Genomic DNA, 285,027 nt, shown 5'->3' with positions numbered 1-285,027 from the left:
TTTTTTGTCAGAGATAAAACAAAGGTAAATTTTTAATCATAGATAGGTAAAATATTTGATCAGGAAAAAGGAATAAGTTGATAATAGATTAGGGATAAAGGAATAAGTAAATAATATATCATGGATAGAGGAATAAGTAAAGAATTAATCAGAGATAGAGAGAAAGGTAAAGAATTAATCAAAGATAGAGGGATATGTAAATTATTGATCAGGGATAAGAAAATAAGTAAATTAATAATCAAGGATAGAGGAATAGGTAAATTATTAATCAGTTATAAAGGAAGAGGTAAATTATTAATCAAGGATAGAGAAATAGAAAAAAATAAATCAGATATAGGAGATATGGAAATTATTAATCAGGGATAGGGGAATAGGTAAATCATTTATCAGGGGTAAAGGAATAGGTAAAGCATAAATCAGGGATAAAGTAATAGGTAAATCATTTATCAGGGGCAAAGGAATAGGTATAGCATAGATCAGGGAAATTATTAATCAGGGATAGGGGAATAGGTAAATCATTTATCAGGGGTAAAGGAATAGGTAAAGCATAAATCAGGGATAAAGTAATAGGTAAATCATTTATCAGGGATAAAGGAATAGGTAAAGCATAAATCAGGGATAGAGGGATAGGTAAAATATTTGATCAGGAATAAAAGAATAAGTAAAGCATAAATCAGGGATAGAGTAATAGGTAAATCATTTTTCAGAGGTAAAGGAATAGGTAAAGCATAAATCAGGGATATAGGGATAGGTTAAATATTTGATCAGGAATAAAGGAAAAAGTATATATTTGATCAAGATTAAAAGAAAGAGGGATATGTATATCATTAATCAAAGATAAAGGAATAGTTAAAATCAAGGATAGAGGAATAGGTAAATTATTCATCAGGGATAAAGGAATATGTAAAACATTAATCATAGATAAAGGAATAGGTAAATTATTAATCAGGGATAAAGGTATAGGTAAAGCATAAATCAGGGATAGAGGGATAGGTAAAATATTTGATCAGAAATAAAGGAATAAGTAAATTATTAATCAGGGATAAAGTAATAGGTAAAAAATAGGTTAAAAAATTAATCAGGGATAAAGGAATAGGTAAATTATTAATCAGGGATTCAAGAATAGGTAAATTATTGATCAAGGATAAAGGAATAGGTAAAGCATTAATAAAGGATAGAGGAATAGTTAAAGAATTATTCAGAGACAGAGAGATAACGCTATAGGTAAATCATTTATCAGGGGTTAGGGAATAGGTAAAGCATAAATCAGGTACCACACATTAATCATGGAGAAGGAAATAGATTTAAAATTTAATTAGGGGTAAAGGAATAGGTAAATATTTGATCAGGAATAAAGAAATAAGTAAAGGTAAATAATCAATCATGGATAAAGGAATAGGTAAAGCATTAATCAGAGATAGAGGAATAGGTAAATTATTGATCAAGGATAAAGGAATAGGTAAAGCATTAATAAAGGATAGAGGAATAGTTAAAGAATTATTCAGAGACAGAGAGATAACGCTATAGGTAAATCATTTATCAGGGGTTAAGGAATAGGTAAAGCATAAATCAGGTACCACACATTAATCATGGAGAAGGAAATAGATTTAAAATTTAATTAGGGGTAAAGGAATAGGTAAATATTTGATCAGGAATAAAGAAATAAGTATTTATTTGATCAGGGATACAGGAATAGGTAAAGTATAAATCAGGGATAGAGGGATAGATAAATATTATATCAGGAATAAAAGAATAAGTAAATGAAAGGTACTAATCAGGGATGTAATAGGTAAAGCATTAATCAGGGATAGAAGAATAGGTAAATTATTAATCAGTGATTAAAGAATAGGTAAATATTTGCTCAGGAATAAAGCATTAATTATTGATAGAGGAATTGGTAAATATTTGATCAAAGGGAAATAGGTATAGATTTATTCAGGGATAGAGGAATAGGTAAATAATCAATCAGGGATAAAGGATAAGGTGTAAATAATTACTAGGAATAGGTAAAACCAAGGATAGAATAACACATAAATTATTAATCAGGGATAAAGGAATAGGTAAACCATAAATCATGGATAAAGGAATAGGTAAAGCAATAATCAGGGATAAAGGAATAGGTAAAGTGATAATCAGGGATAAAGGAATAGGTAAAGCGATAATCAGGGATAAAGGAATAGGTAAATAATTGATCAAGGATAAAGGAATATGTAAAGTATTAATCAGAGATAGAGGTATAAGTATAGAATATATAGTGTAAATGGTGATAATAAGGCAATGTCTACTCTAGCCATGTACATTATAAAACCATGACTATAGAGACTCTACCTTATATATAGTTATATAGAATATATAGTGTAGATGGTGATAATAAGGCAATGTCTACTCTAGTCATGTACATTATAAAACCATGACTATAGAGACTCTACCTTATATATAGTTATATAGAATATATAGTGTAGATGGTGATAATAAGGCAATGTCTACTCTAGCCATGTACATTATAAAACCATGACTATAGAGACTCTACCTTATATATAGTTATATAGAATATATAGTGTAGATGGTGATAATAAGGCAATGTCTACTCTAGTAATGTACATTATAAAACCATGACTATAGAGACTCTACCTTATATATAGTTATAGAATATATAGTGTAGATGGTTGATAATGAGGCAATGTCTACTCAGTCATGTATAATACATGAATAAAAGAACAAAATAATAATAATTAAACCTAAATATTTAAAAAGTCAGCAATTAACGTATTACAAAGAACATTAACCAGTGATTAAATACGTAGAAATCACCAAATAAAGTTCTCTGTAATAAGATAATAATAAGAAATTATATTCTTAGATTAAAATTAGTAACATTAATATACCAATATTCATTTACCAGAGGGGATGTTTTTCATTCAAACTCTAGAAACTGATCGTTTGAAATTTAAAGAAATACATGATTTTATATTGCGCTCATAGTACTAAAGCGAGGTTAGCGCGCAAGCATTACGCGGTCAATTTTAAGTTGGGCGGTTAAATTGAAGCAAATGGCGCCAAAAGGCAGTCAAATTACACAGCCCGCAAAATGAGCCATGTTAAACCAAATGGTACTGCGTTCAAATTCTACTTGTTTGCAGGGATTGTCCAACAGGCGATAAAATGATATAGATCTCTAATGATTATAAACCAATTCCTGAGCCAACAAATAAGATAACGTGGCTTTAAAAAATTGTGGACTAATGTTATTTACACTTTATTGTCCCTCCCTTCTATTTTCGGCTGCTTTTAAAAATAGACAGCTGAAATTTTCAGTGGAGATTCCTATGACATATGCGTATCTAGTCTATACATTGTTTTGTCGGTCTGTCTTTCAGTCATGCTTCGAAGACATAATTTTTTAAAAAAGGTTTGTTGATTTGTCCGTATGTCTATTTAATAATTATTTGTGCTTAGCTACTTATGAATATTATCACCCTTCTTTTAATCGATATTAGTTTTAAATTATAATTTTGTTCAAATAGTTTTATGGTCAAAATTTTAATTATATATACGCTACGCTTTGTATATTGTGCGTTTCTATAGCAGGAATAACCATCCCAAGTTTTAAATCTATAGGACAATTCTAACATGCCTAAATTAACGTTAAGAGCTATATACTAAGGACGGTCCGAGCCTAATTATAGAAAAGCTTCGCTACTGAAAAAAATAAGAACAGAATAAAAATCGGATCATATGAAGGAAATGAAGTCATTCCTAAAAAGGACAGAAATCCCCTTCCTTGGGTATAGGAAGGCTATTTCCTTTCCTTTTTCTTACAAATTCTCAGTAAGGAAGGTGATTTCTGTCCACTATCTTACAAATTATCACTAAAGGAAGGTGACCTCTGTCCACCATCTTACAAATTCTTCCTAGTTCTTAGAAATTCTTCCTTTTCCTCACTATTACAACCATGTTTAATTAATCTACCTTATTTCACCAAATTCTTCCTTATTCTCAGAAATTCTACCTTAATTACACAAATTCTCCCTTATTCTCAGATAACTTACCTTATTCTAAGAAATTCTTCCTTATTTCAAGAAAATCTACCTTATTCCCCCAAATTCTTCCTTATTCTAAGAAAATCTACCTTATTCCCTCAAATTCTTCCTTGTTATAAGAAATTCTACCTTATTCTAAGAAAATCTACCTTATTCTAAGAAATTCTTCCTTATTCTAAGAAAATCTACCTTATTCTTCCAAATTCTTCCTTATTCTATGAAATTCTTCCTTGTTCTAAGAAAATCTACCTTATTCTAAGAAATTCTTCCTTATTCTAAGAAAATCAACCTTATTCTCCCTAATTATTTCTTATTCCCCCAAATTCTACCTTATTCTAAGAAATTCTTACTTGTTCTAAGAAAATCTACCTTATTCTAAGAAATTCTTCCTTATTCTAAGAAGATCTACCTAATTCTCCCAAATTCTTCCTTATTCTAAGAAAATCTACCTTATTCTAAGAAATTCTACCTTATTCTAAGAAATTCTTCCTTATCCTAAGAAAATCTACCTTATTCTAAGAAATTCTTCCTTGTTCTAAGAAAATCTACCTTATTCTAAGAAATTCTACCTGATTTTAAGAAAATCTACCATATTCTCCCTAATTCTTTCTTATTCCCCCAAATTCTACCTTATTCTAAGAAAATCTTACTTGTTCTAAGAAAATCTACCTTATTCTGAGAAATTCTTCCTTATTCTAAGAAAATCTACCTAATTCTACCAAATTCTTCCTTATTCTAAGAAAATCTACCTCATTCTAAGAAATTCTTCCTTATTCTAAGAAAATCTACCTTTTTCTAAGAAATTCTTCCTTATTCTAAGAAATTCTACCTTATTTTAGAAAATCTACCTTATTCTTCCAAATCCTTCCTTATTCTAAGAAAATCTGCTATATTCCCCCAAAGTCTTCCTTATTTAGAAATTCTTCCTTATTCTAAGAAATTCTTCCTTATTCTAAGAAATTCTTCCTTATTCTAAGAAATTCTTCCTTATTCTAAGAAATTCTTCCTTATTCTAAGAAATTCTACCTTATTCTAAGAAAATCTACCTTATTCTAAGAAATTCTTCCTTATTCTAAGAAAATCTACCTTATTCTAAGAAATTCTTCCTTATTCTAAGAAAATCTAACTAATTCTTCCAAATTCTTGCAATATATAGGGGTCTTAAACTCAAAAATGAATTTTCAGCGCAATCCGACCACCCGTTCTCAAGATACGGTGACCTGGTGTCCTTGGTACCAATGGTAAGATTTGGGAAATGGTTCGAATCCTTGGTAAATTTGGACAAAAAGTATTTTGACACTTTTCAATTTTTGATCAAAATTATTTGTCCACCTGGGTATTTTTTCTTCAAAATTTTGACTAAGTGCCAAAATATTTTTGGCCTTTACTACCAAATTTATTAAAGATTCGAACCATTTCCCAAATCTTAACATCGGTACCAAGGACACCAGGTCACCGTATCTTGAGAACGGGTGGTCGAATCGCGCTGAAAATTTGTTTTTGAGTTTGGAGCCCCTATATATTGCAAGGATTTGCTATGTTTTGCAAGAATTTCTTAGAATAAGGTAGAATTTCTTAGAATAAGGAAGAATTTGTTACAATAAGGTAAATTTTCTTAGAATAAGGAAGAATTTCTTAGAATAAGGTAGATTTTCTTAGAATAAGAAGAATTTGTTAGAATAAGGTAGATTTTCTTAGAATAAGGAAGAATTTGGGAGAATTAGGTAGATTTTCTTGGAATAAGGAAGAATTTGTTAGAATAAGGTAGATTTTCTTAGAATAAGGAAGAATTTGGGAGAATTAGGAAGATTTTCTTAGAATAAGGAAGAATTTCTTGGAATAACGTAGAATTTCCAAGAATAAGGAAGAATTTGGGGGAATAAGGTAGATTTTCTTAGAATAAGGAAGAATTTCTTAGAATAAGGTAGAATTTCCTAGAATAAGGAAGAATTTGGGGAACTAAGGAAGAATTAGGAAGATTTTCTTAGAATAAGGAAGAATTTCTTAGAATAACATAGAATTTCCAAGAATAAGGAAGAATTTGGGGGAATAAGGTAGATTTTCTTAGAATAAGGAAGAATTTCTTAGAATAAGGTAGAATTTCTTAGAATAAGGAAGAATTTGTTACAATAAGGTAGATTTTCTTAGAATAAGGAAGAATTTCTTAGAATAAGGTAGATTTTCTTAGAATAAGAAGAATTTGTTAGAATAAGGTAGATTTTCTTAGAATAAGGAAGAATTTGGGAGAATTAGGTAGATTTTCTTAGAATAAGGAAGAATTTCTTAGAATAAGGTAGATTTTCTTAGAATAAGGAAGAATTTCTTAGAATAAGGTAGATTTTTTTAGAATAAGGAAGAATTTCTTAGAATAAGGTAGATTTTCTTAGAGTAAGGAAGAATTTGGGAGAATTAGGAAGATTTTCTTAGAATAACGTAGAATTTCCAAGAATAAGGAAGAATTTGGGGGAATAAGGTAGATTTTCTTAGAATAAGGAAGAACTTTTTAGAATAAGGTAGAATTTCCTAGAATAAGGAAGAATTTGGGGGACTAAGGAAGAATTTGGGGGAGTCAGGTAGATTTTCTTAGATTTAGGAAGAATTTCTTAGAATAAGGTAGAATTTCCAAGAATAAGGAAGAATTTGGGGGAATAAGGTAGATTTTCTTAGAATAAGGAAGAATTTGGGAGAATTAGGAAGATTTTCTTAGAATAAGGAAGAATTTCTTGGAATAACGTAGAATTTCCAAGAATAAGGAAGAATTTGGGGGAATAAGGTAGATTTTCTTAGAATAAGGAAGAATTTCTTAGAATAAGGTAGAATTTCCTAGAATAAGGAAGAATTTGGGGAACTAAGGAAGAATTAGGAAGATTTTCTTAGAATAAGGAAGAATTTCTTAGAATAACATAGAATTTCCAAGAATAAGGAAGAATTTGGGGGAATAAGGTAGATTTTCTTAGAATAAGGAAGAATTTCTTAGAATAAGGTAGAATTTCTTAGAATAAGGAAGAATTTGTTACAATAAGGTAGATTTTCTTAGAATAAGGAAGAATTTCTTAGAATAAGGTAGATTTTCTTAGAATAAGAAGAATTTGTTAGAATAAGGTAGATTTTCTTAGAATAAGGAAGAATTTGGGAGAATTAGGTAGATTTTCTTAGAATAAGGAAGAATTTCTTAGAATAAGGTAGATTTTCTTAGAATAAGGAAGAATTTCTTAGAATAAGGTAGATTTTTTTAGAATAAGGAAGAATTTCTTAGAATAAGGTAGATTTTCTTAGAGTAAGGAAGAATTTGGGAGAATTAGGAAGATTTTCTTAGAATAACGTAGAATTTCCAAGAATAAGGAAGAATTTGGGGGAATAAGGTAGATTTTCTTAGAATAAGGAAGAACTTTTTAGAATAAGGTAGAATTTCCTAGAATAAGGAAGAATTTGGGGGACTAAGGAAGAATTTGGGGGAGTCAGGTAGATTTTCTTAGATTTAGGAAGAATTTCTTAGAATAAGGTAGGTTATCTGAGAATAAGTGAGAATGTGTAAGGAAAAGGTAGACATTGTTATGAAAAGGTAGAATTTGGAGGAACTAGGTTAATTTTCTTAGGATTAGGAAGATTAAGTGAGATTTAGGGAGGTGATTTTTATTCTCTTTTTCAGATATGTGAGAAAAAGGAGAGTGATTTTTGTCCATATTTCACTTATCTGAGAAAAAGGAAGATGATTTTGGTCCTTTTTGGAATGAAATTTCTGTCCTTTTAAGGAATGACTTCATTTCCTTCATATGATCCTAAAAATCTACGAACTTAATGTAAAAAATCTATTAACATGGGTAAAATTAAATACTTAGTTTATTTAAATTACCTAAAAGTATCTTATTAAATTACTGCATAACACTAAGTATGCTTTAAAAATTGCAAATACGCCGGAAAAAATGTAAAAAAAAGTCAATAATAAAGTCTCGAAACTAAGTGATGGCAAAAAGCCAAAAACTGTTTGAATGTTTACTTTGTATTTTACACTTTGAAAATACTAGGCCCAAGATCAGGTCTACACTTGACATACATTTACAAGCTTAACTTTAATTTGTGAAAATATATCAAAAAATAATGCATAATATTAAATCATAGTGAACAGGGAGGGATATGGCTCCTGAAGTTTTGTTGAATTTATCTTTGTTAAATATTTAAAACATATTGGTAGATAATGTAATAAATTGTCGTCAATAAAGAATTTTTTTGATTTTTAACAGCATAATGTTTTCTACAGATATCTTCACCTACCCATTTTCTTTATGTTAAAACTTTAAATTTTAATTAAAAAATTACATTTAAAATAATTGAAAATGGAAGTTGATGAAAATTTGATGGATATTTGTGAAAATAATGTGAATTTTGATGTAGTTCAAGAGGAGAAGGTGTCAGATATCGTCAGGTTTCAAAATTCATTCTTTAAACAAGGATGACAACATCCATAAAGCAAAGTTCTGAAACGGTAAGACAAACGACTGTTAATAATTGTAAAGTGTCAGAATTTAATAATGTGAATATTAATGTATAAGTCTGAACAAAAATGTAAGCAAATTTGTAGCAAAACTTAAAATTACATGATATTGTTACACGACAAACAAATTTTAGGACTTGATTAAAGAGATGCTTCGCTTATAACATTGTACTTTTGTCCTAGAAATAAGTTATAGCAATCGATAGGATAATTTTAACATGTCGTAATAAACAAAAAGAGCTATACGTTAAGGACGTACGGACCCAGCCTAATTATAGAACAGCTTCGCTTTTAAAAAGAAACTATTTGAATAGTTTACTTCTGTTACTCTAGATAACACTTTGAATTAAAATGTTTAGAGTTCATGATTAGTTAGCGTCTTCTTGGTAATGCTTTAGTTTAGTTTCTACTTGATTCCACGCGACAAAGCCCAAAATACATTCCCCACGCCGTCTTCCTATGACGTCATAAAATGAGGTAGATGAGAGGAGAAGTGGTAAAGAAAATCCCTAAAAAAGAGATGGAGAATATGACGTCACAGGAAGACGACGTGGTGCAAAAGTTATGTATTCTGGGCTTCATCATTCTACGCAACTTCTCTCTGCGACTTTCTCTCTTTATGTTCCAAGCAATAACTTACCAACCTAGGTAATCAATAGATAAAACTTTTTTAAGGGATCGGCATAATATATTTTTTTTCTAAAATATCAATAGCAAGGCATCTCTTTAATCATATCCTAAAGATGAAATTATGTTCTTTTACCGTGAAATATGAAATATATGACAATAAGCAAAAGCTAGGAAAATTATATCCAAAAAAGTACAGCTATAAAAATAAATCAAAGATGGAAGAACCGAAAACCAAAAAAAGAAATATTGCTATAATTCTAGATTAGCTTTAAAAGGATATAAAATAGAATGTTACATTCTAATATTATGCCTATGTGTGTGTGTATTATGAATTTGTGTACCAGTTATTTTTTCCTGTATTTGTGTTTTAGGCTATGAATTAAACGGATCCTAACTCAAGAGTTGGTACGCTACTCAATACAAATAATAATGTCTGATTATATAGAGTTGCTACGCTACTCGATAAATCAATATTGTCTGATTATATAGAGATGGTACGCTACTCAATACAAACAATATTGTCTGATTGTATAGAGTTGGTACGCTACTCAATACAAATAATAATGTCTGATTATATAGAGTTGGTACGCTACTCAATACAAATAATAATGTCTGATTATATAGAGTTGGTACGCTACTCAATACAAATAATGTTGTCTGATTGTATAGAGTTGGTACGCTACTCAATACAAACAATAATGTCTGATTATATAGAGTTGGTACGCTACTCAATACAAACAATATTGTCTGATTATATAGAGTTGGTACGCTACTCAATATAAAAAATATTGTCTGATTGTATAGAGTTGGTACGCTACTCAATACAAATAATGTTGTCTGATTATATAGAGTTGGTACGCTACTCAATACAAATAATAATGTCTGATTATATAGAGTTGGTACGCTACTCAATATAAAAAAATATTGTCTGATTGTATAGAGGTGGTACGCTACTCAATATAAAAAATATTGTCTGATTGTATAGAGTTGGTACGCTACCCAATACAAACAATATTGTCTGATTATGCTAAAATAAACAAATATAGATATATTTAACACTTGTGTCTTTCTTATCAAAACAATAATTTTTACTCATATTCACTATTCAGCGCATTTTTTCATATATACAGCATTTGTATTAAATTTGTTTAGTTTTGTTATGAAAGTTATCAATTTGTTTTTTCTGTATTTATATGTAATACTAGTTTTAGGATTTCTGACTGTCTGCCGTGCCCATCTGCTAAAATAACTTTAACTTTTCATGAGAGTTTTGTTTTGGTCGAGTGCATGTTATAGGAATTTTTCACACCCAAGAACCATTTACTTAGTTATCATCAATTTATTTCTGTAAATAGTAAATGTGTTTTTAAAAGGAAAAAATGTATTTTTTCGAAGCAAAATAAGTTTCCTGTATTCATCCTAAACCAATTAATTACCGTTTAATTATATCTGGTTCTGAGCCGTTCTGTATAAAAATTTCAACAAAAATGTGATAAAAGTTAAATTTGTTGAATGTTAGTCAATGTAGCAGCTTATAGTGCCTATAAAAAATGAGGTCATACAATACAAATGACCAATGATAGGCCAGTATATATTGATCAAAAGTAAAATGTATATTATTACCTACAATTGGCCATTTGTATTGTATGGCGTCATTTTTTATAAATATTATAAGCAACACGTACTAACAGTCAAATACTGCGGTATATTGTAAGATTAAAACTATAATTTTGAAATACTTAGAGAAATACGAGAAAGAGAGATACTTCACTGGAACTATAGAGGATTAAATAGATTACCTCAAGAACTTATCAAGTACGGGTCACACATACAAGAACTTTATCTCAAGGTGATTTTCGATTTAACAACCTATATCAAATTTTGATGTTACTCATCATCTCAATGTTTTTTGTTTGTTTGTCTAGCCCCTTAGATAAATTTTTTTCTAATTGAAGCATAAAAAATTGATTTGTGTCCGAGCGGTTCATCTACAGCGGTTTACTTTTTTCATAAACTTAGGCATGTTAGAATCAATTACAACCTTGCTTATGATTCCTGTAACAAATAGGCACAATTTCATTTGCTTATGATCTATTTGATAGTGTCGTAAAACATTCTGGATTTAAAGCAATATTACAAATTTAAAACATATTAACATCATTTTGTGACTTTATATATGACAAGATTCTAAGGGCACTTAGAAAGAGAAAGAAAAAAATATTTTTTTTGGAAGGGTCATTTTTTTGTTGGGATGGAGGAGATACCCTCCCCCCAAACAGTTGAAAACCTGCCCTGGACATGAACACAGTAAAAGTGTCGGACTGATTATGACGTAACAAAAAAAATTAGCCAATGAGAGGCCATTATTGACCAATGGTAAAACTTATAGTGGCCTCTCATTGGCTAATTTTTTTTGTTACGTCATAATCTGTCCGACACTTTTACTGTGTTCCCTGGACATATATAAATCTACACTGTAAAACATAACCATACAGGTTCAGCGGTTTGTGAGATCCTTTGCTACAGACAAAAAAGCTTACTGTATAAGCTTACTGTAAAAGCTTACTGTAATGGGATAATTTGTTCATTTGGTCTATTGTTGCTTTTATGGTTATTGTTATTCTTGTGTTAGGAGAACCAAATGGAAGAGTTGCCAGAGAAATTACACAAAGACCTTCCTTTCCTCACAAACTTATATCTCACAAGGTTTTTAACCATAGAAAATAAATGTAATTATTTAATCAATATAGACAAAAAAGACAGTTATATCCAAAGCATTATATTATATCTGTCATAAATCTGCACAAAAATCTTATGTTTATTGATAATATGAAACGACGCAAAAACTTACCTTTTAGTTAATGGTTTTGTAAAGGATTTTTTGTAACGATTTTTTTGCCTTTTACGCAAGATATAAGATTTATCTACATTATATAATATTCCTATAAAAGATTTTTTGGTTAAATCTTTAAAAAACTGTAGAAACTGTCTGACAAGTGTACCTGGTGACCTCCAGAGGCTGACCTGCCTCACAGTTCTTGATCTTAGCAGGCATAAACAACTCATCAAAATTTAAATAAAACAAAATTTAAAACCAATATTTTTTGGTCATATTAAGGGCATTAAAATATGATAACTTAAAAAGCGCAAAAAAAAACGCTTTTTAAAATTTAGCCTAAAATCTCAATTAACATGCAACCTAATTAATAATTCTATTGTAGCAATGCTTCTAAATATTTTAATGAAAAATGGATCATTATGGGTTGAACATTTGTTAAAATTTAATAGTCAATTTTTCATAACGTGTAAAATATGATAACTTAAAAAGCGAAAAAAAACGCATATTGAATTATATTAGGAATAATAAATATCAAACTTAGCAATCTGAAAAAGCCAAATCATTCTGATTTTTATTATATATAGTTGTTCTATATAGGAACAAGTTGACTGAGTTTCCATCATGTCTTGTTCATCTTCCAAATCTTCAGGTTTTTAAATTGAACACAGTAATAGTGTCGGACTGATTATGACGTAACAAAAAAAATTAGTCAATGAGAGGCCACTATAAATTTTACCATTGGTCAATAACGGCCTCTCATTTGCTAATTTTTTTTGTTACATTCATAATCAGTCAGACACTATTACTGTGTTCTTTTAAATTTCTTGTTATCGAATTTTTTAAATCATTTGTTTTATGATAAAAAAAACTGTTTATATGTAAGCAACATCCATATTACTATGTGAAATTCACGAAACCTCAGCAAGATATCTATCTGATATTTCGTGTAGACTGATAATATTCATTGAAGAGGTTTAGGATGATAGGTGCTATAAATAACCCCGCCCCCCCCCCCTTCATATTGTTATTACAATATCAAATTTAGCCCTTGGAGCAACAAAATTATTCAATTTAAAATTAAGAAAAATTAGGTAATACACTGGAATGGCTTTTCTGTAGACTAATCGGGTAAGGAGGGAGTAAATTAAAGAAGTGGATTAAAAATCTCCCTCTTGTTTCTTTTTAAACAATGAAAATAAAATTGGTATGGAGTTTTTTGTTTAATTGTTTATTACTGTATGTCAGGTCAGGTTAGGTTATATTAAATACTGGGTATCTCAACAGAGTTAGGACACATAACGTTAAGGCCACAGGTGTTAGGCAAAGGAATTAAACTCCTCCTTCCCCTTATATTTCAAAAAATCAAGAGATTATCGGTGCTCTACAAGTAAAATATTTAGTTTTATTATCATATTTTCAGACCCTGGATTTGAGTAACAATATGATCAAGCATCTCCCACACAATATTGGAAACCTAAATAATTTAGGCATATAGTTTACTATTCTCCATTAATTATTTAATTTAGCATTTAGAGCAAAATCATTTAAAATCTCATAATCATTGTCTTCTCCCTTCCCCGAAATATCTTTTTATAATCTCGTGGTTTATCAAATTTGTAAAATAAATGGTAAACATTATATGATTCAGAATATTTTGTGTGTATATCAAACCTGTTGGAAGGGTTGCCTGGTGATATTTCCCGTTGCCAGAATCTTATTGGTTTATACCTGAGTAGAAATAGAATTAAATCAGTGCCGGAACAACTTATAAAATGCAAGGTAATTAATTATTCTTAGACACGACCGCAGAGTGATTTTATAGCTTAGCTTTACTCGCTCTAGCTGTGTGTGTAGTATTATTAAATCATAGTTTGAAATTATCTAAAAATTATATTCTAATTTTTCTTCATGATATTATTTAAATGATGATTTCATAGAAGCTTTACTTTGGCCCTGGGCTGGTTTTTGGCTATTCTTTATCTAAATTCAAGCTTTGGGATTGTTTTTGGCTATTTTACTGCACCCTTCCTTCTGAAGATTTTTCAACTAATCTAAACCAATGTCATCAATCTTAAAGCTAGTTTATTCTAATTTGTTTATTTATGATGTTAGGAGTTGCGAGAGCTATACCTGGATTATAATGAACTTGTGACAATACCTGAATCTTTTGTAAGATTCTGCAAGCTCAATATTATTTCTTTATCAGGTTATTACGAATCATTTTTAATAAAGCTTTTCCAATTTAGGAGTGTCTATGCATAATTAGACTTTAGAAAATATTTGGTAGTTGGCAAAAAATAGACAATCGTATTGAAACCTTACCAAAAGATTCTATAGAGATAAAGCATTTTTAAGATGTAAATCCGTTACCCAAGAAAATTACATTTGCTTGTTTTAATTTTGACAAATAACTTTTACATATTTTGTTTAATTCTCATACTATTTATTAGATTCTTGCAGATTTGCTTATCTGTTTTCGCCATCTTGCTTAGGCATAAAATAAATAGATTTTTCTATGAATTTATCATATGTCATGTAATTAATTAATTATAATTTGTATCCGTAGGAAATAAACTGTTATATCTTCCTCACATTCCTTTCATTTCTTGTCCCAGGTACTGGATTTTTGCATAATTATCATCACATATAAAAAAATTTTATTTTGCTTCCAAACCGATTAACATCCACTGAATTATAACTGATTCTGAGCCATACTGAAAAATCATGTATCGCATTCTATTATAGAAAATATTCCACAAAAAAATAAAATAAATGTCATAAAATTAATAACACTTATATTTAAAACTACATTTAATTAATCCTATAATTTTTATTTTACTACCCGTGGAAAGATGTCTATAATACGATACATTAAATAACTATTATTGTATTTCACTATATTACAGTTTGCCTTAAAGTGCATAACTTCAGATAATCGAATATGAAAATTGAAAATATAATAAATTTGTTTTTATACTTGATCTAAGCTGTCTAGTTGTAAAACTATTTAAGGCATATTTATCATTATTCGTTAAAAAAACCAGCTTTAATTTATCTATAACATTCTCAGAATTTAACTGGCAATAAATTTGCGACCGAATAACCTTTATACGGTTATTTTTTTTTGTATTTATGGATAAATTTAATTTTAGAATGTTGATTGAAAATAATGACTACCTCACTTATATTCCATATTCTGTGGGCTGTCAACAATCAGTTCTAACATATTCAAACCAGGTAGAGAATAATTAAAACCTCACATATATTCCATATTCTGGGGGCTGTCAACAATCTGTTCTAACATATTCAAACCAGGTAGAGAATAATTAATACCTCACATATATTCCATATTCTGGGGGCTGTCAACAATCTGTTCTAACATATTCAAACCAGGTAGAGAATAATTAATACCTGACATATATTCCATATTCTGTGGGCTGTTAACAATCTGTTCTAACATATTCAAACCAGGTAGAGAATAATTAATACCTGACATATATTCCATATTCTGTGGGCTGTTAACAATCTGTTCTAACATATTCAAACCAGGTAGAGAATAATTAATTCCTGACATATATTCCATATTCTGTGGGCTGTCAACAATCAGTTCTAACATATTCAAACCAGGTAGAGAATAATTAATACCTGACATATATTCCATATTCTGTGGGTTGTCAACAATCTGTTCTAACATATTCAAACCAGGATACCTGGAATATATTCCATATTCTGTGGGCTGTCAACAATCTGTTCTTACTTATTCAAACCAGGATACCTGGCATATATTCCATATTCTGTGGGCTGTCAACAATCTGTTCTAACTTATTCAAACCAGGTAGAGAATAATTAATACCTCACATATATTCCATATTCTGTGGGCTGTCAACAATCTGTTCTAACTTATTCAAACCAGGTAGAGAATAATTAATACCTCACATATATTCCATATTCTGTGGGCTGTCAACAATCTGTTCTAACATATTCAAACCAGGTAGAGAATAATTAATACCTCACATATATTCCCTATTCTGTGGGCTGTCAACAATCTGTTCTAACATATTCAAACCAGGTAGAGAATAATTAATACCTCACATATATTCCATATTCTGTGGGCTGTCAACAATCTGTTCTAACTTATTCAAACCAGGTAGAGAATAATTAATACCTCACATATATTCCATATTCTGTGGGCTGTCAACAATCTGTTCTAACATATTCAAACCAGGTAGAGAATAATTAATACCTCACATATATTCCATATTCTGTGGGCTGTCAACAATCTGTTCTAACTTATTCAAACCAGGTAGAGAATAATTAATACCTCACATATATTCCATATTCTGTGGGCTGTCAACAATCTGTTCTAACATATTCAAACCAGGTAGAGAATAATTATTACCTGACATATATTCCATATTCTGTGGGCTGTCAACAATCTGTTCTAACTTATTCAAACCAGGTAGAGAATAATTATTACCTGACATATATTCCATATTCTGTGGGCTGTCAACAATCTGTTCTAACATATTCAAACCAGGTAGAGAACAATTAATACCTCACATATATTCCATATTCTGTGGGCTGTCAACAATCTGTTCTAACTTATTCAAACCAGGTAGAGAATAATTAATACCTGACATATATTCCATATTCTGTGGGCTGTCAACAATCTGTTCTAACTTATTCAAACCAGGTAGAGAACAATTAATACCTCACATATATTCCATATTCTGTGGGCTGTCAACAATCTGTTCTAACATATTCAAACCAGGTAGAGAATAATTAATACCTGACATATATTCCATATTCTGTGGGCTGTCAACAATCTGTTCTAACTTATTCAAACCAGGTAGAGAATAATTAATACCTGACTTATATTCTATATTCTGTGGGCTGTCAACAATCTGTTCTATTATATTCAAACCAGGTAGAGAATAATTAATACCTGACATATATTCCATATTCTGTGGGTTGTCAACAATCTGTTCTAACTTATTCAAACCAGGTAGAAAATAATTAATACCTGACATATATTCCATATTCTGTGGGCTGTCAACAATCTGTTCTAACATATTCAAACCAGGTAGAGAATAATTAATACCTCACATATATTCCATATTCTGTGGGCTGTCAACAATCTGTTCTAACATATTCAAACCAGGTAGAGAATAATTAATACCTCACATATATTCCATATTCTGTGGGCTGTCAACAATCTGTTCTAACTTATTCAAACCAGGTAGAGAATAATTAATACCTCACATATATTCCATATTCTGTGGGTTGTCAACAATCTGTTCTAACTTATTCAAACCAGGTAGAGAACAATTAATACCTCACATATATTCCATATTCTGTGGGCTGTCAACAATCTGTTCTAACATATTCAAACCAGGTAGAGAATAATTAATACCTCACATATATTCCATATTCTGTGGGTTGTCAACAATCTGTTCTAACTTATTCAAACCAGGTAGAAAATAATTAATACCTGACATATATTCCATATTCTGTGGGCTGTCAACAATCTGTTCTAACATATTCAAACCAGGTAGAGAACAATTAATACCTCACATATATTCCATATTCTATGGGCTGTCAACAATCTGTTCTAACATATTCAAACCAGGTAGAGAATAATTAATACCTCACATATATTCCATATTCTGTGGGTTGTCAACAATCTGTTCTAACTTATTCAAACCAGGTAGAAAATAATTAATACCTGACATATATTCCATATTCTGTGGGCTGTCAACAATCTGTTCTAACATATTCAAACCAGGTAGAGAATAATTAATACCTGACATATATTCCATATTCTGTGGGTTGTCAACAATCTGTTCTAACTTATTCAACCCAGGTAGAGAATAATTAATACCTGACATATATTCCACATCCCTGTCCTGGATAAAATAATTAATACCTAACAATCTGTTCTAACTTATTCAAACCAGTTAGAGAATAATTAATACCTGACATATATTCCATATTCTGTGGGTTGTCAACAATCTGTTCTAACATATTCAAACCAGGTAGAGAAGAAAACAGTAAAAGTGTCTGACTATGACGTCAGAAAAAATTAACAACTAACCAATAAGAGGCCGCTATATATTTTACCATTGTGAATACTGGCTTCTCATTGGTTAATTGTTAATTTTTACTGACGTCATAGTCAGACACTTTTACTGTTTTCGGTAGAGAATAATTAATACCTGGCATATATTCCATATTCTGTGGGCTGTCAACAATCTGTTCTAACATATTCAAACCAGGTAGAGAATAATTAATATCTGACATATATTCCATATTCTGTGGGCTGTCAACAATCTGTTCTAATATATTCAAACCAGGTAGAGAATAATTAATACCTGACATATATTCCACACCCCTGTCCTGGATAAAATAATTAATACCTCACATATTTTCCATATTCTGTGGGCTGTCAACAATCTGTTCTAACATATTCAAACCAGGTAGAGAATAATTAATACCATTAATACCATTAATGTCATGTTTAGGAATTCGTTAAAAGAAATTTTCTCTAGCAATAAAGAGCATCCTTCCCCTTCGCCCCCCTCTTTTGAAATCCTGCTTTAAAATGAATTTGTCGTTGAAATAGGAATATTTTAACACCATTTTGTGTATATTGTGATATTTTTGGGCACCCTGTACCATTTTATTTACTTTGTATTTGTTTTTGTTGCAGGCATCCTGGTGTGCCATGTCTCAACCAGTTGTGGAAAATACTCTTAATGGAATTTGGTCATTAAGGTAGAGTAATTTTTATTCAGAGATACCGAGGTATAGGTCAATAATATTACAATTTGAACTTTGATTTATAACTGCATATTATACTAATAAACATTGGGGTCATGTGAAGGAAACAATGTTGCGGGTTTCGTCGTATTTTCACAGTAGCGTTTGAAAAGTAATTTTTTAGTAGGTAAGGTGATTGTCCCGCAGGGTTAAAGCCCCCCGCAGGGGCTAGAAATAGGAGAAAAGCTACTGTGAAAAAATGACGAAACCCGCAACTTCGTTTTATTCACAAGACCCAAACTTTGAATTGGGGTTATTTACAAACTTTAGACAGCTTTGCAGGAAAAAAGCATCACAAAATCGGGTAATATCAGAACCTGATAGAAAATACAGATAATGTGCCTGAACACAATTTTAAACAACTGGTAATTTGCCTATTTTCTTTATAGAGTACAAGAATGTGGTAATGAAAGTCTGTCGGAGCTGCCTTCTAATTGTATCTCAATTAGACTATCTTTGTCAGGTTATACTTTTAGAAAAGGTTAAGGCAATATAAAAGAATATTCACCTCATTATTGTTTTAAAGTACCAATATGCTTGTGGAGGTAGATAATTCTTTCCAAATTATATGATACTAGCGGCTTCGCCCCTACACCTAGGGGCTTTGCCCCATGAGGTAGTTTAAAAAAATAAAAAATATAAAAAGTTTTGGTCCCCCCCCCCCTAATTTTTTTTTGAGGGGGGAAGGATTTCATTTTTTTTTTTTGGGGGGGGGGGTTGTCTCACCCCCCAAGAAAATAGCTTAAAACCACCACAGAACCAACAGGTATATACCCTGAAGAGTAGAATCCGATCAGTTCAGTGGTTACCGAGATCTTAAGCTTCAGACGGACGGACGGACAGACGGACAGACATCAAGCTACTTTGTATTATAGATACCAACCCAAGAATACACTGGCATTAACACTTTGTAGAAAAAGAAAAGAATATTTAATAAGTATTTCTATAAGTATTTTATTCTGTCAGTAATGATATTGTTTTAGGTTTTTTTTATAACATAATGCACCCTTGACATACAAATGATTGTAAAAATTACGCAGGATGCACCCTAACTTATGTTTGGACCTTAAATCAACTTTTTCTTATTTCTCTTTATTTTTTCATTCTCTTTTCCCGTTTCCCGTTTCTTCTTTTTGCATTCTCAATGGTTGAATATTTTGCTTATAATTTTAAACAGCTTCGCTACTACTGGACCTAATCGTCTTCGGTTCATGTTAACAAGGCAAATTAGGATTATGGCAAAGCAGAAACAACGATGCAAAAGTTTTTTTTTTTAATTTAAAGTAATAATCATGAAAGTTTTCAGCATAAAATAGTATTATACTTCATTTTATAAAGAAATAATCATTCTATATCAAAGTACTTTTTACAAAAGGATTTCTAATGTATCTTTGTTTAGGTAAAGTGTTGGTTATGCCTCGGCAATTGAAGCGTGTTTATCAAAATAATAACTTTGCCATTCCTTCTCTATTTGAACTCAGGAAATTTAACTATTAGTAGCAAAAATTTTATATTCAAAATATTCAGGAGTATGCACTGTATGTGTTTAAGAATTGTCGTTATTTATTACGTTTCAAATTGAAAAACAAGGATGGCAATGTCCATAAAAGAGAAGATAAAAAAATCAGAAAACAAGATAAATAAACTTATGTATCTAATAATGAAGTATAAAATTATATCGAATATTCAACAATTGCGTTAACGGCTAGTCTTTACAGATTGCATTATGGAGTAAAATTTAAGAACGTATACTAAATGTAGAAAAGCTTTGCTCTTTTTACAAGGGCGCGCCAAGAACAAACAATAAACTAAGAACAAACCAGGGTTTTGCAGCCGCGCGTTAAGCCGCGTGTAAGCCTCACTGAAATCATAATTTTATAACTTTTAAATTCAGCTGGATGTCTAAACCTGTTCCCAGAGAGTCAACCCATCTTTTGGAATTTGTTTTTCATGCACAGAAGCGGGTTTAAATTTGAGGTTTATGCGCGGCTGAGGCGCTGCTGCCGAGCCCTGAACAAAATGGTTATATCGGTGTTCAGCTTGAGAAATGTTTACACAAGAGTGTGGAAGGAAAAAATGGAATTGTCTCTAAAAACTCCAAGTAACATTCAAACTCATTTTAGGTTAGTAAATTTGAGGTGTTAATCAGGGAGGGAGGGACATTGGACTGTTTATTACACTAGTCCCCAAAGTTTTATAGCATCGTTTTCTTATTCGTTGGCTAGACAACTTTGGGGACTTTTGAACGGTTGATTCAATAATTAAAGTGTCCAAACGTTTTAACCAAAAATTGTAATCTACAGAAGGGCTAATTTTATGTTTCATCATTAGGGATGTAAATCAATTTATCGGTCATTGTCTTATCACTTTAGATCCCTGGTTGTTATTCTCGATTGTTTTATGTAGTTTAATTTCTTGACTTCATACTGTTGGCATTTTATGGATTTCTCGGGCATTCGGACGCTTTTTAAAAACAAATAAATATTGTGCTTATATGGGGAATCTTTGGAATTCGCAGAATATTCAATCCATAAAAGAAAATATCTTATTTATATTTCAACAAAATAAAGATAGAGATAACAAACCCTTAAATGGAATGAAGCTTCTAATGGTTTTAATATAGTTAACTTACCTGTTATTTTTCAGCCAGTTGATGTGTCCCATTGAGAACAATGACACAAGACTAAACCAAGAAGAACTAGAACAGTTATTACCCAAGGAGGTGTTGGTATTGTTATCCCGAGGACCAGTGGCCTATTGCAGCAATCCAGCATGTTCTTCTCCAATATTTCATGATGCTGCAGTGGAAATTATACCTAAGGTATGGTTTTAGGAGGGTAAGCTATTCAACAAGTCAATTGGAACAGAAATACAGCTTGAGCTTTTTTGTCAATATGTATAAAACTCCGCCAAAATTGCAGTCATACTAATAGTATCTTCCAAAAAAAATGTCCAATGAAAAAGACACATCCAATATTGTCATAAATACATCCTGTGCACTAATATTAATTCTGTCTATAGGATAGAACAATATAGACAAACAGATGGACAGACAAAGTGAGTTTTGTAGTAGATGTTTATCAAAAGAAATTTCAGAATCCTATATTATGTGGCAACTGAAAACTTCTTATTTATAAAAGTTGTTGTGTTGACTAAATTAATAAGCTGAAGGGTAGATTCGCTATTACAAGTTTTTAATTTTACTTTGTAATGCTATTTTTGTTTTAATAGGACATAAAAGATGATCTTTGAATTTTATATTTATCTAGGATGTGCAGCGTAGAAGCTGGGATGAGGATGAACCAGAATTGTACAAAGTTTACGCTTCAAGATTTTACTGCTCTGCATATTGTAGACAAACTTATTTCAATAACACATCCCTTCAGTGGGAAAGACAACTCCTAAATTCAGCTTTAAATTTTCATATTTTGAATGTTTCATAAGGCCAACATATTCTTGAAATAAGGAAGATTACGCCCAATAGTAGCGACGCAGTTAAAAAACATTGACTATATTGGCCTGTTTAACATACATTCACCGAGTTGCTGGTCCTCTGAGCTTGTTCTCGTTAGAGTATCCAGCATAATTTGTTTTACAACCATGTGTATGTTGAAGGTTTGGAATTAGAAATCGAATAACCCTTTCATTACCGAGAGACAGACAGTAGTTTGATTTTTAGTATAGCTACTCTACAATTTTTTTCATTATTCTGTAAGCTAGTTGGTTATCATATGTGACATTGTATTTGTATTAGAAGCTTCCCAAAATATGTCCATATTTAACTTAATTTAAAACAATAAATATTATATTTCTCTGTGATAGACTAAAAAGACCTCTATATAATTTTAAGTATTTTTTTGTAAATGAATGAATGAACTGTAAATTTCTATTAATGAATAAATACATCTTTAATTTTTTTCTTCATATTTGAATCATAAGTAAAAAAACTCGTTATTACTGATTTCGTAAGTGATTTGTTTATTAGTTTCCTGGGGTAGGTGCTAAGCTGCTTTGTTAGAATCACAGAAAATTTTTTTTTTAAATTTCCCAGAAGCTAGAGGAGCAGCGACAAGTTTCTTTCTATCGATTCGCATTTAACACGAATTACTTTATTCATATTCTAATGATTTAAATTAGGAATTCCACAAAATAGCTATAAACCTTCCCAGGATCTATGAAAAGCTTAATTGTAAAGAAGAACCTAATTTGTTAAGCGGTACAGACAGGCACACAAAGACATCCTCTTTCTTTTTATAACACTAAGAACACGTACAATAATTATTTGTGATGCTTAATGAGGTTTAGCGAAACCCTGCAGGATTAATACTTTGCAGGGCTAGGGATTATCTTAGTTCTTTAAATAAGAATTGATGAGGGGCTGTATACATTGATTACTGTCAAAATAAAGGTTTCTTCTGTTGTTAATTGTAAGAATGAAAGAAAAGATGTGTTAAAGAGGTTTATAAACGCAAGAATGAACATGTATCGTCGTCTACAAGAAATAGTTCACATTCAGGGATTCAGGGGGATAAAACATGAGAGATACCATTACAGGGGATCTAACAATTTAATTTTTTGTTTGGAGTTAAATTTTTTTTTATCCACAAAATATAGGTGCTTTAAAATTGATAATTTGAACTAAATGTGTGTTTTATTTTTGTGTGTGTTAGGGTGTGTGTTTATAAAACAACTCTTGGTTTAAACACTCATCTCATCTCAAAAGTGTGGGAGCAACTCTGCAAAATAGTTTAGCTACTTGTTGCATTCACCATATTACTCGTTTATATTCTGCTGAATCTGTTCTAAATAGAAATACAAAAATGTTCTCTTCAAAATATAAACTCTTCAAATATGAGTTATTGTATTAAATGAAGCTATTGGATTCAAAACCCTCTAGAGCTATTTCACCAAAATTTTAATTAGATCTAATTTTATTAATAAGTAGTAAATAATTTTGCTTTAACTGACGTTAATTATCCTATTATCAATAATACAAAGTAGTACAATGTCTGTCTGTCTGTCTGTCCGTCCGTCCGTCCGTCTGTCTGAAGCTTAAGATCTCGGTAACCACTGAACCGATCGGATTCTACTCTTGAGGGTATATACCTATTGGTCCTGTGGTGGTTTTAAGCTATTTTCTTGGGGGGTGGGACACCCCCAACCCCTCAAAAACAAAAAAAATCCCCCCCTTATTATATTTTTTTACTTTTTTTTTTATTTTTTTTTACTTTTTTTTTGTTATTATTTTTTTACTTTTTTTTTCTTTAATTTTTTTAAAAAAATTTTTAAAAAAATTTTTCTTTTACTTTTTATTATTTTTTTTATTTATTTTTTTTTTAAATTTTCTTTTTTTTAAATTTTTTTTTGTAAAAGATTTCCTTGGTCCTTTTATGAATTTTGCTTTAATTTTTATTTTGATCACCTCTTGGGGCAAAGCCCCTAGAGGCTAGGGGCGAAGCGGCTAGTATTATATAAAGTAGTAAAGTTTTGTTTCCCTGCCAGTAAAGATCTCGCTAACAACTGCTTCGCCTAGCTTCTGGTATGGTTTTAAACTATTTTTAACATTATCTCCTTAAAATTCAGAGCACCTTTATGATAAGGGGTGCAGAAACTAGTCAGAATCAGGGATAAGGGATAGGAAACCTGGCCATAAATTAGGTCTCGGCCTGGTTTTGAAAGGGATCATGCAACTTTTACCATTTGCCTAATTTAATGACCTTACTGGCGGACGGCTCATATTGGCTACCGCTCTAAACCAATAGTGTTCTGTGATCCGCCAATTGGTGATTGGTTGATACAAAACAAGCCCAAATCACAGATGGCGGAAATTTTAGAAGCAGACAATTATAGAAAAAATAATGATTTCGTCTGCTACGAAAAAATAAATATAAATGGTGTTAGATCACATTAGTTTAATTATTAAATCTGCTTAGAGTTAAACATTAAAAAAGGGCCACATAGAAAAAACAAAAATAACGGGATTATTTTTTTGGAAAGAAGGTAGCTACAAATTTTCATTTGGTAGTTTATAAATTAGATGTTGTATTTTGAATTTTAAAAATTTAGTACGGAAATGATACAACACCTTCACCCTAATTTTTGTACAATACAACACAGTACAGATATATCATTACATTATATCCAGTATAGTATCCAAAGAACTTAATAGAATGTTACCCAAGTGCATATTTATTTATTTATTTTGAATTTTAATTAGCAATGAAATTTTCAAATAAAATTTTTACTCATTAATAAAAATGCAAATAATACAAACTAAAATCTGTCTGAGGGAAACCCAACGATAGCTTTCTGACAGTTCAAATTACCAAAGTAAAAGACAAAAAATTTTGGGAGAGAAAAAACTTCATTTTAACAAAAGCCATTAATATATAGGTTTATAAAAAGTTATGTTTTTTACTTTAAACTAGCTACCTGAATTTGATTCTATACTTTATCTACACACACACACACAGCTTTTTCATTAGCATTTTATACGAACCACTGCGCTATCCCAAAACTGGTTTATTAGGCTAGAAATAGGCCTAGGCTTGAAATAGGCCTGAAATAATATTTTCCTACGTTTCCCATCCCTTATCCCTGGTCAGAATCAGTATGATAATACCTTAGCTCACAAACAATAGTAAACTTATTGCCATTATGATTTACTGACAAGCCTATAATGTAATGTCCCTACATGACCTAAAGTCAAAAATATACATAAAAAGTGAAAAGAACATATTATCTATCAATATAGCATATCCGTTCTGTTTATAATTAAAGCTTTTGTATTCTTTAAAATTTCAATATGATTATTTGTAAACAACCCTTTTAAAATTATTTTTCGGGTAATTTTGCTACGCCCAACCCAGCCCCGATCTAGGCCGGAAGTTTTACAATAGAAGTGGAAACAAAAGTGGAAACAGCTCCCTCCCAAAATTAGATTAGATCAATGTAGTACTACGGTAAACTCCTTGCCAGAGCTATTTAAATATATTCTATACATGTATTACATTGATATAGGTTAATAGTTGAATAATATGGTAATTATGTGACACACAAACAGACATATGTACATTGTACATACTAAATTAGTGATATCATAGTTTTAAAGTGAAATTAATAAAAATCTAATCGAATATTAATGTGATAACTCTGAAACAAATGAAAAAGGTTAATATTTTCTAGAAGCAGCGTAGCTACTCTACCACTCTTGTTTGAGAACTGTCGGTCTGAAAGTAATTAAAGAATAGTAATAGTGAAAGAAGAGGTTTTTCTATTCTTGAAACATGGTCCTTATTCTAGAAATTCTAAAAGCACTTCTTTTAGAAATCGAATTATTTTCATTTAGGGTTCATTAGTCCTTCCGTACCTGATAGTTTTTATGTGCACTTTTAGGTATGTCAGAATCGTCCAATCGTTTTAAAACTTTGTATATCTTACAGTTTTTTGCGCTATTTAGTTGTCCAATTAACATTACATGTGAAATGATGATTCCTAGAACGAATAGGCTTAGTGTAATAAAGAGCAAAACATCTCATTCTCTATGTTTGAGGACATTTTCACATTATGATTTTAAAATTTCGAGATAATATTTTATTCATTTCAATATAACTCTCTCGATACTTTATTGATACTCTCTCGATCAGTCCGTCCTTTCTTTTCTAATTTGGATGTTGTATATCTTATTTTTACTAAAATTATTTTAAACAATTTGTTTCAATATTTCAAAACGTCCAAAAAACGTATCGTTCATATAATTAGGAGCTATTTTAATAATTAGACTATTTAAGCTTAAGACCAAAAACAATATTAAATAGTTTTAATATTCAAGTTTTGATAATGTTTGTTCTTGTTATGCAATACATTTGAAGTTTTGCGCCTAAAATATCCACTTAAAATATTATTACATACCATTCTTTGCAAATCTAGATACCTCAAGAAAATCTATTTGCGCCGACTTTTTAATGGCTGTATGAATTTTGCCGATTAAAAACAATTAAATTAAACATCAAATATTAAATTGGCAAAAGTACAACCAATTACTGTCAAAAAAACAGTAACTTTATTTTTGCTCTGTTTAAAACTGGCAGCAATCATCTTTAACATTTTAATTTTTTTTATTTGATTTGGTGCAACAGTTTAGTACTTTCTGACTAGTCAAAATGCACGAAGAATTTATTTTTCTACAATTGCCATATCCTATGTCCTTAAAAAAATTAATGAACAAAAACAACACAAAATTTAGAAACACTTGTATTTTGTAAAATTTTGTAATTTATAAACTTTAACAAACACAATTGAAAACAGAAATCTTAGTTATTAATAATATTGTATGGATATGATATTTCAGAAAGTGCAATCGGCTGCGCCCTTAGTCTCTATGGACTTTTCACCCATAAGATGGGGTTATTATCCTCAATTTCTTTCATTTTTTATGGGGTGTGGGGCATTTATTTGAATGTACTATCTTCTATCAATTGAGCAGAAATTGTAATACCGATGAAGCACAAATTAATCGGTAGAGTTGTTACCATGATGTTAAGGGGAAATGTACGAACAGACAAACAAACATTGTTCAACTTTGCATCCAAGTCAGTGGGGGTAGTAAAATAGCCTAAAACCATACCAATATTAAATTTAAGTAAAACAGCCGGATACCTTCCTTAGACCCATAAAACAATGGATTCAATATTACTTGGATCTTACACCAGATTATCATGTACTCGAATGAAGTGAAGCTTATTGCTGGCTAAAATAACAAGCACCCCCCCCCCCCACCCATCACTTCCATGTTAGCAACCTACATTAACGACAATTTTTCCCCTCTCCTATTATCTACGTTTATTATATATCCCTTATTTTAACATGTTGAAAAATCCTAAATTACCAGCGTTGACTTGACCCCTATCAAGATATTACGAGTATCTTTGTCTAATCTTATAATGGATTTACTTCGTAGATATCTTGATAATACTATCAAACATCCTTATCAAATCTGTGTGCTGTTATCATATCAATATATATAAGTATGTTGACAAAATGTGACGAAGCCCAAAATACATAACTTTTGCACCTCGTCGTCTTCCCATGACGTCATAAAATGAGGGAGATGAGAGGAGAAGTGGGAAAGAAAATCCCTAAAAAAGAGATGGAGAATATGACGTAACAGGAAGACGACTTGGACTTTGTCACAAAATGTCATTAAAAAAACGAAAAAAAATTCATAAACATCGTGACGATAAATTTTGTGACATGATCACTTTTATTCAGTAGACATAAACTAAAACAATTGTAAGAGCTTCTATGTCTTACAGCAGGGAAGAAGGGGATAGTTGACTGTTTATTACACTAGTCCCCAAAATTTTATAATTACGTTTTCTTATTCATTGGCTTAACAACTTTGGCTTTTTATTATATTTTGATTGGATTGTTTATAAAGTGTCAAACGTATCAACCACTAAATTTAATCTACATAAGGTTTAATTTTGTGTATCATCATTGGTGATATATATAATTTTTCGGCTATTGTCTTAACCCTATAGATCCCTGGTTTGACAGGGCTAAATTTCCCCCCACCCTCCTTTTTGGATCAGTAATATTTGACATAATATCATTTGACATAAATTCATTTCACATAAAACATTTGACATAAAGTATCATTTGACATAAACTCATTTCACATAAAGGTACATTTGACATAAAAACGTTTCACATAAACTCATTTGGCATAAAGGTACATTTGACATAAAAACGTTTCACATAAACTCATTTGGCATAAAGGTACATTTGGCATAAAGATACATTTCATATAAAGGTATACTTGACATAAAGGTACATTTGACATAAAGGTACATTTCACATAAAGGTACACTTGACATAAAGGTACATTTCACATAAAGGTACCCCGAGCATGGCAACCGGTGAACAGAATCTCAGTTCTGCACCACAAGCCTCGCACGACTGAAGTTCCCATGTCTATACAGTCATATTTATATAAAAATATTTTTAGAAGATTTTTGAATTTTTTTTGAAGATTTTCTTTTAATAATAAATAAAAATTTCTAAAATCTTTTTAAAAAAATGGAAAATCTTCAAAAAAAAATTTAAAAATCTTCTAAAAATATTTTCATATAAATATGACTGTATAGACATGGGAACTTCAGTCGTGCGAGGCTTGTGGTGCAGAACTGAGATTCTGTTCACCGGTTGCCATGCTCGGGGAAAAAAATGACAACCTCGGGTAGACTTTGAAATGTATCTTTATGTGAAACGTTTTATGCCAAGTGTACCTTTATGTCAAATGTACCTTTATGCCAAGTGTACCTTTATGTCAAACGTACCTTTATGTCAAATGTACCTTTATATCATATGTACCTTTATGTCAAATGTACCTTTATGTGAAACGTTTTTATGTGAATTGTACCTTTATGGCAAATGTACCTTTATGGCAAATGTTTTTATGTCAAATGTACCTTTATGTGAAGTGATTTTATGTCAAATGTTTTATGTGAAATGAATTTATGTTAAATGATATTATGTCAAATATTACTGATCCCTCCTTTTTAATTCGTTCTATGCGCCTTTTAAATCGTATTTTCAATTTGATCAGGGGTGCAGGAAACATGATGGAAGATGAAATAGATCACCCCCTCTTAAATCTTAAATCTTATTACTTGACCTATATAAATTAAAAATCTCAAGCTTTTTTGTTTGGTTTTAACTGATGGTATGAAATGATTTTCAACAATTTTCACATACCCATATCCCTGCATAATCATATTTACTCTCTTTTTTCCTTCCTCTCTGTCATACAAATTTAGTAGCGAAATTGTTCTCAAATTGTAACGTGCTACGGTCTATTTATACAGGGATCTAAAAGAATAAGACAATGGCCGAAAAATTGATGTACATCCACAATGATGATACACAAAATTACCCCTTCAGTAGATTAGAATTAGTGGTTTAAACGTTTGAAAACTAAAGTTAATGATCCAACAAATCAAAATTCAAAAGTCCCCAAAGTTGTTAAGCCAACGAATAAGAAAACGTTATTATAAAACTTTGGGGACTAGTGTATTAAACAGCCCACTTCCCCCCTCTCTCTCTGTCATTTATAGGTAATACGCTCAGCTTACTCTCCCTAAATAGTGTAATATAGTGTAAATAAGTTTACAGTTGAACAGACAAAGTTAAATAATAAGTCGAAATTTCAGCCATCTACACTTAATAGCAGCTGAAAAACATGTATCCTAAAGAATATACGTTCCAATCATATCATGGAGATACCTATAGACCAAGTGAATTAAAGTAATTGCTCGTTTGTCATTTGATAACAGAAAGGGGAAAAATGTAGAAATTTTATATCCACAAAGCATCACTAACAGACGGCCGAACAAGGTGAGTTATAGAATGGATACTCATTGCCTTACAAAATCTTCACATGAAAATTTAACCGTCTATCTCTAATAGACGACGAGATAGTTCATATGTTCATGACGAACGGGAAGACAGACCGACACAAAGCAGTTACAGAAATAGCGAAATCTTCACAACAAAAAATCAGCGTTCTATCTCAAATAGCCGACGAGATAGTTCTGAACGGACGGTAAAAAGTGCATGCAAAGTGATTTTTACTGCTTCGCTGCTAAAAAGTGAATAATGATTTATATTTAGGTTTCTATCCTTTTCATATACCATCGCTACTGTTGACGTAACTGTACTTGTTTCTATTCTAAGTATATCTTATTTTTCCTTCTCTCTCTCTCTCTCTCTCTCTCTCTCTCTCTCTCTCTCTCTCTCTCTCTCTCTCTCTCTTTCTTTCTCTCTGTCTTTTTTTCTCTCTCTCTCCTCTCTCTCTCTCTCCTCTCTCTCTCTCTCTCTCTCTCTCTCTCTCTCTCTCTCTCTCTCTCTCTCTCTCTCTCTCTCTCTGTCTCTCTCACTCTTTCTCTAAAGCCCTATTATCTCAAGTTTACCTAATACTTATGCAGTTATTTATAACAAACGTACAGGATACGAATGGTTTTATTATTTACATTACTATTGAAAAGCTGTAATTTTTGCATAAGGAAAAAACATAGTATCTAAATAAACACCAATTTACCTACAGGTGCGTTCTAAATGGAACCTAAGTATTATTAAAATTAGGGTCGGTCCGTCCGTCCGTCCGTCACAGAGAGGTAGCTCTTTTCGTTAATTTATGCATGTTAGAATTGTCCTATCGATTTCAAACTTTGCGTGGTGATTCTTGTAGTAGTTAGGTACGATTTAGAAAGCGTAGCAACTCTATAAGCATTACCAGAATGTTCGTACGTCCATTTTAAACATGTTGATTTTTTTTACTTTTTTAACAACAAATTTTTATGTGATCTAATCATCCGATTGATTTTTGGTATATTGATTCCTGGGACAACAAAGTATAATATTATAAGCGAAGCAATTCAATAATCAAGTCCTAAAAATGTAAGTATGTCCATAAACATTATCCTGAATCAAGCAGTTTTTCAACAAATTTATTTACAATTTTGCTTCGATTCTTATATATTTATATTCTGATTATTCAGTTCTTACACAAGTGTTAATGTCCGTTTGTCCTACCGTTTCAGTGCTTCGCTTTTATGGATGTTGTCATCCTTGTTTAAGAGTAAAGATACTAAAACATTATTTTGCGCTCTTAAAATCCAAGTTTTTCTTTTAGCCCTTTGACGATTTACTTTTCTTATCTGATCTTTTATATTATTGCCATTGCTGCTATACTTTTGAATAAAATTTGTTCACCTATTCGCTTCGCTTATATTGGAAAAAATCATTCTTTTCATTACCTAAACCTTTTAAGTATCTCATTGATTGTGAAATCCTATGTTAAATTTAATTCGTATGCCATAAATGCATATTTTCAAAGGTAAAGCTGCTTCTCTATAATTACAAATATCCGTCAGTATTGGGGTGAAGTGAGATTATTACTGATATATTTTTATGTCAATTTACACAATTAATGGGCATTACTTATTTTGCCCGTTTCGTTTATTTAGCAGTTATGGATAGATGGATTTTAAGAAGAAAACATCACTTTCTTGGCTGCTATTTAGGATAGTTACCTGAATTTCTTAACCCGCAACCGTGGCTCGTTGTCGGGAAGGTGATAGGTTCGAATCTCGGACCAACACCACAGTTGGGACTTCTCGGACAAAGGTCGTGCAATCAAAGGGTTGGTTGTATGATGGGCAAATGAACGCTTTACACCGCAAGCATAGGGCTTAGGGCTGTCACCCCTATTCTATATCCATAAAAAGCCACATTGTTACAGAAACACTGACAAATTATCAGCAGCCTATGCTTCCCCTGTGGAGTGAAAAGGGCTTGTTACTGTTTTTTTCTTACTTAAATTTCTTATATAGATTAAAATGATCTATTAATTTCTAATATTTGGGTATAATTGGTTCATATTAATAAGCATTGCTACTATTGGATGTTCTCATTATAGTTATTTTCAAATATTTAAATTGTGTTAACAATTGCAACAAAAAAGCGAATATTTATGTTTAGCTGAACCGGAAGATGACAAGAGTGTAGCAAGTTCTAGACCGGATGTAATAAGTGAAGTAGGAAGGAATGAAGGGGAGAGTAGTTCCTAGATAGCCCACTTCCAGTTGCATATGTTTTCATCATTTAGGAAAATTATGGAAATTTTTTTAAAAAGTACCATCTTGATCACTGACATTCCGTATTTTGAAAAAAACAATTTAAAAGGGGGGGGGGGGGTGGAATTTTCGTTCATTTATTTATTACTTAAAATCATATTAGGTTAGGTTATATTTATGTATGGACCTATGTGAAGGTTCTCTTAAATAGAGAACCCAATCGGTTCATTGGTTAGTGATATCTAAAGTTTCAGACAAAAAACCTTAATACTTTATATAATAGTAAGTATACAGTCCCTCTTTATAAAAAATTCCCATTTGAATTTGTAGAAATATGAATAAGAATATGTTATTGTTCATTTGTTTTCATCTAGCAAATCCTAAACAATACTTTAAACAACAACCCAAGGAAATCTTTGTTTAATTACATCAACATTCTTTTAATCAATAAGATAGCAATGACGTCCAAGATTTTTTTTTTTTTTGGGGGGGGGGGACAATAAATCTGGAAAGAGGTGGGTAATTAAATTTTTTGTTGGGGAGGTGTATAGACACATATTATAGGAACGTAATGCAAAAAAGGTTTTAAAAAATTATGAGAAGGTAAAATTACCCCCAAATTAGTTGTTTGCTTTTTTAGGTGAGGGGGGGAGGGTGGTTGTTGTACACCCCTTTACTCCCAACCTTAGACGTACTTGGGTTAAAGTGTATTTTTATGACAAGGAATTATAGCTGTAAGTTCAATATTAGCAGTTTATCGCCAATTTGATATCTATATGGTGAAGTTATCAGGTTTAAACCAATTTTTAAAAATAACAGAGGTGAATTCTTAAAAAAACTTTTGCCCCACTAAAAATTTAGTGAGTCAAAATGATCCCCTCTAAATTTTTAGTTTGCCTCACTGATTTTAGTGGGGCAAAAGTTTTTTAAGAATTCACCTCAGATAAGAATATTATAAAGAAACAAATTTGAAACAACACAGTACACGGAGGTGAACCCTGGAGGCTCAGTAATTATGGATTGTCTTGTTCTAGATAAGAATCCTAATTCCGAGTGTATTTGGCAGAGAAATAATTATCCTATTTTAATACAGGTTTATATTTTATAAAAAGTTTTTAATTGTCTTTTATTATATAATAAATAAGGATGACAATATCAATTAATAGCGAAACACATAAATGGTAAATGACATTTATTTAAAGAAACCTTTAAGTTTAAAAGTATATATTACTTTTGTAGTATGACTTAGTGTGTCGCGACAGACCAACGGACCATAAAAATCATATACATACTTTATGCTTAGAGAATCTTTTGAAAATTTACGTTTCCCCCATACTGTTTCTAACGAACGGATATTCGAAGTATGGTGTAGCATCTCAACTTCCAAATCCTTTTATTAATCCTAGAGGGTTCCAAATTTGTACATATTTATAGAATTTGGAAGCTTATTCTATTTAAGAACCCGCCTCTGTTCGTAAAATATTAGTATTTGTTTTTTTTCCGAAACCAAAATCTACCCCCACCCCAATAAAAAAATCTTGAACTTCCTTGAATTATACCCAGAGGACTAACTTGTAAAAATGTATATAGGAGGGCAAGTATGAATGGTCTGGCGTGAAGTCCCAGGGAGACTGTTCTCTTCGTGTCCTCAGGGCTAATATTTTGTATGATGATGGAGATTGGACTTGTCAGGTAAAACATTTTTTGGATCATGGAAACAAAAATAAGTAGCGGGTTTCGTCGTATTTTCACAGCAGGTCTTGGTAGGTTATTTTAGGTTAGGTTAAATTCGGTAAATGTAAATGATTGCCCCGCAGGGTTAGAGCCTTAGCAAGGTCTAGAAAAATGAGAAAAGCAACTGTGAAATTACAACCAAACCCGCTACTTCGTTTTTCCGTGATCCCATTTTCTTTCTTGTTCATTTCTCTATCTCTTTTCCCATTATTCAATTTTGAACGGAACATGAAACAGGTTAAAAAACACCTAACTATTAACTTGTTATTAAATAACGTCTGTTTATGGGGCAAGGCATTATTCCCAGTTTTTACTATGATTAACACGCGTCTGACATCGCAGCTGTAGACAAATTATTACCCTTTTCTATGACGTGGTTTTGACCAAGACTTGAACCCATCTCCATCCTGACATCTAGCGACCGCGTTTACATTTCTAGCTATTCAGGGTTTTTGGTTCTTGAAGCTACTCTACAAATCAAATTAATTTTTATCTTTCTTCTCTTTCTTTAAGGATACACTTCTCATTCCTTTTCTAAATATCTCTCTTTTCTATTTTCTCTATAATTATATCTTATAGGTAACAAGATCGTCATACGAAGTGATGGACAGCCTTTCCAGCCAGGTAGGTCAGCTGGTTGTCCGCCAGCCACCCAGCAAACCTCAAATATACAAGTCTGATGAATCGGCTGCTTCAGGAAAAGTGGATTGCAATTTTATATAAGTTTTATACCTATAGTTGCTTACCAAGGAAAAATTATTAAATCAAGAAATGCCTTTAATAAAATTGAAACCGGCTGAAAACGAATACTTAAGACTATATATATTACTAGCAGCTATGCCCCTAACATCAATTGGCAGAGAAGGGCTGGAAAATAGCTCAAAACAATCCTAAGACTTAAATGATAATAAGATCACCATCACAGTACCTCTGCGAAGCTCACCTATGATATATAGATCACAAAAAAGCCTAACTACTTCATGTAATTGGATAATATGGTTTTAAAATTCTTTATATATATATATATAAATTTCCTTATTGCAACTCATCTCTTGATAGGAAGTATCTCAGTGCGCGCAGACCAGCCACAAAACTTGTTCTGTGAAACACGTGGTGGCAACCCAGCCCCTCGTGTTGTCTGGTACATGGACAACACAGAACTCCCCTCAGAGCAGGTGAATGAGACGGAGGCCGGGGACACGAAACACTGGAGGGTGGTGAGTACGCTGGCCTATGTGTTCCGCAAAGAAATGAATGGAGTGGAGCTGAAGTGTAGTGTGGTACATGAAGCGCTAACTAGAAAAATGCGCGAAGAAATTGTAAAGCTGGATGTTCAGTATCCACCAACTGTACAACTCATAAGGTAATGATTTAAGTAAACATTAAACGCTTTTAAGTAGAAAAGCGTAATTTGTTAACAGACGAAAAATATCCCCAACAGGGGGATCCAGGTAGTTGTCAGGTTTTACATTTAAATTATTGATTTATTGCTATGATGATACTTTGCGGGTCATCTCAAAAATTGCATATCTCAGGAAACGCTTATCTTAAAAAATACCTACTGCATTTTTTATTATAAAGTCTTCCTTGTATCTAGCATTCAATAAAATAATAAAAATATATGTATATTGATATCTTGATCTTGATATATTAACCCTTAACGGTCGGGGGGAGGGGGGCGTTAAACGCCCCCCCCCCCCCCTCCGGTTTTTTCTATCTCATTTTCTGTGTGAAAGATAAAGAGCCCAAACTGCATGAATTTTTAAGTATGGGTATGACACATAACTGAGAGTTGAAATTTTTTGGATATCTCCATCCTGGCGGGCACAGGATGCCAGCAAACCTGGCCGGGTCATCCAGGTAAAGAGCAAAAATATTTTTTTTTTGACTTTAGCAAAGCATTTTATCTTATAAAAATACTAAAATATCCTGTAGTTGTACGTCCTCATAATAAATACAGGTGTTCAAGTCAATTTCAGGTTCCAGGTATGATCCTGCAGGTTCTGATCCTCCAGGTCTCCAGAAATCTTTAAAAGGCTACTGTGGCCGCAATTTTTGACTTAGAGACTTCAAATTTTAAACTTAAGCTTTTCTTACATAAAGATAAACATTTTCTGCAAAAAAACTTTCATCTAGCTTCAAAAATAAGAAAATTACAGCCATTTGAAATTTTTAAGGAAAAAAGGACCTAAAAACCAAAGTTGTTAAATAAAAGGGTGAAGGAAGCGAAAATTGACGTTGACTTACTTGAGTTCGCAAGGGGCCCGACTGTTAAAGGTTAATATGAATATGTCACAATTTTATTAAATTTGTATAAAGACATGTCATTTATCATCTCTACTTTGCTACTTTAATTTTTGCTCATTATTTGAATATGAATTTAAAAATGTTGCTATTATTGAAATGTCTAGGATGCCCAACAACGAGGAGGTAGAGAGTGGTGTTGATACAGTTGTGCTGCAGTGCAAAGCAGATGCAAATCCTCCACCTGATATTGTCTGGCGGAAACTTGGGACTAACTCAATATTCAGAATCGAAGAATACCTCAGGTGTATATTTTGGAAGCTTTTTATTGTGACTATAAAAATGACGTCATACTGGCCTACCATTGCATTGGTCAATTAAAATGTAAACTGGCATACCGTTGGTAAGTTAGTTTGTTTATTGACCTATCATGAGTTGTATTGTATTAAGTCATTTTATTTATAAGTACTATAAAGAAAGAGCCTCAATGTTATGAACCAAAAAATGAAAACTTTGCATCAGAAGGTTATTAAAAATAAAAAAAAACTTAAATGCTTATTAACCACTCACATTGATTTTCTTAGATTGTATGGATGTTATTGTTTTTTAAAAAGTTTTGTTAGCTTTCTTTGAGTTTAATCAGGCAATAACCCTTTTTAACACTTTATAGTCGCTACCAGCCTCCACTTAATAAGCTCATTTCTTTGGATTATAGAGAAATTATGCAACTTGTATTGCCTTTTTTTGTGCTAATGTTATGCATTAACATTTAAAATTACAAAATAGAAGACACGCCCTTGAAAACATAATTTTTGTAAATAGAAAGCATATGAAACTAGTTTAGATACTCATCTATAACGATTTACTTTTTTGTTCTGAAATTATATTTAAATTATTGCTAAAATATTTCGATTTGTGTTAGTTTTATTTTGGTTATACTTTCCTTTTTTGAAATTAACCATTGTTGAAATTCCAGGTTCGAGCCCGTGCATGAGACAGACAGTGGGTCCTATATTTGTCTGGCCAGAAACTCCTTTGGAGCCAGTGACGAGATAACCGCCAGCATACAAGTTCAATATGAGCCCAGAGATGTCGCAACTATACCTAATAATTTTATTGATCTAGAAGTTGGGGACAAACAAGTAAGAATGGATTTATTATTCATCTTACTCAAGATTATCATGTAAAAAATGTAGCTGGCTAAAATAACGATCCTCCCCATCCACAATCCTTGCCCCATCCACTCCCTTCCTCCGACTGGATAAAAGAACTGACCAATAAATATTATCCATGTTAGCAACCGAAATTGAGGACAATTATTTCCTTGTCATTATATCCACGTATATTCTAAATCCATTAAAGAAAGGTTATTTTACACTTAATTATTATTTACTTTGAGCATTGTATTTTTTGGTAACTTGCAAGAGAAAGTAAAATTGTTGCTTGTTGACCTCTCCCACATCAAAATAGTTCAAACTATCATTTCAGACGTCATATATTTTATTCATAGGCATTATAAAGAGCTTCTATTTATAGTTAATACACATAAAAAGAAATAACGACCTTTCCAAATTGAAATTTTATAATGACGCAAATGAGAATATAAGTAGACACAAACCAATAAACATTTTGTGTCAACAGAATGTTAAACGTATTAACTTAATTAACAACAGACATATAAACTTATCCTGATGCTTTTTTATAAACTAGCGGCTTCGCCCCTAGCCTCTATCTAGGGGCTTTGCAATTTAGTATCAATCTCAAAATTTTCGGGGAAAAAAATTGCAGCTGCCCCATTATCAATTTCAAAATTTTCAGGGAAAAAAAATTTAATCTGCCCCAGTATCAAATTCAAAATTTAAAAAAAAATGGAAATAGCTTAAAACCACCAAAGGACCAATAGGTATATACCCTGAAGAGTAAAATCCGATCGGTTCAGCGGTTACCGAGATCTTAAGTGACAGACGAACGGATGGACAGACAGAGAGACAGACGGACGGACGGATAGACATCATGCTACTTTGAATTATAGATAATAATATTTTTGTTATTCTTAAGGTATTAAAATGCATTGCTAATGGAAGACCTGAGGTTGAATTTGATTGGATACATTCACCATTGGATGATATGAATATAGAAGATAATACGAATACTGTCTTCAGAGCAGATAAGGTCAACATTATCATATCATTATACTAGTTGCTTCGCCCCTAGAGGCCTCTAGGAGCACTTGACAAGGGGGGAGTTTAATTCTAAAACCTATTTTAAATTTTTTTTTTTTTTTTGGAGGGGGGTTAAGGGGGGGGCTTTATATCTGAAAAATTTATATACCTTTCAAACTTGTTTTTCTAAAGAAGTTTATTTTTGATATATAGATCAATAAATTGCAACATATAACTTTAAAAGCAGCTAGCTGCCAAACGGCTGGCCGCACGGTCTATGTCCGCACATGATACAACCGGTATTAAAAAGCCATAAACCATATTATCAAGGTCAATAGTTCAATGTTTTAGAATGGAGAACTAGTGTTGGAGAATGTAACCTACAGCCATGAAGGACTCTGGAGGTGTTCAGCTTCTAATTTAATCAAGGTAATCAAGTAATATAGTGTAAACATGCTGCAAAGTACAATGTTATAAACGAAGCATCTCTATAATAAAGTAAAAAAAATAAGTATATGCTTCCTGTATTTAAGCAGTTTTGCAACAAAATATATAAAATTTAGTTTAGACTAATATATTTATATTTTGCTTATTAAGTTCTGACACTACAATTTTTAATGATCGTTTGTCTTCCCGTTTCAAAGCTCCCTTTTTAATGATGTTGTCATTTTTGCCTTATTGAATAAAATTATATCTAACAGGGTGAGAAACGTAAGGTGCATAGTGAGCTGCTAAGGGTGCAGGTGACTGGACGTCCTATGCCCGCCACATCACCAAAGGAAAAATCTGCAAAGTCACTGCATCACGCTACATCAACAGAAAATGCCGAGTTGTCCATGACCTTCTGTGCCGACCCGCCGCCACGAGCGGTCAGATGGGAGTGGGGAAGCATGGTGCTGATAGAAGGGGAGGTGCATGGTAGGATAGCCTCTATGCCACTGGAAAGTGTTGGGCAGGTAAAAACTAACACAACTCAAATTACAAAACGACTTTCCAAAGCCCAATTGAAAAATGATATATAAATGGCATAAAAACTCTCCAAGATTATAAAATCTTTTATCACATTTAATGTGAGAATGTTGCTATTATCATATTCAAAATAAATGCTGTAATAAGCTTTAAAATATTTAAACACTAGTCTCTTATTGGACACAAAATGACGTCCAATAAGAAAAAGGAATAAAAATATTGGAAAGAAAATTATTTTATTTCAAAATTAATTCTTGGCATTTTGGAATAAAAAATATAGGGGAAAGAAAATTATTTTATCTCAAAATTAATTCTTGGCATTTTGGAATAAAAAATATAGGGGAAAGAAAATTATTTATTTCAAATTTATTTCTGGTCTTGAAATAATATTCTTTATTTTATTTTAATTCGAGTGTCAACCAATAAGAAATAGGCATGCTGTTTTAAAAGTTTGGAATAAAAATTATTATTTTTTGTCAATTCCTTTTTTCAGAGTATAAAATGAGAATAAATTTTCCAACATCATTATTAATTTAACATTTCATACAGTGGGTAATATTTATTTCAACATTTTTTGTCATTCAAAATCAAGTGTCACAAAAATAATAATATTTAACATAAAAAAGAAATTTTTAAAATAATTTTGTTTTCTTTATTTGTTGAAGATTTAAGCCCAAGCTTTTTCTGAGGGGGGAGACCCCCCTCAACCCCCCCTCTCCTGAGGGGGGAAACCCCCCTCGACCCCCCCCCCCCCTGACGCTCTCTTCTTTAAATCTTTCATTATTTTTGTAATTTATTCTAACTATCTTATAAATTTTAAAACATGAGATAAAAAGGAAATAATTTGCTGTACATTATTAAAAAATTTAAAAATTGTAAAAAAAATTCCAACATGATTTTTAATTTTAAATACAAGAATATTTTTTCCTATATGATATGTTAAATTTAAATACAGGAATAATTTTGTACTGTGGAATTGAAGAAATAAATGCTGTACATTAGAGTGGCTTGATTTTCAATGATTTTCTAATTTTAAATGTGCTACATACACTTTTTGTCTGAACATCATATAAGAGACCAAAAAATGAAAAGAAAATATTTTGAATAATGGGGAGGCTCGCTGATGCATGTAAACTTTTAGAAAGACACTTGTGGGGAGAATTTTTTTTTTTTGGGGGGGGGGCAATTATTTTCTTTTCAAAGTATAGCTTTATGCACCTTCCCAATTTTGTCTTGAAGAGTAGAATAAGAATAAAAAATCTGTTTTAAAACTATTGATCCTAGCAAGAAAAATCCATAAATAAATTTAAAAACCAAGAGATTTTACATTTAATTTAAGATTTTTCATGCTTGGATGAATATTTTTTAAAACCAATTTGATATTCTTATATTAATCAACAAGACAAATTCAAAAAGATGCATAAAGCAATACTTTGAAAGAAAAAAAGTTGCACTTCCAGAATAAACTTCTAAAATTTTTAATGCATGGAAACACCTTCCCCCCATTTCCCCTCAAGGACAAAATCAATTTTTTATATTTAGGTTTCTTATATGACGTTTAAACTGTAGATGTTGATTACGAATTCAATGTACAAAATTGAACCACTCTACTGTACATTGTTATAATTTAATATTTGATGTGGGTATAAACATTAGACATAGATGGTCAATCTGACCCCATTTTTTTCTTAAAAAGAAACCTTTGTTCACTTTTTGTTGTATATGAAATACAGCCCTATAGGCAACATTATTTGCAACTAAATTTTGCAATGATATAATTTTTTGAAAGATAACTTTATTATAAGAAATTAAATTATTTATAACTAACTTATTATATGTTGTGTCATACGCTTCACATTTTATGATGGAAGAAATATTTTCTTTAAATATTTCACCCAAGGAAAGCTTTAACCTAAGGTATTCAACAATTTATAGCTGATACATAATGTAAACAAAATTTCCTTGTGCTGTCTCTAGGTTATCTCTATTGTATAAATGAACGTACAAAAGAGGAGGAGAGAGAGAAGGAAAAATAGACAGAAAAGTGAGGGAGGGGGGAGGGGGAAGAAATATAGAGAAAAATAGACAGAGATATTTATTGTTCACCCTTAGATGATGTAAATTTTTTGATAGAATTTTTTGAATTTAAGAAAAAGATAGAGAATGAGACAAAACCAAGTATCATATTTTATTAATATTGCTTATACAAGAAAGGTCATACAAAATTATTTCACCAATATTAAGGTCAAGTGACAAAAATTTAAATTTCCACCTACTTCGCCCCCAGAGGGGGCAATAGTAGAAGGAAAATTCAAATTTTGATCACATGACCAAAATTGTTGAAATAATTTTAATATCCTTTCTAGCATTCACAATATTACGAAAATATGATAAATAACTATTATCACATTTAATGTGAGAATGTTGCTATTATCATATTCAAAATAAATGCTGTAATAAGCTTTAAAATATTTAAACACTAGTCTCTTATTGGACACAAAATGACGTCCAATAAGAAAAAGGAATAAAAATATTGGAAAGAAAATTATTTTATTTCAAAATTAATTCTTGGCATTTTGGAATAAAAAATATAGGGGAAAGAAAATTATTTTATCTCAAAATTAATTCTTGGCATTTTGGAATAAAAAATATAGGGGAAAGAAAATTATTTATTTCAAATTTATTTCTGGTCTTGAAATAATATTCTTTATTTTATTTTAATTCGAGTGTCAACCAATAAGAAATAGGCATGCTGTTTTAAAAGTTTGGAATAAAAATTATTATTTTTTGTCAATTCCTTTTTTCAGAGTATAAAATGAGAATAAATTTTCCAACATCATTATTAATTTAACATTTCATACAGTGGGTAATATTTATTTCAACATTTTTTGTCATTCAAAATCAAGTGTCACAAAAATAATAATATTTAACATAAAAAAGAAATTTTTAAAATAATTTTGTTTTCTTTATTTGTTGAAGATTTAAGCCCAAGCTTTTTCTGAGGGGGGAGACCCCCCTCAACCCCCCCTCTCCTGAGGGGGGAAACCCCCCTCGACCCCCCCCCCCCTGACGCTCTCTTCTTTAAATCTTTCATTATTTTTGTAATTTATTCTAACTATCTTATAAATTTTAAAACATGAGATAAAAAGGAAATAATTTGCTGTACATTATTAAAAAATTTAAAAATTGTAAAAAAAATTCCAACATGATTTTTAATTTTAAATACAAGAATATTTTTTCCTATATGATATGTTAAATTTAAATACAGGAATAATTTTGTACTGTGGAATTGAAGAAATAAATGCTGTACATTAGAGTGGCTTGATTTTCAATGATTTTCTAATTTTAAATGTGCTACATACACTTTTTGTCTGAACATCATATAAGAGACCAAAAAATGAAAAGAAAATATTTTGAATAATGGGGAGGCTCGCTGATGCATGTAAACTTTTAGAAAGACACTTGTGGGGAGAATTTTTTTTTTTTGGGGGGGGGGCAATTATTTTCTTTTCAAAGTATAGCTTTATGCACCTTCCCAATTTTGTCTTGAAGAGTAGAATAAGAATAAAAAATCTGTTTTAAAACTATTGATCCTAGCAAGAAAAATCCATAAATAAATTTAAAAACCAAGAGATTTTACATTTAATTTAAGATTTTTCATGCTTGGATGAATATTTTTTAAAACCAATTTGATATTCTTATATTAATCAACAAGACAAATTCAAAAAGATGCATAAAGCAATACTTTGAAAGAAAAAAAGTTGCACTTCCAGAATAAACTTCTAAAATTTTTAATGCATGGAAACACCTTCCCCCCATTTCCCCTCAAGGACAAAATCAATTTTTTATATTTAGGTTTCTTATATGACGTTTAAACTGTAGATGTTGATTACGAATTCAATGTACAAAATTGAACCACTCTACTGTACATTGTTATAATTTAATATTTGATGTGGGTATAAACATTAGACATAGATGGTCAATCTGACCCCATTTTTTTCTTAAAAAGAAACCTTTGTTCACTTTTTGTTGTATATGAAATACAGCCCTATAGGCAACATTATTTGCAACTAAATTTTGCAATGATATAATTTTTTGAAAGATAACTTTATTATAAGAAATTAAATTATTTATAACTAACTTATTATATGTTGTGTCATACGCTTCACATTTTATGATGGAAGAAATATTTTCTTTAAATATTTCACCCAAGGAAAGCTTTAACCTAAGGTATTCAACAATTTATAGCTGATACATAATGTAAACAAAATTTCCTTGTGCTGTCTCTAGGTTATCTCTATTGTATAAATGAACGTACAAAAGAGGAGGAGAGAGAGAAGGAAAAATAGACAGAAAAGTGAGGGAGGGGGGAGGGGGAAGAAATATAGAGAAAAATAGACAGAGATATTTATTGTTCACCCTTAGATGATGTAAATTTTTTGATAGAATTTTTTGAATTTAAGAAAAAGATAGAGAATGAGACAAAACCAAGTATCATATTTTATTAATATTGCTTATACAAGAAAGGTCATACAAAATTATTTCACCAATATTAAGGTCAAGTGACAAAAATTTAAATTTCCACCTACTTCGCCCCCAGAGGGGGCAATAGTAGAAGGAAAATTCAAATTTTGATCACATGACCAAAATTGTTGAAATAATTTTAATATCCTTTCTAGCATTCACAATATTACGAAAATATGATAAATAACTATTATAAATAACATCGCGTTTGTACTATTACATTCTGAAAAAAAACCTTCTGTTTTCTTTCTTTTCCGCCCATTCCCCTTCTTCTACTATTTGGTAATTCTCCCCCCCCCCCTCCCGTTTGCTCCATGTAATGATACTAATGCCTAGGATTGTTACATAAGTAAGCTGAGGTTCTTTCCTGTGACTGAAGAAGATGACCGAATTTACTACCTGGTTGCTGAAAATGACCGCGGTCAAATGAGAGAATCATTGCGGCTGGAGGTCACAGATCCCATTTCTATGGAAACTGTTATAGGTAAATATATCATTAATATCGTTATAAAATATCGTACTATCTTATATGAACATGAATCCAATGTGATCTCGTAAACGAACGTTCCATCGTTTCTTGGAAGCTTGATATTGATCTGGAGCAGGTTATAGGCTGTTTGACAGGATGTGAGGGTATATATAACTCAACCTAATTGGCTAGCATAAGAAAAAATACACCCATCTATTTTTTTTTCACAAAAAAAAACAAAATCCATGTTTTAAAAATAATAATCAGGAAGATATCTACTTTTCATTTGTAGTGTGCTACAAAGTAAAACATGTCTTTTAACAATTGCGAATATTTAGGTTTGGCCATAAGCTGTTTGCTTCTACTTACCTTTACTTTTGTGTGTCTGGTTTGTTCTTACAAGCGACAAACTTGTTGTTTTAAGGTAAAAAAGTGTTTTTTTTAACAAATTTCATTTTAGAAGTCTTTATAGATAGGATTAGTATTTCAAACGAAATGTTGAAATTTAAGACAGCTTTGTTTTAATCCTTCTAAAGTTCAAATTGACTAACAAAAAAGTCGCATAATGTATAAATATAAGTTTTCTCGTTGTAAAAATTATTTTCTAAATTTTTTTTTTCTAAACCTATTACAGTGCTATTGTTAGTCTTGATTATTCTTACTTTACCCTGGATAATTTTAGGGTAGATCTGAGGACTTCCACGAAAACGTCATCCGCATAGAGCGAAGAAAAACTAGTGATGACCAAGTAGATTCAGATATTATTAATGAAGCTACCAGCAGTGGCAGTGAGACAAGTCCTGGTCAATCCCAACATAATCAGGACACCCTTCCATCAAATATTGGTTTAGGTACTGGATAGGTAATCATGATAACATACAGGGACAATTTTAACTCAGCAATTACCGGTGCTTTCACAAAAAGTACCTTGTTGAGCATTGATAACCCTCCCCTTTTAAAAAATATATTGAATATAAGGGGATGTTAAGTATTTTTTTTATTATATTATATCAAGTTAGGTTAGGCTATAGTAGATACTGGGTAGCTCTGCAAGGTTACGGCACCTTAGGTAAAGAACCTGCCGAGTTGAGTTAGGCATAGGGGAAAAACAAAACACCCTCTCATTTTCAGTTTGTTTGAAAAATAAGTGATCAAAAGGCACTTCATGTGAAAGCTCTCAAATACCTACCTATGATAAGTACAAGATTCTTGTTCTAGTCTTCTAAAGATTCTTAACACCTAAAAAGACAATTAACCTTTGTTGCACAACCTTTGTCTGGAAGTTCTGACCGTTCAATACAATCAGTCGGCCTGTTTAATGGCAAAGGTATTCTCCCTTATATTTCTAATAATCTGTAGTGACAGATATTGCAGCAAACAGTCTTTTAACGTCTCTTGTTTGACGCTGTAAATTTCGGTCAGTTGCATAAAAAACCACCATTTACAACATTATGGCTATTTTACATAAAAATCTGAAAGACAATTAATGTTGTCAAAATAATGATAATCTATGACGGCAAAAATATATTCAGGTAAAGAATTGACGTACAAGGGTCACGCTGGTCTGGGCAGACCTGTGCCAGCACCTTACTGTTCTCATCACAGGCTAGACACTCCTACATATCTGTTCTCAACCCCAACTGATCGAGAGATAGGCAACAACAATGCCGCCAGACCTATTCCAAATAACAGGAACATCATTAATTTTAATTAAGTTGAGTTTAATAAGTAGGACTATCTAACTTACGAGATAGTTATACCTAGTTGGTAGATTGAATGGCCTAAAGAGTAATTACATAATAAATGAATAGATACGGTTTGTATGGTTTTATGTATCATAGATTACAATTAGTTTATATTTGTTTCATTGACTTTTTCTTGTTTCTTTTGCAATCCTACACTTTCAAAATACAGTATTCCAATCTGACGACAGAAGAATCCATTTTTAACTTATATCATACTAGCGGCTTCGCCCCTAGCCTCTAGGGGCTTTGCCCCAAGAGGTTTGATCAAACCAATTTTTCGTATTTTAGATTTAAAATAAAAAAGAAAAAAAAAATTTTTTTTGGGGGGGGGATTTTTTTAGGGGGGGGGGGGTATTCGACCCCACTATTTTAATTTTAGTTTTAAAAAGAAAAATTTATTTTGGGGGGGAGGGGTATTTTTCATTTTGGGGGGGGGGGGTTAGGGGTGTCCCACTCCCCAAGAAAAATAGTTATAAACCTTCCCGGGAACTATGAGAAGCTACCCTGTAAAGGAGAACCCGATCGGTTCAGCGGTTAGCGAGATCCTTCGCTACAAACAAACAGAAAAACACACAAACAAACAGACAGACATCGTTCTACTTTGTATTATAGATTATTTACAACTTTGATGTATGCTTTCCAAATACAATATAGGATATACAAATTGGTGGCTTTAAAATTCTCTATTTTCAGAAACGTTCTTTTATTACTTATTAAGTGATTTAGTATTGTGAGTTTGTTAAATTTTAAAATTAATATTCAGATAGAATATTTATGATGAATTGTGTAGATCAAGGCCACGCCCAGAACCTCCAGTACGAACAAAGAAAAGCAGAGAACACTCAAGTGACTCAAACAGACTTTATTTACCCCACCGGCAGCCGCAGCTACCCAGCCACTCCAGAAAACTTGGCCCTAGGGACCAAAATAACTTTGTGATAAAACCTGGAGAGAGGGATACTAATCTGGGCGGCGGAAATTTGATCCAGCCCAAAAAAGTTGTGGGTACGCCAACAATGTATGCTCATCTACATTTCCCCTCCAGCTCCAACTACGGGTCAATGAAACGACGGCGGAGTAGGGAGAGGGAAACGGATTATGTTAGAATTAAATTTAACCCCGACAGGGCGGAAATAGCTGAGTTATAGCATAAAGTCATTATCCAATAATAAATTAACAAACAAGGATAATTTGTCCATATATAGCGCAAAAGTATCACAAGTTAACAATATTATAGATATAAAAATAGTAAGTGAAAGAAAGATAAAGAGAAAAATGAGATACTAAGTAAAATTTAATTATATAGCATTGAAAGTTGATTTTATGCTAAATTTTACATTAGCCATTACGATTAATAAAGTCGCATCTGCATTATATTTTGTCATTTAAGGAAGGCCAAATTGACGGTAATCATAGAGTAGCTGCGATACTAATAATTCTTCCTCAATTATTTTATATCTACATGTCGTTGTAAAATAATGAAATGTTAATGTATAGAAAAACTGATCACAACACTGCCATGTTAAGAAATAGTAGTTAGTCTTAAAAATTTATTTATACATATATTAATTGCCATGTTAAAGTAATAATTACATTTTTTTCTCTCTCTCTCCAAATGACCCAGTATCGAGCAATTATAGGAAGGGTAGTAGCGTTTTTAAGACCCCACCCACCTCCAATATTTTAAGAGATAAGACTTTTTATTTTCATTATCCAATATACATAGCTTTTTCATAATATTCCTTTTAACTATTTTTAACAATAAAGTCTAAAATTCATTCAAGTCTAAGAATAAAAAAATTAATTATGATGTTTATAGTACTATTTTTATTTTATTCTGTTTTCTAATGTCCCAAGCATTTTAAGATTTTGATTTTGAAAGGTTTAGTGATTTTTTACTCAAACTTATATATTTCTCTGTAGACAATATTAATAAATGTGAGATTCGAGGCTTTGATCAGCTGACACTGTTCGTTCTTGGTTTCATCTAAACATGAGACAGTTTGTGATTAGTAGCCTGTTGTGCCCATACACTTTATACCAGTACCTACACACTATATTATTTCAAATAGATAGTATTACCAATTCAGTATTTGTCAACTTTGTATTTATTTAAAAAATATTTTTATATTTATTTATGTAAAATAGTTAAGAGAATAAACTAAAATTGTATATAAATAAGTTAGTTTGCTATAAGATTTTGTAAAAAATAATAACTTTCAATATGTGTTAGATTATTGAACAATGTTTTAAATAAAAGAATGTTAATTCCTATTATCTTATTTTGCAGACCTAACTTGAAATTCTAGACAAAAAAACTGATAATCATCACGAATCAATAAATGTTTAATAATTTATGTATCTATCACGTTGCAGAAGTCAAAGAAACTATATTGGATCTTTACGTCACTACATCATCAAAAACAGTCAGTTGCATTTTTAGGCATGAAAGAAATGTGATTGTCTTAAAACTTTATTATTCGATTATACCAGTAGAAAAAAAAAATCTGTACTGTCGTTTTTTGCAAATGTGATTCATTGATAATTAAAATTTTATTGATTTTTTTTAAATTGATGGTTATACTTTTTAAATCTCTTTTATGACACATACAAAATCATACATATTTACATAATATGAAATAATTACAAGGAAACAATAATAGTTATTTCTCGTATCGTATTATAAACGGTTTTCCGCGGATATAGAATGTACAATTATAAGATTAAAACTAGTTTTTTTAGCCCCGTTGTGCCGAAGGCACCGGCTAAAAAACTAGTTTTAATCTTATGATTGTACATTTCTATATTCGTAGAAAACTGGATATAATACGATGCTAGACATAGTTTTTTTAAATCCTTATACTAAAGTAACAGTATGTCTATGTGTTTGTGTGTCTGTACCGAAGGATCTCGCTAACCGCTGAACCGATCGGGTTCTCCTTAACAGGGTAGCTTTTCATAGGTCCCGGGAAGGTTTATAACTATTTTCTTGGGGGGTGTGGGACACCCCAAACCCCCCAAAAAATTAAAATCCCCCTCCCGAAAAAAAAAATTATTTGATTTTTTAAAACTAAAATTAAAAATGAGGGGGGGGGGGTGGAACTTCCCCTTAAAAAAAAAAAAATTTCGCCCCCCCAAATTTTTTTTACTTTTTCTTTAAAATCTAAAATAAGAAATTGGGTTATTAAATTCGACTCTCTCCTCCTCAAGTGCCCCTAGAGGCCTCTAGGGGCGTAGCCGCTAGTAAATAATAAAGTACATGATATAGCTAGATAAGCTTTAAGATAGGTAGTTCTCAGGAATCTAAAAGGATAAGACAGTGGCGAATAAAATGAACATTCTAATGATTATAAACAAAATTATTTCTACCATAGATTACAATTATTGGTTGAAACGTTTGGACACCCAACTTCATGAACCGATCAGTAAAAGTACAATAAATACCCCAAAAGTTGTCGAGCCAACGAATAAGAGAACGTTATTATAAAAACTTTGGGTACTAGTGTAATAAACAGCCCAATGTCCACTCCCTCCCTGGCTAGTTCTACATGGAAGTATAAGCTTTTATTAGTGGGGGGGGGGGGGTATATGAGGCTCTATGGTATTACCCTCGTTAGAGTAAAAATGTAAAAGAAAAGTATTTATTCTAATAAGTTAAATACAAGTATTATTCATAAAAAGTTTGATTTTCTAAGTTGATTGACCTGCCATAATCAGCTGACTAAATTCCTGAATGTTGCAGTATGGGGTGTTACGTGGATTTCTATTTGGTAAAGCGGCTACAAAGATATTTCTTTTAGATCTAATCTTTAACCTTTGAAAGATTATGCAAAATCAAACATTGTAATTCAGTTTCTAAACTTGTCTGAAAATAAATATTAGATTTTTTAAAATTGATTCTTTTAACGGTTATGATAGAAGAACTAGGAATTTCTCATTTCCATAAAAGTTTTCTTTTTTAATTAAGTCCTTACTTGTAAAAATCACATAATAACACTCGGTGATAAAACCGAGCTGGGTCTAAAACAACTAATGAGTCTTTTTACTTCATCTGTAAACTGATATTGGGCAGGAATAATGAGGCACAGAAAATTATTAGTCGCTTAAGTAAATTATACTCCACTCAAACGCCTCACTATGTATGCTCTGCCCCAATGATAAAGTTTTTTCTTTCTTTTGCTCTCACTAATTTGGATAAATACTTTTACATAAAGACAAACTTCTTTGTAAACATAAAATCAAAGCTTTTCTACATCAAAGTGTGTTTGTGTTGCATAAGTATTTATTTAAAGGTTTACTTATTTAAAAGTGGTCATAATAAATATATTTTTTATCGGGTAGGGTAACTTTTTTATATGATTCCTATGTTGATATGGATAATTTCCTGACACCAAGAAAATATTCCAATTATGATCAATTTTAAAAGCCAGCAATAAAATGAATCAGGCTTTTTATTTCATCTCCTAAATGTAAGGCAAATTCTTTACAAATTGCGCTTTAAGTAACAAGCATATATATGTAATATTACAACTTACTAATATATCGTATCAGATGTAAAGGAACTCAATTTTGTTAATGAAAAATATCTTAAGATGTATGAAGGGTAGGTTCTTCGATGCCATACATAATTTTTCAGAATGGCTAAGAACCAGTTTTAATCCAACGGAAGTGAATCAGAATCGGAGCCATACTAAAAATATTATTTTTGTACCAGCTACATTAGCGACTCTTGTATGGAAGCATTATATTCTAGGGTTTTTCATTTTTAAACACAGGATGTTTGTCTGTGAGTTTGTATGTTTCTACCAAAGAATCTCCGCTAACCGCTAATCTCCTTAACAGGGTAGCTTCTCATAGGTCCTGGGAAGGTTTATAACTATTTTTGGGAGGGTACCACCACCCTCCCAAGATAAATCACAAAAAATCTGACTTGAACGCAACATAGAAAATAATTACATATTTGAAATAAAAAAAACACTTAAAGAGGCACTGGAGGCCTCTAGGGGCGTAACCGCTAGTACAACATACAGCAATAATAGATATTTCTGAATATTATCATTTATTGATTATTCAAAAATATATATAACTTATTGGTATAAGTATAATATACATAAAAAAGGGCTAAAAATAAGTGTAACAAAATTCTAAAATTATTTAGAATATGTCTAGTCTAATTTTCTATCTAAAAATATTTTTTTACATCAAGAACAATCATGTTCAATTTCTCGCAGTAAAACTAATCCTCGCAGCTGCAACTCAACATAGTCCCTCTCAAAACTCGCAGCATTTTATCAATTTGGAAGATTAATTGTTTGTGTCGATTATATAGCTTTTAATAAATGTGGCCATGGCTGACATAATATCTACAGACTATTAAAAAAAAATTTTTTTTGACAGGGGCTTCGACCCAAGACCGCACGAAAGCGTATTTTTTTGCTTTGTTTTCCAAATGCTATTTAGCGGCTTACCTGTGTAAAAAATTCCGCCACATAGCTGTCGGCCTCTGGTTTGAACTATGAAAATAACTAATACAATCGAGCCTTAATTTGATACATACATCCAATCTTTCCGTATTTCTAGAGTGGCTGCGTTGATAATACAAATATATTTCTTTGAAGTCTGGCCATAAATATGTTATGTAAGACTTTTAGAAACAGCCCATGCGAAAAGAGCAGAGATTTAAAGAAACAAGGACGCACTCGTGCAAAATAAAGGAAATTAAGCATATTTTAATACGCTAACACACTTTCAGTTAAATTTTACGGAATCCCAATCTTATTTGTTAAAGCACTAAACGATTTCCCTTAAAGTGCCTAGTCGAAAACAACCCCCCCCCCTCACTAAACCTAGTAAAATGGCAAAATGTAGTATGGGAAAAATAGTAATAAAACGAACTTGTAAAATTATTTAAAGGTTGGTTAAGAACCGTATTTGGGATATTTACTAACAAGCAAAATGCATAAATGATTGCAGAGAAAACACATTTAATGACTGATAAAGTAAATGAAAGAGCAGCGACTGCCTTAACAAAATTATTCATAAAGAAATGCAGTAGCCTAGCGATCATCTGACATTAAATTTTTATATTTGTGTTCAAATTTTTGTAGAAATTACAATTTTTCCAATTTAATAAAAAACTAAATTTGAGATGCATTTCATAGTTAAATTTAATTTCAATAACAAAAATGACTACGTCCAATATCATGGAATCTATTTCATACATTTTCTATGTCTCGACAGCCCAGAATTAAATGTATACCTGTCTGCTTCCTATTGTAGAAAGAGGTTACCTTTTGCCTGGGATAAATGATACTGGATAGAAACAGGTTTGGCTGGAGCTGCGAATTGTTGACTTTTTGGAGTCTGCTGTAACTTAATAGCGGCCATTTAATTTTTGGTTGCAGTCAGCAGATTTTGACTAAGGCTTTGTGACTAAAATTATGAGCATATTCACTAAAAATGCCTAGTCCAGCAAATAAACATAAATTTTTCAATAAATTTTGTATTTTTAATTTTAGTCATGTTAGGCATAGGAAAAAAACTAAACCTTCCTCTTTATTTTCAATGTTTTTCAAAATATAGGGAGGGGGGTGGATGGTTTTAGAGTTCAATATAGGCCCTTTGAGGGAAAGCACCATTTTTCAAATTAATCGACTAAGATCGTAATTTCATATTCTGAAAAGTTGTTTATGACATATGACTTTAGGTATTCATATTACCAAAGTAAATATGCAATAAACAAAGTTTATAATCCAAAATCTTTGTAACCTTACTTTTAATCCTTCTTGTATATTGTTTCAAATAATGAAATTAATATTTTAAATGTAAAATGTATCTATATATGTACATCATTGGGTTGTATAATAGGTGAGCTTAATTTGAATTCTTTTAAAGATATCTTATTTGTTTTTCTCATGTTTAAGAAGATACGTGTTTTTTTTCACAAAAAAAGCTGAATTACAGCTTTGGTACAAATTTAGCTTATTATTTGCTTGACTACATTTAGTCTTAAAGACAATTTGTGAATTGTCTTAGCTTTTAGAAAAAGTATTACTAAGGCTTATAGAGTAAATATTTATTATTACAATAGGCAAAACTGTAGTTACCCACCCACCCCCCCCCCCCCCCCTGCACCGAACGTCCCACATGTATAGAGTTTCCTTTACACCTGTGCTGTACTTACAAACATACAAATATTCCCTCCAAACTAAATTCAATAGTACATTTTACATAATGCACATATTGATGCTGCGCCTCAAGACTTCCAGGTACACTTTCACAAAGCTGTAATTTAAATTTTATAATCAAACTAAGGCAAAATGTTATTTAAGGCCATAGCTCTTGGTAGTCCCAAAAAAGTTTAGAAATTGTGTGTAAAAATATTTTTTTGGTTCTTATGTTATCGACGTTTTAAAGATCTTAATTTGCACATAATACCAAATAAGATTCAACATAAAAACGAAGCCTTAAGTGGTATAACCTTATCTGTATATTAAGGATGGGAATGGAGATAAATTTTAGAATAAAATCATTGATTGAAAAGATTTAATATTAACCCGGAAAACTTTTTATTATTTGCAAAGTTATTTTTCTCCCCCCTCCCTGATATTTCAAACATTATATGCATATAAGAATACAAAAATAATTAAGAGTATCTCTTAAGTACAAAGCTTTTACAATTTGTGAAAATATTCCACTTTATACTTGTAGTATAGACCTTGTTACTAAACATTTTTCCAAAGGTATTTGCAATTTATACAAAACAAAAAGAAACGGTCAATGACATTAACGTTTAATTTAATAGAACCTTGACAATTGTTATATATCATCGTGTTGTTTTGTTAATTGTTATTATTTTGTATATTTTTTATTCTTGGTTAAAATACCTTACAATGTTAGTAAATTAGTAACTGTACTATATAATACAACATAAACATGCAGCTACTTAATGTTAATATAATACACCTTTAAAATATAATGACAGCTGTTAAATATTTACATTTTATTTCTAATATTGATACTACACTTTTGAAATTTTTAAAGATTTATTTTAGTTAAATGCCATTGGAATTCTGTGCTTGTAGATTCCAATAGAAGTGATTAATATATACTGAAAATGTGTCAACACCCTTTATGGTGAAGTTAAGGGGGTGGCATTCCCCTCACACCTTCAAAAACTTTATGCAATAACCCTAATACTTTAAAACACCCCTGAAAGTTGGGTGTCAAATTAGAAAGACAAACCACTTTTACAAAAACCTTTACACGCCACTGAAATTAATCATGATCATTATTGACCTTGTTTTTATTTCAAGCATTTTTTTTACAATTAAATCAGATAAAGACAATTTTATGTAAGCAAGATATCTTGCATAAAGACAATTTGTTGTTTTAGAGTATAAATAGACTACTCTAATTTTAAATTATATAATAGACTATTTTAAATTTAAAATAATTTGTTAAATTATTACCTATTACCCAAGGATATGAGGTTAAGTAATACCCGACAGACAGCCAATCCTTTGATTGCACGACCTTTCTCTGTAAGTCTTAAATGTGTAAGATATGTAGTAAATGTTAAAGTGCCACAAATTAATATTACATGTCTTCATATGTTATTTAAAAATCGATATTTCTAAATTTAGAATTTAATACATAAATATTAATGTACATGGTGTTTTTTCCTCTATTTTATGATTTTGTCTATATCTATTTATAATTAGTCTAATATACGTGCCTACTTGGTCTAATAGAAGTGCATAATAATCGTTGTATCTGATTTTTCCTTCACAAGCTTAAATAAACGCAAAAGAAAGTTTTGACATACCTGAGCGTTTACTGAGAATTGTGTTAGTATGTGATGGCAGGCCGAACAGTTGGGCTTACCTAAGCAAAGCATCACACAGCGGCACATGTGCTTGTACTCTTTTGGGCGCGGTACACACACCCACACACACACTCTGTCTCTGCCCCCATTCATGTTAATAGTATGAGGGATATAAAGTAAAAAATCAAGTGATGGGCCGAGTAATTTACCAGTCTCCCAGCAAGGGCTTATTTACAACATTCAAAAGTATTTGCTCTGTAGTAAGGTGACCAGAAAAGTTTATACATTTTAAGTTTGATTCTTATTTGCTTATTCATCTGGTTTTTTAGTTAATTAATTCATAATGCTTGTTATACCAAAATGTTTTTTTATTGTCATTTGATACACCTCAATACTAATTTAAAGTGATGAAAAGTTATTTTAAAAGTCTTTTAGAAAAAAAACGGTGTTAATGTTTTGCTATTTTTAAAAATTTATATTATTTAGTAAGTCTTCAAAGATTTTAACTTTTTAAGTCAAAAAAAGCTTTAATGAAAATACTGAATTTGTTTTGTTATTTTTTTGCTATGAACGCCAGGGGCGATGTAAACAATTATATTTGACAAAAGTTATTTATTTTTTTTGCATTGATTAGATATAAAATGCGAGGCAAGGGAAGATTGAAACAGCTGGTTGGTAGCAGATCCTCTGACTGGCTGATTTCTGGCAGGACAGCTCTGGCTACAACCCAGGCCAGGATCAATACTTCTGCCCAGGACAAAGCAGCTTCAGGTTAATACACTTTACATTTTTTTTATAAAGAAATTAAAAGTTTTTAGATTAATCTTTTTGGTGTTTTTAGTATTCTATAATATTAGTTTTCTTCTGTCGGTAACTATGAAACTTATAGCTTTCCTTGTAAATATTATTACTATTGGATTATTGGATATTTGAAATTGATTTATTTATTTCATCCCCCTGTTCATTTTTACTTACTTTTGTTTGACCCCTAAAAAAATATTTTTACTTATTATGTACTCTTAAGTTATGATAAAAAAAATTAATTACTCCTTATGTAGATTAAAATTAAAGTTTTTACAATATTACTATGTTATTAAAACCCAACCAAGATTCAATAAATCCCGTTGTTAAGAAAAATAATTCATATATTGGTTTGTTATTTACAAATTTATTATTATATGACAAAAGAGTTAGCTACTCTATACTAATTTATAAGATTCCGTATATTAAAATCTGTAATAGAAGGAAAAATAACCTTAAACAATAACTTAAAATCATAGAGTTACTATACTAAAACTTTGCATTAAAAAGCTGTACAAAGATCATGCGACGAACAGTAAAGAAAAATCTAACGCAATTGTATAGAAAAGTACGCTTAAAGGTGCAAATACTGAATAAAAAACCTAAGCAAAACAAATAAAAAGGTACAGAAAATTACAAAACTGAATGTTGCAACATCTATAATACAAAGTAGAACGATGTTTGTTTGTCTGTCTGTCTGTGTGTTTGTTTGTAGCGAAGGATCTCGCTAACCACTAAACCGATCGGGTTCTCCTTACAGGGTAGCTTCTCATAGGTCCCGGGAAGGTTTATAACTATTTTCTTGGGGGGTGGGATACCCCTAACCCCCCCCCCCCAAAAAAAAATGAGAAAAAAAAAATTTAAATCTAAAACACGAAAAATTAGTTTGATAAAACCTCTTGGGGCAAAGCCCCTAGAGTCTAGAGGCGAAGCCGCTAGTCTATAAACAAAGTAGAATAATGTCTGTCTGTTTGTTTGTTTGTAGCGAAGGATCTCGCTAACCGCTAACCGATCGGGTTCTCCTTTACAGGAAAGCTTCTCATATGCCCCTAGAGGCTAGGGGCGAAGCCGCTAGTATATTATATTATAGCCACAAGCGTACCTACTAGTTAAGAACCAAAATGAAAAACAAGCCACCACAATATTCATTTACAATCAAGTAACTGCTATCCAGATTGATGGAATTTGACAGTCAAGATCGGCTGAGAAAATATGTCAGGGAGAGAAGGGACATAAAATAAATAAAATTGATCTTGTACCCAAAGTTAAAAAATCGCTCTAATTTTTTTAATTAAAGACTTTGATATTTTTATTCTGAAATCTTGTTTGGTGGGAACAAACAATCAGTTCCCAATCATTTTCACAAATAATTTTAATCTACAAAAGGGTAATTTTGTTTATCTTTGTAATTGGGAGTGTAACTTGAGTACTGAGAACCCCCCTCCCTTATCTTTGAAAAAAATTAAATATAAGCGGAAAGGGATAGTTTTTCATTACTTTAGGTTAGGTTAGGTTATAATGGATACTGGGCAGACCAGTAGCGTCAGGGGACTGCAGGTATAGGACCCGCAAGGTTAGGGGCCCTCTCAGGAGTTAGGTAAAGGGGGAAAAATGAGAAAAAATACTCTAAATATTCATTGTACAATGGTCTATTTGTTAGATACTTTTGCGGTTATAGCCATGTAACAACATTACTGCAAACTATAAATTTAAATCTAATTAATTTTCTTGTATTCATTCGAATCCGGTTCTCATCCATACGAAAAAACTATGTCTATCATCGTATTATATCCAGCTTTCTACGAATATAAAAATGTACAATCATAATTGTACGTTCTATATCCGCGGAAAGCCGTTTATGATACGATGAAAGAAATAACTATTATTTTATTTAATTTTAGCAAGTGTTGGGGTAGAGGATGCAGCTGACAAGATTTCTTTCAATGATCCAAAGTAGGTCTTTGAAAAGGAGTGAATCTACTCTTTATGCCATACTTGTCGTTCGGTCATAATTTACTTTTAAACCCTCCATTAAGATTTTTGTTTATGCTCATGCGTAATGCAAACAAAATTTTAAGATATTTAGACTAAGAAATACACAGCCTAATTTGACCCAATTTAATGTAAAAATGTGTAGAATATCTATCTAAAAAACAAGGATGACAACATCCATAAGTAGCGAAGCATAAAAAAGAGTTATAAACTGGTTATAAAGCAGATGTTCAGTCAGTTGTCATAACAAAGAAAAGAAAGAGAGGGAATATGCAAAAACTAAAAGAAGATCACGAAAAAAAATGTCTTTTGAAAAATAACCAACAGACAAGCGGATAAAACAAAGTATAGACTAGATGCGCATATGTCATAGGAATCTTCACTAAAAATGTTAGCTTCAATAGCAGCTGAGAAAATCATATTTTCCCCATAGAGTTACGGACTAAGGATAGACAAAGTGATTTATAGAGTAGCTAAAATCCTAAATATAACAACAATTTTTTAAAAGCGAATCACATAATTGATGGACTGAAATGTTACCAATGATATATCAGTTCCAATTAAAGCTTTAATCCCGATTTGTTCCCCAAAAGATGACAAATTATTAAAATTAGATCTATCAATACAAAAATTGATTTTGAAAGACACAATATTGCAACAAACCTATTAATTTACTTGATTTGATTGTAGAGAGGCGTACATCAGCAAGAAGACGAGTGAAATTTTCCGCGCCTACTTTGTCCTCACCCTCTGCGGAATCAGACCTTTGGTGGAAAACAATGATAAGGTACTTTCCAGTATGGCTTTGAAACCGATTGATATCCGCTGGATTAGAAACGGTTTGGAGCCATGCTAAAAAATCGTATTATAGACATTTTTGTACAAATAATAAAATCAAACTATCAAAATAATACCAGTTTTGTTGGCCCTGGTCTTTGGCCCTTCGAGGTCAACAAAACTGGAATTTTTGAACCTAAAAATCCTACAATTTATGAAAACGCTAAGATAGATTAATTTTCATTTTACATTGACCTGGGGAAAAAAACCTCCTTTTTAATTTACAATTGACTATTAATGAATTTCTTTTTAGTTGATGAAACTTGGTCAGAAAATTCTTGGCAAAGCACTTTTCGGACAACTTATGAAACAGGAATTGTTCAGTCTTTAATCAAAGGAATTGTTGAAATATTTGGTGTTGACGCAAGACTACTAATATTTGATTTTTTTTGCTACAGTCTTAAAATGCACAGTGTGTTCTATAAATTAATTGGAATCATCTAAACAATGTGTAAATATGACAGCTTCCTTCATATTGCATTTGGACAAAAACGAACCCTTTAAAGAAATATGTTTTTGATGCTTATTTTAGGGGTTCTGGGTACTTTTCCCCGAATCGATTCCCCATAATCGAATTCCCTTTTTTATATTCCTAAACTTCATTTTGCCTATGTGACGGATTCCCTTTAAAAATGATACCCCTGAAGTATGATATCCATAATGCGCTAATTCTAATTACACTTTGCCGACAGATCATATATCCTATAGTCCACATTTCCAAGTGCCCTTGATCTCCATTCCTAAGTACCCTTCTAATTATAATTGCTCTTAAAAAGGGGGTAAAGCAATAAAATCAAAGACCCCATATCCTGTACTTAAATCAGCGTGCAATAAGGGGTTGTAAAAAATGATTGGGTTTAAAATATTGCCACGGTCGTAGCGGTCATGCGTGTTGCGTCATATTGGAAGGGTGACGCAAATTTCAGATCTCGTTTTTTCGCTGATTTTACTTCATAAGATAAAAGCGATGCTTGCAAGATAATTTTTATTCAAATCGCGAAATCTGGGATCTGAAATTTGCGTCACCCTTCTAAACTGAAAGTGGGGAAGAGAATAAGGGAGGGGGTAGAACCGGTTATAATAATGTTTTGTTTTCTTGACTTTAGATTAAACTTCACCGTAAAAAAATAGATGAAAGAAGGGGAAGTATACAAAATGATTGAAAAGGATAAACGTAGACACTCCCAATCTTCCCCCTCCCCATATTTGTATTAATAAAACTTAAATCAAATTCAAATATTTATTGGAACAAAACAACATATAAAGGGTGTGCAAAAAAATGCGGAACTTTTGAAATTGCGCGGCTTGTGTTAATAGTAGAAAAATGTTACGCATACCGTTAGAACCGCTAGGAATTCTATTTTTTGGAAATTTAAAAACAATTCCTGTGCTACGCTAGTTTAGGAGCTACATGTTAAAATGTCCCAACTGACTTAAAACTTGACTTGCGAGTAAATTTTGGGACATATTACGATCTGGCTCCTTGATTATTTGTAGAACAGGTCAGGTACCGTTCTTGTATTTCCAAAAAATACAGGTCATAGCGGTTCTAACGGTATGCGTAACATTCTTCTACTATTAACACAAGCCGCGCAATTTGAAATTTAAAAATGTAGGCATCTCTTTTTGCAAAATATCTTCTCTAATTTTTAGTTATATTTTAAAATTTACTCGCAAGTCAAGTTTTGCCTCAGTTGGGACATTTTAACACGTAGCTCCGTAACTATAAGTAGTAGAGGAATCGTTCTTACATTTCCAAAAAATAGACTTCTTAGCGGTTCTAACGGTATGCGTAACATTTTTCTACTATTAATACAAGCCGCGCAATTTCAATTTGAAAAAGGTCCGCATTTTTTTTGCACACCCTTTACATTTAAAATCAACATTTATAAATGATAATTACATTGCATTAAAAATTTATTAATAAACTATTTGTTAACAATGAATACTATAGATTTATTTTAAAGTTAGTATGTTTTTCAACCTATATGTTTAACACATTATATTACAAGTATCCAATGACTGAAAAACGCCGGGGGACGGTGTTGAAAAAAAATGTTTTTATATAATTTATTTCAAGTTAAATATGAAACAAACTATGAATTTATATATTTTTAAAACTTATTCTAAATAATGAAAAAAAAATCACGCCCTTTATAATTCAAGCATCGATTGCATATATTTCTTTATCACTCTGTTTATTTGCAATGCTTTGGAGGGGATGAAAAGTCTTGACAAAAATGTATTGTCCTTCCCTTTATTCTATTATATAAAGTAAAAAAAAAATTTCTTCTGAAGGTTAAGATTTCAATAACTACTGAACTGAATGAGTTCTCCCTTTTAAGGAAGTTCCACATAGGTCCCGATATGCTTTTTAGTTATCATATGTTTAGATTTATGGTTTTTTTACCCTTATTAAGACAAAAGGATCATGTTACTTGTCGATGCAGCGCTGCACTTACAAGTAACATGTTTAACTTTGCTGCACTTACAAGTAACATGTTAAAGGGAGATAAAAAAAAAGGAGATAGACAGACAATGTTAGTTATATTTTTATCGAAAATAAGCTTTTTAGTCATTTCTAAAGAACTTCAAAACCCCAAACAACTTTCTCATCTTGAACCAAATTATACAAGGAAAACTCCTCCCACTCTTTTTCTCCTGAGAAATTTCCACCAATTTCTAAATTAAACCTTTGATTTAAAAAATCTCCACCCTCTAAAAAACATAACTCAGGGCAATTTCATGTACAACCCCCTCCGGCTCCCTCCCTTCTATTCCAACAAAATTAAACCAGAAAAACTCGTCCCACTTTTTTATTAGTAAGTATCTCTATAGGGAATGGAGGGGGGATATTGCTGCATCTACAAGTAACATGTATGAGTTTGCTGCATCTACAAGTAACATGTGATAAGCGCTGCATCGACAAGTAACATGATCCAGAAAAAATCCCTAGATGCTAGGGGCGCAACCATTTGGATGAGATAAATCGCTAAATCTCCTGCGGAGATTTTGCCATGTACAAAATTATTGAACAAAAGAAACTTTGTAATCGACACAAAATATACCTTTTCAATAACTATTCCATATGCATTAGTACACTATCTTATATTTTTATTACGGTTTTTTTGAAAATATTTATTATTGCAATAATGTGCGCAAGTGAAGGCACACTAATATTTTTATTGTAATATCAATGAATTCTGTCTTTCCTCACCAGAAATAAAGGGAATATATTTCTTTATTTGTCATTTTTAACAAATGGTTAGTAGTTATTTAGTTTAAATTGGCTGAAATTACAATTTCGTAAGCAATCTACTTCTTTGTTGGCTCGGATCTTCAGGGAAATAAAAGTGTAAAAAATTTTAATTTCCGTATCCGTAATGAACAATACGAAAGGATTTTTTGATATTTCATTGTATTTGTAACAATTACGAATTTCTAGGAGCGAAGTAGGTAATAACCAAAAGCTATTTTATAAACTATTATTAATATTATATTTTAAAATCTTAAATGTAAATTTAAATAGAAAATCACTTTACTCTTTTCTATTCTTTTAAGTGTTGTCCTTTCCCGGCCCTTAATAGGAACTTACAACTTTCAAATTTTACGACTTATAATATTATTAGATTATAACTAGAATGAAATAAAAAAGTTTTCACATTTAAACCTTCCTTATGTTCTTGTTTTGATATATATCCAAGATCTTACTATTTTTGTTCATACTGGCAATTTTTTTCTTTTATTTTGTTGCGTTTTAGTACCTTAAAACCGACTTAATTATTTTTTAAAAAACTTAAATTACTTCAAAAACTAAGAGGTCTACAAAAAAACCGATTGCATATCTGAATTCTATCGAAAATTTTACATCTACTACGTACTAAAAGCACCGGCTAGCTATTCTAAATAAAAAGCAAAAAAGTTAAGACACCTTCTTTATGAAAATATAGCTTTAATGTGAAAAATTGTGAATTTTCTAAAAAGTTTTGTAATGTAAGAGTGTCCCTGCATTGTCATATGGGATAAATTAAATCTCCCGCCATTTAAATATAATACATTGTAATTAGAGTATTTAACAATCCTATGTCAAAACTTTTGCCGATAAAATAATATTGTTTCTATGGATATCAGATACTGGGCTAACTGTTAAGAGGAAATACGATCTCATGGATGTAAGACATTTAGGTAGGATAAGTACATTGGGGAAAAGTGTCGGAAAGAATAACAATGGATACAATAAATTATGGTAATCTAGTTTGTGGAAATCTATTTGTGGGAATTTAAACAGTGCAGTGGAAATCGAATTAGGGAAATGTGTAGGATACCCATTTTAGGATAGGTTAGGAGCGGTTAGAAGAAATTAGCTTGGATAGTAATCCGTAGGGATAAGGCAGGGAATAAAATTAATTTTTTAAGAATAAGGTGTGGGGGTTTTATTTGCCAAGAAATAGGTTCGAGTAAAAGCAAGATATGTATACCTATCTATAGTACAAAGTAGTAGGATGACTAGGTAATGACTATCTTCACATCATCCTGTGTTGATTTAAAGCTATCAATTTTGGGGGTAGGATACATCACTTCCATAAAATAACTCTCTACCCTTTTTAGATTTTTTTTCAATATTGAAAAGAGGAATTTTCCATCATTATTATTAAATTCAAACACATAAAATATATTTTTAAAATTTGAGAATGAATACCGAACACAAACAAATTTAGAGCATTTTCTTTTTTTTTATCAAGAAAAATGTACAATTGACACATAGAGTCTTACCACATTGTAGTTAGAATATTTTCCTTCAAGCTTTCTACCGAATATTTTCAATTTGATTTAGAAAAATGTCATTGTCTGAAAACAAACTAAAAGTTGTTTCATTTTTGCACAATTTTTAAAAAACATTTCATATTAAACCTTGTTTTGCAATTGTGTTGATCATGACACAGTAAAATCGGGTACAACAGTCTAGAGCAGCAGTGACTTTTTGGATCGTGGAAAGAAAACGAAGTAACGGGTTTCGTAGTATTTTCACAGTAGCTTTTGATAGGTTATATTAGGATAGGTTAAGTAAATGATAATAAATGCCCCGCAGTGGCTTAAAATAGGATAATTCTACTGTGAAAATACACTAAATTTCTTTCCACGATCCTACTACTTTTCTGACAAAACTCTAAGGGTATTAAGTAAAGTGACGCCCAACAGAAAACCAACTATTTAATTTTTATTTCTGAGAAATTCCTTGGCTGTGCACTGTAAGGACTTGCTAAAATATTATATTTACTCACTAGCATTATTCTAAACGCTGGCATCAATAGGAAGGAGCTAATGTCAGGTTTGGCCCTAGAGTCGTACCTATCACCTCTTCTTCAAAAAACTGGTTTTTATAATATTATTTTTAATGTCTTGTGAATGTGCTTGAGATAATTGGCCAGTATACAAAAAAAGGAAAAATACTGAAGAATAAAATGAACAGACTTTTTATGGCCACTTTGTTGCCGGGGAGGACAAGGAGAAGATCAAGCCCATCATCTCGAGGATGCAGTCCTTTGGTGTCAAGTCCATCCTTGACTACAGCGTAGAGGAGGACATGGCAGACACCAAGGAGAAGGAGAAGGGTGTGGAAGCAAGGAAAACGGTGATTATATTTGGGTTAATTGTTCGGACTGCAATCGACGGGACGTAAATGTATTTCGCCCGCAAGAATAACAACTAATCCAATCGTTTTATAGTTCACTGTTATACTCTAACTTCTCTTTATTTTGGATTTGGATTTGGCTTCCTTACAGTAAATAAATAAACTTTGAAATGAGCCTATATTTATATGTTTCTGGGTTTTAGTTGTATTGAATTTATTACAGTGAAATATTTGAAATTATTTAAAACGGTCAACCACTAACAGTTCAATGTGCCTCAATTGTATTTATTACAGTGATATATTTAAAACGGTCAACCACTAACAGTTCAATGTAAACCATGTTAGGGCAATAACCGTTGGTCGAAATAAACGCGCCAATTTAAAAATATACCTGAAAATTTACATCAATCAATATCAATCAATCAGTTAATTGTTATATATATGTAGGTCCCTGAGGCACAATCAACAGCGCATAAACAGTTGGCCCAGTACACAGCCATTGATGAGTCTGAGCACAAGGAGGTGGACAGGAAGCACAAGCTTAACTCTGCCAGAGTTTACTTCTACCAGGTAAACAGGATACAAGAATAGGTCAATATGGACGAGTCTGACCAGAAGGAGGTGAACAGGAAGCACAAGCTCAACTCTGCCAGAGTTTACTTCTACCAGGTAAACAGGATACAAGGATAGGTCAACATTGATGAGTCTGAGCACAAGGAGGTGGACAGGAAGCACAAGCTCAACTCTACCAGGTAAACAGGATACAAGGATAGGTCAACATTGATGAGTCTGAGCACAAGGAGGTGGACAGGAAGCACAAGCTCAACTCTACCAGGTAAACAGGATACAAGGATAGGTCAACATTGATGAGTCTGAGCACAAGGAATTGGACAGGAAGCATAAGCTCAACTCTGCCAGAGTTTACTTCTACCAGGTATACAGGATACAAGGATAGGTCAACATTGATGAGTCTGACCACAAGGAGGTGGACAGGAAGCACAAGCTCAACTCTGCCAGAGTTTACTTCTACTAGGTATACAGGATACAGGGATAGGTCAACATTGATGAGTCTGAGCACAGGGAGGTGGACAGGAATCATAAGATCAACTCTACCAGGTATACCAGATACAAGGAAAGGTAAATATTGATGAGTCTGAGCACAAGGAATTGGACAGGAAGCATAAGCTCAACTCTGCCAGAGTTTACTTCTACCAGGTAAACAGGATACAAGGATAGGTCAACATTGATGAGTCTGAGCACAAGGAGGTGGACAGGAAGCACAAGCTCAACTCTACCAGGTAAACAGGATACAAGGATAGGTCAACATTGATGAGTCTGAGCACAATGAATTGGACAGGAAGCATAAGCTCAACTCTGCCAGAGTTTACTTCTACCAGGTATACAGGATACAAGGATAGGTCAACATTGATGAGTCTGACCACAAGGAGGTGGACAGGAAGCACAAGCTCAACTCTGCCAGAGTTTACTTCTACTAGGTATACAGGATACAGGGATAGGTCAACATTGATGAGTCTGAGCACAGGGAGGTGGACAGGAATCATAAGATCAACTCTACCAGGTATACCAGATACAAGGAAAGGTAAAAATTGATGAGGTTGAGCACAATGAATTGGACAGGAAGCATAAGCTCAACTCTGCCAGAGTTTACTTCTACCAGGTAAACAGGATACAAGGATAGGTCAACATTGATGAGTCTGAGCACAAGGAGGTGGACAGGAAGCACAAGCTCAACTCTACCAGTTAAACAGGATACAAGGATAGGTCAACATTGATGAGTCTGAGCACAAGGAATTGGACAGGAAGCATAAGCTCAACTCTGCCAGAGTTTACTTCTACCAGGTAAACAGGATACAAGGATAGGTCAACATTAATAAGTCTGAGCACAAGAAGGTGGACAGGAAGCACAAGCTCAACTCTGCCAGAGTTTACTTCTACCAGGTATACAGGATAAAGGGTAGGTAAACATTGATGAGTCTGAGCACAAGGAGGTGGACAGGAAGCATAAGCTTAACTCTGCCAGAGTTTACTTCTACCAGGTATACAGGATACAAGGATAGGTCAATATTGATGAGTCTGAGCACAAGGAGGTGGAAAGGAAGCATAAGCTCAACTCTGCCAGGTATACAGAATAAAGGGATAGGTCAACATTAATGAGTCTGAGTACAAGGAGGTGGACAGGAAGCATAAGCTCAACTCTGCCAGGTGTACAGGATAAAGGGATAGGTCAACATTGATGAGTCTGAGCACAAGGAGGTGAACAGGAAGCTCAAGCTCAACTCTGCCAGAGTTTACTTCTACCAGGTAAACAGGATACATGGATAGGTCAACAGTTATATTACCCAGTTATAATTATAACCATACGATATTCTTTAAAAGATCCTTCTCGTAAATAGCAAAAATAAACAAAGTTTCATAAATCTTTCAGGTTAAACAAGTATTTTACCTGACCTAACTGTCCTAAGTCCGTGCTCTACTGCTATTGTGACGTAGTTACGTATTTACCATATTTATATAATAGCGTAACTTTTAGAAATGATTATGTAATAATTTTTTTCGAAACCGATTAATATCCCGTGGATAAGAACCGGTTCTCAGCCACACTGAAAAATCATGAATTTTATCGTTTTATATCCTTCGACATCTCGAGGCCAACAAAACTAGATTTAATCTTATAATTGTACATTTTTTATATTCGCGGAAAGCTGTTTATAAAAAGATGCGATATATAACTATTATTGAATCCAGGGTGAAGCAAACTGTGATAGGAACATGCAAACCTTTCTGGACTGTATCGACGCCGTCAAGGGGTCCACCGGAGGCACGGGATTCTCCGCTATTAAACTGACGGCTCTGGGTAGACCAGAAATCCTGGTAGGTTTTTTTTCATTTAAAGTGTTCTACTTACACAAATAAAATCTTAGAATTTAGGAAAAAATCGGAATTTAAAAGAATTAGTGCAGTTTTTTATGAATAGCTATATGCTACTTTGTAAGAATTCGCCTCTATAAATCATTTTACTATATGTATGCAAATTAATTATGTCAAGCCTACATAAAATCCAATTTTTAAAACTTTAAACTAAACTTTATACTGAACTTTAAACATTTTTGTCCTGTCCTTTGAAGAAACTTTTATTCATATGTTTAAATTCAATAGGTAAAACTTTTGAAAAAAAGGTTATATTCTAATTTGTAGTCTCAGAAATTGTCAATCAAATGCTTTGTTTATATCAAGAAAATTAATAATTTATAAAATTATTCTAATTTGCATTATAAGAAACAATTTTTAAGTACAAATTTTTAGGAAAGTGTTATGAAAGAAAGTTATTTTATAAGCCTTAAACTATTTTTGTGAGAAAAAAAAACTAAAACTTTTTTCAGATTCGGCTTTCAGATTGTATTGAGAAGACAAGGAGATATTATACACAGGTCAGTAACATCTATACAACAAGAATATCCTATTATAAATTAGAAAGTATTTTGTCTGAAACTAGAGATCTCTGAAATTGATAGTCCGAAAATGTTATACTTTTCCGGTAAGCTTTATTAATAATTTACGATGGTTTAAAGCTATTTTCCTGACACCCCCCGCCCTCCACAAGAGGCTAACTAGTTTATAAGATTGTTTTTGTCTCTTAGATTTTTAAAAGAAAATTATCAGTAAAAGACGATATTTAAACATGTCAAATTCTATAAATAGTTTGCTCTTTATTTAACTGTTAATTGTTGGATTTATATTTGTTTATGTGATTATTAACTTTCTAGCAAGAGCTGCAGCCGCATAACTTGTTTATTAAAAAAAAGCCGTTTCCTTTTTTATAATAAGCAGCTGCCAATAAAAAATCTGTTACAAGAGTAGATGAAACTTTTTGGTCAATTATAACAGCTCTAGAAGTTAATGTGCATCTTAATAACCAAACAGAATGCTCGCTATCTTCAATTTGATGACAGGCAAAAGTCTCAAATCAATTTTGTACGAGAAAATTTTCTGTACTGACTTTTCGACATTTACAAAAATTTGTAGAAGGATACATTTCTTTACTAAAATATACTAAACTAAAATATGTTTTAAACCAAATTAAATTCAACTTTTATAATCAGTTTTAGTGATTATTTGCCTTTGTACTTTTAACACAAGTACATTTTTGGATATTTGATTTCTGTCACAGTACATTTATATACAATAGTAACAGTTTGTAGTACTTTGAATAATTTTGATATTACATGTTTTTAAAAATTCCCTCTAACCCACGAAAAGGCAGGTTTTATTCCGGTGGAATACTGACTGATAAATTTATTATAGGTTACTGGTAAGAAGGGTATGGTGATCAAGGGTAACGTGAACAGAGACAGCTTTCAAGATATTTTCAAGGAAAAGAAGATTCAGACAGCAGATGTGGACAAGTTCCTGGAGAATATGGTGGGGGATAAAGAAGGGTAATCTTTTATTATTATTTATGGCATCGTATTTTAGACAGCTTTTCGTAAATATTCAAATGAAAATTGGAAAATTAAAACTGGTTTTGTTAGAGAGGTGCATTAAGTTTATGATTTTTATTTCTAAATTCGTGGAAAATTTTTGTAATTCGATGCCAAACATGCTGAGAAGCAGTCCTAATCCACAGGATATTAATCGGTTTCGAAGCCATTCTAGAAAGTGTATTCTTTAGATATTATCTTTCCTCGCTAAGTAAAAAGATGTATTTATGGATGGTTGCAGAGAAAATGCAGGATCTCGCGGTCATACACAAATACAACATGACAGGGTTGATGCAAGATTTAGATTCCAATTTTCGCGTTTTATGATAATTGTCCAACCCCCATATAGAATACAGGATAGGGTCCTACACCCTCCCATAAAATTAAGTCCCCCCCCCCTTATAAAATTGCATCACTAATCTTGTATTGCATATAATCACGAGGTCCAGCATTTTCTCTGCAACCATCGTATGCATGTACATATATATGACGTTACAGAATTAATTTGACTTTATTATAGAACTAACATAAAAGAATATCTCTAAATACAACCAAATCCAAAAATACTCAATTTTCTCACAAATTTCTATATAATTGTTTAATAGTTATTTCTCGCATCGTATTATAAACGGCTTTCCGCGGATATAGAAAGTACAAATATGAGATTAAAACTAGTTTTTTTTAGCCCCGTGGTGCCGAAGGCACCGGCTAAAAAAACTGGTTTTAATCTTATGATTGTACATTTTTATATTCGTAGAAAGCTGGATATAATACGATGCTAGACATAGTTTTTTCGTATGGATGAGAACCGGTTCCTATCCACCGGATTCGAATGAATACGAGAAAATCTATTATTAAATATTTTCTTTATTGTTTCATTTTTTCATATTTTAGTATAATCCACTTATTTGACTGGTCGAGCCTCATTGATCATGGTAAACAATTGGGAGATGTTTTCCAGGTTATTTTTATTTTTTTTACCTACTATTTTTATATAAATTTTATATTTAATTAACTTTTTTGTTTCATAGATATTAATAAGAACTATATCCATGGGTGGCAATGGCATGTGATTTTTTCTTGCAAATTAAGAATTAACCATATTGGATTGAGATTTTTTTATGGATTTTTTTTATATTTGGGTTTGGTATTTTCACTTTGAAATATGTAGTATAAACGAAGTAGCTTATAGTGCCTAATAAAATATGACATCATATAAATGTACAATGAATGTACAGTTTATATCAGTTTAGATCAATAACAATATGTACTGGCCTATCATTGGTCATTTGTATTGTATGACGTCATTTTTTATTGGGCACTATAAGCTGCTTCAGTATAAACACGTAGAAAATCGATCATTTTCTGATTATAAAATTGTAGGAGGATTTTTTTTATGTCTGTATCTAATTTCTAAATTGAAGAAGACTTTTTGATTCTGATGAAATCAAAGTTGACCTTGTTAGCAAAGGTTGTATAATTCAGGTGCCCAACCTAGAGACTGGTAAAATGGAACCTCTAATTACTGGAGATGATAATGGAGCTCTCACTAAAGATGAAGAAATTCAATTCAGAAACATGGTCAACAGATTGCATAAAATCTTTACGGTAAGTCTTTTTTAATTTTGTTCCAATGCACGCCAAGCTACAATTGAATCAAGACAAAAGTAAGTGCCGAGCTCTGGGACCTATGTATGGTGAAATTAGACATATAACCATGATGATTCCAGGTAAAACCAAAATATTTCAGCGGGATCTTTTTGAGAAAATTAGATTAAAAAATTTCAAGTTCAATTTTCACCCCCTAGGAGTTGCCGCATAATCATGACAAGAAAAGCAAAGATTATTTATTTAAAATTTTGAACAACTTTGCTTTTATAAAATTTTTCATAAAACCACTCCTGAAGGGAGTTCATTCATTGCCATTTTTATCAGTTGCTTTGCTAAGGTCACGAAAATTCATCCTTAAATAAATCATATATAGAGAGGTTTTATGAAAGACTTAATAAAAGCAAAGTTGTTCAAAATTTCAAATTTATAATCTTTGCTTTTCTTGTCATGATTATGCGGCAACTCCTAGGGGGTGAAAATTGAATTTGAAATTTTCAAATCTAATTTTCTCAAAAAGATCCCGCTGAAATATTTTGGTTTTACCTGGAATCATCATGGTTTTATGTCTAATTTCACCATACATAGGTCATAGAGCTCGGCACTTACTTTTGTCTTGATTCAATTGTAGCCTGGTGTGAATGATTTGTTTGAAAGGTTCATGGTGCTTTATAACTAGCTTTGTCGATCAAATTCTTGATCAATTTATCAAATAAAATATCATGATAGAAATCAATAGGATAAAATGTACTTTTGCTTTCACTTTTCGGTCAGTGAAAAAAAATAACCATTTTTATCAAAGTTTTTATGCCAACGAATGCAAGAATGTGTTTATAAAGTTTAGGTACCAATATAATTTATCAGTTCAATCTCGCTCTCTGATTCGACCCACACCTAAGAATGGATATAGAATACGTGGATATATTGACAGGGGGAAATTTTTACGTCTATTTAGTTAGCTAATATGGACCTCATTTATTTATCAGTTCGTTCATCCAGCAGGATGGGAGTATCATTATTTTGAACTTCTGAAAGTATCACTTTATTAGAGAACATAAAAATCTGGTGCAACATCCGAGTAATTATATATAGATTACCCAAAGAGCGTGCCATTGATTTGATTGTTTTTTAGTATGCACGTGAACAGAATGTGAGAGTTATGATTGACGCAGAACAATCTTACTTCCAACCAGCTATTCATAGGTATTATTTTAATCAAGGCTGCTCGGTTAGTACGCAACATAAAACGTAAAAATTTAGGACTTCCTTACACTGTAAAAGTAGTTATCTTGAAGAAGCTTATAGTGGCTAATAATAATGAGTAATGACGTCATGCAATACAAATGACCAATGATTGTCCAGTATACATTGTAATTGATCAATGGGAAATGTATACTTGCCATGGTTTTTTTTGGACTTGCATTAAGGCTTAAATCTACTGGTTGGTTGTCTGTAGGCTGTTATTCTAGGCTAAGTCCACAAACCATGGATAAATATGTCATCTAAAAAATGCATTTTGCATCCTACTTTTCCACAATGAATTATAACATCATTTTTTGTCTTCATGGCATTAAAAAATCTAAATGTAAATGTTATCAATAAAGATAATAATCAATGTTAAAATGTCAAAAGTGGAGGCAAAGTAGTTTTTTCTAGAGGTTCCATATTTATTTCTATTATAATGGCCCGGTCAAGACTGGCATAATCATAGCTTAGTTCAAGTCATAGCCAAAGATTTTAAAATTGCACCTAATTTTACTATTAGTGTAGCGTTATATTTAAAGTGGGAATGTATCGGCCCCAAAAAGACAAATGCACATTTAGGACATAATGGAAAGGGTGACTTATAAAAGGTTTTGTTGCCTATGGGTCTTTGGCTGACATAATCTTAAATTTTGTTCATAAATTTTGGTTTCAGAAAAAGAAAAAAAAGTTGTGGCGAATCCGTTCTGAAATAGTTATTTGTCGCATCGTATTATAAACAGCTTTCCGCAGATATAAAAATATAAGATTAAAAAAGTTTTGTAAGCCTCGAGATACCGATGGCACATTTTTATATTCGTAGAAAACTGGATATGATACGATACGATACATGATTTTCCAGTATGGCTTAGAACTGGTTCTAATCCAGCGGATATTAATCAGTTTCAAAGCCATACTGGAAAGGTTATTATTGGTTTTTCTAAAAATAGGAAGTTAATTTTTGTTTAGGTTAGCCATTGAAATGATGAGATCTTATAACACAGACAGAGCAATTGTGTTTAATACTTACCAATGTTATCTCAAGAAAGCTCACAAAACAATTGTTCTTGATCTTGAACAGGTTAGTATTATATGCAATTACAAGCGGATGAGCTCCTAGCATTTAGGAGATTGTGTTTTTAGGAGTAATGAAAATAGGAAAATAGCCTAAACCAAACTTAGATATAAAAATTAAATATAGCCTCAAACCATCCTTGAACCTATAAGAAACTTTCACATAAAATGTTGAACTGAATCGGTTCAGTATTTATTGAAATCCTAAAAAAACCTTAAAGGACAATTATGTCCAAAGATAGCGCAGTAATAACAAGCTATCGATATTTTTTTAAGCAAAGCGGATAAACATTAGAAACACCCTACTACTCTATTTTATTGAAATTATTAGTTTATTAATTTTCATTTAGAAGAAAAAGTATTTTTTAGAACGGATTAAGCAGATAGACGTCTTGTTACTGTGATAACCTAGCACTTTGTATCAAAGAGAATCCAATAAAAAAAATTTGGAGCTAAACTTGTTTGTGGAGCTTCCATGGAGCAAGACAGACAGACAGACAAAGAGACATTCTATTGCTATCTTGATTAATAAATATGAATAATAACAATTTAGGCAAAGAGGCAAAACTTTTATTTTGGAGCTAAACTTGTTCGTGGAGCCTATATGGAGCAAGAGAGGGCAAGAGCAGCTCTGCTCGGATATAAAGATCCAATTAATCCAAATTACGAGGTAAGTTGTCATTTAATAATCTTTTGGTCATATTTTAAAGGTTCAAAAATAAGACTAAAATATTTCCTTTTTTCAAAGATGAAGATTTGACTATATTCTTTTTTTAATGGAAAGCGTTTTTAAAGTTAAATTTTTTCCGTCAGTACGTCCTTCCGTGACAGATAGCTCTGAGCTTTTCAGAAAGGGGAGTTCCTTAAATTCAGTCTTTTCAATTTAGATATAAAAGATTTTTAGACTTTTGACTTTAGTGATTTTAAAAATGTAGACGTTTTTATGTTTAATAAGTCGCATATCAGCAAATGCATATATATTTAGGCTACAAGTGAGATGTACCATAAAGTATTAGACGAATGTTTAACTAGGTAAGATTAACAATTATCCTTATATAAAATTAACATGGTTTTCGAGTGTCTATCTATCTGTTTGTCTGTTGTAAATGATCGCTATGATCGATATGGTTCACCTTTACAGTGAAGATTTTTTGAAAGGTTTCCTTTAAATCACCACTAGAAAAATTAACAGCCCCCACCCCAAAAATAGCTATTACTTTTTTCTCTTTAAAATTAAACTTGAAAGTGAAGAATCTCACTACCCCCCACCCCTCCTCATAGGAGCCTCTAGTTGCACCTTAAATTACAATGACATTAAATTATGTGGAAAATAAATGACACCTGAAAAATATTTTATTTATAGATGATAAACATTTGTTCGATATCTATATCTTAAACTAGATAAAACTTTAATAAAAAGCTTATTTATTTAGAATCCATGAATTGAAGACCTCTGGAGCAGATCCGCAGCGGGTTGGAATCATGGTTGCCAGCCACAATGCTGATACTGTCAAATTTGGAGTTAGAAGGTAGTAATTTTATCACGGTCTAGTCTCTTGCAATGCATAAATTGCCTATGAATAATTTTCAGTAACTCTATGCAGTAATTGAATCTATATGCCAAGGATGAATGTGTGTCTGTCCAAATAAAAAGGTTATCTCGTTTTTTGCTTCAGATTTTCAATTATTAGATTGTAAGTTTCAGAAAATTATTTCTAAACGTTTATGGGGTGTGTATGTCTGTCCACAAAAGAACAGTTATCTTTATTTTATTTCCGAAAGGCATCAGCTTTTAGGAAAACTAATCTTGTTTGATTTTTAGGATGGCTGAGCTTGGTTTGGATCCACAAGAACGAGTTCTGTGCTTTGCCCAGCTTCTCGGAATGTGTGATCAAATCACTTTCCCTCTTGGTAATTCAAATTAAGATAAATTAGTCTACATCCCATTCTTCCCCCCCAATTTAGTTAAAGGCAATATTTGATACATATAGATTAAGGTTAAAATTAATTTATTGTCGATTGTCTCCATTTTTTAACCATTAACTTTAGTTCGGTGGAAATTGGTATAAAAATTAAATATATAAGTAAATATCAAGTATCAAAAAAATTTACTCTCAATCAATATGTCGATAGAATGTCAGTTGTAGATTTTATTGTTAGATGTCTTACAGTAAAAACCTTTAAAAAAATATAATGTCAACAATACCTCCAGGTTAAACATAAAAAAATATATTGCATTTAACAGTATTATATTTAAGCAAAACCCTTTTTTTTAAAAGCAGATTAACCTAAGTGATACATTTACAAATGTAAAGTGAATTACTTAAAACAAATGTAAAATTAAGGTTTTAAAGTTAGAGTTAGTTGTATTCGTGTGCTTAATAGATGCCCCTGATAAAAATAAGACAACCACCTCCTCCAAACCCTACAGAAATCAAGTTTATTGAATAATTTTATTACCCTGTTTTTGTCTGTAGCAAATGATCTCGTTTTTCCAAGCACAATTAAAACTTCTCCAAAAGAGATTTTGCAATCAAACGGTTGTGAAGTTGCTCAATGAAAAAGGCAATCTTCACAAAAAAATCAGCCGTCTATCTTACATAGGCGCCAAGAAAATTACGTTTCTCCAAGATGTCTGATACAGACGGACAGAAGTACACTTTGATTTGTAGTGTAGCTTTACTGTTAGTAAGAAAAAAAACAAAGTTTTAATATTTTATTTCTCTGGGAGGACTAATGTTTATTTGACTGTGGAAGACTTAATGAGGTCTAATGTATTTGTTATGTAGGATTCTTGACAACTAACAAAAATACATTTGTTTTAATTTACCTTTCTCATCCAACATTCCAGTAGTATTTTCTTTAATTTTTTCTTAATATTTTACTTTTTTTAAAAAGCTTTTCTATAATTTGGTTTAGTCCAACTGTCCAGGACAGTAAGCTCTTTTCGTTAATTTAAACAGGTTAGATTTGTCCTATAGATTTTAAACTTTGCATGAGAATTCCTATAAGAATTAATGTTCGTTGGACCTACAGCTGACAAACCCCACACTGTCCAGTTTTGAGCAATACGATTCCTGTGACGTCATATAAAAAGGGAAGGGATAAAGAAAATCTCTTTCCTTTTCTCCCATCTCTTTTGAAGAAATTTTCTTCCCCCCTTCCCTTTTTCTTTCCCGAAACGTATATGACGTAACTGGAATCGTCTTGCTCAAAACTGGACAATTTGGGGTTTGTCCTACGGCTTAAGAGCTTCACTTTTATGGATATTGTCATCCTTGTTTTAGTTCTACACAGTATATCTGTCTGTAAGTTAGAAATTACAAACAGATAAAAAACTAAGATTAACGCCTAAAATGAAGCATTCTCAGATTAAGATACAGAACATAAATTTAATGCTTCTCTTTTTGTTCATCTGTAAGATATTTAGTCTACTCAAGGGACAGTAAGAAGTTTTTGGTAAAAATTACGCTAAAGATAAAGGAATATAAGATAAGTAGTTGACAAAATAGTCTTCAGTAAATAAAATCCAAAGTGACCCTTCTCAGAAAAAATTATATTTTAAAATTTTCTATTTCTACATTAAACCTTGTGGTAAGTTAAAAGCTTGAACAAACGCTTTGTAAAGGTCTAAAATCACCTGAATTTTTTTGGTTTCCCAACTATCAGTGAGTAATAATGAATAAGTTATTAAGTAACATACCATTTTAAAACGTAGTAATCCTATTTAAATTTTAGGTCAGGCAGGTTACAGTGTGTATAAATATGTTCCTTATGGTCCAGTTAATGAAGTTCTTCCATATTTATCTAGAAGGTAAGTTAACACACAACTGCGGGAGGCCATACTTACCTAATATGATCAACCATACCTAACCTAACTTAACCGATCTAATGATAATTTTGTGAAATAAGATCCTGGGTGCAATTTCTAAAGTAGATAGAGAATATTAATATAAATTCATCTAGTATTAGAATAAAGTATATCTAATAAACGACTGAACTGTTGATCCTATTTAATTTTCTGGGAAGTATATATTGGTCCAGGGAAAGCTTTAGAATTTTAAACAGGGGGTTATTGGCAGATATGGCCACAATGAATAAATACACCACTATAGAATTTATTTTTATTAACAAATAACGCATGGAATCATCCCCAATAAAATTTTTTTAATAACAAAAAATTAATTAAAATAGTTTTTAATTAGCCAAAAGCTTGTTCAGGACTAATAAAATGCTTAACTAAGAGAGTTACACTGGAGCCGTTTAAAGGATCTTAAGTAACACACAGAATCAGACTGACTCATAGAGACAAGTCCAATTGATTAGAAATTTTCAATTTTATTTCATGATTGATTTTTCAGGGCAAATGAGAATGGTTCTATGCTTGCTAAAGTAGCCGTCGAGAAAAATCTTTTGGGGTAAGTCACATTTTATTTTCATTAATAAACTGCTTAAAAGATTTATGCAAATTCGTTTGACTATTTTAGAAAAATAACACAATTTTAACAATAGTTCTGTCAGTATAATTAATAAGAAAATAGAGATAAGTACGTAATTTAGGCTAGATCATAAATAAGGAAAATAAGGGGAATTGTAAAGTAAAAAAGAGAGGGGAAAAGGAAGAGAGATCACACTAACAGAGATGGGTTTTTAATAAATGCCGCGTTTTTTCGACAATTTTATAGACATTGATTGATTGAACGAAGACGATGGGAGAGTATACAACTTAAGAATTCAAAATTTTGAAATTATTATTTTAGCCATTTGTATAATGTCTAATACAACTTAAATCCATTTTCGCTGCATATTTATTAATGCATCTTTTTAGATCTGTATTAGACATTATACAAATGGCCAAAATAATAATTTTAAAATTTTGAATCCTTAAGTTGTATACTCTATTTTAAACCTTATTTCATCTTGAAGATCAATGCCCCGTACGATTTTAACAGAGTATACAAATTAAGAAATCAAAATTTTAAAGTTATCATTTTAGCCATTTGTATAATATCTAATACAGCTCTAAAAAGATGCATTAATAAATATGCAGCGAAAATGGATTTAAGTTGTATTAGACATTATCCAAATGGCTAAAATAATAATCTTAAAATTTTGAATTCTTAAGTTGTATACTCTCCCATCGTCTTCGTTCAATCAATCAATGTCTACAAAATTGTCGAAAAAACGCGGCATTTATTAAAAACCCATCTCAGACATGATTACTTATTGAATAGCTTTGCTTCTAAACACATTTTCATCTTATCATATTAATTTTAGAAAAGAGTTGTTAAGAAGAATATTAACCCTTCAATGGTTTTACAAACCCAAGGGCAGTTTTGTTCCTGTCGGTTTCAAGTAAAGAAAAACATTATATTATAAAAGTGTTAATATATAGGTAAATATACTTTTTTAAATAAAAAAAATCTTAATCTGAAGTGTATAATAGGCAATCAAAGAAAGAAAGTTGAACTCTCCATTAAAAAGCTCATTTTAAAAAATTTTCATTACAAAGATTCCTTGCATGCAATATTTTGTCTTATCGCCCTAGGGATCACTGTTAATTATGATCGAAGGATATATATTCCATGTAAAAATTAGATGTAAGCTATTTCTTTAAGTCTACTTAGAAATCTACATTTTACCTCATTGTTACAAGAATCAACATGCAAAGTTTGAAATTGATAGGACAATTTTCAAATTACAGATCAAGGAACTGTTACAAGAACATAATGCAAAGTCTTAATTCGATAGGATGATTCTAACTTGTCCAGATTTCTGATGACAGCTGTTAGATAACTTTTTATTATGTTTCAGACTGTTTGAATGTACCATTCTATACTGGAGTTGAGATTTTATATATAAGTATGTTGCATAAAATTTCATTATTCTTTTAGTAAAATTTAGCTAAATATATTTATTAGTCATATCTGATATGTTTTTTTTCTCTCGTTTTATTACTTACATTTGTATTAATATATCCATCATAAAAGTACCAGGATGTCTGTCTGTATGTGTGTTTGTTTCTCTGTATGTCCGTGTTCACCGATGGATCTTGCTATCCGCCCAACCGATACGGTTCTCCCTTACAATGTAGCTTCTTTAAAGTTTAAAGATTTCTAGTTATAATTTTTATCAAAGTTATCATGCATTTATCTAATAACAAGGATGACAACATCCATAAAAGCGAAGCACTAAAACGGTAGGACAAACGGACATTAACATTTGTATATTGTCAGAACTGATTAATCAGAATATAAATGTATAAAAGTCGAAACAAAATTACAAGTAAATTTGTTGAAAAACTGCTGGATACAGGATAATGTTTATGGACTTACATTTTTAGAACTTGATTATAGAGTTGCTTCGCTTATAACATTATACTTTGTTGTCCCCGTAATTAATATACCAAAAATCAGATCAATCGAATGATTAGATCACATGAAAATTTGTTGTTAAAAAAGTAAAAAAATCGACATGTTTAAAATGGACGTACGGACATATTGGTAATGATTATAGGGTTGCTACGCTTTCTAAATCGTACCTAACTACTAAAGGAATCACCATGCAAAGTTTGAAATCGATAGGACATTTCTAACATGCCTAAATTAACGAAAAAAGCAATCCGTTACGGACGGACGGACGGACCGACCCTAATTATAGAAAAGGTTTGCTTTTAAAAACAAACGGAAATTAAAAAATCCTAAATTGAGAGCTTATTATCATGCAGTTGCGACATACAAACAAGGAATGATTGAGAGGTAGAAATGCTTACAGATCAATAAACAATCTCGTCAAATCTTGTAGAGTTACTTTGCTATTAATAAATTTTGGCATGATACGTTAGGGGAGTCGAGAATAAACTGTTTATGTTATGAACATTATTTATGTGATCTCAAACTAAAAAGACTTGTGAAAAAACGTTTAAAATACACAAACTGTAGAATTGTAAATTTTCTGACAAAATTTAAAAATCTGGATCAAAATATTATATTTTAATCAAAATTTAAATAAAAATTATATAATGTCTTTCGAGCACGATCCCACATTCTTTTAAAAACTAATTGGAAATTAAGGGGGTAGTTTTTTCTTATGCCTAACCCCTGCGGGGGTCCTTTTCTTTTGGAGTGTCATAGACTTATTTGTCCGAATTATATCGAAAATTTCACATACTGACTATTTAAATTCTATTAGAATTTTGTTGTCAATAGAAAAAATCTGCAGGGGCGTCCAAGCTTTTTTTTTTGGGTGGGGGGGGTAAAATTTTGTTAAGGGGGGGGGGTAATTCGTTTTTTTTTGGGGGGGGGGTAATCGCCCCATTACCCCCCCCCCCTCTTGGACGTCTAAAAAAAAGTCTTGTTTTGAAGTTTTAAATTGTACTTTAATTTTATAATTTTTCTCACCTTGAATAATTTTATCTCTTGTGATAAAATTAAGAACTTGGGATTAATCTTATCTGCTTATTTATGATGTATAAAGGAAACTCTATCCATGATTAAACAATCATTTTTACAGCCAAGCTTATATTATAGTAATGGTTCGTGCGCCAGTCCCCAACTACAGGTCTTAAAATGATTATTATCCACTCTTTATTGACTTTCGATAATTTTTAAGGTTATTTTTTTTGCATAATCTGTATGTTTAGCAAAGCAACTAAATAATTTACCCTAATGGGTCCATTAGTCAATTTTAAGACTTGGATTATTTGTTCTAATGAAAAGCATCTTGAAGGGTTTTAAGTAATTAAACTTAAGGTCAAGAAAATCGGATCCTGGCTTTATTTTGATTGTCAATCCCGTAAAGTTATCAAGGTTGTAATATTTTTTTCAAATAATTTCATTAATGATGTTTTCTTGATATGAAAATAAAAGTATGTAAAATTGTATCAAAATAATTTGATTGTTATCATTTAATCACGAAACCTGGGATATGCAGCTATAGTCGTAGCCGCATTTAGCCATGCCGTCACCAGCTCCCTCAGCCGCAGCTTTTCTCAGTCAAAAAATAACTAATTATAATGATGACAGGTCCAGCACATATCAATTTAATTTTTAATTGGTTTGAAAAAAAAATTATTGTAGGGGGGTAAAATGAGGGGTTTTAAAGTTTGATGGGGTAAACACAAACACCCCTTTACCACCCCCTAACCCCCTTGGAGTCTATGGTAGGGGTCACTTTTTTTGTGGACGGGTCCTCAGAGGCTAAGGGCGATGCTACCAAATATAAAACAATAAGTTTAAAAAATGAAATCAAAATTGAAAATTTCTTTTTTTTATAAAGAATCTGTGCTGCAAACAAAATAGGGGGAGACTTGACCTATATAAACTATTTATAAATATACAATATATATTTCTTAAAGAAATAAAGTTCTGCTGCACTGTCAGCCGCGATACATGTAGGCAACGTCCCAAAGCACCCATACATAATGTACAAATATATGTAGTTGTAATAGAAGTGACATGATAAACTTTTATCATCCTTATGTTTTTAAAATTGTAATTGCAAAGAAGAAAAATTTAAATAGTTTAAACAACAAGCAACCATGGCATGAAGAGTAGTTTCGCTTCTAAACAAAATTTAAAGAGTTACTAACAATAATAATTGAAAAAATATAAAAATTGCAGCATTCTCTAGTCTAAAATACCAAGCAACAAAAATTGCTTGGCGTTTATGCTACGTCAAAACCGACAACATAAATTCTGCGGCTAGCTATATCTATTTTTTACTGAGGGGTGGAAGTTTTGGAAACAATAACGAAATAATAAATCATATTGACCTGGAAACAGTGAGCTTGATTTTAAGCATCATTTTTTTGGGGAGGGGGGAGGCGGTTAAATATTAGAATAGTTATTTCTCGCATCGTATTATAAACGGCTTTCCGCGGATATAAAATGTACATTTTTATATTCGTAGAAAGCTGGATATAATACGATGCTAGACATAGTTTTTTCGTATAGATGAGAACCGGTTCCTATTCGCCGGATTCGAATAAATACGAGAAAAAATATTATAATAAAAAAAATTTTACTACAAGAATAGTTATTAAGAGTTTATTTTAATTTTTTGAAATTAAAAACATTTTATTCGATATGATAAACCTATATAAACTTACCATTACCAAATTAAATAATCATTAATTATATCATAAAAAGCTTAGTAATTTCAAAAAGTTCCTTGTCAGGAAAGAACAGTTTGTCTCTTTTTCTTGTCATTATAGAAGGTAATTCTATGTCAATTTTAGATTTATACATTTGTTTGAAATGAAAAGAAAAGAGTTTCTTGTTCTTTACCAAAATGAACTAAGTGGGTTCAGGAACAGCTTGGATTTTTGCAGGCTGAAACTAGTAGCAGAGAAGCAGGGCTTGAACGCATCAACCACTTTTTGTAACTTGTTAATTAGAATTAGATCATGAATTGATTCATGTATCCAATTCTAAATTTATAAAAGCTTAGTTTTAAGAAGTAGATACACTGTACAAAAGGTACGCATACGTTCATCAATAATTAATATATTTAATTATCAATCATTTCATTGGGGGTCAGTGTTTGTGTATTAGCAGTGAATATTAATTTTCTATGTACATATGTATGTTAGAATGTGTGTGGGTGTATGTGTGTGTGTGTGTGTGTGTGTGTGTGTGTATGTGTGTGTAAGTATTCCCATTTCGGAATTAGGTCAATGCCAGAGTCGGAGACTTTGCTCCCTTTCCCTCCCCTAGATTCTCTAATTTGTATGTCTCCCCTCCCTCCCATAATAACAATAATAATATAGTGTAAAAGGAATTTATCCATTTCTTACTTTTTTGGCAGAGGTACGGGTGGGAGGGATTTGTTAATGGCAGGGAAATAAAGTTTGTTTCTATTAGGTATGATGCCTTTGCGACAGAACGGAAATTGCCTATAATAGTTATGCATCTACTCTACAATATTCTTCCAATATCCATCTGACTTTCTATTATGCTAAGTTTCAGATTCATATTCTGTTGGAGAAATACGTTATTTTTTTAGTTGTTATAGATCTTTAAACCTTCGTATAAGAATTTCCATGAACAATGATCAATGGTCATCTACTTTCAAACTCAATTTTTTTCTTCAGTCTGCTTAGCTGTGCATCTTTTATATTTAAAAGCTTCGCTACTTATGGATGTTGTCATCATTCTTTTTTCATCAAAATTTGTATTAGAAATATTTTGAACAATAAGGATGCATATAAAAACATTTTTATGTCCCTAGTACATTAAAACAAATAGCAATTAACTGGGAGCAGATTAATTTAAATTTCCACTTACTAACGAATGGAACGGACAGACAGACAAAGTAGGCAGGGATTCAAAAAGGATAATTCAATGGCCGACTAATAGATGTACATCCCAAATGTTAATACAAAAATTACCCATTAAACATAAACATAAAACATAAACATATTTATTTGGGCATAAAAATTAAACATAGTCATAAAATCAAAAAAAAATATAAAAACACAATTCATATTACTATAACAATAAACAACCTAAATCCTAATCTGTAGATTACATTTAGTGATTGAAATGTATAGACACTCAAGTCCCTAAAGTTGTAAGAATAACGAATAAGAAAACATTATTGCAAAACTTTGAGGACTTGTGTAATAAACAGCCAAGTATCCCCCTCTTTCTCTGCAAAGTAAATTTTAGATTAGCTATGCTACAAAAAAAAGTTATTTGGTAATTGTAAATGTAACTGTGGTAATAACTATTTGGTTTTGTGGTAAACTTTGTTTAATAAAACAATAATTATGTAATAATAATTACAAACATTATATAGTGATCAATTAAACTATAAATGCATAAACTTTTAAAAGGTTAAATATTCGTAAATTCATCCTGCACCTATATTCGCAAGGCTTTTATAAAGACTAAAATTCAAAAACCAAAATAATCTGTAATTTGAATTGTGGTTTGTAAAAAGTTCAAGAATTTTAATATTAATAGCCAATGGCTTTTTTCGGGCCTAAAAGTAGTGTCATTTTTAAAATCTAGATTTTTTATTGTACAATCTAACATAAAGTATTAATTTATAAATTTAATTAGTCACCAATTAAAAGTAATTGTTTAAAAAATAAAAATTTAAAGGAAAGTTTTCGAACACATAACCTAATATAATGGCACTCTGGATACGGAGTCATTCAGTGGTTCAGGGAGGAAGCCCTAGCTCTATCATAAACACTAGTGGGTTCGCTCCTAGAAACCTCTAGGGGCACTAAAGGTGGAAGGTTTAAAGTAGACCCATCCCCATTTTCATTTTGAGTTTTAGAAAGAAAAAGTAAATATATTTTTTTTTGTGGAGGTGTGTAATTTTTTATTGGGAGGGTTGGGATTCCCCTCCTCCAAAATAGTTAAAAACCTTTTCTAGACATATAAGAAGCTTTATTGTAAAAGAGAACCATTTAAGTTCAGTGGTTAGCGAGATCCTTCGAGCTACAGACAGAAAAGCTCTACTTTATATAATAGGATGAAATTAAGTATTTTTCCAACTCAAGTTTGCAATTTGAATTTAATCAGGCACGTTGTGAATTAACATAATATAATTGTATTTTTCCACGGATGAAGTGCAGTTTTTAATAAGATAATAATTATTGCAAGGCACATATTATTATTTTGTTGCGTAGCAATAAACAAGGTTGCATTTAGTCTAAGCCTGGAAACATAAAAAGCAAAAACAAACAGCTATCCATATTTTTCAAAGCAGCCTACTGTCATGTCCGTTTCTTACCTTATTTACAGCCGAAAATATTGCTTAGGTATAGCTGCAGAAGTTGTTTAAGGCATTTTTTACGCCTTGCCCTTCTATGACTCTTTATTACAGCGATGTGCATCTATTGATGTAAATAAAGCCCTTTCGCAACAAAAACCATAAATAACTTAAGATTTTCTCCAGGCAGGAAATAGACAATGAGACTAATAAACCTAAATCAGCAGCAGCCGCTGCCGTGCGGCTAAGACAAAACTGAAGTAGCAGTCGCAAGAACAAAAGTTTCGTATTCGAGAAAGCTGGGCGGCTTGGAGGAAGATTCAGCCACTCTTAGGCTCATGTATCAGCCATTCTCAGCCGCAGCCTTTTCACCTCAACCATCTCAGCTGCCGTCAGCCCGGCCTAGTCACTCTTAGCCGAAGCCGCTTTCAGTCGCAAACTGCATTCAGCTTCTCATACTGCAGAACCTTGAAAATTTTAATAGGATAAAATTATCTCTTGTCGACCTATACTTATTAACCAGTCTCTACATCCTTAAACTCTTCAGAAGCTTAGCAAAAAAAAAGAATTAAGGAACCTAAACATTATAGATTTTGCGTTGCAAATAGAAAATACATAATTATGATAATTATGAAAGATACGCGCGTGACAGAAATGTTATTGTTCAATTTTATGTTCTTACATCACAAATGCGTATTTGCAATTTTGTGTACGTATCTACTAGCGAAAAAATGTTTTATTTGACAATAAGCTTTTAAGCATAATTACTATTTAGTGTAGTAAACGCATTTCAATTGCGACAAGGCCAAAGAAATATGTGCCTCGTAATTTTGTTTTATTTACTTATCAAATGAACCGATTTCGACACCGGACAAATAGCAGACCAATGAAAGATCATTATGAATTTTATTGTAATAATTCTATATGTATTTTTGCCCACTGAGACTTGTTATTTTTTAATGTATAATATACAGTTGAGTGTGTAAGTTGGCAAATGAAAGAGAGGGAGCTATGTTGCCAGAGGAAATTATGTTAAGACACGAAAAATATTTATACTTTCAGCTTTTACACTTTTTCTTCCTATAAAAAAATAGTCTTTCTTCTTCTCTATATTATGATTGAAAGTTTTGAGTTAAATGTTTATGAAATTCAAATAAATTATATGTTATATTTTTTGTTGTTGTAAGCCAAATTAATCACCACTGCTAATATAATAGGAGTAATACTTTAAAGATGTTCAATATGCTCCAAATTATTTATATTTTAAGTATTAACTGATGTTGTGAATAATGAATATATCTCACTCATCTTTGATCCCACTGCAAATATTCAAGCATTTGCTTGCAGGTTTTTTCCAGAGGGGTGCGCTAAGTGCACCTGAAAATTTTGACACTCCAATATAACAAAAATCAAAGGGTTGTAGGGAGGTGAATTTCAGACACCAAGAGGGTTGTATTTTAAATGTTAGAGGGGTGGATATATCTCCCTTGGTGTTTACTCACTCAAAAGTCCCAAACACAAATTTTTTAACACCCCCCTTGAATTTAAGGGGTGCATGGCTTTTTCCCCTAACACCCCCTTGCTGTAATAGAGAGATGTATCACCTTAATCATGCCAGGAGTGGGAAGCATAGAATTTTCAAAAATAATTTAAATATTTATGATAGCTTTATTTTATGTCCTAATTCATAAATATACATATTCAGTGGTGTGCAAAGTACTTGCCATTGGTATGCGTAAAGCGCACCATAATAAATTTGATACCCTTCTTTAAATATTGAGGGGTAGTGTGGGGGATGCAGTGTATTATGGACAAAAGTTTGAACCTTAGGGTGTTTTGATGGAAATTTCATATCTCATATCCTATATATAAAGTAGTAACCTTTTTTGTCTGTAGCAAAGGATCTTGCTAACCGCTGAACCAATATTATTCTTCTTTACAGTTTTGAACTAGTTTTGGGGAGGGTATTTTCACCTGCCCAATAAAAGATAATCCTCCCCCTCAATTTTTTTATAACTTTTTAAAAAGATTTAAATTAAAAAAGGAAGGTGAGTTGACTTCCACCACTTCCACCCAGAGTCCCCCTAGAGGCTTCAAGGGGCTTAGGCACTTGTACTTTCCTACAGTGATTTATTCAGACAGAAAAACTTGAAAAATGTCAAAACTTGTTGAAATATATTGGTAAATTAGTGCGCACAGTGACTTTTTTACTTTACACTCTCCTTGCCTGTATTATGGGGTGTATCAGGGGGGTGTATGGGGGTGCTCCGGTCTATTTAACTTTGCCAAGGGAATGGATATAACCCCCTACCTCCCCTACCCCCTACAGCACATTTCTGAACAAATCTATCTACATTTTGAATTTTCAGCAGAATGTAATTTTTGATAAAAAAAAGAAAAAATAGTATTTTATTCATGTTGAAATATTGGAACCTCTTTACAAAGAAAATTTTATAGTATAATGGGATAAAAAAAAGCAACAAAGTTTACTTGATTTTATAATAGGCTAAAAAGAGCATCAAAATTTATAAAAATTATGTTCCTTATGTTTATTTAATGGCGAATAATTTTTTGATGGCCCAAATCTAAAGTTAAGTGTGGCACCACTGTCAGAGGCAGTAATCTCTACTATCTACTAGACTAGTGAACAGAGTCTAGGAAGGCGATTCCGAAACAGTTTTTCGACACTACTTTTTGTTTGAAAATTAAATGCCTGGAAAATTTTGTATTGTTAAACTAATATTCTCAACAAATTGTCCCTTAAGAGATTTTAACTAAAAAAGGGTGTTTTACACACGTTTATATGTGTTTTACATTGGAGGATTAAAGCAACATCCAATACCCCCTCTTGGTTTGAAAACTTTCTTAAAACAGGTTAATTGTAAAGATTATTAGTATTACTTCTATTTTTCCTTATATTTTGTTATATGTTAAACTTCAGACCCAACTACTTTAAATTCCCGTTCCTTTTTCTCTCTATCCCCTTCCCATACTTCTAGAAATGTGCAGACGGCAAAAGTAGTGTCAGCGATTCTCCTAGGTTTGGCATCCCTAGTCTAGAGACACTTAGTCCTGTTAGTATTTACAATTTTATCAAACTATTATTACCACTTAGTTATACCATCATTAATAGTTACAAATAATAATGTAAAAGTGATGTTGTTAAAGTTAAATAAAACTAGAACGTTACGGTAAGATTTGTTTGGAATTTATTATGTGAAAGTACACTTGAAAAAAGGATAGAATCTTATCTAAATTAGCCTATTTGTAAATGGCATTGATAGACTCAGTGATGCCTTCTTTTTTTGTGTTTTTGTGTGTTCTATCTAGGCCTAAGTAAGTATGCAAGCAAATTTTAGGATTTTACACAAAATAAAAATTTACCCTCAAGGCGAATATATGAAAAACTTGATCTTTATTTAATTTTATATTCTTACACGAAGTAAAACAAAAGATAATAAAACAAAGTTAAAGTGTACAAAATCTAGTTTTTTTTTTATATCTTATGTAATTTTCTACTATACATACATCAAAGCAAATTGTTTTGATTATCTTTCTCATCTCCATTTTAATTTAATAATCTTAAAACCATAAACAAAATATTACTCCTTTCATTGAAAAAATATTTGATAATTAAAAAAAGAATTTTTTAAAAATTTTTCCAATAAAATCTTTTATGATAAAAAGATTAAAATAATAATGGAAAGAAATTGTGTTTAAATGAAATTGTGTGAGCCAATATCTTAATTTTTTAGTTATGTTTTTTTCGTTCGCTACTTCTGATTTTTAAAATCTTAGAACTTAAAATAAACCTTTAATTATTCTACTTTATTAGCAATTAATTTACATGAATTCAACTTTGAGACATATATTATTGCCGAGGACTCCTTGTGAGAAAACATGATGTGTTATTTATATAGCAAAAACTTCCTTTCACTTTATTGTTTTCGACAGATTTTTTTCGTTGAGTCATTGCATAAAGAACCAACAAGGTCTTTTAAGTACAATTCACTAACTGCGCTACTTGAATTAAGTCGGTATATTTTTTTCTCCATTTTGTAGATTTTTTTTATATATAAATTGATAATTTAATTTCAATACTTTTTCTTATGATTTTTTTATCTCTAGGGTACACAATTTCCTTTACACGATTCCTGTAATTATGAGACATTTCAATTTTTGTTCGATTTAGGGAAAATAGACCTACCGAGGATTACTAATGCAAAATTTCAGATCTAAATTCGTATTCTAAGTCTCATTTACACATTGATTACGAGATGGTTGCATTACCCCCCCCCCCCCCCCCCCCCCGTATAAAGTGTTTCAATTCTATAATCATTACCAGAAAGTTCGTATGTCACTTTTAGATGTGCTGAATTTCTAAATAAAATAAAATTAGATTGTGTATCCTATGACCCTCATTTTTTAATAATAATTCCTCTGAAGATTAGACACTATTTGATAAGCGAGGCATCTGTATAATCAAATATAAGTATTTAGATACGCCGATATTATAAATCCTGTTTTCATTTTTTTTTATATATTAACAATTACACACATTTTTTGTTCTGATTTTGAAATATAATTTCTATATTAAGAAAAAGGCCTAGGCCTTTTATTTTAGCCAATAATATAAATGTACTATATCAACTTTTTCCCTCCTTAACAATATCGTAAAATTTACATTTTTAAAGACAACGTTTGTTATTAGTTATTTTCTGTTAAATTGTCATTAAACCTTCAGGCTTTGCTGTACTTAAGATATTAATATTATTCATTCTATTCTATATTCGTTATTCATGAAACTAGAATCAAATCCTTTGAAGACCAAAGTTTCAAATGTTAAATTACAATATTCCTTTTCACATAAACGGGAGCAATTACTCCTCTTCCTGTGTGTAGAATGAATTATTGGAAATTGAATTTGTGTCTAAATTGAAATGCCTCTTCTAATTGGAAGATTGAATTTACATTTTTAGAAGAATAAAAAATATTTTTGTTTGTTGGTAATTTTTTATTAGAGATTTTTAAGAGTATAACAGCTTTTAACTAAAATTGAGCAAAATAACCAAACTCATCTTCTATTATTTTATTCGAACATTAGCTAGCAAGCAATGTAGAATCATAGAGCTTATGATAGACAATTTTTCCTTTTTGTATTTTATGACAATTTTAATTGTTTGTACCAAAAAATGCGTAGCACTCTTATTAAAATATTTAACTTCATCTTAACCTTATAATGCTATATCATCAATCATCATAATACCTTAATCAATCAAAAAATGTTATAAAAAAACTAATAAAAACTCGTGTATCTTTTAAACAATAAAATGATGGGCTAGTAAAAATATTTTGATTATACATGGTGTGTGCCATGCGGCTTTGCACACCCACGCAATTTTGGCCACAAAAAAAGATTGGGGATTAGTCATAATTTGTAGCCTGGGTCAAAATACATTCGAGAATTAAAAATATCGTTAAGCTTATTTGATTCTTTTAAATCCTTAAATTAAGATCTTCTATAACTAGGATTTGTAATCCAGATATTTCAACTAATTAACTAGGGGATGGTTACATCAAATTGATTTAGATAAAATTTAGTATTTCATACAGGAAAGTTCAATTGGACTAATTATGAGTGTATTAGGTAATCTTGAGAGTCAAAATACCTTTATATTTTGGAATTATTATTGTTTTCTTTATTTTTCCTATTGTGTCTAAAAATTACACAAATACAAAGGGGGGAGGCGGATGTGCCACTTTTTGAAACCAAAATTAAAAGTCAACAAAGGAACTCCACTAAAAAAAGAGTTACAGGTCTGAGATTTTGCATGGCAGTTACTTTATAGGGGTACAATATGGAACTGTGAAGAAACGGCGGCGCAATCGCCGAAAACCGCCGTTTCCAGCCGAATTTTTTTTTGCAATTTCTCGGCGGTTTTCGGCGGTTGCGCCGCCGTTTCTTCACTGTTCCATATTGTAACCCTATAAAGCAACTTCCATGCAAAATCTTAGACCTGTAACTCTTTTCATAGTTGAGTTCCTTTGACTTTTAGTTTTGGTTTCAAAAAGTGGCACATCCGCCTCCCCCCTTTTGAATTAAAAAATAAATAAAGTTTTCAGTTTCATGTTTTTGATATCATTGTTAAGATATTATCTTATGATGCAGGGGGATTTTCATCGGATAAAAATTACTGAATAATATAACCCACTTACATTTAACATAATTTAATTATAAATATCTTAATTTCTTGCTAGACATGGAGAGTTTATTCCAAACTCAGATATTTTACAATAAAAAGCCTTTATGGTCTTATAACATGGAACAGAGTAATTTTTCAATATAATAATTTTGATTCAGCTAGCAGAACAAAATCTGTCTACGCTTCTAAAGAAACAGAATAATAAAAATATGAAACAGTCGAGTATTTAAAAAATTAAAAGTATTTTACAGCATACAAAAACATTGCTCACGTTTTCAAGTATTGCGCGATAGTTCTTTATTTTTAGTACTTGACTATTACAAATTTTCTTTAGGCCAACTTATTCAACTTTATTGATGTACAGACAGAGACTGTTCTGCCAGCAGTTTGTCAAAACAATGATTAGTTATTTGGTTTTAATTCACTAATGATTCAAAGATATGATATCAAATTAGTGTATTTTTCTGATTTAAAAAAGCATATCATCAAGATATTAAGTATTAATTTGAGTAAAATTGTTAGTTGGTTTAATTAAGTAATACTTTTACCTAATTAAGAAACATGGTAAACAAGTAAATATTTTCTATTGCGATGCGAAATCTTTATTGTGAGTTTAGCCAATATCTACGGATGTTTTCCTTCTATTTTTTTGCTAAATAACGGACTTACCAACATAATTGTAGAGTATTCACTTCTAATATTCTGTACCTAATAAATTGTGTATGTGAAATGGTTGTAAGTAAGCCACAATATTTTGGCAGAGTTTGGGATCAATTCATTTCTATTGTAGAAATACATTAATGCTCTTTTGTAGCATGCTCTTTGCATAGGTTAGCAAAGAAATATATGTACATGCGGGGATTCGCGGATTTTTACATGTTAGATTGTGGAAACCAAACCATATTTCATGAAAGATGGGAATGAAACAACAACCTTCCCATAATTACTATGCCTATCTTGAAGCAAGTATGATCCATTAAGAAAAAAGATACTTTAGGGAGGCATTATTTGTAAGCTTTGTTTTGACTTAAAACTAGTTGAATTCATAAGACATTTCATTAAATGACTTTAAAAATAATCTCATTTTAATGACCTGAAATCTTGTCTCATGCCCAAAGATAATCTATAAAATTTACGTTACTTTTTATCGGACAAAATGGATGAAAAAAGTTGCTGTTCATTTTGACTACAAATTACTAATATCTTTTTATAGTCTTATTCATATTAAGTGTCATGGTTTCCAAACTCAGAATGGCAAAATCCGTGGACCATCTTCTATTGATATACTGATATATCACATAGCATTACAGTCGTACACATTTCATTATAATGGTTATCATGGATAAAATATAAAAGCAAATATGTTATTTACTAAGTATATTTGCGATTACTTTTATTTAATGAAATCTTCCAATTTTTAACATGTACAAAACGGCCTGCTTAATTGCTTCAAGATCCATGTCAGATCTATATAGGAAATAAATGTCTATAAACGAGCTCAAGTTTTCCAAGGAATATATGATTAAAACTCATAGTGCTCCAATAATCCATAATAAACTCTCATTGCCCAGAACGATAAGACCCATTATTTTACTTTATTAAAAATAAATTCATTTTTTTCATTTCATGTTGCTATTTACCTTATATTGATGTATTTAATTTCTAATCATAAAAAAGAAAATTTAAATTTATAATATGATAAATTTAAGAAAACTCTGTTTTAAAAGAATTCGATTGTGGCGACATTTTGTGTGTTCAAATATTAAACTAAAATTGTAATCATCATCATTAACCCTTTGGTGATGGTAATGTAAAGAAAAAAATATAATTTAAAAAAATCTTTTAAAAATCATTTAAATTATTAAATATTTACTTTCTTTTAGATAGTAATGCCGGGTGAGGAAAATAGATTTATTGAGAAATAGATATGCATATAGAAAACTAGCCAATAGGGAGATAATTATATCGAGCCAACTCTAGTAATCTGATATAAGACACTTCATCAAATGCAATTACAATTACAGTCACTTAAATCTAGAAAATGAGGAAAGTTATACCTATGTTTTGATTTTTGAAAAACAAATTTGGTTATTGTTGTAAGAACAGGGAGAGGCATAACTTAACTATTGCATAAATTAAGGTAGGACTGACCCTTAAAAACATCACAGAAAACTGAAACTATATACATGTATTGCTTCCTAAGAGTAAGAATAGATTTTACGATTTACATTTGAATTAGATATCAACAACTCATAACTAAAAAAAGTTATTCTACCTTTTAATCAAGTTTAGCAAATATGTATAATGTGTACAAATATTTTGCACAAAATAAATATGTGTGTGTGTGTGTGTGTGTATTCAGACGGTCACTCTGCGTATCCTTCACTCTTCACTTCATTCTCATCATAAGAGAGATAATCTAGAGACATATTGTTCAATTCGGCCAATAGGAGAATAGAGACGGTACATCCCAGACCTGTCATTGGTTCAAACATTTTACAGATTTTGGGTACATAAGAGCATATTTTTTTTCATTTGGTACGCATTATGAGTCAGCTATAAATTGCTGCTTTTCTTAGGATTAAGCATTTCATTAGTAAATTAGATACCATGTAAAATTTCTTGCCTTGTGTAATGTGAAGCACATGACATACCACATAATAAGTGAGTTATGTATAGTTGAATTTCTTAGGATAAAGTTAACTTTCTTAAAATTATATAGTCAAAAAAAATCATCGTGCTATTTCATGAATAGATCTCGTATATAACAAAAAATAAACGATGGTTTATGTCTGCAAAATATCCCTTTTTAAGATTGACGCAAAATGGGGTGAGATGGCTTATCTAGATATAATACATCTATTCTCATCATAAAAAGGGGGAAACTATGGAAAGACATTGCTATGTTGTAAAAACAGTTAAGGAGAAAGCAGAAAAAATTCAAAATATTTCATAAAGTTTTATGTAGTTTCTAGGCTAAAAGGAGAGTTTGCTATATATTTCTAAATTGTTTTCAGTGGCACATTTATTGTAGTTGGTTGTTAGCTCATATTATTTTTTTTGTACCTATTAAATTTTTTTTATCAAACTTTACTAGATGACAAATTATTTCTAATAGATAACATCATATACATATTAAAATAACTTAAAATCGTATATAAGGCCGAGGAATTCAATTTCGTTGATCTAAAACTCTTTTTTTTTTAAGTATTACTATTTTATTACTATTTTAGGCTTATGAACTTTTCTTTTTATACACGTTTTAATCATCCTTTTATCAACAAAAAATATCAATTTAATATTTAAGTATTATATTTTCTCATCAAAAATGTTGGAAGCTGGTTATTGTTGTACTGCTTCGGACAAAATTGTCCTAGTTTACTGGGGAAAAATGATGCAAACGTTGATTTAATTACATAAACATATTCTAAAGTTTAACTAAAGCTTATGTTGATCAAAAGTTCTCAATTAATTTTATTGCGTAAAGTTAAAATTCCTTTCTGATATCGCAATCTTAACCTTTATCTGAGCCTAGAATGGCGTAAATAAAATTCTTGAGTTGCTAACAAACATAATTTTTATATTTTCTATTGTATTTTTGAGATTCTATTTTAGGTTTATTTCTGTAACATCTATTTTAGGTTACATAAGTTTTCAAATTTGTAGCTCACGTTTGAATTGTATTAATCAAATTTAACACAGAATTGTATAGATGGGTTAGATCTATGAATGGTATTTCTTAGGTCACTTTAAATTTGTTTTCTTTGCTATTTTAAAAGTTAAACTTAAAGAAGAATAGAAATACATAGAAATATATGAGAACAAATAGATGAAAATTTGAATCTAAAATATAGAAATATGATTGTTTAATTTTATAAATCAGTTATTTATTCTAGATCATACGGAAGTAGTTGGTTATTTGTTTGGGAGTCAAATAAGAACTTTAAAACAACAATATACTATTTTTAAAAGGTTCAACAAACAATAGCCACCTTTAGAGTAAATAGGAAATCCCCTAGAAGCAAGAGGCGTAGCTAAATAAAGGGATTGTGAAATATTTGCATTGCAACAATATTCACGCAATGATGCACGTTACTGTGAAAGGGAGGATTTTCTACAACGCGAGTCGGTCAGTATATCCGTAACGGTTAGCTCTTATCGTTAATTTGGGCATGTTAGAATTGAAGTATCGACTTCAAACTTTGCATATTGATTCCTATAATAGTTAGTTGCAGTTTAGAAAGTGCATCAAATCTATGATATGTTACAAAACATCTTTATGTCCATTTTAAACATGTAATTTTTGACATTGATTTTTTTTATGCAGTGCAGTTTTTTTTATCTTTGTTAATTTTCGTTTTTCCTTCTGATTTATTAAGCTTCGCTTTTATGGATGTTGTCGTATTTTTTGTTACTACTTATTTTCTTAATCAAGTTTTAAACAGTACAGAACGTACATGATTGATAAAAATATTTAATTTAAAACAAGGGTAGATTATTTGTTACTCCCCTCATTTTAGAATCTTATACATATATTCTTTATTACAAGGACATGATTTCGAGGACGAGAGGGAAAGTTAAAATATTTCAAACATCTGTGTATTTACAAAAATTGTTCTTTACAGAGTGGTTATTCTATTTTATTACATCCCCCCAAAAAATCTCGAGTTAAACTTCAATATCATGAAGGTTGAGAAAATGAAGGACACAGTATTGCTTCGAATGCAATATGTTAGATTGTTCATTTGGTAGGTCTTTAATATTGTGGGAAATAAAGGGTTCTTAATTTTCCATTGCCCCCTCCCCACTTTAGTCATTTTGCGTTTTGTAATTGTTCTGAAATTTAAACATAACATTAATTAGAAATAAAATATTTTAACATTTTATGTTGTAATAATACCGTTACATTCATTTAAAAAAATGAAGGACAAAGCCTAAACAAGTGTTCTTAAATATTTTACCGTACTACAGCTATTATCTTTCATTTTTATGGACATAAGCTCCTTAGTCTTAACTCAGGGATATTGGGAAAGGTTAATTGAATAAAGATTGTTATTTCACATATTTAAATAAAGTTTTTTTTTAAGGTAAGGTATTTTATAAATGTTCAGCAGAAAAAAATTTAATTGAAGGTTTTGAAGTCAATTATCAAATCTTTTGTTATCTTTTTTTTATATTAAAGTTTATAAGCGTGGAGAAGGAGGGTTTCAACCCCACCCCCCCTCCCTCCCTTAGAAGGTCTGCCTTCCCCTTTTTCACCACCTAAAAATTACACACCCATGGCAAAACCCCGAGCACGCCATTGTTCGAGCTGTATCTGCATAACAACTAGACACCATTTTACTTTTAGAAACTATACTTACTAGTCCTACGATATATTTAAGCTTTATACATGAAGGCTGAAATTTTTCCCTTACTGATAAAAGATGTGTTGGTGTATATTGCAAGTGGAGAGAGTTACGAATTCTTAAAACCCCTTTATGGTTTAGCTCTTGGAGACTAGTAGCTGTGGCACTAGAAATGAAAATACGCAAATAATATGAATGGCTAGGATAGCAAGGTTATATCTTCTGACTTGTGTTCCTTTGTCAGCAGAAATGTCATTAGTGTATTTACTTTAAATCTATTCCTTGATTGGTATTAGGAGAGAAAAGGTTTGCTTCAGATAAAGGCCCCAATGGTCACTTTTATTTTATTTACTTCATTTCTTTTTTGAGTGAAGAAGCTATTCTTCATCTTACAATGTTTTATTTTTAAAAAAAATTATTCATACTTGCTTATATCTACTTTTTAAAAAAGATTAGAGGAAGAGTTAAAGATTTTGGAAGAAAGAGTACCACGTTAAAGGAATATTATTCTTATACACAAAAATTTTCAATATTACCTTTATTTTGCATCATTACAATTAAGTAGTACTTTTATTGTTTTATTCTTTTTTATTTAAGGGTGTGTTTACTAAAATTAAATGAATCTAATAATTATAAATAAAACTCTAGTATGTGCTTGTCCTTGTTAAAAAAATGGACAGTTTTACTAGGATGTGGTGGACTGTTGATTACAATACCCACTTACATTGGTCAATTTCATTTTAGTTTTATTTTGACCTAGCTGATATTAACAGTGAATACGAAGAAAACGGCCAAAGCATACAAAACTATTTTTTTTAAACTAAGGGGACTAATCGCCATTAGGTGGTTTTGTTTTTAGAGTGAAATCAGCTTCTATATAAAGTTTAGTTTATATTAGAAATTTTAAAACTGTGAATGAATGCTTAATATCTTTGTAATTTTTTTTATTTGCCATTTGAAAATTACTATCCAATCCTGAAGACTTAAGCTCAAAAACCATTTAGGTCATTTTCTTCAGCTTAAAATCTTTGTTTATATCATAGAATCATCTTTTAAAGTAATTTGAACTTTGACGTCCATGTTAATGATGATATGAATTAGGAATTTGTACTCACTTTTTCTCGTATATTTTGTACATAAAATCAGAAATATTTCACACAGATTATCAAAAAATTTCTAACATTTTTCCTGTTTTCTTGTATATTACTTAATGGATTTATTATTACACCAGATGGACTCTTATAAAGTAAAGCTTGTAGCAGACTAAAATAACGGTGCCCCCCCTTCCTACTGGATAAACGAACAGACCAATAAATTAAAAGGGGGAATAACAACTTAAATTGACAATTTTCCCCCTGTCATAATATCCACCTATATTCTAATCCATTTTATTACCAACCCGTCCTAAACAGGAGAGGAATGTACTGTTAGACAGGGAGTAAGGGAGGGGACTATGGATCGAATATTCAATTTTTAGGAGTCTCAGACTTTGGGTACTGGCTTAAAGGGAATGTGCAAGAATTTAGCAATTTCTGACTGAGTTAGGGTACTAGGGCATGAAATGCCGCTACTCTCTGTGTTAGTTTTGAATATAGCAGACAGAAGAATTTGTCATGATATGGCTGGTTTAAAAAAAAAATTTCTCCATAAGTATATTTTCATAGTTAAGAACTTTATTGTGATGTTTGTGTAATAAACAATCAAAGAACCCTAATCTAACAACCTAAATTTAATTCTTGTGTATAGTGGCATTTAAAATATAAGATTTTGGGTTTAACGAGTTCAAGAGAGATTTTTCTTGTAATTAATTACAGAATGGTTACGTCAGTCTGATATACTTGTAATCTAATTTTTAAATGATTGCTTTTTTCTTAGAACTTTTTTCTTATTTTATAATTTTCTAATTTTGATTAACACACCCTTTACAATTTCCTCCAAATTTTCTGGATTAATTTGGATTTCATGGCCTTTCTTTGAAAACTCTTAAATTGAATTAATTGCCCATTTTCCCCTTTCTTGCTTCCTGACTGCTAGATAGTATAACGATTAATCTTATCCGCGAAAATATAGCAGGGCTGCTCATCTTCTGTTGTAAGTCTGTCAAAGGTTACAAATTGATTTGTGGCTCCATTTGAATTTGCTGGTGACCGCTGCTGCTATGCAACTATGTAATTATTATTTAGTTCGGCAAATATTACAGTTGATACTGTACTTATCCGCAAAAAAATACCAAAGTGATTATAGAGTGTTTAATGCTGCTTAGAGAATAAGATTTTGATACCTTTTTTATTTGTTTTGCTCCTTTTGTTACCCTATGTTTTTCTGTCGATTTCATAAAAAACCTTTTTGTTGCACTTTAATCTCCTGTCTTCCTCAGGGATATGGAGATAGGTCAATGTGAACAAATTAATTTTTTATGGTATTTTTATTACTTTTATTTAAGAACAAGCGGCCAGGGAGTAAGGGAGGGGACAATGGATCGAATATTCAAATTTTAGGAAATTCTGCTACTCGTTGTGTTAGGTTTGAATATAGCAGACAGAAAGTGGTTTAAATATAAAAGTTAAGAATACACGACCCCCCTCCCATACTATTCCATTCCCTCTCCCCCACCTCTATTTTTTAAAGTAGACGATAGGGAAAGGGAGGTGGGGACAAGGGAAATGATATGGAAAAAAATAATAGGATAACTAGGTATAAATTGGGTGGTAATCTCTAAAGGCACATCAGCTTCGGTAATACTCCTTTATATACTATTCGAAAATAGTTTATAGTGATTGTTATTGTGTCAGTCACATTGAACTCATCAAAGCATTTGTTATTTTGTATTAGTTTTTATTAATAATTTTAAAGAATTTTAGAAATAAAGTGAGTTTTTCTTCAAAAGTTCTAACGAATTTTTAATTGCTTAAATCTTTAAGTGATATTGAAAAACATATTTTTAATTTCTAAATATTGTAAATACATTTTGTACATTTTCTAACTTCCTTTCAAGGACAACTGTCAATATTAACAGATTCGCGATTTTCCTAATATTTTATGCTATGTACTGAGATGAAGGTTGTTTGTTTGTCAGTGAGTTAATTGATTTAAAATGGATGAAATTTTAGTTCTTTTTGTGCAGGTTTAAATCTATTTTCACCAGCAAATATTTGCTCTTTTTATTTTGATCAAATATATAAAAGTTGTTCCGCTAGTACTTTTAAAATTGTTAAAACCTAGGAAAGGCTGGATTCCAGCAACATTTTGTTCGCCAATATTTTAACAACAAAATATTTTGATATTAATACAATTAAGGATGATAAAATCCATAAGTAGCTAAGCTCAATTAAATATTAAAGTAAGGCCAGCAAAGCAATAACAGCTGGTATTGAAGTGAGTTAATGAGTAGATGCTCATTGCTCATGAGAAGGTTCACTAAAGATTCGGGCGTTTTATTATCATAGCAGCTGAGTTTAAAAAACTTCTCTTACATAATTCAAATGACCGTCAGAGCCAAAAGGACAGACTGTTGGACCAAGTAAATTATATATTGAGTGCTCATTTGTAAAGGGAATCTTCACCCAAAACAATGGCCACAAATTTAATAGCAGCCGAGAAAATCACGTTTAGTGCTAAACGTAGCTGACAGAATGTGGATATTTCGAATTATAAAGTAGCTTTGCTACTAAAAAGAAAGAGCAGAAAAATATACTTTGTATTTGTATTCTATAGTATCTGCGAATACAAATCCAAGCAAATTATGCATAGTCCAAAGTTTCAAAAAAATGAGAAGGATTTAAAATTAAAACATTACAATTTATATTTTGAAGAAAAAGATGATTTGTTTATAGTATAAATGTGTATCTACGTCAATTTGTATTGATTACGTTATACTTTTTTCATCAGATCTCCGGGCAAAATATACTATGTACGAATACACACACTACAAGGATGACAACATATATGGCGAGCGTAGCTCGTTATCCCCAGGAATTTAGTGAAAATAAAACTATTTTAGAGGTCGCTTTAAGAATAGCTTTAATTCTTAATTGACTAAGAATCTAAGGAAATTAAATATGAAATTGTTGGCAATTCGCTTAATTCACAGGTAGACGGAAAGGTTCATTTATATAGTTTCTTTGCTAACAGGTGATAAACACACACACACACCGAAACGCCCATATACCTGTATAAATACAACACATTCAAACACTAAATTATGTTTGTATGAAATTTTCTTGAATATTAAGCAGTTATTTTTAAAATAAGAATATTTTTTAGTGTGGCACTTATAACCTCCCAATTCTAATTAACTAAGTATCCAACCCATTACTTATCCATTATGTAAACAAAAAGAAAGGTGAATTAATTAGTAAAATCATCTCAAGTCTTAAATATAAATAATGAAATAGCTTAACACAATCCCAGGACCTATTTTAAGCTTCCCTTAAATGGAGAGCTTAATCAGTTCAGTAGTTGTTGAAATCTTAAGCTTCAGACAAATAACCTTTCTACTTTATATAATAGGATACATAAGTTTTCTGCAATTTTTTTTTATCAAGCCTGTTGTTTTTAGATTTTGGAGAAGTAACCACCGAAGATAATAATAAAATGGTGAATTTGGTGACTGCGTAGTCTAGGGTGCTAGACAGACACATCCCCTGGCTCCTGAGCACTGGGTGGCACTCTCTGTGCTGCTTCTTCCTGCCGACCAAACATGGAAATGGCCTACAGTGATGGCGAGGGCGGCGGGAGTGCGGATGGGGACGGTAAAATTGCTGCAATATGTGGGGGCCGAAATGGAGGTCGGCACAGCGAGGTTATTGCCTGTCTACGCCTTCTGGAGGAGGATAGACTTCTGTCAAATCTGCTAGATGAGGGGAAAAATTCAGGTAAATAATAAAATAGGTTGATGGAGCCTAAAACACAAAAGGAACTCGACCAAAAATAATTTGGAATTTGATAAGGCAGTTGCGTTGATTAGGTACATTTAAATTTTGAGGGACTGTAAAGAAACTGCGGCGGTTTCACTATGTTAAAACATGTTAAAAATATGGAGGAAAAATAACTTTTGTTCGGATCTAAAGTTGCATTCCTGCTCATGGAGCTGAATTTAGCTTTGAAAAATTAAATTTGAACCTTCTTCGACATTCATAGGACAATTTTCTTTAAAAAATTTTATGTTAATTAGCCCCAGATGTTAATATTGCTAAAATTTATGTTACAGTTGATAAAAAGACTGCATTTTACTGAAAAAATAATTTCAGGCCAATCGAGGTATGACATAACCGGGACGCAAAGCCGGACCACCAACACAGGCAGCCGAAAGCAGAGCCGAGCTCACCGCCAGCTCTACACCCGCCTATTGAACCTTTACCCGGGACTCTTGGACGATATGTGTCCAGACCTGGCTCTGAGCATCCTCGACAAGGTGGACCAATGGCAGTTCAACGCTTTTCTCTTGGACAGGTTGACAGGAGGTCACTGTCTTCCTTCCATTTGTTTGCATATTCTTTATAAAACAGGCAAGTTCATTTTTTTGTATCAGAATTATTTTTATCGTGTCTTTGTTAAATTGCTTTCGCAGTTATGATAATTTTATTTTAAGTTAAGGAAAAAAGTTTTTTTGTTACCTTGAAAAAATATATTTTCTAATATTTGGTTATTCAAATTATAACCAACTTCCATTTTAATTTCACACACATAATGTAGAGAGAACTAGAACATCCAACTTTTTATATCGGCGATTAAAACACTTCCAAAGTCATTTTAGGCAATAATATATACCGAATTAACATCGTTCTGTAGATAATATTCTAAGACAAACCCTAATTAATAAGAAAATGTTTAACATCTGTAAATAAAACGCATTAATTAAGAAATATTTTTATTTATATACATATATAATGTTGGTAAATGTAAACATCGATATTGTAAATATTTTGTTATTGACATGTTGGCATTTCATTATATATATGATTATTGTTTGTATATGAATGTGCTCAGAATAAGAATTTACTTATCAGATTTTCCTCTTACTCCATCAATCAAAACTTTAGATATTGTTTTATATTATTTCTAAATAGTGGTTACGTCTCTAGCTTCCAGGGGCTCTGTTAGCGGTATATTATCGAACAAACAAAAAATCTTACAACTTTATATTATAGGATAGCGAGAATCTTAAGGCTTGGGGTCAACCCATCGCCCCCCTCAAAACTAACCCTCCCTTCTAAATATTCTTAAATGTTGGATTTTCTGTCGGTAACGCGATTGAGAAAGCGGTCATTATATTCTCGTGTAATACTTTTTAATGCTTTCACACAAACAGCCTGTTAAGTACTGATAACCCCCTTATCTTCAATTTATTTTTAAAATAATAAGTGTCGGGCGGGAGGGTTTCAAAATCATACACAAACAGTTTACATACAATAACTATATATGTAAATCTTTAAATTAAAATTTCAAAAAATTTTTTTTCACATGACTTAAGTTTATAAGTATTAGAACAAAAATAAAAAGGTGTTTTAATACATGAATAATTTTTTACATCATTACTAAATCTAGGTATAATACAAAGTTGAATGATGTCGGTCCGTCCGTTGTCCCTTAAGATCTTGGTAACCACTGAATCAATTGGATTCTACTCTTCAGGGAATATACCTACTGGTCCTGTGGTGGTTTTAGGCTATTTTCTTGGTGGGTGGGACACCCACAACCCCTCAAAAAACAAAAAAATACCCCCTATTTTTTTGTTTATTGGGAAGTTAGTTCCTATTAAACTACTGGCAGCACCAGTAGTACTTAATTTTATATATATTTTTTTTAATTACCTCTTGGGGCAAAGCCCCTAGGGCCGCGAAGCCGTTAGTATCTTTTAAAAGAGCTTGAAGGCTCAAATTAGTCACATATTTAATTCGTTTGTTTATTTGACTTAAATAAAACATTTAATTTAATATCATGCCCAAATTCTTCATGCCTTTAATCATGATTTTACAACTAAATTATCTTGAAACTGCTAAAAACATAAATATATTTTTAACGCAGGTACACATAAATAATTAACCTTATAAATCTTATTTTAAAATATAAAGTTTATTTATAAGAGCAAATAAAACGTACACCCGCATAATATTTTGAATACTTTTGTATAACAGTAATCTGAGATGTGAATGTCTTGTTACAATAATAAATACGTCACACAGATATTATTACTGATTCACCACTACGCCAAAATACCAATATAATTGCGTAGCAAACAAGAACAGACAAGGACGATTTTGTCAATAAATAGTGCAGCAATAACAAGCAAAGATCTGCAAAATCATTTATTCATTTCAGGGAACTTACTTTTTATTAAAAAGATTAATGAGTCTTATAACATTTTAAATTCTAATTTCAAAACATTTAATAAACAAGCAATACATTGTTCATTTAAATAGCATACTTTGATAATGAAACATATTAACAAAATCTTGTTCCAGAGTAGCTGCGCTAAAATAGTACAAAACCTCATCCTTTTTCTATCATTTTATTATAACTTTAAATATATATTTTATGTTAAGATGTTAGGGGCATAGCTAGTAAAAGAATGTTGGTCTATTTGCTAATGCTCACGAACTGTTTGACCTGCAGCTGCGATATTTGCAGATATGTTAATAATATTCAAAAAGAAGCTTATTTTGTTTTACAGGTTGCTCTCTAACTCTTCAAACAATTTTTTTAAAAATTTTTACCTGTCCAGAAACGACCTTCCAGCCTGCAGCACCTGAATCTGGAGACCTATCCAAAAAATGATTAAATATCCGTGAACTACTACCCAAAAGTAAACTTTTATCTTAAATAACCTATAATCTCAAATCAATACCTAGCCCACACAACACTGATTACGCGAAAGTGGCAAAAGTTCCCCCCCCCCCTTATTAATAATATGACTTAATGAACCTAAATAAAAGAGACATGGCACTTAAATAAAAATTTGATTCTCTCGAGTTTTTGACGGTCTAAATGCTCATTTCTTAGGAGAATTAGCTTTTGTCTCTTTATAGTATACAATTTAATTTTTTTTTAAAGTAAATCAAAAGGAACTATTAATCAGACAGGCAGAACAGTTGAGGGGAAAAGTTTTCAACAGTTTAATTACCTTATCCCCATACCTGACAGAACAAGTTACATTTGTTTTCCCACATTTTTACAATTTTAGTATTATACTATTGACATATGTTTTATAGCTTGGTATTAGTACGTGTGTAATGTTTATTAATTGTAAATATTTATGGGTCTTCATAACTATAATCTATGAATATACAATATTCCAAGGTTTTACAGTTAAGTAACTCAATAGAAACCGTCTACAAATTATCAATTAAAATATGAAATTAGATTTGGTTTTAAGGTTAAAAATGTTGCTCTTCAATTGACCACCTGTACAAAAAGTATGTGAGTTTTGTAGAACATTCAAATTCCTTAAAGATTTTAAATAATATTTTTATGGTTTCTTTTACATATTTTTTTTTTCTTCACAAGCTTCTTATCTTTATATCTCGATACAATTTTTTAGATTGTTAATATGTATAAAAAAAACATCTAATTATGACCTTCAAATAAGAAGTTTTGTTAAATATTCTATTGTCATTAAGCAAGGACGTTCAAGAGGTGTATTTGGGAAGTAGTAAGGGTGAAGTACAACCCCCCCCCCCCCGGCCCCCATCCCCAAAGCAAAGTTTTAGGTGGTTGTTACCCTTAAGTAGATAGTCCTTAATTCTAACAAATGAGGTTAATTTTAAAGTTATCTTACACAAAATGTCAGTTTTTAGTTACCCTCTAGCCCCTATTTAAACAAAAAATATAAAAGGTAAATATTTATGGGGAAATAATACCTACCTCAAAAAAATATCAATTGGTGCAAATTTTTTTGGATTAAAATTCGCACTAGAAAATCTGGATAATAATGTGCATAATTTTCATTTTTATTTTACCTTTGTATGTTGTGGCCTTATATGAACTTGTTTATTTTTAATTTCTATTATATTGTTAAAGATTATCTTCATTGTTTAATAGAACAATGAAGCTTTCTATTGAAAGATATTTTTTATTATTTTCCACTAAATAAATTTCTGAAGGGATAGGTTACCATAAAAGAATATTACACTTCCAAATTTTCAAAATTTTTATTAAGAAATAAGTGTCAGAATCAAAGTTGAATGCCTTTTAAAATACTAATGACTAAAATATGTTTTAAACATATATAATTTAAGGTAAAATAAAAAGGGTTTTATCACTTTTATCGCTCTTTTTTTTTTGTTAAATTGTTTTTCTGAAATATTTTTTATTTATTTTAGGACTGATGAGTTACTTTAAGATGGACCCAACTGATGTTCTAAGCTTCTTTCGACTTTTGGAACGAGGCTACCACTCAGGCAATCCCTACCACAACGCACTCCACGCCAGCGACGTGACACAGGCTATGTACGTGTTCTGTCAGCAGGCTCGTATCTTACCCTACCTGTCTCCTCTTGAATTATTAGCAGCGCTGGTCGCTGCTGTTTCACATGATCTCGACCATCCAGGTAATTTCTTATTCCAGAACTTTATTAGTTTTGTGTAGCTTATATACGCTATTAGGGTAGATAGCTGATTAAGGTGGAGGTAGGTTGTGCTAAAATTCCGTAAAGATGTGAGTTTTAAGGCTTATAAACAGTAAAAGAACGATAAAATTTATGTTAACTTTAAATTAAAAATTTTGTCCATAGATCTTTTCAAAAAGGAATACACATATTTAGTGAATATTATCGTTCTACTACTGTTTTTAAGCCTTAAAACTCACACCTTCACGGAATTTTAGCACAACCTACCTCTCCCTTCATAAAGAATAAGATTCTTTCATCCAATAGCCTTATTTTGCTAAGAAAACAATTCAACCATTACTAGCTATTATTACTTACGAAATGTAGTATTTTTCTATAGCCAAAGAGCTTCCTGCAAATAGCATTTTTGTTTGTCCGTTCGTCGGTTTTGCTATAATAACATTTCATTTGTATTGAGGACATATAATGATACAAATCTGAAATCGTGTGTGTAGATTTTATTTATTATGTGATAAATGGAATTTGATTTATATTTCTTTACTAAAACATTTTATCTTGTATTTTTCTCTAGAAACAAGAAGACATTTGAAATTCTTTTATTTTCAGGTGTGAACGAAAAATTTCTAGTGTCGACAGGCAGCCATCTTGCTCTGCTGTACGACAATGTATCTGTACTTGAAAACCATCACTGGCGCTCAGCAATCTCTTGCTTTGTTGACGCTGGCATGACCAAATACCTCTCTGCAGAGGGCCAGTTCCTTGAGTTCACTGAGCTGGTCCGCTCCCTCGTCCTTGCCACAGACATTTCCCGCCAACAAGAGTTCCTAACACAGCTGCGCTTCTTTCTGGACAACAACCAGCTTAACTTATCCTTTCAACACCATCGGCATTTTATACTCCAGATAGCTATTAAATGTGCGGACATATCGAATCCGTGCCGAGACTGGGCCGTGTCCAAGTTGTGGTCGCTTCGGGCCTGCGAGGAATTTTTCCGCCAGGGTGATGTAGAGCGCGAGCTTGGTTTTGAACTCACTCCTATATGTGATAGATTTAATGTGACTGTTGCAAAAGTTCAAGTTGGATTTTATTCTTTTGTTGTTGAACCACTGTTCATAGAGTGGCATAGATTTTTAGCCAATGATTTTTCTGAGGAGATGCTCCGGTGTTTCCGACAAAATCAGACAAAGTGGGAGGAGGAGGTGATGCAAGAAGAACTTCCCTCGTCAACTGCTAGTGACTCTGCAAGTAAACCAATTGCACAAATGGATGCAAACGTTCTGTCGGCTGACGGCTGTGCACGTTTAGAACCAGGAAAAAATATGTCTATGTCTGTGGCTTCCAGTTTGGCGCCATCCTCGGCCGCTGATCTTCATCCCAAATTGGGACGACGCATGTCACTGCCATGCAATGACCCCTTACTTCGTGTTTTTGATCAGATGACTCAGCCTGACGCTGATTTCACGACAAAAGCTGTCAACCTGCGTCGAAACTTTTCCTTGACTGACCGCCGAAGGTCCTCGTTATTGCGCGGTCTTTTTAATCGCAGCTCGCTAAAGCCAGGCCGCGGTAAAATATGTAGGCCAACGTCTGTCAGCATTTCTACTGGAAGTGGCGGAGATGTGCCAACAACTGGAAATGATGCTGGATCGGGAACGAAGAGGAGTCAAAGGTCGGCGCTACAATCTCGCGAAACCCGCTTCCGTAGCCCGGTCTCCGTTCAATTTAGCGAGGATGTGCTATCAGAGAATACAACACCTATCTATCCACCAACATTTGAGGACGAGGACGAATGCGTGATTAAAATGGATCAAAAAGAGAACACAGTAAACAGCAGCGTGTTGCTTACTCCCTGCCAACAACTGAGCCTTGACGAACGGTTGACCCGTCGACGTGGATCAGCACCATGCAACCTTATCCTAGCAGAGACCAAGATATCTACAGCACTTCTGCGTCACGAACAGAATTGTTTGAACGCAACTGTTCGACGCGGCTCATTGCCATCAGAGCTCATAAAAGAAAGTCTTCCGAAACAATTACGTAACCGAGTATTAAACCAAAATGCAGTTGCTAGCGCTGCTGCCGCCAATAATAACAAAGCCAAGGCCGGTCTGTTGCTCCGCAGGCGCTCAATGGGCGCAGAACTGTTAAATCTCCACCAACATCAGCTTCACCATCAGCAGCCACACTACATTCACCATCACCAAGGACAGGGAGCTGTTGGACCTCCAAGGGACAGACAAAAATACAAAAACCGTCCTATCTAAACAAAAACAGCAAAAATAAATTTAATGAGAAATATGTTAAATAATATGATATATATTCTATGTATTATACATAAATTTAAGTATTAGGTATACAGTGTTTAGCTACTATGAATTGGAATTAGAAATTTTCATATATTTACACACTTATATATATGCATGTACGTTCTTTACCTTAGAACGTCGTGCCGTTTATTCTTAGTGGATGCAAAATGTAAAAAATTGAAAACATGAAATTTTATGTCCACATGGACTAGCTTGGATATTATGCAAATAGTAAAAATGTTTTTTTTTGTGGGAGAATTACAATTTCTATTCCATAATTATGATTACTGGATAGGAAACTATAATTTTGGTATAACGATTATTAATTTAGAGCACATCATAGTTACCAATTAAAATTGAACCTTTTCTAATAAATACAATTTTTGGGTCGGTCTAATACTACGTTGGGTACCTAACTTTAAAAATTTGAAAATTTAAGAGCTTCATATTAATGTATGGGTAGTAATAATCAAGCAAATTTAGTATTATTATGAATAATAGCTATAAAAGATTTGTAAGCATAATTTATAAGGTCAGATCGTTGTTTCCAATATTTCCTAGTTAAAGGTTTCCTAATTCAAAAGTATTAGGAAAAGTCTAAGTTAATTTTCTTGTTTTCTATACATTCCTTATTTATCATTATTAAAGTGAAACTAAAAACTAAAAATGCAATATTTACATTTATTATTTTTTAAAAAAATTTTGTGTCCTACTTAATGTTAATTTTTTTAGCCTTTTGTTAACTACAGAGTCTGTAAAGGTTTGGGACACTCTAATCAATTTTTTTTTATAGTTAGTGCATTATATACATAATTGATTTTATTTACCACTTTCTAATTTTTGACCTTCAAAGTTCTCTATAAATTAGTCATATTTTCTTAAAAATTCATAAAAAATTATTATCAATAATCAATATTAGATTATAAAACTGAAAATAAAAAACTGGCAAGCTTTTGTAATTTAGAATTAGGTCTTTTTATGCATACTGAAATAATTTAATTTGGTTTCATGAAGAAAAAGATTTTTGTACATGTTTTACTTTGTGCCAAATTGATACCAAATATTTCACATTTTTAAAGGTGTTTTAGAATAAATATAGTTGTTTTTTAACAAACTTTTTAAAAAAATATAAAATGAGGTTACATAGGTCAGCCATTTTAACATTTTGAATTGAAACTTTGTAACTAATTGACTTAATGAATACAAATGGATATTAGATAAAATTGTAGTTGAGATATATTATTGTTCTAAAAAGAGATTTTGTGATTCAATTATCTTCTCATGCAGAAATATTAACTTTTTATTGGTAGTATAATTATTGAAATTTGTTTCATTCTATTTTTTATCATTAGTTTGAAAGTTTTAAGGATAATCAAATAATGTATAGGTAGGTATCTAATAAACCAGCATCTTTGTCACTAAAAAGTGCAACCTATCAAATTGGTTCTAGTTTTGAAAATCAAGTTCAATCAGGAAAATTATGCCGTTTTCTTAAAGTACGATTTTAAAGATGCCATAAACCTTTAAACTGTTAAGGGAATTAAAACTAGCGTTATACAATCAAAAAATCTTAAATTATAAGGCTATAACTTATTAATTCTGCATGCGAGATAATACAATTACACTTGAAATTGTTTTAAAAAAAGATTAAATTGTTTTATGTGATGATTAAATGATTATATATATATATTATATTTATGTATTTGGTGATATCATTTAAGTTTTGGTAGTATTTAGAAGATGTGAACATGCCCTACTGCTGAATTTTCTTATTGTTGCATTTTATACTAGTCTCATTCTAATATTATTTCATGTTTTAACCATATTCGTATTATTTATAAATAATGTTGACGGAGAATTTTAATGTTTGTTTTGGCATACATGTACAGATTAAGTTTAATAGGAAGATAACGATTGTTATTAAAGTCTTAAGATCAAAACTCCTCTAAATTTTAAAATCTAATAAGAAAAACAAATATAAAACAAAAATAAGATAGTTCATTTGATATTTTTGACACTTGTAATCTTGATTTTAAACCCCCCAAGAAAATCCACTCAATTCTGTTTATTGTCGAGCACTAGTAGTCAAATTTTTACCTAGGCAAATTTTAGCAACCTCTAAACATTATAAATTTTCACCAATGGCATTTTTGTCAGTCGCCATTTCTTATTGAGGCTTTCAAAATGGACTTAAGTATTTTAAAGTTTAACATTAAAAAATCATTAAGATGAGAGTATTAACTATGCCAAAAATTGCATTTCCTCAAATTAAGGAATATTTGATTATAGATATATAAATACTATCATTTAATTTTAGCTCTTTAACTGTATAAGATATTTAATATATAGATTGACTAATTGTAAATAATGTGATTTTATTTATATAAAACTTGTTCTAGAATGAGGGAAAACTTAGCAGTGAAGTGTGTCAGTTTCTATCTGTTTTGTAATGTGTTTGTATAAGAATCGTAATAAATTAATAATTGTCCATGAAATTGTGAAAAGCGAAGCTATTCTATAATAAAATTACTGTACGTCAGTCCATACGGCCGCAATAGTTATCCTGGCCTTTTTGTATATCCTAAAAAAAAAATATCCTTTCGTTTACAGACAATCATACCTAACTAAATTGAAAAACCTTCGAAAAATGGCCAAGATAAGCAAAATAAGATAAATATTTTTCGTGGCCTATGGTCTACCATGAGACAAATGGCGATGATTATATTAATTATGCCTTATTAAATGTTTAAAGGCCTGATTCTCCATCAAGATTGATCAAGTCACTTTTTTTTATTAGTTTTAAATTTAATATTTACATTTCTAAGAGTAAATATTTTGAAAAGTGCGCAAAATATTTGGTGCGAATTATGCCGCGTAGCAAATGTAAAATCTAATATCCAAAAAAAATCTTTTATATAGGGACCAAACAAGAAAATATATAATAAAAGAGACGCCCAATATTAAAAATATCTTTTAATGTTGATAGCCATTACAAAAATACAAAAATGATTCTCGTATCATTAATATTCGTTTTTGTATTTTTTATTGATAGACGACGACAATCAAGCCAAGGAGCCTCTTTTTTAACGATGAGTAATTTTTTAAACATTATTTATAAAAAACTAAATTGTTAAAAATAATGTACAATTCCTAGATATCATCATATTTTATGAAAACCAAAAATCTCAACATGAGAAAATATAAAATTAATTTGTCTAAAATAATTTTCTCAACCATGGATCTTCAGGTCGTGATTTCAGGGCTGTCAACGATAAGATATTAATTCCCTTTTATATTTAATTTTAGAAATTATCTACTTTTATATCAATAATATCATGTTTAATTGTTTAGGTTAAAGTTAGGAGAATTGAAAATAAATTTAGACTTCCTAAAATCTTATGTATAATTATTTGCCTTCTGTATAACATATACAGGGTGCGCCACATAAATCCGGACTTTTTTCAAACGGCCATAGCACCAAAACTACTTGACCAATCATGACGTTTGACCACACTATAAAAAGCTTGGGTAATTACCTTTTTGCCCATAAAAATTTTTAGACGATGGAGGACGTGTTCTCCGAGCTGGCAGCGCTTATGTTCAACATGGCAGAATCGAAACGCGCAGATAGCTTACACTGGATTCTTGACTAGGGCCCACTAAATGTGACCTCAGCCCATCTGTAGGTGAGGTAGAGTTATGCAACTTGCTGGGGATACTGTTAGATACACAAGTAAGACACTAGAAAAGACTAGAGCTCTCTATCTGAAATGGCTTGGCCGTAGTACTCCATCAAAGTGAAACGTGGCAGATTTTGAGATGTCAAAAACGTCAAAAATCGTGAAAATTCGTGAAAATTTCTCGGTTCTCGACTACACGGGCCCATTTGTAACCTTAAAACTCGTTTTAGACTATGTGTTGCGATGACAACCCTAGCTTAATTTTCATGCCATTTCCAAAAAAGTATTGAACGTTGTTCTAGCTTAATTGTGGCCCAAATGAGAGCCGCCGTGTCGAAGAGTAGCTTGAAAGATGGGTGAATTTGGATCCTGCAGTTACTCACGTCCCTAAGGAGATATGGCCTCCCAGCAGCCCCGATCTTCATCCAATTGACTTTTGGGCCTGGAGCGCCATTAAAGCATGAACCAATAGACGCGCCCATACCACAAAGACCTCCCTCATTGCCACTATGAAGGAGAACTTCGCCAGCTTGGACAGGGACATGGTGACCAGGGTCTGGGGGCGGTTCAGGGGGCGGGTAGAGGTGGTGATTGAGGCTGGCGGCGATTTTATTGCTTAATCTAATAGTCATATAGCTAGTTTGCTTCCCAGTTTTTAAAATTCAATAAAATCTTTAAAATTGACGATTTTATGCTCATTTTTTTAAAAATAAGAAAAAGTCCGGATTTATGTGGCGCACCCTGTAAATACTTTGACTCTTTTAAATATCATAGTTCAAAATTAATCAAATCTACCTATATAGCACAAAAATATTGAATTTATTATCTTTATTTTTCATTAAAATAATTAAAGTATTAATCGTTATTATGAAGCTCATTGTGCATTGTGCAAGACATTTTTTCAAATGGGGAAAAATGTGTTTCACAAAGTTGGTTACCCTGAATCTCTCGTAGACCGCACCGATAGAAAATTAAAAATGGCTAATTTTTCACTTTTTATGCGGTGTCGTGCGTTTGCAGCTTTCATAAAAGTTATTTTTATGTGAAATACATCGATTTTTTTTATGTTTTTTTAAAAGTCGTAAAGGATTAATTGGATAAATTAGTTTTGACTTTTTCTATATTGACATAGAACTTGATATTTCCTTGTTAAACCTATATATTAAACGTGCAAATTTTGATTATGTTAACCAAATTTTATGTACAATAAATTAAGCAATTTTATATTATGATATAATTAAGTCTAAATCAGCGGAAAGGTTTATTTAATTTTTATCTGCTAATTCATTACCCTTACGTTTGTTTAATTATCTGTGTTTATTGGTTCGTTATTCTTCCCTAAAGCTTAACGTTTATTTTTTTCACTTATAAGCAAGACATTACACTTTATTTGCTCTTTATTTACTGAAAATGACTAAAAGAGGTTATTAATACTGTTTATACGATAAGTTTTAAATTAAATTCCTAAAAAACTAAAAGATTTGACACGTACTGTGTAAAACGAATGTTTTTTGTTGCTTATATACTCGCTTCCATTTACTTATATATTTAATTAAATTGATTTTTATCATATTACAAGGAAATACATAATGTTCCAAAAAAGCAGAATACTATATGTTTATTTTATATTGGTACTTTTAGCATTAAAAAATTCATATAGTTAACATGTGTACCTTTTTACGTTTTATTATAGTCATTTTTTAAGACTAATGAACAATTGTTTCAGATTGTAACTGTAAATCAGGACCCAGCCTCAAGATAGAGGGGCAGGCCTGGTCAATGGTTGGTGGAGGGAGTGGGGGGAGCGGCGGAGGAGTGGGGGAACCAAACCTGCTCTCTCTCAATGCTCAAGATCATGGTGGTTTCAATCACCAGCAGAGAGCACTCAATGAGCACCATGGACAATGGGGAGTTGACCAGGGAATGCATCATCAGCTGCAACAACAACTGCAGCAGCAACAGCAACAGCTGCAACATCAACAACTTAACATGATGCTTGGACAGCAAAGTCTTGCTCCTTTGGTTGGCCAACAAATATCTCAACTGTCCGCAAATATGCTGCCAGTTGGGTCACAACATCAATCACCTCCAACTCTTAACATGATGTTGAGCGGGGGTGCTAACATTGCTGCTATGTTCCAAAATCCTAATGGGATGCCTGCAGGTCAAGTGCAATCTCCGCCTTCTTCTCAAGGTGGTGGCCAATCATATTTGTTGCTTGGTACTGCACAACCTCCCACACAAAGGCACGGAGACCAACAAGGACTACCGGCTGCTATTTCTCCAAATTCAACTCCTGGAATCCAGATGCCAGCTCCACCGGCTACCCCGCCCATGATGGGTATGGAAGTACAGGACCGAAGATTTATTAATAGAATGATTCAGCCAGGTCTTGAAAAATTCGGTATGGAAGGTGGACTTGAAGAACAACAAGCTTATGCTTGGAAAAATATTCAGGGTGGAATTTTGGCTGAAATGTTTCCAAACGTTGACCGTCATCCACATTTTGCTGACCCCAGAATTCCTAACGGTCCAGGACAAGGTATGAACCCAGCAGCTATGGCTCAGTATCAAGCTCAGGAAAATTTAGTGAGAATGCAACAGTTGCAGCAAAAGCAGCAACACATGCAGCTTCAGGGACACCCTCAAATGTTCCAGGACATGCGCAGCTTCCCTCACCTGATGCCAGCACAATCTCCCCCAGCTACCAATATTTCCCAATATCACCCACAACAGACTCATCATCAGCAGATGGCCCAACTAGGTCACGGAGGTCCTCCTGGTCCAAGACCACGACCAGTTGGAGGAGATGATTCCTCACCAGGATTTACTCCAGAGGTTCCTGCTCCAGTTGATAACGACAGTAAACCCAAGGACGATTTGATCATAGGAAGCTGGAATGAGGAAGTGGATAAAGAAAGTGCTGCATCCGCGGTTCCGCAACCACCTCCTGGTCCACCACCCATACTTCACAATTTGAGTCAACCTCCTCCTTCTCAACCAGGAAGAGCAACTAACTTTGAAGTTTTTGGAGGCAACTTCCACAATCCTTCAAAAAATAACTGGAATCAACCTAATGAGGAGGATAGTTACAGGGAAGATAATAGTTTTAGAGGTCGCCCAGGAAATTTCCAACGCGGCCGAGGACGTGGCAGAGAAATGGGCAGACAAATGGATGACAGTGAACTTCGGGGAGGATATAGAGGTAGGGGAGCTCCTAGAGGTTTAAGAGGCAATATAAGAGGTGGAAGAGTTGTTGACCAGGAGAAGGATGCTGGAAAGAATGCCGCAATTGAAGAAACTAAAGCTCTGATGCTGAAGATGAGACTTGAGGATAAGGAATTGATAGAGAAACACAAAAAAGAAAGAGGAATTGTTGATGATGCTAAAGATGAAGTAAAGGAACATGTTGAAGCACAGCCTGGTGCTTACAAACCCAAAGAAAGGCGAGGCCGTGGTAGTGATGATCGACGAGATCCTGGAGGCAGAGGTTCCCGCGGTGGCCGTGTTATTGGTCGAGGCGTAGGAAGAGGTATGAATCAAAATATGAACAACTGCCCTCCTCCATTGTTTGGAATGACACACGGAGCTCCTTCAGATTTCAGAACTCCTCCTTTCCCAGGATTAGAAGGATTTTTGCCTCCTCAGGGCTTGGCCCACTTCCCGCCAGGTTTCCCCCCTCATCTTGGTCCAGGTTTTCCTCCAGGAATGTTTCCTGGTGGCTTAAGAGGTCGAGGTTTTCCAAGAGGGCGTGGATTTCCAGCTGGGTTTCCTCCAAGAGGTTTCCCACCTGCAATTGTGAATAGAGGAGTAAGGCCAAGAGGTGTCTTCTATGGAAGAGGAAAAGAAAGGGGAAGAAGTGGAGGAGGGGGTAATTCAGATCCCCCAGATGAACATAATACGGATGCTGAGAATGAAACCGAGGATGAAAATCCTCTGCTGAATGCGATAAGTAAAACTGGAAAGGATTCTGATTCAGCTGCAAACGAGTCTAACGATACCCAGTCAAAAAACTTGTTTAGCGAGCAGGTAATTTTAACATATAATCGACAAAAATAAAGGTGGGATCAAGAGGCTTCTTATTTGTTATTTTATATTAGATAAGTAAACTTTGAATAAAGTATTAGAATGCTGAATTAGTGAATAGTCATGATGGTATTTGCTTTGTAAATGTATCGTATGAAATTCTTAAACGGCGGTGGAAATTATATTTCTTCTTTTTTTCGTCATAGTACATAGACAAGATTGATTCAATTGAGACGATCTTATTTCTTTCAATAAAATAATCCCTTACATTTTAACTTTTAAATGTTTCATATTTTACAGGGAATGAACCTGGGCCAGCTGGCCCTGCTCGCTGAGACCGACCTTCGTGGTCGGTTGACTGATCAGCTGGTCCGCGGGTGTGCCGAGTGTATGGTCTGTCTCGAAAGAGTCCGACAACACCAGGCCACCTGGGACTGTCACAATTGTTACCAGGTTAACATTTTTTTATATACTTATATGGGATATGTATTTCAAGGGAATATTCTAAATGTATTTGTTATATTTTACCAGTATTATTATTAATTCACAAAAAGTCTTTAAATCCTAGGTACTTTTTGACATATTCGTCAGGTTATCAATACACTTTCGATAAATAGAATGTCCACACAGCTTAATGCAATTTTGTTTTTTTTGGCATTTCCAAGTTTAATTAAAGTTTATTTTACTGTTAATTTTATGATCTGTAAACAAACTGTCTACCACCGAATTGACCTAATTGTTTTTTTTTCTTCAGATATTTCATCTGTCATGCATCAAGAAATGGGCTAAAACAGCTCGTACCGAAACAGGTGGTTGGCGCTGTCCTGGCTGCCAAAACGTCCTGCCGAAAATTCCATTTCAATACAGATGCTTTTGTCGGAAGTTGGTTGACCCTGAGTGGCGACGGAACGAGGGTCTTGTGCCCCACTCCTGCGGTGAGGTGTGCGGAAGGAGTCGGGGAGAGCCGTGTGTGCACAAATGTGTTGATATTTGTCACGCAGGGCCATGTCCTACCTGCACTGCTACTGTTCTGGTTTCTTGTCAATGTGGAAGAGAAACTCAAAGATTAAAGTATGATTATTTAACTCTCTATTTTTATTATATCCTTGTATTTGTTCGTACCGTCCAAACTTAAAAAAATATTTTAGTTTGATTATTTTTATTCTAATAACGCATCTTATTGGATATATTTACCAATGTATGAGAACTGTATTTGCAATCTAAAAGAAACGACAGAAATTCATGCATGGTATTGCAGGGGTGTATATTCTGCACAAGATTTATTTTTTTCCCCCTGCTACAAAATTTTTTATTTTTCTTCCCCCCCTAGTTTTTTCTCATCAAGTAGGGGGAAAATGGAAAAATATTTAAAGAACTCCATATTTTATTTATTTTATCCCTCCTACTACACATTTTTTAAAGTTTTTTTTTCACCAAGGAGGGGGGGAAATAGAAAAAATGTTTTCAGTTTTCTTAATTTTTACATTTTTTTTCCCTCCAACAACTTATTTTTTATTTCCCCCCCCCCCTGAGCAGGGGATCCCATGTAGAATATACACCCCTGTGGTATTGATTCTTATTGGAATCAATAAATAGAAATGATACGATAAAAAGAAGGTAGGTAATAGCGTTCCAGTTGAATTACATACACCTCCACACGGATTGCTCTCATTCCCCTATCCCTAGCATTATGCTTAAACCATATGGTAGTTTAGTGTTTTAAATTTAATTATGTTTTTTTTGTTTAGGTGTGGCGAAGAATTTTTATGCGACAACATTTGTGGCCACAAACTTAACTGTGGTGTTCATGACTGTGAGAGCTCGTGTCACGAAGGAGATTGTTATTATTGCGAGAAGCAGGTGGATCAATCCTGCTTCTGTGGCAAATGCGAGCGGCAAGTTCTTTGCACGGAGGAGACGGCCAGGGTTCAATACTTCTCCTGTGAACAATCCTGCGACAAACTACAGGATTGCGGCTTACATAAGTGTAAAGAGGAATGTCATCCTGGAGATTGCGCTAAATGTAATTTAACCATTCAGGTTGTTAAAACATGTCCTTGTGGACAGACGGAATTAGAAAAGCTTTATGAAAATGATGATGTCAAGCCAAGAAAAAGTTGTGTGGATCCTATACCAACTTGTGGGAAAATTTGCAATGCAATTTTGCATTGTGGACCTCCAGGCAATCCGCACAAATGTGAAGCTAAATGCCACACAGGACCATGTCCAACGTGTCCTGAAACCACCATCTTAAAATGTAGATGTGGACACATGGATAAAGAGCTTCCCTGTAGTAAGGTGACTGGAAGGCAGGATGATGTGCGCTGCGAGAAGAGATGTCAAAAGAAAAAATGCGGAAGACACAAGTGTGGACAGTTGTGTTGTATAGAGATAGATCATATCTGTACTCAGATTTGTGGAAAGATGTTATCTTGTGGACTTCATAGGCAAGTATTAAGACATATTTAATGGTTAGAAATATGCTTGTTCTTTTGGTGACCATTTCATATAAAAAGCTTTATTTAATTGTATTACTCTGACTTTGATTAACCTTATTAAAGACATAATGGGAAATCCAGAATTAATCTAAATCAGAATAACTTATGTTTGATCAAAACCGGTTCCGAAACTACGAAAAAGAAAATATAAATCTAAGAATTCGTGGCTTGTTTGTTTGTCTTTTCCTTTGACATCTCTGAATATAATAAAAAACTAAAATCAATCCTATAATATATCCTTTTTCTCTTAAAGCTTTCTGTAATATGATGCGAAAATTATATACAACATTTAAAGTATTACTGTTGGTAGAATTAAATCGTTTACACCTTGAACTAAGCAATTCTTGTAACTACTCGACTCACTCTTGACATAACACCATGTCGAAATATTTTAGATATTAATAGTACTATATTTTGTTATCCTAATCTTTTATATTTAGATGTGAGGACTTGTGTCACTCCGGGAACTGCAAGTCTTGCCCCCGCGTCGGATTCGATGAACTGACATGCACATGCGGCAGCAGCATTCTGTATCCGCCAATTCAATGTGGCACCAGACCACCAGAGTGCCAAGAGTTGTGTACACGAATGCATGACTGTGCACATCCTGTCACACATAATTGTCACAGCGAGGAGGAATGTCCACCCTGTACACATCTCGTTACCAAGAAGGTAAATTAGAAACCATAAACTGATGATTTTAGATATTATTATAACCTCGAATAATTTTGCTAAGATTTAACATTTAATCTAGGTACCTTTAAATGGGTTATTAATTTTATGTTAGCTTTAAATTAAGAAAAATGACGAATGCAGAAAGTTGTTAATAAGAGAATATTCCTACTCAAAAAAATCAGGGATCTAAAGGGATAAGACAATAGCCTATTATTTGATGTACATCCCTAATGATGATACACAAAATTACCCCATCTATAGATTACAATTAGTGGTATAAACGTTTGTAGATTCCACTTGATTAACCAACAAATCAAAAAAGTCCCCAAAGTCAACGTATAAGAAAATGTTATTTTAAAACTTTGGTGACTGATGTAATAAACAGGTCATAGTCCCCTCCCTCTGCAAGAAAATAACAAAATTGAGCAAAGTGAAAGTTTACATTTTATTTTCTCGTTCTCCTTTTAATTCAATGTTTTAATTGACCTATCCTTTACAATTATTTATTATAGTGTTTTGGTGGACACGAGGAAAGAAAAAATGTTGCATGTTTGGTTGACGGAATATCCTGTGGTTTAGAATGTGGTAAAGCCTTATCTTGTGGCAACCACGTTTGTAAAAGGATTTGCCATCCAGGCGTTTGTCTCGAGGGTAATAGATGCACTCAGCCCTGTAAAACACCCCGAAGTTGTGGTCACCCGTGCAACCAGCCATGTCATTCTGGAGATTGTCCTGAGTCTGTTTGTAGCACCCAGGTACATATTAAATACTTTTGTAAAATTATTATTTGAATTTCTTTTTTTTTGTTTAAGTAAAGTTTTCAATCTGTTTTCATTAATGTTGTCATTTTTGATATCTTGATGTTCGTCTGAATCATGATTTTCTCATCTCCACCTTAATATTTTGCTTATTTTTTTTAAAGATAACTTATACCAGTGTTCACTAAATTACATCTGCTTTAACCACTCTTGTCAGTTAGTCCACCAATGATTTGATTTTTTTTGCTTCGCTATTTATTGATGTTGTCATCCTTGTCAAATCTTTATAATTTTCCGTTCAATTTAGGTGCGTGTCCCATGTGAATGTGGTCACCGTAGCGCGAGCCTGCAGTGCAGTGAGAACCAGTACAGCAGGGTGACCACGGCCATATTGGCCACCAGGATGCAGGATATGCAAGCTGGAAATACAGTCAAACTCAATGTAGGTTTTATTTTGTAATTATTAAGCTATTTTCACAAGGTGGGATTTGACTGTAAAATAAACTGGTACTCAATGCTTTATTTATCATCTAATGTCCTATCCCTTCATATGATTTGTAATTATAATACCAATTAAATGGCGAGGGGGGGGGGGGGTACTTTACAACTTTTTTTGTGTCTTATTTGTATAATGTACCTAAATATGTCATCCATGTCTTCTATAAAGGATTAACGTAAAATAGTTGAACTAAAATAAATAAAACCTATTTTTTAGGAGTTGACCAGCAAAGACAAAAAACTGGAGTGCAATGAGGAATGTTTCAAGATGGAGAGGAACAAACGAATAGCACTTGCCTTGCAAATTCGAAATCCTGACATAAGTTCGAAGATAACACCCAAATATTCGGACTTTCTTAGAAATTTTGTCAAGAAAGATGCAAAATTTTGCTCTAACATCCACGATGAGCTAACAAAACTGGTAAAATTAGCCAAAGAGGTAATCATTTCATAGCCTTTCTTAAAACAATCCTAAGATTTTTTTTATTAAGTATCTATATCTTGCCTATATTTATGATACTTAAAAACAAAAAAAATATTGTGTTGTGCTATCCTAACACAAGAATAATAAACCTTGTAAAAGTTGTACAATTCAATTATTACCTGTAAAATATACTAGTTTATATTTTGTTTTTATTTAGTCTAAGCAGAAAACCCGGCTAAAATCATTTGATTGTATGAACCGAGAGAAACGGCAGTTTATCCACGAGTATGCCGAACATTTTGGTTGTACTTCGGAGGTATGTATGTATTTCAGTATTATTTAATTTCCGTTGACTATTTTAACAATGAACTAACAGAATTTGACGGTCACCTGAAAAATCTGTATTTTGTGAACCTTTATCTATGGTACAACAAATTGAGAGGGGGAGGGCGGATGTGCCACTCTTGAAACTAGCACAAAAGAACTTTGATTTAAAAGATTTACAACCAGAAAAGTACAGAAAATGGTTTGTGTCCTGTCCACTCAAAGGAAAAACTAATTGGGGTACATCCCCATAGGTTTCCACACCTCTAAAACCCCTTATCAAGTTTCTACACCTTCCTGAACCCCCTGAAACAGCCAAGTGGGGTATTGGCTTAAGAAAATTCAAACACCCCTTATATATAAGGCTGCGTATTAAAGGGGACTATCCACGAACAAGAGCAAGTGATTCTAAGCACCTTCCAGCATTGATCCATAGTATTTTTTTAGTGAATATACTAGGTTTATGTTTGATAGGTTTATCGACTCGAAAAATAGGTTTCACCATGGTTTTATATGAAAAAAATTTGAAATGTAAAGCATTTTTTAAAGCAATATCATACAACGCTTTGTTGAGTTCAAAGGACAAGATAAAATAATACGACAGAAAAGCATCAAATGCTGTAAATTGCAAAAGTACATAAATTAAACTGTTTACAATAAGGGGGGGGGAAGTTTGTACACTTATAGGAAATGAAATTCAGTATCAAAGTTTGGGAGGGACGTGTGGGCTTGTTTTTAAAGTTATCAACCTAATTCTTTTTGTAAAATCTCTTATATGACTGGATGTACACGGAAAACTTTGAAAATTGAATTTTGGTACTTTCCTTCAAGAGGCTAGTGGAGCAAAAGACCCCCCAAAACACTAAAAATATGAGTTCTGAGCTTATTTTTAGAGATATCAACCTAATTTTTTAAATGAAAACTTTTTAATTAAAAATAACTGAACTTAGTAACCATTACACATTTCATTTTGGGACTTTCCTTCTAGGGGCTTGTGGAGCAAAAGACCCCCCAAAACTAAGAACAGGAGTTCTGAGCTTATTTTTGAAGATATCAACCTGATTTTTTTCAAAGAAAACTTTTTAAAAATAACTGAACTAAGTAACTAATACACATTTCATTTTGGGACTTTCCTTCTAGGGGCTTGTGGAGCAAGAGACCCCCCAAAACTAAGAACAGGAGTTCTGAGCTTATTTTTGAAGATATCAACCTGATTTTTTTCAATGAAAACTTTTTAAAAGTAACTGAACTTAGTAACCATTACACATTTCATTTTGGGACTTTCCTTCTAGGGGCTTGTGGAGCAAGAGACCCCCCAAAACTAAGAGAAGGAGTTCTGAGCTTATATTTGAAGATATCAACCTGATTTTTTTCAAAGAAAACTTTTTAAAAATAACTGAACTAAGTAACTAATACACATTTCATTTTGGGACTTTCCTTCTAGGGGCTTGTGGAGCAAAAGACCCCCCAAAACTAAGAACAGGAGTTCTGAGCTTATTTTTGAAGATATCAACCTGATTTTTTTCAATGAAAACTTTTTAAAAGTAACTGAACTTAGTAACCATTACACATTTCATTTTGGGACTTTCCTTCTAGAGTCTTGTGGAGCAAGAGATCCCCCAAAACTAAGAATAGGAGTTCTGAGCTTATTTTGAAGATATCAACCTGATTTTTTAAAGAAAGCTTTTTAAAAATAACTGAACTAAGTAACCATTACACATTTCATTTTTGGACTTTCCTTCTAAGGGCCTTGTGGAGCAAATGACCCCCCAAAACTAAAAATAGAAGTTCTGAGCTTATTTTTGAAGATATCAACCTGATTTTTTTAAAGAAAACTTAAAAAAAATAACTGATCTAAGTGACCATAACACATTTCGTTTTTGGACTTTCCTTCTAACGGCTTGTGGAGCAAAAGACCCCCCAAAACGAAAAATAGGAGTTCTGAGCTTATTTTTAAAGATATCATCCTGAATTTTTTAAAAGAAAACTTTTTAAAAATAACTGATATAAGTGACCAGAACACATTTCATTTTGGGACTTTCCTTCTAAGGGCTTGTGGAGCAAAAGACCCCCGAAAACTAAAAATAGGAGTTTTAAGCTTATTTCTAAAGATATCAACCTGTTTTTTAAAGGAACTTTTTTAAAATAACCGAACTAAGTAACCTTTACAGATTTAATTTTGGGACTTTCTTTCTAGGGGCTAGTAAAGCAAAAGACCCCTGAAAACCATAAATATTAGTTCTGAGCTTATTTTTAAAGATATTAGGTAAGCTGGTTTATTAAGGAAAACTTTTTTCATTTAACTGAACTACGTAGCCACAACAGATTTGCTAAAAATCAGGTTGATATCTTTAAAAATAAGTTCAGAACTCATATTTTTAGTGTTTAGGGGGATCTTTTGCTCCACAAGCTGCTAGGAGGAAAGTCCCAAAATGAAATGTGTAATGGTTACTTAGTACGGTTCTGTCTAAAAAAGTTTTCTTAAAAAAATCAGGTTGACTAAGTAACCATTACACATTTCATTTTGGGTCTTTCCTACTGGGAGCTGGTTGGGCAAAAGACCTCCAAAACACTGAAAATATGAGTTCTGAGCTTATCAATAATGTAGTGGTAATCAAGAGTGTGTAATGGTAACTTAGTTCAGATATTTTAAAAAGTTTTCTTATAAAAAATCAGGTTGATATCTTTAAAAAAAACTCAGAACTAATATTTTTAGTTTTGGGGAGTCTTTTGCTCCACAAGCCTCTGGAAGGAGCGTCCCAAAATGAAATGTGTAACAGTTAGGTACTTAGTTCAATTACATTAAAAAAGTTTTCTTTGAAAAAATAAGGTTGATATCTATAAAAAAAAGCTCAGAACTCATATTTTCAGTGTTTTGGGGGGTCTCTTGCTCCACAATCCCCTAAAAAGAAAGTTCTAAAATGAAATGTGTTATGGTCACTTAGATCAGTTATTTTATAAAAGTTTTCTATAAAAAAATTAGGTTGATATCTTCAAAAATAAGCTCAGAACTCCTGTTCTTAGTTTTGGGGGGTCTCTTGCTTCACAAGCCTCTAGAAGGAAAGTCCCAAAATGAAATGTGTAATAGTTACTTAGTTCAGTTATTTTAAAAAAGTTTTCTTTGCAAAAAAAAATCAGGTTGATATCTTCAAAAATAAGCTCAGAACTCCTTTTCTTAGTTTTTGGGGGGTCTCTTGCTCCACAAGCCCCTAGAAGGAAAGTCCCAAAATAAAATGTGTAATGGTTTTTAAGTTCAGTTATTTTAAAAAAGTTTTCTTTGAAAAAAATCAGGTTGATATTTCTAAAATAAGCTCAGAACTCCTTTTCTTAGTTTTGGGGGGTCTCTTGCTCCACAAGCCCCAACAAGGAAAGTCCCAAAATGAAATGTGTAGTAGTTACTTAGTTCAGTTATTTTAAAAAAGTTTTCTTTGAAAAAAATCAGGTTGATATCTTCAAAAATAAGCTCAGAACTCCTTTTCTTAGTTTTGGGGGGTCTCTTGATCCACAAGCCCCTAGAAGGAAAGTCCCAAAATGAAATGTGTAATGGTTACTAAGTTCAGTTATTTTTAAAAAGTTTACATTTAAAAAATTAGGTTGATATCTCTAAAAATAAGCTTAGAACTCATATTTTTAGTGTTTTGGGGGGTCTTTTGCTCCACTGGCCCCTTGAAGGAAAGTACCAAAATTCAATTTTCAAAGTTTTCCGTGTACATCCAGTCATATAAGAGATTTTACAAAAAGAATTAGGTTGATAACTTTAAAAACAAGCCCACACGTCCCTCCCAAACTTTGATACTGAATTTCATTTCCTATAAGTGTACAAACTTCCCCCCCCCTTATATTACAAGTTACCAAACCTTTTTCTAAATATACATTTTTAATCAAAATAATATACTTTTGTGTCAAAGCTTTTAAACAACAGCTTGAACTCAGATATTGCACGAAAAAATGCTTAACATTTCTAAGATTTTTCATATAAAACCATGGTGAAACCTAACTTTTTAGTAAATAAAGCAAATATTAAACATAAACCTAGTATATTTACTAAAAAAATACTATAGATCAAAGCTGGAAGGTGCTTAAAATCACTTGTTCTTGTTCGTGGATAGTCCCCTTTCAGTTTTGCTGCCGTTTCTTCAAACTTATAAGCAACTCCGCCTGTCCCTTTCCATAAATAGAGAAAAAAAACATAACTTTAATTCTTTTCAGTCCTTTGATGCAGAGCCAAAGAGGAACGTTGTGGCAACAGCATACAAAGAAAAGTCCTGGCTGCCTGCAGTATCCTTGCCAGACTTTGTCTTCAAACTAAAGAAATTAACAGCTCCAACTACCAGGTAGTTGTCAGTAGATTACGTGCTGGTGACGGAAATTCAAACCCCTGGATTGAATAATTTGCCTTATTAAAGCTAAAATTTTATCTCCAAAAGTAATTTTATGGATTCTAAACTAAATTCATTCATCAGAAATTCATAGTAACAAATGTTACCTTTTTATTATGATTTTTTCAAAAAAAGAAATATAGTTTTTATTTCTTCCACCAATTTATTACTTTACTAGCGGCTACGCCCCTAGAGGCCTCTAGTGGCACTTTTTTATATTGTAAATATGTCTATGTTGCGTTTGACGTTTATGTTTCGTTGAGCTCTCTTAGTATAATCGAGAAACGTAATTTTTTTTGATTTTTTGTTATTTCCCTTGGGAGGGTTGTAGTATCCTCCCCCAAAATAGTTATAAACCTTCCCGGGACCTATGAGAATCTAACCTGTTAAGGAGAACCCGATCGGTTTAGCGGTTAGCGAGATCCTTCGGTACAAACACACAGACAAACAGACATCCTGTTACTTTAGTATAAGGATGAAAAAAGAAATTGATGATTAATTTCAGTATTTACATTTTCAAGAGCCACAAAACTTTAATATATAATTACATAATATAAAATAATGTTGATAATGCAACACTATTCATAAGTACTATTTCTGGATCATGGGAAGAAAACGAAGTAGCGGGTTTCGTCGTATTTTCTCAGTAGATTTCTCAGTTATTTTAAGTTAGATTAAGTAAATGTTAATGATTGCCCCGCAGTGTTAGAGCCCCCCCCCCTCCCTCCCTCCCCCGCAGGGGCTAGAAATAGGAGAACTGGTACTTTGAAATACAAAACCCACTACTTTGTTTTCTTTCCATGATCCCTATGTCCCTGTTAAGTCTTATTTTTAATTGCAACCATTGATTGATTAGAATGAAACTATTAAATTATTTTAGTGGACGTGATGAAGTTGCTCCAGTTACCCTGACAACCCTAGCCAAATCCTACAGCAGTGCTGCTGCTGCTGCCACAAATAAGAACAACAATAACGTGGAAAAGATTGATTGGTTCGAGTAATCGGATTAATCTCCTCAAAAATATTCTTGTTCATTTTTTATACAGTGCGTAATGTTGGGGTTCAAACTTTTCTATCTGAATTTTGTGAAACCCCCATCAAGTCCTTAGTCCCTAACTTGAGCCAGTTAATACTTCCTATTAAAAATCATTATAGTTGCAACCAAATATCTAAATGCCTGAAAAATTGTGTAAATTTTACCTTGTTATTACATTTAAGTTGTATGTTTAATCTTAATCAATATAAAAATGGTTATTTTGTTCAGACTCTTAAATGGTATTCTTTATATTTGGTCCAAATTGTAATAATATATAATGGTTTGCTAAAAACGCCGTTACTTCATAAAAATATAAATTAATGATACTTTTTTTTACATTTTTAAAATAACATTACATATTCCTTGACATTTTCTTATGGGTGACTAAACAATAATCAATGATAAATATATGTAAAATGTAACTCTTACAACGGCTGTCCTAAAATTCCTCCCAGGAATAGGAATATCGGGAAGTCACCTCCCCTTCCAATTATTTTAAAGCTGTCTTTAAAATGCACTTGTTGACTTGATACTACATTTGTCATTTTTTAATGCGCTGTAAAAACTTGGGAACATTGTTTTATATTTTAAATTTATTTTACTTCAGGTACTTCAAGGGGGTACGTCTTATTGTTACAAATGAAAATCAGAAATTAAAAGCACTTTAAAATATCTAGTGCAACCTATATATACCACATTTAATATCCCCCAGTCTTATCTGTATCAAAATCATTTTTAAATTTCATTAAACAAATTACATTTTAAAAGCATTTTCTGTATTATGCTATTACATTAAAAAATATGTGCGACATCTAAACTTTTTAATTTAAGGGAGGTTCGTACTAGACTTGGACGAAATTTTAAAATTATAAAAATGGTCGCGTTACAAAAGCACTAAAATTTTAAATATGATAAATCCAAGTTAGTCTATTGATTAAGGGACCCATGTGATACAATTTATAGCTTATAAATAGTAAATAAAGCCAGTAACTTTGAGAACTAAGTAAAATACATTTAGGGTTCCTTTTTAAATTAGTATTTTTGTCAACATTATAATTGATTTTAAAGTCTAGAATGAACATCCATTTAAATTTTATTTTAACATTTAAAATTTTTTCGTTGGTTTTCGTTCATTGTCGCAAGAAGTACAGACTTACATTTGGTTCTTTGCATGAAAACTAAAGATCATTTCTATTATTGAAATTATATTAATCCTTGTAATTCAGCGTTTTTAGCAGAATTATAGTTGTTAATGTTTGAAATTTAAAGTGCATAATCCATCAGTAATTAAGGAAATGTGTCTTTTTTGCATGGATCAAATTGTGATAATATCCTATCTTTAAAAAAGTTAAAATTGTTTTAAGCAAAAGTATGTAATTTTTATAAACATTCACACGAGTAATTGTGAATGTTTTAAGTTTTAAGGGAAGTTTTCACTTTTTTATTTCATTATTGATTTACAATGCTTAGCATATAAGAAACCTAAATATATTTTTTGTTTGTTAAATGAATTTTTTCAATGAAACTCTAAACACGATTATCTATATTTTTATATGCAAAGCATTCTAAAATAATATTTTGATTGAAATTAGTACATTGAATTTTTAATTTAATTTTTTTTTTCTTACTCGAAGAAGCAAATAAACAAACTATTATTATTCCCAAAGCTTCCCTTAAGATGCACATTGTAAAGTAAAATTTCTATTTCTTAAATCACTATTTTAAAAATAATAATTTGCTTTTAGCTTCCTTACAAGATTAATTATAAAACACAGTAGCTTTAGCCTTGATTTTCATTCATCTTTTCAATTAATTCTTATGATTTTAAAAAAATTAATGGTTTAAGGTTCAATCACATTATAAAATCTGTTGGTTAAAATTTTTTTCTCTATAAAGATCCACACATGAATTTTTAATAGATTTTTTAACCTGAAAGTCAATTTTATATTTAATCAAACGGATTACCTAAAGTGAAAAGTAATTTTGTAAGAAATAAATGAAAGGGTAGTATGCACGAATGAAAGCAAATTATTTAAAAACATTACTGCAGTGAATTAAGGCTTTTTTGGCCTATTTACTAGATGTCTTTTGATATTTAGGAATTTTGTTATTAATTCTAAAAATCACCTATTGTCTTTGCCAAAAAATGCTTGACATCACTGCGGGAAGATGCCTAGATTAATTGCTTTTGTTCGTGCATAGGCCCCTTTTAAAGTTTGCAGCAAAGCTTCATTGATAGATCTATATACTATATACATACACTGCATTTGTTAAATATATCAATGAGTTATTTATGGATATAATTCGGAAATGATATAGTAAACTCATTCCTATACAATTGATAGTCAATTTTAAGTCACATAAAGCTAGGTAAGAGTAAATATTTCAATTTATAGAATTTATTGAGTTATAGTTAGATGTAAAAAATTTACTAAACCTATATCCTTATTATATATCCAGAAATTGTTAAAAAGATTTATGTGTTTGGTTTCTATCTTTCGTCTGTGTATAGTTTTCTGTGGAGTTTTGTTGCTCAAGGTAATTTAACGATCGCAATTGTGTAAAAATTCATATTGAAAATTAAAGTATACTAGAACAGGCAAAGAAACGACTACTTTTATACGTTTTCTATTCATAAATATGAACTGCATGTACCATGTAAATTATATGTTTATTACATCTATTTTCAAATTCAATACAAATATTTCTTTCACAACAAATAATGCAAAAATTTTATGTCGCTTCTGTTTTTGCCATTAGATATCAGGCTTACCATGTGTTAAATAATAGTTTAAATTTATTACAAGAAAATCTTTTATTATAGATTTTATCTTGAAAAAGAGAAAACACAAGGATAGACTAATATTTAAGAATTGGGAATGAGTAATTGCGATTTTTAATGTGATATTATTTTGTACTAGATACGTTTCATTATTTATAATATTTACGTTAGGTGGTTCTTGCTTTCTGCTTAAATATACTTGTGTTTTATATTTTTTTTTTATTTTTTTACATTTTTTAGCAGCGAAGCAATTCTATAAACTATGCAGTTAGTATATCCTAGCTTATACCAATAACGAAATTAATTCGAAAAGAATTACGAAACCTATACGTGGTTTTCAGCTGTCGTTGGGGGGGGGGGGGGGGGGGCAACACATCGTAAAATTGACTACCTCTCCGTTTGCCCCCCAAAAATTATTTTAGATTTATTTCACTTGTTGGTTATACCTTATACCTGAGTATATCCGATAGAACGTTTATGAGGAACATAACTTGCTCATATTCTAGAGCCTACTCTGATTTGTGTCTGTCTGTTCATAACAGGGATCCGATTGGATAGATAATAGATATCCAAGCTTTATAACTGTAACTAGAGGGGGAAGTTGAATTTCATATCCCATTATTTTTATTTTAGGTTTTATTTTTTTTGTGGGGTGAGCGGTATTTTTCCCATGGGCGATTTCTCTTGGTAAGGTGGTGGTACCCTCCCCCAAAATAGTTATAAATCTTTCCGGGACTTATGAGAAGCTTCCCTGTAACGGAGAACCCGATCGGTTCAGCGGTTAGCTAGATCTTACGTTGCAAAGATCCTGTTACTTTATTATTAGGATTTTGTTTGTGTGGTTCAAAGGTATAAAAGGAAGTTTTTTATCCTTGTTCAAAAGATTCTCCATCTCTCCTGACAATTTATAGAAACCTTTTCTAGCATTGAAATCTTGTATACCATTTGATTGCATGGAATGATAGGACATTGGTCTGTTTAATACACTAGTCCCTAAAGTTATATAATAACGCTTACTATTCGTTGATTCAACAACTTTGGGGACTTTAATTGCATTTTGATGGGGTTGTTCATTAAGTAGAGGGTACAAACGTTTCAATAACTAATTGTAATCGACTGAAGGGGCAATTTTGTGTATCTTTACTGGGGATGTATGTACATAAATTTATCGACTATTGTCTTATCCCCGATTTGAGTGTGTTTGGGTTGTTCATTAAGTAGAGTGTACAAACGTTTCAACCACTAATTTTAATCTACAGAAGGGGTAATTTTGTGTATCATCACTGGGGATTGTCTTATCCCTTTAGATCCCCGATTTGAGTGTGTGTGTGTCTGCTACCAAAGCAGGTAGTTGTTGATAGCAACACAGTTGCATTTCCGCCCACACAGTAATTACACCTGTGCGCGCACGCACGGCACACAATAGTCAACGCTCAGTAGATAGATAGCGCAGTGTTGTCACTTTAAATTCAGATGAAATTTAGTAGTTAAAAATAAATTTAGATATGTATATAAACTATTACGAAACAAATAAAGCTTAAACTTACAAAATGGTTTTAAGAAAACTGTTTTCCTTAAGAACTTTATTCTTTTTTGTTTTTGTGACGGGTATTCTGGTTTATATTATAAATGTGATATTAGTGCCAAGTCTATTTACAAATACTCAGAAGAAAAGAGCTAGGAATAATGAGGTAATTTTTATTCTAGTATGGCTTCGAAACCGATAAATATCCGCTGGATTAAAACCGGTTTTCAGCCATGGTGAAAAATCATGTATAGAATCGTATTACAGATAATTTCCAAGAACATTAAAATGAAAAATCATTAAATGAATACCATTTTGGTTAGCCTGGGTCTTCGGCCCCTCGGGGCTATCAAAACTAGCCTTATAATTTTTCATTTTATATCTGCGGAAAGCTGTCTATAATGCGATGTGATAAATAACTTAGAATTATTTTAACTAGACATTTTTTTATTAGTAGGTGCAGCAATAACAAGCTATTGATATTTTAAAAGTAGGAACAGAAAAATTTAATTTCAAGCAAATTAGCCGTTGTACAAATTACTTTGCTATAATTTTTTTGTTAATGGGGGGGGGGGGGCGATATTTTGGTAGTGTTAAACTCCTACCAAAATGAAATAGTTATAATCCTTCCTTGGACCTGTGATAAGCTTCACTGTAAAGGAGAACCATATCGGTTCAGCGGCTAGCGAGATCTTTCTCTACACACACGCACAGCCAAATACAATTTTTGTCTTTTTGGGAAATATCAATACACAATGTGCAGTAATTTGGAGTTTAACTGTTCCAGGAACGGCAGCCGCTTTTTTTCGCGGCTCTTCAACCAGTGATGTGTAGCTAGAACCTCCATTTTTCTGCTCGAGCCGAATCGGCTCCACATCACTGTACTAAAGAAATGACGTATTAATAATGAAATTTTTTAAAACGATTAAAAAAATTGTTTAGCAAGAAGAATATATAGACAAGCACGGAGTCAAAGTTATTGTGGGGCATTACAAAGGAGAATTAGGTTCTAATGTCAGATTTTCTCAACAAGAGCTTAATAAAAACAGGTTAGAAATATACCTTAGCTACATGAAAAGCTTTTTTTGGAAAGAAAGACACGCGGGAGATAACACAAGTAACAAATAATAAAGATCCAAACTTTTTTTATATCAAACAATATAAGGACAAAATATTTTTCTTCTCTCTTCCCTGCCTTTTCTCTCTATCTTTATGAATTTAATATCAATGTTAACAGCTTCGCTACTTGTGCTTTATGGTCCTTGTTAAAAAAAAATCAGAATCCTTCAGAAAGGAACAGGGACACGGGTACCCTAACCGTGTTATCTTATTCGTTGGCTCTAAAATGTTTTATACTTTAATTAATTGAGTTTTAATTGGCTGGTTGTAAACTTTTCAACCAATAATTTTAGTCAACAGAAGGGGTAAATTAGTTTTTCATCATTAGGTATTTACCTATTATTGTATTAAATATATAATTTGTTTTCTAATCCTTTAAGATCCCTAGGATTTTTAGTATTATTCGCCTCAATATCGCTTCAATAAAAAACTAAACTTTTGACAAATAAGCTATAATCACTTTTTAGATATTTACCTGTAGAAGGAGCGGGGGATAATGGAAGCCCTGTCTATATGAAAAGTCATCAACAAATTTTGAGGTAAAAATAACAAAAAACAGATTCCCAGTATGGCTTAGAAACCGATTTATATCCGCAGGATTAGAACAGGTTATCAGCCATACTGAAAAATCGTGTATAGAATCGTGTTACAGACAATTTTCCACAATTATTAAAATAAAAATCATAATTTTAATACTAGTTTTGTTAGACCGGGCCCTCGGCCCCTCGGTGCTATCAAAACTTGCTTTAATCTCAGAATTTTTCATTTTAATATCCATCCACGTAAAAAAAAGCTGTCTATAATACAATGCGATTAATAACTATAAAAGCATTCTGTCAAAATTTAATTTCAATGTATTGTGTCTTCTATACATCATGCACGACATTGCATATTATTCTTTATTTAAATGTGCAAGATTGTTTAAAATTTGTGTCCACTATATTACATGGAATAAAAGATGTAATATCGAAACAATGTTGTTGGCGCAGCCACATCTAAGGAGAACAGAAAGAATATGCAAAATGCATAGATTTATTTTAAAATTAAAACTTTTTAATTAAAATATTTCCCAAATTTTAGAAAACTTTATTTTTCTAAAATTCATTTACAACTTCTCAATGTGGGGATAATCTTGCATAAATCTGGAAGTCTGGATAAAATTTTGTGTGTTTCTCATGTTTTCCATTGAAACTTTGGGAGATATATTAAAAGTTGGAGATTTTTATTTATCCGTCTATATCTATAATATTAAGTAGAACAATGTCTGTCTATCTGTACGTTTGAAGCTTAAGATCTCGGTAACCGCTGAACCGATTGGACTCTACGCTTTATGGAATATAGCTACTGGTCGCTGTGATGGTTTTAAGCTATTTTCTCTAGGGAGGGGTGTAAAATATAACAATAGAAAATGAAGAATTTTTTCTTGATTGTACGTTGCCATGCTGGGAAGACATCTCAATGGTTGGTTAAAGCTAACAGATAGAATATTGAGAAGAAAAGGGTAGAATGAGAGGGGAGGGGTTGATTATGACCATACGCTAAAAATAAAGAAAGAAATTGAAGAAGTAAAATTTAAAATGGGGAAGTTTAAAAATGGAAAGGAGATTTAATATGAGCAGATTTACAAATTACAAATTGACAAACAGACACAACATCTCAACAGATTTATTTTCTTATATTTGAATGACGTAAAATTTATTTGTTGGTAAAGTAGAAGACAAATTTTTAGTGACATAGAATTAGCATGATGTTTAATAATATCTTATATTTTTCAGTAAAAGATTATGGGGACTAAATCAATTCAACCTGGTTGCCTCAGACTCCATATCAGTTGACCGCAAGTTGAAAGACGTACGGTCAGAAGACTGTATCAGTGTTTCATATGATGAGGACAAGTTACCAGCCACTTCTGTTATAATTGTGTTCCATAACGAGGCATGGTCTACGCTCATTAGAACAGTTCATAGTGTAATTAATAATAGTCCAAAGCATCTCATTAAGGAGATTATTTTAGGTAATGCTTTAATTAAACAGAAATCTATTAACCATTATTGAACAAATAGGTTGTTTGAATGTCTGTCTGTTTGTTTTAACTGTAATCTCACCTACGAAAGAAACTGTGTTCATTTTGACGGAAGTTTTAATGCTTTTTTAGGGGGGTAAAAGGGAAGGAATTAAGATAAAACTTAAAACAAAGTTATCTTTAAGGATAACAAAAACAAAAACCTTTTTGAGGGTTATATAGATGATATTAATGATCAGCTTATACCTCATACCAACAACGAAATCAATTCAAAAAAAAAATCACGATACCTTTACGTGTTCAGCTGTCGTTGGGGCGCAACACTTAGTAGAACTGATGACTTTTTTATCTGCCTTCCAAATATTATCTTATATTTGTTTAGCTTGTTGGCTATACTTTAATAATGATCTTAAACATGATTTAGTTGATGATGCATCTGACCGCAGTTACCTTGGAGATGACCTGAAGGATCATCTTGATAGCTTATCCATACCAAGCGTTGTTATCAGAAGTAAAGAAAGAAATGGATTGATAAAGTCCAGACTGTTTGGGGCGAAAGCAGCTAAGGTAAACTTTTTATATAAAAGTTTGGTTGATGTTAGGTTTGTTCTGTTTCACTCTGCGTCATGCTCAAAATGTTGAAAATTGTTCAATATTCTGACAAGTGTGACATTCTGACAAAGGTCGTTCAAGCTAAGACTTGATCATATGAAAATGTCATCTCAAGATATTCTTCCGCTCACAAAAAGTTTAATTGCCCCTTTTTAAAGATTTTATTTCCCCCACCCATATGATATGCTCGTCACTTATGGTATGTATTGTATATAGTTTCCAGGCTGCTACAAATAAAGAGCTGTACTCTACGCAGCTCTTCACAACATACAACAATTTATTTATCATTGCAATAATTTGTATAGGGTGTAGTCAAATGTTGATTAGGATTTATTTATCTTACCTGCAATGGACAGATTGCTGATTCTGCGCTGCTTATGGAAAAAAATTAATCTTGTTCTTAACACATTATCCCGGTTAGAAATGATAATAAGTTTCCACAACATCTTTATATATGTGTATAATGTTAGGAAGAATTTGATTAATAATTAAAGTTTGTTTAATGAGATAAGTTGAAAGGTGAAACGGTGCTTTCCCTTAAAGTGCATATCGAGACATTCTGAAGTAAATTAAAAATAATAAGGGGTTAATTAGTTTATTGCTATGCCTAACCCCTGCGGGGACTTTACCTGCGGTATCCTAATCCTAGGGCTAACCCTACCCAATATATACTAACCTAACCTGACCTGAATCAAAAGCACGCACGTTACTCTACTCCCCCCCCCCCCCTATAATTTTAATGTTTTTTTTCGAATAAGTTGGTAGGGGTTCTTTTGGGGTTCTCGACAATGCACTTTTAAGAAATTTGCCATTAAATGTAAACTTATTTCTTAAAACTATGTGCTACAAAACATAATCATTAAAAAATATACGCGTAAAAGGTTTCGTGATTATTTTCTCCAATATATTTATATTCTTGATTTAACAAATCTTTAAATGCTTTTTACCTTTTTGTTTGTATTCCCATCCATGCTTCGCTACTAGAGGATGTTGTCATACTTGTTTTGATCTTATTGGAATTTGATTTTCGTTTGTTCTAACGTTCATGCGTTTGTCCACTCCGACGTTTGGGACTCCTGCGTTTGTCGTAGGACCTTACAATGTCCAATAAAATTGAAGGGAAAGTTATCTTTTTTCGTATTTGAGTACTTTAAACAGATTTGGACGGGCAGTTAACTTTTTTCTTTACAAAACCAAAAAGTTCATAAAGACAATTTTTGTTTTTATTTTCTGTGTCAGTAAAATAGCCTTATATAATTTTGTATTGATTAGATTATTATTTCTCTCCAGAGACGTGTATAAAGTTATGAACACAAGGAGGATTTATCATTTGGTAATCCCTTGGTACTTCAGCTAAGGATAATCCCGCCCCTCCCCTCATCAACTTTTTTTTTATATTAAATAGAAATGTATTTTTTGTGATTATGTTAGGTTTAATAATTTAAAAGATCTACAATGGGTTAATGGATTGTATTGAAAGCAATTCTTACAAAACAATAGGAAACAGCACATACTTAAAGATTTCTAGTTGTTAAACTTATGTAACTTAATAGTACATAGAGACACCTTAAAAAGATGTTACTCTGATGGAAGATATGCGCAAATCGTTTGAAGTCGATGTTTCCTCAACGGTTAAACATCAATACTGTGGCTTGCACAGTGATTCACCAGGGAGATGTGAAGCCATAATAGGGTGACAAGAGGAGTGCAGCCTCTCATAATTTCATAAAAGGGGGCGGGGGTTTTGAAGCCCCTCTTCACACCTCTAACTCACGCCATTTGGTTAAATTACTGTTGAAAGTCATTAAACTGAACTGTTATGACTTTTAGACAAAGAGTGCTGGTCTTATTACCTATGTGTTTGAACAGGAATCGAACATATGTTATCTTATCTTTCCCAGGTTGCTTTATCTTAAGTTTATTAGATGAATATGGTTGCTTTGATTTAATTGTATTTTTCCAGGCGGAGGTATTGACCTTCCTGGACGCTCACTGTGAATGTACACCAGGGTGGCTGCAGCCTCTTCTACAAACTATTAGGTAATTTTACCAGCAGTAGCGCACCTTCCTTACATCTTAGTCATTCCCACAATCCTTATAAAAAAGTTATTGTCTCTCTGTCTATCAGTACCGAAATAGTTTGTTAACCGCTGAACCGATGTGGCTCTCCTGTACAATATAGCTCGCATTGGTCCTTGGAAGAATTATAAATTTTAGGTGGAGGGTAAAGTATCGCCCTTCAAAAAATTACCCCCCCCCCCCATTTTTTTACCTTTCTTTTTATTTAAAACTAAAATTAAAACTTTTTTTTTCCAGAAATTCTCCGACAACAGTTGTATGTCCAATCATAGACATCTTAGATGATACAACTTTCCAATACACCAAGTCTTTCTCTCTTCACTGGGGAGCTTTCAACTGGTCTCTTCACTTCAGATGGTTTACCCTTGCCAACAGACTTTTGAGCCAGGTAAAAAAAATCTCTCAAATAAACCATAATTGATAAGCAATTATGGTATACATTTTTTGGCGAATTATCGCATGCAAATTTATTCAGAGCTTGATCTTTAAATCGTTTATAGGTGATTTAAACCGGGCGATTCATTCAGCGCACCATCAAATTATTAAATACCAATCTTTAAATCGAATTTGCATGGGCGATTTGGATCGGGCAGTGGCGCGGTACCGGCACGCCAATGCCACTCACCGAGTGGCATTGCCGGTTCAAATCGGGGTGAATCATATGTAATAAATGGATATTTTTTAAATTACTTTAATATTTTATTGCAAAACTATCGAGAAAACATTTTTATAGTTATTTTTAAAATAAATTATATATTAATGTTTTATATAAAATACCATACTGACATGGCATTTTATTTAAAATACCTTACTGACACCCCTTAAGTAATAAAGTTGTACTGGCGCGGATCGATATTTTAGTGAGTGCGCAAGCGATCTAAAAACACCGCGCCAAAAATCTTTTAAAAATCAATGTTTTATAGGTGCGCTGTGGCTCACCACCAGCGCACCTATGGTTCACCTCTGAATCGCCCCGATTCAGCGCACCATAAAAACGATTTAAAGATCCAGCTCTGCTTAATCCTTTAAAGTTTTTGTGGAAAATGCATAACTGACTAAATGCCTTTTTTTTTATAAAATGCGGAAAAGAATAGATCCATTTAAATATTTTTTTTTGTAAATTCGCCATATTTTGTTTAATATTTTAGTAGACATAATAATTAATCCGTTTATGTTTTCAGAGACGTAAGAACATTACGTCCCCATACGCAACCCCAGTAATGGCCGGCGGACTGTTCAGCATATCAACCAAATATTTCTGGGAGATTGGAAGTTATGATGAAGACATGGATATTTGGGGTGGCGAGAATCTTGAAATGTCCTTCCGGGTGTGGCAGTGCGGGGGAAGGGTGGAGATATCTCCCTGTAGCAGGGTCGGTCACGTGTTCAGAAAGGCCAGCCCGTATTCATTTCCAAGAGAGGGAGGAGTTAATACCGTGCTTTATGGCAACCTTGCGAGAGTAGCGCTAGTGTGGATGGATCAATATTCAAAATTTTACTTTAAAATTGACCAAAAAGCTGCAGAGGCTGCAAAAACCCAAAACGTAACATCCCGAAGAATTTTAAAAGACAAGCTGAAATGTAAATCTTTTGACTGGTATCTTGATAATGTTTGGCCAGAATCATTTATCCCCCGGCCGGGACAAGTTTTTGGAAAGCTTAAAAGCAAAGCTGTGGTGGATAATTGTTTGAATACCCCCCGCCCTACACCAGGATCCAGAGGTGGAACTGTGCAGCCAGGTCCTGCTGCATTATATCCATGCCATCCAGATTTTATTCCGTCCCAACACTTTACACATCATAAAAATGGCTACCTCATGAGTGATGAATCTATGTGCTTGGATTCTCCCAACTGGGAGCATGATATTTTGCCAGGATTACGGTTCTCCAGCTGTCAGGAGCTTGACCGTCAGCTCTGGAATCTGGAATCAGTGAATACAACCAGTTTTCTGGGTGCTATAAACTTTAAAACCAACCAGTATAGAATTATTCATAGGCTAAGTGGAAAATGTGTAACAGTTGCCACCGGCGGCACTAGTGACTCTCTAGTTCTTAACAAGTGTACTGATAATACTGATTATTCATATTGGTATCTAGATCAATTCTCTTGGTAAAAATTGCTGATGTTTAAACTTATGGGTATAGTCCCTTTCGTGGCAACGCACCTTAAGGGGCGATTCTTCGTATTTTTCACAGTGGCTTTTCTCCTATTTCTAGCCACTGCGGGGAGCTCTAACTCAGCGGGGCCAATTGCCTAACCCTGTGGGGGCAATCACCTAACCCAATATAACCTAACCTAAAATAACCTATAAAAAGCCATTTTAAAAATACGACGAATCGCCCCTAAAGAAGCGTTGCCACGAAAGGGACTATTTCCAAACTTATTAGTTGAATATGTTAAATTGTATCCCACCACTAATAATCCTAATATCATGGGTTCTAATTGTTTTTTGTTTAAAAAACCAGCATATACCAACAACGAAATTAATTCGGGAAAAATCATGAAACCTATACGTGATTTTAAGCTGTCTTTGGGAGGCAACACGAAGTAAAATTGATGACCTTTTTAACTTCCCCCAAATATTGTTTATTTCGCTTGTTGGCTATACCTTATTCCTGGTACAAAACTGAACTTGGAAAAGAATAATTCTTACAGCAACATATAATACTTAGGTAACAACTTTGGGATTATTGTGGTAAATTATTTTCAAAGGACTGGTTTATCAATAAGGTTTAATTTCTTTTATCTATAGTTAAAAAAAATACTTACTAAGACAACTATTGTCACAATTTAATTATTTATATTCAATGAGATGTGTAATAACCCTAATACCAAAGAAAACTAAATGTGATATATTACAACTGTAAATTAGTAATAATAAATATTTGACAATTACCTATTCTTTTTTTTATTGCTAAAAATATTTTTTTGTAAACATAGCTACTCTTCAACTTCAAGCTTCCTTGAATATTACTTTACCTTGTGTAAAACATTAAAGAGACAAGCAAACATCATATTATTTCTAAAACTTCCTACTGCGCCCCTAACATCTAGGGAAAGGACAAATAAATGGCATGAAACCTTCACAGGTCTTAATGAAAAATTATATCTTTCCAGGACCTATGTGTTGCTTGATTGGTTAATGAGATCTTGACAAACAACAACAAAAGACTTACTATATTGTTATGATAAGATAGAACTAAATTATTTATTAAACTACAATTTTATTGATTAAATAACAGTTAATGGTACAAAGATAAATGAAAAATTATTGGTCTTTTTTGTGCTTTGGTAGGAAAGAAAAACTATTTATATTAATTGCATTAGTAAACCGTTTCAACAACGGCTCAGAATTTGATCTGATGGTTGTTATCCGTTAACAACATAAATAAGGCTCTTTATTTTTTTATGAGACTTAAAATATGTACTAAAAAAGGAAAGGTAATGTTTGAATCAAAGAAAAATATAAAAAATTGAATTTAGATACTCTAAAAATTGCATTGTATAAATCATTATTTGCGATTGTTTAAGTTTCTTATTTTTGTGCTTCTCGTTTAGAGAATTTAAGAAATTTTGTAAATTTTTGTTTTGTTGGTCCATCGTTAATGTTCCACTGTTCTTCCATCACCAAAGTTTTTAAACCAAAATCCATAGGTTATACCTAAATAATGGTTCAGTTAGAAATGTGCACTCATTCCCCTAGACCCTGCAGGGCCCTAACACCTTGCGGTAGCCTAAACATTGAGTGAAACAAGCCAAAATTAATTTCTCAAACCTACAATAGCCTATTTGAATCATACCTGGCCTATGTCAACAATATTTTGTAAAATGGATGCAATCCCGTAAAGTTGGTATTTAATATTCACCCAAGAAAATATATCATTAACATAGCAGGAAAGTCAAAGGCAGGCCTAGCTATTCTAACAATCAATTCTACAAAAAAAATCCCGAAACCTTTGGAAGTAAGGTGGGGTTACATATTGTTTTTTATGTAACTGAAGAGGAGTGGGTAAGAAGGGAAGGGGTTGTGGGGAAATTTTTCTTTAGAATTGTTTGTCAGAATCACATTCCTGGTCAAGGTGCTTTTAAGAACTACAAAAGAAATGTTATTTCAATTATAATTTATTGTTACATGAAAAATGTTTAAAATATTTTCCTATTAAAATGCCGACTAAAAAGATGTATACAAAATACATTATTCTGAAAGTTAAAAGTAAATATTGCAATATCAGTTATAATTTTTTTGATTATTAAATGTTTAATTCTATAAAAGGAATTCAGCTATAAAACTTCTTCGGGAGATATTACATTTGATGTAAAAAATTGCATAACAAAATCAGCGATTTCCCTCAAAGTGACTTGTTTAATACAAATACCCCCCCCCACCCGATCCTAATTTTGTAAATTGAAAATAAGGGGGAGGGATTTCGTTTGTTTGTTGATTGTCTTATAGGTTGGGTTAGGTTATATTAGATACTAGGTAGCTCCGCAGGGTCAGAGACTAACGCAAGGGTTAGACATAGCTCAGAAAAAACTCACCCCCTATTTCAATTTATTTAAAAAATAGGTGGGGGAGGGGGTGCTCGAAAGGCAGAAAGCCCCACAAACTCTATTAAAACTTTTGGAGGATGGTTTCTTAATTGGTTCTGAGTAGGGTTGGGCTGGATATCCGGTCTGGCCGGTTATCCGGTCATTTTTAGTATCCAGCCGGATATAATACCGGATATTAAAACTATCCGGTTACATGATATCCGGCTGATTTTTGACGCCGGATATCCGGTAAATTGCCGGATATCAAACGTTGGCCAGATATCCGACCGGAACCGGATATCAAACGTTGGCCAGATATCCGACCGGAACCGGATATCAAACGTTGGCCAGATATCCGACCGGAACCGGATATCCGGCATTATAAATCATCCGGATATCCGGTATCCGGCTATAAAAGTATCCAGCCCAACCCTAGTTCTGAGTGAAAAAAATACATGGTGTACTGTGCTGTATTTTAAAGGTTATCTAAATATACCCAGAGAACTTTAGGGATATTACAATTGTCAAAAAAATTAGATAACTAAATCTCCAATGATTAGAAACAAAATTATCCCCTATATAGATTGAAATTAATGGTTGAAAAGTTTGCACCTACAAATAAAAATTCAATAGTGGTAACTAGTTTTAGAGCCAAATGGAAAAGTTATAAGTACCATAAAGACACGTTCTACGATTCGTTGGCTTTATATTGTTAGATACTTTCAATGAATCTTGATTGGTTGGTTCAAACTAGCAGTGTCCAAACTTTTCAACTAATAGTTTAATCATTAGGGGTTGAACATCAATTTTTCGTCCTTTGTCTTAAAAGATACTTTTGTACCTCATTTATCTATAGCGTTATTATCTTGTTATTACAACTAACCTAAAGTAGTCAGCACTGTTGTTATTATAACAAACCATTTACTTCCCACCGAGGATTTCTCAGGTGCCTACAAATTCAACATATATGTATTTTTGTTTGTTAAGCGCACAGACCTTAACTATAGTGTAGCTTCTTTTTTTAAACAACGAAAACTAAATCAGAAAACTTTTGGCATTAAAGTTTTGGTAAGAGTTTATTTTCAATAATTCTTTAATTTTATTAACTGTTCTAATGAAACTCCAATTATTAGGGTCGGTCCATTCGTGCGTAACTTTGCATGATGATTCCTGTAACTGTTAGGTACGATTTAGAAAGCGTGGCAACTCTGATATCTTTACCATAAAGTCGTAGTACCATTTAGAACATTATATTTTTAACTTTATAGACAATAATTTTTTGTATGATATAATTATCTTATTCATCTGATTTCTAGAATATTGATTCCTACGACAACAAGGTTTAGCATTATAAGCGAAGAACCTCTATAATTAAATCCTAAAAATGAAAGTAATGTTACTATTTTTAGTTCCAATACCAAAATTCAGCATTTAAGAAAATAAAAATCCAAAGAGGTAAGGCATTTTAGGAAAAAAAAACGGGTTTAGAAGAAAGAAAAAGGAAAAGAAGTAGAACATGTTAAAAACTATTAATATTCCAATATGTTTAGTTTTCCTGGTATTTATTGCCACATCTCTCCAAAACTCTTACATGAATACTAAAAAAATAAAATAAACATTAGCTTTAAAAAACATTATTTTTCAGAATTAATTTCTAAATTACATGTAATTTGTAATCTGAAAGTCAAAAAAAATTGTAATTAAATATTTTGAAAAGGGCAAAAAGCGTTTCAAACATAGATGACAACATCCATAACAACGAAGCCTAAAAACAACAATTAAATGCAATGGACGTATTAAGGCTATTTTTGGTTTTGAAAGGGGGTGAAGGGCTCCATTTGTTTACCCTCGGGAATAAAATTACGTGTTTAGGGGGGGGGGGGGGGCACTTAATGAATTTTGTAAGGTCAAAACTTATGTAATTTACAAAAAAAATAAAGGCTTTAAACAATAATGCTAAGTTTCTTCCAAATGGTAAAGTCTTATCAGTCCATGACGCAAAGTCATACGGACCTCAATGCTAGAAAAGCTTCGAATAGAGCACAAGTCAGATATAAGTCTCTGTTGACATCTTTAATTTTGCAATTTCCTTCTCAAATTAACTTTTTATACATACTAGTGCCATGGGCTTTAGCCACAGGGGCTTTTCTTGGGGGAAACATAGAAGATATATTAATAAAAAGCTTCTCAAAAAATTAATCACTTTAATTAGTCATTTTCATAGCTATTTTTTCAACAAAAAAACCTTAAACTCTTTTTTAATTGACTAGTGGTTGCGACCCTATCATATAGGAACTAAATCGGTTTAGTAGTTATCAAAATCTTAGATACAAACAAAAATACCTTACTGCTTTATATTGTAGTAGCGTATACGCCCCTAGAGGCTTCTAGGAACACTTGAAAGTGGGAAGTTAAATGGTATAACCCAGTTTCTTATTTTAGTTTTTAAAAGAAAGTAAAATTTTTGTGGGGGGCCTCTCATTTTTAATTTAATTAGAAAAATTAAATTTTTAAAAAATTTAGAGGGCCGGGGGGGAGGGAATTTCTTTATGGGCGATTTCTCTAGGGAGGGTGGTTGTTACCTCTCCCAAAATTTTTAAAAATCTTCCCGGGACCTATGAGAAGTTACCCTGTTAGGTAGAACCCGATCGGTTCAGTGGTTAGCGAGATCCTTTGATACAGACAAACAAATATCCTTTTACTTTATTATAGGGATGTAGGATTATATGTCGAATAGTTAAAAATAAATGTTGTTGTATTTGAGCTCGTCAGCTATGTTCAGCCATTGCTTTATTTGGAATTTGTAGCTGACTGAAACGAACAGACAGGAATACTTATAGAGAAGCCTTTCTTTATATTATTACTAACCTGTCTAAAGATAATCTATCTGGGTCAACTTTCTTGATTTCATAGAATTCCGAGGCCAGATGGGACATTCCAGAGATCTCTCTGCGCAACTGGTTTATATGGGAAATATCTGACACCCGTCGGACACTGCACGAATTTAATCTGAGTCTGTCCATCCTTAAAACGATACTTTTTACATATAATCATCTGATTACTGGTTAATCGAGTTATTAAGAAGCCTGCTTTTCATATTTACTTTACTCGTTTTTCCTCCAATTTATTGTTAAATCACTGGCGTAAAAAAACATATGGATATGTCATGTAAAAAAATAAATGCTTGATTGTATGGAAGTAAAGTTGCCTAGATTCCGGATCCTCAATGTCATCCAGGCTAGAGGCGGAGCCAATACTGAGCCTGTGCTGGTACCTGGGGGGTGTAGGGGAGCTACTCTCACATATATACTCAGTTGTCTCCTAAATAACAAGAACAATTATAATTATACTCATATCTGGGGGGTGTAGGGGAGCTACTCTCACATATTTACTTAGTTGTCTCCTAAATAACAAGAACAAATATAATCATTCTCATATCTGGGGGGTGTAGGGGAGCTACTCTCACATATATACTCAGTTGTCTCTCCTAAATAACAAGAACAAATATAACCATACTCATATCTGGGGGATGTAGGGGAGCTACTCTCACATATATACTCAGTTGTCTCCTAAATAACAAGAACAATTATAATTATACTCATATCTGGGGGGTGTAGGGAAGCTACTCTCACATATATACTCAGTTGTCTCCTAAATAACAAGAACAAATATAACCATACTCATATCTGGGAGGTGTAGGGGAGCTACTCTCACATATATACTCAGTTGTCTCCTAAATAACAAAATAATCATATAGCACAGTAATATATATATTTTTTTTCTTGTGGATTATGAAGTGCTCCGACAGCCTCAAGGGAAGTTTAATCTTCCTAACCAGCCATTTGAAAATATCTGAATGTCTAAACTAAACTACTACCAGTACCAAGCTCTTTTAAATTTGTTAACCTATAAGTCCACCTTTTTTTGGGAATATAATCAATGACACAAGATGCTTAGCTAATTTCATGAAAATCAATATTCCAAATTTAAATTAGTTTTAGATTCTAAATTTATTGGAAATATTCCAAATAAGATAGAGAACAGGTTTAGGTCAATGGAAGGTTGTTTTTATTTCCTTAAATTTTAAACGTAAAAATATTAGTGTATTTTTGGATTGAGAATGTTAGCTTTTTTGTTTATCCCCAAATATTTTATCTGGTAGAAAAATCTTCTTTGTCCCAATCTGTAGGTTCTTTCACAATAAGAGACTCCTATAACGAATATGGGCACGAAGCCAGGTAGTATAATAAAATTCAGACAGGCAGGGGACACTAGTACCTAAAGTTTTGTAAGCACTTCATCTTATTCGTGGCTCAAAACTTTGGGTAATGTTATAGAATTTCATTGGCTAGTTCAAAATTAGTTCAATCAATAATTTTAATCTACAGAAGGGGTAATCTTGTGTATCATAATTAGTAATGTACATCAATTTATCGGCCATTGTCTTATACCTTTAGATCCCTGATTAAAATTGTACCTCGTTCTGTTCAAGAGGGTTGATGGTGACGGTAATGAGAGGAAAGGTGACATCCTCTGTCCCCTCACTCGGATATGAAGTCAGGCTTCTGTCACACTGGCTAGGGGTCTCATCAGTCTCATCTATTTTCCTACAAAAATAAGGATTATTACTCTCAGACATAATTTTGTATGATATAATTATTCTATTCATCCGATTTTTGAAATAATGATTCCTAGAAAAACAAGGTACAATAACATGAAAGAGGCATCTCTTTAATCAAATCCAAAAATTAAAGTATGTCCTTTATGCAATTTTGCAACAAATTTATGTACAATCTTTTTAGAATAACAAATTAATGTTCTGCTTATTGAGTTTAGACACTCTACAAGAGTTATGGATAGTTTGTCCATCCTTTTGATATTAGAGCTTTGCTTTTATGGTTTCTGTCATCCTTGTATCAACAAATTATTATTACGACTGAAAAACTAAAATTTTTCTCAGAATCTTATTCAGCCACCACTATTGAATTCATGGCCTGTTTAGGGTGGAGGGAGTAGAGAGGTCAACACCTATCACCTCCCTTGCAAAATGTGCCACTGATCAAATGTTGACATGTTTAAAATCTTAAAATTGAAGCAGCTTATAGTGCCTATAAAAAATGATGGCATACAATTACATATATGACCAATGATAAGTCAGTATACATTTTACAATTGGTCAATTAAAATGTGTACTGGCCTATCAATGGTCATTTGTATTGTATGACGTCATTTTTTATAGGCACTATGTGCTACTTCCTAAAATTACCTTTGCTTTGTGATGCTTAGTTTATTTGTTGTATCTACTGAAGTGGATGTGGAAGTGCATATAGACGTCCTCTAAACAAAATATACAACAAGATTAGTTCCTATAAAAACTTACGCATTTTAAAATAAAAAATAAATTGCCTATAGTTATATATAATTATTATATACAGCTTCGGATTTATCATGATAAATATTAATATTAACTATAATTCTTGTATTTGGTCTGGTGGTGTTGCAAATTTTTTGTCAGTTTAATGCATTTGAGACAAACAAACTTTGATAAAAAAGTTTGACGGTTTCTCTCAAAGTAATGTAAATAAGGGGGGTGGGGCAATTGTTACTTGTAAATTGTCAAGTCATGTTAGAGCAAGCTATATTAGGTACTTTGTAGCCCCCCCCCCCCCCCCCCCCCCGAGTTATGATACAGCAGGTATAAGCCCTGCCGGGGTCAGGCATAGTTAAAAGTACCACGCACCCTTTTTTTCAATTTATTTTTAAAAATAGGGAGGGAGGGGTTTTTCATTGCTCGATTGTCACCTTGAGGGAAAGAATTAAAAGTTTCTACAATTAACACCTGTAACTTCATTACAAAATAAAAGGCATTTTTATATTAAGCTTTTCTATATTTTTTTGTCAGTCAGCCCGTCGTCCGTCCGTTCTTAACGGATAGCTCTTGTCGTTAATTTAGGCATGTCAAAATCTTCCTATAGTGAGAGACTTTGCATGGGGATTTCTCTAACAACCAGGCACAATTCAAAAAGCGTAGGAACTCTATAATGATTATCAAAAGTTTATTTTATTTATAAATCACAGGTTGGGAAACGCCATCTTGGAGTCTTCTCAGAACCAAAGAAATGTAATGCCATAAAAAATCCTGACAAGTCCAATCTTTGACTGTCGACAAATAAACCGACAAACATTATAGAATCAAGTTATATTGCTGTGCGCAAATAGTCAATTCATAAATGCTTTATTTATTTTTTACCTATCCCTTGGGTCTAAACCCCATGCAATATTCTCATTTATAGAGCAAAAATAAAGCAATTAAAAAAAATATTTTATTTACTTATTTATTTCTCACACAGTATTGAAGATTTTGCCCTACTTGAAAGTATTTAATATAATTAAGTGACTACACCACTAGTATCTAGGGGCTCGTTACTTGAAAGGCAGAAAATATTGTAACACCATCCAAATATTTTAATTTGAAATGGCCATAAACTATCCCAGAACCTATGTGAAGCTTCCTTAAAATGAAAAACAAAATTTGAACAGTTGTAAGTGAGATCTTTAAGGATATACAAAACAGTTCTTTTGTTGGATTATGAAAGTTATTCTGTGTCTGACAACACCAGTAGAAAGTTACATAGGAAAAAAACCCGTATGTCTCTTTTTGTATAAAACTATACACTATATGTTGAGCTTTTTTTGGGTAGATTTAACAAAAAAAACTTCTCGTTTTAAGATCATATTGGCTAAATTGGATTTAGCCTAAAAATAGAAGGTGTATTTGTTTTTTAAGATATCAGGATTAATTTTTCATAATTTGAACTGGTTAAGTAAAAATGCATTCTTCCTACCTTTTTCTCTGGTAATGTAGGATGGAGTCTTGAGTCTAAACTAACATTAGAAAAAGTTGGTATTTGGAGGCTGACTGGAGCTAACAATAAATTTGACTGGATACTCGTCTGTTTTCTTAGCGTCGGTGGCCTCAACTCAGATCTTGGCTCCAAACTGTACTGCCGTTTTAAACCTCCGTTGGATAACTGTAGGATATTTTCACTGTGACAAGCATTGCTTGATAAGTTTGTGATATTTTCACTGTGACACGTATTAGTTGGCTTTAGGAATGGCTGCAAATTTATTTGTGTGCTATCAGGTTCATTGACCTAAGAAAATATTATTTTATCTACAAATAAAATAGGAATATTGCACCTGTAGAAAAATTGTAAAGCGTCATTTTTTGCCAAAACAAAACAAGACGAAATTAATTGTTTTTTAGCATTAATTGTACAAGATCAATGCTGTTATTAGTTACAAACAGTGGCGTGAATAGGGTTTTGCCAAGGAGTTGTAAAATGTGAGGGCTTGAAAACAGGGGAATGCAATTCTTTCCAATATTAAGTTTTAAGGGGGACGTTAAGACCCCCTTTTGCACGCTCATAATTTCAAATAATAATATAATGCAAAATTCAAAGGGAATTTTTGACCATACAAAATCAGCATAGAAAAAGCAATAAATCCATGAGCATGATATCATAGTTAAATGCATATTTCATGTTTTTAATTTTAAAAAATGGATATTTTTAAAAATTCTATCATGTATTCAAATATCTGATGAGATTATTAATTTTCATACTTTTATCTAAAAAAATCTTTGAAACTCATGAATAACCAATGATCTACATTCTTCTTTTTAAATTTACTTTAGCAAAAAACGTAAAAACAAACTCTAAATATTGAGTATCTGCACTACATAACAAAAGGAATAAAAGGTGATTTCCCTCAAAGGACCTGTTGAGCACTGAACCCCCTACCCTTCTGAGTTTTAAAATAAATTGAAATAGAGTGGTGTCTTTCTCCTATAACTAACCTTGCGGGACCTATACCTGTCGTGCTCGAGGCATCCCATGAAAACTAACTATCCCTAAAGTAATTAATAAACAAACGAAAAACTACTTTAATTATTTTTTGAAAATTTGGGGTTTAGTTTTCAAATTATTGCCTAATAAAAAATTACGTCATACAATACAAATGACCAATGATAAGCTAGTATACATTTTATCATTGGATGATTACAATGTATAATGGCCTATCATTGGTCATTTGTATTGTATGACGTCATTTTTTGGACACTATAAGCTGCTACTTTTAACCATGCACTATATGGGAATACGCCGAATGTAAAGAAAATTACCTGGCGACTGTATGAAGAATTTTCCCCATTCATATCAATATTGTTTATATTCAACAAGAACAGTTCAACTTTAGGAAAAATTATTAATTGGGTGGTTTGATTGTCAAGTAAATTCACTGATTCACAAAATGAATTCTGGATGAAAGAGTTTTGAGTAGTCAAACAATCACCAGCATTGTGCATAGTAAGGTTTTAGCTTACTTTGGAAAATCTTTATAAAAGTATTTTTATTATAAATATTCTGCTATAAAATATTGGCCGTCCATATATAAAAGTATTGTATTTTTAAATATTGATTTATTAAATGTCAGTATACAATACTAAGTAATATTTTATGATTTTTATTTTATTTCATTTTGTTTATTCTGAAAAATAAAAACCAGATTTATGACTAGATAATATCAGAAAGGAAGGGGACAATGAGCTATTTATTACACGAGTTCTCAAAGTATTTGATTACGTTATTTTAATAGTTGATTTAACAACTTTGGGGACTTCTAATGACCCCTGATTGGTTGATTCATTAAGTTGAGTGTCCAAACGTTTCAACCCATAATTATAACCTACGGAATAGGGAATTTTGTGTATCATCATTGGGGATGTTCATCAATTTCTCGGCCATTGTCTCATCCCTTTAGATCCCTGAGAAAATATTAACTATTCATTGTTATAAGACAATAATGTTGACACTAACTGCCTTAACAAGCATGACAACATTTATAAAAGCGAAACTCAAAAAAAGATAGGACAAGCGAACATTGACAAAAATATATTGAGGGTATTTGACATATTTGTTTTATAATGCAGGTTAATTGCTTAATAATGTAAACGTACTTATATTTATTGACCTAATTATAGAATATGCTATAAAATGTCTATAGTTGACGAAGGGACTTTCTAGTAGTTTTTATAGAGTTGGCCAAACTGTCTTTGTTATATCTGATTGTTACAGGAATTATCATGTAAGGTTTAAAATCGTTTTTTTTAATTTTCATTTAGGGGGTCATATTTTTCGCGTATTTTCCGTAAAGTTGGGTGTTGGGGTTGAGCCAAATGCTCTTATTGAGTCGAGCTGTTCTTAATTATGACCATTTCACATAACATTACATTAGTCATAGTTAGGAACAGTTTGACTTAATAAGTGCATTTGACTGAACCCCAACACCCAACTTTACGAAAAATAAAATTAATAACCCTCTTTGTTACGAATGGACAAATCCTAAATGTGGCGAAGCTTCGCATTAATAAATAAGAGATTTGTTGGCTAGATAATACAGACATTATTATAGTAAATCCTATTAATTATGTTGACAGTGCCTGCATGATAGAAAAACCTCTGTTAATCACTGTATGAGTCACTCCCCTTACCTCCCCCAAAATCATAAACACTCACACCCACCCATCTTTCTTGGAAACTAAAAACATACAAACTTCACAGTGAAATACTTCACATTAAACAGATTGTGTTTAACAAAAATGTTAATATTAATCCGTCAGACCATAAATAACTGACTTTTTGTCTTTATATTCACTGATATCAAATGAAATGTTGTGTTTACTAACACAACCTCATTTAGGGAATATTGGAGATGTACTAGAGTGACTATATAGTGTATGATAATGGTAGCCTCGCGACTCCGAGGTATGGATTCATTGAAAAGGAAGAAAACCCTCTGTTACTGAATATTACAGCTTCCAGATAACAGTCTCTCTCTTTCTCTCTCTCTTTCTCTCTCTCTTTCATTCTCTTACCATTACTCTCTCTCTCTCTCTCTCTCTCTCTCTCTCTCTCTCTCTCTCTCTCTCCATATCTCTTTCTCGTGTTTGTATTTTCCGGTGTATGCCCATTTTTTCTCCCTTGCCCCCAGCGGCCCCATAACCATCTCTTTGTCTCACCTTTACAGCCCTCATACGCCCTCATAACTTGGGAGAATAGCTTCTATTTAATTCACTTGTGGCTAGAACTTAAAAAATATTGTTTAATTTTTTTCTAGAGAGGTGATTTCTCTTTGAAGTTAGAGGTACCCTCCAAATATTGTTATTGCCTTCCTTTATCTACATATATAAAGCTCTACTGTATAAAAACCATATCAGTCAAGTGGTTAGCAAAAGTTTTCGCTACAGATATACAAACTTTCACTTCCCCCACTGACTGACTGACTCTTGCACTCCTTCAATAAGGAAATTTGTGGTTAGTTAATATGTATGTGTTTGTTAGCTACGCATTTGTAAGCGCTTTCGACCTTGTATACTTATCATCTATAACACATATTCACAATATGTAAATATCTTTTTTTTTTAAATGGGTAAGATTTCTTATCTTCTGTGATAATTTTCTGCAAATTTGAACAAACCTCTATAACGTAGACACAGGCGTTTTCCCCATGTTTATTTTGATTTAAAAATAGTAAGAAAACATTATTTTTGAGATAAAATTACTTCCCCCCACACTATTTTTAAAATTTAAAAAAGTCCAGGGCGGTGTTCGTTCACCCCATCAGCTGGTCTTTGTATAAAAGATCTCGCTTACGGCATGACATATTTGTCTTCTCTTTACTGTGAGGCTTATTATAGATCCCAGAAAGATTTATAGAGGGTACCCCCACCATCCATATTTTTTAATAGCAAAGCTACTCTTTAATTGTTCACTTATGTCTGACTTTCTGCTCTGTAAATATTTTTAAACTGGGATATGATTAGCAAAATGAGCAACTTTCTTGACATGATCGTCGGAAATCTTTTAAACCTGATTAGGTTTCATCTTTCAAGCACAGTTCAACTATATAAAAATGACTTGAAAGAGCGTACATCAATATAAAATGAAAATGATTTTATAAATAATATATTTTGAAACATTATGAATAAGAAACGAAGATTCATAATTGAATAAAAGAACATCAAAACGCTGTGAGTTCCGCAGAATATAGCAAAAAATCTTCTTTTTTAAAAATACATATCTATAATTAAAAGGAGAAAAATGTTTTCATATTTCTAACCACTAAACCTATAGGTCTTTTAGGCAATATACCTATTTGTTATACGAAGGTTTTCGGCCATTTTCTAAAAAAAATGAAAAGAAAATAAGTATGTTAAAGAGGATTTTCAGCTGTAGACTTTGAAAATGATATTTGCAATATATTATAAGAGGGGGGGTTTACCCACATCCCCCCTTGCAGAAAACCCCTTGAGGCTTAGGACAAGCAAGCCACATATAATATTTACAGATAGAACAAGGATGACAACATCCATAAAAGCGAAGCTCTGAAACGGTAGAACAAACGAACATTAACACTTGTATAGTGTCAGAACTGAATTATCAGAATATAAATGTATAAAAGTAGAACGAAACAAAATAGTAAGTAAATCTGCTGAAAAACTGCTTAAATACAGGAAATTGTTTAATGACATACTTACATTTTTAGAACTTGTTTATAGAGATGCTTCGCTTATAATAATGTACTTTGTTGTACTAGGAATCAGTATTCCAAAAATCAGACCAATCGGGTAATTTTATCACATATAAATTTGATGTTAAAAAAATCAAAAAGCAACATGTTTAAAATGGACGTACGGACTTTCTGGTAAAGCTTATAGAGTTTCTTCGCTTTCTAACTCGTGCTACTCTTATAGGAATCATCATGCAAAGTTTGAAATCGATAGGACAATTCTAACATGCCTAAATTAACGAAAAGAGTTATCCGTTACGTACGGACGGACGGACGGACCGATCCAAATTACAGAAAAGCTTCACTTTAAAAAAATTTAAAATACAAAATAAAATGAATACAAGTCAAAATTGTAAAGAAGTAAATATATTGTTCAAGTCTGAGAAAAAAAGAAAGTAATACTATTTGTGCAAACAAATAAATAATCTTAAGCACACAAACATCACATAATTGAAAAATACATAGAATCTTATGCAAAAAAAACAATCTTTTAACAATAAAAAATGATAAAAAAAGTAGCTAGAATTTCATAAATAAAACATATGAAAAAAAACTGAAAGGACAGAGGACAGAAAATTGTTGATAAGTGACCTGAAAGTGCATCCCAGTGTTCTTTAAGAATTTAGTGTTAGTTTGTGTTTTGTGCTGCTGGTCGTGACATTGTTGTAACGAGGCTGCCTGCATACACAGCTCCTGGCTCCTGTAACACAGGTATATACAATATATATGTATATATGTGACGCAAAATTATTTACAATTAATAAAAGTTAGTTATAGTTTACCAAATTAGTTTTAAAATATCTACTTTGGATGTGTTTTTTATGTTTTTAAGTATAAAATGGCCATCATTTTTTCATAAACGATATTTTTAAAAGTTAAACTTTATCCTATTATACAAAAGTAGTAAGCTTTTTTGTCTGTAGCAAAGAGTCTCGCTAACCGCTAAACCTACATGTTTCTACTTTACAGTGAAGATTTTTATCGGTCCAGGGATGGCCCATAACTATTTTGGGGGAGGGTATCTCCCCCCCCCCCTCAAGAGAAATCACTTCTAGAGAAAATCCCCCCCCCCAAAAAAAAAATAATTAAAAAAAAAAATTAAATAGAAAATTGGTGAGAGGGTCACGTTTCCTCCCCAACACCTTAAGTGTGCCTAGAGGCCTCTAGGGGGCGTAGCAGCTAGTTAAATAAAACAATAAATAATTTAGCAATAGTATTAAAGCCTCTTTTTTTTTACAAAAAAAGAAATGAAAAAATATTTTCTTACTTCTGAGTTTTCACATAAAATAATTTTTTTTTCACAAACATATTTATGTAAAAAATAATTTGCAATAAAGTTTTGAAAAGTAAAAAAAAGTGGTTCATTTTAAGAATATTTCGACTATAGATATAAATATAGAAAATACGTGGATATATGACAGGAAAAAAAAATTCGTCAATTTAGGTTGCTAACATGTCCATTGTTTATTAGTCATTTCGTTCATCGTGATGAGGGGGGGGGGGGGTATTTATTTATTAGAGTACATGATAATTTGGTGTAATATCCAAGTAATAATAAATACATTATTATTGGACATTTTAATTAGTTTCAAATGTTTGATAGTGCCAAATTAATTAGAAATCGATACGACAAAACTAGTATTTTGATGTAGCAAACTAAAGTTTAAACAAGGACTCTTAGGTCAAATAGTAGCGAAACTGTTTCAGATTTTAAGCTGAACGTTAGAGCAAGCATAAAGAGATAGATAAAAGAAAGATAAGAAATAGAGAGCAAATGATTATAAGCCTAACATTTAAGAAAAGGGTTTTGTAGAGGTATAATCGTATATACAAAACATTGCCTACATGTTTTTTTCTTGTGATAAAGCTTCATTTTTTTCAACACTAGTGGATAAGCCCCTAGAGACCTCTAGGGGCACTTGAGGGGGTGGGGGGGCGGTATTCGACTCCCCCCCTTTTAAATTTTAGTTTTAAGAGAAAAAGTAAAAAAATTAAATTTTAGGGAAGTCATTTTTTTCTATGGGTGATTTCTCTTTGGAAGGTGTTCATACCCCCCCCCCCCCCCAAATAGTTATAAACCTTCCTAGGACCTATGAGAAGCTATACTGTAAAGGAATACCAATTGGTTGAGCAGTAGCCAATATTATTCGGTACAGCTAGAGGGACACATATATATCATGTTACTTTTATATAAGAATAACATTTATATAGCATTGTCAACCTAAATAGAAAATATACGTCTTAAAGAACAGCTGTGCTGCTAATATCATGGGCTATTTTTTTCAATTATCTCTTGTTAAATCTAAATTCTTTTCACACAAATTTTAAAACCTGAAGAAATGTTATCAACTTAAAAGTTTTAACAAACTGGAAAAATCTAATTACTTAAAAGTATTATATTTTTAATAATCTCTTGACGATCTCAATTATGGACTGTGAATTTAATTTGTGCCCAAAGTTTTATAACAATGTTTCTTATTCGTTGCCTTAAAAAAATAGGTACTTTTTATCAGTGCGTTTGTATATCAAACAGTCTCTACTCAGAAATTTAAATTCAGGCTCAATTTTATCCCCTCATCAAAAAAGTTTAATACCATTTACCAAAAAAAACCAAAAAAACATGGACTTCCTTGAAAATTAAACCTATTTCTAGGAAACAATATGTATATTTTATATTACTATTTTTTATATTATGATTGCGATAATCTTCGTTGATTTTTTTACTTAAAAATTAATTGATAAACGGCACTTTGCAATAATTACAAAGCAAAAAAAGATGAACTAAATACCTAGAGTTTGATATAGCTTAAAATATGCTAAATTTTTTAGTTTGAAAATATTAGTGAGAATCACGAACGAAGATAAGTGTTCCTAATGGTATTTTCTTATGTCAGGCTTATGTAAGCTTTTAGTTAAGTATCCTTATGAAGTTTCTAAGTTATTGTTAAGTATTCCTAAATGTAGTAATGTTAAGTAAGACTTAGGGAAGCTTTAAGGTACCTTATGAAGTTTACTAGGGGTTCCTATTTTGTTCTTAGTTACATTAAGTTAGGTCAAGAAAAATCAGGTTTGATACACGAGTACCTTTTTGGTTATGTCTTAAAACAGCCAATTGTTTTTCTAACTAAAGATTTTTAAAAAATATTTCTATCTTTTTTAAGTTTTTGAGCACGGTTCCTTGTAAATTCTGCCACATACATCCTATCTGTGTTATACATAATAGCAATTAACCATCTAAGGCCTCTTTAAAGATATTTTTTTATTTTCATAATTATAAAGAATGGTTACTTCAAAATATTTTTTATAGGGTGATTTTTTTAGTAGAAAATATGGTAAATTAACCTCCCCAATATATATAAAAAACACAAATCATATTCAAATATTGGAAATGGACAGGTGTGCTAAACATTTGCAAATTATTTTTTTTCGTTAAAATGAATGAACAACAAAATAGATGTAATTATTTGATTCTACATTTAAAGAGCTATAATTCAAATTTTATTACAATGAGTACACTTTTAGTTATTTATAATGTTTCTTTTTTTCTATTTATGTAGACGAAAAAAACTTTACTCTAATTAAGACTTATCTTTCATATTTTTTAATTTTATTTTTTAATTATTTAATAAGGGTTACATAAAATTACTTAGGTATACTTAACATATAAAAGGTATCTTATCTAGTTAAGTCAGGTAGAAAGCAAGTACAAATTCTCATTCAATCCAGGGAGGGAGGGGTCATTGGGCTTTCTAAAATATTACATTAGTCCCCAAATTTGTATTATAACGTTTTCTTATTCAATAGCTTAATAACTTTTGGGACTTTTTTTCGAAATTTAATTGGTATGTTCATCAATCTTAATATCCAGCCGTTTCAACCACTAATTGTACAGTACAAGGACGTCCAAGCCTTTTTTTTATATGGGGGGGAGGTAGATCAAAATTCAAAAATTTTGCCTAGGCATCCCAAAATTCAATTTGGGCGGGGTATCAATTTATCTACTATTGTCTTATCCCTTTAGATCCCTGATTTCATCTACATTTAACTGATTGATATATTCAATAGAAATAGAAGAGTAGAAGAATATTCTGAACCCTTTTTTCGTCAAATCTAAGAGAGAACATTCCTAGCAGACAAAAGTATTGTTTACTTTCGACTCAAGCTGATGTGGATTCTTAAAAAATGATAGACTCGCTATTCGATAGTGAGGCAAAATTATTTTTGTGAAAAATCATCCAAAAGCACATTAAAAATCTACAAAAATTAAACAAAATCATATGTTAATAACCCTCTTAAGATTTTATTTAATTTTTGTAAATTTTTTTATTCGATTTTGGAGGATTTTTCACAAAAATAATTTTGCCTCACCAGCGAGTTGCCAGCCTAACTTTTTTTTTAAGAATCCAACTTTGTTTCAAGCTTTCAAATTGTAAACGAAATTTTTGGGCAATTAATTCTGATTCCGCAAAGCTTTCTACTAAGAAAATATACTGTTAACAGCTGACTTTTATGTATGTATGAAATGAAAAAAAAACATGCCTTCGTAGGGAAATGTGTACATAATTTCAACCAATGAGATCCAATGTAAATTCCGATGCGATTCTCCTATTGGCTCAATCAGACATTCCCTCTCTTTCTTAGTACCTTTATTATATATTCATTTGTGTTCCTTCATATGCGCTAAAATCCGTATACTAAAGTAGCAGGATGTTTGTTTGTCTGTGTGTCTGTCTGTGTGTCTGTCTGTGTGTCTGTACCAAAGGATCTCGCTAAACGCTGAACCGATCGGGTTCTCCTTAATATGTAGATTCTAAGTTTCTGGGAAGGTTTATGACTATTTTGGGATAGGGTACAACCAACCTCCCAAGAGAAATGACAAAAAATCAAAATATTTAAAATATATGGGAGACTTCATTGTAACATAAAGAGAATTATCGTAAAATAAAGAAGTAATGTAGAGACTTTAACAAATAAAAACATCTAAAGTGCCACTAGAGGCCTCTAGGGGCGTAGCTGCTATTTTAGAAATAAAGTAAAAGTGAAGGTAAATACAATGGTCATAAAAAAAGAGATATAATCAAGGATGTTTAAAATATCTTGCTAGCTTCTGGAATGAATAGGTTTCTTTTCATGGAAGCTTCTTATATGCCATTAGTTATATTTAAAAAAAAGGAAACTTATTCTTGCTTTAAAAAACTTTTAAAGATACTAAAAACTGTTTTCATGCGTAGTTCTTAGTCCAGTCCTACACACACAGACAGACATACACCATATCTTTTGGCTACCCCTCTAAAGATATTAGATTTATATGAATTGCTTCAAAATGTTTTGTACAGGATGATTTTTAAAAGCGAGGCTTTTCTATAATTAGGGTCGGTCTGTCCAAGATAGATAGCTTTTATTCGTTAATTTAGGAATGTTAGAATTGTCCTATTGATTTCAAACTTTGCATGATGATTCCTGTAGTAGTTAGGTACGATTTAGAAAGCATAGCAACTCTATAATCATCACCAGAATGTCCGTACGTCCATTTTAAACATGTTGATTTTTCTACTTTTTTAACAACAATTTTTTATGTGATCTAATTATTCCTTTGATCTGCTTTTTGGTATATTGTAGGGTTGGGCCGGATACTTTTTTGGCCAGATACCGGATACTGGATATCCGGCTGATTTCAAATACCGGATATCCGGTATCCGGCAAATATCCGGTTATTCGGCCAAATTACCGGATAACCGGCCAAATTACCAGATATTAAAGTAGAAAAAAAAATTTCTTCAGAAATCTTATATAAATTTACATAAAGTTAAACTTATTCAGAAAAAATGTTCTTCTAGCTTCAATAATAAGAAAATTATAGCCAAATTAAAATTTAAAAAACCAGAGATTTTTCGGTGTAAAGTATAAAAAATTATAGAGCCGGATATCCAACCGGATAGTTTCAATATCCGGTATCCGGCCGGATATTGAAAATGGCCGGATATCCGGCCACACCGGATATCCGGCCCAACCCTAGTATATTGATTCCTGGGACAACAAAGAACAATATTATAAGCAAAGCAACTCTATCAAGTCCTTAAAATGTAAGTATGTCCATTAACCCTTAACAGTCGGGCCCCTTGCCGCACCTTAATCAGTCGGGGGGGGGGGGGCGTTCAACGCCCCCCCTTATTATCTCAGTTCCTATTAGAGCTAAAGGGCTAAAAAATTTTGTGCATGTCCCCTGTGTTATGATGAATTTCCGACCTTTTATAAGTCTAAGTCAATTTTCGCTTCCTTCACCCTTTTATTTAACAACCTTTGTTTTTAGGTCCTTTTTTACTTAAAAATTTCAAACGGCTGTAATTTTTTTATTTTTGAAGCTAGAAGAACAATTTTTTGCCGAAAATGTTTATTTTTATGTAAATTTTACATTTGAAATATCAAACATAAATTTCAGCGGCCGCAGCTGTACTTGGCAGCTGCCAGCCGCCGCAGTCGGCGGTCGGCGGGAAAACGGCGGCGGATCTTCATGAAATTTTAATACATTAACTACACATGTAATAAAAGCTTAAGTTTAAAATTTAAAGTCTCTAAGTCAAAAATTGCGGCCACAGGAGCCTTTTAAAGATTTCTGGAGACCTGGAGGATCAGGACCTGCAGGATCATACCTGGAACCTGAAATTGACTTGAACACCTGTATTTAAGATGAGGATGTACTACTAAAGGATATTTTAGTAATTTGGTAAGATACAATGCTTTGTTTAAGTCAAAAAAATATTTTTGTTCCTTACCTGGATGACCCTGCCAGGTTTGCTGGCATCCTGTGCCCGCCAGGATGGAGATTTTCAAAAAATTCCAACTCTCAGTTATGTGTCATACCCATACTTAAAAAGTTAAGCAGTTTGGGCTCTTTATCTTTCACACACAGAAAATGAGTGAGTTTTTCAACAAATTTACTTACAATTTTGCTTCGACTCGTATACATTTATATTCTGATTATTCAATTCTGACACTATACAAGTGTTAATGTTTGTGATTTTTTCAAATTTATTTTGTTATTGGTATAAGCTGGTAATAAATAGCCCATTGTCCCCTCTTTCTCTATTAAAATAAAACATGTGATGTTTTATTAGCAATTTTCTTAGCACAGTAAAAAATTTTTCAGTGTTCTCTTTTCCCTAAATCAACACTTCATAATAGATAGGCGAAGCATTGCCGTAAAAAAATGTAATCAAAAATAAGTCATTTAAAGCTGTCATTCAAGATTTGAAGAAATAAAGGAACACCAATAAAGAAATTATCAAGTAAGAATTATTAAAAGATATAATCTAGATACATACTCCCAAATTCAGCCAATAGGAATACAGGGGAGGATCAATCTACCATATATTGGTTAGAAAGTAAACAAAATTTGGTTAGAAAGAGCAATTATCCTTTGATATCATTCGCAAAATGAATCATCTATAAATAGTCTTTCATAGGATAAGCCTTTGCTTTGGTCATATGGTTAAAAAATTTCTTCCCTCGCATGATTTAAAGCATATATGACATAACATATATAAGAAGTCATCTTTAAATAGTTAACTTTCTTGGGATAAAGTTACCTCTTTGGATAATTCTTATTAAGTTTCACAACTTATTGGGCCCGATTTACCATCTAGATCTACTATATCTATTGGTTCATTATACTATACTTTTGTACTTTCTTGGTAGAATATTTTTTTAAAGGTTATTATTTAAAACAGCTAACTGTTCTTTTAGCTAAAAAATCATAAGAATTATATAGCTTTCATTAGTTTTTAAGTAGTTTCTATTCAAGTCCTGTCTGTGTTATACTTAAAGGACGCCTGCAAGAAATAACACGCTTTAACTGCTGAAAGACTGCCACAAGAAGACCCAATACCCCAAATTATAAGCCTTCAGCTTCAATAACAAAAAAGTTCTAGGCATTTCAAAATAGCATTTTATGTACAATGGAATTTTTGAAAGATTTCCAATGCTCATAAAACAAAAAACAATATTAAATTACGTTGCCTAGACATAAAATTATAACCTTATCTTTGTCAGAAACTTAGATTGCCTGTAACTGATAACATTTTTACAATAAAAACACCACATTTCATAGTCAAAATCTATGAAAAAAATTCGATTTAAATTGCATTTTTAAACGAAAATCATAGCGGAAACAAAGGGGTAAACTAATACAAGCTTAGCTGTGATTGGTTGTTAAGCTGATTCAGCCTTCTGATTGGCTACAGTACGTTCGGTACAACGCAAGTAAAACTTAATTTTTTTTAATGATTTTGACTATAAAAATGGGTATTTTTATTGTAAAAATATAATTAGTTACTGGAAACCTAAATTTATGACAAAAATAAGCTTTTAATTTTGTTTCTAGGCCACGTAGTTTAATTTTAAAGTTTTCAACATGAGCATTGCAATTCTTTCAAAATTTCCATTGTACATAAAATGTCATTTTAAAATGCCTAGAACTTTTTTATTATAGAAGCTGAAGGCTTCAAATTTAGGGTATTTGATCTACTTGTGGCAGTCTTTTAGCAGTTAAAGCGTGGTATTTCTTGCATGCTTCCTTTAATAGCTACAACCCCTCTAAGCTTTAAAGTTGTTAGATTTATAAAGAAAGGTTAAAAAAAACGTTTTGTAGAGAGTGATTTCTTAGCTTGGTAAAGGCACCATGTAAAATATAGGTAAAACACATGACATATAATCAAATATTAGAAATAGGCAAGTGTTGAACCTATGATACTTTTTTGTTAAAATGTATGAACATCTATATAGATGTTAAAATTAAAATCTACAAAGAGCCACATGTTAACAAATTTTATATGTTTATTACAAAGAGTAGCTTTTAGTTCTATATGATCTATCCTTATAGTTTGTTTTTCTATTATAGTAAAATTAAAAATAATCCACACAAAGTTTTGTTGAAAAAACATCAAATTGTCATCCTAAGAAAGAATTTTATTTCTTATTATTTTTAAAATTAGTTAAGGTACCTTTTTTCGATAAGATACCCTAGGATTTTTGATGGAGAAGTGGATCAAAAGGGATGATTCATATAAGGTAGGGGCATCGAAAATAGGGAGGGGATTAAGCTACCTTTACATAAATAGTTAGGGATTCCTAAACCTTTCTTTGCAAAGAAAGCAGGTAGAAATTAATAGGGAAGGGTGGTAGTGGGGGGGGGGGGGGGGGTTGATAAAGGTTACTTTCAAATTTATGTAAGCTTTTTTAGTACAACTTTAAGGTAGGCTTACATTAAAGTTAGCGATGCCTAAGGGTTCTTAATTCTAAAGAAAGCAGGTAGAGGTGGGAAGAGCTTTGACATCCAATGAATAGATATATAAGATCTAGATGGTCTATCTGGCACCAAATTCTTTAGATGATATAAATTTCTGAAATGCTTTTGATTATTTAGACGTATTTGTTTAAATTCAATAATTTGGGCAACAAAATTTTTAGATGATATATTTTTTCCTGATTTTTCTTTGTTATGATGAATTTCCGACCCTAAGTAAGTCAAAGTCAATTTTCGCTTCCTTCACCCTTTTATCTAACAACCTTTGTTTTTAGGTCCTTTTTTACTTAAAAATTTCAAACGGCTGTAATTTTCTTATTTTTGAAGCTAGAAGAACAATTTTTTTTGCAGAAAATGTTTATCTTTATGTAAATTTTATATTTGAAATGTCAAATTATAAATTTCAGCGGCCGCAGCTGTACTTGGCAGCTGCCAGCCGCCGCAGTCGGCAGTCGGCGGGAAAACGGCGGTGGATCTTTATGAAATTTTAATACGTTATGTAGACATGTAAGAAAAGCTTAAGTTTAAAATTTGAAGTCTCTAAGTCAAAAATTGAGGCCACAGGAGCCTTTTAAAGATTTCTGGAGACCTGGAGGATCAGGACCTGCAGGATCATACCTGGAACCTGAAATTGACTTGAACACCTGTATTTCATATAAGGATGTACTACTAGAGGATATTTTAGTATTTTGGCAAGATAAAATACTTTGTTTAAGTCAAAAAAATATTTTTGCTCTTTACCTGGATGACCCTGCCAGGTTTGCTGGCATCCTGTGCCCGCCAGGATGGAGATATTAAAAAAATTCCAACTCTCAGTTATGTGTCATACCCAAACTTAAAAAGTCACGCAGTTTGGGCTCTTTATCTTTCACACACAGAAAATGAGATAGAAAAAACCGGATGGGGGGGCGTTCAACGCCCCCCCCCCCCCCCCCCCGACTGTTAAGGGTTAAATACTCTAGGAAGTAGTCCTATAGCCAAAAACCTGCTAAAAATGCACTCCAATTACCATGGATGTTTCCCTTAGAGCAATAAGAAATTAACCCTTACAGATTGGGGGGGCTAAATTAGCTGCCCCCCTCTAGTTTTTTCAATGTCACTTGCCTTCATTACATCATGAAGTTTAGTAATTATACATTTTTATATAAGCCGGTGCTTTTATTAAGTAGTAGATGTAAAATTTTTCATAGAATTCAGTTATGCAATTTTTAAAATAATTAAATTTGTTTTTTTAAAATTAAGTCGATCTTAAGGTACCAAAACGCAACAAAAAAAAGGAAGAAAATGGGCATTATGAACAAAAATAGTAAGATCTTTAATTTGACACCTTACTTTTTGAATTTTGTCAGGTAATTATTGAAAAAATTGATTTTTTTACACCCACGAGAATAAAAACTTTGAACTTAATTTTATCATTACACAGGTATAAAAAATATGGGTTCGTATATACCTTTAGAATCAGAAAAATATTACGAATCCATTATAAGCAAAATTGAAAAAAAGTAAAAAAATAAAAAAATGGCCTAATATATTATTTTGTACAAGCAACACTTTCTTCATCCCCTCTTTACCCCCTCTTTACCCCCTTCCCATTTTTATTCTCAAAATAAGAAATAAGATGGTTGCCTGTATAATATAACATAATATTTTTATATAATTCCTTTTATTGTAGTTTATATACTATAGTGTAAACTTTTTATTTCAATTTTGCTTAGAATGGATTTGTAATATTTTTCTCATTCTAACAGTATATATAACGCCTATTTCTTATGCCTGGGTAATGATAAAATTAAGTTCAAAGTTTTTATTCTTGTGGGTTTAAAAAAATCGATTTTTTCAATAATTACCTGACAGAATTTAAAAAGTAAGGTGTCAAATTAAAGATTTTACCATTTTTGTTCATAATGACCATTTTCTTTCTTTTTTTTGTTGCATTTTAGTACCTTAAAATTGACTTAATTTAAAAAAAAAAAACTTACATTACTTTAAAAATAAGAGGTCTACAAAAAAACCGATTGCATATCTGAATTCTATGGAAAAATTTACATCTACTACTTACTAAAAGCACCGGCTAGCTATAAAAATAAAAGTAAATACACCTTCTTTGGTGCCACCTAACCGACTTTGACCGGACGCCATGACTGACACAGACTAGATATCCTTATAAGATCAACTCTTGCCGACATATAATTACTAAACTTAAAAAGTCATGAAGTCACAACTCTCTATCTTACCTACAAAAAAATGACATTGAGAAAAATAGAGGGGGGGGGGTCAATATGACCCCCCCCCTGATCTGTAAGGGTTAATAGATAATTATACTTCTTAATATGAGAGTGTTGACAAAAAGTTACTGCTGTATATCTTGAATAGGCGATGAGACAATCATATTCTATACATTTTTGTCTTTGAAGGACAAACTGACCGATAGACAAACATTTGGATCTAAAGAGTAGCTTCACTACTAAAAATTATTTACCCCTTCAACAAATGTTGGTAAAGATTTTATTGTGAGGGTAATAAAAAAAAAAAAATTTTCAAAGCATTTTTAGGAAGATAAACAACCATCCCTCCCCCCCCCCCCCTTCCCCACATATTTTGACGTCCTCACTTTTGTACAAAAATCTGCACAATTTTTAACCAATAATATGGCCGAATTATTGCTACATTGTTTTCCTATTGGCTGCATTAGAAAATGTGTATCTAAATGCCCTATATCTATTCAATTAAGGCAGGTTCCTAAAATCTAAAATTTTAAAAATAACAATACTAATAAGATTGGGAACATAAATGTAATTACATAACAAATTTAATTGAGAGAATGCATTTTTGTACTTCTCTTTTTAAAAGCGAAGCTTTTCTATAATAAGGGTAAGTCCGTCCATCTGTATCTGATAGCTCATATTATTAATTTAGGCATATAAGAATTATCCTATCAATTTCAAATAATGTTTCCTGTAATAGTTAGATACGATTTAGCAACTCTATAATCGTTATCCAAATGCCCACATGTTCATTTTAAACATACTGATTTTTAAAACTTTTTTTTATAAAAAATTTAATTATTTAGTTATCCTATTCATCTTGATCTAATATTTGAAATAATGATTCCTAAAAAATGTGTGTATGTCATTATCCTGCATTTAATCAATTTTACATTATAATTGTTTACAAATTTAGAGCTTCGCTTTTATTGATGTTGTCATTCTTGTTTAGCAACCCTCTAATAAGAAAGGAAAAATGCAAAGAGTACATCCAATAGACAAATTCATGCAAATAGATTGTTAATTTTTTTCTGTTGTAGTAAAGTTAAATTTAATCTACAATATGTTTTGTTAAAAAAATGTATCAAATTGTCTAGCTAAGAAAGAATTTCATTCATTATTATTTAAATAAAATAAGGAAAGCCTTATTTTTTCTTAGGGTATCCTATCTTTAACAGAAAAGATAGGAAGAGTTTTTATAAATCAGCTAAACAAATGTTATCTTTAAAGTATTGAAAACAAGATTAAGGGAGAAAAGAAATAAAATGCTATCTTTAAAGTAGCAAAAACTAGATTAAGATTAATGGGAAAAAAGGAAAAAAACGTAAGATACAAATGTACAGCCTCAATCATGATAACTTTTAAACCCAAAATGAAGAACACTAAGGGGGGGGGAGGTGGGGGGAGGATTGGCCTAGTGAGTGTTAACACAAAATTAAGGTACACTTATTGGGGGGAATCGGTTGAAAAGGGTAGATATAAACAATTGGGGGGAAAAGAGAAGCAGTAAGTAAAGTAAAAGAGAGAGGGGAAAAATACATTGGTGGTGCAGCCTTATAATGTCATGAGGAAAACTAATAAGAGTTAAGACAACATCTTTTCCAATATCATTTTTAAGCATATTTTCATTTAATGTTGAAATTAAAATGAAGATAAAAGATAAAATAAATTGTTTTCAAATCAATCAGAACCTTTTCTATTAAAAGCAATTGAACCAAAATGGCTTTCTCAAATATTAAATTTCCCCTAAATGTTTCAGATGGACAGACATAAATTCATATTATATAGTAACTTTGCTAATAAAAATCTTTTAAATCCACGATATTAGTAGAAAAAGGTTTAAAATATTTTTTTAACAATTTAATATCAAAATTTTATAACAAAAGTTAATTAATCTTCTTTAAATTCTTTTAGTTTGGAAAGAGGTGCAACAACAATACGGTTTAGCACAGCAAAAATGGCCAGGCCTACTGATTTTGTCCATTCTTAAATTCCCTTGATTCCCCTCTTTTACTATTTTTTCTCTTTGCCTTTATGAACTTTTAATCATACAAAGAGTTCATTTCTACAATTCTATTCTTACAAATAATGCAAAGAGAACTGTAATTTATTTATGAAATACTTTTTTTTAAATCCACGTTATTTTACATAAACAAATACATAAAGGATAAGTTAAGAAAGATTTTAAAATATTCCTATTTTTTATTGCAAGTTGATGTAATAAGGAAGGTTTAGTACAGGCTTATGTACACTTGTTTATGAGAGGTTTATGTAAGGCTAAAGTATGCCTATCAAAATCTTTACTTAAGCTTGACATTACTAAATTTAAGGGTAGCTCCCCCAAACTAAAGTAAAGCTTAAGATACCCTTATTTTTAAAGGGTCCCTAATAAACCGTTTGTGATTAGCTCTAATAAATATATATCTTAAGCCCAGTTCACAAAAGCTAAACAGTCGACTGATAGAAATTTTCAGTCAACCTTTTTTGAGGTCAACCTTTTTTCAGTCGTACTTTTGAAAATATACGTAGGAAAAAAAATATTTAATGTTCCTTTTTCCCTGAAAAAACAGCTGGAGGTTAGGTCTTTTACAAATTTAGGCTGACGTTCTTATAATCCCCAAAAATATTTTAAATTATATTTAATTTTTCTAGCAAATTTTTAAAATGACATTTACAATCTTACAGTACCTATAATATAATTAATTATTGAAATGAAAATTAAATATTTGTGTTGTTATATTTTTTATAAAAATTGTGTAATGTTGAAGAAACATCTCTCAATTTAATAACCTAATCTACAGCTGATAATAAAAAATAAGTCCAACCAAAAAACAAAATAGCCAGACAATAACAAATAATTTTTCGTAATCTTTATAAAAATAATACATTGTTGCAATACGTATGTTACATAAATGCATTATCATATTGAATTTTATTTGTGAATTTTTTTAATATTACAATATAAACGTTTGCTTAAAGTTAATCGAAATCAAGCGAGGCGGGCGGAGAAGACGTTGTTTTGGAATAAAAAGGTTACGCACTTGCAAGTGTGTGTGTGTATGTGTGTGTGTGTGTGTGTGTGTGTGTGTGTATGAAGTGAAGTGACCCATAATTCCAATTACCACCAACTATTAACGTTAAAGATATATATTGCGTAATGAATAAGGCATAATAATTTATCTTTGGGTGTTATATCCCTGTTTTGTTTCGTCGATATACTAAACAGTTTGGATCTTTTCAGATTTTACTAAAGATGGGATGCAATTTTTTTTGAGTGACGGCGGATTGGTTTTCTACGCTGCTTTACTAACAGGTATTACATTATTTTTCATTTAAACTACAATAGAACCCACATGTTAAAAATTATTTACAAAGCTTAAATCCGACGCAATAAAGAAGTAAAAAGGCCTTTTGTTGTTGGATTAATGGTATCTGTTATAAATAGTTCAGTTCAACAATTACAAAGTTTTAATTATACAGCAATAGGAACCATTTTTGGCGTTATCCTCTTAGAAATTATTTTTTTCATTTTTTTTCAATTTGGAGCAACAATTTATACAATCTTTAACTAACACCTTAGCCTCTAATTTCCGAGTTAAATGTCATTAGATTTCTTAGAGATTTAATTGCCTTATTTGGCAATTGAAAATTGTATTCTTATGCTTAACATTTAGAGAGAAAAAATGAACAAGATACTTTTAATTAGAATAAACCTTAACTGGAAATATCACAATCTTTCAGTACACGCAGACAGACAGACATCCTGTTACTTATATAAGGATTATTCATAGTGTTGTTTATGATTTTTAAAAATTTAGGTTAATGGAAAGCAGACTGACTTGAAGCACGTCAATACAACAACACCTTTCACCAACGAAATAAAACAACGAAGAATTTCTCTGCCAACTACATCCTATATATATCAAGGTAAATATACGCAGCTTACCTTTCAATGATAAGAATCAACTCTCTTATTTTAAGGTCTTAAATATTACAGTCTCTACACAGTTTAAGTCATGTAAAATATCTACATGCAGATATTGATTATCTTAAATCCTATATCACTTTATACGGAGAGGTTGCTCATGAGAAATGCACAAATGTTAAAATGAATAGGTATTTTTTAAAACTATCAAAAAGGGACAATACACGGATAAGAGAAAATCGTATTTTGGATTGAAGGCTATTAAAAAACCATTAGGTTAGAAAAACTTCCTTTTATTGTAGAAATGTCCCCTCCTTTCTTAAAGTGTGGCTTTTATCAGCATATCCACTAGTTTTCTAAAGCAGTAGTGGCCATATGACAGATAAAATGAATTTTGCAGTACCTTCGCTACTAAAAGAAATGGTTAGACTTAGAATCTACTATTTAATTAAGTATTATTTTTTTCAGGAAACAATGACGTTGTTTAGCCGTCTGGAAGAAAAAAATCATTTAAATATTAAGATTTTAAGATTTCTAAATTATACCTAAATGATTTGTAACAAAATAAAATAAGATATTTCTATATTTTTTATTAATTCAATGGTTAAGTGTGTGAAGCTACTCTTTAATTCCATATGTACGTTTAATAAACCAATGAATCAAAATTCAGTAAAAGTCCCCAAAGTTATTAAGCCAACTAAAACAGGGACTAGTGTATTAATCTCTATATTTATATTGTATTATTTGGCTTTGTTGCTTGTTAATAGTATCTTTTTAACATACAAACTAGACTTAAGAAAACACTTTTTATATACGTTACACATTTTTAATTGTTGCGGGTTTCCTCCGATCGCTTTTGATTTACTTATATATTTGAAAACGTTTTTAATTAGTAAAAAAGATACTCTATAATTCGAAATGTCCGTCCATCTCTCTATCTGGGGATTTTCTCGTCTCCTATCAAAGATAAACACCTGATATTTTTAGGGATTTAATAAGATACCATTTTTCATATTTTCACTAAGTTTCATTAAGATTCGACAATAAATTGGGGTGCTAGATCGATTCCTTCATTTTCATGATTTTCTCAACTCCTATTTTAGATAGATGGCTGAATTTTTCATGGATTGAATACTTTATTATCCTGCAAACTGTTATCAAGTTTTATTGATATTTGCCTATTGGTTAGGGTGCTAGTTCTATTCCTAGATTTTTAAGTTTTCATGATATTTTTACCCATATTCGAGATGGAAGGCTGATATCTTCAGGGATTAAATAAATTTACAATCTACATATCCCCCACAAAGTTTAAAGTGCTAGATCGATTCATATATTTTAATGTTATTTATCTTACAAGGTTTTATGTTTTTTTATGAAACTGCTTTTTAGTTCATTTTTTCCGGATATCCGTCCATACGTTGTGAGCTTTACTACTTGTGGATGTTGTCATCCTTGTTCTTATACTTTTTAAAGACTAGGATAGAAGATCCATGTAAGAGTAGTATCCCCTAAGGACAGTGCGCTGCAGGGATAAATAAGGGTTACACATAAAATATAATGTGGGAAGGTTGAGATAAGACATCATAAATGTGATAAATGGGTAGGTATTAATAGAAAGAGTTTCCGCTGAAATAAAAAAAAATTAAGATAATTTTTAACTTTTCGTTAAAATCATGTAGTGGAACTACCCTTTAGTTAAAAATGTCATTCTTTTAAACTTATTGAAATGTAACAGGATCTCTGTAAGTCTGTTCAAATGGATCCCTCTAAACACTGAACTGATAAGATACTTCTTTACAGTGTTACATATCTTTGGTTGTGGAAGGTTTTTTGCTATTTTTGTAGAGGGTACCAATACCTCCCCCATTCTAAATTTATAAAACTTTTTAAAAAAATAAAATATGAAATAGGGTTGAATTCCAACCCCCCCCCCCTTCATGTGCCTCTAAATGTATATATACACTAATAATGAATAATTATCCTATTATTTAAAGAAATCAGTTTTTGTTTGATTATTAAGATCTCAATACCTAACTACTGAACCATTAAGTTGTGTTGGAATATTTCTGTTGCTTTTGATGCTCAGCATGCATCTGCTAGTCATTCTATTATAAGACCAATGGGATGTTTGTCTGTCTCTTCCAAAGGATTCGCTAATTAGATACTGGGAATGTTCAGGAGTAGTGTAAATCGCCCTTGGAAAAAAACTTAAGCTGAAGGTAAACTACAACCCCCCCCCCCTTATAGCATATAGAATCCCCTAAATGCTGCTATTTGAATAAAATATTACGCAGTGTCTAATTTTTTTGATTGTCCGAAAATCAAGGTAAATAGAAGAATAACTTAAATAAGTTTCAATGGACATTCAGACTTTCAAGAAATGTACAGTTTATATACACGCTAAATTTTGCATGTTACAGATATCATTTTCACAAGCCTTTGTTACAGGAATCATCAAGCCAAGTTTGAATTTCATAACTTTAACTTGCCTAAGAACTTCTTTATTGATTATCCTTTATACGGACATACTTGCATTTAAAAGTGTCTAATTATTTTATTCTATTCCTCATAATATAAAAATCTGATGGAAAAAAAAACAAAGTTAAAAAGACCATTTTGCCAGCAAGATTAAAGTTTTGAGACAGGGCTAAAACGCTAAAATTATGCATGGTACTTGCTTTTATCGGATATAGTGTAGAACTGTAAAGATATGGCGGTGGGACCGCTGTTGCCGTCGTAAACAGCCATCTCCTGCGGTTTTATGCTAATAATTTTAAAATGTCAAATGTTTTATTGAGTTCAAACTGCTGTGACACAAATGAAATGTAAACTTTTTGAATAAGCAAGGATGACAACTTCCATAAAAGTGAAGCTCTGAAGCAGTTGGACAAATGTACATTAAAACTTGTAGAGTGCAGGGTGACCACTATGTACGTTATGTTCAATATGTTCATATTGAACACCATTTTTGGGTTTTTTGGGACGTTTTTGTTCATTATTGATTTTTGTGTACAATATGAACATTTCAGTATACGTTATTGTACGTTTTTCTGTAATGTATGGTTAGTATTAGTAATCATTAAAGTTATTGTATTTACATAAAAACTATTTTTTTTAAATTTCTGCGCGCTTCGCGCATTATTTTACCAATTTATCTTGGGATCTATGACGTCATTGTGAAGCTTCCGTAAAATAAAAAACTCAACTCAAGTATTTCACTAAATATAAAAAAAATTTCTCTAAACTAATTGTAATTACAAACCCTACCAGGACATATGAGAAGTTACACTTTAAAGGAGTATCACATTTGTTTATCAGTTAGCGAGATAATTTTTAGTTGATTTTTATGTTTTCATGTACTTATAGGAATGAGATACTACTTTCTATAATACAAAGTAGAACTATGTCTATCTGTCTGTCTTAATCTTAAGATCTCGGTAACCGCTGAACCGATTGGGTTCTACTCTTCAGGTAATATACCTACTGGTCCTGTTGTGATTTTAGGCTATTTTTTTAATAGGTGGGACAACCCCAACCCCCCTAAAAAAATTCCCCCTCAATTTTTTTTTTTTTTTTGTAAAATATAACAAGTGAGGTGGAGAAACTTCCTATAAAAAAAACTCACTCATTTTTTCTATTTTTTACAAATTACGAACGAACAATTCTATACCTATAAGAGGGGGACTTTACAATACCTCTTTGGGTGACGCCCCTAGAGGCTAGAGGCGAATATTTAATTGTAAATGAAAAAAATTCTCATGGGAGGGTCATTGTACCCTCCCCCAAAATAGTTATAAACCTTCCCATGATCTATGAGAAGCCACCCTGTTAAGGAGAACCCGATCAGTTCAGCGGTTAGCAATATCCTTTGTTACAAACAAACAGACATAGCTAGATATTGTTTTACTTTGTATTATAGACTAGCGACTCCTCCCCTAGCATCTAGAGGCTCTATATTGGAAGGAATTTGGAGGGCTTATAAAAAGCCTAAAACCTGGACTCTAAAAAAATGTAATAGCCTAAAGACATCTAGGGAAGCTTCCATATAAAGGAGGACCACATCGGTTTAGCGGTTGGCGAGATCCTTTCCTACAAACAAAAAAGCTTACAGCTTTATATAATAGGATATCAATTCCCTGAAAAGTAGATCCCAATCAGTTCATCGTTTACCGAGATCTTAAGCTTCAGACAGACGGAAAGACATCGTTCTACTTTGTATTATAGATATATGTAATATTATGTATATGTTGTTTATGGTACGTTTTTGTACGTTATTTTTCAAAAAAATGTACGTTATTGTGTTCATTGTAATTTTTTTGTAGTACGTTATTTTCAATATTAATATAAAAAAGGCGGTGGTCGCCCTGAGAGTGTCAAAACTGAATAATCAGAATATAAAGGTATAAGAGTCGAAGCAAAATTGTAAGAAAATTGGTTATAAAAACTACTTGATACAGGATAATGTTTATGGGCATACATATTACATACAATATTAGGACGTTATTATAGAGTTGCTTTGCTTATACTATTCTGCTTTGTTGTCCCAGGAGTTAGTATACAAAAAATAAGATCAATGGGATATATAGAACATATAAAAATTTGTTGTTAAAAAGTAAAAAAATCAACATGTTTTAAATGGATGTACGGCCATTCTGGTAATGATTATAGAGTTGCTACGCTTTCTAAATCGTACTTAACTACTACAGGAATTACCATGCAAAGATTGAAATTTGTAGGACAATTCTAACATGCCAAATTTACAAAAAAAAAGCTATTCGTTCTAGACGGACGTACAGACGAACCAACCCTAATTATAGAAAAGATTCGCTTTTAAAAATGTTAATTTAGAAAAAAGGAAGGTAACTTGAAATACTGTAAACTGTTTCATTAGTATACTTATGTATTTTACATCATTAGATTAATTTTTTAACATGTTATTTTATTTAAAACTTTGATTTTAACAAAACATTTGACGATATTGTACTTGGCAGTTGCCAGCCGCCGCAACCGACAGGTAAACGTTGACAGATATTTAAGAAAATTTACTATGTCATAAAAACTATTAGAAAAAAAAGTCCCTAAATCAAAAATTGCGGGCCCAGGAGCAATTTAAAGATTTCTAGAGACCTGGAGGTTCAGGACCTGCAGGATTATACCTGGAACCTGATACCTACATTTCATATGAAGATATAATACTATAGGATATTTAAGTATTTTCGTAACATAAAATACTTATTTAGGTCTAAAAATATTTTTCATTTTTACCTGAATGCCTGCCCATGCCAGGTTTGCTGGCATCCTGCCCGCCAGGAAGGAGATATTCAAAAAGTTCCGACTCTCAGTTATGTGTCATACCCATATTTAAAAAGTCACTCAGATATAATCCTAGTCCTTAGATTAACTTTCTTGTTCGTGCATCTCCTCTATGTCAGGAAAAAGAAATAAAACCATTAGGATATAGCAGTTATCAGGGGTAGTTTTTCCACCGTTTCTCCAATTACATATTGTACCACATTAGAGCAACTACATGCTAAATTTCGGCGTTCTACTACTGTTTTAAAACACACAAATACAAGGCAAATCAGCAAGAAAAATGTCCTCTTTGTAAGTTCACGGAATGTAAGACACACACCTTGTTATGGAATTATTTAAGTTAATAACAAATATAACAAGGTCAAGGATGACAACATCCATTAAAGCGAAGCTCGGAAATGGAAGGACAAACAAACATTAACACTTGTTGAGGGTCAGAACTGAATGGACTGAATATTAATGCATATGTCTATACAAAATTGTTAGTAAATTTGTTGCAAAACTGATTAAATAAATGTTACTGTTCAAAGACATACTGACGTTTTTAGGACTTGATTATAGAGATGCTTTGCTTATAGCACTATACCTTGTTGTAATAGGAATCAGTATTAAAAAAATCAAACTAACTGGAAAATTTTAGCATACAAAAATTTGTTGTCAATAAAGTAAAAAATCAGCTTGTTTTAAATGGACTTCCGGACTTTCTAGTAGATTATAGACTTGCTGCGCTTTCTATGTCGTACCTAACTATTATAGGAATCAGCATGCAAAGTTTGAAATCGAAAGGACAATTATAACCTGTTTAAATTAACGAAAAGAGCTTACTGCAACGGACGGACGTACGGACCGACCCTAATTATTAAAAACTCTATTTAAAAAGAAGCCATGGTGTTAATACATGAAAAGTATTGATTGAGGGGATGATTATATTTTATTATAGATTTGAATATAATTGAAAAATCATAATTTAAAGTAAAATATGTAACAGTTATCACAGAATCATTAAAAACAGGTTTTTTTTCTCTCGAAATGTTGATGCTTCAAATTGCATGTGATTTTGTTGCCAAAAACTTTATTTAATAATTTAACATAAGGGATAGTTCTATGACAGATAGTACCAAATATAAAGCTTGCGAATATGAAAGTTGATTCACAAAAAATGTATTAATGATAAAACAAGGTTGACAACGTTCATTTGAAGTATTGAAGCACAAAAAATTAAAAGATGACTAGAAAACAAACAGAATAGGTAACAAATTAACATTTATAATGAATGCTAATAAATAAGATGACTCATCTGGAATAAGGGGGGGGTTTTAAATGCAACCATCTCGTAATCATTGAGCAAATGGCACTTATAATTCGAATTTCCATCTGAAATTTTTCATGAGTAATCCTTGGTAGGTCTATTTTCCCTAAATCGAACAAAAAGTTGGAAAAGTAACGGCGAACGGCTGGCGGCTCAGCCGTTTTGCCATTTTTTGGATATCTATATTGCAAATTAGTCACAAAACCTATCTCCACATAATAATCTTTTCCACTCCAAAACGCTATCAAACGGTTCTAGACGGTATCTGTTGGTACTAGAAGTTTTAAAAATGGTTATTGCTATCATTCAACATGAATTAAACCAAATATATGTTTTAAAAAGTTGATTCCTACGTAATTGATAATGAATTTACCCTGAAAATAGGCAAAAAAAACGGCTAAACGGCTGAGCTGCCAGCCGTTACTTTTCCAACTTTTTGTTCGATTTAGGGAAAATAGACCTACCAAGGATTACTCTTGCAAAAGTTCAGATCGAAATTCGAATTCTAAGTGCCATTTGCTCACTGATTACGAGATGGTTGCATTAAAAAACCCTCCCTTTCATAAGCATATAATATAATAATGCAATTGAGTTACATGCATCTTTATTTACATGCCTTTAGAGCAACCAGAAATTGAGTTCTTGCTTTATATAGGAAGTAAAGATACTTGTTCTTTCATCTATGGACACAAAAGTCTCGTAGATCAAAGTCTAATTTAAAATTAATACTTTTATAAAAAAAAAATACAAATTAGATCAAATATCCAAATATCACATAGATACGGTATAAGCAATCATTAGCAAAATATTATATTGAATTAAATTGTATTAAATATAAGATGGATGTGTGCTAGGCCAGATTATAAAATTTTTAAAAGAAAGCGGTATCAATATTTTTCATTTGTTTGGTAGGGAAAAAATGCTAAAACACACACACACATTCTTATTATATTTATTACTACACGTCGACATTAGAGATTTTTCTTGTGTGCTGCATTGAGTTTCATCTCGTTGGGTTTATTTCCTGCTTGACTAACTGGAACCTCTAAAATAGTAAATATTTTTTAGTTGCAAAGGTACTCTAAAATTTGAAATGTCTGTCTGTCCGTCCGTCAATTTTCACATTGGGACATTTTATAAGAGGAGCTAAGGACAATAAGAGCAACTACACCTTTCATAAATGATTACAACCTATTACTAAAGGATACACTCATAGAAGCCTCTAGAGCACTTCCCTTGACCCTTAGGAAGCTTCACTACAAAGAAGAACCATATTGGTTCAGAAGATAGCGAGATCTTTCACTATAGACAAAAAAGCCCAATGCTTTAAAAAATACATCTAGGGGCTTGGTATTCGAAAAGGCAGAAATGGTCTAGAAAGATAGCTTAAATCCATTCCAAGAGTAAAATCGGAAATTACCATTGTCAAAAACCTTACAGGACCTATGTAAAGCTTACATAAAATAGAGAATCCAATCGGTTCAGTAGTTACTTATATCTTAAGCTTCAGACAAATAAATCATATTACTGTACATAATAGGAGGATAGAATATAAAGAAGAAAGCTTTTTTTGTCCGTAGCACTGTATGGTTCTCCATTACTGTTAAGATACCTAATTGGTCCATGGAAGGTTTTTACCTATTTTGAGGAAGGATTTCTCCGCCCTCCCAACAAAAATTGACCTTCCCCCCCAAAAAAATTTTCCTTTTCTTTTTAAAACTAAAATTTAAAATGAAGTGGGGTAAGTCATCTAATCCCTCCTTTGCACACAGTCCTGGCACAACACTGTGCACGCCACTATATATTTGTCTGCAAGTACTTATTAAGCATGGTAATGAGTTGCACCTGCTTTGAGCCAAGGCCTTCCCCTATAATCTAACTATTTGTGTCACACACCTGACACAACAACAATATGAACAATTTTTAAATGTCTAAGTATGATGCGGGTTGGGGCCGAGATTCTAACCTATCACCTTCTCAAAAACGAACGGACGCGCTGCGTGTAACGCCACATGCAGTCGAGGGTTATGAAAATATTACCTGTTATTAATCAAAGAGAGAAGTGATCGGCTCAATGAAAATCATTTTTTATCTCTGAAACTTAAAACGGAAAATTATACATGGTGGACTTCTTTCTTTAAAGGTTAAAAATGAAAACTACATGAAAACAAGGATTACGACATTCATAAAAGCGAAGCTCTGAAATATTAGGACAAGCGAACATTAATACTTGTAGAGTTTTACAACTGAAAAAGCAGAATATAGTTTTTACGCTTTTAAATCGACCTAACCTCTACATGAATCACCCTGCCAATTTAAAAATCTATAACACAAATCTAATATGCCTAAATTAACCAGAGCTACCCTTTACAGTCGCAAGACCGACCCTAATTATGGAAAAGCTTCAAAAACAAAATTATTCGTGCAAATTGCTGAAAAAATTACTATCCCTTTCAGGATCACGGAAAGAAAACAAAGTAGCGGGTTTCGTCGTATTTTCACAGTAGCTTTTAATAGGTTAAGTAAGTTAAATGTTAATGATTGCCCCATAGGGTTAGAGCCCCAAGCAGGGGCTAGAAATAGGACGAAACTTGCTACTTTGTTTTCTTTCCATGATCCCCTCTTTATGATCACTTTTTTTAACTTTTAAAGTAAAATTTAATAAATAAAGCTTCCGGCCTATTTGTGGTGCTACCCTCTCCCAAAATAGTTATAAACCTCACCAGGACCTGTGAAAGTTTACTGTGTAAAGAAGAACCGTATATGTTCAGCGGTTAGCAATATTCTATGGTACAGATAGACAAAAAACATCCTGTTACTTTATTATAGGATAGATGTAAAATTATAACTTGAAGCTATTTAGTATTTACGTACTTAAATCATAGCAGCTGATTATTCTTTGTTTATAATTCTAGATTTTTTTGAAAAATACATAGCAATGAGTAGCTAGCTGAATATATATTTTTTTGTTTCAAAAAAATCAAATAAAAATAGTTAATCAAATTGTTTTTACTTAAAAATAAGTAAGACGTTTTTAAAAGACAGCTTTTTATTAATTTTTTAATAAACTTCAACTATTGATATGGTTTGGCCCGGATTATGATCAGGGATAGAAAGATAAGATACAGATTTTAAAACTATTTGGAAAATGAGACTTAGTAAAGAGTAACTTTTTTTTCGCCAAACAATTTAATTTTATTTGTAAATCTATAAAATGGGGTTATTATTACAATCTCCTGCTATTTTTGTGTATGAAAACATTGTAATTGCAGCAAAAAATAAGAATATATTTAGGTTGGGTTATATTTCAGTTGTACTAAAATCGGTTGACCTACTGGAAAAAAAGGTCGACCTCTAAAAAGCTTTTGTGAACCGGGCATTAATCTATGTGTTGTCTGAAATTATGATAAAGATAGCAAAAGATGTCCTGTAGTTGTATCTAAATATCTCTAGTAAAAAAGGAATAGGAATATTGACTTATAATTTTGACTGATAATGTAATTGCTAGATTAAATTCTTTCTTATGCAGCAGTTATTGTTATTTAAGAGTAAGGACTACCATTAAGTGTCTAAAAACTGGCTCCAATATTGTTGATGAATTGAATTAAATGGGTTGTAGCTTTGACTCCTATTGCTCTCTAGCAAATACTGTAATATTTGTCACGCATCAAAGACAGATAGACAGTGTAAGGGATCTTAAGCTTTACAGAAAACGCTTTGTGTGTTAAAAATACAACCCTCCCAAAAAGAGGTAACTTCATGTTGTTATGAATGGGTATATATCATTTGTCTTTATAGTATCCATCTCCCACTTAAAAGCTTAACCATTAAATTAACGCTAGCAATCCAGCCGTTTTCGATAGAGTTGTGCACATGCTTTTGACTCCCCCTAGGGGGGTGTAATACAGACACATGCAATATTTACCTGCTGTGTCCTAACCCTTCGGGGCTACCTAATACCAATCATAACCCGACCTAAAGAAATCAATTATTTATAATTAATTTTTAAAAACAATTTGAAAGGTTTGTGCTATCAAGGCACTTTAAATGAAAACACTAAACGAGTGTTTTTTTCAGTTTTTTTACAAATCATTCTATCCCTGATGTGAAAACAGAAAGAATGAAAGTGACCTTGAGTTGACCGACCCCGCGATTATCTTCGCTTCTGCGCAGAAACAAATATTTATTTATGCTTCCTTTCTTCACAGACAGGGTAACATATTCACCGATTTAAATCGTTTTTAATGTTAATTTGTAATTAAGTGTAACCCTCCCACTCTAAGGACATCCAATGGGGGTATTGTGAAAAATAAGAATAATTCCATATTCTTTCCCCCACGCATAAAAAATTAACCCTCTGTTTGGAAAGCCAATGACGTTTTATTTTTAAAGTGGGAGGGGGTCGATTGATTTATCATTGATGCCCTATTTTGGGGTTAAGAGTATTGGCATAGTGTCCCGCAGGGTTAGTACTCTGGGCATAGGGAAACTTAGGTAGTAAAACTTTTTTTAAAGATTAAATATTAGCTATGTGTGGAGGTCAAATTTGTAAGTTCATGGTTATCAAAATTATTTTTGCCTTGGGGGTAAGGTGGGGTCAAATGGCAAAAGTGAACTAAAGGAATTGGGCCAGTTTTGCTTTTTATATCCCTACTTCCCTGGTTAAATCGATTAAAATCACTGAAGTATATCTGTCTCTCTCCTTAGCTTTCATTGTATGAGACAGGCAAATAATGTATATAAGTAAATACTCACAAACAATAAACAAATACGCACACACGCTAGCATTATCACATATCCTATTATATAATGTAGTAAGTTTTTTTGTTTGAAGCTTTAGATTTTAATACATACTTAACCGATTGAGCTCTTAATTTAAAAAAAGATTTACATAGATCCAAGGAAGGTTTAAGCTATTTTTCAAACCCCCTTCACTACTTCAATACAGAGCCCTTAATTGATTGAGGCGCAGCCTCTATTGGATACTAATGTAAATCAATTTCTGTCAGCTTGTCTGTTTTTCAAAATCTAGCTAACCGTTGAACCGACTGGATTCTCCTCTCAGGAGATATCAGTGATATTTATACATTTTATACAAAAATATTTTCATGTTGGGATGTCGTCAAGTCAAAGCACCTAAAGTCCATATGCGAAGTCACTGGCTTAACTATAAGACAATAAATCATTAAAATATATTCAAAAATGTGTAAAGAACTAACATAACAATATTTCTATTATTAATGTAAACTCTGCAAGCTTTTAAGATCTTGTTATCTTTTGCAATAAACAATGATGAATCTGCCCATTAGTAGGGAAGTTTAAAAAGTTATGCAATAATACATATATACGTTAAAAACAGAATTGACAAATGTAATAATATAAAATCCTTTGAAACAAATTTACGAGTTAAAAACTGATGAAAAAGAAAAATATATAGAGTAGCTGCGACACTAAAAGTTTATATAAATTCAGAGAATGACCATTTGACAAAAATGTTGTTATTGGATTATTTACAAAAAAATGAATTGCGAAATTTTGCAATCTTGCATCATCAGCAGTTTTTTTTTGAAAAAAACAATAACATATTAACGGTCAAAGTAAGAACGTTGTTATTTGAAGTAATCTTTTTTTAAAGAAAAATATATTTTAAGTACTGTTACCATTTTCTTCTTCCTTAAATGTATAGCTTTCACAATTTCTTGTAGCAAAGTTCCTCTAAAAGTTTTTTGTTTAGTGTTACTGACTTTGAATATCAATAACCATTTACATATACAAACTAACAATATTAATAGTAATTATAGAAAAGCTTCGCTTTAAAAAATTAATATTTAACAAATTCAACTATCCTTTGAGCTTAGAGAGATGGGGCACTTTGAAAGGACGCCCAAGCCTTTACTTTGGGGGTTAGGGGGTAAATAATCTCAATATGGTATAACTTAAACGTGGGGACGCAAAGTGTTGCAAAATTTTGTTTACCCTCTCCTCCCACAATAATTATCTAGGGGTTAAAATCTATATTTTGGCGTATGAAATGTTAAGAACCCGTTCGAAGTGATTCTAAAATTGCGCAAAACAAAAAGTTGTAACATTAAATTGTGCTTTTATGTCTTTGTTGTTTTATCGGACTAAATGCATCATTTGATTATTAAGGCTGGTGATCACTGATGATGGAGGAGCTAAAGAAAGAGTTGTCCAGCCTCCGCGAGTTTGTTGTCCTACAGAGCAAAGAAATTGTTAAATTAAAACGTGGTTCCAGGTTGGAGAATGAAACTGATGATTATAACAGGTAATCTCGAATGACACATACATGCCAGTATGGTTTTAGGCTATCTATTATTTTTGTATTTAAGTAACCCACTTCTCTAAACTCCACAATACAGAGACCACTAGTTTTAAATATTACCCTAAAATTTCATTTATTCTTATTTCAATCTTTCCCGAAAAATTACAATCAAGTGTAAGAGTCCTATAAGAATCGATTGAAACATGAACTATGTCTGTTGTTCCATCTATAGATTTTATAAAAATCTAAACTTTATTTTTATATTCAAGGCTGGCTTGTATCGAAGAGGAGTTATCTGAACAAAAAAGATCCCAGGACAAAATAACAAGATTATGCCAGGCGGCCATCAAAGCTCTGGAGAGGATTGAAGACAAGCCAATAATAAGCACAAATGGCTCAGAATGCTCCACACCAATTTCAACCAGCAAGGAGAGGTAATGGGAAAAATAAAAAAAACTGAATTTGATTTTTGATTTGCACTGTGCTTCATAAGATATCTTCTCTATGGTGTCATGTTTACAATCGTAAAAAAACGCTAATAAGAAAGAGATGGTTGTGGGTAAATAAAAAAGGATGGTGGTAGGCCAAAATCCACTCCCACCTATTAATACATCCTTGTTTTAAAATTTGTATTATAGTTTAAAATAATTTCATTGGTTAGTGGCTGGGGAAGTTAAAATTAAATATATTGTTCCAAATGTTCTCATTTACTTTACACTCCCATGCTGAAGATTGAAATTGAAATAGAAATCTAAAGAGTTCATTTTATAATTTACATAAAATTCAAATGATACAACTGACAGAAAATATTATTGAATTTTTCTTAGTGTTTGTGGTTCTATTGATCCAACTGTGGTGAAATCTTTGTGTGGACAGATTGAGAAGTTAACCAGCATGCTTGTCAAGGTACACCAATATACGTCTTCTTTGATTTCTCATAATTGGTCTCTAAAACAATGAACTTCAAAATGTTTGTCTGGCTTTTTCTAACATTTACATTGCAGTGATGTCAAAGAATTACAACAATATAGTTTTCCAGGTTTCCGCTACAAACTTGAGCTTTTTTCAAAACAGAAATAATATATCCGACAGTATTGGTTTAGAGTACTAATAGAATTTAATTTCTTTTCTCGTATTAATTCGAATCCGGTGGCTAAGAACCGGTTCTCATCTATAACTATGTCTAGCATCGCATTAAATCCAGCTTTCTACGAATATAAAAATGTACAATCATAAGATTAAAACCAGCTTTTTTATCCCGTGCCTTCGGCATCTCGGGGCAAAAAAAAACTTTTTTAAAATCTTATAATTGTACATTCTATATCCGCGGAAAGCTGTTTGTAATACGATGCGAGAAATAACTATTCATTCATAGAGTTTGTTGTATATAAATAAAGTATATATGTAGAAACAAAGCTACTCTATAATTAACTTTGTCAATCTGTCCGTTCGTATGGCTATAAATGTGATTTTCTTAACTGCTAAGATAGTCTATCCATTACTAGAGAGCATCCATACTTGTTTTAAATAAACATCTGTTTATAACTCTCTTTATCTGTCTATCCATCCATTTTTATGTCCTCTACCTATGAGTTCTCATCTCTTTGTTTCACTTATTATCTAACTAAATCTATAACAGGTAGATGAAGATATTGATGATCTTGATGAGAGAACTGAGGATAATAAACAACAAGTTGATGGTCTCAGGTATCTTAAATCATTAACATTTTTTTCCGTTCTTTCATGGTAATAAGTGGCGCCTGTTCTAGGGTAAGGCATTCCACATACAAATAACTTAGATGACGTCATACAATACAAATTACCAATGATAGGCTATTATACATTTTACCATTGGTAAATTACAATGTATACTGGCCTGTCATTGGTCATTTGTATTGTATGGCGTCAACTTTTTTAGGCCCCATCAACTGTTTAATTTTTCTGAGATTTGAAGCTACAACTAACATGCCTTTTTACAAACTTTAATTGGTTGGGTTAAGGACACATGGATCAAATTAAATATAACTTATTTTAATTTAGGGAGAGGTTTCTGAGCCTGAATGATCTTGAAAAGCGGATGAGTGGTGATTACTTGAGAAGAGAGGTTGATGCTAGAATCATGATCAAAGATCTTGTCACAAAATCAGATCTATCAAGGTATGTACCAATCTTGCAGGTTAATACTTGCAAAAAAGCGAAAAATTGGCAGAAAAAAAAGTTTGGGGTAAAAAAGTGCAAAGGGACAAAAACGAACCAGTTTTGGCTTTGTTGGCCAAGTTAAAATTTATATTAGTCGTTCAAATATTCTCTTTGCTCTAGAAAAAGCTCACGAATTAGTATAATTACATTTTTTCTAACTCTTTATCAACAAAAAGTAGAGACTGTTTTGAAAGTTATAAAATTTATTGATGAACTTAGAATATTTTCAAGGGGACTGAAAACCATTCCTTTTGGTTTGAGCAAGGATGATGTGTCCTCAATGATTGAATATGCCACCAGCAATTATCTCAGAACTGTACAAGGTAATAATAAGTAATAGTTAGTAATGATTGAATATGCCACCAGCAATTATCTCAGAACTGTACAAGGTAATAATAAGTTATAGTTAGTAATGATTGAATATGCCACCAGCAATTATCTCAGAACTGTACAAGGTAATAATAAGTAATAATCAGTAATGATTGAATATGCCACTAGCAATTATCTCAGAACTGTACAAGGTAATAATAAGTAATAATCAGTAATGATTGAATATGCAACTAGCAATTATCTCAGAACCGTACAAGGTAATAATAAGTAATAGTTAGTAATGATTGAATATGCCACTAGCAATTATCTCAGAACTGTACAAGGTAATAATAAGTAATAATCAGTTATGATTGAATATGCCACTAGCAATTATCTCAGAACTGTACAAGGTAATAATAAGTAATAATCAGTAATGATTGAATATGCCACCAGCAATTATCTCAGAACTGTACAAGGTAATAATAAGTAATAGTTAGTAATGATTGAATATGCCACTAGCAATTATCTCAGAACCGTACAAGGTAATAATAAGTAATAGTTAGTAATGATTGAATATGCCACTAGCAATTATCTCAGAACTGTACAAGGTAATAATAAGTAATAGTTAGTAATGATTGAATATGCAACTAGTAATTTCTAATTTCTAGTGTTATCACTTTTTATAGAGTTTGTGTTTTAAATATTTTTCTTTATAAAACTTATTAAATCCTTATACTAAAGTAACAGGATGTCTGTGTGTCTGTACCGAAGGATCTCGCTAACCGCTGAACCGATCGGGTTCTCCTTAACAGGGTAGCTTCTCATAGCTTCTCATAAAAAAAATTTCCCCCCCCCAAATTTTTTTTTTACTTTTTCTTTTAAAATTTAAAATAAGAAATTGGATTATTAAATTTGACTCTCTCCTCCTCAAGTGCCCCCTAGAGGCCTCTAGGGGCGTAGCCGCTAGTATACTAATAAAGTGAAAAGAGAACAGAAAAAGGAAGAGAGGATATAAGAAAAAAAACAATATTTGCACATTATTACTCAAAAAAGGAAAATAAACCAAGAAAAAAAAGATTAAAACAAATCGTTTCCTTAAATCTAAAAAGACTTTCCATGTCTTCAAGAGGCAATGCCAAAGACTTACTGAATAATAAGAGCCTAGAGAAGCTTCGTAACTATGAAGGGAATTATGTAATACAAGAATATTTGATGCACTAATCCAACTTTTCAGTTTGTGGTGAAAAATTGGAAGATTTCGAGGAAAAAGTTAATATGGAGCTGAAAAATCTGCAGGTATTTTATTTTTAACATTATACATTTTTATAATGGTGGCTTCGCCTCTTGCCTATAAATGCTAAACTACAGAGGTTTGTCGACCAAAATTAACATAAAATATGACCAAAAATAAAAAAGAAGGTGGCATTGGATTAAGCAATGAAAAAAGGAAATGTTAAAATGCAGAAATTTTTGTTTACCTACCTCTTCTCATATTTTTTTTCATAAGGTTTTATAATTCGCCCCATTATTTGGGATAAAACAATGCCCTCTTGAAAGTCTTTAGTTCATGACATAAATCATTCCAATAAATAAATAATCACTCTATTTAATTTTTTTTAAACTGTAGTTATCGTTTATTTTTTTCCATTTCTTCTTGTTACTACTTTTAAAATTCAGAATAAAGTTGTTGATATTGAAGAAACATTAAAGAATCATCTATCTAACATTGAAGATAAAACAGGTAAAATTTATTTTATACCTACATCAGTTTTAATCAATAAAAATGGTTGGATGCTTGTGTGCCTTTTAGAACTCTTTAAAGCATATGTAGACTTTAAGTTTAAGTTTTACATTTTTCAGTGAAGCTAAGTTTTAGACCTGTGTAAAGTAAAGATTCTTTAAAAAGCCTAATTTTTTCTTTTTATTTCAATAAAGATTACTGGAACTTTGTTTAAACGGTATAGGGTAAAGACTAAAAGTAAAAAGCGGGAATAGTTATTTATGGCATCGTATTATAAAAAGCTTTCCACGGATATAAAAATGTACAGTTATAAGATTAAAACCAGTTTTGTTAATCCCGAGATGCCGAAGGCACGGGCTAACAAAACTTGTTTTAACATTATGATAGCACATTTTTATATTTGAAGAAAACTCTATGATATATGATTTTTCAATATGAAATGGTTCTAATCCAGTGGATATTAATAGGTTTTTAAGCCATACTGGAAATTTATATTAATCTTACTTTTATTCCAGACAAGAGGATAAAAGAGGTTGAGAAGAAGATTGGCCGCGGCTCTGGTGACCTCGAGGTCGTGGTGAGGGAGCTGGACACAAAGGTCAAGGATGTCAGCAAGGGCAGGGGAACTCTGGAGACCAAAGTCAGAGAGTTGGAAGTTAAGACAAAGGAATTGGAAAAGGCAAAAGGTAAATCATCTAGCTAGTATAGATTTATCCGAGATCTTGGAATTCAATTTAATATTTAGAAAATTATGCAGGGCAGGTTTAGTGGGGTGGGATGTAATTATTACCCCTGATAACAAATTTTTATTGTGCCTTAGTCTTTCTCTTTTAGACTTAATACAAATAAATCAATTTGTGATGTTAGAGAAAATTATTTTTGAAGGAACTGGAATGGAATCTGTTTTGAAAGACATTGATGCAAAAATAAAATCTGTGGATTCTAAAAACAAAGATTTTACTTCTAAAATGAAAGATTTTGAAAAGAAGTTGGACTCCCTGGACGTAAATAGCAAAATTAAAACTATTCAGGTAACTGTTCAGTTTTCTATATTTCAATTTTTAAATTAAAAGAAAAGAGGGGTCAGGGAGTGAACAATATTGTGTTCACGCTGTTCCGACCCTTATTTGGGTATTTGAATATGATATTAGATAATAGCGTAGGAAATTTTAACAAATCCAGTCGCTATACAAAAGCAGAAAGCAGTTTGCAAGTAGACTTTAAAAGGTCCCAACTGGAACCAGGTAATTGTCTGGGTTGTACATCTATACTTATACATTTATTTTTTAATTTAATCTTCATCCCACAGGATAATTAGAATTGATTACTTTTGTCTCTTCGGGGCCAATAAATCAGGAACTATCTTTTATACGATGTGATAAATTTATATGTGGGTTAACTGCCATTGGACTTTTTAACTTATCAAATCATTCTTAATATTTTTAGGATAGCATATCTTCTATTAACAATCAGTTGAAAGCTCTAAAGGTAAGGAATATTGAATGTAGTCTACAATTTGTTTTTGTTTTTTTGGACACTTAATTAATGCCAGAATTTTAGAAACCATATCCTGAAGAATGGATTTCTCAGGATAAAATGCGCAAAATTATCTAAACTTACAACTAAATTTGATAAATTATTGTAAATAACTTCGAAGCCTTAGAACAGAAACCTGAAGTAATTACTCTTCCAACTCTATAAACATTAAACACTATGTCACAAAAATCGCCCAGATACGGAAAATTTCATGTAAAAAATGTAAATAAATCATATTACTTTGGAAAGTATACATCCAACTACTGCATCTATTATGAATAATTTTTACATAAATAATTGTACTTAAGAAAAATTTAAAGAAATTAGATACTAATGAAATAATTATTTACAAGGATGACAACAAGGCAAACTCTGACGAGGCTCGTGTGACCGCCAGGCTAGAACGACTAGGTAAAGAGATCTCTGTATTGAAGACAAAACATGTGGACATTGTTTCAACACTGGATGATCTCACCAAGAGAAAACCAACTCAAGGGACATAATAATTATCTTTTATTTAAATTATAAGTCTTTTCTTGATGGAGAGAAAATTAAAAATTTTATTCACATTGTAAATAAAGTTATGTGGTACAGAAGAGAAGAAAGATTTGATAAAGTGTGTAAACATTTAACACTATTGCACTGCATTTGAAATGATATGGTAGCAGACGAATAATGATAAGAAAAGGGTGAAGATGTCTGTTTATCGAATAAAACTATTTATGTCCACGTTGTAAGAAGGTGAACCGGAAAAATTGAAGATATTGCTGGACCAAAACAAACAAAACAATGAAAAAATGCTCGACCTTGAAAACGCCATTCAACAGATAAATGCAAAGGTATTTTTTCATTCATTCATGTTAAGTATTTCATTCTACAAAGAGTTCTGTTTTCTCTATATTCTTTCAATATTTTACTTTTTACTCTTTTTCGATATAATCTGTATGATCGACCGTTGCACTGTCGTTACACTAATCTCTTTAATTTGGACGTAAGTGGGGGGGGGGGGGGCTGTCTAAAATGCACCCCTATTACTATTTACTTACACATGTAAAAACATAAAATTTTGGCACTTTAGGGCTTTAGATTTTATTGTATAATTAAGTAAAATCTAGAGGTTTTTTCAACCTACATAATGCGCATGTAAACAAAATTATTGACAATGAAATATCTATCTGCAGAAAACTATCTAAAAATTTAATCAAATCGCAGCCTTAGCCAAGAATGTATATTTTTCAAAGAAAAAAATGCAGGACATTTCAGAGTTTTATTGCGTTCTTTTTTTGCCGGGAGCACTGTCGTTAGGCCATAGATTAAATTAATCTTAAAATAAGTCTTGTAATAATGCAATAAAAAAATACCAATAATAAAAATTTTGTTTGGAAAGAGTTGAATGTAGATAAAAACCTACCATGCAATTTTTTGAAACTAGAGGGGACAAATTAATCTAATCGAATCTTCCGAATCTTTTCTATTGTTTATCTTGAATGAATGTCCTGTGCAAGCAATTTTTGATACCATGAACGTTCAGGTGACCGATTCTGTTGGCTGGGTGGAACACCTTAATGTTCAAGTCAATGGGTGAGAATTTGTAAAACCACTTTTAAAATTATAAACATTCGACGCCTTTATCTGAAAGTGCAGAGTGTCTGCAAACTAAATGGGATACCTGACCTTTTAACCATAGCAAATAAAAAAATTACGTATTTAAACATACAAAGAAATATAAACAGAATGCATCTTCATATTACTTTCAAACTTTTCTAATGTTGTTTTTACAATCTTCAAAAGATGCAGAATGATCAATTATTATTTTAATAAAAACAACTTTTGCCTAGGAAAATGGACAAGACCGATGTTGACGACCTAAAAACTGGCATGGAGAAAGAAAGATGTAAAATTCAATATTTCCAGGGATGAACAATAGTGTATTTGAAATATCCGTCCGCCTGTCTGTCTGTCTGCTGGAAACAGTATGGAGGAAACGAGTAAGACGATGGACGATAGATTGGTGTAACACCCTCTTTAATAATCAAAATTACACCTTCAGTACTAATGTTAAAGAAGTTTGTACAGCCTTATCAAGATTAAATAATAAACCTCCCAAAGTTTTTTAGCCAATGAATGGCAGACAGAGTAAAAAAACTTTTGAGGCCAGTATAATATGCAGTCCAAAATCCACTCCCTTCTTGAATATTTATACAAAACTGCAAGGCACAATTTATCACTATTGATCATGATTTCAGGATAGAATAAATAATATAGCAAAGTCTATGGACGCCGTCAAACAGGAAATTAATACAATTAGTAAGATTTTTTTATACTTAATTAGCTACTTTATAACAGGGTCTGGTCCGTAAGTTTTATTTACTTCATATTTCATTATAAATGTGTCATCATAAAAGTGAGAAAGCATGTACTATGTAATGCATTAAAAGTTCTTTTTTTTGTAAAGCAAAGCTTATTTGTATTTAGGGTTGGCCCGTACGTCCGTAACGTAATTCTTGTATGTATTATTGTCCAATCGATTTCTAACTTGTACGATTCCTATAACATATACGATTAAAAAGCGTAGCAACTCTATAGTCGATAACAGAAAGTCAGGAGGTCCATTGAAATAATATTAACCTTTACAATTTTCGGAACAAATTTTCATTTGATATAATTATCCTATTCATCTATTATCTCAATAATAAAGTCCTAAAATATAATTATGTCCTTAAAGAGTATCCCGAATTAAGCAAAATTTTTATCCTGCTTATTATGTTTTGACACTCTACGAGTGTTAATATTCCACGTCTTATTTTAGAGCTTTGCTTTTATTGATGTTGTCATCCTTGTTTTCTACAATATTTTTTTTGCCAATTGTTGTTGCGCAATTTCTGTGTATAATTGTTAATAGCGATATAGATTTCGTATATTTCCCCGCGCGCGGTCACTAAACAAAATGAGCCGTAAACTACAGGGATACAACGATAGGACTATGGATTTCTTATCAAACTTTTATTCTATTTTGAAAGTTCATGGTTTTTTGTTTATTTATTGAGATATTATATTCATTAATTTTTTTGGATACGACCCTAGAGCTTTCTAGAGGCACTTGAGGAAAGGGAGAAGGGAGATTCGACCCTTAAATTTACATATTTTTTCCAGAAAAAGTTTTATAAAATTGGGGAGCTTTACTGTTAAGGAGAACCCCACCAGTACACCAGTTCCAAGGGTACAGACAGACAGACAGACAGACAGACATTCTGTTACTTTAGATAAGGATCGATATATATTTCATTGATCTATCCCTGTAACCCTGAGCTAACTATGTTATTTTCATCTAAATCTTTGCAAAAATGAATTTCAAAAAATTTTTTCTCGCGTAAAACACATTTTTGTATCCTAGGAGACAGATTTTATTCCGACATTGAGTGCAATACGAAGGACATCAAGGAGTTGAAACTAAAGAGTGAAAATCAGGAGAAAGTTGTGAAGGAGAACAGTGATACACTGAAGCACATTACAAAAGATAGCATTGGCAAAATTAAGGATGTTTCTTCAAATTGTCTTCAGATAGAGAAAAATATCAGGTATATTTAGGATTTTGTTTATGTTAATAACGTTCGGTGCTTTCCCGCTAAGTGTCCGTCGAGAACAAATATCCCCCCTTAATTTGGAATAAAAAACTAAACCCTTAACTAACTAAATAATGGGTGGGGAGGGGGGGGGGAGTGTATTTGTGCTTAAAATAATTATTTTATCCTTTTTTTTGGCTTTTGGATCTAAAATTGTAGACAGCAATATTATAATTATTATAAGGTAGACTCTTGACAGTGTTAGGCATGTTAGGTATACCAGCTATCTGTATCTGTCCAATATATGATATATACATAGACATACATACCTAATCTTTATTTGATTTCACCTTTTGTGTTTATATATCACGATAATAAAACGGTTTATTTAATGTAAAAGTTTTAAAGGTCTAAACTTCTTTTAAAGAAATTAATTTTTCTTTTTACATCTAAATGACTGCAGAAGAAAACTTTAATGCAGACACCCATAAATTTAATCTTTATTGAGAGTTTTTTCTTCAGACACTTTTTTATTGCCGGAGTTCGGAAGTTTTATTCAATGTTTAATGTTAAATCCAGTTTTGTTGGCAAACAGTCTAAGATACCATACATGATTTTTCAGTATGGCTCATAACAGATTTTCAACCAGCGTAAATTTAATCGGTTTCGCAGCCATACTGGAAAAACTAGAATTACAAATGTATAAAATTATTGTAAACTTTGTCTAGGTCTATCAAAGATAAATCAGAAAGGTTTGAGGCCAAGATAGAATGGATGCAAGCTGAAATCAAGGGACTCGGAGAAACACATGGAACTTTAATTACTGAAATACAGCAAAGATTAGATTATATCAAGGATGATAAAATGAATTCCTCAAAAATATCAGGTAATTTCATTTACTCTGTAGCATAGCTACTCTATAACATACCAACATCCACCCGTCCATATTCCACAAAAGACGTTTATGTTCTAATTGATTTATCAATTTGAAAATTTAAAAATGAAATGTTGAATGTCACTAAATTTAAAAAAAAATTATGGTCGATGTTTCGTTTTGCTAAATCAATGTCTTTTTTTTTCAATTACGCATAGTACATAAATAACTTTTTCATTGTGCCAAAATACAGGGTAAATCCTATAAATTTGTTTCTGATTAATCTAAGAATTAGCGTTTTCTAGACCTTACATAGTTCAAAAAGTTATCTTTAAATACTTATCATGTAAGGACAGGGGCGTCCAAGCTTTTTTATTTGGGGGGGGGGGGGGGGGGAAATTGAAAATCCAAAATTTTGGGGGTGCCTACGTCTATGTGTAAGGATGACAAGAATTCAATAATTACAGAAATATTTATTTAAAAATAATTTTGAATATTCTCCGATCCCATCTCTGATACTCTGATTCTTTTCTTTAAGAACTGACCTCAGGTTAAGATACTTAATAAAACTTTATTTCTAGGCTCCTGTTTTGCTATACCCCCCCCCCCCCCCCCCCCCCAACACAATATTTTTTTATTGTATTGACAATTCAGATAGTGACTTAGCACAGCTTCAAAATTCTGTGAAATCAGTTCAAACAGATCTGAAAAATTTGATCCAAGACAAGAAAACTATGGTTAGTAAGTTATCCATTATACAAAGTAGATCGATGTTTGTCCGTCTGTCCATCTGTAAACTGCTAACGGCAAAGTTGGGATATCTAGGGGATATACCTACTGGTCCTCCGGGGTATCAAGATACTTGTAAGGGAAGGGGGTTGTGTGCACCTTACTCCTGAAATAATACAATACAATTGTGCTGTTTAGTATGTTTATGATCCAGTGGATAGGCCGTATAAAAACATCATTTCATCAAGCATAAAATAAGGGGGTTACCTTCACCCTCTCTTTTTCGAAGACAATATATACATAGGTATTCCAAATTGTTTTTTCACCTCCTAACTGAGTACAACTTACAGACAAATCAAGCTACTGGCCCTAAAATAGATGTGCAGGTTTTATCCACCCCCCTGGCAAAAGCAAAGTAGTGGATATACTCCGCTAGGTCTACACCCCTTTGATAACCCCTTGACAAGAGTCAACACCCACCCAAATCAGAAAAGAGGGCCGGGGTGAAAGGATAAAGTCAACCCCCCTAAAATTTAAAGAGGTGTAAAATTGTTTTGTTGTGCTCCGTTTACCCCTAAGGTAAAATTCTGAGCACGCCACTAGACTTTTATTAATCATTTGTATAAATAGGATTTTGAAGACGAGGAGAGAAAGTTGAGTATGGAGAGTAGTCTCCTGGATTTGAGAAATTATGTGGAGAATATCCTGACAGAAACTAACAGCCAGCTTGGATCTATTGCCAGTGAAGTTGAAAATTCTCATGATAAGATTCTTAAGGTATTATGATTTATATTGTTATCCAAGCTTCGCTTCGCTTTAAGCAATCAATATCAGTAAAAAATGTAGATTATTTTGTCCATCACGATAATAGTTATTTACAGAATTTAAAATAGATTCATAAAAAATAACAAACATGAGATAAGGGTTGAACAAATCGGGTATCAGGGGAATTTCTAAGGATCTAAATGGATAAGACAATGGCCGATAAATTGATCTACATCCCCAATGATGATACAAAAAACCTTCTCAAGATTACAATTAATGCTTAAATCGTTTGGACACTCAACTTAATGAATCAACCAATCAAATTTAAATAAAAGTCCCCAAAGTTGTTAAGCTGGCGAATAAGAAAACTCTTGGGGAATAGGGTATTAAACATCCCAATGTATCTTCCCTCTATGGGAACTTAATTTAATATAATTTTCCAAAATATTTTCTATTTAAGTGCGGACTTGGTTTAGAGGAACTAATTAACAAATACGAGTCAGACAAAATAGATTATGAAACCTTGTTCACTGGGATGGATGCTAAACTGAAGGAGATGAGTGACTATGCTGAGAGCAAGCAGCTGGACAGCATTGATAAAATTCTTCAACTTAGAAAAGAGTTTGTGGATAAACATGCTGATTATTTGGAAATGAGCACAAATAACAGGTAACATAATTTTTTTTCTCTCGGGAATGTCCACTAATCAAAAACACTTTGAAAGCAGTGGTGTGTGATAAGGGATGCCAATACCTGCCTTTCCAAATTTTCATTGCATTTTGTCTGCGTAAGGTTTAATATATTTTACCTTTAAAAAGACAGAAAAAACATGAATTTGTTTATTTTTCAGGAATAACATAGATGCTTTAAAGAGTCAAGTTGGAGATCTAAAGAATGGAGAATTTGGAGGCCTGTCCCATGAGCTGCAAGAATTTACAAAGGAAACCAACAAAGTAACCTCCAGGATTGAGGCAGAGATAGAAAATATCCATCGCAAGCACTCAGCAAGATTTGTTGCTATTGAAGCTAAACATTCTAGTAAGATTTTTTATTACAAAATTTAGATGACAAGTCTTAAAAATATGTTATTTTATCAATCGAAGCCATTCTTGTCTTTCAATTTTAAACCCCATTTAATTAAATTCACAAAATAAATCATAAACCAATCGGCTTTGAAAGAATAAAATTGGTTCACACGAGGAGACTGCCAGGAATGACTTGAAGAGTAGCCTCGATATTAAAAATAAGCTTGAACATAAAATATCATTTTTCAGATATACTGACTGAACTGAATACTGTGAAAGGAAATCATATAAAGAGTAATGAAGAGGCATCTGCTAGTTTTAACAGGTTTTACATTATCCTTATTATAAAGTAGCAGGATGTATTTCTGTTTGTACCGAAGGATCTCACTAACCGCTGAACCGATATGGTTCTCCTTTACAGGATAGCTTCTGATAGGTCCTGGAAAGGTTTATAATCAGTTCAGTTCAGTCGCGTCTCTCTTTTGGACTGTGGAGTCCAGAGAATACGGCCACCCTGCTCCTCCATGAATTCTTTTTTTTGGCAAGTGCTTCAGCTTCTCCCCATGTTAATTTCAAATTAAAGAGGTCCTTTTCAGTGCTCCGCCTCCAGGTCATTTTTGGTTGTCCCCGTTTACGTTTACCAGTGGTGGGGTTCCATTTTAAGCACTTTTTTGGAAACCTATTTTGTTCCATTCTGAGCACATGTCCTAGCCATCTTAGTCTTTTAAATTTCACTTCTGCTTCAATACTATTGCACTTGGTCTTAGCATACAGCTCAATGTTTGATATTTTGTTTGGCCAGAATATTTTGCAAATTCTTCTTAGGCAGCTATTGTGAAATGCATTAAGTTGATTTGTTTCAGTTTTCACAGTTCTCCAGCATTCAGCTCCATAAAGAAGAACTGATTTTACATTACTGTTGTAAAGTCTGATTTTTGTTTTCAGAGCAAGTTTCTTTGAATTCCAAACGTTGTGTAGACTGTTGAAAGCAACCCTAGCCTTATCAATCCTGGTTTTAATATCAGCTTTTGAGCCATTTTCACTGCTGATAACACTCCCCAAATAGGTGAATTTGTTGCTTTGTTTCAATTGTTCACCATTTATTGTTATAGTTTGATCAGGGTTTGTAGGAATATTCATAATTTCAGTCTTCTTGACATTAACAAAGAGCCCGACTTGTCCTGCGTATTTGACTAGTCTATCTGTCTTAGCTTGTAGATGTTTAATTGTTTCTGAAATCAGTGCCAGATCATCAGCAAAGTCCAGATCTTCTAGGTGTCCTAGTATGCCCAGCTGGAGACCACGTTTTTTGTCCTCTGTGGTTTTCTTCATCACCCAGTCAATGACCAATATAAATAGAATAGGTGATAAAATGCATCCCTGTCTAACTCCAGTGCTTATTTTAAAGAAATCAGATGTCTTATTGTTTCCAACTGAAACACAGGCTTGAAAGTTGTCATAAAATTTAGTTATCATAATTATCATCTTTTCAGGTATACCATAACTTCTTAGTATTTTCCAGAGTGTTTGTCTGTGTATGGAGTCAAAGGTCTTAGAGAAATCAACAAAATTTACATGGAGTGGCTTGTTAAATTCAACACATTGTTCAATAACTGTCCTAAGGGTGAAAATTTGGTCAACACAGCCTCTTCCAGCACGGAACCCAGCTTGTTCTTCTCTTAGTTTATTGTCAATTTTCTCATCAATTCTGTTTAAAATAACTTTACATAGGACCTTGCTTGGGATAGAAAGCAGCATAATTCCTCTCCAATTATCACAATTGTTCAAATCTCCCTTCTTAGGTAGTTTTATGATTATACCTTTAGACCAGTCAGTTGGTATCTTTTCTTGTCTCCAAATTTTATCAAAGAGATCAGTCAGAGTCCTAGCAGAAAGATCTATGTCTGCCTTAAGCATTTCAGCAGTTATCAAGTCAGGTCCAGGTGCTTTGTCGTTCTTTAGACTATGTATAGCAGCTTTAACTTCTTGAATAGTTGGTGGTCTTGTGTCTATGTCTATTTCATGTCCTGGTTCTGGTTCAGCAGTAATTTCAGGTTCAGGTCTGTTCAACACTTCTTCAAAATGCGATTTCCACCTTTCAGCAACTTCTTTTTCTGTAGTGAGTAATTTACCATCTTTAGCCTTGATAGTTTCACCACTCTTTTTGTTATATTTGCCACTTAATTGCTTGGTTATGTTGTATACTGTTTTCATGTTACCGAAGTCAGCTGCTCTCTGGGCCTTTTCAGCCAGATTGTCAATGTAATCTCTCTTGTCTTTCCTTGTGCGCTTTTTGACTTCTTTGTCTTTAGCAGTATATTCAGCTCTTAAATTGCCCATGTCAGCCAAATGTTGAGCATTATGAATTTTGTTTTTAAGATTCTTTCTCTCTTCTATTTTGTTCCATGTTTCTTCAGAGATCCAGTCCTTTTTCTCTGGTTTCTTGTGTCCTAGGATTTCCTTAGCAGTAGATTGAAAGTTTTCTTTAATTGAAGTCCATGTGATCTCAGTCTCGTCATTTAGGTCCTCTAAGACTTGAAATCTATTTCTGAGTTTTAAGACAAATTCATTCTTTATCACTGGGTCCTTTAATCTTGAAGAATCATATTGTCTGCCAATCTCACTCTTTTTATCATGGCCAGTACGCTTCAGCTTTAATTTAATCTTACTGACAACTAGTTCATGGTCACTGAATATGTCGGCTCCTCTATAGCTCCTACAGTCTTGCATTGATTTGACCCATTTTCTATTGATCATAATATGGTCAATCATGTTTCTTGTTTGTCCATCAGGTGTTGTCCAGGTATATTTGTGAATGTTTTTGTGTTGGAATAATGTACCTCCTACGACCATATCATTATTTAAACAGAATTCAAGTAAAAGTTCTCCATTTTCATTTCTTGTACCTATGCCAAAGTGTCCCATTGCATTTTCCACTCCAGTCCTGTCAGTTCCTACTTTAGCATTCATATCTCCAAGAACTAGACACATGTCATGTTTGGGTACTGAGTTTCTGATTGATTGCAGTTGATCATAAAACTCTTGTTTTACTTCTTCACTTTTGTCATTTGTTGGGGCATAGCATTGGATAAGGGTCAACTTGCAGTGCCTTGATTGGAATCTAGCCTTAATTATTCTGTCTGATATAGGTTTCCAGTCTATTAGTGAATTGACATGTCGTTTTTGGATAATTATAGCAACCCCATACATATGTTGACTTTCATGACCAGAATAAAGTATTAGGTGGCCATCTTTGGTTGTGGTTTGTCCTTGTCCTGTCCATCTACATTCTGCAATTCCAAGTATTCCGATATTGTAACTTGTCATTTCTTTAACTACTTGGGCTGTTTTAGTTGACTCATACATTGTTCTAACATTCCAGGTTCCTATCTTACAGCTTTGCTTAGAACTTATTGGTCCTGTCATCAAGTTGATAGCTTCCTTTCGGGTTTCACCATCATCTTTCATATTCTCAGTAAACTGAGCATCAGTTCCAACAGTTCTTGTTTCATGCACACCTCTGGCTGTGTTAAAGCCATAAGTGTTTGAGGTTTTGTGGGTGGTTTCGCTAACTGTGATGATTTTTACAGGTAGGATAGTTAGTCCTACGCAAACCTTTCATATCCCTGGAAGGAAGGGTGACTGGTAAGGGGAGGGACGTCAATATCCCCCAGTACTTCAAGAAGTACCTCCTGCCCTACGAATCCATTGTAAGCAAAATTGAAAAAAAAGTTTACAATATAGTATATTAACTACAATAAAAGGAATTATATGAAAATATCATATTATATTGTACAGGCAACGTCTTAATTCTTGAATTGAGTATAAAAATGGGAAGGGGGTAAAGAGGGGGTAAAAAAGGGAAGACGATAGTGTTGCCTGAACAAAAAATATAATTGGCCATTTGTTTATTTTTTTATTTTTTTACTTTTTTTCAATTTTGCTTACAATGGATTCGTAATATTTTTCTGATTCTAAAGGTATATATGAACCCATGTTTTTTATGTCTGTTTGAGAAAATATTTAGGTCTAAAGTTTTTATTAAACCGAGGTTAAAAAAATAGATTTTTTCAATAATTACTCAAAAGAATTTTAAAAGTAAGGTGTCAAATTAAAGATCTTACTATTTTTGTTCTTACTGGCCATTTTCTTCTTTTATTTTGTTGCGTTTTAGTACCTTAAAACCGACTTAATTATTTTTTTTAAAAAACTTAAATTACTTAAAAAATAAGAGGTCTACAAAAAAACCGATTGCATATCTGAATTCTATGAAAAATTTTACATCTACTACTTACTAAAAGAACCGGCTAGCTATAAAAAAAAAAGTTGATACACCTTCTTTACATTTAAATTAATGTTTTACTTTTATGGCTCTGCTTGGTATGTTTGTTGATATAACAAAATGTATATGTACATATAATAACAATATATTATAAACTGATCTTTCATTCAAAGTAAAACAGTTTCATACTGTACAGCGTATCAAAAATTATGATAGAGGATATTAAAAATTGCAAAGGAGAGTATTAAAAACTTACTTCTACCATATTGAATTTTATTCCCAAGAGCGAATTGGATAATACTCTACAGACAAATAAATTATTAAGTACTACATGTTACTTCACAGAACATTACCTAATACTTAATACAGAATTGAAAACTTCCTTGTATCGTAATGAGGTTTTTTTCCTAGTACGTACGGATTGATACTATACATTAATGTGAAGAATATAGAGTATCATCTGATGCTAAAAAAAAAATTATTTTTAACAGTAGAATAGAAAATTTCTGTTAACGAGATTCCATATAATCCCTTTCTCTTTAAAAGGCTTGATGCTGAGATGAAAACATATGAGTCAGAACAGAAGGTGCAGGCAGGTTTCCTGGACACCCTGGCAGGACGTCTTTCCAGGGAGGAGAGGGACGCAGCCAACAGGCTCAAGGAGATCAAGGATGCCCAGTTAAAGATGAGAAATGAAATAGATACTAATACAAAACAGGTTTGACTTAGTATTTTTTAAATTTGCTAATCTTTAAGCGTTGAATAAATAGGTTGGATCTAATTGACATTTTTATACCTTCTTAGCCAGAATTAGCTGCTTCATAATTGATTTAAATTAAATTACCGTTTCACCATATATAACACCCAAAATATTTCTGACTCTAGATACTTTTAAGAGTAATTGAAGAGCACTTTTAAGACTCTATACAAAATGAAAGGGGGTTACAGAAATATGAAATATATCTTTCATTTATCTTATTAAATGAAAGATAGTATATTTAAGTCAATTGAAAGAAAATAAAAAATATCACAAATATACAAACGTGGAATCGTAGATAAATTTTTTTTTGGGGTAAATAGGTACATGTATTAGTAATTTGGATATATCTCCTTTTATCAAAATCCTCTTTTAATAGATGGATGCACTTCACAAGGAGCTAGAGGTAAGGCTAGACAACTGCAGAAGAAACTTGCTCGACATAATCAGCTCCAGTGAAATCAAGGTACAAGAACTCGAGGACAGAATAAAACAGAGTGACCTGGCACTGGAAAATTTTAAAATCTTCGAAAACAATCAAAGAACCAATTTTGAAAATAAGTTGTCGGACTTGAAGCAGATGGTGTCAGCGACCTCGGCTAGTACAGAGAAAGTAAAGAACCAGTTTTCAGAAGATGCCAGGGAGGAAATTAACAGATTAAAGACTAATTTCGGTAATTTTTTTATAATAAGTTTATAATATCTTCAAAAATTATTAAAACATTTTTTTAAGAAATATATTAAAGAATGGCAATTTGTTTTCATAATTTGCAATAATTTTTTATTATCAAATCTTTCAATTATTCAGTTCAAATTAGTGTAAAATTTTAAAGTATGAATTTACTTGCAGCAATATTACATCTTATTTTGTACATTTTCAATAAAGGAGACCCATATTGGTTCAGAGGTTAGCGAAATCCCTCGGTACAAACTACAGACGCTTATTCTGTTACTTCTATATAAGGATTACTAGCGGCTTCGCCCCTAGCCTCTAGGGGCTTTGCTCCATGAGATGATAAAAAAAGTTAAGGTGAAATTCGTAAAAAAAAGGAAGGACCAAGGAAATCTCCTGCAAAAAAAGGACCAAGGATATCTCCTACAAAAAAAAATGGGGGGGGGATTTGTTTTTGTTTTTTGGGGGGGTTGGGGGTGTCCCACCTCCCAAGAAAATAGCCTGAAACCACCACAGGACTAGTAGGTATATTCCCTGAAGAGTAGAATCCGATCGGTTCAGTGGTTACCGAGATTTTAAGCTTCAGACGGACGGACAGACAGACATCAAGCTACTTTGTATTATAGATTACATTAATCTATTTTAGAAAATTTGAAGCGTGATGTACTGAACCTAGACATTGCTGGATTCAAAGCTTCCATAAACAATACAAACACAACTCAAAACAAACAATTACAGACTTTGTTTGAAGGAATTGATGCATTAAAGAAAGAGGCGTGTCAACACACACTTACAGGTCAATTTTAGTATAGTTACTCTAAAATATTCTCATGTCTGTTTGTTTGTATAGCCGTAAAGTTTCAAGCGTTTGTAATACGAAGAACTAGATTAAGTTTTCTTTAGGAAGATAATAATGTTCTGTAAACTGTCCTATCAAAATATATCCCAGGGAATTTATAAAATACTTTGAATATTCCTTCATTAAAGTTAGTTTAATTCTATTTTGTAAACAAACGGCTACACCGTAGATGGTTTAATGGCATTTGAATTTAAAAAAGAAAAAGTAAAAATATTTTTTATATGGGAAGGTTTTTTTTCTTTGGATGGTGGGTGTTTACTACGCAAAAAAGTTAAAAACCATCCCTGGGCCAAAAGTAGCTTCACTATAAAGAAGTCTCGTGTTCTGTTCGACGGTTCGCGAGAACTTTTGCTGCAGACAAAAAATCTTACTAATTTACATAATAGGATATTTACTATTTAGTAAATAAGCTTGATGGACGGGTGGCGAGCATGGTCTCCAGCCTAGACTCACATAAATCAGATACCTCAAAGCACAACAAGACAGAAGAGGATGCCAGGACTAAAATGGAGGAAAGGGTCAACAACCTCCAGACTAATATCAGAGAGCTGTACGAGAAATTGAACCAGGTTTTTATCATTTTAGATTTAAGGAAGGGATGGGACAATGACTATTAATGGAAATTTAGTAAAGATTATTTTATCTCCCAATATCCTATCATTGTATATTTAAAAAGTTTGCTAATTATTTGCAAGGTAAGAACGACTAAGAAAATATAATCTTTCCCCTTTCTACAATTTTGAACCATTTCTCAGTTTGTATTATTCAAATTTCTCAGGGGGGATAGGAAAACAACAATTAAATCAATTAATTAAATCTATCTCACTTTATAGATATGATACATATTATCCTATATTCTGTGTTACTGTTAAATCCTATAATTTTGTATATTATTTTCGGTTTTCTTAGCTAACAGTTTATTGTTATAAAAGGGAAAAGGGTTGCAAATTAGATTTAGCGACATTATATTATCTCAGTGTAAATAATGAATATTATAAAAAGCTAGAATTCCATATTTAATTGCATAACATTGACAACTTTACGTACATTATGTTTTATTCTTCTTTAAAAAATGCAAAAAAACTATTTTTTTTTCTAGAGAACAAGTTCAGAAGACTTGAAGAAAATGAATCAAAGTTTTGAGTTGTGGAAAAAAGAAATTGATGAAAAAATTCAGTCTCAGCAGAACAAGATTGTTAATGTGGAGAATTCTATAAGTAAGATTTTAAATTCATAAATAGAATTAGGTTATAAGTTGTCGAGCTCAGGGATTTTAAGGGATAAGACAATTGACGAAATCATTTAAGTACATCCAAAAATACAACTTCTGTAGATCAATTATATTGGTTGAAAAGTTGGCACACTACTTGTTTTAAACCAATCACAAACGTTGTTATAAATTTTGGATATTAGTAAAAGTTTCAGTTCAATGTCCCTTCCCTCCTTATGTCGAGCAAAAGTAAAAGTGGACATGTTAGTATATTGGTTTATTTGCTAATCAAAATTTACTGTCATTATACGAGTTTTCCTCCAACTTTTCAGCCGTTTTAAAATTTGTATTTTTAGAGTTTAGTTGCCTTTGAAAGTAAACTTCCTTGTCTAAATAATATTTCTTTTGAAAGCTCTTGCAGGGAGTTTTAGATATCAAAGATAATATTTTAAGTGCATTCAATTTTAAACTAAATTTGATATATGTAGTTTGACATGAATTCTCAAAAAATAACAAAATTGATAAAAGCGAAACTAAATGAATTTGAATTTCTATTAGTTTCACTGAGAAACAGAATTTTTTTTTTCAAAATGTCAAAAACAGTTTTTGTATAATTTTAGCCATAGAGTTTCTATATTGCTTATAACATTGTACCTGATATATCATATTTATAAAAATATCACCATCCTGAATAAGTTTAAGCTTTTGGGATATTCTTCTCTTACTTAAATTCTTCTTTAAAATATCGTACACTCAAAGTTGTTTGACTGACTAGGGCTAGGAAACCTCAGACATAGTTGCAGTGCAGCTTAAGTCACATTAATCTGTGATGCTTATATTCATGAGCCATACGCTTTGGTGCTTAGCGAAAGAATAAGCCACTTTACTCTTACTCCCAGCCGTATTATTGAATTCATGTTCTTTTATATGGACGTTCAGTTAGACTTACATAAAAATATATACCTGCAGAGGAGCTTTGCTTTAATAATATTTTATATTATAAATAGACCTGGAGACGTCAAAGATGAAAGAATCTGTTTTGAACAGCATCAACACTGAACAACAAAATACAAACAAACAAATTCAACTTCTGCAAAAAAATATTCAGGTTATTTTTCATTTTCTTTATACAATATTTAATATGTAATATTTTCAAGTTTTAGGATTAAGGCAACCAAATAGCCTTTTACTATATGTATACTAGCGGCTACGCCCCAAAAGGCCTCTAGAGGGTGGGGGAATTCAACTTAACAATTTTTCAATTAAATTTTATAGAGTAAAAGTAAAATCTAGGGACGATTTCTCTTGGGAGTGTGGTGGTATCCTCCCCCAAAAAAGTGATAAACCTTTCCAGAACCTATGAAAAGGTACATTTTAAGGGAGAACCATGTCGATTTAGTGGTTAGCAAGATCCTTTGATACAAACATACAGACGAACGATACAAACATACATCATGTTACTTTTATACTCGGATGAAATCTATAAACTCTAATAGCGTACAGGATACGTTACTTCTCCTTCTGATGACAACTGATTGTATCTCTTTGGGGCGGGCCGACAAATTTATAAAGTAGCTTTGCTCTTGCGATTGTGCTTACATTTTTGCGTATAAGAATCGAAAGACTTATAATTGTTGCAGCCATTTTAAGGATCTAAAGTAACAAGTATAAGCAGATTTACAGAGGGACATAAAGATTTAAAGATATTGTTTTATTCAAAATTACTCCAGAAGAATATCATGTATGCATGCATAATATTAAAATTATCGAATTCTTAAAATTTTTTTCATCATACATTTTGGTTAAGTTTAGTTGTATAAGGTACAGGAGCAAAGATTAGATTTTTTTACAAAAAAAATATCCAATATTCTTTCTTATAAAGAAGTAAACTTATTTGTCTGTACCGAAGGATCTCGCTAACCACTGAATTGATATGTTTCTCCTTTCCAGTAAAGCTTCTTTTACGTCCAGGGAAGGTTTTTAATTATCCCCACCCGTCAAATAAAATTATATCCTCCCCTCCCCCCAAATTAAAATAAAAAATCTTTTTAAAACTTAAATTCAAAATAGGGTGGGGGATGACTTTCACCATCCCACCTCAAGTGCCTCTAAAGGCTTCTAGGGGGCGAAACCACTAGTGGTTACAAAAAAGGACAACAATAAAAAGGGTAGAATTAACTAAAGCGAATTGAAAAAAAATAAGATTTGAATAGATCAAAATCATTAAAACGTGACCTTATCCCTGAATAAGAAGATTTACTTTTTTTCTTTTCTTACGAAACTCAGGTTGGCAGAATACATGCTATGTATTGTAAAATTTAATTAACTATAAGAAATTCAACATTTTATGAAAACAAGGATAAATTTGTTTGTACTAAACCTTATTGCATATCTTTTGTCAAGTAGTATATTTAAATAGTGGAGTTACAGAGCAGTTACAATTTTATAATATATACAAGCGTCTACGACCCCTAGAGGCCTCTAGGGGCACTTGAAGTGTGTGTGTGTGTGTGTGTGTGTGTGTGGGGAGGGGTGTAATGGGATTTAACCTCCGCTTATTTTAATTTTCAGAAAAATGATCCATATCAATTCAGCGATTAGCTAGATCCTTCAGTACACAGTACACACAGACATTCAGACACAGATCCTATTACTTTTATATAATAATAATTTTTAGGAAAAAAGTGAACCTTTGGAGAAAAAGTTGCAGCAGTACAAAAAAGAGATGACTGATCTGGAATCAAGTCTGGCAGCAATTAATACAAGTCTTACTAATATAAAGCAAAGTGTCTCACAAGATATAACAAGAACAGACAACCTAGAGACAGCGTTCACCAACATTAAATCCCAATTAAGCACAGCTGAGTCAAATATCAACAGCTACGCTAAAGATTCTGAAGTGCAGAAGTTAAAGGACACTATGAACAAAATGACTGCCACAAAGTCTCTGGAAAATTTGGAGTCAAAATTGGAGTCTATGTATGCCCATAGCAAGACCATTGATCTGTGCATGGGCGAGGTGAAATCCAAGGGGGATGATATGGAGAAAGAGTTGAAGACTGTGAATATAAAGTTAGAAAAGCTGAAGGATATTCAAGCTGTAACCGATGAGCTGAAATCATTAGAAAATAAGGTTTGTGATTGCATTTTTAAAGTGATAATACTCTACAACTTACTTGTTTTGGTCTGTCTGTTTGAAAAAAAGGCACAAAAGAAATATTCGCTGTCACTTTTGTGTAATGTTTAAGATGCTTGATATCTAAAATTATAAAAAATTCTGAGTAAATTCCATTTCTTTCCCATTCAATGCATCGTATCTGTTTATAGTTTTATTCTTACTTACTTGAGTAGACAAAGCTTGGGCTTAATTCATAATACATTCTGTAATCTTTAAGGTTAATCAGCAGAAGACAAAGGTTATAGATGTGGAGGCTAGTGTCCAGTTCCAAGAAAGATCTATTGATAAATTGGGTATTTTTATCTTGTATTTCAGAAACTGTAAATAGGACAAGTGTATCAAACACCTTTATTAAGTCTAAACTACAAAAACTAAAGCTTTAATAGATTATACGTGGATATTATGACAGGTGAAAATTTTCGTCAATTGAGCTTGCTAACATGAAACTAATTCAATGGTCAGTTCGTTTATCCGGTAGGAGGAGAGGAAATGAGAAAAGGGGTTGGAAGTGGGAAATCGTTATCTTAGCACGCTGTGTGTAACTTTTATTAGAAGACATCTGGTGTAAGATCCAAGTAATAATATATTCATTGCTTTAATAAATTGGGCATAGGTGTGATAGCTTAATCATTGTAAACATACTTTTAAAAACAGATGGAAAGTAAGAATATCCTTTATTCCTTATTATTTAATAATATATTCCTTATTATATTATTAATAGGTGAGGACGTGAAGAAAATTAACGGCAGCGTGTTTGGAAATATTTCAAATGTTGATGATAGGTAAAAAAACAAAATTCTAATAAATAATGGACAGACAAAGAATATTATATTATATCCACTCAGAAATGAATGCTAAACGTAAATCTAAATACTATTAATTTTATCCCTCATAAAATATGTATGTTTTTAAAGCTTTACTATTATTTAGTTACTGAGTTGATTTTCCTTTCGTAGGATAAGTGGCGTCGCCCCTAACCCTTCGGAGTTTTTAGTTTTTATTCTGGGTGCATTATCTATTAGGAAGTTAAAATATCTAAACCACTCCCCTTTCCCGCCCGATCCAGCTGTTTACAAAATATTAGTACTTACACTAACCTAACCCAAAATAACCCTTTAAAAGCTACTGTGAAAATTCGACAAAACGCCCCTTAAGAGGCTTTGTCACGAATGGGACTATACTCGAGAGTTTTCATTACAAATCTAATTTACTGAGAAAATTAGATTTGTAATGTTAAATCTTTTACAGCATGGCTTCGAAACCGATTAATATCCTGTGGTTTATAACCGGTTCTCAGCCATACTAAAACTAATGTATATCATCGTATTACAGACCATTTTACACGAATTTTATTATACAAATAAAAATTAAATCCATTTTTTTAGCCCAGGCCTTAGGCCACTCGGGGCAAACGAAACTGGTTTTAATCTTATAATTTTTAATTTTAGAATTCGGGAAAATCTGTCTTTAAGATGCGATAAATAAATATTCCTCCGTTAAAACTGCTTTCTGTTAGGTTGAGCAAGCTAGACGAGACAACAGAAAATCTAAAATCTCGAGTTGTAAATATTGAAGAGAAAAGTGAGAAGTTAAGCCGGGATATAGACTCTGTGAGCATAAACAAAAACCAAATGGATCAAGTAAATGCAAAGGTGATATTTGTAGAAATCAATGTTATTTTATTTATAAGAATTATAACCTTTTTAAAATGACGTAAAAAAATGACGTCATCATCCCAGCCTACACTTTTAACACCTCGCAGACGCATCTGATCTGCCATCTTTTTTTCATATTTATCATTGTTTTTTAATTCCTATTATCTTCGTCTTTTTCTTATGTAAATACGGACCTTGGCTGTTAGATAAAAAAGATATTGTATCTTACATATTGAAATTGTTAATAAGAATTAACCCAAGTTATATATTTCATAAACTTTACCTATTTGAAGCTGAAACAAAAAGTTAAAGGAAATTAATGATAAAAGTTTTTTCTTGCTTTTCAGGTTGGCCACAGAGAATTAGAAAAACTTCAATCTCAAGGCAAGTTGGTATAGTCCCTTTCGTGACACCGCCTTTTAATGGGCGTTTCGTCATATTTTCACAGTAGTTTTTGATAGGTTGTTTTAGGTTAGGTTAAGTTAGGTTTGGTGATTGCCCCGAAGGGTTAGGAATTGGCCCCGCAGGATTAGAGCTCCCCGCAGGGGCTAGAAATAGGAGAAAAACTACTGTGAAAATACGACGAAACGCCCCCTAAGAGGCGTTGTCACGAAAGGGATTATGCCCGTTTTTTTACATCATTTATTGTATCGTGCCTCAAGTCGTGCAAAATTCAAAGAAGATTGGAGAACCATTGTGCGTGGCCTACGTTCTAAAAAGAATTAATGGTAATGATGATGATTGTAGCATGTCACATAGCGGAAACAGCCTATAAAAATGTCGTCATAAAATACAAACAACCAGTGATAGGCAAGTTTGTATTTAAATTGACCAATGGTAAAATGTATACTGGCCTGTCACTGGTCATTTGTATTGCAAAACGTAATATTTTTTATAGGAACTATAAGCTTCTTCCACATAGCACATCAATTTGTTATTGGGGAGATGATGGGTTCGAATCTCAGCCTTAACCGTGTCATAACTAAAGATATTAAAATTTGTTTCCAGTTCAGGTATGTCAGATGCGCGACGTTAATGGTTATGGTTAAATGCATTGGCCAACTAAACCTTATTTAATTATTTTACTTTTAGTTAATGATGAAGTTAGCCAATTGAAGAAGAACCACAAACACATTGAGGACAAACTAGAATCATTCATAACAACATCTAAAAAAGATGTTGAATCAATGAAGACATCTGCCAAAGCAGACCTGGAAAATTTGAAGAAATCTTCCAAGGCTGATATCGACACTGCCATTAGAAATCTGCCAAAACAAGATCTTTCACAATACACTACGAATAGCCAATTCAAAACAAGGTACTTTATTATCATTCTTGGCGTTTTCTAAAAAGATTCTTTTCACTTCAGATTTTGTTGATTTTCTTAATATATAGCTGTTTGCTTACACTTCAGTATTTAATCAACCAACAGAGCTTAATTATTCAAATTCAGTTTTTGGACTCTATTTCGTTGTTAAATTCTTTCTTTTTTAGCATTTCCAGCCTCCAGGAAAACATTGATAATATCCAGAAAAATATGCAGACTATTAAGGTAAGTTTCATTCTTGTTAAAAGAAACGTTTCGAGAGTTAATTTACTTCTTAAAGGCTTTATAAGCTAGAAATATATTATTACTTTAATTTAAAATAAAATCAATTATTTGCAGTCGAAAACTAACAGGTTAAAAGCCTTTGAAAATCCACGCAAGATTGCATGAAAGAATCGGTACAAATCTAGCTTAATTTTATATTTTGAATGCCTCTTAGGCTTATGAAACAATTTAAAGGCACCTACTGAACCCTGATAGAAATAATAAACAATGATAAAACAATAATTTTGACATGTTAATATAGGTCAATAGAATTATAAATCTCTCTACTTATAGTTCTTTTATCTTTTCTTAGGACGAAGGTTCTAGCGATTTACAGAAAAATTACCAACAGATCAAAGACCAATTAGAGGAACAAAAACTTAAATTAGGTAACATCTCATTTCAGCTCATAGAAGAATAAATGGGAATAGTCCCTTTAGTGGCCACGCCCCTTAAGGGGCGATTCGTCGTATTTTTAAAATGGCTTTTGATAGGTTATTTTAGGTTAGGTTAAGTTATATTTATATATATATATATTTATATTTGGTTAGGTAAATTTAGAAAAAAAGATATACATATGTAAGGGAAAACTTAATGGAATGGAAATTTTCTCCGGCAAGATACCATAATTTGAAATTTTAATCATCCTGTACATTTAAAAGATAGTAAAATAGAGTAATTTCCTTAAAAATTTTCGGACAATTACTCTAAAATTACAATACACCTCTAAAAACTTGTAAGTTTGAGGAATTGTGTAAGGCATCTAAAGACATGGTGCACTGATAAAAGAATTTGTTTTAGATGGACTGCAGAAACAAGAAGTGAGCACAAATTCAACTGGAAAAGATGCGAATGAAAATCTAAAGAACTCAGTTCTGTCACTAGAAAAAGGAAGTAAGAAATATTTGAATATTTGACACTTGCGACTTACTTTCTCATATGTTGTTGCTAGTTTGTTAGGCGCATGCTGGAATTTGTCATTATAGAGAAATGTCTCCGCTTAACAAAAAAGATAAAAATTGTATACTAAATTATAAGTTTAGAGCATCACATATGTGAGTCCATAGTTTTAGATTAAAGTTAAAAAGCACCTGTACAAAAAGAATACGTTTAGTTGTCAGATTGTCGATATAGGCATGCATATACACATCCTCGTTTACAACTTTAAAAACATTTTCATGGTGGTAAAAAGTTTCATATCATTCTACATACCAATTGTTTATTGAATTTCTTTATTATATGGAAATACAGGAATCTTAAGGGAAGAGACTTTGTACAGACAATATATAAATAAACATTGGAGGGCCTTAGAGTTTTTAAAGCCATTAAATGATAGAAAGCGTATAAAACTTTGAAGATCTGTATCATTTACAGACGAATGTCTTGTCTCTCCCTGCAAAAAATCCACAATTTTTTTAGTGAAAAAGCTTGAAGATGAGATAAAGAGAAAGTTGAACAGCCAGCAAGAGAACCAGTTATCTCTGATAGATAAGCAGAGAAGAACCTGGGAAACCACCAGAGAGAAGGCAGAACAAATGTCACAAATCTTTGAGAGCTTGATCATCACAAGTAAGATTTCTTGTTTCATAATAGTTTGGGGGTTCCATGTTATTATTTCTGTTGCAGTCAAACAAAATGAGCAGAAAAATCCTGCCAGGGATAAAACAATGGACGATTATTTAATATTCATATTCAATATGAATGATGGTATTTAGGACTTTTTTAGATTAAAATTATTGGATAAAGAGTTTGAACACTACTACTGTGATCTAACCAATTAGAATTAAATAAAAGTACCCAATGTTTTGATCCAATGAATAAGATAATGTGATATAATTTTGGGTACCAGTGTAATTTACAGTCTTATAACACTTCTGAGCATGGCAGACTTACAAATCCCTTACCGGACCTTATAGGGCTAGCTTTTTACCTTGTATAAACTAATATGGGGGGGGGGGGGGTGTTTTTTGGGATTGGAAGGATTTCCACTTATAATGTGTTATAACAAAAACATAACTTACTTGAATTATTATCCTTACATTTTATATATCTCATGTTTGAATAAAAAATCATCACATTGAAGACGACAATTTGATTTTTACACAAAAGAAATCATTATATTGAGAACCTTTCGAATTTTCAGAAAAAAATATTAATACATCTTTATTCTCTTGTTAGATGACCGACCTTATGTGAGCTGTGGAATAGGAAGCAATATTGACATGGCAGGAATGATCATCTTCAACCAATTCGAGCTCATCAATAAGGTCAGCTGTTAAATTTGTATGGTAGATTAGTTAGTTTGTTATGCTTTTTAATAAAATTGTCACTTTATGATAATAAGAAGCCTCTAGAGTCACTTGAGGATAGTGTGGGTGGAAGTCGACCTCCACTCTAAATTTTAGTTTTTAAAAGTAAAAATAAAAAATATTTTTAGGGCATTTCTCTTAAGAGGGTTGAGGTTCCCTTCCATTTGAGAAGCTGACAGAATAACAGACATCCTGTTACTTTTATATAGGGATTAAGATTACGTTTTTTTAACAATAAAAACTGAACGTTTATGCTCTAATAAAAAAAGTCTGGAACCACCAAAGGCGCATTAAAAAATCTCTTAAAGATTCAAACATTAATATACAGCCGTTTAAAAGATAATCTATTCATTAAAACAATATTTGACATTATAGATTGAATGGGAAGAAGAGAACGGGTTCAACCTGGTTGAGCCTGGAGTGTATATCCTCCAAATCTCCGCCACCCTGGCCAACTGTACACTCTCCGTTAAGCTGGTGTCGGAGCAACTGGAGGCAGAGTTGCTGGCCCTAACCTCCGCTAGTGGACCCATGGCCATGTTCAAGTCTAGATCCACCATATTCACTGTCGAGGATGATGATAGAGATGCTGAAAAGATTGTTGTTGATATTATTGAAAAGGTATAATTTTCATCCATTGAAACTTTCGGTACTTGATGCCACTGTAATTTTTTTTCCTTATTCTGATCTTGTGGAAGGAGATACGGAAAGTGTCATGTTTGACGTCTTAAAAATAAATACAAAAGGAAAGGATGAGAGGAGAAGTGGGAAAGGAAACCCCTAGAAAATAGATGGATTTTTATTTTTATGACGTCACACATAGCACTTTCCGTATATCCCTTTTAGACTAAGAAAATGATTTTAATGATAGCGTTATGTGGTTTATTAATTTAGTAATAGATTATATTTTAAACATCATGTCTATAATTTCCTTAATAATAATTATTAAAACTCGTACGGTTAGGGAAAACGCGCGAAAAAAAGGTCCCTTTTGTTAGCTTTACGTGTAATATGCTCTATTTGTATAATTAGTTTTAGCTATTTAATTTTTTTGTTGCTTTAAGCTCTAAGCAAACTTCAAAGTTACCAAAGCAGTACATCCATTTGTATATTCGACTTTTTCCCCCAATTTTGTGTTAACTTTATTTCTATTATTATAAAATTTAGGATAGTGGAGAATGTTTGCGAGTAGATTCTGATCTTTCTGTCATCATGTATAAAATATCAGAAGTTTCCAACTCAGAGAATGCGGGTGAACTCTGGAGGATTGTCGACGAATAGCCACAACTTTATTTACTTTCAACTTGAAATAGAATTTTATACACAAGGATTCATTGGAGGTGTGCCATAACATCCATCAAAGTTTCATAATTGAAATTTTAAAATTATTATTCAATAAGTTAGCAAAAAGTTTTAAAAAGCTATAGAAGATTTATAAAAATGTAGCGAGTTAGTTTGAAAAAGCTGTTATGCTGACGTAAAAAAAATTAAGGATCTGATGGCTAATGACAATATGATATAAGACCTCATCCGGAAGTGATACTTCACCTTTCTGGCAAACATTTGAGCCAGGTTTTATCAGGGACCTTAAGAGATAGGACATAAGACGGTAATTCAATGTATCCCCCAATTATGAAAAACTTAATTACCCATTGAAAAAAGATTGGTGGAATTGTTGGAATTTTATTTAAAATTTAAACCAACACGAATGATAGAACGTGTTTAAACAGTTTTGGGGTAAGTATAATTTCCAGTCCTATGTCCCCTGTCTCCCTGGGTTTTATGCAGTCTTATTACACTTTCCTTTCTTTAGTATTAAAGTATGTAGTATAGTGTATATCAAGAAAATATTAGATGATCAAATTAATAATTGTCTTTAAAAAAAATATTCATTTATTTTTATTGTATAGGCTGCAGCTTAGTTTTAAAAATTCAAAAGACTAGAAAAATAAGAAAAGAACTATTTTTTGTTCTGTTTAAATATAGTTAATATTTCTAAATATCAAAGGGAACAAATTAAAAATTAAATTCTTTAAAAGTAGGAACGATTTTAATGCTTTTTTAATAGCTTATTTTTCTAATTATATTTTTTATTGATATAACAACTAATGCAATGTATAATTTTTTTGTGTAAAAAATGAAACAAAAAACTAAAAAACTCCTGGGATAATTGTTTTAAAACTTATATTTTTATATCTTGCATAAATGAAAATTTCCAAATATAATGTAAATCAATGTGATATAGTTATGATTATAATAATAATATATACTTGTACTCATTATCATTTATACTAAACTAAATAAAACAAAAAAAAAGATTTTGTTAGTTTTAACTAAAAATTAGATATTATTCATATAGATTTTTAAGAGACAAATATATATTTTTAATGAAACAATCTCAAAAACAAACTATTCCTCGATTATTCATGATAAAATTAAATAATATAATATCACATGTACAAAAATTAAATTAGTTTAACTAAAATCAAAAGAAATTACATTATTATGTACTAATTTTATATATTTCATTAGATAAATAACAGGGAGATATTCTTCATTTTATATATATTAATAAATATAAATTTATAAGGGTAAATTCTACAGAGGTTTTACTAATTTTTAATTAAATGTTCACAATACCTAATTAAAAAGAGGGAAAGGCATATAAGTCAAGGTTTAAATATTTCTTTTTAAGGTCATTATTTTCAGCTTTTTAAAATAATCTACAATTAATTTATAATATAACTAATGATTTTGTCAGGGCTACAAGTTTAGGTCAATAGGAGAAACTTGTATTACATATTGGAGAAATATTAAAATACGGGAAAGTATTAGAAAATACAGCAAATTAGGCACAGACTTAAACTTTTAGAATTGTAGAAAAAAATAGCTTTCTTCTATTGAACTAAGCCTGTTTCTCTGCAGCATTGGCTAAGTTTAAAATTTCATACTTTTCATTTTCTTTTATTGGCAAGAAATACTTTTATATAGGATATAAAAATAAATAGACAAAACTTTATAACTGTATTCAACAAGCACTTTTTATTTTATGTTTTTTTTTAATAATTTAAATATGGGCACATTGCCTTATAAAGTATAGGACCTCATTAAAATACAGAGTGGAAGTTTTGTTTACACATTTGTAGACTATAAAGTATTTCTTGACAGTACAAATGAGCAAATGAAAAGAAGAATCGAAGATAATGACAGATCTTGTGTGCTGAACATACATTTTAAAAGATTATAACGAACTTACAAGTACAACAACATCATTGAAAAGCGAAGCTCAAGAAATCAAACATAAAAATAGAAGAGTATTTGAGAAATTAAAGATTCCTTTTTATAAAAAATGCTTTATGCAAAATTTTCATTAAAAGAGCGTACTTACCAGTTAAAACAATATTATAGAGATGCAAAGCTCATAACAACAATCCAAAGTGTCCTTTTAATCGAATCATTTCGATCATTTTGTTAAAAAATATTAAAGAAATGGTACTAGGACAAACTCAGGAGTCCCAAACGTCGGAATGGACAAACGCAGGAGTGGACACTTTACCTAACCTAACCTATTTTAGACCATAATAAATACCTAACCCCTGCGGGGGGCTTATTTGTACATTCATACCTTAATATAACCTAATCTGTATAAAAATACTTAATTAAATTAATAATTTAACACTCCTGCGTTTGTCCACTCCGACGTTTGGGACTCCTGCGTTTGTGCAGGAACCAGAAAAATCTTTAATTTCAAATGGACTGTCCTACTGATGGTCTATAGAGTCATGGCTTCCTAGATTATACCTGACTGCAATATAAATCCTCATTTGGTGGAACTCAATAGTATTCGAATATGTATAATTTTACGACCAGGGCTATAACTGAATAGACGTACAGATACACATTCTAATTGTAGAAAAGCTTCGTTATTACAAATGTTGAATTTGTAAGCTTGGATGAAAGTTTTGAGTGCAATTTTATACAAATTCTTTCTTTTGGTTCTTGATTAGCTGACTTTTCAATTTTTTCTTTCTTTGATATCGTGTAATATTGGGGTATCAGTGATAAACAAGAAAATTATATCATTAAGATCTTTACACATTAATTGCTCAAATAACATTCGGTTCATTTAAATGATAAAATTAGCAACTAGATAAAATATGAACGTCTCAATAAATTAGCATTAGTTAAGGGGCAGATGGTTTATGAATGACTTAAATAGCGTTAAATGGCGAATAAAATAAACATTAAATGTATTATCAAGAAAGTTTTATTTGATGCTTTTAAAATTTAAAAAAAGATAGTTTGCCATATTCGTGAAATGTTTTTACTTACAACTAATTTTTAAATGGTTAAAGGTTGATTTACCTAAGTTTTACAGGTGGCTGATGCGCTTTTGCCGAGCCCTGGTTTTAACTATTTTTAATTAATATAAACCTATTTCTCAATAACTACGATGGTGCTTATTTTTTTCTCAATAAAATATTGTAGTATGTTTTGGTTATAAGCATTTTAACGTTATGGGTTGCCTTCTTTCTGCGTATTTTTATTCTTGTCCAAATTATATCAGATTTAAATATCATTTGTTACCAATACATTCAAAAGAATTAAACATCATCATTTTGTGGCTAATTTGATGATATAGAATTAGTAATATAAGAACTGTAAAAAAATTGCATCTTATCGTTAATATAAGCCATAATTTTAGTTGCAGGCTTACTCTGGAACTAGGGTTTGTCCGTCTGTAAAGGGTTAGGCTAAAAAATTGAATCAGAAAATTTAACACAATCATGGGCTGCTATTCAGCCAATTAATTGCATTTCAAATTGCCAAAAATTAAATATTTGTTTTGGAGTAAAGTTGGAGTAATTCTTGTTTTTTGTGTACCTGAAAGGGAAATGGATAAGAAGGGGAGAGGAAAAGGGAAGAGGGTTGTGGGAAAATTTTCACTTAGAATCGTTTGTCAGAATCACATTTCCTTTTTTTATTTATTTGAATAATATTTACTTTTGCTGTGCTACTTTCGGATCTAATTGCCCTCATTTGCATCAAGTAAATAATTCATATAAATGAATGTATGTTAATGCAGAATATCAAGTGGTTTATATTTATTATTTACTAAGTAAGCTATTCATTATCATTCATACTGAGCATTACCAACCAGTATTGCCTAATAACTTACATGTAAAAGAAAGAGGGGTGGGAGGGGGTTAGGAAGCCATACATCATCTTTTACTTGGCTTTTTCTCTATTGAAGCAATAGACTGAGAAGACAGGCATCTTTGAATCATATAATATATGCAATATTAAGTACTAGCGGATACGCCCCTAGAAGCCACTAGGGTCTTAGGTGATGGGGCATTTTTAATTTAAAATTTTTAAAGAAAAATTCCCCAAAAATTTTGTTTTGGAGGGAGGAATTTTTTTGCAGGGTGGAGATAGTCTCCCCCAAAATAGTTAAAACCCTTCCCTGGATCTATAAAAGCTCCAGTGTAATGGAGAACCATATCGGTTTAGCGGTTAGCGAGATCCATCGTTACAGACAAATAAGCTTACTACTTTATATTATAGAATAGGATATAATACATTCATATGCATCTCAGTTATGCGAATGTAAAATATACTTCATGGTTAAAAAAAAATAGCGGCTATGACCCAAGTCTTCGGGGTAGCTACTTTCAAAAAAGAGAGGCAAAAAAAAGTCTAAAACCATAAATATATAAAGATTAACCCATTCAGAACGGCGATTTCTGATTTCTTTTGCTACAAGCCAAAATTACTTTAATTTATAAGCTTGTGGCTATGCCCCTGAAGTAATCCAGAGGGAAAGAGGGGAGGGGTCGACCTTTTACCTTGAATTTTAATTTTAAAAGTAAGGGTGTAATTCTTTATTAGGGGATATTTCTCCTGGGGACCTTCCCAAAAATATCTTGCTATACAGGATATGCAAAAAATAATTATTCAATATTCAAGAGAAAGTCTTTTATTCCTGTATGGCCTTCATTGGGGCTTCCGGCCCCTAAATGCCATCGTATAATATAATTTTCCATTTTTGTGTCTTTGTTTAATTTGTCTATATATTATTACTCTTTTAAATCTCCTCTTAATCTGAATCTGTTTTTTCTATTTAAACCCTTTATTTCATTCTGTAATAAACTGGATGCTTGGGTGCGCCTTTTTGCTTCTAAAACCATTACAGAATAAGTTTACTCGAAACTAGATAAAATATGTGTTATACAACTTTTATACAGTTTGATTTTAACAAAGCGTTCGATATTGATTATTAAAGTCTAGTTATAATGAATTAAAGAAAAATTCTTTTCGAATGATACTAAATTTTGCTAAAATAGAATGAATCTAGAACGAAGAAAATAATTTTATCATACTTTTACAAATATATAATTGTTGATAAACACTTTGTTGAGGGTTTACAGTTGCAGTTAGCCGCCTGACTTTAGTTTCTTCGCGTCATTTCATTCTTGTGATGAGTTTGGGGTTCTAACATTTGTGTATACCATATCTGTTCTGGAATCAGACCCTGCTAGAATCTTCTATTTTCATTGTCTCAACTACGAGAATTTCTCCCGTCGGTCCTGCACACATAAAAGATAAACAAATTATCTTCTGCCCATGTTTGAGATAATCACAAATAAAACTGATTATGGTAGGTATAAAATACGTTTTTAGTAGTTAAGCTACTATACAAAGCTTTTTTTATTCATTAATTGAAATATTAAAGTTCGTGTTCTCATAGAATGAATGTACTATTGTTTCCTTGGCTAAAATTCTAAACGTTTCAACTGATTAGTCTTACACACACTCTGGTTGGTCACATACAACCACACACACACACACACACACACACACACACACACACTTATACACATCCATTCTCTTATTGACTTACAAATAAAGGTTTGTTAGCTTCGCTACTACAGGATTTATTCGTCCTTGTATCCTAATATTTGTGCAATCAACAAAAATAATGAGTACTGAAAAAATATGGTTACTATTACATGCAAAAAATATATTGAATAAGAAAAAAATACAATGATTTATTGAAAGCCTTTGTGATAAAAAATACTTGGCTTAGATTCCTTTACGTGGAAAAAATCTAAGTTAAAGATTTTAATCAATTTGATGTTTAATGAACTAGTTTAAAACCCTTAAAACTGTCTTATCAAGAGTTGCATTTTTCTTAATTAGGGTATGTCTGTACGTTTGACCATCCGTATGTACGTTTGTCCGTCCGTGCGCAACAGAAAGCACTTGTCGTTAATTTAAACATGTTAGAATTGTTCTATCGACTGCAAATTTTGCATGATAATTTCTGTAAGAATTTGGTACTATTTTAGGTACGTCCATTTAAACACGCTTTACCTATTTTTGTCAATATTGAGTTTGTATGATATATTTATCCTATTCATGTAATTTTGGGAATATTGATTCCTTAAACAACAAAGTAGAAAACTTAAAACTTATTTTGCATTTTATGTTCTGACAGTCTACAAGTTTTTTTATGTTCGTTTGTCATACCATCTTATTTTAGATCTTCGCTTTTATGAATGTTGTTATCCTTAATTTTTCATATATTTATGTGGTTTAACGATAGGTGTTTAAATAAAATTTTAGTTTATTCCTGATTTCCAGGGAAGCCAACCATCAATTTAGATTTTTATATACTATATTGCACTTCAGTTTAAAATAAATTGGCGGTTGTACACACTTTTGGAATATCATTGCTATAAATATTTAATTAAAATGAGAAAACAATTATGAGGAAAGAAAAGAACAAAAAAACAGATATTTAAATAAACTTCTTAATTATTTTATTTGTTTTTATCAATGTTTAAATATTCTCTTGATCTGCAATGTGTTTCAGAAAATAGAACAGGAATAAATATTTTAAACCACGGGCGTCCACAATTTTTTTTTATGGAGGGGGAATATTATTATTTAAGAGGGTGTAAAATCCCAGTTTCCACGACTCTATTAAATGATATAAAGTGTGACTTTCAAGCTGAGATATTTGTGTGTTATTCTAAACGTTATTAGACATAATAAAAATGTCTGCCAAATTTTTTTGGGCTCTTTGAAAATCTTAAACAGAATGGACGATGTGTGTTAATTGTAATATATAGGGAAGTAGGGAGGGTGAGGCTTCCGATATTACCCCCACCCCCCTTGTGAACGACCCTGTTTAAAACTATGTAAACTGTGCCATTGGAATATTGATAGTTCTGTATTCACAAAATACGCAGCGAGAGTTTCAATTGGCTACAATCACTCTTAAAACTTTTAGAAAAAGTTTTTAACAATAAATTTTTAATCTCTTTGTTGTCTCTATTGCTTGCTGTCTTTATAAATTACCCGCGACTTTTGCTTAACACGTAGCGCATCCGCTCGTTGTCGGGAAGGTGATAGGTTCGAATCTCGGCCCAGCACTGCGTCATAAGTAAAGACGTTAAAATGGTCCCTACTACTATTATGGCAGGTGCGTGAGATAAATAAAACAGTTGCAACTCATAACCAACCGACAGTTGAAAAAACAGTTTCATGATAATTTTTCACTTATAATACATTTTAAAATACTTTAACAATTTTGTTTTTCATTCAAATTGTTACAAGCTTCTTTTATTGACGTACGTCTCATGGATATAATTATTCTTGTTTTCTAAAATATCATGATAAGGACTAAAAACTGTAGAACACACAATTTTTAGGTGACATATATTTAGTTTTTTTTAGAGTGTTTGTGTGAGTATAATGTATATGTATATAAAAGAAGTATTATCATTCTTTATTCAAATATCTTTAACTAGTCTGCACAGTCAGGAGCCGCTCTTTTATGTATATCTATAGCATTATATTATGGACAGTTTTCCGCGGAAAAGAAAATGAAAAATTGTAGAATTGAATTCTGTTTATTTTCAGATGCTTTAATTCATTTTTGTCGAAAATTTACTTTAATTCGATTCGATGCTGTAAATGTATTATCAGAAATGCTCAAAAGGGAATTTGCTCCATCTGGATCCGGTTTCTTTTATCACAGATAAACCTCGATCATTTTTTAGAGACTCGCTTATTTGTCAGATTGTATGGGAGTTTTATTTTTTGTATAGTATATAATGAATATACTTATTAAGTTATTATAAGAATACCAATACTTATGAATATGTGCATAACTCTAGTACATAAAATCTATTGTCATTCTTTCGAAATCAGTCAAAAATTAGAATTCAATAAAAAAAACTTCGCCCATAAAGATATTGCAAAATAAAATCACCTGTTTCTTTCACATTTTACTTTTATTCGTCTTAGTTGTAGATGCCAACTGTCAAGTACATTGCATCTTATGGTTCACCAAAGAGTTTATAGTCCTATAACAACCCCATAAACTATGGACTAATCAATACCAACCACGAAAAAGAGTAGGAGAGAAAAATTGGAAATTTATGTATTATTGTGGAGGGGTGACTCTTGTCGAGATCTCGTATTTAAGTTATTCTTGGCACTTAGAAATATCATAAAAAATCTATAACTATGAATTAAATATTCTTATAGATAAGTAACAGGATGTCTGTCTGTTGGTAACCGAAGGAGCTAGTAAGCTGAACCGATAGTGTTCTCCATTACAATGTAGCTTATTTACAACCAACCTCCCAAGAATATCCCTCTATTAAATATATGTATGTATAAGTATTTCTTCTTTTTTTTTATAAAAAAAAGCAGGTGAAGTGTAAAAGAAATGATCTTTTAAAAAGAACCAAACAGCTTTCCATGTATGTTTCAGATAAATTGAATATATAAAATCACTAATACTTTAACTTCTTTACTTTAGTTCGTTGACTGTCAAATTTTTAATCTTTAACTCTTTAGTAATGATTTAACATAAATTTATCCTGAAACAAAATAAATGTATTAATAACATATAATAATAATTTAGGTTTGTATATTATATATTTAGAATATAATTACAAAATTAATTATTGTGGCCACTGCACAGTCCTGAATGGATTTGAAACCATGTTTTAAACCAACACATTCCTTTTTAAATATATATTATATAATTATATATAAATATTTATATTCATGTTTAAAGACGAGCAAATCTTTATATATATATAATTGTTAAATCAGGGTAAATAATAAATGAAAATGATCATTGAAGCAAATTGACAAAAAATTCCATAATAATTAATTAAAGCTTTCTTTATATGTGCATGATAATTATATTCAATGTTTATACATATTTACTCATAATACAGATATCCAAAATGTATTTCGTTTGTCTAATGGTAAATTTGAATAATTAACTAGCTTTCACTTTGGCTCTCTTTGATCATTTTCAGATAAAAAGAATAGTAGAGTTGGTTATATATATATTAGATACATCAGAGCATAAGACTATAATATTGGACAAGCAGGTTTACCAAAGAAAAAAAAGAAATTTTTATCAAGCAATCTCACACAATCATTTGTGTTACAATACAATTCAAATTCAGTCTTCAAACATTTAACAATTCTTTTATTTCTTACAATTTTTAATGTTGGCACAAAATAAAATTTTTTTGTTGAAAAAATCTTGATGCTCTGTAAGTATGCATAATAATAGTTTTTAAGTAAATGTTCCAAAAAAAAGCAAGGCTAGCTGTTGTAAGGGGGGGGGGGGTGGCAGGGCAAAGTGGGAAAGAGGGGGGCCAACCTTACGTGAGTTTCAATATTTTGAACAATTTACTTTGTCTCTACAAAATTCAGTCAAAAAATTATGAAGATGTTTAAATTTTCAACTTTAAATTTTTATTTATTTATCACATTTGGATTTTGATACAAATTTTTAGCACGCCTCAACTTCTATATTGTTTAATTTTCTAATTGTCTGCATCTTGGTTTAGCAATTAAAATTTAATTTCACTGTTTAAAGGGGTTGTTTAGTTTAGATATATTTTTTTAAATTCATGCATGAATGTTTAAAAATAAAATTTGCTAGAATATATAAATTTCATGCGAGTAGCTGTATACATAAAATGAAAACCAATATAAAAAGATAGCAAATAATATAAAGATTATACAGGAAGGGTAGAAGGTAAGAGGGGGGAGGGAGGGGGCGAAGGGCGCACCAAGACAAAGGAAAAAAATCTTTGAAAATAAATTTTGAGAATTTACAAAAAAAATTACAATTTGCTATGCTGGCGCTGTGCACGACTTTAAAATTTTATTGAACAATTGTACGAATGTAATATATTCACATCCATGAATTGTATTTCAAGTGTGAATGGAGCAACGAGCAATAAAAATTCTGGTCCGTTTCATTGATCTCAACTTTCCACACTGAAGGAAACAAATTCAAAGTAAATGGACCAGAGATATATTTTGACTCAATAATTTGCCCAATTCAAAGTTGCGAATATATATACACACTTGTCAGATAAAGACAATGTTTTTTTTAGCATGTAATTGGCACCAATAATTAAAGACTGATGTAAAGCCGCGCAGTCTTGTGTACAATATATCATATAGTATATAACAGTATACATATATGCTATGGTTTTCATCATAAACAACAAAGATAACCCTGAACGCGTTTTTTTTATTCTGAAGTTTTTTTTTTGGCACAAAGAACACCTCAAATACAAAAAATACCATCGGCCGCCGCATCTTATGGAAAAGTGTCAATTGGATGATTGATTTTTTTCCAGAGCGAGCATTCCCCTGACCTACCCTCTCCCTCACTGCTATCCATAGAACTCGCCTACGTAATGTAGGCTGTTGTTCGTACCTTTGGATTGCTGGCCATAGCGGTTTTTGTTAGCAGCACGGCGTCGCATAGCAATATCAAGCTTGATCAATGCCTGATCGTATGATGGCGGGGGATGTATGACACTGTTATACTCCGGGGGCCCGACGCTTGCGCTAGAGGACGAGGAATGAGTGCTGGCCTGGGAGTGGGAGTGCGTGCTAGCTTGGGATGCAGATTCTATGTTATTTACCATGAGATTCTGGTTGTGATGCGGTGGCGGGTTCGGAGCACTGTGCGTTGAGTGGAATGATGTCGTTGATTCTTGTCGCTGGAACGTGTGGAATGACCTGGAGGCCTCCAGATGCTTTGATGGATGCATGAGGACCCGTTGTGCCTGAACAGAATAGGGGGAGTTGAGGTGTGAGGAGGAATGGCTCTGCATGCCACCCGGCATCAAACCCCGTCTGAGTGACCTGCCATTGCCACATCCGGACTGATGGCCGAGCTCACACTTGCCAAGAGTTGGCCGCAACGGAGACTCGTGCAGGCTACCATGGCTGCCGTCACTTTTGTAGCCGTTCCTGCTGTGTGACCTGGAGTCCAGCATATCCTGGCTCCTGCTCACAACCTTGTCCTGTCTGCCCCAGTCAACCTTCACCTCCTCCTCCTCATCAAATCCTCGTTGGCTGTGCTGACTCTCCCCGGAGTCGTCGTGTGCGGCGATACATTTTAGTTGGATTTCAATCTCCTGCTCCGGGTCACTTCTGTACCCCCCTCTGCTACTACATCTACTCGGGTTGAACTCGTTCACCCGTGGCACCATATTTACACATTCATCCGCCTGACGATTGGCCTGACGATGGTTGTGATTCCCCTTTCCCGCATCTCCATTAGACTGCAGCCGTCTGGCAGTCAACCTGTCCTGTTCATATTTGCTCAACTGCTTAGCAGGACTTGAATACCTTGTTCGCCTTTTAACATGTTCACCGTCGCTCTTATAGCCGTCGCCGTCAGATTTATACCCATCAGATTTATAGCCGTCGGATTTATACCCATCTGATTTATAGCCGTCCGTTTTCTTGTGCAGTCCCTCCGATGGCTGACGACGTCGCTCACCGTGCCGCGTGGCGTAGCATTGTCTCTCTGTTGTGCGGAATGTTGTGAAGGAGGAGTTAGACAAATACCTAAAAAATAATAAATTTAAGATTGAGAAATTAAGAAAAAGTCTTTCCAAATATCAATAACAGTTTTCCACGAAAATGTATATTTGCTATTTTAGGAATCAAATTTTTTTGGGGGTGGCTTTATGGGACAAAAGAAATAAGTCTATATAATTTTTGTGTATGTGTGCTTAATTTGTAAGGTCGCATATACACGCTTAAAAACTGGTTTAATTCCGGTGCGAAATAAGCATTTTCTGGGAATTTCTTATAAGGCTTTTTCAGAGAAATAAATTTATATATTTTCAAAAGAAAAATATATTTTGAAAAGATATCGATTACATATAAGTTTTTAAAGAAAAAATATTTTTTATGAATAAGTTGAGCAGCAAAAGAAAGCGAACTATAACTGAGGAATTTTAACATAAAAAATTGTACAAAGAAAATATAAAAAGTAACTGCATATTTAAGGATATTTGTATAATGGACGTTCTGTCGGACAGACGGATGAACATACCCAAGTTATAAAGTAGCTGGTCTACTAAGAATTTAATCTATATATGATGTATTAATTTAATATATTACTACTTGATATTAAATAAGAGCGTAGATGTGTTAGTTTTCAAAGATAGGAATAAAAGATGCGAAGGCTGTATCTGACATTAAACATATGGAACTTGAAAAAAAATCTCTCTCTCTTTCTTTCATTCTCTCCTCCCTCTATCTCCTCCCCCCACGCTGTGTGTGTGTGTGTTTGTGTAACTACATGTTAGGAAAAGTGCACCAATCTCTTATTACAAAATATTTCTTATCAAAGATACAATCATTCTCTTCTTTGGTTAGCATAGCTACTCTTACAAAGTCTGTATATGTCTGTAAAAGGGAACTCGGTTTTCTCAGCTGCTATCAAAGAAATTCAAATATTTCCTTTCAATGGGAGTTGAATCCTACAGGGGTGTATCCACCCCCTTTAATTTAGTCAAGTAAGTGGATCCACACCCATTCTGAATTGGTTTAGATTGCCATTACAATTTTTATTTTTGTTTTGCTGTTCAGTATTCATGATAATTTGGTGAATATTTTATATTTTATATTCAAAAGCTTTGCTACTTATAGATAATGTCATCCTTGTTTATTATTTGCACTTTTCTCTTCTCACATTAGAATTGAGAAATTTCTTTCTGGTGAGTTTTTTCAAATATTAATCATGAAATAAACATGATGTAAATTGTTCAATATAAGAAAATTATAAATATTTTTTATTCTGCCAAAGCTTTTCCTCTTCTTACACTTTAAAAGAAGTAAAGTTAGAATTTGTAGAGTTTCTGCATCAAGCCCTTCTTTCTTTACAAACTGTTTAGTTTCCCTTTTATCTTGCCACCACCCTTCCCTCCCCCCCTTTCCAGTTCTAACTCTTAACCATTCAATTTTCAGCTTTCAGTTTGAAAAAAAGTTGCAGCAAAGTTTACTTTGCTCTTTTTCCAATTCCCTCCTCGAGAATTTAAATAGTTCTCACGTTAAAGAGAATCTAAAGAATTATTTCATCATTAAACTTCATTTATATCTAAAGAGTTATTCTTTTCATATTATTACATTTTGCATTGAAATAAACTATATACCTATGTATATATTTGAAAATTTTTAGTCACATTTTAACGTTCTATTATTTGCCAGGGAGGGAGGGGTCATTGGGCTGTTTATTATACTAGTCCCCAAAGTTTTATGATAACGTTTTCTTATTCGTTGTATTTCTTTGGAAAAATTTTATTGAAATTTGATTTGTTGGTTTAGTACCTTGAGCAATAAACGTATTAGCCCCTTTTAATCTACAGAAGGGGCAATTTTGTGTAATATCATTGGAGATGTACATCAATTTATAGGCCAATATCTTATCCCTTTAGATCCCTGAATATTTGCACCATACTTCACTATCAAAAACAATATTTTTCGTAGTGGTCTCTCCCGTAGCTTGTAAATGCTGTGTCCTGGGAGGATTTATCCACCCATCCCCATTAAATTTCTTTTGTTTTGAAAGAGGCATTTTTTGTTGTGTCATTATTTTTACTGAGCTAGCTGTATATCTCGCGGTTTAGATGGTCACCTTAAAATAGACTTAAACCTTACCAGGACCAATACAGACATAATACTCTCGTTAGATTAAATGGGGTATTCCTGTCCAGTTTTTTGTTTAGGAATGAATATTTCTTACCCGAGGGAATAAATGATGGACCGATAGGTCATCATTTATTCACGAGGGTAAGAAATATTCATTCCTAAACAAAAAACTGGACAGGAATATCATTCTCACTTAAACAAAAACTCATTTTTATGCTAGTAAAATGTGGTTTATTTTTGGTTTTTAAATTTCATTTATTTCCCTGGTATAATTTTTCTTTCTTTTATTTATTAATAAAAATTATAAAATCTTCCAAAAAAAATTAAAAATCTTCTAAAATCATACCAGGGATATAAATGAGATACCAGGGAAATAAATGAATATTTACATCCACTATTTAAGGGGTTGTTTATATGGGAATGGTAATTTACCAGCAGCTACGCCCCTATAGAGGATCTACGGCGATTTCTCTTGGGAGAGGTTTTGTACCCTACCCCCAAATAGCTATAAGCCTTCCCAGAACCTATGAAAATCTGCACTGTATAGAGGAACCCCATCGGTTCAGAAGTTAGCGAGATCCTTCGGTACAAACAGACAGACAGAGATCCTTTTACTTATTATAAGGATTAAAAAAAAGATGAAGATACTGTATAAAATGAAATATGAAAAGTTTGTAGTATGACACAAAAACAAATCAATTTCCTGACTTGTGTAATGTGTAGGAGAATTCTTGATTCAGATATATTTCTGCAAATATCTACACTGTAAATATTAATACAATGTTTTTCCTTTAAACTTTATAGAATTATTTTTCTACTTCTTAAGCCTTACCTCGGAGGAGGGCAGGATTCTCCTTAGATTATTAATTAAGTGATCATTTAGAGAATCCAGAGCATCATCCGCTAGTTAAGGGATGCGATACTCTAACACAAAAGGATATCATGTTAAGTAAATAACATCCAACAGACAACAAACCCTTTGATTGCACGACCTTGGCCTGAGAAGTCCCAACTGTGCAGGGTAATGAGTTGCGCCTGATTGTGGGCCAAGGTATTCCCCCTACTCCAACTATTTATGTAGCGCACCTGACATAGCAGCAGTAAAAGTAACATCTTTAGCGTCTTTAGTGGATACGCTTCGTGTAAACACACGGTCGCGGGGCACAAAATATTAATATCTTCAAAACTTTTAAAATAAATTTTATAAATCGAACTATAGTTGTAAGGTTTGTGTGTAAACTGTAATAGATTTCAAATATAAGAGAATTACTTTTTTAGAGTGTATAGAGAGACAACATGTAAATTGGACCCATAAATTAGAATTGCGGGGAGGGGGAGTTCTCAATTATTTTATATTAACCAAGGTCACAACTAGAAGAGAATCAGACATTTTTCCCTGCAGAGTTTTGGTTAGGTAGGTTTCTATTTTTCAAAACCCTTTCACCTATTTAATCTATTCTTATCTTATCATTATGACGTTTATTTCTGGAAGATTTTTTTTTGAAAATCTGCTAAATCTTAAGGCTTAGAATAGTTATCAAGTAAACATTTCAATATGTTTAGTTTTCAATAAGGAAACTTATTACAATCAGAGTTTTATAAAAAAAAATAATTGGGTATAGTCACTTTCGTGGCAACGCCTCTTAAGGGGCGTTTTGTCGTATGTTCACAGTAGCTTTTATTCTATTTCTAGCCCATGCGGGGGGCTCTAACCCTGCTTGTTGGCAGTTACCAGGTTTTGATAATTATTCTTAAATTAAATACTTACTGGTTATTACACAGATTTGATACAGATCCTTGTGTTGGCTGGTTCACTAGGTGGGCCGCAGCCAAGGAACTGTCTAGGGATTTCTGGCGGGGCAGGTTTCCAAGACCAGGCGGCCGTCTGGAACAGTTCCTGAAAAAGTTGGTTTTAATGCAATTAAGTGAAAATGAAGTTTTATCTTAGGATAAATTATCTAAATTGATGATAAATTTTTCTTTAGACATTAATGAATTGATAAGTCTTGAGATAAATGGCAAAACTATTATTTATTTTCCATTGCTCTGCCCCTGGTGCCTGGATATAACTACATCATATGGGCATTTCAGACATTTTATTATCATACTTGTTAACATACAAAAAAGTCATAGATAGATTAATTGTTTACAATGTATAAGTGGTAAAGAAATGTATTGTTTAATATATTCAAAATTTAGCAGCTTTGTAAGTAAGACGGAATCTTTTAATATTTTCTAATTATAAATAGAAATTGATTAAAAAAATTGCAGGTATTGTGTACGAATCACTGATTATTACATAATCATTTTTTGCTCATATAATATTGTTAAAAATTGAAGCATAAAGATTGCAGCGACTGCGGTTTTTAAAGGTAACCCATATAAAATACATACACATAGAGAATGTAGTAATTGGAATATGTTGTATGTGCAACCAATATATACCATGTACAGTTGGGCATATCAGTGGATTTTCTACTCTGAAGTGGTAAGCTTTTTGTCTGTAGCGAAGGATCTCGCTAACCGCTGAACCGATATGGCCCTAATTTACAGTGATGCTTCTTATAAGTCCTGATATTATTTTAGGCTATTTTATTTCTGTAAGTCTGGGTATTGTTTTAGGCTATTTTTCTGCCCTTTCATATACCTTCAAATATATTGCCCCTTGATGCTAGAGGCGCTGCCGCCAGTACATATTTTAGAGAATTTATTTCTGGTAATGTATTGAAGGGCCTGACTGATGTACTTAAATAAAAATAAATGTATATAACCGGTGGTGTGGTGGTGGTGGTGGCTAGACATGTATTATACATATATTTATTTATGTCGGAATCTTAGTTTTATTCAAGAAAAGAGTAATGTCTTGTATATTATATAAATTATATTTTATACATTTTTAAAGAGCCAGTTTTTTTCGCCAAATTTATGATTATTGTTTAGATACCTAAGTAGTAAGCAACCAGCATCAATATAAATTCTAGAAAAGTTTGATATCAATTTTTGTAATATGAAAATGTAAAGCGCTGTCGCTCTTTTATAGATTTAGTTCGTTTGTCCATATTGGCATAATTTATTATCTCTAAATACTAATAACTCGGGCATTTCACTAAATTGTGTGTTTTAAATTTTCATTTCTTGCTCTAATGTTTAAATAAACAATTTCTCAATTAGCAGCTAGGAATAAAAACAATCAGGAAAGCTATTATTTTTAGTAGCACATCTACTCTAATACTGTCCGTCCATCCCTATTTTTAGGGAGGGAGGCGACATTGGGTGTTCGTTACACTAGTACCCAAAGTTATATTATAACGCTTTCTTATTCGTTAGCCTGACAACTTTGGGGACTTTTGATTGGTTGGTTAAATAAGTTGAGTGTCCAAACGTTTCAACCAATAATTGCATCCTACAGATGAGGTAATTTGAGGATGTACATTAATTTATCGGCCATTGTCTTAACCCTTTAGATCTTTACCTAATATCTTTTTAAGCATGAAGAGTTAAATGTAGAATAATAGTGAAATACATTAAATAGTTACAAATTAATTCTTGCTTTTTTATTATAAAAAACCAAACTAATAAAAATTATCCACCGACGCTATGGGCGAAGCTGTTAGTATACCTTAACAAAAAAGGCTGAAACTAGACATAGTATAAATGGATGTACAGACCTTATATGCTCAAATTTAATTATAATAGATAGGAGTGTCTGATACAATATAGAATGAAATAAAAGAATTTTTAGGGTTAATTTATCAAGACATTGCATAAGAGTTCTAATTCTTAATTTAAGGCACGTGGCATTAGAATGAAAAGGGGAATAGCTTGGCCCTAAATATGTGCGCTTTATTAGTTACAATATTAGACAGCGGTCGTGTAATGATAAGAAGTTTATTTACCTGAGCCCCCATCCAGAATTGTGTGAGTTTCTATTATCCTGGCCGCTAGCGGATGCTGTGGCAGCTGGAATACCAGGAACTGAGCGGCTGAGCTCAGGATTTGCCTGCAGACTGCTGGACACAGGTCGGGTGGGCATGTCTCCGTAATACAGATTTTCTTCACCTAGAAATAAAATGTAAAATAATAATAATGCCATAGTTTGATTTTCCTTTGGATACAATTATAGTACAATGGATGAAAAATAAATTTTTCCCCAAAGTCGATTTCTCTTGGGTAAAAGGGGATGGCGGAGGAGGGGAGTTTCACCTACTCTACCGACAAAAAGCCACTAAGTTTACTAACTTACATTCCGCCAAAGATTAATAATAATAAACAAAATATGAAAAAGAGAAAAATTAAAAAGAAATGTTATATCGGCCGCCAGAGCATTTCATAATGAATTCATGTAAAATTCTTATTTATTCATGATTTATTATGTAGTTTATGCTTACGTTTTTTACACTAGTTTAAAGATTAAAGATGAGAAAGTGTTTATGGCCTAAAGAGATGATTTTCCACCCATATCTGCAATGGCGCATTATAGCCTAATTTCTGACGCCCGTCCATTATACTCTATTATTGGATATTTGAGATTCTCCCCACACTTTTTTTCTTCTTTACCTAAGAACCAAACTAAACACAATTCTTTTAATGTACATACATTAGTTTTTTTTTTCTTTTTATGCTCACAACACTAAATATATATTATTTGAGAGTATACTAAAAAAGAGGACATTTCTTTGGCTTAACAAATTAATGAATATGAAAGATCTTTATATAGTGCCTATAAAAAAAGGTTATAAATTAAAAAACTTTTGGCCAGAGTATCCAGAATGACGCCATATTAGAATAGTTCATTATTCAAATATTACGTCATATTAAGATAGTCCATTATTAGGCAAAAAGTTTTTGAATAAATTCCCTTTATTTATAGAGGCACTATAAAGAGCTTCACGGACAAACACTGTACATGAAGATAAGATTCGTTACTATCACTTGTATACCTACCCTACTAATTCTTTTATTTTTTTCAAAAAAATACTCTTTTATTCAAGTTGAATCTGACTATAGAGAAAATTAGCTTCATAGATAGACAGACAGACAAGCTACAGTTCTATAACTTAATCATATATTTGAATTGTGGGAATTGTTTTTTTTATAGCATTTCCTCAGTCAAATTCAATTTGTTTAAAATCTTTAACCCCTTAAAATTTTTCAAAGCTACTTTATGACTTCAATTACACAATAGTTCATATTTATTTACTTCATTTTTAATTTTTACGGGGAAAATGACAAATAAAAAATAAAACATGTTAGAAAATTAAAACAAGGATGATTACTTTAAAAGCATCAAATAATTTTTCCATCCCCTTCACCACTCGAATCTAACTCTTTTTCCCTATCTACCATATCTGACATACAATTTTTTTTATATTATTTTTAATTCTTTTCCATTGCATTTGATAGTTAATAATAAATGATTAGCCTTTTTCCGACCAACCAACGAACTGATAAACCAGCTGATAGAGGATATCCTTTTTTTATATAAAATTTTGTAAAACGTTGTTGTAAAGATATCCATGAATAAACAGGATATTAATCCCATATAAACTGCACATCACAGTTTTCATGAAAAATTTGAAGAAATATGGGCAAAATTATTTTATTCAGTTGGGTGAATACCCATAACCCCCCCCTTCCTTCCCTCCCTCTAAACACTTATTTTTAATTTGAACAATATCTTTTATCTAGCCCTATAAGGAGAAGTTACCCAACCGTAAAGAAGTAAAAAAATGGAGCTCTTTTTTTTTATAAAAGTCAAATTAGTTGGAGAGGTTACTAATAAATAATTGTTCAAAAAAGATTTCTTAAAGCTGTTTAAAACATTTAATTATCAAAATAAAACATGCTTTCATGAAAAAAAATAACTAATTGCTATTCTTTACCACATAAATCAATCCTCACCGTATTTTTTTCAAGCTACAAAAAGTACTTTGATACTGTCTTCTATTTTTCTTTCCCTTGTAAATATTTTGCTATTAAGATTATATTTTTATTCAATTCTTTTTTTTGTATACTCCATAGAAGAGGTAACAGAAAAATAATTTCTTTTTTTGTAATTTTCTTATTTGTTTATTCTACTCTAATATCCTAATAAATCCAGCGGGGAGAATAAACTATTGAGTATAATGCCTACTAGATTAATTATAAGCTTTTATGCATAACATTAAGGGGATCAGGTCGCAAATACGAAAGAAGATAAATTTATAGGCATTGAGGGCCAAACGGCCAGCCACACAGTTTTTCCTTCAAATAATCTAGAATAGTCAAGACTTAAATGTGCTCATTTAGCGTGCAATTCACATTTATATGTAAAAGTTTACGCGCGTATTCTATAGCCATGCATATTATTTGTATGCAAGGTTGTGCCGGTTATGATTATGTAACAGCCGTTAAAGTAACACGAAATATCTTTCGTTGTATTTCCGACTAGATTCCACTAAGGTTTCTTATATGTATATATTGTATACTAGCGTATACTCAAATCAAATATATTCATCAACATATTAGGTTCAATTACATCTTTATTATATTGTTCATTAATTCATACTAAACAAAGGTATGTCACATTTTTGTTGTTGACAATTTTGTCTACGGGATGATAAAAATGGCATGGCGTTTTATCGAACAAATAACAAACATTGAACATTGTAAAAGTAATTTTTTAAAGCGAAGCTTTTCTATAATAAGGGTCGGTCCGTCCGTACGTCCGACACGGATAGCTTTTTTCGTTAATTTAGGCATGTTAGAATATTCCTATCGATGACAAACTTTGCATGGTGATTCCTGTAGTAATTAGTACGATTTAGAAAGCGTAGCAACTCTATAATCATTACCAGATTGTCCGTACGTCTATTTTAAACATGTTGATTTTTTACCTTTTTAACAACAAATTTTAATGTGATCTTATTATCCGTTTTTTTCTGTTTTTTGGTTTACTAATTTCTGGGACAACAAAGTACAATATTATAAGCAAAGCAACTCTATAATCAATTCCTAAAAATGTAAGTATGTCCATAAACATTGTCCTTTATCAATAAGTTTTTCAACAAATTTACTCACAATTTGGCTTTTACTCTTATTCATTCATATTCTGATTATTCAGTTCTGACACTATACAAGTGTTAATGTCCGTTTGTCCTTCAGAGCTTCGCTTTTATGGATGTTGTCATACTTGTTGTAATATGCATTTGAGAAAAACTCATCAGTAAATTCTTCTACTTCAATAAACGCAAATTTGAATTTTTTTTGTATTTGTAATCTTTAGAAACGTTTGCGTTCCCTCCCTCAAAATAGTTATAAACCTTCCCTGGTCCTGTTAAAAGCTTAACTGGTCCTGTTAAAAGCTTAACTGTAAAGGACAATACTTTTGGTTCGGAAGTTTCGAAATCTTTCACTACAGACAGACATACTCACACATATAGGACATCCTGTTACTTTTATATTATATTACAAAGATTGGTTTGACTTACTTTGTTCAAACTCCAAGTTTGGAACGGAGGAGCTGGAGCAGAGGTCCTTGCTGCTCAGAGGTAAGTCTCTCTCCTTGTCCTCCATCCTCTGGGCCACCTTCTCGTCGTACAGGAAGAACCACGAGTGCATGTCCTCACTCAGACCCTCATATGAATATCTGAATATTTAATTATTTAAAAAAAAAACAAGGTTAAAATCAGGGCTCGGAAGCCTTGCGTTAGCCGCCTGTGAGTCTCAGGGAAATCAACCTTTTACAATTTCAAAAATCAGCTTGAATTCCAAACCTGACCCAAATATTGTAACCCCTCTTCTTAAAAAAAAGTTTTAAAAGCATCCAAGCAGGATTAAATTTTATTTTTATTTAAATTTTAATTTGTAGTAATATTTACACCATTATGTAAATCCAGATTCCAGCTTGATATGGAAATATACGACAAAAAAAAGAATTATTGAATATTTTTTACCTGTCATTAGCATCTAAATTTTTAGCTGAAACGTCTGCACTGGCGGTCACACGCCATCCCAGCGGTGTCACAGCCTAAAATATCATAAGACAATTTAGAGACAATACCTTCGAAACTTTTAAACTAAAAGTTGACTTTAAACCTAACCTTAACACCTTTCGAAGCAGTCTTTAAAAAATGCTGAAAACCATCATGGGAACTAATTAAGGCTTCTCTACAATGAAGAACTCAATCAGTTGGTTATCGAGATCTTATCAGACAAACAAACAAAATACTCTACATACTTTATATGATAGGATAGATGCTTACAAAGAAGAATTAAAAAAGACGCTAGTATAGTATATACTGGAACCTCTTTGATTGCATTTATTGGATCTTATTTGCCTCCATGCAAATATCTTGCATCATTTTATCTTCCAACATTCCCTATTTTTATCCAGTTCAATGGCGTGCACAGAAATTCATTAAAATTTGTAATATGTCAATAACTTTGAAATCGTTGACTTAAACTGAACCAAATGAAATATCCAACCATTAAAAGATTTTAGTTAATTTTCATTTGCATTCCTCACTATGTCTGTCTGTAACGTCGTGTTTTCCGCCCAATTTTCAACGTAAGATTGGTTGTGTTTTGTCAGGGATTGAATTTCGTCTTTGTTTAGCCATTAGCAGGTTTAAATAGTCCTTTATTTCCATTGCCATTGTTTTATTTTGGCGTCTATTGATGTTTTACTCAGATAAAAACATCTTTCTATAATTATTTTTTATCCAAATGATCCTTAGAAAGCATAAAAAGACAAAGAGAGCAATGGTTGTAAGCCAAAAAACCAATACTTGCTTTCATTGATATGTTAATGAAAAACATTTCTCAACTATGAATAGGAAATATTATGGTGTCGCATAAATTAGGTTCCATCCAGAGGTTTCCTTAATTTTCAAAATATTTATTAACAGAAAATCTACTTTGTGTGTTGTGTCAGGCAGTTGTTGTGTTATTTGCTTGTTAGTTTCCACTAATTTTCACATAGTTAAAAGGAATATCCACAGCAGAATAACACACATCAGCAACTAAGGAGAGGCTTCGCCGTTTTAACTTGAGAAAAAGTGGTTTAAGCAATCTCGCCCCAAAAATTAACGGACGGTTTAAAGCGTAATTTTGGTGCTTTTAATATTCTAAACTTTAAAGCTTTGCTATGTTTGGAAGAATCGTACTTGTTTAAACCTTTATTTTCAAATTGTATGTAATATAAATATGAAAATATTTAATACTATGTATATCATTTACATATACATACATTTGATAGTTGTAGCATGTAGAGATATTATATTATATTATAGTATCCTATGGTTCATATGGTTAATATAATAATACCTGTAATATGAGGCAAAGAAGATAAATTCCTCTTGTGGAGTCACTGTACAATCCTTCCGAGGCCCAGGGGTCTCCTTCAAGTTTCCACTCTATACTCTTACCATAATTCCGGGGACCTTAATACAAACAATGTACACATTTTTATTCAAGCAAAAAAGGATAGGACAATGAAATATGTTTTTTTTAGTTACGCAATGTTTAATGGTAAATATATTTAAAGAACTTTTTTTTACATTTATTTTGAAATTTATTTCAATGGTTGTTTTGTTTCTTAGATAATTATTATATTACGGTTTTCAAGAGTCATAATTATAGCCTACTTTTCTAAATGAAGATAAAAAGAAAACAATTATCTCTACATTATATTTAATTATTAATTGCATAGACCTATCCCGAAATTTCTGTGTTAATATAAGATGGCAACCTATTCATTTTATAGTGTGCAATTAATTTCGCGCATTTCCACATCTATAAAGCGATCTATATTTGAATTAAGAAACAACATCATACAAATAATGTAGCGAAGGGGATACAATTTTTGTGCTGCTGGTATGCAGTTATGGTGATTTGAAAATGTGAAAAAGTGTGCGGAAATTAATGCACATCCCATTCACTAGACATAAAACATAGGCATATCACAAATTATTTGCTTTAAAAGCACAGTAACAATTAACTAAAATTATTGTTAAGTAAAGAAAAAAGTTAACAATTATACAGTAATAATATAGATTTTCATTCATGAATACCAAATGGTAGATTGTCAAACATTGTACAGATATTTTAGGCGTTTTTAGGTTTTGTGTTCTCATGTACTACTAAGTACAGTTGTGTGTACTGTGTAAAAAAGGAAGAACTTTACATCGTTCACAAGGCGGAGTTAACAAACACACACAGAACCTTGATATGGATTAGCTGTGCTACGCACAATAACTGTTGTGTGATGTCCATTATGGGAAGTATGTAGGAGATACAGCCCCCTGCAGTATTCTTCTTCTTTGTAACAATGTAATATATATATTATATTGATACTTTATTAGTTTGTATAAACATTTATTTCTTAATTTACAACCCCCTAGACCCCTCTCGTGAATATTTTTTGGTGGAACATGAAAAGTATGTTCTATAAAGCTTCGTTTTACTACCTTTGAAACTATGTAACAGTAAAGTTTATGTTAGAAATATCTGCCGTGTTTTGTTTCGTCCCTTTTCTATCATCCTTATATTTTTTACCACTTTTACCCTTCATTCAGACCTTTTTTTTTTTATAAATTTATATTCATATATTATCCAAAGTTACATGAAATACTGAGCTGGATCTTTAAATGTGTAGCCGTTGCCGTAGCCGTAGCCATTGACGTGGTCGTGGCCGTTGTCGTAGCCGTCGCCACTGCTAGTGCTGGATAAAACATGGATTTTAAATGTTTTTACGTATTATTATTATTATTTTTCTTCTTCTGATTTTTACTGAAAATTCAAAAGGTGGTTGTAATTTAAAGATCGCATATAGCCGTGGCCATGCGTAGCCAATTTTATTTAAAAATCGCTATTAGGTTAATGGCTGTACCTCTGCCACCGACAACGGCAACGACTACACATTAAATTATCCAGCTGTATAATGCAAATGCTTTTTCATTTAATTTTGTTTGTTTTGAACGCACGTATTCTTGTTATAACGAAAAACGTCCACAACCAAGTCGCGTATCAAGTCAAAATATTTACGCCTAATTGAAAGAGGGTAACAATGTTTTTTTTTATAGTGCCTTAAAAAAGGGGATAAATTTAGAAACTTTTGACCAAAGTATCACGCTTTCCGTCATAAAAAGAATAATCCATTACTCTACTATAACGTTATTCAGGATACTTTGGCCAAAAGTGTTTTTAATTTTCCCCTATTTGTTTAGGCACTATAAAGAGCTTCTAGGATAACAATATAGTCTGTTTGGGCGTCTGTAAACGGAAGCCGTTGAACCGATTAATTTCTAATCCTCTAGAATTAGAATCTTTGGGAATGTTTTTTTTTTGAAGCTGTATTAGGCAATTTTGCATGAAGCTTATTATCATACAAAACCCTATGGGATAGGGACGAAGTCACTCCATACTAACATAACTATAATTTGTAAGAATTCGTTTTAAAAATAAAATTGAAGTGTACATTTACAAAATTTAAATATTTCTATAACTTTTCCATGGGTAAAATGTAAAAAGTAAAATTTGCTTTATATTTAAGCATATGAGGATATAGCAAGCTTATAAAATATTCATAGGAGCATGATATATAACTGAGATACATAAAGTATGCTGCTACAGTTTTCCTTTATTTGAAATTATTGAAAAATATTACAGATACATTGCAGAATAATTTTACACCCAAACTGTCTGATATTTGGCCAGGGCAATCTATTCAACTAATTATTTAAAACAAGGATGACTACATTCATAACAGTGGATGCTTAATCATCTGAAAATTTAACTTTGGTATTAGATAAATAACGACAAAAGTTTAAAATTAGGACCCCAAAATCACCAAAGGTATGTTAAATTGAGACAAAGGCAGCTAGAAGCAGTTTGACCGCCATGGATTTTATCTTTATACCCAAATATGCTCCATAATGATAGGAATGTGGACATTAAATTTCAGCCATCTATCTTGTAATGGAGAATATCACGTTTACCCCCTAAACGTTTCAGACGTTGATTTCAAATCTTTGATTACTAATTTTGAATTATGATTAGTTGGTTTTTAACATATTAGTGTCAAAACACTGAACGAATAAATAATCTTAATCTACACAAGGAGTGATTTTATCATCATTAGGGATGAATTTCGATTTAACGTCCATTGTCGTATCACTAAACACAGTTTTTTTAAAAATGCCATTTGCTGGCGTAAAATTGCATACCTATATATGAACAATTCTATCAGATTTTTCCGCGATAATCAGATAAAAACTATTTTTAGTATAGATAAATCATAAAAAAATTCTTTATACTCATTCTTCATTTCAATAATGGTCCTTTAAAAATCATTCCGCTCTGATGGAAGGAAAAACTTTGTTTATTTTTTCAGAAGAAAGAAATTAAGTTTTTTTTTACTAAAAGAAAGTTTGTTTCCAACTCCCAACTGTAAAAGTTTTTGTTTTGTTTTCAATAAATTGTTTGTAATTTGTAAATTGTTGTGGGAGTTAGGAGGAAGATAATAAGTGGAGTAAATCTGGTTGCCATACCTATATATTAGAGCTTTTCACATTATCATTAATTGGTGATATTCATATCTGACGTTTGGATTCTTATATAGAAAAGAGTTTTAAATGTGTTTTTTTGGGGTACATTTAGCCGGAAAAATTAAATGATTATATTATATTATATTGAATGGCGTGAAAATAAAATAATTTTCACAAAACATTCTCAAAATAATAAAATTTGAAGTTTTTAAAAAATCCACCAAAATTTGGAACCCTCTACTGTACACACACTAATGCACACATCTCAACCTTTGCAAATAACACATAAAAATGAACCTTTTCTTCTAGCAAGAGAATAAACTTTGCCAAAGAAAAAGAATGACTTTCTACTTGGATAGAATACAAAGATAAAAAGAAAAGAACAAATTAGAACTTATTTTAGAAAAAATGAGTGTAATATTTTTATGTGGACGTTAGTAATATGTACTCCAGCATAATGTTTGTACTTATACCCAGAGAGAGAGAGAGAGAGGACAATGGGCTGTTTGTTTATTACACTAGTATTATTCGTTGACAAAATATCTTCGGGGTCTTTTACTGAATTTTGATTCGTTGGTTTTTTGAACCACTAATTGTACATTACAGAAGGGATAATTTTGTGTATCATGATTGGTGATATACATCAATTTATCGACCATTGTCTTATCTCTTTAGATCCCTGACTTTTACGAGTTTTTCACAGGGAAAAAGGGGACAAAGGTCTGTAAATTAAAATGATTCCAATTGATAAACACATTTTCTCATTCGTTGGTTTTTGAACGTTGAACTAGTATTGCCCAAATGTTCATTCCAATAATTTTTATTCTAATTTCTTAGACGGGTAATTTTGTTTACCATAATTTTGTGTGTACATTGGCTTATCCTTTTATATACCTGGTTTTACCACAAAAAGTTTTCCTCTCCCCTTTAAAATCTAATCCTAGACTAGCGCATTAGCGTGAATTTATTTTAATATAAGGATTTGTGATGCTGTCTAAAATGGTGCAAAAAATGGGGACAAATTTCAAATTGATTTGACGGGGCTGTTTATTAACGTCACAAGTGAGGGGAAAGAAAAGGGAAGGAGGAAAGAACCCCCCTAGAAAAGAGATGGGGGTATGACGTCACACGCCAAAACAATTTGAAATTTGTCCCAATTTTTTGCACCATTTTAGACAGCATCGGATTTGTTTTTCACAATACATGGTATCAGCTAATCATCCCTCACCTGTTTGACAGCAGTAAAGTTCAAAAGAAAGATAGGCAGGAAAGAATACATCCGTTTACTTATTTCATCATAATAATTGTAAGAAAAAGCATATTACCTAATGCAACCCAGTAATTCTTTATAGTTTGATTGAGCTTGCTTGTAAGTTTGAGTTCTGCCTCTTCAGATATGTCGGTACTGCTCACTATCAATCTTATCCTACAAATGTGTCAAACTTACATTGCTGTATTCTTTTTACACACAAAAAAGGTGTAATTGTTTTTCTGTAAAATAAATCTTACTGATTGTCCCGTTTTATCCTTTATTATTGAACACAGTAATAGTGTCTGACTGATTATGACGTAACAAAAAAAATTAGCCAATGAGAGGCCACTATAAATTTTACCATTGGTCAATAACGGCCTCTCATTGGCTATTTTTTTTGTTATGTCATAATCAGTCAGACACTATTACTGTGTTCTTTATTATTTTATTTCTTGCAAAGCTACTCTGTAAGTTATGTATTTACGTAGGTGTCCTGGTTAGTCTGTCGATATTGATATAAGTTGGGATAGGGAATTTGAAAATATAAATCTTTTTGTCTTCGAGTTTAAATTTTGTGTAATAATTTGGCGGAATTTTATTTATTGATTATTGTTATTTTATAGAGGAAATTTAAGCTTTATTTTCTACTTCAACACATTAAAAAAGTATGTATATTTTTGTACATTGCCATCTGAAAAGATCAAACAAGCTCGATGAAACAATTTTCAATGTCCAAAAAATGTAAATTTCATATTTTGTTTGTGAGTTAACCTCTTATATTTTCTACCTATTTAAATTTAGAAATTCATATATGTGGCTACAACATAGCAACACTGTCAGTTATAAATAATATTAAATAATTGTTACCTATTTGTTTTATTAAGAGAGATGCACATATGTGGCTGCATCTTGGCCACACTCTGACGTAACACCAACGTAGATTTGTCATTATTTCGCCTGATGAAAATAATTTGTTTTAGACATAAATCTTAATATTTTTTACTTTTATTGTTATCCAATGACGATTAAACAAATGTATTGATAATCACTTGCGGTTGCGTCCCAAGCATATAGGATTTCGAAGAAAAGGATGAACAGAAATATAGCCCAAAACCATCCAGGAACCTATGTTAATCCTAATTAAAATTGAGAATTCATTGTGTTCAGTAATTATTACCCTTAATATTAAAAAATACCTACAGAACATTTTCATGATAATTGGATTTTTTTGTTTAGACATACTTTTAACTACAAAAATTTCTTAGATGCTCTGTGGCATTTATGGATTTTTATCAAATCATAGTATCATTGCTACAAATTGTTTAGCTAAAAAACTGTACCTAGTAAGATCCATAGTTCCAGCCACCTGCCAACCATTTACCTTCAGAATACCTATCAGCGTCGACACAAAATATCTCGACTCTACTGCGTCGTTGCTGTCCGCCCACCAGGGGCAGCCACCCAACTTGAACTCCACGGTGCCGTGGTAGTCGCGCTGCTTCTGCAGCCCCAGGTACCAGTGCTTGATCACTGCTTCCTTGATAGCACCAACAAGAATACCCGGAGTTCTCACCAGCCTCAGCCTGTCGTACCTGTTCAGCGACACGGCACAGAACCGGAACTCTTCCATGTCCAGGTTTGGGCACCACTGAAATACTAAGGTGTCCGCGGTCGACTCCAGGTTGACGTTCGCCGCCAGGCGCCAGTTGTTCATGGCGAATATTTTGATGATTTCTAAGAGAACTAAACGGGCTTGTACACTTGCCTTTCCACTATTATACACGGCCTAAACAAAATTAATTAATTTTAAGAAAGAGAAAGGGAAGGGGGGAACGAAAACCCTAGAAAAGAGATGGGGTATAGGTTATCTCCTGATATTGATAGAATAGGTAGGCCAAAATCAGTGACATCTATCCCCATTTTGCTAGGACACTATAGACAGCTACATTGATTTGTAATGATTTAGTATTTCATTTAAAATATTTTTTATTAGAATCCTTTCTATAACTTCTTGTTTAAAATTTGTGGACTTGAAATGGAAATTTTCTTAAAATAATGGTTTAAGGATCCGATTGTTAAGTTTTTTTTCAACGTAAATTAATTGAAAAACGACTTGTGTCAACTTATACAATGCTGCCTTATTTATACGAGCTCATTTCAACCCACACGTTCAAAAACGAGTGTGACCCACCTGAGACCACGGGTTACCATGGATCTTGAGACTTGTAATAACACTGACACTACGATTGTCGTCTGCGAGAGTTTGTTTAGATTTTACACCAGGGCTCCATGTCAAATGAATAACCTAAGAAAAATCACATTTAAGTTTTACATCAACATGATATCTTGAAGAAAATAAAACAGTAAACTGGAACATAATAATCATTTAGATACTTTTTACAATAATCAAGTATTTTCATAATATTAATAATATCTTAATTAAAGCATTATTTATAGAGTAGCTTTGTCTGTGTATTTTTATTTTGGTTTAGGCCTATTATTGCGTATTGTTAACGTAATTCATAGAAAATTTTTTGACGATGGTTTATGTTTTTTGAGTTGTCATTATGATTGGATAACTGTACTATTAAGAAAAGCTATACTGTACGGTGCTAAACAGAAGCAAATAGTACTTTTAGTAATATACAAAAAATGTGAAAACCAAATTTAAATCTGCACCAACAGATAGCTGTTAAATATAGGCTATAATAGTCATTTATTGCATCGTAATATAGAAAGCTATTCGCGGATATTACAATGAAATATTATGAGATTAAAAGCAGAAGACTAAGAAAACTTAATTTTATGATTTTTATTTTATTATTCGTAGAAAATTGTCTGTAATACGATGCTATACATGATTTTTCAGTATGGCTGAGAACCGGTTCTAATCCAGTGGATATTAATCGGTTTCGAAGCCATACTAGAAAGTAGCTTGGATCTACTAACAAGGATATTAGCAGCAGCTAGACATCAGCAAAGCGTTTGATGTTTGTAAATGTACAGACTACAAATAGTTTTATCAGTCAAAAATATAGGGAAGTATTCTGGGGTTATAAAAGTTGTTAAAATTTAAATCAATTTGATTTGTTTAAAATCTAATTGTTGTAATGAAAATAATTTTATTGTCGGATTTCTTATTCCTTAATTTTTTTGTAGGTTTTGTTTTTAAAATATTTTATTACCACTTTATCCTTTATATTTATGGAGCTTGTTTTTTTTCTAAAGGATATGGAGTTACAAATTTGTTATAAGGAAAATTGTAACTGTTTAACAAAAGGTTAAAGTTTTTGATAATTTTTAATATGTATATACAAGATTTCGAAATTACATGAAGATTTTGTAATACTTAATTAATGTTTCAAAATTTTAAAAGATTTTTCCTCTATAAAAGTGGTAATTGTCATAAATGGCTCTTTTTCGGCGCTCTCACACAAAGTATCCTCTTGAGCACTAAAGCCCCTACCTCACCCCTTTTTTAAAAAAAATATTTGAAAATAAGGAGGGTAGTTTTTCAATTGTTTGTTAATTACTTTATATCAGTTTAGGTGGTCTGGTTAGCCCTGCATGGTTAAGGCACTACAGTGCTAACCAGACCTCACGCAGGTGTTAGGTAAAATAAAAAACTTACCCCCTATCTTTAAATTAATTTTAAAAATAGGGAGAGGGGTAGGTTATCAGTGCTCATACAGCCACCTGTAAGCTATTAACGTAAAATTTGTTAAAGCTAGGTCAGCCTCGCGCATTGGACACTCTCCTAATAGGAGAAGATGAAATAGGTGCAATACATGGAGAGAAAATTATCTAATTCTTAAATAAAATATCGAAGGTAACTACTGAACTGAACCTATTGAAAAATTTACGATAATTGCATAGTAGATATTAGATATCAAGTTTATTGTTTCCTAATAGTTGAATTGAATTGAGTATGTACGCAGGGATACAGGTATAGCACAATATTCTTCATGTCAGAATTTGCGGTAAGAGAAAAGACAATTTTTATAATCTTATTTTTTAAATAATTGGGGAAAATGCTTTTACTCAATGAATGCTAAGTGTAAAGATGCCTTTAGATCTAGTGGTGTAAGAATAATAAATGTATTCTAGAGAAAGACTAAACTACATAACTTTTGTGTCACTTTTGAGGAAGACGATCCCCTTTTATCCCATCTCTTTTGAAGAGATTTTCTTCCCCCTTTCCCTTTTTCTTTTCCCTTTATATGACGTCATATAGGAATCGTCTTCCTCAAAAGTGACACAAAAGTTATGTAGTTTAGTCTTTCTCGTATTATAGAGATATTTTATTATTTAATACTTATATTTGCGGGAACTTTTGTTTAATGAAATCTTCCAATTTTTAACATTTACAAAACAGCCTGCTTTATTGCATCAAGATCCATGACAGATCTAAATAGGAAATAAATATCTATATATGAGCTCAAGTTTTCCAAGCGATAAATGTTTATAACTCATAGTGCTTAAATAATCCGTAATAAACTCTCATTGACCAGAACGATAAGACCCATTATTTTACTGTATGAGGAATAAATTCATTTTTAAAAGCGAAGCTTTTCTATAATTAGGGTCGGTCCGTCCGTACGTCCGTCCGTCCGTCCGTCCGTACGTCCGTCCGTAACGGATAGCTTTTTTCGTTAATTTATACATGTTAGAATTGTCCTATCGATTTCAAATTTTGCATGGTGATTCCTTTAGTAGTTAGGTACGATTTAGAAAGCGTAGCAACTCTATAATCATTACCAAAATGTCCGTACGTCCATTTTAAACATGTTGATTTTTTAAAAATTTTTAATTAGTTTTTTTCGTTAATCTAGGCATGTTAGAATTGTCCTATCGATTTCAAATTTTGCATGGTGATTCCTTTAGTAGTTAGGTACGATTTAGAAAGCGTAGCAACTCTATAATCATTACCAAAATGTCCGTACGTCCATTTTAAATATGTTGATTTTTTACTTTTTTAAATAGTTTTTTTCGTTAATTTAGGCATGTTAGAATTGTCCTATCGATTTCAAATTTTGCATGGTGATTTCTTTAGTTGTTAGGTACGAGTTAGAAAGCGTAGCAACTCTATAATCATTACCAGAATGTCCGTACGTCCATTTTAAACATGTTGATTTTGTTACATTTTTAACAACAAATTTGTATGTGACCTGATTATCCGATTGGTCTGATTTTTGGTATACTGAATCCTGAGACAATAAAGTACAATATTATAAGCGAAGCAACTCTATAATCAAGTCCTAAAAATGTAAGTATATCCATAAAAATTTCCGTTTGTCCTACCGTTTCAGAGCTTCGCTTTTATGGATGTTGTCATCCTTGTTTTATTTCATGTTGATTACAGGAAGATAATTTGAAATAAAAAATATTAAGATTCTAAAAAGAAAGAAATCGTCTTGGAGAAGATAATGGAAGAATAGGGTTAATAGTCAGAATTCAGATAACCAAAAGAAGTAAATAAAACATTGAATAAACCTAGCCAATAGCGAGATAATTTTATATCGAGCCCAACACTAGTTGTATCATAATATCATATTAGCTTTTTGCTAAAAGCTCTTTATAGTGCCTGCACTATAAAAAGCTTTATACCTTACTATTCTCTAGACATATATTAAGTATTATTAATAGTCCATTGTGGTATCCCTGTAATCTTGCTATAAATACTTGAATTATCCACTGGTGCACAGTTCTCAAGTGCATTTACAGGGTGCGGCACATAAATCCGGACTTTTTTAAAACGGCCATAGCGTCAAAACTACTCGACCAATCAGGACGTTTAAACCCACTATGAAAAGCTTAGGTAATGACCTTTTAGCACAAAAAAATCTTTGAACGAAAATGGACGTGTATTCCGAGCTGGCCGCGCATATGTTCAGCAAGGCAGATTCGAAATGCGCAGGTGGTTTAATCTTGATTCTCGACTAGGGTCCACTAAATCTGACCTCAGCCCATCTGTAGGTGAGGTAGAGTTATGTAACTTGCTGGAAATATTGTTAGATACACAAGTAAGACACTTGAAAAGACTAGAGCTCTCTATCTAAAATGGCTTGGCCGTAGTACTCCAGCAAAGTGAAATGGAGCAGATTTTGAGATATAAAAAACGTCAAAAACCGTGAAAAATTGTGAGTATTTCTCGGTTCTCGATTTCAGGGACCCATATGGAACTTAAAAACTCATTTTAGACTATGGGTTGCGCTGACAACCCTAGCTGAATCGTTATGCCAATTCCAAAAAGGTAAAAAACGTCGTTATAGCTCAACTGTGGTCCAAATGAGAGCCTTCGTGTCTAAGGGTAGCTCGAAAGTTGGGTTAATTTGGATCCTGCAGTTACTCACATTCCTATGGAAATGTGGCCTCCCAGCAGCCTGATCTTAATTCAATGGACTTTTGGGCCTTCAGCTACTTTGAAGCATGCACCAATACACGTGCCCATATCACAAAGACCTCTCTCATTGCCACTATCAAGGAGAACTTCGCCAGCTTGGACAGGTTCATTTTGACCTGGGCCTGCCGGCGGTTGAGGAAGCGGGTAGAGGCGGTGAATGAGACTAGCAGCCATTTTTTTAAATAACCTAATAGTCAAATACCTATTCTGCCTCTCAGTTTTTAAAATTCAATAAAATCTTTAAAATTGACGATTTTATGTTCATTTGTTTAAAAATTAGAAAAAGTCCGGATTTATGTGCCGCACCCTGTACATACATACATATGTATACATAATTTCATTGGAAAATTTATTTATTAATTCATTCTATTTTATATAACAAAATAATTGTTTGGCATAGTCCAGTATGTTTATATATATTTTATTAAAGTAGTTTTAAAAAAAATATTTTCCCCAGCTATATCTGGACAAAAATAACAAGGAATAGGATAATAGACAATTAATTAATTTACTCCCCAGTTATGATTAACAAAATTATTCCTTGTGTGGATTTAGACAACAAATGAGAAAACTCCAAGGGGTTAAAATTTTATTATCTTATAGGACTTATTTAGTCATATTTTCATATCAATCAAGAAGAAAATAATAAAGATATTAAGAAATCTAAATCAATAACAATATTTAAAGTTTTTACCAGCTTTAACTATAATGGGTGAGGCATTCTTTAATATATTTCTTTATAAATTACTTTACGCTCTGGAGGAACTAAAACCCATTGTTCTAAATTGTAATATAGCCTAGTTTTCCGTTGCCCTTGATACTATTATTTAATTGGTAAACCATCTCAACAAAAGTTACGTATTGTCCTTAATTGAATCTTTAGCTAGTTGAAATGTTGTAACTAAATTTTCAGATGAAACATACATTCAGAAATATTTGTAAGTAGGGGGGGGGGGGCGTGGGGGGAGATACACTGTTAAAAATAATTTTTTTTTTTAGCATCAGATGATACTCTATATTCTTCACATTAATGTATAGTATCAATCCGTACATACTAGGAAAAAAACCTCATTACGATACAAGGAAGTTTTCAATGCTGTATTAAGTATTAGGTAATGTTTTGTGAAGTAACATGTAGTACTTAATAATGTATTTGTCTGTAGAGTATTATCCAATACGATCTTGGGAATAAAATTCAATATGGTAGAAGTAAGTTTTTAATACTCTCCTTTGCAATTTTTGATATGCTCTATCATAATTTTTGATACGCTGTACAGTATAAAACTGTTTTACTTTGAATGAAAGATCAGTTTATAATATATTGTTATTATATGTACATATACATTTTGTTATATCAACAAACATACCAAGCAGAGCCATAAAAGTAAAACATTAATTTAATTGTAAACTTAGTAAAAAAATTACTTTAAAGATGTTTAGGACTAAACATTATCCTTAAAAATAAAAACTATGGTCAGTCATAATTACAAAAAACAAAACTATAAATCTGAGCATAAATAGTAACATTTCATCTTTGTCTAAAACGACCAAGCATTGAAACACTTCCATGAGAGGTGTGCACGAATGGTGTCTGTTTCAATTATTCTTTACAGTACAGATTCGTACCCTAGAACGTATGAATAGTTACTATTTTAATAAACCATTCTCTTGCATATTGTCTGATACGCTACAGCGTATGAAATAGTACTAAATCAAGAAACATTTCTACAGCGTATTTTCCGATACCCTACAACGTATAAAATATTACTATTTTTATAAACTTTTCTACAGCGTATTCTATAGTACCCTAGAGCGTATCAATCGATACTAAAAAAATGTATGGGTTCTGTATAGTAATAATTATTGTGTTATATAGTATTACATAGTGTTATATATTAATTATATAGTTGTAGGGTACTTACGGGTCCAATACTCTCCAGAGTATCAATTGATACTAAATAAAAAAATTATTTTTAACAATGTAATGAAACTTGTTACCTTTATAACTCTTTCCAGCATAACTTTGGGAATATTGATAAGAAGTAGAGTGTCTGTAGAGTAGGGGGCCACACACACAAATTTATGTGAATAATAGTGCACAGCCACCAGGTCTACACTCGGGTCTCGTAGTTTCATAAAGATGGTTCCATTTGTGCGTGTACGTGTCACATCAGAACATATTGCCACATCATACCTGAAAAATAAATTTTAAAAATATTAGCTCCTTGTTACACCCGATGTTATTGAAGTAAATATACAATTTTAGTATTACAACGGACATATCATCTGCATGACATTCTCGACTTAGATCCAGTTGATCTCATTATATATTACTTTTTACATTTTTTTATTAAATCTAAATTTTTAATTTTTATTGGTTGGCTATCCTCGTGTTTTTTTTTAATCTTCCATCAACTTATCCCAGTAAATATGATATACATTTTAACAATGTTTTATGCAATAATAACAAACATCGATCAATCAAACAATTATTTCCATATTATGATATTATTCTACATAAAGAAATTCTGGGCTCGACAGCCACAAAAATAAGAAAGACAACATACATAAAAGCGAAGCTCTGAAACGATAGGACAAACGGACATAAACACTTGAAGAGTATCAGAACTGAAAAAGCAGAATAAAGTTAGTTCGCTTATTACATTGTACTTTGTTGTAGTAAAAATCAGAAATCCAAAAGGATAATTATGTCAGATAAAAAAATGTTGTTAAAAAGTTTAAAAAGCAACATGTTTTAAATGGACCTAGGATTCCTTATAACAATTATAGAGTTGCTACGCTCCTTAATCGTACCTAACTGTCATAGGTATCATCATGCAAAGTTTTACATCTATAGGACAATATCAAAATGCTGCAAGCAGATGCTGATGGTCATTAAACTGGGTGATTGATGGCGGCTGCCGAGCCGTAAAGGAAAAAATACCAAATGTAAAACATTAAGGAAAAAAGTAATAAAGAAACAATATATCCTTGATAAGGATCTTGTATCTAAAAACAGATTAACATTTTTTTCGTATTTATTATTTTCCTGTCTACCGCCGTTGTACAAAAAAAACATAAATTAGATGCAAATATTTATGTTTGCTGGGTCGCTTCAAATGTACATTTTATGGATGCTAGGTACTAGCCTTCTGTTTAAGCCAAACATTATTTCTGGTTTTGGAGGGTGTCTTAAGAGACAATGGAGATAAATTGATGTACATCCCTAATGATGATAAACAAAAGAAAGGGTTCATAGTAAATTGAGTACCACTTTAATTATATGTCTAATGTCCCCTCCCTCCCTTTAATTAATGATAAAATAACACGTAACTTAAAGAACAATCATTTTAGAATCCTAATTTAATTTAAAGATAAAATTGGTGGCTATAATTTTATCTGTTTTGAGTCTATATGCGATTATAGATATCTCATAAACTGTTTAATCGAATACAATATGATAATTAGGGAAGCTTCCTGTAGTTTTATTTGAAAGAAAGTATATTTTATATTTTTTGTTGAATAAAAGATACTATGTGCTTATAATTGATTATGTGTGTAATATTTTTTGCACTTTTCAAGTACATTTGTGGATCATGTTTCTATTTTGTTTTTAAAGTAACATAGTAACTATATGATTAAGATTTGTTCATACGTCCAAACAAACGACTGTAAATCACTACAATACCATTTAGTAAGTTATTTTTTTATAAACTAGTTTAATAAAAGTAGGACAATCATATAATAATCCTTAAAATAAAAATTCAATTTTCTTAAATAGCCTTTCGTTTTGTTATATGTTTTTTTAGCATAAAAAAGAAAGTTTGCTTTTGATGTCATTTTATACTAAAGGGCATCAAAATGTAATTATGTTGCCAATGATTTTCTTTTTGTGGATAAAATCACCCTTGTTCAACCATGTTTCTTTTCTGTTTTATTTAACCTATCTAATTTCATTGAGTCCTTGGCTCCATATCTTTTTCCAGTATCCTGTGCGAGGAAGGAAGTGGAAGGGGGGGGGGGGATATGCATGTATGGAAGCAAACATAATTAACAAAGTTTGCAACACCCTTCTCTTCCTGTTTCTCCTTTTCCACATTTAGCACAATTTCTAGGACTCCCCCCCACCCCCTCTACCCGCCCCAACACAACCTGTGGTTCAACAATTGTAGTGAAAAGATAAACCTATATCTGTTTGTCTGGCTGAGAATGCAAATATTAATTCCTTTATAGTTGGTTACTGTAGAGCCTGAGCTGGCAGGACCCACCAGGACAGGTGCAGTTAATATTCAACATCCTAATTAATTTAAGGTTTACAATATTTGCTCTCATCCCCCCCCCCCCTCTCTCCCTCTCTCTCCAAGCAGTCATGCATTCAAGGCAAGTTTTCTTTCAACTTGATACTGGATAAGATTTTGGTTAATTTAGTTGTGTGTTTGTAAGAGGGGGGGGGGGGGGGGGAATTGCAAAGGGGGCTAATTAAAGATCAACCTTGCCTTGACTAATTGACTTTTGGAATGTCGAATTTTTTCAACAAAAAAAAGTTTAACTAATCAAAAGGTTTTTTTTCCACAACCTACTAACTCTTATTCTTCCCCTTAAAAAAACCACTTACCCTTATTTATAAACTAAAACCATATTTACACCTGAAGATAACTCAAAATTCCAATATTTGGTATTCCCATACCCGTTACTTCAAAAAAAGCGTGATATTTTAAATGATCTTAAACTTTGTCCTGTTTGTCTAAGATAATTCGTAAAAAATAAGTTAGTACCACAAATATCTAAGGAAGGATTCTTAGGCTAAATTATCATTTGGGGCTATTTGAAAACAGTATAAAAATTACAGATATCATTTGTACTTAACCCTGATACTAATTTATTATTGTGAAGATTAAATGTTGCGCCTGTGATGAATTATTATTCATTAATATTCTGTATCTGACAGTTACAACAGAGTGGGACAATTTATTAATCATCTTCTATCTAGACACATGTAGTAGTAGCCTGTACCAAAATTTATTAATCATCTTCTATCTAGACACATGTAGTAGTAGCCTGTACCAAAATTTATTAATCATCTTCTATCTAGACACATGTAGTAGTAGCCTGTACCAAAATTTATTAATCATCTTCTATCTAGACACATGTAGTAGTAGCCTGTACCAAAATTTATTAATCATCTTCTATCTAGACACATGTAGTAGTAGCCTGTACCAAAATTTATTAATCATCTTCTATTTAGACACATGTAGTAGTAGCCTGTACCAAAATTTATTAATCATCTTCTATTTAGACACATGTAGTAGTAGCCTGTACCAAAATTTATTAATCATCTTCTATCTAGACACATGTAGTAGTAGACCTGTCCAAAATCTTTATTTGGGAATAATGCATTTCATGGCAACGCCCCTTTTAAATGGCTTTTAATAGGTTATTTTATGGTAGGTCAGGTTATATTGGTTTAGGCAATTGGCCTTGCAGAGTTAGAGCAACAAGCAGGGGCTAGAAATAGGAGAAACACTACTGTAAAAGTACGACGAATCGCCCCTTAAGGGGCGTTGCCACGATAGTAACTATACCCCTTTATTTTTATTTTCCTTGTACTAAGCTACAAAAAAAAGTTGAACTGGGATGCCAAAAAATTAAATATGCAAAATTTCATTTTTACCACAAAATTGTTTTAGTAACAAGTACCTAAATCTTCAAGTAAAAAAAATACTGTATCATCCCTACTTTTTGGCTGGTTTTAAAGATTTAAACAAAATTAGGTTTATATTGAAAACTTTTATTGATTTTTTCACCAACATTAGCGGTTAAAAAACAAATATTTCTTATTTGATACAATTTTAACTATTATATATTTCACATAATTAAAAAAGTAATTAATATGCCTAAGAATTTACTCTATTATTTTATCCTAAAATTGCATTGCTATTATTAGACATGATTTGTCAAAATAAAAGATAGTAAAACATGAAAAAAAAAACAAAGTAGAAATAATTTACAGGCCTGATCTAGACATACATACATATGAATACAACTTTTATCTTTATTTTTCTAACATAGATGACTTTTGGTGTTATCTAGGTGCCTCAGCAAAAAATATTTTTGTTTCGTAAGTTTAGATTTTACTTGAAATAGATATTTCTAAACACCCAAAATAGCCTAAACCATGCCAAAGTACAGAATAAATGTCCATTTAAAAGTACATCAAGCCATCAAAAAAAAAAGATTCTGTTCATAGATGCAATATTGCTTGATCATTCAATACCTTGGGATGTAAATAATTTTGATTATTTAAATATCTCATTTTTGGGAAAGCATACTATACCTATAAAATTAAGAGATGGTTAAAATATCGGTGTGCTTGGCCACTGATGATGAACTATAAAGCTTTATGGAATGTTTTTGTTACACAATTAACTGGATCTCAAAAATTATGATTTTCAAAAAATAAATAAAAAAATGCTTACCCAATACAGTACAAAGCACCAAGGACTCTACAGAGAGCTACCCTGACAAGCGTAGCATCCTCTTTCCCCACAGATGTTTCTCCTGATTATTGTAACATTTCTTATCTTTGTTAACCCTGTCTTTATAAGATTGGGCTATTCTTCAAGTATTTGTCGATCGGTTGGTTATTTATTATCATAAATAAAGGTACTTGATATTAAATTTATTTAAATGTCCTAATTGGAATGACTTAATATTTTTTTCTTGTTTTTAATCAAATCTTTTATCAAATGATAAAAAATCAAGGCTTTTAATCTTCCTTTTTAAAAGAGAAACTTTTCTCATTTAAGGTCAGTGTGTTTGTGTATCCCAAATTGACAGAACACACAGTTAATTTGGGCATGTTAGGATCACATCCTATTTCAGATTTATCTTAAACTTTGTTCAGATTTTTAGATAATATTTCATTACTTATTATCTATTTAATTTGTCTAATTCATTTGTTGAGCATTTTTTTATGGATGTTATCATCTTTATAAATTGCATTCAAAACTTCCTATATATTTCTCTCTATACACTAAAGATGCTTAAGAAATATACTCAGGTTGAAGGTAAAGGTTATATTTAGTATCCCTCTAGTATATTCTCAAAATAGGTGTCCCATCACTTCCACACAAAAGAAGAAGAAAAATACCCTTCAAAATCAGAAATCAGTATGTCCGAATTTAGAAGAAGCACCAGACTTATAAAAGCAAATAATTACATAAACGCATTTGATACTAAACTTACCATCAAAGCTTTGATAATATCACATTCAACAAAATATTTAATTCAAAATCTTTAGTAATTACAAATTTCAAGAAAAAATTAGAATGTTTACCTATTTTGATGTTTTTACATATGGAATGGCGGGGGGAAATTAAGATCAAAATTACTTTCAGATAAGTAAGCAATATATTTGTATACTTTTTTGATGTTGGTGAAAATATCAATTTGAGCTGTTGATATTAGGAAATAATGGGACCTCTTGAAAATACCGCATTAGCAGGATATTTTGCGACAATAAATGAGGTTTTATTGTCACTTTTAAGTAATCACGTGTTTCTTAATATTTTTCTGATAAATAATTCTTTCAAAGAAATGACCGGTTCTCTTGAGAGTAGAATAGAATGTACTAAATGCCAAGATAAAGATCCTAACCAACCGTTTTGCTTCAGAATTTAACATCTTAATCATGTGAAATCGAAAGATTTGGATGGGAGGTTGTTCCGTGTTGGTCGGTTTAAAGGAAGTTAGATTTACTTAACCAACATAGTGTTTTCCATTCCAGATTTTAAAAAAAATTCTAATTGAATGGGAGAATCTAATAAATTTTTACGCCAAAATTTAGGTATAGTGGCATCTAGGGGTGTTAACACCTCCCCCCCCCCCTCCCCACTCGCTAGCATAAAAGCAGCTTATTAAACACTATCAATCAAAATACTTAAATTACTGGAAAATTTATTGTCAATGATTTAAAATTGATGATGTTGAATGTTAAGATTACTCTGCTAGGACTATTTCAAATATTTCAACCTCAGGTTTTAAATAGTGAAAGGGCAAATGTGCATTGCTTAAAGGGATAAACGGTAAAATATATTTTCCAATTTAGATTTCTATGAAAATTCAAAACAGGAGCGCATAGATAAGTTTTAAAACATGTAAAGTTTTTCTAAGTTTTCAAACCTTTAAAGCCAAGGAGTGAAATTGTATAAAACCTCGTTATGTTTATCAAGAAATCAGACGAAGTATTGAAGTTATGGTTTATGGAACACACTTTTAATGAAAAAAGCCACAATTAATTAAATACAATAACATCAATTGTCAAAAAAAAACTGAAGAAAAAATTCTTAATTGTTTGATAACATTACTAATAACATAAGGACGTGTGTTTGTTTATTTTCTATAACAAAACCTGGCACATAAATAATACTTTCTATCTATTAAAAAAAAAGTTTTCCCATCCGTATATTCTAGAATGCTAATACTGGCAGCCATTCAAAATCATTTCAAATCCTTTTGCCATTACAGTATGTTGAAAATATTTAAACATATAACAACACTCATGGATCAGTTTAGAATAGCCTGACCTTGCTTTTATTGTCATAATAATTCACAATTCCAATTTTTAATGTTCATTTTAGAAAAACAGGACTGAAGAAATTGTTTTGTTCTTAAATCGTTGGATATATAGATGTTTAAAGTTTGTGATATCTTTGGATCCCTGAAATGACTAGCCAAAAGCTGTATTAATATTCTAGAAAACTTTATGAGCAAGTATTTGGCTATTTTTGGGATGGTTGCTAACCTTCGAGAGGTGATTCTATGATGACATGTACAAGATAAAATTTAAAATTTATTAAAAGGAACAAGAAAATCTGTAGGAATTTAGCCCTCTATCTTAAAAAGAAGCCGAGAAAATAACTTTTTGTTAAAGATATTTAATACGTTTTATAGAGTACCTACGCTCATTACAAAACACAAAAATAAAGCCAAGTGTAATGGACAACAAAATAAATTTGTTTTTCTTTGTAAAAAGTGTATAAATACTCCTCTCCTTTCCTCTAATACTTAAAGTATTTAAGGACAAAAGTGACTAACTTGAATAGATAGATCCTTTTCACAAATACGTTGTGGGATATGCGTAGATTATAATTCTCCAGTTCTGGTTCCAGGACATACGCTGGAGTGACAAACGTCGGAGTGTACAACGCAGGAGTGGACAAAATACTAAATTAAGTGTTTTTATACAGGTTAGGTTAGGTTAAGATATAGAAAAACAAATAAAAACCAGCCGTTACCGAGATCTTTAGGTTCAGACAGTAAAACGTCCCAAACGTCGAAGTGGACAAACGCAGGAGTGTTAAAATATTGATTTAATTAAGTATTTCTATACAGATTAGGTTAGGTTAAGATATGAATGTACAAATAAGCCCCCCCGCAGTGGTTAGGCATTTAACAAACCTACAAGATGGTTTAAAGTAGGTTAGGTTATGTGAAGAGTACACTCTGACGTTTTTCCAGCCCGAAATTTGTCACTCATGCGTTTCTCCTAAGACCAATTCTCTTAGCTGATAATTTTCTACGTTTTGGTATTTAGAAAAAAATAAATTATTTTTTATTTAGAAGGGATTGGGAACTACAAATTCTAATTAGTTTAATTATATTTCTTTTGTTGAACTTTTATAGATAGCAATTCACTGATGTGATAATATTTTAAATATGTCATAAAACTAAGGTAGAATCACCGCACATGTGTACAGTAATCTACCCTCATCCCACACTGAAATAAAAATTTCTCTGAAAACACAAACAGTTTTCTTTTTATATATATGAGATACATGTCAACTAATACGAACAAATAATTTATTTCCTCTCTTTTTACCAAAAAAGGATGATTATGGTCCACGGTAGAGTTTACAAAAACTGATATTATTAAAACAAACATATATATATAGCTCATACAAAGTGTAGGTCATTTTTCCTTTAGCCGTTAGTAGATCAAAAACAAACTTTTTTCAATGCGCATATTTTTATGCTAATTTAGGTAAGGGTTATGAGAAACCTTCTTCAGATGCTGAAAACTCTTTTTAAAATTGAAAATAGAAGAGGGGTAAGATACTAATTGGTGTATTTGAGAGATTAGACCTAATAAACAGGTGAAGATTTCTCTCAAAATGTCTGTTGAGCACTGAATCCCCTTTCATTATTAAATAGATTAAAAATAGGGGAGGGGTAGTTCGTCGTTTGTTTGTTTATTACTTAATCTAGGGAAGGTTTGGCCAGGTTATGGGTAGACCCTCATCGTAAGGACACAGCAGGTAAAGGCCTACATAGCTAAAACATTCCGCAGGGCATAGACAAAAGGATATTTGTACGGGGAAAAATGCATTAATTTGTGTGGTGAGTCACTTAAATCAGGGCAAGTAGTTTTATGTACCTCCAGCACGAGTGTGTAATAAATCGCACAACGGCATGCTATAAAAGTTTCCCAAATGTAACGTTATTGATTAACTGACAACCTCCATTGTGGGAAAGCTACGTTGCCAAAAGCATAAATGGTTTTAATGGCGTGTGTAACTTGAGGATAAAAGATTTTACGAGTTTTATATGACATTAAACATGTCATCGTGGTTTCTTTCTAACGGACAAATTATCAAATTCATTAATAAAATTTAATTAAATTCTACAAAGCTTCACTTCCCCAAATGTATAGTTTATTTGTAAGGGTATTTGCCGTCTATATTCAATAACTTTTATTACAAATAAATTTATATTGGAAGGCTATGCTGGTATATATATCTATGGTCAAATTTTAAACACTTTGAGTCTTTTTAATTTAAGCTTATTCATGTATAAATAGATATAAAACTAATCAAATAAATTATTGAAGGCAATAATGAAAAAAAAAGATTTAATTGTTCTTTTTTAATTATGCACATTAATTTAAAAAAATAACTATATTATAATTAAAAACATATTTGCCATGACTATTAAACACTTTCTCTGGGTTTATGTACATTTTTCCACCTTCAATAAGGCATAGAATGATTATGAAGTTTGAATTGCTGGAATCTGCAATAAAATGGTGCATATTTTTACTAAAAATGCACATTGGCACAATATAAAGCTATATACAGCATAATGTATTAATACTTGAGTTTGGTTTTAAATGAAATGTTTGTAAAATAACTATTTGGTTCATTATTTGCGCATTTTGAGTGAGACATTTGTTAAACTGATATGATAAGAAATGATATATTTCCTTTGAAGAAAGGTTTCTCTAGAACCAGATCAAAAATATTAAATCTTCCCGTGAAACCAGTCTGGTAGTCACTAAAACACAGATAGCCGCACTTCTGGATCGGGAGCAGCTGTTCCAGCCGTTCCTGGACACAGCTGGCAATGTTCTGGTCCACATTGACCAGCCGGATGATGCACGGGTTCCTAAAGGACATGGAGAAGAACTGAACAGGGCGGGTGACTGGGAAGCCAGTCGCTGAATATTCATAATTCTCGTCTAGGTCATCCATCCTGATTGTTGTTGTTTGTTGGAACTAGTGATTAAACTGGCATTATTTCTACAATTACGAGGTTACAAAAACTAGAATCTAGCGAAGCGCTGGTCATCAAAACATACATCTAAGTTGTGCTTTGATGAAGCTTTGTGGAACCCACTTATATCACACTCTTGTGCTCCAGACGTTTACAACTCTTAAACTTATGTTCAAGGAGAATTCCTTGGCTCACAAAAATATTTCAAATTGTTGCTTATCTGTTCGCTACAGCTAATGCGAATCTAATTTAAGTGTTTTTTTTCTGTAAATGTTGAGGAGCGGGGGCACTTCTGCCCCTCTCAGCTGAACCAACACACTGGAAGGAGACTCTCAGAGGAGAGGAGTGTGTGTGTGTGTGAAAGGGAGAATGTGTGTGTGTGTTTGTATTTGTGTATGTTTCATCTGCTTGGGGGTGTGGGGGGACTAGTATGAGTGAGCTGCCTCTGTGTTTGCATCCTCTGTTTAGCATTCCCTCTTATTCTCTCTGTATTGATCCCACAGCATCCTGAGCTCTATTCTTAAAAATCAATCCCGGATAATGGAGATAGGATCACAAAAATTATTTTGTTAAAAAATCTTCCAATTTAAAATTCAAAATCATCAAAATTTGTAAAATATCTAAAGCAGCTTCTGCGATTAAATTTCTTTTAAGAATGGAGCTCTGATGAGAGCATCCGAGGAGGTTCCAGTCACCTGGACCCCACCCCACTAATATCTTCCCCCATTCTATTCAAAATGCCAAACCCCGCCCCTTTTTTGTGCTCCCTTGGAATGGCGACCCCACCCCATTCTTGTTGTTTAAAAGCTAGACCACAAAGTAGGCAAAGCAAGTACAAGAAACATATGGACAAATTATATTTATCAAGAAAATATTTTTTTTATACAATTAAAAAAAATTTGATTCTTTTTTCCTAACTTAGAAATTGAAATTCTTATATCATTTTTTGCTAAGATTTTACATGTATAATATTATCAAATATCTTATGCTATTTTAAATTGTTAGAGCAAATTCTTACAGGGAATAATATAAACAAAACTGGTAATTCTTTTTATTCATTTTTTATTCATTGAATTAAATATATTCTATAAAAAAACCTTATTTGTATATAACATTCTTGTAAAACTCCACCCCTTCCCAAAAACTATGAAAGGCCTTAACCCTTTTCAGTCCTATCTCACTTTCTCTCTCTCTTTTCTTTGACATTTTCATCCATATATACATTGTACATACATGTACATATTAGAGAGTTTACAAATAACACTAGGTTTGGTTATTTAATTTAATAGTTAGGTTATTCTAGCTATTTATGTTAGATAGCTCAAATTGAAAGTAAAAAAATATACCTGAATTTAATACTAAAGATGTTATAACAGCAAAATTCAAAGTACAATAAAATAAACTATTTAAACTCAAAATATTATCAAATCGAAGAATAAAAAAAAATTGCTAGAATTATGTTCGTTATTACAGAGTTATTTTTTACGTGATTAGGAAAATAAAGCAATTGAAAAAGGTTATGCTTTTTTAAACACTCTAATGTACATAGAATCCCTCTCCCATCTACCATTCCTGTAGTACATTCCCTTTTTCTCTTTTCTTGATCTGAGAAAAGCTTACTGAGAGAGAGAAAGAGACGCTGTTAGCCAGCATTATAGCATATGGGTATGCTCTCTTCTCACTTCCCAGCCTCAACTTAAATATCAGAAATGAATGTCATTGTAATCTTTAAACAAAGTAGCAATTTTGTGTGTATTTGTTGTTTACAGTTGCACCCATTTAAATGGACATCACATTTGCTTTATGCTTGATTATGATAGGACAAACTATTGTATGAGGAAATATCTTGATGCCCCCAAAGAATATATTTTTCCTTTTTATCTGCATGTACTTTAGACAAATAGTCTTTTTCAGCACTAGGTGGGGGCCCTTTTATGTGTATTTATCAGTGTGTGTGTGTGTGGGTGTGTGTTTGTGTGGCTTGGTGTGGGTAAGTGGAAATGTATGTTTGTAAGTATTATCGCTTTTCGCCTATTGTGTGTGTGTGTGTGTGTGTGTGTGTATGTGTGTGTTTGTGTGTGAATAAGACTTGTTTGTTTGTGGGTTTCTATAAGTTTGTTGCCTTACCCTTATATTAAGCATTAAACATTAACAAAATAATAATAAAATATACCAATATTTACATATTATTAAATTTAAAACTTAAAATGTAAGAAGAGCAAACGTTTTTTATTTTCCGATATTTTAAGAATAATTTGTAAAAATGTTGAGACTTTGTAGTTTGTTTTTCTTTGTGTCTATGCCAAGCACTCTCTTTTCCCTGTAAACAATTATGTCAAAATACATTAGCAGCAAAGCTCCCAGATGTTAAAAAGTCAACAAAATTACAAGAATAATCAAACAGACATTTTCTCAATCTTTAATAGAAGCTTAAGAAATCCCACTTTTTCCATAATACCCTCTCTCATCTATGCTCTAGCATAAAGACAAAGTGACCTATAGAGTAGTTGCTCTGCTTATTGTTCATTAAGTATAGAGTACCTTCTCTCCTAATAAATGCCTGGCAAATAGGCATCAACTACACCACATACCAATAAATATCAATAAGAGCAATAATAGGTAAAAGAATAATATTTGTTTTATTTGTAATCTAAAGGCTTCGCCCCTATAAGTCTTTTTAGTGTGTGGGGGAGATTGACTTCCCACCATCTTGCGAAAGTGGAGACACTCCTCCCAATAGAGTTATAAATTTTGCCGGAACCAATAGTAATATTAACTGGCAAATCAGTCCAGCAGTTAACAAGATCATTCGTTGCATACACACAGAAGGCCCCCTTTTGCCTTTACATAAAAATCCTTGCCTATTATAAACATGCAGGTGTTAAAATATTTTGTTAAATGTCTTGCTGAAGTCAAGGTGCTATATACATATATCTTTATATCTGTGTAGACATTAAATACATACGCGTATCCTCTCTTTATTTTATTATGACTTTTAATAGCGTGATGATGTAAGAGTATTTTATGGAGGGATAGACCATTTGTTTTAGATACATAATTTCAAAACTTGGCATTCCTGTTGGTTGTTAATTGAATTATTTTTAACTATTTGGTACGGTAAAGGTGAACCATATCGGTTCAGTGGTAAGCGAGATCCTTTTGTGGGGGAGGGGGCGATTACCCTCAATTTTGACTTTGGTTTTAAAGAAAAAAAAATAAAAATTTTGGCGGGGGATGAATTTTCTAGGGGTGATTTATCTTGGGAGTGTGGTTGTATCCTTCCCCGAAATAGTTATAAACTTAACCAGGACATGTGAGTTAAGCAATTAATTAATTAATCATTTTAAATTATGAAACTTAAATATGTTATGTTTTTCCTCGCTTCAAGTGTCATTTTTAATGACATTAAAAAATACCGAAATAGGAAAATACACGAGATTAGTTCATGCTGCACAGCGAACTTTTTGTCCCCCCCCCCCTCCCCTCCCGTCTCCTGTATTTTAAGATCCCTTGATAATCTATAATACAAAGTAGCTTGATGTCTGTTTGTCTGTCCGTCCGTCCGTCTGAAGCTTAAGATCTCGGTAACCTCTGAACTTCTACTCTTCAGGGAATAAAGCTACTGGTCCTGTGGTGGTTTTAGGCTATTTTCTTGGGGGGTGGGACACCCCCAACCCCCCAAAAAACAAAAAAATCCTCCCCCGCTTTTTTTTGCAGAACATTTCCTTGGTCCTTTTTTTTTGCAGAACATTTCCTTGGTATTTTTTTTTGCAGAACATTTCCTTGGTCCTTTTTTTGCTGAAGATTTCCCTGGTCTTTTTACGAATTTCGCCTTAGTTTTTTTTTATCACCTCTTGGGGCAAAGCCCCTAGAGGCTAGGGGCGAAGCCACTAGTGTCCCATAATAGGACAACAAGAAAAACTATAACCACAGGAAGTCCATCAGATGTTACTGATAAAAATCTGACCTTTAAATTCGTATATATAGTAGGATTTTCGAACCTTTAACGGCAAAGTAAAATTTTAGCTTATATACAAAGAAAACTAGCGTTACATACGCATTATTAGATATACACAAGTAAAACTAATTTACAGACAGAGTGAGAAAATCTCTGCTGTATATAAACTCGTAAAATATCTAAAAGTATCGCAACAGATAAATTGTTAGTTTATAAAAACTTTCTGACGGTCGCCGGCCAAGAAGAAGATGTAATGTAGATTCTAACTAATACAAGGATAAAGACATCCATAAAACAATCTAAACAAATACGACGAACTACAGAGTTGCTACGCTTCCTAAATTGTAACTTACTTTAATCGGTCAAGGATAAATCAATGAACATTCCTAATGATGCTACACAAAATTCTCCTTTTGTATATTTCAATTAGTGGTTAAAACGTGTGGACACTGAACTAAATAAACCAACCAATTAAATTCAACTAAAGTTCAATAAGAAAACGTTATAATAAAACTTTGGGGAATAGTTTAATAAACAGCTCAATGTCTCCTCCCCCCCTTATGGTAATCAATAGGATAACTCTAGCTGACGAAGCCCAATCTGTCCTACTTTTGATTAATATGACGTCATAAAAATGAGGGAGATGAGAGGAGAAGTGGGAAAGAAAACCTATAAAAAAGAGATGGATAATTCCTCATGTTTATGACGTCACATGAATCAAAAGTAGGACAGATTGGGCTTCGGCTTAATTAATAAACAGACCTTTCTGTTACGGACGGACCAACTCTGAGTGTAGAAAAGCTTGGATTTCAAAAAGTAATATGCTTTATTCAAACAGTAACTGAATCTCCCCTAGACTATAGGGAACGAAAATGAAGTACATGAAAAATTGCCCTAAACCCAACCTAATCACAACAACAGCCATTTCCGAGATCTTCAGCTTCAGACAGTAAAACCCTACAACTGTGTATTTTTATAGGAAATGATGATATTTCCTATTTGATTAGTAAATATATTTGATGTTGGCTGTTAACTAGGTTTCTCCTTAACTCACTAATAGATTTCTGTTCCATTACACAAGACAAACAAAAAAACAGACCAATTTTCTTATTTCTCTGACCATACATAAATACACACATAAATGAATATATATGTATCAGATAAAAAGGGTAGGAATTGTGTTAATATATCATCCCTGTTTTCTAAGTAGTAAAGGAGGGTATGTAAAAATACATCCCTATAAAATTTGTTAAGTTGTTAAATTGTTTTGAACCAATATAGAATTTTGAAGAAAATGGAACTACCGATTATAGGACTATAGGCTTACAAAGTAGTAAGGATTTTTTTCTAAGGCTAAGATTTTTTCTAAGATTACTGTAACTACCTAACTGATTAATTTCTCCTTTTTAGCAAGGCTTCAAAATGTCCCAGGATGGTTATACTTTTCAAAGAATTGAACTTACAAATTTGTATTATTGTCTTTTGTTTACTTTTTTCACAGCATTCAGAAAGTATTATATCCTATCATATAAAGTAATAAGCGTTTTTTGTCTGTCCCGAAGGATCTCGCTAACCACTGAACCGATATTGTTCTCCTTTACAGTGAAGCTTTTTATAGGTCCTAGGAAGGTTTTAAACTATTTTAGGGGAGGGTGTTTTCACCTCCCTCCCCCCCCCCAAAAAAAAAAATATTTTTTTACTCTTTTGAAACTGAAATTTAAAATGGATGTCGACTTTTTCCCCTCCAACCTTAAGTACCCCTAGAGGCTTCTAGGGGCGTAGCCGCTAGTTTGTTCCATAAAGAATGAAACTTCATTTATTGTTTTGAAGGTTAACCTAAAAGCTACAATTTTTCCCAGAGGGATAGATATACATTTTGTATTTAGGCATAAACATGATCAAGTTACAAACAATTAAATATATACAAACAAACAACAATGTTTTTGTGTCGATATTCAACATACATCACCAGTTTGCAGCACACAAAAAATAAGAAAATGCCATAGGAACATTTTTTTGTGTGAAATCAAATCTAAAACATCTAGAACCTTACTAGCTATATTACAAATCAGCTATCCTTAGCAGCGCCAGCAGACAACCAAAGCCTACTTAGTCACTGCCATTCTCAGCCGCAGCCAACCCTAACTAAGAACCCGTCGCTGTAATACATACCCATTTAAAGAGCCAACCGGATTTGAGAACGCTGGGTTGTTTTCAGTAAGAATCACCAAACCTTTAAGAATCTACCCTATAACTAATTTTTCCGCCAGTTTGTCAATATTGCCACGGGGAACATTTGATTTTTGCAGGGAAATATAATTGGATTATAAAATTCCATAATAAATAACTTGTCTGTCCGTATGTCCGACTTTTCTTGATATTTTGTTGGATGTTTTTACATATCTGTTCTTCTTGTGTTGCCATCCTTGTTTTACTTTTTAAATTAATACTGAAATTGGTGGAATGGTTTAACATCAATCCTAGCGTTACCTCATCAATTACCTCATACGGGCAGGAATGTTGTCCATGACACTCAAACGCCAGTTCCAACAACCCAGAATAACCCGGGGAATTAGGTTAAGTAACACCCATCAGACAACCAACTCTTTGATTGCATTCCCTTTGTCTGAGAAGTTCTAACTGTGTATGGTAATGTGCTAAGCCATTCACCCTACTTTAACCATCAATGTCGCGCACCTGACATAGTAGCAGTAGGAACCATTCTTAACGTCTTTAGTTATTATGGGGTGTTAAGTCGAGATTCGAACCTAACACCTCCCCGACGACGAGCGGATGCGCTATGTGTTGAGCCACAGTCAGGTTTTTTTCCATCCTAGCTTTGAGTTGCGTTCCAAAGAGCTGGTAGGGTAGCTTTTTTTAAAATTGCACTATTTTAATGTTCTAAAGTTTTTTTGAATCATGGATAGAAAATGAAGCAGTGGGTTTCGTCGTATTTTCACAGTAGTTTTCTCCTATTTCTAGCCCCTGCGAAAGGGGGGGGGGGGCTCCAACACTATTGGGCAATAATTAGTATTTGCCTAACCTAAAATAACCTATCAAAAGCTACTGTAAAAATACGACGAAACCCACTATTTCGTTTTCTTTCCATGCTCCTTTTTTCTGTTTTAGTTTTGGTTTAAGAATTCAAATATCTATATTGTAAAAATGTCGTTGTCTTTATAGTAAACACTGAATTTAGGAAATAATCAAGTTACCTAGAATTGTTAATGATTATGCCTAGCCTACAAAAAAATTTTCGGGTTAGTCTGTTTTTATGTCATTGGATTTGTAAAACAATTAGTCAAAAAACAAAAAAGCTATATAATAACTAACATAATAGGTATAATTTAAGCGAGGTAAATTATTTGACAGGCGATAAAACTGTTTTCTTTTAGCTGCGAGTGGCCCTTAAGGTTATGATTAATTGAATTTTTTTTAGTCCTGAAAAGCTACATCATTTTACAAAAGTCACCAAAATCATTCTTGGTAAGTGCTACCAAAGCTTGTGGGGTTAAATAGTTTTCAATAATATAAGTAGCCAATGGTTTAGACTATATAAATTAATCACGAAACCTAGCTTCAATGATATTTAGACTAAAATATTCATACAAGATGATTCATGTCTGAATCATTCATAAGACAGCCACTATTGATACAACTTTTTATTGTCGAAGCTACTCTCTAATTGACGTTGTCTGTCCGTAAGTCTGATAACCAGACAATACGTAACGCTATGGGGGAATTCTGAGCTGCTATTGAAGCTGAATTTTTCCGTGAAGATTCCTATGACATATGCACATTTAGTCTATGCAATAATTTGCCCGTCTGTTTGTCGTTCATGCTTCCAGAGACTTTAACATTTCTTTTCTTTATTATGACTGAACATCTGCTCTAAAATTAACTCTTTTCGTTTGTCTTATCCATGATTTTTTGGTGCTTCGCTACTAATTAATTTTTGTTCTATTTAAATTTCATCCAAATGTCATTCCATCTATAAACTGAACCCAAGCCCCTATAAGTTCAGGGGTGTATGATTATCCTTGTAGTAGCCTACAGAGAGTGAGGGGACAATGGGCTGTTTATTAAACAAAGTTTTCTAATTACGTTATTCGTTGGCCTAACAACTTGGGGGAGTTCTACTGAATTTTGATTGGTTGGTTTATTAAGTTGAGTATTTAAACGTTTCATCCACTAGATTTAATCTACAGAAGGGGTAATTTTTATGTCATCATTTTGGGGATGTTTATCGGCCATTGTCTTATCCCTTAAGATCCCCTTGTAGCTTAACCATTTTGCGGTACTAACTAAACCTTAATATAACTTACCCTAACCTATTTATTGAAAATTTTCCTCAAAGAAGCATTAAAATAACATATCTTATACTAAATTTTGTCCTCTGATATTTAGAGAATTTTAGCTGATACTCCATATGTTTTCTATTGCAACCGCTAAGCTCTTGTTAATAACGAAGCTACTCTATAATCAACTGTGTGCCTGTCCGTCCGTAACGCCCATTGCCCCCCCCCCCCATCTTAATAAGGCTGAAAAATCTATCAAAAATGAGGATCCAGGAATAGCTAGTAAAACCAACAAGCACAATATAATATACTAGCGGATAGGCCCCTAGAGGCCTCTAGGGGCACTTGAGGAGGAGAGAGTCAAATTTAATAACCCAATTTCTTATTTTACATTTTAATTTTAGTCAAAAAAAAATATAAATAAATTTTTTTTTTTTTTGGGGGGGGGGGTGTCCCACGTCCCAAAAAAATAGTTATAAACCTTCTCGGGACCTATGAGAAGCTACCCTGTTAAGGAGAACCCGATCGGTTCAGCGGTTAGCGAAATCCTTCGGTACAGACACATAGACATCCTGTTACTTTAGAATAAGGATAAATGAATATCTTGTTCATTTAGCTGTTTTTTGGGGTCTTATTAGTATTACTAGGGTAATCCCCAAAAACATCTGAAATCGCAAGATATTTTTTTCTCTCGAATATTTAATTATTTTGTTGGTAACCAGCTGTACATTAGTAAATTAAATTTATATTCGCCAAAAACCATGAAATATAAAACACACAAAAACAAGGATGACAACATTGATCAAGCTTTAAAATCAGATGGTAAACCAAACAAATTTAAAATACTTGTAGATTGTCAGAACTTAATAAGCAGAATATTAATTTGAAAGTCTAAACAAAGTTGTATGTAAATTTGTTGCAATTCAATCAAATATAGGATGCTGCTTGACTTTGATTACATAGATGTTTAAACTATCATATTGTATCTTACAAAAATCAGATGAATAGAACAATCAAATCATACAATAAATTGTTGACAAAAACTTTTTGGTAACGATTATAGAATTGCTAAGCTTTTTAAGTCGTACCTAACTGTTACTGCAATCATAATACAAAGTTTAGAATCAATATGAAAATTCTAACATGCCTAAATTAACAATAAGAGTTATACATTGTGGACGTACGGATCGACCATAATTGTAGAAAAGCTTCACTTTTCAAAATATAATAAAAAGCTGAAATATATTTAAAATTGTGGCATACATAAGTTTTTTTATCAATAGATATATAAAGTCTAGATTCCCAATCACTTAACTGGACCATTGACGGAACAATCCAACTATAGCATTAGTCAAAAAGTGTACATATTTTGGTACAAAAGGACACTTTTACATTTCATTCACATAATAAGTAGCCTTTGATAGTTGAAATTCTTATTATAAATCTTTCTTTGGTCAATCATATTGTCCAAAAATGTAATAGCTCGTAATTTGTGATTGAATTATATGTGACTAAATTTAAACAAATATCTCCTTTTTTCAAGTTGGACGCATAGTTGTGTCTGATTAATCATCTAGAGCAAAAAATCTATTTTTATTAAACTCACAGGTGGGCTTTTTCCATTATAGGATAAGACACACAGGGATTTTTAGAAGGTAAGAGAGAGAGAGAGGTAAGGACTTGTTGCATACACAAACACACACTCACACACTCAACTCCTACGCTTATCTCACCTCCACTTCAGTTCATATGTACGACCCGCACTCCACTCTTATTATTTCTTATCTCTCCCTCCCCCCCTCCCCCATGCAACTCATGGTTTTAGCGCGGTGCTTACTAACACAATAAAGGGAAGTATCGCTTATTCAGCCCTGTAGGCTAGAAGTTTATTCATACCCCGTTTTTCATCATAAAGCCTTCCCTTTCATTTTCATTTTATAGATCTTCCTTCCAGTCTAAAAATTATTACAATATATCAGTTTAACGACGGGTCTCGTTCGTCGTCGTCGACAGTTATCCCTCAGCTGCGACGTCGTCGCAAGAACACATAATTAAACTTAAAGTTATCTTAGATTGAAATGTTAATAAAAAGTGATATTTAAAATTGTTCACTGTGATATAATCAATAACAATGGCTCTTCATACGAATGTCGGGTTGGGGGATTTTGTCCTTATGGACGATATCTCTATGAACCCTTTCTTGCAAAATTTAAAAATCAGGTATGTATATGTAATATGTATATAACTATAATATGTATAATAGGTATGCTTTTTACATATTTTTCAAAATGATATTGTATACACAGTCAAATAAATTAATAATGTTCTTAATTTAGAGATTTTTTTCAACTTATAATAAATGTTCAATGTTTTTGTTGTGTTTAAAATTTATTATAAAACATCTTTGTTGAAATATGAAAATGTGAGTCATAAGTGCAAAATTAATAAGAAATTATGTTTATAAGAAGCTTATAGCAATTACTTAGCTAAAGATATTACTAAGATTTAATTTAATTTAGAATTTAATGGCTTGCATTGTATATATAGCTTGTAAAAGTTTTTAGTCATCTTGATTTGATACTTTTAAAATCTGCCAATAAACAGTACATACTTCAACCCATCAGACTAACTAATATATTGTAGTTAAAGAGTAGCTGCGCTCTTGACAATATGAAACATTTGCTTTTTTAATGTAAACATAATAGGTATTATCAGCCTTATGACTCATTCAGACGTTGTTTTGGCGGCCTCATTAAAAATCTGTTTTATGGTCTAAACTGTGCAAATATGGGTGCTAAATCCTTTTTTAATAAAACTTCATGCAAAACAAATGAATGCCAATTGCATAACAGAACATCTCCTTAACTTGAAGATGGAAGTTATAATTTAAAACAGGTCAATTAAATTCATTTGAGGTTGATTAGTTTTTATTGCCAGAAACTTTTTTAAAAATGAAGATTAAAATTACTAATATGCAAACGTCCTACATTTTCAAGAAACAATAAGATGAAATAATCATTTTATATTTGATCTTTAAATTACTTTGATACGAAACATAAAATAAAGGATTATTTTATTAGTTAAATTTTCTTTGGCATTCAGAAGTAAATGGTCGTGACTATTGACTTAAACTAATGTAGTTTTAATTCTTGAATAAACAAGGATAAAAACATAAAAAAATGAAGAATGAAATAAATTTAAAACAGTTTTATTAAACCAATAAGAAAAATCAATAATCTCCTAAAAAATATGTGCAAAAAAACAGCCTAATTTATTAAAGACACTTATTTCTTTGCGAAAAGATAGATAAAAGACAGGGCATACAAGGTAAATCATTGAATAGCTTAGCTTTTTAAAAACATAATACCAATAACTAACTTGATGTTAAAGGCCAAGCTTAGGATTTTATTTGCTTTGCTTACCATACAATAGTGTTTTGTGTGTGTTTTAGGAAATAGAAAAATATAAACAGTTAAATCAAAACAAACAAGAATGACAATATCTTTAAAAGCAAAGCTTTACACAGTAGGACAAACAGACATTTACACTTGTATAGTGTCAGAACTTAATAAGCAGAATATTCATTTATAAGTCTTATTAGCTTGTTTGAAATGTACATACGGACTTTATGGTAATCATTGCATTGTAGAGTTGTCATTCCTTCCAAGTTGTACCAAACTGATACATGAATCAGCACGCTTGAGATGGAAGTTTGAAATCGAAAGGAACTTAAATTAACGATAAGAGCAACCCGTTCAGGACGGACGGACCGACTCTTAATTATAGAAAATCTTAGCTAAGAAAATATTTTTATTAGCTTAATGTATAGTAACACACAAATGTTTTGATTATGACTCATATTTACCTGTTTTTTATTTAATTTTTTTTTCTTTTTAAATCTAATGTAAAATTCTATATAATTTTTTGGTACAATATAAGAATTTGCATGTTTAATACCTTGCACCAGCGGCTGTGCCACTAACCTCTTTGGACATCGTTAATTAAGAAATTTAAAAAAAGGTGCTCGGGATCTATATAAAGCTTTACTAGTAAGTGTAACCAATAGGCTCAATGAATAGTGAGACCTCAAAAGCGAGATAACCTAAACAGTTAAGCTTCAAATAGATTGATAGAATAATGGATAGCGACTGAGAGCGTTCTTTCTTGTATAATAATTTCTCAAGTTTTAATTTATAAACCAAATTCTTATATATTTAATATATTCGTTATAAAAATATGTTTCATAATAATTAACGGATATAATAAAAACATGTTTAACATAGTTTTAAAACATATTTTATGAGTTTCATATGTAAAACAAGGATGGTGACATTAGATTTACTAGATAAACAAAAACAAATTAACAAACAAACGGACGAACAAAGTATTTTCAAATTGTCAGAGGAATATTCACCAAAAAATAACCGTCTCTTTTTATAGCAGTGAAGTAGATCATATTTCTCAGACCAAGTGAATTATGAAGTAGTTACACTATTAATAATTATACAAAGAAGTCAGATATTCGCATACAAATATAAAACCTGTGGGGTGAACTAAAATTAGTTTCCGAATGTGAACACATTTTCCTAGGTGTTTCCCAATCCTATCTCAATATTTGCTACTAGCTAAAAAACCTTCAAACTTAAAAAAAAAAAATCAAAATTTGAAAAATTAAAACTTTGAATGTATAATGTATAAATCGTTAATACATTCAAATTTTGATTTTTTTTTTGAAGTTTGAAGGTTTTTTAGCTAGTAGCAAATATTAAGATAGGATTGGGAAACACCTAGGAAAATGTGTTCACATTCGGAAACTAATTTCAGTTCATCACCTGTGGGTAGAGTCACTATATTCACCACTGAACAAACCACTGCTCCCCTTGCCTAATTAGAAAATGTGCCTTCCCCTGTTAAATAATGGAGTGCCCAGTCACAAAATTGTGTCGTTATATGTCGGTATTCCGTCAGTTATGACCATATTAAAGCCATTAAGTTGTCGCATAAATTGTTTTAAATATATCATGCCAGCCACTACAACTGTTTAAAAACACTTATGTTGTCACTGTATCATTAGAAGTCGGTAGTATGTCATCAATGGCCCCTTTTATGTAATGCGATAAAGACGATATATATGACATTATAGTCAATCATATAATTAATTAATGACCACTTTATCTGGCATGAAGATTGCTAATGATACAATAGCGAAAATAGGGATGTTGCAAATTTGTGTTCATTAAATAACTAAGATTTGAAATATAAAACATGAAAATTAACCTTCATAACTCGTATAAGTATATCATATTAACCAAAGAAAATTTTAGTATGTAAACGAAACCCAACAACCATAAAACCGAATTTGAATGTCTATCAAGAGAAATCTGACATTTAAGTTCTCAATTTTATGTTTTAAAAGAATCCTTTTCTGAACACAATATTATTTAATGGTGTTATTTTTCTCTTTAACTAACAAACAAACTACCTGACAATTTATCAAAATTAATCTATGTCTCTAATAACCTTATATACCATAGTTGTCCGTATGGTTAACAGAGTGATAAAATAAAAAGTACGTCCCTACGACTTCAAAATAAGAATATATTATTTAGCATGCATCTCTTGTATGACTTTTACCGGCGGCGGTGCGTTAAAATACGTCCATTTCGAAATCCTTTTTTAATAAATTCTATTCTATAAATTCTATTCTATTCTTTGAACGTAAACCGGCAAGCAAAATCAGTTAATTCAGATGAGTTTTTTTTGTAGCCAACCCCTTAAAAGAAACAATTTTATGAACTCTACATCTTTTTATTTACAACTAGCGGCTACGCTTTATAAGAAGATTGGGGTTACCTCCCCCAAAATAGCCATAAACCTTCCCTGGACCTGAGAAGCTTCACTGTAAAAGAAAACCACATAGGTTCAGCAGTTATTTAGATCCTTCGCTACACATAAGCACGGATTAACATCCTGTTACTTTTATTCGACGATTTCTATACAAATAATACTGTTCAATTCTAAAATTAATTTTAGATACGCATTTGAATGCAGTGTATAAAAATGTTTTAATTGAATAGAGACAAGTATGATAACATTCATGAGTACCCTATGTAATTTTATAAATAAGTATGATAACATTTATGATATAAAAAATTATTATGTTTAAAACTGCATGAAAATTTGCAAAAAACACAGAAGGGCGATCACGCTCAAATTCTAGAAGCCACGGAACTAGAAATATCTTTGATAATGTCTGGCGTTTTATTTTTATGTAAAGAAAATAGACAAGCAAAGTGGTAAATGTATAGGCTACTTGCTTATAATTGGCTCCAAAATCTTAATCGATAAAAAAGTAAGTTTTTTCGCCTGAAGCTTAAGACCTCGAAAATTTTCCTGGCCTTTTCGCCCTCCCCTAGAGGCCAGAGGCGAGGGACGAGGGGCGAGGTAACTAGTGGTTTATAAAAAAGAAACTTCTATGTTTCTAAAATCAGAGGTTAGTTAATTTACATACAGACAGACAGACAAAAATTAAGATACTACGCACCAAAAAAATCCTCTTGGATACGGTCTACCTGTCTCCAATTACTAAACATTTTATTCACAATTTTATGCTGAACAATCGTCAATATAAGATATTCAGTCAAAAATCTGGAACGTAAATTCACAGTTTAATAGTCATGTTTAGAAATACTATAATTTTGAATTGAAAGCAAGGACGTCCAAGGGGGGGGGGGTTAAGTGATGATTACTCCCCCCCCCCCCACCATTTAAAATTTACTTTTACCCTGGGAGTGCCGTAGGCACCCCCAACCATTTAGGAGGGGGCATTTACCCCCACTAAACAATTTTTTGTGGGGAAATACCCCCCCCCCCCGAAAAATAAATAATCCCTAACAAAAAAAATAAATATTTCATAATTAGGTAGATACCTTTTTAGATTATTAAATTACCCCCCCCCCCCCCCCCACCAAAAAAAAGAATTTTACCCCAGAGGTAATTTTTTTTTTTTTTTTTTTGGGGGGGGGGGGTAACAAAAATTTACCCCTGCCAACAGATTTCAGGGGGAAAGCCAAATATTCGAAAATTTAGTACGTGCCCGTCCATACGTCAGTAACGGAAGAATAATGGCAAACATAGACCTGTTTAAATCGCCCTGATATGATATATATTATACTATTTTAAGTTCCGAATTTACAGAATTTGTTGTTTAACCCCTCCGTATTTATTGAACAGAATTGTCCTTGTAGTGTCTAAGTACAAATGATTGAAGGCCATGGTCGTGATTCAAATATACTTATATATGCACATCTTCATTTATCTTCCTATCTTTCCTTCTAATAACACGATCCCCTCCCTTTAATTTTCTCCCTTAATCGTCATTCCTCTCTCTCATTCTCATTCTCTTTCTTTATTTCTCTTTTTTAAAACTCTTAACTGTCTATCTATACCTATCTCTCTCTCTCTCTCTCTCTCTCTCTCTCTCTCTCTCTCTCTCTCTCTCTATCTCTCTCTCTCTCTCTCTCTCTCTAACTCTTTCTCTCTCTCTCTCTCTCTCTCTCTCTCTCTCTCTCTCTCTCTCTCTCTCTCTCTCTCTATCTCTCTCTCTCTCTCTCCCTCTAACTCTTTCTCTCTCTCTCTCTCTCTCTCTCTCTCTCTCTCATTCGTCTCTCTATCTATCTATTTCTCTGCCTATCTTTATTTTTCTGTCTACTCTTATCTTATTAAATCTACCATATCTGTCTAATCCTTTTATATGTAATACATACCAACAGATAAATATAAATACTTCGCTGCGGTTTCCAAACATTGTAGTCTTATTACTATCTCACAACATTGAAAGAGTATTTAAGACTGAAAATCTACTGTGACATAACGATATTGATCAAATCTAGTGTGCATAATATTTCCTTCTTTTGACCCTTGAGGTGTTTGTATAAATTCCACCAATCAATATAGGGAGAAGACAATGGATGTAAAAAAAATTGTATTCAAATTTTTTTCTCATTATGATTTGACATTTGATAAAAACTTTTATAACTAGTATAGGTGCATACGTTCGTCTGTCAAAGATACCTAGAAAACCCTTGTTATATTAAATTTCACAATTTTGTTTTTACACCTTGAAAAATATTTTAGTTTCAAATAAAATTCTGTTTTTCTGTACTATATATGTACAAAATTGTCCTTACATATAAGTATTTATCCTAAAATCTTAAATCTTTGCGTTTTTATTTGGATACTTCCCCCCCCCCCCTATATCAAAATTGAGATGCATTAATGAATTATTCCTCAAATCAATGAATGGGTATAAGATTGCATAGATGGGGGGGGGGGGGGGGGTTAAAATGTCTTATTCCAAGATTAAAGTAACCAAGTAACCAGGCTCTATCAACCAATGTACACTTTACTAACTAAGTAAGTATCTAAGCAGCATATGGTTGACAACTATAATAAACATAATAACCCTTTTGTAGATAAAAATAATTGATGGAAAAGTTTGAACACTACTTGTAAATAAAAACCAAGCAAGAGTTGATAAAAATAAAGAAAATATACATATTCAGTAAAGTATTTGTATGATAATCATATACTTGTAATCATAGTATTATCTGTATATAAGAATATATACATATTTAGTAAAGTATTTGTATGATAATCATATACTTGTAATCATAGTATTATCTGAATATAAGAATATATACAAATTTAGTAAAGTATTTGTATTATAAACATATACTTTCAATCATAGTAAGAGTTGATAAAAATAAAGAAAATATACATATTTAGTAAAATATTTGTATGATAATCATATACTTGTAATCATAGTACTATCTGTATATAAGAATATATACATATCTAGTAAAGTATTTGTATGATAATCATATACTTGTAATCATAGTATTATCTGTATATAAGAATATATACATATTTAGTAAAGTATTTGTATGATAATCATATACTTGTAATCATAGTATTATCTGTATATAAGAATATATACATATCTAGTAAAGTATTTGTATGATAATCATATACTTGTAATCATAGTATTATCTGTATATAAGAATGCTTCTGAAGAATTTAATGTGAAGAAAGGATGAAATATTTTCTCATTGTCATTGTTATTTGCATGTAAATGTTAGAAAATTTTATTTTTCAATCCTATATATAAGTATCGAGTTGTGTGTATCTGTCCAGTAATATCTCGTGAACCATCCTATTTTATAAAGCTGTTTTTTATCTGAAGTTTAAGATCTCAATATCTATAGATCCGATTGGGTTCTCAATTTTAGGTAATCTAACACGAGTCCTGTGATGGTTTTAGGCTATTCTATTTTCAGATATAAGTCTTGAGATGCCTTAAAGCCATTTTACTAGACTTTTTCTGCCTCTAAGAACACAGAGCCCCAATATACTAGGGGCTTAACCGCTAGTTTATATAATAGCGGCTGCGCTTCTAGTTATTCTATATTTTACATAAATACATATACACAAAAAAACATTAGCAATTTCAATTCTAAGTTTTTGGAAGAATCTTAAATTTATTTTTTTTAGGCATGAGAAGCAGCAAATCTACACTTATATTGGTGAAGTATGTGTGTCTGTGAACCCCTACACAAATCTTAATATTTATTCGGATGAAATGGTCAACAGCTACAAAGGTGAGATAGTTTTCCCGCGTTTATTCGGGGGACACACTTGTTACATTGAAATTACAAAAATATACACATCTATAAAGGTAAGTCACAACAAAAACATAGGATTTTTTAGTAGCGAAGCTACTCTATAATTTGAAATGTCCGTCTGTATGTCTGTAAGTCTCTATGTCTTTATGTCTGTATGTCTGAAACGTTTTGGGGGAAACGTGATTTACTCAGCTCCTACAAAAGATAGAAGGCTGAATTTTTTTGTCAACATTTCTATCAAAATGGAGCACAATTAAGTATGAAACATCGGTAGCGGTCGGACTGCTTTTAAGCAGCTTTTTAGCCGCTTTCAATTTTCAAAACTGATTTTCTTGGCCCCTGTACAAGAGAGAAGGCTAAAACTTCCATTAACATTCCCATCAATATGGAGCATAATTAAGTATAAAAAAATCAAAAGCGGCTGGGCTGCTTTTAAGCAGCTTTTTAGCCGCTTTATTTTTTTAAAACTGATTTTCTCGGCTTCTGGTAGAGAAAGAAGGTTGAAACTTCTTGTCAACATTTCCATCAATATGGAGCTTAATTATGTATGAAACATCATTAGCGGTCAAACTGCTTTTAAGCAGCTTTTAAGCTGCTTTTTTTCAAAACTGATTTGCTCTGCTCCTGTGAAAGATATAAGGCTGAAACTTCTTGTCAACATTGCTATCAATATGGAGCATAATTAAGTATGAAACATCAATAGCGGCCGGACTGCTTTTAAACAGCTTTTAGTCGCTTTTATTTTTCAAAACTGATATTCTCGGCTCCTGTAAAATATAGAAGGCTGAAACTTCTTAACAACATTTCCAACAATATAAAGCATAATTAAGTGTTCATCATCAATAGCGGCCAGACTGCTTTTAAACAGCCTTTTAGCCGCTTTTACATTTTTCAACAGATTTTCTCGGCTCCTACAAAAAATACGCTACTGAAACTTCTTGCCAATATATAGACTTTATGCCCCATACTAAGGTAGTCTTTAGTAGTCTGACTGCTTTTCTTTTTAAAACTTTCAGACATAAACATTACCTAATTTTTAAAAGTTTCGTGATTTTAAGTTTTTGCATATTTGCATAGATCTCTCTTTCTCTTCTTTGATATGATAACAATTAATCAGCTCTTTAAGTCACTTTGTCTGTTTGTCTATTTTATTATAGATTTTGTGCTTCGCTACTTATGGATGTTGTCATCCTTGTTTATTTGTCGTTAATGTTTATATAATTAATAACAATTTCTAATAAAAAGAAGAACGATGTCTGTCTGTCTATCTATCTAAAGCATGGAGAATAAAACTGCTGGTAATACCAAGGTTTTAAGTTTTTTTCTTTTAAAGTACAATTCCCTTTAAAAAAAAGGTATTTATTTTCAAAACAAACATTAATAAAGGGTGGGACATAGTGACTAGTGTATTATATCTCAACTAATATGTATGCTTTTATTTAGGACGGGAGATATTTGAACGTCCTCCGCACATATTTGCCATTGCTGATGCAGCCTACAAATCAATGCAACGAAACAGAAAGGACACGTGTATAGTCATATCAGGTCAGTTCAAGAGTAGCTGCGATATATTATTATTTAAGTCATTTAATTCCGAATTTGGGATCTACTGCTGTTCACGGTAAAATATTGCTGTTAATCAATATTTCCAAAATTCTATGACTTTTAAAGGCTGCTAGCTGCCAAACGGCTGAATGTACAGATCATACCCGCACACCATATAAGGGGCATAAAAAGGCCTACAAATAATCTGGAATAGCAAAGATCCAATTATGCACAGGGAAAGCTTCACTGAAGAAAAAACGCGTAAAATAGGTCTTTTTCGCGCATTTCTCTGCACTGCGAGATAATTATGCAATAATGATTTATAACCATTCCAGATTATTTGTAGGCCTTCTTATGCCGCTTAAAACAGTGTGCGGGCATGATCTGTACGTTCAGCCGTTTGGCAGCTAGCAGCCTTTAAAATTCATTTTGGAAATATTGCTTACCAGCAATATTTTACCGTGAACTGCAGTAGATCCCGAATTTGATCATAAGTAATATATTCCAATCGCACTACGTTATCACATGAAGATGGTAAAAAAGAGTAATTTTGCATGCAATCTTTAGTATCCACGCAAAAAAATTCTATGCAGTTTCTCTCTTAAAGTGATAAATCTCACTCTGCTATAAAAACACTTAGAGACAATTTAACATGCTAACAGGGGAGATATTTGGCTATCATAAATCCAAGAACCTTTCCAACTTCTTGAATAACCGTAGCAAATGCAAATGCGTGCGACCTACGGTAAAGATTATAAAGATATTGGATCTTACTTTTAAATTAGCATCTGCATTTTACATTCTATTTTCTTGTAAATTTTAGGAGAATCTGGGAGTGGAAAAACTGAGGCCAGTAAAGTCATTATGAAATATATAGCCAAGGTAACTTTAAAACAGCTTTAATTGAGACCTTAAAAGTAAAAACCAAGAATGCCTTAAAACTATTTTTCTTGCAGACAAACGGTTGTTTTTATTAATTGCATATTTTAGTTTTAGATTTTGAACAAAAAACTACCTTTTTACATTCTTCTTTTGTAAAACACCGTCTATGTTACTATTCCTTGAACTAAAGGATTTTAACTAATTGATCTCCTAATTTGTAGGTTACAAATGTAGCGCAGCAAAGTGAAATAATGAAGGTGAAGGATGTCCTACTCCAGTCCAATGATATTCTAGAATCATTTGGTAATGCTCAGACCAACAGAAATGACAACTCTTCGAGGTTTGGAAAATACATGGATATCAACTTTGATTTTAAAGGTAAGGTACAAAATTTATGATGTTGGGCTTTTCTGAAAGCATAGCCTTATCAACAATATTGAGAAAAAAGACTTAGAATTTATAACATTTATCTTTAAGAGTAACAACTTTTGGTACACAGACAAACCTAATGAAAGAACAGATGTACTAATGAGAGATGTTTATAGTGCCTATACAAAATTTCAATACAATACAAATAACCAATGATAGGCCAACACACAGACTAAATTGCCAATGGTAGGCCATTATACAATTTATTGACCTATTGTAGGCCAGTATGACGTCATCTTTTTTGTAGGCACTATAAAAAGCTTCGAGAAAAACAAAAATGGGGACAATACCAAGGAGGTTACTCAAAGGCTTCGCATTTATCTTATCTAATCGTTCTTGTTTATATCAGGAGATCCTATCGGTGGGCATATAAACAATTATTTGCTGGAGAAATCCCGAGTGGTGGATCAACAGGCGGGGGAGAGAAATTTTCATTCTTTCTACATTCTTATCAACGGTGCCCCACCTCAGCTACTACAGAAGCTGAAACTTACTAATTCTATTCAAAACTACAGGTTAGGTTTCCTTTATTTTTTAGACGTAAGCTGAATGTTTTAGTGTGTCTGTATGAAATTTTGCGCATCTTGGTAGATTTTCATAAGTTTTTCAAATACTTTGTGGATAGAGTATCAAAGAATAATTTACAGTCATTTATCAAGTAATTGGATGTCTACGCGTCTAGCCGTAGTGTGTTTATATAGCGAATGTTTAATGTCACACTTACTTGTCAAAGTATGTTTGTAGTATTGGGAGAAATGCAAATCACTAAAGTATAGAGAAGTTTCGCTACCAAAATATTATTTTTTTCCAAATGCAATAAAAAGTTGTCATCTAACAATTTTATCATTATCGTTCATTTAAATTGTTAAATTTTGTTATCTCTGTTTTTTGTTTTCTGCTTGTTTAATTGCCAGGGTTCTTGTAACAGGACAAAGGGATAATGCAACCCAAAAAAATACACATTTACATAAAATATTTCAGCATTACAGATAGACCAAAAAATAATAGCGTTAAGGCCTAATGGTCACAGAAACCTTTCATAAATATTCCGCCGTCTATATTTGTAAGGGTAAAGGGAATCTTCAAACAAATTTAAGCTGTCTATCCTAAATAGCAACCGAGTGAATCACAGACTACCTCTAGAACTGAATGAAAACCCACTTACAGACAAACAGACAAATGGAATTATGCAATGGCTTAGCTGTTTTTATTTGACATAACATATTTTCCTTTAACTTAATGTATAATACCTAGTTCTTGACATGTAGTCCTAACTTTAATGTCAATATTGGACACGATGACGTCATCAAAATTCTCCTTGATGATATGTATATATACTCCTTATTGACCCTGCATTTGTAATGATTTTTAACGTTATCATGTTTTTTAAACGTTGTATTATCTTTTACAAGGATAAATACCCTTCCAATATCATTTATGATAAACAAACTTACTCCTATTGTAAATTGCTTTTTTTTGTGTGGAATTTTCTTGAATTTCTAGAGGCGATTTATCATGGGAGGTTGGTCATACTTTCCCCCAAAATATTTATAAACCTTTCAAGGACCCAGAAGAAACTACACTGTAAGAGAACCATTACGGCTCAGCGGTTTGCGAGATCCTTTGGCACATACAGACACATACACACTTACTTTTATATTTGGACACTTCATAATTCAATGTTCTTTTGTGCTTAAGTTTATAAACTGAGGAGAAATTTTCTGAAAAGTGTCCTTACTTTGCAGATAAGCTTCACTGTGAAAGATAACGACAAATAACAAATATTTTCAAGATTTTTAAAATGTTATCACCCTCCTTATAAGTGCAGAGGGAAACAGCTTTAAATCAAAGAACGGTCTGATTGCTTATTTCCTGATAATGTATTATTACAAATTAATTTCTATGAAAACATATTTGTTTAATTTTATATAAAATTTCATCCCTAAAAATTATATGAAGTTGAACAGGAAATTTAAATCTTATCACTAAAATATTAAATGTTGATAATATAACAAAGATGACAAAATAAATAATTAGCGAATCAAAGTAAACAAAAATACCAGGAAAAATTGATATGCAAAATAAGTGTGAGTGTAAGATTACTAATTAGTTAAATTCTGTGTCAGAGGAATCATCACAAAGAGTTTAGTAGTCTTTAACAGCAGCCGATAAAGTAAAGTTTTTTTCAAAATGTTTCAGACATGTACATATATTTGAAATTATAGATGAGCTTCGCTACTAAAAGTCATAGTGTACATAATAAAAATACAAACTTAGTTTTAAACATAAATTTGAAATTTGTCTTAACATCGATTTATTTGTACTGTTTTGAGAGCAAGTCATTGGAAGGGATGAAAAAGGGCCAAAATAACTTTAGATTTAACCTTAGTAATGAGTTCCACAAGCAGTTTTTCAACAAATTTACTTACAATTTTGCTCCGATTCTTATACATTTATGTTCTGATTATTCAGTTTTGACACTTTATAAGTGTTAATGTCCGTTTTGCCCTAGAACTAGAACTAATCCTATACTTTTTTATTTACTATCCTCTGAAATGGCAAATGTATTTATGACAAATATATTAATGACAAGTTTGTTTATGACAAGTGTATTTATGACAAGTAAATTTATGACAAAATTACCGAGCCTCTGAAATGTATCTGTCATAACCTATTATTAATTTTAGATATCTTTCAACGGCTAGCCAGGATAATCGTGGAGCCAAGCGTGGCAACAGTGAATACCAGAGACTGCTGGCAGCCCTAAAGACCTTGAAGTTCTCAGATGAAGGGATCGACACCATATGGTCCGTCCTGGCTGCCATACTACACCTGGGAAACGTCAAGTTTGTGGCAAATGTAAGTTAAATTTTTTGTTCCGAAGATTGTATACAATTCTTATGTGCTTGTGGTCTAAAGTGCTATTGTGTGCGTGGTAATAGAGAAAGAGAGAGAGAAAGGGGGGGGGGGGGAAATAAGCTTTTAATTACACAAGTCCCCAAAGTGTATAATTACGTTTTATTATTCGTTAACTTTGGAGACTTGAGTGAATTTTGATTGGTTGATCTATTAAGTGGAGTGTTGACACGTTTCAACCACTAATAGTAATCTACAGAAGGAGTATTTTTTTTGTATCATCATTGGGTATGTTCATTATTTTATCGGCCATTGTCTTATCCTTTTTGATCCCTGGATTGGTAAAGACAGTTTGATTGACAATTCTTATAGAGAAAAAAGTTCTTTTTATTTAAAAAGTTTTTGTTCGGTATTTAAGCAAATGCATTTTGAATAAACTGTATTATTGTACAATTTACATATGCCTTGATCAAATGACACATACCAAAATATTGTAACAATGAGCATTGTGGTTGGTATGATTCCATGAAAGCGGAGCTTTAGGTTTCTAATCCATTCTGTAGAAATGAAAACAGTTTAAGGCTATTGAAATAGTAAATCTTATGAGAAAATAATAATGTACAAATTTGGAACGATAACAATTACAAGATGATCCTTTCATTCAAACGATTATAAGTATAATAGTCAGAGTTTACTCCTAGGGCTCTGAGTTTTAATCATTTCATACCAAAGCCAAAGCGGTTTTATGTTTTTTTTTCTGTAAATTTAGAACAATATATTTATAGTGCGATATAAAATTTTAAATTATTACCAAATTCAACCCCCTTGGCCTTGGCAGAAAAAAATCCTTAATATTTTATTTCAATTATTTAGTCTTTTAAGTATAAAATGTTTATGATTTTCTATATTTTTAATTAACTGTGTAGCTTGTCCATATTTAATTAGGTTTTTATATTTTTGAGCTTTACTTTCACAAATCTATATTATATACTTTATATTTTGTTTGTGTTGCAAAAGACCTTTTCTTCCCTAGAAGCCAAAACTGGTAGATAAAGAGTAATTTTGTAATGTTTGAAAATGCAACATATACGACTTGATTATAAATATTGAATGAAATGCATATTTAGAAGAAGATAATGCTATCCAGGGACAAAGTAATAGATTATTTAAATTAAAATTAATTTAAATTATCCCATATTTAGTAGTATAAACTTTAAGAAAGAGAGGGACAGTTGGCTGTACAATACACTAGTCCCCAAAGTTTTAGTAAATTTTGATTGGTTGGTTAATTAAGTTGCGTGTTCGAACGTTTCATCCATCTATTCTAATCTACAGAAGGGGTAATTTTGTGCATCATCATTGGGGATATACATAAATTTATCAGCCATTGTCTTGTCCCTTCAGATCCCTGAAAAAAGTAAATAATAAAATTCTTCATTTGTGATAAGTGAGTTGATTTTTTTTTGCATTAACTTATCCTTGAATCCTTGCTCGTATTGTAAGTCTGTCTATCATATTAATTTTACGAATCCCTACAATTCCATTTCTACCCTGTGAAACTTTGTTTCTGCCATTACAACGACTTAAAGATATTGTCATTTAAAAGAGCGTAACATAGAAAAAACTTCAATTGCCGGATTTGCAAAACAACTATAGAGGATATCAAAATCTGTTTTAATATACATCAAATTCACATTTCAGTTTTTTTAATAGCTTACACAAATCTGTAAATAAAATCATAAAGTTATTATAAGATTTAACATAAGGCTTTTTACATGCTGCATTGGAGATTCGATGTATTTTTTGCGGAATAAGGGCCTTTAATTATTTTTCATACTTTCTGGTTTTCTCACAAATCTGAACAGATAGTTTTTTCTGTGACACCCTGTAGTTTTTTAAGAGCAATTCTTAATTTCATTTCATTTAGTTGAATAATTATTTTTCTTGTGTTACGAAGTAGTTATAGATTTAATAGCAAAATAGTCTTTAGAATGGTGCAGCTTGGTAGATAAAGGTTCTTAGTAGTAGGTCTTCATGTTTGATAAAATGTTGTTTTAATATCAGTCGTTGTTACATAATTTTTATACAAAATATTTCCGTTCTTACCACTTTTGTGATTAACCATATAGTCAGCAAAAAAATTGTCAACACTTTACCTCTAGTTTTAACAGGGATAGTATACGTTCATATACATACATCCGGACTAATCTTATCTTAACATTCCAATAATATTAAAACTGATATTTAGATATGGTAAATCTTACATTCTCTACTTGTATTCATTTTCAACACAGACATTTACATCTTATCCTTCTAATCTCAGTAGCCGCTTTATTCCAGTGCGGCTTGGAGGCGTATATAATTGTTTATATTAGCGCGACTTAGATGCTTATTTTGGGCATGGCCGATCATTGCTGAATTTACGACGGTTTCTACTTTAAAATGTTAAAAATTAGATAAGTGCAGTTTTAGTCTACATGCTTTGCAGTTGCAATTGCGGTTTTTTTATATACTGACGACAAATCCCTGGTGTTAATGCCATTTTAAATCAAATAAACGAGAATAAGGATTTAGAAAACAATTCAAACATTAAACAACTTTCTACCCTTTCTAACTTTCATCAACTTTGTTATTAATTTGTGAACTTTATGCATTTTTGAAAAATATTATATCGATAAAATGTCAACAATAACCACATTTTTAATGAGATGCATTATTAATGACATACCAAAAAGAAAATTCCGAAGATATGTCCGCTTAGAGCACAAATTTTAATATTTTGGAAAGTACATAAAATTTGTCCTTTCCCTTTCTCTTTGCCACTCAAGAGAGATAAATATATGCCAAGACAGACCCAGGGGCGTCCAAGCTTTTTCATTTGGGGGGGGGGGTGGGTAAAAATTTGAAAATAAAAATGCCGTAAGCACCCCAAAGTTCATTTTTATTTTTTTTTTTTGGGGGGGGGGGTAATCTTTATGTCATAAAGGGAAGCTTTTTTATTGGGGGGGGGGTTAAAAATTAAAAATCCAAATCCATTTTGGGGAGGGGGGGTAATCACCCCATTACCCCCCCCCCCTTGGACGTCTATGGACAGACCTATATGAAATTTCGTTACAGATATGAATAAGATTGTTCTAGTGGTCAGGGAGATCTAAGCGGACAGGCGGACGACATATATTTATACATCTTACGTTTAATAAATATAACTATATAAACTTGTTTTAAGAGCAAGACCGAATTGCATTAGAGTCTTGGTGTAATGAATGGTCAAAAGATTAATCTTTATTTCTTACACAAATAGGCACACCTTGTTTTTTTTAGCAGCGATATTACTCTAGAATATCAATTGTTTGTCCTTCTGTGAAGCGGTCAACCAGAAAGGCTAAATGGCATTCTATATCGCTATGTACATAGTAAATTTTATTTAAAAGCAAATTGTAATAATTTAGTTGCAATTAAAGATACACGGCATGTTTTTTTGTTAATGAGAAAATTCCTATGAGCATCTACACTATGACTCTATGTGTCCGTTAATTCCTCCATAATGATAATGAGGAGATTTGATTTATATTGAGAAAAGTTCTTGGATTTTATTTAGAGTTGGCTTCTGTAAATTCTTTAGTATACTCTTCTGATTAATGAGAATTATAACTTACTTCGTCCGCCCTCCCGTTCATCATACCATAATAGAAATAATATCTTATTTAAGAAGAAATATGGGTGTTTGGCTGCTTGGTTTCTATAATTTCTGTCCGGTTTTTCCTTTTGGCTTTTCTTGTCATTTCCATACTTCTCATTATGTTCTGGCACGTTCATAAGTTCTCATCCTTGTTTTTATTTATACCAAAACAATGCATAAATATATAATTTGTATGGACTTCGTTCAATAAAAGAGGTCAAAGTTCTTTTTTTGCATTATTCTTACCTAATAATTATTAAAAACACAAAAGCATAATGAATAGGAGAATAAAGTTTTTATGGTAGAATTTGTAAATACGAATGTAAAAATAGGACCTTTCTTGCTTGTTGGACCCGAGTAGCCTAATCCTGGAGTAACATTTTATATTTGCGCTATCTAAAACCAAGAAAGACATTTTTTCAGTTACGAACCAGTTTTAATCAAGGATAAATAAATGAGATACGGAAAAATAAGTTATTTTTATTTATAATAGAAAAAAATGAATACACTCTTCTAATATTCTTTTATTTATCAATGAGTAACTGAAATATAAACATTGTATTTTAAGTATGATAATATTTTTTAAACATATTTAATTCCCTAGTAATCTCTATCTCAGCAATTTACCTTTTTTTGTGCTTATATAAGCATTTTTGTCAGATTTAAGTAGGACGTGCTCACATCGGGAAAGTCCGCACTTTACAACAAAAGTGGCTTACTTAAATCGGACATGTCGGACT

The 285,027-nt window shown here is 31.9% G+C and overlaps 12 protein-coding genes and 2 long non-coding RNA genes across 76 annotated transcripts in view; 11 read left to right on the top strand and 3 right to left on the bottom strand.

Moving 5' to 3' along the window:
- The first annotated feature begins 8,302 nt into the window (after positions 1–8,302).
- LOC145318308 (uncharacterized) lies at positions 8,303–12,238 on the top strand. Its single transcript, XM_080159616.1, has 4 exons — positions 8,303–8,463; positions 10,906–11,011; positions 11,795–11,868; positions 12,145–12,238. The coding sequence occupies exons 1-4, from the start codon at positions 8,375–8,377 to the stop codon at positions 12,236–12,238; spliced, it is 363 nt and encodes a 120-aa protein (XP_080015742.1). The 5' UTR covers positions 8,303–8,374.
- Positions 12,239–12,589: 351 nt separating this feature from the next.
- On the top strand, positions 12,590–22,739 carry LOC145318213 (uncharacterized). The gene is made up of 12 exons (XM_080159549.1): positions 12,590–12,650; positions 13,422–13,488; positions 13,650–13,780; positions 14,114–14,207; positions 14,568–14,616; positions 15,154–15,238; positions 18,711–18,775; positions 19,210–19,283; positions 20,220–20,301; positions 20,860–20,943; positions 21,467–21,641; positions 22,090–22,739. Exons 2-12 carry the CDS (start codon positions 13,443–13,445, stop codon positions 22,261–22,263), a joined length of 1,059 nt encoding a protein of 352 aa, XP_080015675.1. The 5' UTR covers positions 12,590–12,650; positions 13,422–13,442; the 3' UTR covers positions 22,264–22,739.
- Positions 22,740–33,052: 10,313 nt separating this feature from the next.
- On the top strand, positions 33,053–46,273 carry LOC145318302 (kin of IRRE-like protein 1). Its single transcript, XM_080159612.1, has 15 exons — positions 33,053–33,060; positions 33,418–33,550; positions 34,048–34,149; positions 34,771–34,900; positions 35,024–35,047; positions 35,251–35,554; positions 36,603–36,740; positions 37,412–37,577; positions 38,494–38,607; positions 38,949–39,026; positions 39,299–39,553; positions 44,427–44,574; positions 44,898–44,983; positions 45,242–45,410; positions 46,092–46,273. Exons 1-15 carry the CDS (start codon positions 33,053–33,055, stop codon positions 46,271–46,273), a joined length of 2,037 nt encoding a protein of 678 aa, XP_080015738.1.
- Positions 46,274–55,117: 8,844 nt separating this feature from the next.
- On the top strand, positions 55,118–78,742 carry LOC145315952 (proline dehydrogenase 1, mitochondrial-like). 4 transcript variants are annotated; one of them, XM_080156185.1, is made up of 23 exons: positions 55,118–55,902; positions 57,834–57,885; positions 58,615–58,711; positions 59,015–59,074; positions 64,232–64,393; positions 64,841–64,915; positions 66,585–66,616; positions 66,700–66,715; positions 67,160–67,285; positions 67,795–67,842; positions 68,717–68,850; positions 69,787–69,853; positions 70,378–70,500; positions 71,633–71,703; positions 72,712–72,823; positions 73,370–73,486; positions 73,802–73,848; positions 74,250–74,345; positions 74,639–74,727; positions 76,555–76,630; positions 77,178–77,234; positions 78,094–78,211; positions 78,631–78,742. In XM_080156185.1, exons 1-22 carry the CDS (start codon positions 55,773–55,775, stop codon positions 78,173–78,175), a joined length of 1,869 nt encoding a protein of 622 aa, XP_080012311.1. In that variant the 5' UTR covers positions 55,118–55,772; the 3' UTR covers positions 78,176–78,211; positions 78,631–78,742. The 4 variants fall into 4 exon arrangements, with proteins under 4 accessions (XP_080012311.1, XP_080012310.1, XP_080012309.1 ...); XM_080156184.1 differs by lacking the exons at positions 66,585–66,616; positions 66,700–66,715 and adding an exon at positions 66,305–66,352; XM_080156183.1 differs by lacking the exons at positions 66,585–66,616; positions 66,700–66,715 and having other exon boundaries at positions 64,841–64,963.
- An 8,809-nt stretch (positions 78,743–87,551) lies between these two features.
- LOC145315950 (uncharacterized) lies at positions 87,552–110,461 on the top strand. Of its 14 annotated transcripts, none has more exons than XM_080156181.1 (8): positions 87,552–87,734; positions 100,653–100,968; positions 101,344–101,601; positions 105,415–105,642; positions 106,267–108,011; positions 109,184–109,272; positions 109,577–109,831; positions 110,240–110,461. In XM_080156181.1, exons 2-5 carry the CDS (start codon positions 100,794–100,796, stop codon positions 107,922–107,924), a joined length of 2,319 nt encoding a protein of 772 aa, XP_080012307.1. In that variant the 5' UTR covers positions 87,552–87,734; positions 100,653–100,793; the 3' UTR covers positions 107,925–108,011; positions 109,184–109,272; positions 109,577–109,831; positions 110,240–110,461. The 14 variants fall into 14 exon arrangements, with proteins under 14 accessions (XP_080012307.1, XP_080012303.1, XP_080012298.1 ...); XM_080156177.1 differs by having other exon boundaries at positions 109,549–109,831; XM_080156172.1 differs by having other exon boundaries at positions 87,564–87,734; positions 109,577–109,849.
- Positions 110,462–112,637: 2,176 nt separating this feature from the next.
- On the top strand, positions 112,638–129,257 carry LOC145315947 (uncharacterized). Of its 47 annotated transcripts, none has more exons than XM_080156159.1 (14): positions 112,638–115,675; positions 115,973–116,125; positions 116,427–116,743; positions 117,421–118,119; positions 118,611–118,842; positions 119,358–119,600; positions 119,911–120,045; positions 120,319–120,540; positions 120,743–120,841; positions 125,059–125,183; positions 126,109–126,448; positions 127,033–128,038; positions 128,201–128,249; positions 128,480–129,257. In XM_080156159.1, exons 1-11 carry the CDS (start codon positions 113,426–113,428, stop codon positions 126,227–126,229), a joined length of 4,596 nt encoding a protein of 1,531 aa, XP_080012285.1. In that variant the 5' UTR covers positions 112,638–113,425; the 3' UTR covers positions 126,230–126,448; positions 127,033–128,038; positions 128,201–128,249; positions 128,480–129,257. The 47 variants fall into 47 exon arrangements, with proteins under 47 accessions (XP_080012285.1, XP_080012284.1, XP_080012283.1 ...); XM_080156158.1 differs by having other exon boundaries at positions 128,201–128,268; XM_080156157.1 differs by having other exon boundaries at positions 128,184–128,268.
- A 1,212-nt stretch (positions 129,258–130,469) lies between these two features.
- On the top strand, positions 130,470–139,300 carry LOC145315946 (polypeptide N-acetylgalactosaminyltransferase 1-like). The gene is made up of 8 exons (XM_080156116.1): positions 130,470–130,737; positions 131,514–131,620; positions 132,158–132,229; positions 133,466–133,704; positions 134,138–134,280; positions 136,289–136,365; positions 136,642–136,792; positions 137,586–139,300. The coding sequence occupies exons 1-8, from the start codon at positions 130,597–130,599 to the stop codon at positions 138,516–138,518; spliced, it is 1,863 nt and encodes a 620-aa protein (XP_080012242.1). The 5' UTR covers positions 130,470–130,596; the 3' UTR covers positions 138,519–139,300.
- Positions 139,301–139,599: 299 nt separating this feature from the next.
- On the bottom strand, positions 139,600–149,478 carry LOC145318212 (uncharacterized). The gene is made up of 9 exons (XM_080159548.1): positions 149,118–149,478; positions 147,781–148,089; positions 146,202–146,272; positions 145,413–145,542; positions 144,144–144,256; positions 143,804–143,959; positions 142,493–142,533; positions 141,819–141,887; positions 139,600–140,066 (listed from the first exon to the last, which is right to left on the bottom strand). The coding sequence occupies exons 1-9, from the start codon at positions 149,298–149,300 to the stop codon at positions 140,008–140,010; spliced, it is 1,131 nt and encodes a 376-aa protein (XP_080015674.1). The 5' UTR covers positions 149,301–149,478; the 3' UTR covers positions 139,600–140,007.
- Positions 149,479–153,141: 3,663 nt separating this feature from the next.
- On the top strand, positions 153,142–206,783 carry LOC145315945 (uncharacterized). The gene is made up of 35 exons (XM_080156115.1): positions 153,142–153,274; positions 180,826–180,961; positions 181,228–181,392; positions 181,786–181,864; positions 182,598–182,665; positions 182,999–183,115; positions 183,389–183,480; positions 184,701–184,762; positions 185,144–185,207; positions 185,723–185,893; positions 186,093–186,238; positions 186,654–186,695; positions 187,097–187,239; positions 187,486–187,582; positions 188,275–188,324; positions 188,582–188,658; positions 188,991–189,050; positions 190,138–190,321; positions 191,035–191,192; positions 191,835–191,917; positions 192,540–192,686; positions 193,135–193,343; positions 193,525–193,712; positions 193,949–194,024; positions 198,528–198,699; positions 199,118–199,412; positions 200,058–200,207; positions 200,673–200,839; positions 201,370–201,487; positions 202,488–202,588; positions 204,158–204,613; positions 204,876–204,951; positions 205,380–205,440; positions 206,175–206,310; positions 206,661–206,783. Exons 2-35 carry the CDS (start codon positions 180,840–180,842, stop codon positions 206,709–206,711), a joined length of 4,383 nt encoding a protein of 1,460 aa, XP_080012241.1. The 5' UTR covers positions 153,142–153,274; positions 180,826–180,839; the 3' UTR covers positions 206,712–206,783.
- LOC145318211 (uncharacterized) lies at positions 167,355–168,636 on the top strand. Its single transcript, XR_013879256.1, has 3 exons — positions 167,355–167,441; positions 167,947–168,055; positions 168,522–168,636. It is a non-coding gene; the product is annotated as an uncharacterized LOC145318211 (long non-coding RNA).
- LOC145318210 (uncharacterized) lies at positions 175,536–176,781 on the bottom strand. Its single transcript, XR_013879255.1, has 2 exons — positions 176,716–176,781; positions 175,536–175,720 (listed from the first exon to the last, which is right to left on the bottom strand). It is a non-coding gene; the product is annotated as an uncharacterized LOC145318210 (long non-coding RNA).
- Positions 206,784–207,394: 611 nt separating the features above from the next.
- LOC145315943 (uncharacterized) lies at positions 207,395–212,668 on the top strand. Its single transcript, XM_080156114.1, has 8 exons — positions 207,395–207,631; positions 207,808–207,865; positions 208,218–208,293; positions 208,706–208,798; positions 209,324–209,473; positions 210,083–210,171; positions 210,589–210,834; positions 211,381–212,668. Exons 1-8 carry the CDS (start codon positions 207,501–207,503, stop codon positions 211,492–211,494), a joined length of 957 nt encoding a protein of 318 aa, XP_080012240.1. The 5' UTR covers positions 207,395–207,500; the 3' UTR covers positions 211,495–212,668.
- A 3,591-nt stretch (positions 212,669–216,259) lies between these two features.
- Positions 216,260–257,075, bottom strand: LOC145315942 (uncharacterized). The gene is made up of 14 exons (XM_080156113.1): positions 256,670–257,075; positions 251,884–251,967; positions 247,406–247,601; positions 241,196–241,309; positions 240,345–240,790; positions 239,872–239,961; positions 239,078–239,178; positions 234,532–234,647; positions 233,160–233,233; positions 232,695–232,852; positions 229,122–229,284; positions 226,994–227,122; positions 221,990–223,134; positions 216,260–216,803 (listed from the first exon to the last, which is right to left on the bottom strand). The coding sequence occupies exons 1-14, from the start codon at positions 256,933–256,935 to the stop codon at positions 216,742–216,744; spliced, it is 3,144 nt and encodes a 1,047-aa protein (XP_080012239.1). The 5' UTR covers positions 256,936–257,075; the 3' UTR covers positions 216,260–216,741.
- A 9,881-nt stretch (positions 257,076–266,956) lies between these two features.
- The window catches only part of Myo31DF (Unconventional myosin ID), a 63,241-nt gene continuing 45,170 nt past the window's right edge, over positions 266,957–285,027 (top strand). The window contains exons 1-7 of the mRNA XM_080156112.1: positions 266,957–267,433; positions 274,766–274,872; positions 276,340–276,441; positions 277,265–277,323; positions 277,545–277,701; positions 278,102–278,267; positions 280,440–280,611. Coding sequence (XP_080012238.1) covers positions 267,345–267,433; positions 274,766–274,872; positions 276,340–276,441; positions 277,265–277,323; positions 277,545–277,701; positions 278,102–278,267; positions 280,440–280,611 — 852 coding nt within the window. The 5' untranslated portion in view covers positions 266,957–267,344. The remainder of the gene's footprint in view (positions 267,434–274,765; positions 274,873–276,339; positions 276,442–277,264; positions 277,324–277,544; positions 277,702–278,101; positions 278,268–280,439; positions 280,612–285,027) is intronic.

The sequence above is a fragment of the Acartia tonsa genome, chromosome 4, assembly GCF_053477335.1.
Source record: "Acartia tonsa isolate MP-2025a chromosome 4, ASM5347733v1, whole genome shotgun sequence".
Lineage (NCBI taxonomy): Eukaryota > Metazoa > Arthropoda > Copepoda > Calanoida > Acartiidae > Acartia > Acartia tonsa.
The sequence above is the reverse complement of the archived record's forward strand: the minus strand, read 5'-3'. Positions and strand labels throughout refer to the sequence as shown.

Excerpts from the sequence above, each read along its gene's own strand:
- LOC145315945 (XM_080156115.1), top strand. The coding sequence starts at position 180,840 with ATGATGGAGGAGCTAAAGAAAGAGTTGTCCAGCCTCCGCGAGTTTGTT. Across the intron at positions 190,322-191,034 it reads CAGATAGAGAAAAATATCAG|GTCTATCAAAGATAAATCAG; the intron begins GTATATTTAGGA and ends AACTTTGTCTAG. Across the intron at positions 192,687-193,134 it reads CTCATGATAAGATTCTTAAG|TGCGGACTTGGTTTAGAGGA; the intron begins GTATTATGATTT and ends TTTCTATTTAAG.
- LOC145318213 (XM_080159549.1), top strand. The coding sequence starts at position 13,443 with ATGATCAAGCATCTCCCACACAATATTGGAAACCTAAATAATTTAG. Across the intron at positions 13,489-13,649 it reads TGGAAACCTAAATAATTTAG|AATATTTTGTGTGTATATCA; the intron begins GCATATAGTTTA and ends TATATGATTCAG. Across the intron at positions 18,776-19,209 it reads AATGGAATTTGGTCATTAAG|AGTACAAGAATGTGGTAATG; the intron begins GTAGAGTAATTT and ends TTTTCTTTATAG.
- LOC145315952 (XM_080156185.1), top strand. The coding sequence starts at position 55,773 with ATGCGAGGCAAGGGAAGATTGAAACAGCTGGTTGGTAGCAGATCCTCT. Across the intron at positions 68,851-69,786 it reads ATGGTGGGGGATAAAGAAGG|TATAATCCACTTATTTGACT; the intron begins GTAATCTTTTAT and ends TTCATATTTTAG. Across the intron at positions 76,631-77,177 it reads CTTCCATATTTATCTAGAAG|GGCAAATGAGAATGGTTCTA; the intron begins GTAAGTTAACAC and ends TTGATTTTTCAG.
- LOC145318212 (XM_080159548.1), bottom strand. The coding sequence starts at position 149,300 with ATGCACAATGCTGGTGATTGTTTGACTACTCAAAACTCTTTCATCCAG. Across the intron at positions 145,543-146,201 it reads CTAAGCATCACAAAGCAAAG|GAAAATAGATGAGACTGATG; the intron begins GTAATTTTAGGA and ends TTATTTTTGTAG. Across the intron at positions 143,960-144,143 it reads ATTGAGGATCCGGAATCTAG|GATGGACAGACTCAGATTAA; the intron begins GCAACTTTACTT and ends TATCGTTTTAAG.
- LOC145315950 (XM_080156181.1), top strand. The coding sequence starts at position 100,794 with ATGGAAATGGCCTACAGTGATGGCGAGGGCGGCGGGAGTGCGGATGGG. Across the intron at positions 100,969-101,343 it reads AGATGAGGGGAAAAATTCAG|GCCAATCGAGGTATGACATA; the intron begins GTAAATAATAAA and ends AAATAATTTCAG. Across the intron at positions 101,602-105,414 it reads GCATATTCTTTATAAAACAG|GACTGATGAGTTACTTTAAG; the intron begins GCAAGTTCATTT and ends TATTTATTTTAG.
- LOC145315946 (XM_080156116.1), top strand. The coding sequence starts at position 130,597 with ATGGTTTTAAGAAAACTGTTTTCCTTAAGAACTTTATTCTTTTTTGTT. Across the intron at positions 136,366-136,641 it reads CCTCTTCTACAAACTATTAG|AAATTCTCCGACAACAGTTG; the intron begins GTAATTTTACCA and ends TTTTTTTTCCAG. Across the intron at positions 136,793-137,585 it reads CCAACAGACTTTTGAGCCAG|AGACGTAAGAACATTACGTC; the intron begins GTAAAAAAAATC and ends TTATGTTTTCAG.
- LOC145315947 (XM_080156160.1), top strand. The coding sequence starts at position 113,426 with ATGGTTGGTGGAGGGAGTGGGGGGAGCGGCGGAGGAGTGGGGGAACCA. Across the intron at positions 116,744-117,420 it reads AGAGAAACTCAAAGATTAAA|GTGTGGCGAAGAATTTTTAT; the intron begins GTATGATTATTT and ends TTTTTTGTTTAG. Across the intron at positions 118,120-118,610 it reads TTATCTTGTGGACTTCATAG|ATGTGAGGACTTGTGTCACT; the intron begins GCAAGTATTAAG and ends TTTTATATTTAG.
- LOC145315943 (XM_080156114.1), top strand. The coding sequence starts at position 207,501 with ATGAAGACATCTGCCAAAGCAGACCTGGAAAATTTGAAGAAATCTTCC. Across the intron at positions 209,474-210,082 it reads TGAGAGCTTGATCATCACAA|ATGACCGACCTTATGTGAGC; the intron begins GTAAGATTTCTT and ends TTCTCTTGTTAG. Across the intron at positions 210,172-210,588 it reads AATTCGAGCTCATCAATAAG|ATTGAATGGGAAGAAGAGAA; the intron begins GTCAGCTGTTAA and ends TTGACATTATAG.
- LOC145315942 (XM_080156113.1), bottom strand. The coding sequence starts at position 256,935 with ATGGATGACCTAGACGAGAATTATGAATATTCAGCGACTGGCTTCCCA. Across the intron at positions 241,310-247,405 it reads TGCTGGAAAGAGTTATAAAG|GTTATTCATTTGACATGGAG; the intron begins GTAACAAGTTTC and ends GATTTTTCTTAG. Across the intron at positions 223,135-226,993 it reads TCAAATCTGTGTAATAACCA|GTATTTGTCTAACTCCTCCT; the intron begins GTAAGTATTTAA and ends ATTATTTTTTAG.
- LOC145318302 (XM_080159612.1), top strand. Across the intron at positions 39,554-44,426 it reads CACTGGAAAGTGTTGGGCAG|GATTGTTACATAAGTAAGCT; the intron begins GTAAAAACTAAC and ends ACTAATGCCTAG. Across the intron at positions 44,984-45,241 it reads GACAAACTTGTTGTTTTAAG|GGTAGATCTGAGGACTTCCA; the intron begins GTAAAAAAGTGT and ends GGATAATTTTAG.
- LOC145318308 (XM_080159616.1), top strand. The coding sequence starts at position 8,375 with ATGGAAGTTGATGAAAATTTGATGGATATTTGTGAAAATAATGTGAAT. Across the intron at positions 8,464-10,905 it reads AAGGTGTCAGATATCGTCAG|AGAAATACGAGAAAGAGAGA; the intron begins GTTTCAAAATTC and ends TGAAATACTTAG. Across the intron at positions 11,012-11,794 it reads TACAAGAACTTTATCTCAAG|GAGAACCAAATGGAAGAGTT; the intron begins GTGATTTTCGAT and ends TTCTTGTGTTAG.